The sequence below is a fragment of the Muntiacus reevesi genome, chromosome 17 (genome assembly GCF_963930625.1).
Source record: "Muntiacus reevesi chromosome 17, mMunRee1.1, whole genome shotgun sequence".
Lineage (NCBI taxonomy): Eukaryota > Metazoa > Chordata > Mammalia > Artiodactyla > Cervidae > Muntiacus > Muntiacus reevesi.
This window is the reverse complement of record NC_089265.1, coordinates 40,972,619-41,238,481: the sequence shown is the minus strand read 5'-3', so window position 1 is coordinate 41,238,481 and position 265,863 is coordinate 40,972,619. Positions and strand designations below refer to the sequence as shown.

Genomic DNA, 265,863 nt, shown 5'->3' with positions numbered 1-265,863 from the left:
CATGAAAACCTCTGGGCCTAGCGGGGCATGGCAGATAAGATCTACTTAGATCTCTCCCATCCTCAAATTGTAGCCCTCTGAGATGCTGTTGCATCCAAGACTCTCAATGCACCCACAGTCAGAGGAGCTAGACAGATACACAGTTATTTCAAGACGATGAAGAAAATTCGGTCTTAAGTAAAAAAAGCTGGATGGACACATACAGCCAGTATTCTGCAAGAGTGAAGAGGATTATTTGCCAAGGTCATTTTAAGATGACCAGGGTTGCAGAACAAAGTTAAATTAAGTTACCTGTCATCTTCCTGAAGAACAGGCTGGAAAATGTATCTAAAAGGCTATACCAGTCTAGAGATAAGAGTGCTTGGGAATGGGAAATGGCCTCAGTAGTTGACAGTTAGCTACCAAGAATTTAAAGTAGTTAATTTGTAGCAGGTTAATTTCAGCTGGCAACTCTAAGTCAAGACTTTTGCTCAGAAAGAATTCTGGAAGCATTCTTCCAGGAGAATAGGCAAGGAAAACCACATACTAGAGATGTCGTAGGGGGAAAAGATCCAAGAATTTGGAGATCTGGGCTCAGATTAAGGCTCATAGACTCAAATGTCTTTAGAGATCTGGCTGATAAATTGTGTGAAATTTTTTTTTTTTTTTTAATATTATTTTATTAGTTGGAGGCCAATCACTTTACAACATTTCAGTGGGTTTTGTCATACATTGACATGAATCAGCCATATAGTTACATGTATTCCCCATCCCGATCCCCCCTCCCACCTCCCTCCCCACCCGACTCCTCAGGGTCCTCCCAGTGCACCAGGCCCGAGCACCTGACTCATGTATCCCACCTGGGCTGGTGGTCCGTTTCACCATAGATAATATACATGCTGTTCTTTCAAAACATCTCACCCTCACGTTCTCCCCCAGAGAAAGCATTGGCCTGGGCAAATAACTCGTATCTACAGGATTTAGCCTGTGGGTCAAGAGGACAGGTTGCTACTCCTGGACTGAAAGATCTTTGAGCCTTCTTTGACTTCTGGGTTCTGTTGTATGTGGAAAGAATGCCCTTTTATCTAAGAGCCAAACACTTGTGTTAACATTTGTGGTAAGAGGAGGAGGGGTTGCTTAGTAGTGTAAAATATGGTCTCCAACCTCTAGAACTCAAAAATGCTTTTTAAACAACATATGCTCATACATATCCCCTGGTGGCTCAGACAGTAAAGAATCCGCCTGTGATGTGGGAGACGTGGGTTCAGTCCCTGGGTCAGGAAGATCCCCTGGAGTAGGGCATGGCAACCCACTCCAGTGTTCTTGCCTGGAGAATCCCCAAGGACAGAGGAGCCTGGAGAGCTACAGTACATGGGGTCGCAAAGAGTTGGACATGACTGAGCAACTAAGCACGCAGCACATGCTCGTGCAAAGTCAACTAACAGTTCCAGGCACAGCTACAAAGCCCTATACCCACTCAGAGGAAGTATTGCCAGATTGGTCATCTAGATTGGTCCTCAAAGAGGCACAGACTATCCAAGGCTTGATTTGAGCATAAAATGATAAACAACATTGAGATAAGTGGAGAGTAGAGAGTTGTTAGGTGGTGAGAACAACCCCTCCTCCTGCCCCCAAGACAAAGCCAAAAGGCAAGAGGTGGGCAGGGAGTGGGGGCAGTATAGAAGGGAGGTCCTTGGATCCTAGTATTCTCTTCTGAGGCTGGGTCCTGCTCCTCCCCAGCCTCCAACTTCTCCCTCACTAGGACCTGAAGGCTTTTCCTGGGGCCCCAGTTCCCTTAGCTGGGCCCCACTGCCTGCAGCTGGAGCCCTTAGAACTTTCCTTGTATTGCCTGTTGCACACCCCAGCTCCACTGCCTGCAGACTGTCAACAGGCTATCCACCCACGCAGTGTGCATTTACCCCTGATGCTAAGCCAAGGCAAGTGAGTTCAAGTGAAGAGGGTAAATCGAAAACCTTGCGGATCAAAAGTGAGGAGGCAGAAACCCTTTTAAGAATTTGAATTTGTCTTTGAAACGACTTAGTGTTTATAGCAGGCGCTTGGTGCCGTGTTCATCGCCAGCGGTAGCTAACAGTGACTAATTGCCCAGAAGGTGCCAAAACCTGTGCTGAGTTCAGTGTATGCACGCTGTCACTTGCTCCTCGCAACAACCTTTAAGGTGGAGTCCTTTATTATCCTGGCTTTAGTGATGAGTAAATTGAGCCTCAGGGGAGCAAAATAACTTGCCCCAAGTCATCCAATCAATGAGAAACACAGATTCCAACACAACACCTCTGTCTCCAGAAACTGACTTAACGGTTAATCATCACAAAGTACAACTTTCCTGTTCCTGTATCATTACTGTGGATGTGTAAACACGCACTCCACTTCCAGAGACATCTGCTGGCCTTCTATTAGATGGAAGCGTCCACCACCTCCCAAACAAGGCATCCACTTGATATGGAAATTTGTATCACCAGTTCTCCAAATCCTGCAGTCTTCTCACCACATTAGCATCATCTAGGTAGGTTAGGTTTAGTTGCTAAGATGTGTCCGACTCTAGCAACCCCATGGACTGTAACCTGCCAGGCTCCTCTGTCCATGGGATTCCCAGGCAAGAATATTGGAGTGGGTTGCCATTTCCTTCTCCAGAGGATCTTCCCTTCCCAGGGATCGAACCCAGGTCCCTTGCATTGCAGGCAGAATCTTTACAAACTAGCCTTCCCTGGTAGCTCAGATGGTAAAGACTCTGCCTGCAATGCAGGAGACCTGGGTTCAATCCCCAAGCCAGGGAGATCCCCTGCAGAAGGGAGTGGCAACTCACTCCAGAGTTCCTGCCTAGAGAATCCCATAGGCAAACCATGTGGTCTCAAAGAGTCAGACACAACTGAGTGACTAACATTTTCACTTTCTTTACAAGCTGAGCCACCAGGGAAGCCTAGCATCACCTGGGACACTTAAGGGAAAAAAAAACCAAACACCAGGGAGGCCTCAACCCCAGACCCTAGAGCATGGGTCACCACCTCCAGGATCCAATAGCTGATGATCTGAGGGGAGCTGACTCCTCAGTGGTAGTCAGTGGCTGAAGAGCAACATAACTGATGCAAGAATAGGATCTAGTGCCTGCACATAATTGTGGAGATGATTTTAATTGAATACTAGACCATAAATTAAATGTTAATGATTTCTAAATCAAATGTGGTTTAAAATTAATTAAATGCTTAGAGCAAGAAGCTTGTTAATTCATGAAAGTCAAGATCACACTTACTCAGATGATTCCAACCATCCAGAGGCTTCAACTGCTTTTTTATCTCCTTTAATTAATTTCTCTCAAGATACATATAAACACATAGCAAAACCATCATTTTCTCAGGTTATACTATTAGCTTTAAAATTTTATAAGCCAGCCTGGTGCTTATTTGTACAAATGCTGGAGTTCTGAGTTCTGATAATGGATGTCAACCATGTAAATTCACCACCTATGATTAAACAGTTGTTGTTATATTTAAAATCAAGCTAAGAAAAGAATATATATATATATATATAATTGAATCACTGTTGTATACCATATATGCACTATAGTATATGGCAAACTATAAGTGGTATGCAATGACGGTTAGGTCCCTAGTCCTACACCTAGAAGACTCATTGATCCAGAAGGAGGCTGAAGTTTATGGTTTCTTATGCAAACAGGAGAGATGTTCTTCCTGCTCCCCACGCAGACCTCCTGACAGCACAGGACAGAAGAGGGGCCTGGGCAGGCACTTCTGACAACTTGCTAGCGCTTTCCAAGGTTTAAAGGCAAATGCTGTCCAGAGCCAGACAACTAACCTGCAGGTGTGAAGTAACTGCTTTACCACTGTAAGGAGTGCTGAAATCCGGTGTGAATTTTACCTGCCCCATGGAGGTCATCCAATCCCTTAAAAATAACAGCACTGACAATGCGCTGCTGGCCAGACAGGCCCATCTGTGGACCTCTGCAGCTGGCGGGCTGTCAGCCTGCACCGCTGGGGCCCCTCTGCTTCTGCACAGGTGAGCTGCCAGCAGCCACTTCCCCTTCCAAGGGTTTCAAGGACACTGGCCATGACAGTGAAAGGGGCTGCAGGCCACAGCCAGACTGGTTAGAAGCAGATAGGCAGCTTCAAGTGGCTAAAGACGCCCACCCTACAGGCAGACAGCTCCCACTCTAAGCCCAGCACTCCTCCAGCTTCCTCCAAGGCCTCAATTCACTCCTCTGAGTCACTTTGCCCCCATCTATGTGGCTAAGATGATCTACGCTTTGAGGCGGTTATAAGAAATAAAAGCACAGTGGATGCAGGCCAGTCAGCTCAGTGCCTCCACCTGAGTAAGCGCTTCAGATGTGTTGACTTTTGTCTGATTTTTGCTGTTCTTCCGCAAAGAAGAGCCTCAAGCACTGTCTGCTCCTGTGCCCTGGAAGATCACTTATTCCAGAGCCATCCAGTTCATTCTAATCCATTACCTCATCCCTCCTTTGGACCCACAATCACAAGCATTGAGAATCAAGTCTGAAAGAGATAGTGAGAAGTGAGATAAAGGGTGTAAAATGACAAAAAAAAAAAAAGAGTGGCGGATTTGTTTCTGGTTGTTCCCAGGGAGCATGGGGCTGACGGCTTGCTGAGTGGGGCACAGAAGTGACAGGACTCCTCCCGTGTCGCCAGCTTGCAATGGCCTCAGTGAGCGCTGGGCAGCACCCACACTCGGTCCACACGGCAGGAAATGATGGGTGCTGAGCCCCGAGAGGAGGGCTTTCTGGGTTTAACTAGGGACATCTCTCATTTCCAAGAAAGAGAATCCAGCATGTGTGGTTTATCATCCCACCTTGGCACTTGTCATGGAAAAGTCAAGAACAAAAGTTAGGCTTCACAAGACAGGCATGTGTCTGTGGTTTGGCTCATGTCAGGCCCAAGTTTGAGTTCAGAGAGACCCTGAAAGCCTGGACTGGTCCTAGATTAACTTTGTTCCTTGGGCCTTAGGCAACAAAATCCACTAACCCAGTTTTCAACTGGGAAGCCACTCTCTCTGCACCCTCAGTCCCTTTGCTTTGGATGAAACTGACTTTAGCCCTATCTTCAGCCTATGGGTGTGGTACTCAGGCCAGACTACCCTGAGCATCACATTCCTCTGACCTGGTGGTAGATTCGGAAATGGGAGTGGGACACTATCAGAGCCAGAGAGATATAAGGGAAGTCTGTCTGTTCTATTGAAGTATAACTTACATACCATGAAATTCACCCTTTTGAAGTATATAATTCAATGATTTTTAGTAAATTTATAGAGTAAGCATCAGAACAGTCAAACGTTAGAGCTTTTCCATAATTCCCAAAGGATCTCACGCCCATTTGCAATCATAAGGAGATCTTAGCTGAGGAGTCTGTGGAACTTCCCACATTCCTTTGGACTGGGCCTGTTTGCAGTAATGATGACCAGAACCTGGAGCTGTAAGGTGCCATCACAAAGACCCTGAGAGTAAAGCAATAACTACGGAAGGGAGAACTAAGGCATGGGGAGAAACTGGGTCCTGAGGTCACTGGTTGAGACTGATCAAGGCCAGTCTGAAACCAGTCCTTCCCCTGGACTTTCAAGTCATATGAACCAACAAGTTCCCATTTGTCATAAGCCAATTTGCTTGGTAGTTTTCCATCTTTTGCAATGAGAAAAATCCTCAACTGACTCCAAAAACGATTGACCAGACTCTAGTGACTAAAGCTGAAACCTTTATTAAGTGGATATTCAGAAAGGAATACCCAACCTTCAGATCTGTTGTAATTCCAGAATTGTTTTACCTATGACTAAAGAGCCATTCTTCAAATGAGGATTCAGGCCTACAAAGGTAGATTTCTTAACTAGAATGCATAGCAGAACCTGAACAAGCCCTTGACTCAGAGTAGCCCTGAATTTGATTGTGTCTTTGCTCCTCAGATCATCACCATTGTCATCATCATCAACATTGCCATTACCTTTTATAAGGTGTTTAATATATATTCTAAGCATTGTGTAAATATTAAATCACTTCATCTTCACAAGCACTCTATGGGTAGTTACTATTATTATTCCCATTTTATAGAAGAGGAAATTGAGGTCTAAAGAGGTTAAGTAACTTGTTCAAGGTCATACAGCCTGTGAGTAAGTAGCAGAAGCAGGGTCTGAATGCAGCCATGCTGGCCACAGGAGCCATCCTCTTAATCAGTGCACTATGATGTCTCTTGTAAATTAAAATTAACCTAACATCAGCTTTTAGTCAGAGTTACATTGGTTTTTCATGCAGAGGCACTACCATTTTTTTCCCTGAACTTACATTTTGTCCATTATTAAAATAAAGCAAACAAAACCCCCACATTTTCCCATAGTTTATATGCTGTTCAGTTATGTAAAACAATTTTTATCCACCTGATTTCAAAGACACATAGACTTCTGTGCTTCTTATAATTTTGTTCTGTTCTTCTCAATACATATTGCAAATAAGGATTAATTGTGGCAAAAGTTTTATTTTAGGGACTTTTTATGATAAAAAACGTTGTGCTCTGTTTTATGAATTTCAATTGATAATGATACAGTAATTGATATTTAATATCAGAATTTAACATGAAATTTTACATTTCATATCAGTTGATTGGCAAAAAAGTGAAAGACTTGGAATTTAGCAGCCTTCTTCTAGAAACAAATATACATATGAAAAGTGACATAAATCTGTCTTCTCTGATTTTTTGAAACCACATGGTACATGTGAAGTACTTCAAAAGTCCTGAAATGCTATATAAATGTAACAACATACTATATTCTTTAATGTTTTCACACACATTGTCTCAGTTGATCCTTACTTGTCATGTGATTGGACAAGGATTATCTGGTGTATAAGCATTATTATTTGTAATGCAGTACCATGGAAAGCTTTCATCAGTCCATAGGAGAATGAATTTATTTTTATGTAGGAGAATGTCAGGATAAAGGTGATCTTTTAGAAAATTCAACAGGTGTGTGCATATAGGATGGTTGGTAGGATAGGTGGGGATTAAAGACAGAAAGAGTGGTTTAGGAGGCTGCTTTTGCAGAAACCTCAGATGCATTTGTGTTTAAATAAAGTCTATACCAGTACTTGGGCTTCCGGCTCACGGTAAAGAATCTGCCTGCAATGCAGGAGATGTGGGTTTGATCCCTGAGTCAGGAAGATCCCCTAGAGGAGGGCATGGCTACCCATTCCAGTATTCTCGCCTGGAGAATTCCATGGATACAGGAGCCTGGCAGGCTACGTACGGTCCGTGGGGTCGCAAAGAGTTGGACATGACTAAAGCAACTAAGCAAACACGCATTCCAGTACTTAAGACTGACTTGGATCTCAAGGGTAACAGAAGTTTCAAGTTTTAATGCCATTGTTAGAATCAGCGAGTCCTCAGTAGGGCACTGGAGAGCATAAAGGGAGTGGTAACTAATTGGAAAACAATGGTATGGGTTTGCTGGAGGGTGCCAGTGTGATTTGGAGGAACTGATGGCGGTGGAAGTTGGACGATTAACCTGGGCAAGTCTGAGCAGTTGTCAAATGATGGAGGTGGTTTAGAATTGGGTTCTAAATGCCCGGCTACTGATCCCTCACTGCAAGAGGCAGCTTGAACATAAGGCTTAGTGAGGCACAGATGTCAGTAACCTCGGCCAGTTTTAATTTTCTAATTCTTGTGGAATTTGCATTTCACTCCCTAAAAAAGGGTGTGCCTACTTTGGGGACTCATGCAAATTTGACAAGGAGTCAACATCTTCCCCATCAAACCTAGGCCCCACTTTCCCAAGCTCTCATCTCCATGTTTCTTCTTCTGTGGCCCAGCATGATTTCATAGTTATCTTATAAGGAAATGGTCCAGCAAGGCCACTAACTCCCTATGAACTCAGTACTAAACTAATCATTCTGCTCCATGAATTCCTACAAATCTGGGGATGCGCTGGCATGTGAATCTTGGTAACTTGTGTGCATTTCAGTTGAAGTTTTGCTTTTGTTTTTTGCCATCAGTGGTCTATGTTTGCACTGTCCTATGTGGTGGGGATGTGGAGCCTGAGATGAGAGGAGGGCAGTGCTCCTGGGGAGGAAGAGGCTTTGGAGAGGGCAGAGAGGTTAGAGCCTCACCAGCCACAGTAAATGTCTTCAGACTTTACTGCCTATTCATGCTGGAAGAAAAAAGAATGAAACACGCCCAAGTTCTCATTCACCTTCAGATTATTTTATTCCAACTTGGAGAAAGAAAAACCCAATTTTGAGCCCTGTTTTTGGCCATTTATGGGTTGTTTGAACTTGGATACATGAACAGTTACAGTGACATCTTTCCTATCTCATTTCCAGGGTTATTGGGAGGATGTATAAGTCAATGCCTATGAAAAGTGCTGCACACAGACAGTGAAGCATCTGTAAGGACACCACTTTCATTTGGGGTCATGGTTCTCTATTACTGATATCTGTTGATGCCTATCATCTTGGTGTTATGGTTTCAAGTGAGTCTCAAGCAGTATTAAGTATTTAGTATTTATTTATTATTAACTTTATTATTTATTATTAAGTTTATTTATTATAAAGTATTAAGTATTTAAAGATGATGTAGTTTCTGGGGCCATATCTTGCTTATCGATGATTGTAATTTTAGGGAAAACAGAATACTGAAAAGGGAGTATTGGAAAAATTGAGGACAGATAGTCAGCAGAGAGTTTTTAAAAGTCCTAGACTAGGAGTGAGGAGACTCGATCCCCAGCTCCTCCTCTGTCAGTGATCTTGAGCCATCGTGGCACTGTTCTGGGTCTCAAAAATGAAGCTGCTTGACCCATTGCTTCTTTTCTTTTTAAAAAATATTTATTTATTTTTGGCCGTGTCTTTCAGTATGTGGGATCTTTCATTGTGGTGCACAGGCTTCTCTCTAGTTCTGGTACGTGGGCTCCAGAGATGCCCCGGGGCATGTGGGAATCTTAGTTCCCTGACCAGGGATCAAACCTGCATCCCCTGCATTGGAAGGCAGATTCTTAAACACTGGACCACCAGGGAAATCCTGATCCATTGTTTCTTAACAGGGGTGAGCTATGGAGTCACCAGGGAAGATCCTCAAAGTTAGAGTTTTTGTTTTGTTTCTTTGCTGTGTTTCCAAAGTTTAGAGATGTGCCTGGCACAGGGTAGGAACTCAGTCAATACATGTTTTTAATAAACAAATAGGCCTGAGTTCACTCTAGAATCCTAGCAACATGGGGTAGAACCTGTGTAGATACATTGAAAAAGCCCTCCCAATCATTTTGTCACACACTCCTAAGAAGCACAAAACTTAATTCCTAAAGTTCTTTCCACATGTTGCCAGATTTAGCAAATAAAAAGTACACGACATCCAGAGGGGGGCCAGTGGTACAATAAAAAATGCATCTGACCATGGGTCAGAAAAATATAAGACATCCAGTTAAATTTGAATTTCAGACAAACAATTAAAAAAATTTAGTGTAAATATAATGCCCTGCAATATTTGGTTGTTACCTAGATAACTAGGTAAGTCTACTGTTTCAACTGATAGAGCCAGAGAGTAGTACCTTGAAACTGGCCCAGATTTGGGGATCAGACAGAAATCTTGGTTTGAGTTTCTGTCCTGATTGCATGATCTTGACAAATCGCTTAACTTTGCTGGGCATCGTAATTATAGTAACTTTCTTGTAGAGTTGCTGGAAGTGTTAGAGATCATATAGGCAGGATGGCTGGCACCTGGCGAGTGTCTAATAAAGGTTAGCTGTTAATACTATAGTTGGTATGTTTAGTTGGTTTGAAGAAACAAAACTCAGTATCAATGAGACTTTTATTGAATATGCTGGCAACTAGTAAGTTGGCATTCTGAAATGTCCAAGATTATAGTTAATAGTCCTATGTAGACCTGGGAAAAGTTAGAATGAATGCTGACCTTCTGTCAAACAATAGCTCTATGTCTGGGGGAACAAAACATGCTAAAAATTAATAGATTATCCAGAATAAATATAGGAAGGAAGTTCTTTCATTGCATTCATTATGAAATGTCATTTGCTTAACTGACTTTGTCTAGTGTGAAAGGTAAGGTAAATATTTGCCTGATCTCCAGGTTTTATAGGGTCACTAGACAGAGGGATATGTTATCACTTGGACAGTGGAAATACTTCAATCCTGACCTAGTTTATTTGTGTTCTATGTAAAAGTATCTTCTGTTTCTAGAACTTTTTTGTTTCTAGAGACTTCTAATACATCTGCTCAAGTTACAAAATAAACACACATGGTGATAAATGTAAAATGTCCATGAACAGAAAGCAGTTTTCTCTAGAACCATCTGGGCAAAATCTGTAGATAATTTCAAAATTAAATTTAAAGAGGTATGGCTGGAAAATAAATTGACCGTTACATTTTCAGCTGAGCTGCTCTGATATCAGCTTCATGTTTTGTGCCCCCTATTGCTATCTCTTCATTTATCTAACACACATTTATTATTGAACATATACTATGTACCAGACACTGTTGTGCTAGAGATCCTCATTGAACAATGTGGGAGTCAGTGAACAAAACACTCATCCTTGTCTTTGAGGAGCTTGTATTCTAGGATCAGGAGAGAAATATGAGCATACTGCACCAGTAAATTCTGTAGATTGCAGATGGCGATACATGTCATAGGAGAACAAGGGAAGGACGATGGGGCTAAGTGATGGGATGGAGTGGCCAATTTTAAATAGTGTGGCAACAGTGGGCCTCTCTGGAAAGGTGATATTTGAGAAAACAAGGTGATGGCAGGAGCCAGGCTGCTCTAGGGGAGTAGAAGAGGAACATCAAGCACAAAGGACCTGAAGGAGGAGCACGCCTGGAGTGCTCCAAGAACAAGGCCAGTTTGGCTGGAGTGGAGAGATGGAAAAGGGGAGGAGAGAGGACTAGGCAACTGTTACTGTCTTAATCATGATAAAGTTCCCCACGAACCCAACTTCCAATTTAGAGTCTTAGCTTATTTACTCTGACTGCAGGGAAATCCTCAGCTACTTACCTAGAATGGTGGTTCTTAATTTATAAAACATGAGTAGGTTAGGATTTCTTTCACAAAACTATGACTAGAGAAAATCAGTATAGCTTGGTGGTGATGTATATCCTTTAACTGATAGATCTGAGTTTACATTCTGGTTTCCATACTTGCTAGATGTGTCCCCTAGGGTAAGTTACTCAACCTCTCTGTGCCTCAAGTTCCATCTCTACGAAATGAGGCAACTAAAAGTGCTTCCTTTTAAATCCTCAGGGTTATAGGAGAAGGTCCACGTAAAATACTCAGCACAGTGGCTTAGCACATAAAATGTGCCAAATAAATATTGTTATTATTCCTTGAAAAGTATCGCTAGGAGGATTAGGTATTTCAAAATACCTATTTCAATGTATATTTGAAATGTATATTTAATAACCAAAACATGCTTTTGTACAAAAATCTTATTAATGTTTCTAATAGTTGTAACAGCCAGCCTCCAAGATGATCCCTAATGATTCCTGTCTCTGAGTACTCACACCCCGGTACAGTCCCTCTCACATTGCACCGGGGCTGGCCTATGGGACCAAAGAATATGAAAGAAGTGATGGCATGCCATTTTTGAGATCAGGTGATAAAAGTCATTGCAGTTGTGATATTGGTCATTCTCTCTCTCTCAGTCATCACTAGTTCTGAGGGAAATCAGCTGCCATGTCATGAGCAGCCCTTGGAGAGGCACCCCCCTATGACATCCACACAACAAGAAACTGAGGCCTTTTGCTGACAACCATATGAGTCAGAGCCTTCTTGGAAGTGGACCTGGCCAAGGGTTCAGATGACAGCAGTTCTCCCTGGCATTTTGTAACTTCACAAGAGACCCTGAGCCAGAACCATCCAGTTAAGCAAAACCTAAATTCTTCACCCTCAGAAGGTGTGTGAGTTGATAAACATTTGTTGTCCCAAGCTTCCAAGTTTTAGGGTAATTTGTTCATGCAGCAACAAACAACAAATACAATACTGTATGTCTGTGTATTCAAAAGTTAATTAAAATATATACATATATTTATATAAGTGAAAGTGTTAGTCGCTCAGTTGTGTCTGACTCTTTGCAACCCCATGAACTGTAGCCCACCAGGCTCCTCTGTCCATGGAATTCCCCAGGCAAGAATACTGGAGTGGGTTGCCATTTCCCTCTCCAGGGGATCTTCCTGACCCAGGGATCGAACCTGGGTCTCCTACATTGTAGGCAGACTCTTTACCACCTGAACCACCAGGGAAGTTCTTATATTTAAGGTTAATTGAAACATACACATATGCATATATGTATAGCAGTTTTGTTTTGCACATGTATACATATATACCTATACATATATGTTTTAATTAACTTTTGAAAATATAGAGTTTATTGGAACTAATCCAATTTTTGTCATTTTTCTATCAATTTTGATCTTTAGAGATTACCACTGATCCTTGATCGTTTACATGCATTTATTTTTTACATGTTATCAATAATACACTTCTCTCTATATTTGATTTTTCCCCTCAAAATCACTTCAGATATACCAATAGATTGCAACATTCTCAGCATTTTTACTGTCTATATAGCATTCCTCCCTGTGGCTATGTCACATCCTCTCAAATATCCCCTATTGCAGGACATTTGAGTTCATTTCAACTGTTAAAATAACATCTGGCACTATAAAAGTGGTGCCAGTTAGCTAAGCTATGACTGAGAGCTGAATGGGCTAAGTCCCTGCTCTTAGACACATAAAAGACAATACAGAGGGGGCAAGTCCTCCTAAGGTACGCGCACGACAGACAGATTTGAAGACAAGTGCTGTCTAAACAAGTGAGCTGCACTTTGTGCTGGCCTATGATGGTGAGCTGGAGAAGGCACTGGCACCCCACTCCAGCACTCTTGCCTGGAAAATCCCATGGACGGAGGGGCCTGGTCGGCTGCAGTCCATGGGGTCGCTGAGTCGGATAGGACTGAGTGACTTCACTTTCACTTTTCACTTTCATGCATTGGAGGAGGAAATGGCAGCCCACTCCAGTGTTCTTGCCTGGAGAATCCCAGGGACAGCGGAGCCTGGTGGGCTGCCGTCTATGGGGTCGCACAGAGTCGGACACGACTGAAGTGACTTAGCAGCAGCAGCAGCATGATGGTGAGTGCAAAGGAGCTAAGTGAACCTGTTTGTGAAGACAATAATAGTAGCTTTCTAGAACTAGATGTTTTTCCTACTGAAGTATAGGAATGACAGGAGACAATAAAACCTTCTCTCCATGTCTCAAAGCAGAATTTCAGAGAGGATCCTCCTGAACGAAAGCCATTGTCCCCAGACTCTGTGTCCGCCTCCTTCACTTTAACCATTCTCCTCCCCTTCTTTGGCTGTGCTTTGTCAGGCTCTACAACTGTGAAGTTGACTAAGCCCTTCTTTGTTGAAATCCAGCACGATGTTACACGTTCCAGGTCTCCTTTTGAATACACCATTCATTAAAAGGCTCTTACGTAACCAGATCCTGTAAGTGGGGAGTCATCATTTCTTCAACTTGGTTGCTTCTGGTCCTCAAGCTCTAACTTCACCCACATTCCTTACAGGGTTTTGAGGACCTCCAGGTAGGCAAGCCATCTTTAACATTTAAAAAATAATTTGTGATCGAAGGGAACCACACTTAATATATCGAGAAACGTTAAACCGGATTACTTTTAAAACCTCATCAGGCTCATGACCGTCAGTCTAGTTAATGTGCAGGAACCTGATGAGGCTTGAGATGCAGCCTTCCCAGTGGGAGGAGGGGGAAACTTAACACTTCTTTAAAGATGAGACTGAGGTTGTGTTGACATCAGCTCTCCTGATTAAGATTCAGCTGTGATTATCTTCAGTTGAATGTGGGGCAGCCTCCTCCCTTCTTTCCCCTCACCAATGCCCCTACCACTCATGCAAGTCTCCCCTCCCTGTCAGCTTCACTCACGGAAACTTCATTTTTATCTCCCATTAAAAGTCTGTCTGATGAGAAGTCTCCAAGGCTCAAAAGAGAGCTCAGTTGTCTGAAAACTCCAGGGTTAGAGAATGGTGCTGTGAGGTCAAGGTCAAAAGGTCACTGGGTCAGGGTTTCCTTGCCAAAGAAGAAAAGGCTTCAGTGACTCAACTCAAAGTTTATCGCTAACATGGTTGCAAAAGCAAAACAAAACAATGTAATGCACGTGCTGTCCTAGCTGGAATAATCACTGCTGAGACCTGGCTCTGCACTCCTGCAACCTGGGTTAGAGTCCTGCCTCTGTGGTGGTTTCCTGCAGATATCTGAACCTCTCTAAAGTTCCATCTTCATTTCTGTAAATTGTGAATAATAATCACGTCTATCTCACAGGAGAAACAAGTTCTTTTTTTTAATAACATAACCGCATCTTTGAAGAATGTATTCTAATATCAAATTGCAATGTTCAACAATGCAAAATCAAAATTACTTTTGCACTAACATAATAATTTTACACATGGTAATACGTATGTTTCAGTACTACTCTCTCAGTTCTTTCTCCCCACCTCCGTCCATAAATCCATTCCTTTATGTCTGCATCTCCACTGCTGCCTTGCAGATAGGTTCATCAGTACCATCTTTCTAGATTCCATTTCTATGCGTTATTATATGATTTGTCTTTCTCTTTCTGACTTACTTCACTCTGTATAATAGGCTCTAGTTTAATCCAGTTCATTAGTACTGACTCAAATGTGTTCCTTTTTATGACCGAGTAATAGTCTATTGTGTGTGTGTGTGTGTGTGTATATATATATATATATATATATATATATATGTATATATATATATATATATATATATAGCACAACTTCTTTATCCATTCACCTGTCAATGGGCATCTAGGTTGCTTCCATGTCCTAGTTATTGTAAATAGTGCTGCAGTGAACATTGGGGTACATGTCCCTTTTTTGATTATGGTTTCCTCAGGGTATATGCCCAGTAGTGGGATTGTTGGCTCATATGATAGTTTAATTCCTAGTTTTTTTTAAGGAATTTCCATACTGTTCTCCATGGTGGCTGTGTCAGTTTGCATTCTGACCAACAGTGCAAGAGGGTTCCCTTTTTTCCACACCCTATCCAGCATTTATTGTTTGTAGGTTTTTTGTTGATGGCCATTCTGACTGGTATGAGGTGATACTTCATTGTAGTTTTGAACTGCATTTCTCTAATAATGAGCAATGTTGAGCATCTTTTCTTGAGTTTATTAGCCATCTGTATGTTGACAAGCAAGTTCTTAATAAGTGCTATCAATTACTAAAATTTTTAAATATAATAATGCTATATTGCTATAAGTATTATATATTATAAATAAAGTATAAGTATTATAGTAGCTATAATACCTACATTATGAATACTTATATCTTTCAAGCCAAAGTCTATTATATTACAGTTAATGTGTTATAGTGTATGTGTTAACACCCCAAAATGTCAGGTAGTCTCTTGGGATTCTTCATCTTTGTGTCTTTTATAAAAATTAACACAATCCTTTGGGTACAGTAGGCCCTCAGTAAATATCTGTTAAATAAATAATTGTTCTAAATATAGTGGTTCTGTAGGGATAGGCTTGTACACATAATCCCTCCACTTAGCATCCTAGGAGAATATCATACACCTTTGAATGCTCTGTAAATATTTTATAATAGTAACAATGATATAATGATCATCATCATAAATACAGATTGCTGTTAGCTTAAATTTCCTGAACTAGGGTTAAGTCCTTCTGCAACATATAAAACATTCACAAAGGGCTTCAGCCTATTGCAAACTGAACCCTAACTTGCTTTGTAAAATAACGAAAGCAAGTGAGTTGATGATGAGTTCTTTACCTTTCAAGCAGTCATTTCCGGGAACCATTACAGCTTGAAATAAATGAGACCTTCTTTTCTTTCTAGATTTAGATAATCATTGCCTTATGTGTTTTCTGATGACAGTTGGCAATTAGATTATTTTACATTCATTTCATAAGCTTTGTAATGCTTCCAACTAAGCAACAAACCAACTAGTGAAATGTAAGTTATGAGCCTTGGGATATAGAAAGAAGCAGAAGCCAGCTGTATGGGCCATTCCCTTCTGCTTCTCTATTTTAGCTTTCTCCAGTCACAGAAGCTGAAGCTCTCTTTTGGAAGAGGAAACCACAGAGCCACTGGCAGAAGATAAGTCTTCCAGGTTGTGAGTCAGAGACTAGGGTTTTGTAATATTAATAAATGTTCCTTAAAAAGAAGATTCCTTAGCGGCAGTCAGACCTTGGGCAAGGGCGAGGGAACACACAGCTTCCCTTACGAAGCTTCCAAGATTGACACTGGCAAAGTATCTGCAGGTGGTGAATCCACTCTCTTAGTGGTACAGTCCCCTGCCCCACAGCTCACCTGCCCTTTGAGGGAGACTCACTTGTGCTCAGGTCTGTGCATGCATTCTCTCTCTTACACACACACACGCACACACATGCACACACAAACCTTCTTGCCACTTTGACTTTTAACACTCTGGCATGGACAGCAAAAAACCCTCCTTCACATCTCTGTAAAAGATTTGAGAATGACAAAAACTTAAAAAAAAATCTTAATGCTAACTATGGTATACACCCACTGTAAAAAAAATTGAAGTTGGGGGAGATGAAGGTGAATATTAAGAAATTACTTCCATAGGCAAAACACTCTCCAACATAAACCACAGCAGGATCCTCTATAACCCACCTCCCAGAATATTGGTAATAAAAGCAAAAATAAACAAATGGGACCTAATTAAAATTAAAAGCTTCTGCACAACAAAGAAAACTATAAGCAAGGTGAAAAGACAACCTTCAGAATGGGAGAAAATAATAGCAAACGAAGCGATGGACAAAGAATTAATCTCAAAAATATACAAGCAACTCCTGCAGCTCAATTCCAGAAAAATAAACAACCCAATCAAAAAGTGGTCCAAAGAACTAAACAAACATTTCTCCAAAGAAGACATACAGATGGCTAACAAACACATGAAAAGATGCTCAACATCACTCATTATCAGAGAAATGCAAATCAAAACCACAATGAGGTACCATTTCACGCCAGTCAGAATGGCTGCTATCCAAAAGTCTACAAGCAATAACTGCCGGAGAGGGTGTGGAGAAAAGGGAACCCTCTTACACTGTTGGTGGGAATGCAAACTAGTACAGCCACTATGGAGAACAGTGTGGAGATTCCTTAAAAAACTGGAAATAGAACTGCCATATGACCCAGCAATCCCATTGCTGGGCGTACACACCGAGGAAACCAAAATTGAAAGAGACACGTGTACCCCAATGTTCATCGCAGCACTGTTTATAATAGCCAGAACATGGAAGCATCCTAGATGTCCATCAGCAGATGAATGGATAAGAAAGCTGTGGTACATATACACAATGGAATATTAATCAGGCATTAGAAAGAATACATCTGAATCAGTTCTAATGAGGTAGATGAAACTGGAGCCTATTATACAGAGTGAAGTAAGCCAGAAAGAAAAACACCAATACAGTATACTAATGCATATATATGGAATTTAGAAAGATGGTAACGATAACCCTGTATGCGAGACAGCAAAAGAGACACAGATGTATTGAACAGTCTTTTGGACTCTGTGGGAGAGGGCAAGGGTGGGATGATATGGAAGAATGGCATTGAAACATGTAAATTATCATATGTGAAATGAATCGCCAGTCCAGGTTCGATGCATGAGAAAGGGTGCTCAGGACTGGTGCACTGGGATGACTCAGAGGGATGGGATGGGGAGGGAGGAGGGAGGGGGGTTCAGGATGGGGAACACATGTGCACCCATGGCGAATTCATGTCAATGTATGGCAAAACCGTTACATTATTGTAAAGTAAAAATAAATAAATAAATAAAACTGAAGGGGAAAAAAAAAGTTACTTTCGGAGCCTGTCCCAACTCTACCTGCCCCTAAGATTTGGTAAACTTTGGTGACCTTACCAAAGTCTTAACAAGCTCTGGTGACCTCCCATGTCTTCCTTATTCTCTCCTGATATCTCTCCTTGCTGTCGTGTACATTATTTGGGCCTGAGTGTATGGAACACTTAAGGTGCCAGATTCTTACCTGCAGCATATCCAGGGTTCATTCTGACCCAACTCATTCTGTGAGGTTTGATCCTCACTGTAGCTTGGTGAAGCAGGCACAGTAGGTATTCTCCCATTGTCTAGACAAGCAGCTTGAGGCTCAGGGAGGTTAGAGTTGGCTGCTGGTACTTGCACATAGTTCTTAGTATATGGCAGATGACCATTACATGAAAGGCCACAATGTAAGTGGCCTGATAGAATATATCTCAGAACTAGAGCAGATGTTCCTTAACTGCCAAGTGTGCATAATCGTCATGTTCATTATCAATACACTAGATTACCTTAACTGAATCCTGAGGGAATGGGCACAGGACAAATTGGTTTTGATGGAAAAGGAGGGAGAGAAGGTTCTGAACATGGAGATGCTGCCAGTAAGACAGTTAGTTCTCAATATGACCACAAGTATAGAGCGTGGGGCCACATGATGCTATTGAGGGTGATATCAAATAAATAAATAATGAGTGTTAGAAAGGCCCTGAAGGAAATTTGCTATGATCTTAACAGTGGCTATAGTTAGGATAGTTATTATTGTTTAGACACTAAGTTGTGTCCGACTCTTTTGCGACCCCATGGACTGTGGCCCACCAGGCTCCTCTGTTCACAGGATTTCCCAGGCAAGAATACTGGAGTGGGTTGCCATTTCCTTCTCCAGGGAATATTCCTGACCCTGGGATCAAACCCGTGTCTCTGACGTTTTCAGGCAGATTCTTTACTACTGAGCCACCACAGAAGGCCCAATCTAGGACACAGCCATAAGCAATTGTTATTTTTCTTTATTCTTTTTTATATTTTTCTAAGTTTTTCTTATAACGGGTATGAATCACTTTTTTAGTCTAGAAAACTCTTAAGTGTTATGTGTTAGTGTGTATTATTTTGTATTATAAAAATATGACTGTCAAAAACATATGTGCTTCAAGGGACACGATCAAGAAGGTGAAAAGACAAGCCACATAATAGGAGAAAATATTTACAAATATATATATCAGATAAAGGACTAGTGTTCCTTATCAAATATAAGACTTCTTATAAAGACCACCAGTAAAAAGACACATAACCCAATTTTATTTTTTTTTCCATTTTTTTTTTGTTAGTTGGAGGCTAATTACTTTACAATATTGTAGTGGTTTTTGCCATACATTGACATGAATCAGCCATGGATTTACATGTATTCCCCATCCCGATCCCCCCTCCCACCTCCTTCTCTACCCGATCCCTCTGGGTCTTCCCAGTGCACAAAAATATGAAACGCTTCACAAATTTGCGTGTCATCCTTGCGCAGGGGCCATGCTAATCTTCTCTGTATCGTTCCAATTTTAGTATATGTGCTGCCGAAGCGCGCACATAACCCAATTTTAAAATGAGCAAAGTATTTGAATAGATATTTCTCCAAAGAAGATATACAAATCGCCCCGATAAGGATATGAAGAGATGCTAAACATGACTAGTCATTAGGGAAATGCAAATTAAAATCTTGAACTACCACCTACCATACATATATAACAACAGTCAGTAAGGATTTGGAGAAATTAGAACCCTCATAATAGGAATGTAAAATAGTACAGCCACTTTGGAAAAGGGTATTAGTTCCTCAAAAAGTTTAGCCAAGAAATTCTACTCCTAGACATACACACAAGAGAAATGAACAGATGTGTTTACACAAAAAATTGTACACGAATGTCTCAGCAGCATTATTCTTAAGAGCCAAGAAGTGGAAACAATCCAAAATGCCCATCAATGTATGAATGGATAAGCATAATGTGGTCTTATCCATACAGTGGAAGATTATTCAACTATAAAAAGGAATGAAGTACTAATACATGTGGCAACTTGGTTGAACCCTACAAATGTTAAGTTTAAGAAGCCAAACCCAAAGGCTACATATTACATGCTTCTATTTATATGAAATGTCCAGAATAGGCAAATTCATAGAGACAGAAATTAGATTAGTGGTGGCTTGGGGCTAAGGGGGTGGGTGAGGAGTGACTGCTAATGATTATAGAGTTTGTTATTGAAAATGATGAAAATGTTCTGGAATCAGATAGTGATGATGGTCGCATAACTAAATATATTCAAAATCACGAAATTATACACTTTAAGAGCAAATTTTATGCTATGTGAATTGCATTTCAATAGAAAAATGACTAAAAATAAAGAAAACTTCAAATATAAGCCTGCTAAAAGTTCAGAATCTGCCATACTTTGGGGGACTTCCTAGGTGGTGCTAGTTGGTAAAGAACCCACCTGCCAGTGTGGCGACATAAGAGACGTGGGTTCAATCCCTGGGTAGGAAAAGCCCTTGAGAAGGAAATGGCAGCCCACTCCAGTATTCTTGCCTAGAGAATTCCATGGACAGGGGAGCCTGGCAGGCTACAGTCCATGGGGTCTCAAAGAGTCAAATACAACTAAAGCGACTTAGCGCACATGCCATAGTTTTGATTGATTAGATTTATCTTCATTTGTTGTTGTTTAGTCACTCAGTCTGTCTGACTCTTTGCGACCCCATGGATTGTAGCCCGCCACGCTCCTCTGTCCATGGGATTTCCCAGGCAAGAATACTGGAGTGGCTTGCCATTTCCTTCTCCCGGGGATCTTTCCCATCCAGGGATCAACCTGTGTCTCCTGCACTGGCAGGCAGATTCTTTACCACTGAGCCAATAGGACCTATGAAATAAATGTTTACTGAGTAAATGTAAGCAAGGAGAAAAAAAGGATGGATGGCATTCTTTGTGTATGCAGGACCCCCCTTGGGAATAAGTATTGTTTCAGTTCAGTTCAGTGGCTCAGTCGTGTCTGACTCTTTGTGACCCCATGGACTGCAGCACGCCAGGCTTCCCTGTCCATCACCAACTCTTGGAGCTTGCTCAAACTCATATCCATCCAGTTGGTGATGCCATCCAACCATCTCAATAAAACAATAAACAATAAAAGTATTGTTTACATAGAATCATAGACATTTGGGGCAGGGGGAATTTTAAAGAAGATCTATTGAATCCATATAGCCTATTCTACAAATAAAGAAACGGAGGTCAAGGAGAAGGAAAAGAGTTTGTTTACTGTCACCTGATGAGCTTGCAAAGGGTCTGAGCTTTTTAAGTGAGATTTCAGGCCGCCATGTATCTTTGAGCTGCCCTTCGCTTATCTTCACAGGCAGGGGCCATAGGTTTCAGGAATCTGCAGGTGTGCTTTGCTGTGAACATATAGGGATTTCACAACCTCTTCTCCCCAGAGGCTAGCATCTCGTAATGACTCTTCGCTTTAACCTACTTGCAAAAATATTGTGACTGCCTAAAGCCCCTCTGGGAGGTGTGCTGCGCTGGAGACCTTAGTGGGTGAACAGCCCCGCCCCGAGCTTAAGAAAAATCAGTGATTGGAGAGCTGGCATTAGTGTTTCTTGGTAATATTTGTCGGTCCTCCCGTCCTGTTTATTCAAACCATCTTCAGTTTGAAAGAAGATTCAAGTCGCAGCCTCCCTTGCACCCGCTTAGGTTGCTGCGGATTGAGAGTGTCTGACTTCCTAGTTCGCTTCTAAGCTGCCTAGCCAGGCACTGCGTCTTCTTTGAAGTCCCCACAACACCTACACCCTTCTGGACATGCATTCTCTCCTTTTCACAGAGGATCCGTCCTGCAGCCGAGCCGGCGCGAACGCACGGAGGACACGGCTCGTCCAGCTCAGGCACCTGCAGAAAACCAGATCCCTGCATGCTCCAGAGTCCCGCTCTCACCAGGGGCCAGGAAACAAGCCGACAGTCCCTGATCAATTTCTGTAGCTGGTGAGGAGGGAGGGCCCAGTAAAAGGCGCTAAGCTGTCGTGTTAGCAGTGCCAGCCTCCCGCCTCCAGGTACCCCTCCGGGTAAGATCTGATAGAATCGAACTGACGCACATCTCACTAGGGATGGATTTTTTTCCTCTCCCTCGGGGAAAGAAAGTAAACACACAGCTGCAGCAGGAGCGTGCCGGGGCGGAAGGAGCGGCTCTGCCTGCTGCTCGCGGTGCAGAAGCCAGCGGACCGGGGTGAGGCGGCGGAGGTGCGCAAAGGTGCCCCGTGGGCCTGGTAGAGTCCGATCGGCGCGCAGGCGCACTGGAGTCTGCCCGCCGGCCGGCTCGCGCGGGTACAAAGAGAGCGCCGCCGAAAGCCAGGGTCCCTTGAGGTCCCGGGAGCCGTCTGCGGTTTTGCAGGCCCGAGCTGTCCTTCCGTCCCGCTCCGGGACGCAGCCGCAGCCGCAGCCGTTTCCCGCCCGGAGTCGGAGGCTTGCGGGTCCCCCCCGACTTCCTTGCCTTTGCTGTAGCAGCGGGGCCCGGGTTGATCCGGTACGTTCGGGGTTTAATTCTGGCGCTCGCTAGCCCGGGGCCGGCTCCGCCCCCTGCGCCCCGCCCCCTTCTCCGAGGTCCCTGAGCTGCCGGCGAGGCAGCGAGCGGCCGGCGCGCGCCGCAGGTTGAGAGGAGCTGCTGGAGGTGAGTGGAGCTGAGGGCTGCGTTGCGCCACCTTCCCGGGCGGGTTGGCCGGGGGCGTGGGGCTCCGACCCTGCTCCGGGTTGGTCTCCACGCCCAGTCAAGCCAGCTTGGGGCGCGCCGGGGCGCACGGCGGCCGTGGCGGTGGCGGAGGGCAGCCCCTCGCAGGCTCTCTCTTGCCGGGTTACCCCGGCGGCCTCAGGACGGGCCTAGGGACGGGGTCTGAGAGGTTCCTGCGACCCCGCAACTTGCGGGGTTCGGCGCACTGGCGGAGGGGCTCGGGGGTTTTGGAAGGGGAGTGCGGCGCGCCCGGCTCGGGGTCAGCGGGAAAGTCCGAGCCGGGCCAGGAGGCGGGAGGGTGCGGACGCGTCCCGGGTCGGGACTCACGGCCCTGTGGCCCCGGGGCCCTTTCATTAGTCCAGGATCGAGTGAGAGAGCTCTCCGAGGCGTCTCCCCGAGAAGTTTTCGGCTCAGCTCCGCTGGAGGGAGTGGCAGTCGACCACTTTCTTCCTCAGCGGCGGAGTGGCAGGTGGCCTCGGTCGCCCTCAACCGACTCGGAGATGGCTCCGGCCGAGGTTGCCGGGGCCGGGAGGTGGGGGAGGGGTGTGGGCGCCCTGGGCCTGCCGCCAGTCGAACCCCGCCGGGACAGCGTGGGCTTCTGGAGTCTCCGGGGGCTTCTGGTGGCCGTCGAGGGAGGCTGCGAGCGCCCTTAAGCAGACTTGGACCCTCAACTCCCCCTCCTCCCACTTCCCACGGCCACAGCAGCGTCCTCCCCTTGCCCGTTCTTCACCCGGTCAGTGCGGAACTCTCAGAGGCGACTCTTCGCGGCAGGTCCTGCAAGTCAGCAAGAACTGTGCTGCACCGGGGTGGCTTGGAGAGGGCTTTGTCGAGTGAGCCTTAAAAACAATCTATGGCGTCCCCCAGCGCTCGCTGTCTGCACATGGTCTCAGCTGAGGTTCGTCTCTTCGAATTAATTGAAGTATTATATCAAGACAGGCGCTTGGAGACCAACAAGGAAAGTTAACTACCCAGTTCTGTAATTGTGCACTTTCTTGCCCCAGCTTCATCCCATCCATCTCTGAGCTGAATGGAAAGTCAGGGCCAGCTTCCTCGTTTTTAATTCCGTGAATTTATTCAGCTTCGTTTTTAGGTGGTACTTAGCTGTCCATCTGCTATTTGCTCGCTTCATCCAACTTTCTCTACAGAAAACTTAGGCTTTCCCACATTTTATTTATTTTAAAAGTTGACACATGACAAATGTGCCATAAATTTTATTCACAAAGTTGTGCAGGCATCCCTATTATCTAATTCCAGAACATTTTCATCACCGCCCAAGTAACGCCTTACCCATTAATCAGTTATTCCCCACTCCCTTCCCCCTGCCTCCCACTCCCTCATTCTAAGGTGAAGCTTTTTCAAGATGGAAATTGAATGAGAAAACTGACAGATTATTAACTTCAGTTCTTTTTCAGTTAGTAGATTTGGGAAGAGGTGTAGCTGCTGAAGCAGTGGATGAAAAATTAAGAATGGTTGTCCTCTGGACATTGTCCTCTGGAGATTACAGTATCTAAGGATGGAGGAGAGGCTTCCAGTAGAGGAATAATTGCCTCTTTTAAAAACACACAAATTAGGACTACATTTTATCCCTGTAGGAAGGGCACACTCATGCTTTGGGACACTTTTTGCACTTTAGATTTGCCAAGTCCACAAATCAGTCTAGTTGAGGTTCTACCTCAGCAAATGTAAGTTCTATTTTATGTATGTGTATGTTTGTTTTGGGAGGAGGTTTTAGAGGGAAAAAAAGGACTCTAGATTTTAAAGTATCCACTGTCCCCAAAGAAAGAAACCACAGGCAAATAGCCATTAGGATGGTTACATTCAGACTTGAATTGATATGGTGAGTAAGGTGCTTGCTTGCCGGAGTGCTGAGAATCTACATCTCCTGTCTCCTGCGTTGCAGGCAGATTCTTTACCTGCTGAACCATCAGGGAAGCCAGTGAGAGAGCATCTGCTCTCATATGGTCCCTGAGCTACTGTGCTCATGTATTTACCCCTGGTCTGAGGAAGAGGATGGGAACGGGTCTAGTTGGAGGTAATTCAAGAAACTGAGGAAAAGATTGGAGAAAGCCTGAGAGGGGAGTACTTGTGGGAGCTGAAGTGTGTTAAAATGGAGAAGAGTGAGCACATTCAGAAGCAGCAGAGGGAATCTCAGTGAGAAATTTCAAATGTTTCACTTAGGCATTTGTTGGACTATTTGTGCATGTTCTAAAAATCACATTTCAGTGAGCAGAGTTGAAGCTATGCAAATTATGCAACAACCACTACTCTTCTGCCCTCAAATCGAATGAAGCCAAGTTGGTTTCAAATGTTACAGAGTGTTTTATGCCTGCTACATGGTGGCTTGGCTTATGCATCTTGTAAAGTAATTCTTAAAGTTGAACTGTAAGACACATATACATCTTAGGTGTATAATTTGATGAATGTTCACAAAGTTAACATAAACTTATATCCAGCACTGAGATAAAGATACAGAGCAATGCCATGCCTTTTTTTCCCCAGTCATACTCTCTTCCCAGAGGTAACTACTGTCTCAACCATAGGTTAGTTTTGCCTGTCCTGGTGATCTATATACAAGGGATCATATAGTATATTTTTGTGGTTTTCCTGTTTGTTTTGTTTTTGGTGTCTGACTTCTTTCACTCAAAATTATGTTTGTGATACGTTGCCATGTTGTCACATGTGGCTGTAGTTCAGTCATTATCATTGCTCTCCAGTGTTTCATTGTGACTACGCCACAGTTTATCCATTCTAGAGTTGATGGGCATTTGAATAGTTTCCAAGTTTTGTCCATGGGGAATAGTGTGCTTGAACATTCTACTGTATGACTTGATATACATTACAAATTTGTGTTTAGGGTATATACTGAGGAGTAGTATATACTGATTAGAATTGTGCTTAACCCCTCTCTTCCCTCTTTGCTCTCAAATAAAATTCAGTGAAAATTTCTCTAAGGTGAAGGCTGCTCCACTAACTTTCATTTAGAATAAACAAATGTCAGTGAGCTTTAATAAGTGATAATTACATTTTTATTTTATGCAAGGCCCTGGTGGGAGAATTAAGAGTTGAAGACTCTCATTTGGTTCATAGCAGATGGGGAGTTGTAAAGATAGAAAATTGATGGAGGCCGAAGGATAGAAATATCTGATAAAATGGCTCACTGGAAAAGTAGGGGAAATTAACACTGAAGAGAGAGATTTGGGTGATGTTTAGGGAGATTGAACCTTGAAGAATGTGTACAGGTGGGGCCTAGAGTAAAAGGCATTTCAGTGTAGCTCATAGCCTTTGAAGAAGCAAGGAAGTCCAGCAGTGCTTGACACATGATAGCATTGTTAGTCACATGCTCGGAGACCCAGGTGAATGGCAATTTGAGATTGTGCGCTTCATCTAATGACTGTGTGACTGCTGAACCAGCTTAGTAATCTTTGAGGAAATGTTATAGCGCTCGATCCAGACTGGCTAGTTTGAATCTAGGTGCTGCTGCTTGCTGTGTGACCTTTCATACAGTTACTGAATCTCGCTGTGTCTCAATTTCCCATCTATTAAAAAGAGATAATAAAAGCACTCCCCTCATGGGTTATTTAGAGGATTAAATTAGTTAAAACAGCACAGAGAGCACGTTGAAATTTGGTACACAGTAAGTGCTGAACATGTTTGCCGCTGTTGTTTCTTTAATTTAAAATTTGTAAATTCCTATAGTAATATCTGTACATAGTAAGAATAATGCAGATAACAAAACAGTGTTTAAAGTGAAAACTTAAAACACTTTACTCCTTTCTGATCCCAGCTCAGCCACAGTCTCTTCTCCAGTGTGATAACTGTAAACTATTCCTGTTTTTAGTTCTTTTGGTGGTTATCATTGAACTTAAAATTTAGTGGCTTAGACAGTTGTTTCATGGTATTATGTGTTCCGTGGGTCAAGGATGCAGGTAGGGCCTGACTTCTCCTCCTCCTGAGGCATTGACTGAGGTCTCTCTGTAGCATGCAGCTGGTGAATTGGCTGGGCTGGATAGTCCAGGAAGGCTTTACTTCCATGCCATGTGCCTTGGGACGGGTGGCTGGAAGACTGGGTGCAGCACTGATTGTTGACTGGAATACCTACACGTGGCAACTTCAGCATGGTGGCCCCAGGGAGTCTCTCTACTTACATGGCCACCAGCTTTCCCCAGATATTAATCAGGGTCTGAAGAGAAACAAACCAATAGGATGTGCATGTATTTATAGAAAGATTTATTATAAGGAATTGGCTGAAGATTATGGAGGTTGGTGATTTCCAAAATCTGCGGTGTGAGGCAACAGCCTGGACATCCAGGATAGCTAATGTTGCAGATGAAGACTCAAGGCAGACTGCTGGAGAATTCCTGCTTGCTCAGGGAGGCCACTCTTTTTGGTCCTATTCAGGCCTTCAACTGATTGGGTGAGGCCCACTCATATTATGGAGAACAATCTGCTTTACCCAGAATTCACCAATTGAAATGTTAATCTCATTCCAAAACACCCTCCAAGTGGACACATACAGTTAACTTGAGCTATGAGTGCCTCAAGTGAACCAGTTGGAATCTTCTTGACCTTTTATGACCGAATCTCAGAAGTTACATAACTTCCTTTTCACCAAACTCTGCTGATTGAGTCAGTCACAAAGCTAGCTCAGACTGAAAAGGAGGGGATCTAGACCAGCCACTTGATGGGAAGAGTGTCAAAGAATGTGTAGCTTGCTTTTTAGGCTGCCACAGTCTACACTTGAGTTCACAAATTTAACTATAGCTATTAACTCCCTGCTAAGGAAGGAGTGGAATTTTTATTATCTCCCACCTCTCTTTTCTTCCTTCCCCCTTTGCTTCCCATTATTTATTAGGTACCCAATTATTTTTATCTTATTAATTTTAGTTCTCTTTCTTCAGTTATGTGTGTAATTTTAAATAAAGCGTTCCACACTTGGTAAGGCTGTGGAGAGGTGGCAAGCTCATGTTTGTTGGAGTGTGTGTGTGTGTGTGTGTGTGTGTGTATTGGAAAGGGCAGTGAAAGAGAACAACAGAACTGTTTGTTCTGTGTGGAGGATGCCTGACCGTGAGGATCTTATGAAAACACACCAGCTACTAGGTGTGTGAATTGCCTGTGAGCGTGTACTCTCCATAAGCAGAGCAGGTGATACCATACAGCAGTTTTAATTTTCTCTCTTTGACTTCTAAACTCAGGTACTCCTTTGCCTTTTCCTTCCTTCAGCTTTGCATTTAAAGTATGAATGCTGGAAGCAAATGATCCTCTCACTGATGAAGAATCTCGGAATAGATACACTGTTGAGTTAGCTATTAGTGTACAGGTATATACACCAGAAAAGCCTGTCAGAAATTAAGTATCCTCATGTTTCTTTTGTTACGGAAGCAATCAGTTAATTGGAAAGAGTTATATATATCAGACACTGTCAGGAACCCTGTAGTTCTGTTGTAGGGTGGTGTTTTTTTTTTTTTTTTCCTTTTTAAAAAATTTCATTTGGGGAACTCCCTGGTGGTCCAGTGGTTAGGACTCAGCACTTTCATTGCTGGGGCCTGGGTTCAATCCCTGATTGAACTAAGATCCTGCAAGCTTTGCAGCACAGCCAGAAAAAAAAAAACCAAAAAACACTTCAGTTAGTTAATGGAATTGAGCAGTGGGGCTTAAAGTCTCAGGAGACATACTAATGCATTTTTATAATTATCTAATCCCTTGAGGAGCATACAAGAGGAACTTCCATTCTTGTTGGTTTCCATTTATTGCATTGAAGTTAAGACTCCTTTTGATATTTTATATAAGTTTTGGCTTGATTAGAGGCAAAAACTTAAATTTGTTGATTGCATTGCATTTTTGGCTATGTTTGTTCAGATTTCTATTGGTAATTCTGACTTGTTTACCCTTTGATCTTAGGGAGAATATGAAAAAATAATTAGAGCATAGGTAGAAATCAAATTTATTCAGCCTGAATTTATTCATTCAGCCTGAATTTATTTATCTTTCCTCCTCTCCCTGTGCCTTTCCCTCTTTCTCTCCAATCCCTCTCTTTTTTTGTATTCCTCTTAATAGAATTGTTCTTTCCTATAAAAAATGCTGGTTTAAGAGCAGATTTTTTTAGGGGCTGTAGTTGTCCATATTATGTGATGTTTTGACTCACTTTTCTATCAGATACTCCCTTGCCTGCCTTCCCATAGAGCCACAGACCCAAGCTGATCATCTTTGTATTATACTCACTTCGATTCACTACTCTAGCCCAAAGGGTATCCTTCTAATATCATTGATTACTTTTGTCAGATTTTTTTTTTATACATATAGAGTCACAGAGCATGTACTTTATTGTGTCTGGCTTCTCTCCTTGTCATATTTGTAGGATTGATCCATGTTGTTTCATATGGCTATGGGTTATTTATTTTCGTTTTTTATTGTGTTCCATTGTGTGAATATACTACTGTTTATCCATCCTACTGGAGATATACATTGAGTTGTTTCTATTTTGGACCTATATGAACATTGTTATTATGAACAACTTTGTGCATGTTTTCTCATGAACATATGTATACATTTCTGATAGGATAAGTATCTAGGAGTGGAATTGCTGAGCCACTCAGTTTGGCTGTAGTAGATTCTGCCAGAGTGGTTTTATTATATTTCCAACAGTTTATGTGAGTCCTAGTTGCTCTGCATTCTTGCCAATGCTTCTTATTGTCTATTGTCCTCTTTTAGCTATTCAGGTAAGTGAGTGTTATTGAATTCCCCAGATGATTTATGAAGATGAGCACCTCAAAGATGGCTTGTTATTCTTTTTGTTTTACAGCATAGTGAGATATAAAAGTCAGGCCAGCTAAAGAATTAATTGAGACTTTGTATCAGTTTTTTAAACCAGTCTAGCTTTTCTGTTTCTTCTTGCTGTATAATTCATTTTTTGTGAGTTTTTTCTTTTAACTGGTGGGAGATACATCTCAAGAGATTTACTATAAAAAAAGTTTAAAAAATGAAAGTTTGTGAATAAACTCTACTGGTTCTGAGAATAAAAGTATTCAGTATATAGAAAGACTGCAATTTTGCTCATTTTGTCTTAATCTTTCAACTTTTCTAGTCTGCAAAATCAATCTATTGATTTTTGCCATTCACTGTGACATTTTAATAAGGGATTTGCCTGAGTCATGCTCTGTAGTTGGCCAGGAATTAGATTTCTACCTGAAAATATAAAAGAATATTTGAGTTCTTGGTGCATATTTTTTTTTTTAAAGGAAAAACAGCAGTTGTCAACACAAGGATAAATTGGATACTCTAAAGCCTCAGTGTTCATGCTGAAAGTTTTTGCCTTTTCTTTGAAAATGAAGTAAATAGTTTCAATGAAACTTAACATATGACTTGGTGTGCTTGAGTTTGTTTTGATTTATTTTCTGTTGGCCTTTTGAAATTTCATCCTTCTTCTCTTTAGGGCATCTATTTTATCTTCCCAGTTGTTTCTTTTTAAGGATTATATTCCTCTTTAAGAATGCAGCCTAGTTCTGAACTTATTCAATGTTCTGTCTTCCCTTAAATATTACTAGGGGTAATACTGACCAAGGGATAGACACTGTTGGTCTTAAATACTTTTAAGGTATTTGTGGGTACTGTTTGGTTTCTTTCTGGCAGGGTTGAATCTTGTGCGGCATAACCTGAAGGGTATTTGGAGAATGCTGGCTTCTGACCTTGAGGGCAGAATAAGATTTCTCTGCCTCCAGAAACATCACCCTTTGATCTCCTTTCTAAGTTATGATTCAGGAGTGGGAGGAGAGTTCGCGGAATCCCTATCAAGGAGAGGAGACTTGGAGAGAAAAGATTGGGGTTAACTTACTCGAAGTTTGTCAGCCTTGGCAAGGTTCCACTAACAATTGGGAGAAGCAACTCAAATAGTTCACTGCTTTGAAAGTTTGTGTATGTTGTTTGGTTTTTTTTTAATGTTGAGAGAATTCAAGGTTAGTCCTCGAATGAAGTTATGTGAACTTACTTGTGTTCTCTTATGTTTTTACTGGGGGGAGTGAAAAAGGGAGCGGTTGTGGCTCTAAACTGGGGTCTGAGAATTGTTCATCACATTGGGAATGACAACCATGTGCGTGGCAAACAGTATGGAGACACTGCCTTGAGGAACAAAAGGGGCTTTTTGTGGAATAGCCAAGTTATGCTTTGTAGGCATTCAAGAGTATATGTTGAATGAATGTGTATGCTTTCATCAGTGACATACTAGGGCTGCCAGATCTGCACAAGGGCACTAGTTCATTAGTTTTTATAGTGGTTTGAGGTGCCCCCTGAAGAGTAACCTATCCTGCAGATGATCAGGAATTTCATGCTTCCATCTGTTGAAATTTAAACAGTTTGGTTATAAAGAGATTTGCCCTAACAAGATTTGACCGCACCTGCCAGGTGTGTATGTGAGTCAGGTGTTGATTCTCCAGTGCCCCTCTTTCACATACACCTTTCATGTGTATGAACTTAGAGACATGAGGGTACTTACTATAAGTTATCTTCCCCACATTTCATGGACTTTTTTGGAGAGTTTTTATCTATTTTTAGGCTAATAGAGAAAGAGAACTGTTTCTTTTGTTTGTTTTTTAGGTTTCTTTTAGCCAACCTCAGGAAACAAAAGGCTACTGTTTGGAAACCAGGAAAAGCTAATTGGAAAGACTTTGTTTTCCTTTGGTGAAATCCCTTGTGCTCATACAGGGTTTTTGTTTTTTTTTTTTTCACACCTTCTAGAGAACCAAACTCTCTCTCACTGAGAAATAAAGAGCTACTGTGTCTGGGCTCAATTCTGCCTGTTTTTGGGCAGAGTCTTCCAAGGGTTCACCTTTTGAAGTCAAGAATGGGTAAGAAGACCTTGAGGACTCTTGGTGAGCCCAGAAAGATTCAATAAAATAGCTTTAGTAGAGGGAAAAAAAAATCTGTCACTTTCATGCCCTTTCACCTATGCTAGCAAAAAACGGAAATACTGCTTAAGGGCTTGAAGTTCATATAGTTTATGAATCCTTTTCCTGGGAACTTTCAAAGAAAAGGTGTGTTGTGAACCTGCCTCTGGCCTCTCATCCAAGTTAGCCAAATAACTGTGCTTGCCAGTTATTTGACCTGATTTGAGTCCTGACTTCAGGCTGTTCTTCACATGTCAATATCTGTATTTTAGCCTGGATCCCAGGCAGGATTGGAGGTACCAAATCCATAGAAACTGTCTCATTCTGAGCACCTCCTTTTTCCAACGTGACCCTCAGTGACCCAGAGCAGCCTTTCCTTTCCCCTCTCCTAACCTTTATTTCTGGATAGGTCACATTGATGGGACCTGATTCAATATAGGGCAGTGGTTAGGAGCTTGGACTCTAGAGCCTCAAGTCTGCTACTTCCTGCCAGGCACGTTTTTTTTTTTTTTTTTTTGCCTCTGTGTGTCTGAAAAGGAAGAGTAATATAATCATGCCTAGGTGTTTAAGTGTGTCTTGATTGGAGGAGGGAGAAGGAAGAGAGAGAAGAGAGGGAAGATAAAAGAAGGAACATTTAGGACATAGTATTTCCTGACTAAAAATCTCCCTGGGGCCAAAAAAAAAAAAAAAAAAAATCTCAAAAGAGCTATTTTGTTTGTTTATGACCAGAGAAACAGAGAATGGATTGTGATCCCAGCTGGCACACAGTAGATCAGAGAAGAACCTTGGGAGCTAGTAACAAGGCAGAGGAATGGACTTGCCTGGTGGTGCAGTGGATAAGAATCTCCCTGCCAATGCAGGGGACTCAGGTTTGACCTCTGGTCTGGGAAGAGGTCACACACTGTGGGGCAGCTAAGTGTGTGTGCCACGACTTCTGAGTGTGTGTGCTGCAACTACTGAAGCTCGTGCACCTGAGTCTCTGCTCCCCAACAAGAGAAGCCACCACAATGAGAAGCTGCATACCAGATCAACGAGTAGTCCCTCCCCACCCCCCTACCCCGATCCTTGCAGCAGTTAGAGAAAGTGTCAGTACCCAGTGACCAAAAAAAAAAAAAAAAAAAAGAGGAGGACTCAGGGCTCTGGGTCCAGTAGGAAACCCCAACGCCATTAAGTGCCACCACCCTTTTCCCTCCTCTGCAAATTCTTCCACAATTTTGGCTGAGCAAAATGATCTCTCTGCTTAGAACATGGAGATAATGAGAGGTCCTGCACAGAGGAGCTAAGAGGATCAATGAGGTAATAGATGTGTGAGCTCCACCTAGGCTCTCTTGAAATATGATCATTGGAGAAAACTGTTGCTCCATTTGCTGTCCCAGGTCAAGGAAGCTTTCACAGGCTGTTTAAGATAATAGAATTCTTGGTAATTGCTGGGAAATTGTTGAGGTTAGGATATTTTTCTCTAGGGGCACTGGGATGGGGAGAGACGCAATATGTTCTTAGTACCCTAAGTCTGTCCTCTGAACATCTCTTCTGGGAAGTAGTCTGGACCATTAATTATGCTGAGTGGTACTGGAAACATGCTGCTAGACTTTTAAGGGCTGGTGGTGAAAGCCATTCACCATTCATAAAAGTATTTCCAGTGTATGATGCATAAATATACTTAATAAGCTGTGGGCACACTAGGGCCTGTGCAAAGGCTGGATACCATGCCCACACCACCACCCCCACAGTTAACTGGTTAACTTTCCTTAAATCAGTGTCTTAATGGACCCAGAGGATTTGATCTATTTCTCACAGCAACATGTGCTGTTTTGTCTGTTCTCATGTTCATTACAATTAATAACTTTCATTCCACAGTACAAATTGAGAGTAAAAAGACAAGTCATAAAGTAGAAGATATTAGTCATAACATAGATCCAACAAGAAACTTGTCCAGAATATGTAAAGAACAGCTACACATTAATAAGAAAAACTGAAAATATAGTTTTAAAAATGAGCAGAACAGCATTTGGTATCATCAGTCATCAGGAAAATGCAAATTAAAACTTATAAAATACCAATACAAACCTACCCAAATGGCTTAAAAAAAAAAATCCTAACAACCAAATGAAGATATAGAAAAGCTCAAACTCTCATACACTGCTGATAGGTATGTAAATTGGTTTAACTATTTTGGGAAGCTGTTTGTACTTTATCTATAAAACTGAACAAACTTGTATCTTTTTACTCAGTAATTATACTCCCAGATATGTATACCTAACAGCAATGAGTGCTTATGTGCACCAGAAGGATTTACAAGAATGTTTATAGTGGAATGATAGAAACATAATAGAAGCAAGCCAGATATTGAATAAATATTTGTGGTATGATTATGCATTGAAATACTACACAGCAGTAAAAAACCAAATTACTGCTACACAAAACTTGATGAATCTCATAGATATTGAGTAAAGGAATTCAGAAATTAGTATACATATTGTATGATTTCATTTATATGAACATCAGAAGAAAGGCAAGAATACTCGATGGTGACAGAAGTCGGCACAAGGGTGTACTGGCTGGTAAGGAACCTAGGGGATGACGGTGATTTGGATATATTCGTTCATGAAAAAATTCATCATGATAAATATTTAAGATTTATATGCTTTGCTGTATGTGTTATTCTTTAATTTAAAAAGTTTATTAAGATCAAGCATCTGCAAATAAATCAAAAATTAAAACAAAGTGATAAGGCTTCATTTCAGTTCAGTCACTCAGTTGTGTCCGACTCTTTGCAAACCCATGAATCGCAGCAGGCCAGGCCTCCCTGTCCATCCCCAACTCCCAGAGTTTACCCAAACTCATGTCCATCGCGTTGGTGGTGCCATCCAGCCATCTCATCCTCTGTCGTCCCCTTCTCTTCCTGCCCCCAGTTCCTCCCAGCATCAGGGTCTTTTCCAGTGAGTCAACTCTTCACATGAGGTGACCAAAGTATTGGAGTTTCAGCTTCAGCATCAGTCCTTCCAATGAACACCCAGGACTGATCTCCTTTAAGATGGACTGGTTGGATCGCCTTGCAGTCCAAGGGACTCTCAAGAGTCTTCTCCAGCACCACAGTTCAAAAGCATCAATTCTTCGGCGCTCAGCTTTCTTCACAGTCCAACTCTCACATCCATACATGACCACTGGAAAAACCATAGCCTTGACTAGGCGGAACTTTGTTGGCAAAGTAATGTCTCTGCTTTTTAATATGCTACCTAGGTTGGTCATAACTTTCCTTCCAAGGAGTAAGCGTCTTTTAATTTCATGGCTGCAGTCACCATCTGCAGTGATTTTGGAGCCCAGAAAAATAAAGTGAGCCACTGTTTCCCCATCTATTTCCCATTGGCTGCATAAAAGAGAAACTCATTTAAACTGGCTTCAACAAACCAGCATCAGCAATAAGAAGTTTGACCAAAACAAACAAATAGCAACCAACCCAATAAGGAATTTGTTGGAAGGAATCCAGTGGAAATGCAAGTGTGTGATAGCCAGGTGATCTTCCTGGGAACTGGGAAGTTAGGGCTGGAAGTTACGATTTCTTTTAAACACTCATGATATCTTGTCTCTAGCATTTTTACCATTCTTTGGCTTTTCTCTGTAGATCATCTTTCTCTGCTTCAACTCACATTTGGGTAGAGAATGGCACTACAGTCCTTGCTTATCATGACATCCCATTTCAAGCCTAAGTTTTTGGACCATATGGGTCTCTCTTCTTAGCCCTCTCTCATTCCTGGTGGATCAGCTTTGCCTTTGCCTCTTTTTCCCTCTGAGAATGGGAACCATTGTGTGGTTCCATCGGCTGTGGTCAGAGAGTCTGGGATCACACAAAACACAGAGCAGCCGAGGCTGAGGCTGGGTGGATTTTTCAAAAAGGGGAAATGTATGTGGGAAGAAAATGGTTTGTTCCTGAATAGGGTTTTTTAGAATTACCCTTCACTTTTCACTAGGCACCTTCTTAGTGTGCCTTTCCCCCCCTCCCCCCCGACTTGTTTCCTCTCAGTTAAACAGACTCTTGCTATAACCTCTGAATATGACACCTTGTCAGCTTAGTCTTAGTATGTGTTCTGAGTTTCTCTGGACTTCTAGCTTGCCAGTACCTCACCACAAATTTGTAAGAGGTGGTGTTGAATATTTTTCCCTCAGAAATTAACTTTTTAGGTGAATTCATATATATTTTTATCAGACAACTATGAGAGGAGTATTAACTTTGGGCATTGTTTTTCTTTGGCTTTTAGAAAAAAAATTGAGACATTTAGTAATTTTCATTAAGTTCTATCCTAGTTGATCATTTGAAAAATTATTTACATCATCAAATCTTGTATCTGATGAGTTAAGATTTCCAGGTAGGGACTAATACTAAAAATTGAATGAACCTGACCTAGACTTTGAAAAGAATGCTTTCTACATACCATAAAATATTAGGCAGTTACATTTCCTTGTTTTGCAAGGAGACTGATATGCCAGTTAAGTTTATAACCTTGATTCTTGTTTTATCCCCACATCAGTTAGAGATTAATTACATACCTGTGGAAGGGTGAGCTGTTTGAACCTTATCTTCTTTGAACCTACTATTGTTTTCAACAAGATCTTCTAAAGGTCAGTCAAACAAGTAGCTTAAGTTTTCCCCTTCCCCCTAAAGCACATATTTATAAGGTAAAAACTTTAATTTAAAAAAGCCAGAAAGTTATTTTCAGTTTATTGTATTCTTATGCAGATGGTTAGCATGAAAATTCACTGGCAGTAAAACCTACTTGTTCATCCAACTTTATTAGGCTGCTCTGAGTATTAATTATTTCATTGAGCCTTAAAAGATTTTTTTAAAGGAAGCATTGGTTTCATGTCTAAGCTTAGACTAGATGATGCTTAATGGCTTAAAACAACATATTTTAATTTCTTGTTCACATTACATGACAGCTCTGGCTCTGCTCCCAGGGTGGTCTTTGCTCTAGATCCAGGCCTGTGGAGCTACCACACAGTCTGGGACATAGTCTCATGGGGGCAAGAAAGGAAGTGGCCAGTCCATTCATGACTGTTACTGCTTCTGCTTATATGCTGCTTCCCCTTACATCCAGTTTGTTGAAACAAGTCACATGGCTAAGCCTACTAACAATAGGGTAGGACGTGTAATTAATTCTTCCATCTGGAGCCTCTGTAAGTCACATGGCATGGGAGGTGTAATCCTCTTATGGGGAGGACAGCAAATAATTGAAACAACAACATAATCTACCATAGTGAAAAACTATGTTTAATTCAAAGAAGTTTAATGGCCAGCATGCTGATTTAGAAACAGCTTTGAGAATTGATTAAATCTGTATTTTTGAAAAGGTTATGCTTCAGAAATCTGCCTAGATATGGGAAACAGGTCTAGTTTTTGCTTGGAACTGATGAATCTTTTATGAACTGCAGAGCTGTACCCACAATTTGGTAACTTTCCACTCATGGTTTTTCAAGGGTCTCGATCTATATTTTAATCTAGAAGTGACTCTTTTACTCTCTGAACTTTTATTTCTTAATTTTCCATGTACTACTGCTGTCTTATTGGTCATTGTTTTTTGTTTATCTGTATTGATATGGTCTTGCTAGTCAATTAAAGGAAGATGGTTCTGTCAAAAGGAGAGTAGAGAAGGGGCCTTTTGGCAAAACTAAAATTTACTGGGGCTTCGTAAATATTCTCTCACAAGTGAAATTTCTGTCTTATTTAAAAAATACAAAATCAGAATCCTTTAAAGAAAGATGGCAAATTATAACCATACTTACTGCGAGATACAGAACTTCAGTGCCTTGGTTGTTTATTCACCATCTACATGGTGGAGAAATTCAGAACTCTTTCAGGGTTGGGGAAGCTTGGTCATTCCTACATGTTTACCCTCACAGCCTTTGCATGAAGTTGGGGGTAATCTGTTGAGCAAGAATCTTGGATAGTTTCTCTAATTTTTATGAGAATGCTGAGGTTTCTTCTCCTTGGCTGACTTTTATAGTAAGTGGACCCTCAATTGGTGAACATTGACTGTTGCACTCTGGGGTTCTTCCTAAGCATTTGCCTGCTCCAGCTGCTCATGAAAACAGAAAAATAGGGCTCATTGATGAAATTCTAAAGGATCTTACACACTAGTTCCATCAGAGCACTGGGTTCTTGGAATGCTGCACTTTCTTTAACTTCTAATGTCTTTTAATGAGTCATATATGTGATGTCCTTAGCTTGTATCGAGAGATAGTGAAGAGTTTAAGAAACCATACAGGAACCTGCCTCACACTGTGAGTTCTTTTGTGTCTCTCAGCAGCCTTTTGCTGAAGAACAATTGGAAAAGCTGTCCTAGGCCTCCCTGTTGGGCGGTGGTGGGACTTTTCTTGGAAGAATATTTGATTGACTGAACACTGTGACTCTTGTAAGAGATGCAGTTTCCTTATTGCTTTTGTCAAGTTTATATCGCACTGTTAATCTGCCATTTTTTTTCCTGTTTTTAAAATTAAGGTAAGTTAGTCTAGTTTTGGAGGTTGCCAGTTCTTCATAGCTATGATTTTGGAAAGGTGTGTGTGTGTGTGTGTGTGGGGGGGGGGGGTTGCACAGATGATTAGGGCTCAGCCCTTGATTCTTTTTCTAGACATCTGCTCCCTTGGTGATCTCATCCAGTCTCAAAGCTTTAGGTACCATCCATGTTCTGATTATTCTCACATTTGTTTCTCCAGCTGTGACTTCTTTTCCCAATATCACACTTATATGTCCAACTACCTCCTGGTGTTCCCACCTGGATGTCTGATAGCCACTTCAAGCTTGGCAGGGCTGAAATGGAGTTCCTGGTTTCCCCCCAAACTCATTGTTACCACAGTCTTCCTTGATAGCAACAGGTTTCATTGTAAAAACTTCTCTTATAGAAACAGGAAGCCAAGAAAGGGTTTGAGGAGAAAAGTGTCTCATCTGACCTCTGTTTTTAAAGGACCACTGTTGAGGATGGACTGTAAGGACAGAAGCAGGGAGACCAGTCATGAGGCTACTGCAGTAATCTAGGTAAGAGAGAATGATGGCAGTGGAAAAGGGGGAAGAGGTGACAGGTTCTGGATATATTTCTAAGGTAGAGTTAACAGGAATTGCTAATGGATTCAAGTTGGAGAGGAAAGAACAGAGAGCAAAGACAGCCACAGTTTGGGGGTATTTACCATCTATCAAGGAAGCCATACCCCTTGCACTGGAAGGCGAAGTCTTAACCAGAGAACCACCAAGGAAGTCTCTAAAACTTTTTATTTTGTGTTGGAGTATAGTGGATTAACAATGTTGCGATAGTTTCTTCTGCACAGCAGAGTGACTCAGTGGAATATATACATGTATCCATTCTCCCCCAAGCTCCCCTCCTGTCCAGCCTGCCACATAACCTTGAGCAGAATTCCCTGTTCTATCCAGTAGGACTTTGTTGGTTATCCATTTTAGATATAGCAGTGTGTACCTTTCATTCCCAAACTCTCTAACTATTCCCTCCCCTAGTCCTCTAAGTGCGTTCTCTAAATCTGTTTCTATTTTTTTTTGAAGTTCATTTGTATCATTTCTTCTTAGATTCTGAATATAATGGATATCATATGATATTTCTCTTTCTCTGACTTACTTCATACAGTATGCCCATCTCTAGGTCCATCCATGTTGCTGCAAATGGCATTATTTCTTTTTAATGACTGAGTAATATTTCATTGTATGTGTGTACCACATATTCTTTATCCATTCCTCTGTCGATGGACATTTAGGTTGCTTCCATGTGTTGGCTATTTTAAACAGTGCAGCAGTGAACATTGGGGTGCATGAATCCTTTCAGACCCTGTTTTTCTCCAGATAAGTGCCCAGGAGTAGGATTGCAGGGTCTTATGGTAGCTCTCTTTTTAGGAATTTTCAAGGAATCAAATTTTCAAATTTTTAAGGAATCTTCATACCATTCTCCGTAGTGGCTGTACCAATTTACATTCCCCAATACATCTTTATTGTTGAACAAACTACTGATGAGAATTTGCTGTGTCATTCAGAATCCCTCCGAGGAGGAAGTGTATGTTTAAGCTCACTGTTTGAAAAGCGTTTACAATTTTTCTCTGATGAACTGGGACATTTTTCTCCCAGTCATGAAAGTTGTGTACCTCATCCAATTTCCATTTATGCTTTGGCTACCAGGATGCCAGGAACTAAGTTTTACGCTCAACTTTGATAGTGATTCTGTGTTTCAATATGTAGGTAAAATAATACAATCATTCCCCTCCTTTTCTGTCTCCCCTCCCTGTAGCTCAGACAGTAAAGAATCTGCCTACAATACTGGAGACTCAGGTTGGCTCCCTGGGACAGGAAGATCCCCTGGAGTAGGAAATGGCTACCCATTCCAGTATTCTTGCCTGGAGAATCCCATGGACAGAGGAGCCTGGTGGGCCATGGTCCATGGGATCGCAAAGAGTCGGACGTGACTGAGCGGCTAACTCTACTACTGCTAGCTTTCATTTGCTGATAAGTTATTTTGTAGTTCTTTTTCTTTGTTTTTGGACAAGATCTATGCCTTTTATTGTTAGACCATTCAAGTAACCTTTAGAGTAATTGGTGTGTAAGAATTCTGTTCTGTTCTACAAAGAAGTCATAGTTTATCAGAGAGTTGTTTGTCTTAGCTTATAGCTGATTTTCTTTTGAGCTTTCATCCAGGTCGTCATGATTGTTTCAGGCATTGTGCTTACTGGTTTGATCGGTGTTCTGAAACAGCAATTTTGGATATGTTATCTCTTCATAGGCTTTTATTTGATTGAATTACACTTATACAGGTATTAATGTACTTGTAAACTGCCATTGTCTAATTCTTAGGCTAGTCAATCCCCAGTTCTTGCTTTTTAAACCCAAGGGCCTTTATTTCTGACAGAAAATTTGAGCAGTTTCTTGCCCCAGTTCAATAAAAGGAATTGTTGGCTAAAACCAGGAAGGATTAAATTAACAGAAGGCTGTTCAGTCTGGACACCTAACTGATGTCTTAGCACGTGCTTTTAAACTGAGAGTTGTTTTAGGGGTGTCCAAAGCCTAGAACTTCAGTTTTGCTTGAAATTTTTAGAGAAACCACTTTTCAATTTGGCCAAGTTCTGTCACAAAGATGCTTAAAAAATCTGCAAAACATCACATTCATGAGTTGGTCAAATCTGAGTTAATAATTCTAGTAAATGTTGTACTTTTATTTAAGCAGGCATGTGGTGATGTTAGCCCCATGATCTAAGAGTGTAAGCCTCAAGGCTTGTGCCAATTTCCCTGCTTCTGTGGCTGCTACTTAAGCATTAGGACTTAAAATGGGAATTTTGCAGTGACTCTTTTAGTAACCACACAGCGTTTTTTCATATATAACTTTTTTTTTTTTTTTTTTTTTTTAATATTATTTTATTAGTTGGAGGCCAATCACTTTACAACATTTCAGTGGGTTTTGTCATACATTGACATGAATCAGCCATATAGTTACATGTATTCCCCATCCCGATCCCCCCTCCCACCTCCCTCCCCACCCGACTCCTCAGGGTCCTCCCAGTGCACCAGGCCCGAGCACCTGACTCATGTATCCCACCTGGGCTGGTGGTCCGTTTCACCATAGATAATATACATGCTGTTCTTTCAAAACATCCCACCCTCACGTTCTCCCCCAGAGTTCAAAAGTCTGTTCTGTATTTCTGTGTCTCTTTTTCTGTTTTGCATATAGGGTTATCGCCACCATCTATCTAAATTCCGTATATATGTGTTAGTATATAACTTTTAAAATTCACCTATTTTCGGCTGTGTCAGGTCTTCGCTGCCGTGTGGGCTTTTCTCTGGCGGCACTGTCATTGCAGTGCGGGGGCTTCTCGTGGTGGTGGCTTCTCTTGCTGCAGAGCACGAGTTCTAGGGTACATAGGTGTCAGTAACTGAGGCACATGGGCTCGGTAGTTATGGTTCCCAGGCTCCAAAGCACAAGCTCAGTAGTTGAAGCGCATGGGCCTAGTTGCTTTGAGACATGTGGGTTCTTCCTGGGTCAGGGATCAAACCTGTGTCTCCTGCATTGGCAGGCAGATTCTTTATCACTGATCCACTGGGAAGGCCCACAACTAGTGTTTTTGTTTTTTTCAACAAATTGAGTTTGTCACTCAGAGGATCAGTAGTTTCCATTTATTTAAAAAGATCTGATTACCTAAAGCCATGGGTTCTTACAAATCAGTTCAGTTTCCTATTCAAGTTGCTTTTAATCAAGTCCTGCATTCAAACCCACACACATCCCTAACTTCACCTCTCATAAGAATGAAGTAATGGAAATCACAAGAGTACTGGGAACACACCTTCAAAGAGTGTATCCATCTGACATTGTGTCTGAGGCATTCTCCTAACGAATGGGTCAACCAGGGGATGCCCATGTCCCCAACCCTCAGGATGGAGTTGGTGGACAGTACCAGCACCAGTCACCTAAAAACCATAGGTTGTTCTTAGATGCTATTTGAAATATGGATTTTATTACATTGGTAATTCAGATTAGCCCACCATTGAGTCTCATGTGGTTAAAAAAAAAACATGAATATTGACTCTATGGAAAATGTCAACATTTTGTATGTTTGTGTGTATATACTTTAAAAAGTTAAATTACCCTGTAATGCCTGTAAATGAAAGTAGAAGCCCCTTTGCCCTACTTTTCTCCCCTGATTCCTTCTCCTTACAGAAAACTACTTAGAAATCTGTTTTTCTCCTAATGTTGTTGAAAATGGTGATACTTGTGACTGTGGAAATGGCAGTATTTTGAGAAAATATGCTTGTTCTGTCATTTCTTGATTTTTTAAAATCTGAATTAGGGTATTGTTTCCTGTCTTCACACTGTGGAAGATGAGACGGTAACTCGTAACATCTCCCATACAGTCTTTTCTAAAATCCTCCTAATGTAAACCTAGTTGCTTAATTTGATTGATATATAATATTTAGATTATAGTGACTATGAAAATTGTTCACAACTGAGATATGTCATTTAAATGACATTTCCTTCCTCACATACACCCTTTTTCTCACCCAGAGTTAAGAATTGTTAGATTTATGTGCCTCTCACTGATTCATACCCAGATTGAAGCCCAACCTTCTTCTTTATGTTTAAAGACCTCAGGATAGTTGTCTGTTTGATCCTTTCCTCCTGCAGGCATTCCTTATGAAGTGTGCCTGTCAGCCCAGAGATGCCCTTGTTTCTGTTTCCTAGATCCCATGATGTGTCCTTTCCCTGTGTTCTCTCTTGGTCTCTTTATCTTGGTGGAGGGCATTAGCCACAGCTTCTGAGAAAATTTACATGAGGGATACATTTTCATGAAATTTGGCATGTCTAAGTTATACCACCCAACTCCCACACTCTTGATAGTTTAGCTAAATGTACTTTTCTGGTTTGGAAATCTTTTTCCTTCATAACTGATAAGATTTCTTGCAAAAAATTCCAGCCTTTTATGAAAGCTGGAGCTTTTCCCTCTTCTCTTTGAAAGCTTTTAGTGTCTTTTATGGAATTCCCTTGTGGCTCAGCTGGTTGTCCCAGGTAGTTTCATTGATCTATTTTCATTAAATTTTCTGGACACAGAGTGGCCTTCCCAATCTAGAAACTTATGTTTTTCAGTAATTGGGAAATTTCTTGAATTATCTTTGATAACTTTTTCTCTTGATTGAATTTCTGTTTTCAAATATTGATCTTCTGGAGCAGTCCTCTAAATTTTCTTACCTTTTTCTCCTAGATCTTTGTCTATTTTTTTTCAATATTGGATTGAATTCTTCAGCTTTACTTACAACCATTGTATTGAATTAAAAAGTAATTTTCAAGTGGGTAATACATGACTCAAATATAAAGGATAGTGTGTGCTGTCGTTCAGTCGTATCTAACTCTTTGTGACTATAACCATGGACTATAGCCCACCAGGCTCCTCATAAAAGAGCAAAGTGAAAACCCTCCCAGTTCCTGCCCCTGGCCACCACATTCCCTCCTCAGAGATAGTCAGTGCCATTCATTTCAGAAATACTCTGTCTGTATGTAAAACTTGAATGTGGGTTTATTCTCATATTCTCTCCCCCTTTAAAGTCACAAATTATACCATACTTTACATTTTTTATGCACCTTCTTTTTTCTGTAATCATGCCTCGAGATTCTTTGGTGTAGGTACAATTTCTCCTATATTTTTATAGTTTTAAACACAACAGCGTAGTATTTCTTTTTACAGATACTCTGTGTTTTGTTGACTATTTCCTATTGATTTTGCTGTTTGTAACAATGGTGCAAGAGATAATTTTGCATAAACATTGTTTTGTTCGCATGTGACAAATTCTGAATATGGAATTATTGAAAGAATTTGTGGTGGCACAGTGATAAAGAGACACAGGAGTGCCAGAGACACAGGAGATGCAGGTTTGATCCCTAGGTTGGGAAGATCCCCTGGAGAAGGAAATGGCAACCCACTCCAGCATTCTTGCCTGGAAAATTCCATGAATAGAGGAGCCTAACTGACCACAGTCCTTGGGGTTGCAAAGCGTTGGACAACGACTGAGCATGCACACACATAAATTTAATAAATATTGCCCCAAATGTCTTCCATAAAAATTGTGCTACTATGTATAATTATCACCAGCAAGGTATGAAAGTACCTTTTTCTACATCTGTGCCAACATATTATGTTATGAAACTGCTTAATCTTTGGCAGTTTGATAAGTAGAAAATGGTATTTCATGTGGTTGTAATGTGCATTTAAGAGTTGTATATCTTTTTATGAGTCTATAAGAGCCATTTGTATTTACCTTTCTGTGAACTATTTTATCCTTTGCTATTGGACTGTTAGTTTTCAAGTTGTGACACTTTATTTATAAAGGAAATAGGACCTTTTTTGGTACTGAGAATTGGAGTTGTTCCCAGTTTATTATTCATTTTATGAACTTGGATTATGTTGCATTTCTTCAGATAGGTGAATTTACCAACTGCTTGTTTTAAAACCTTTGAATTGAATGCCATAAAGGGAAAAAAGTCTTCTCCAGTCTAAAATGTATATTTTTGTATATTTTATAAAATATATATTTTTATGTATTTTATAAAATAGGTATTTTTATATAGTCTACCTGGGTTTTTCCTGGTACTTCTGTGGTTTCCATTTTTATAATTAAATTATTAATCCATCTTAAGGAAGTAGGGATCTCAGTTTACCTTTTTCAGATGGCTGCTGGTTTTCCCAATATTTATTAATAATTCATTTTTCTTTCTGTTTTTTGATTGCAAATGCTACCTAACTTTACAATGTACAAAATCCCGTATGCTTTAGTGTCTGATTCTATTCTATTGCTCTGCTGAGCTATTCTTATTTTATTTGTAACATTATTCTAATTGTTAAAAGTTTTCCAACATATTTTTGTATTAGGAAAAATTAAGTTTTTATTTTTATTTTATTGTTGATGTTAATCATCATTTTGCACTAACACTTGAATTATGTAAATTTTAAAGGAAACCAATCAGAATTTTATATAGTGTAAAAAGAAGTACACCACCCTAGGTAAAGGTCATAGTTTTCTAACTCAAAACTTGCTTTCTTTTTTCCAATGAGGAGGAAGCAAGATGCCAAAACAAGGGTAAGAGGTTCTTGATTATTCATCTTTGGCATCAAAACTGGCTTACACATCAGAATATTTAGCCTTGAGGGAGAGAAAAGAAAATGATTACATAGGTCAGCAATTGCACAGCAAAACTCAGCTTTGAGAGTTGAAGAGACCTGATTGTGGGAACACTTAAGTCATTTGAGATGAACTTAGTTCATTCTCAGGTGATGAAAATACATGATCAGTAGTCAGCTGTAGTGCAAGTCACATTGGCGATTTTCCTTCAGTGAAAAGCCTTTATCCATCTGAGATGAGAACAGAGACTCAGTGAACCGGAGACTGTTTCATTCTGAACCATGACAGCCTTTTGGCCCCTCTCCTCAGTGTTGCTCCGAATAGACTGTAAAATGGAAAAAACAGCCGCCACTTGTGTGTGTGTGTGTGTGTGTGTGAGCCAGACTGTTGCCGTATTAATGTTGTGACAACAAGAAAGAAGAGGACTTGTTTAGGTGGCCACCTGAGCTGTAGTGCCCCAGAAGCATGCTCATGAGGGAAGCATTTCAGAAACTGTTTTAATGACTTTAAAACATTAATTGATTATGGGTGCAAGCACAGATATATTTGGAGTAGACTTGTCTTAGCTCAGACTGCTCTAACAAAATTCTGCAGACTGGGTTACTTAAGAGACATTTTCACAGTACTGAAAGGTGGGAGGTCCAACCAAGGTGCCTCGTGGTTGGGTTCTGGTGAGAGCCCACTTTCTGGCTTATGGAAGGCGGTGTTCTTGCAGTGTCCTCTTGTGTGGAAGGAGGAAGGGCTCTGGCCTCTTCCTCCTCTTGCAGGGACACTTATCCCATCATGGTGCTCCCCCTCAGGACTGCATCTAAACCTAATTACCTCTCAGAGGCCCCTCTTCCAGATACAATCACACTGGAGAGTAGGGCTTCAGTGTGTGAATCTGAAGGGTTCACAGATGTTTAGCCTATAACAGGACTGTAAAATAATGGGTGAGCTGTTCTGAGCCCCATGGTCAGTCTCTCTTCAGAGGACTCCCAGGAAACTTCATTTAGACATTACAGTGTATATAGATTGAACAGTAATTTGAGAGTGTTCATCTCCCTTTAGGAACTCTGAACCTAAAACTTGGGTTTAAAATCTTCCCTGTAATGCCTGGAGTGGGCCCAGGGTTTTTCAGAGGTTTGTTTTAAAAGGTGCTGCTGTGGCCTCATTTCCCTTTATAAGTGAGAAATTTCAAAACAGAAGCAGTCACTTGAATGCTAGCATACGTTTTCCTGTTTATGTTTTTTAATGTCATTTTTAAGTGTACAGTCCAGTGGTATTAAGTATATTCACATGGCTGTGCACCCATCACCAGCATCCATCTCCAGAGTATTTTCATCTTCCCAAACAGAAACTCTGTACCCACTAAATACCAACTCCTTAATTCCCCTCCCCTCCCCCTGACAACAACTGTGCTACTTTCCAGTTGCTTTATTTTATGTTTAGATGTATAGCTGATACTCAGAAGCTAAGCATTTCTTATTTGAAAGTCTTCACCAAGCTACTTGGCTTGAGCATACAATTTGCTGGTTAAGCCTGTGATTAAAATTCACTCTTAATCACTGGTTTTAAAACATCTTGGAAGTGGGTAAAACTGCTTGAGTTTATTATGAAGAAATGCACTTGCAGTTTTCTAGAGTAGATCAGAGATTTCTTTACCCATGGTAGCATCTCAGTCAACTGTGCATATCGTTTCTCTTGGCCAGAAAACAAAACTGGCCATTGTGGTTATGATAAAGCTTCTGTACACAGCCATAGGAGGGGGCAGGAAGGTAGCTGTGATCAGAGACCCTGGGTAACTTTCTGAAGTTGGTGGAGTGTCTGGCACTGTGTGGTTGCTGGTCAGAACGTTTTGGAATTGGATTTTGTGCTGTAGTGATGGTAACTCTTTGACAAGAAAGGCACTTGTGAATATTTGCATTGCTTTGAAGCCAGTGCCAAGAAGATACTGTGACTGATGGCCAGTCAGAAGCAAAGGTGGGTATGTGAGGTTTTCATAATGCAGGAACAAAAATTGTTGAAAACAGGAGACAATAATTAATATCATCAGTAAAATTCGTTGAACCTGCAGGGCAGTTTGGACAAATCATAACTGTTTTAAGAATTTGCTGCTCATAACGGTGTATCATAGCTGTTAATCCTGAGTTAAGAGCGTAAATTTGGGGTCAGAGTTTAGGTCTGCGGATTTGTGACTTGGGCGTGTTGTTTAACTTTTCTAAGTTTCCCCTTTCTCAGTTTGTTCATCTGAGAATGGACATGGAGACAGTTACTAGGATCTTTGTAAGGAACAGATGTGATAACGCATAGGCGTTTAAAGTGTTATATGAAACCTCTTATGCCCCTGAAAGAAACATTTAAAATGAAAAGTTTTATATACATATATATTTTTCTCCTCCAAAATACTTGATCTTCCAGTCTGAGTTATTTGACTTATTTGCATCCTAAATAGTTTTTCCTTGTTCACGTTTGGATGTCTGGACTATCTGATTGAAGGCACACACTGCCTAGTGAGAAGTCAGGGATAACAGAGGCTGGTTTTTGGCACAGTCAATCAAAACCAGGTTGTCATTACTAGTTCCTGATAGACGCAGTGAGGCAGATGCAAAGGTCATGTGAACTTGGAATGGTTCCTATCCTTTGTGTTGTTTTGTTCTTCAGAAAGTAGTCTGGAATTTGTTTTCAATAGCTAAGTTTGTTATCTAACTGTCTCCAAGCCATACCTCCTGTCTCCAGGCTTGTGAAAAGCAAAACAAAATCACTGTGCACTCACACCATCCTTGTAGGAGGATCTGGAGATTGGCTGACACTCCCAGAGTTGTTCACATAAGGAGAAGAATATGTCACTCAGTCCTTTTACCACTCTTCTTTTTTTACCCACAAGGGTTAGGAGAGATTTGCAGTATGGGGAGCAGAGAAAGGGGTGGGCATAAAAAAGATCCAGTTCTGTTGTCACATGCACCCAAATGATGCATCTGCCTTGATAACTGCCTGTTTGGGTTTACTGGGAAAGGACCTGAATAATCAGTGGGAGTATGAAGAATGAGCCTTCAGAGCTACCCAGCTTGTGGAAATTCAGAAAATGTAATGTAGAAATGTATGTTTCTCCAGCTTGTAAATCCCAAACAATGGGCTTGTTGGAAGAACTTTTGAAACTTGTTTGTTCTTTTTGAAAGCATTATTGTGTTCAGTGGGTACATGTGCTTTCGTCATAAAAATGTGTGCCTTAATTACTTTGCCAGGGCTGCTGTGAATTTTACTGCCAACAAAATAATGTAAGATGTGATGTCTTCTCAACAGGCACCAGGAGATTTTTTTTGAGAAGAAGAAAGGAGGAAAATGCCGCTCTTAGGCAGAAAATGCTGACTGTGTTGGCAGATGTATATATTCTATCTTATAAACATACTAGTGGAGAATGATTTAGTTCTTTGCCAGCTGGTTTTTTCATAATCATTCCTAAGGTGAATTTTCCCCCCTTCTTAGTTATGCAGTACCCTGCTGACTGACATTTAACTATTAACTGTTAATCTTGGGGAATGAACTGCTGTAATTTACCATCAAGAGTACAGAGACAGAAAGAGATATTCAAATGCTTTTAGGGCCTCTTTTCTTCCCAGTGATGTCTTGTCCCAGAAACTTTATGAAAGCTTCAAAACTAAAAAGCACAACAAACAAACAAAAGCTTACAATAGGAAAAAAAGCTTTCCTCAGTAGAAAATTCTGCGTTTCTATAAAATTTTGCCTTGTCTTACCCCTATATGAATAACTGTGGTCTTTTAATTTTTGTTGTGTTTTATAATTCCGTGGATGAAGCGGGGAGGCTGAGGTAGGAAGCCAGGCAGGAGAGTTAAAAATGATGCCTTTCTTTAAGGGTGCCTCTTTCACCCCCTCCTGCTCGCCTCTCGACCGTGGGACCCAGCAGCATCACTTCCTGTCCAAGTTGGCACTGGCGATGGCACAGTATCTCTGCCCAGTGTTCTCAGACTGCAGCTGGCAAGTTTCCAGTAATAGAGTCACCAGCAGGAACAACTCAACCTCCTTTCTGTCTTTCTCTGCTTCCTTGGGCAGCTTCCCCAGCCCTCCGTCCATCTGTCCCTTGCTTTTTGGAATAGCCCTATTGAGTCCTCAAACCTTGCCTTTGATTTGTAAGAGCACTGGCTTCCTGAGCATCGTGTTTGCCTCTGTTTTCTTCTTTCATGCTTAGGCCTTAAGTCTTCTCTAGGGAAGACTTCTGTGGGAGAAAGGAAGGCTATATTCCTGTCCAGTTGTTTTTCCCTCTAGACGGGGTCAGAAAAATAGCTCATACTTTGGAGCGCCAGCTCTGCACTCAGCACCACACCAAGGACTTGGTGTGCATGACCCTCACTTAATCCCCAGAACAGTCCTGTGAGACGGGTGCTAGCATTATCCCTGCATGCAGGACAGAGAGGCCGTTTGCCCCGGGTCACATGGCTGGGATGTAGCAGCGTTCCAAGGACAGTGGCCTTGCGCGTTGCAGAGTGAGACGGTCTGTCCAGTGAAGCTGCTGGGTGGCAGAGGTGTCCCCAGTTTGTCAGGGGCCTTACCCCATCTGGGGCTTCACTTTCTGAGAGCGCAGTAGGCAGTGTGGTATATGGTAGCATTTGTGATTTCCTCTGCTCTTAACCATTTAGGTATATCTCTCTAAGGTGATTTATGCTTTCTCTGCTACGGTCTTCACTTCCTTCTGAGTCCTCTTTGCAATCATTAACAAACATCTGTATGTCCACAAACAGGTCTTTCCAAGGCAATCTAGACGTTCTCTACCATCCCCTCCAGAAGCCTTCCAGGCTCCACTCACTGCTCAAATCTAAAGCCACTTCCACATTGCTAGATCTCTTCTAGCAGCACCCCACTTCCAGGTACCAGAATCTGTATTCATTTTTGTAACCTTGCTGTAACAAAATCCACGTTTAGTGTATAAGACAACACAAATGTATTATCTCACAGTTCTGTAGGTCACAAGGTCGACACAGGTCTCACTAAAATCAAATCAAGGGGTGGGCAGGGCTAGTTCTGGGAGAGAATCTGTTGTTTCCAGCTTCTTGAGGCCACCTGTGTTCTTTGACTCACGACCCCCTTCCTCCATCTTCAGAGCCACATCAGTGACTTGCATCCCTTTCGTGCTTTGAGTTTTTCCTGCTGCTACTTCTCTGTCTCTGACCACAGCCAGAAAAGGCTCTCTGCTTTCAGGGATTCATGGTACATTGGACCCATGTGGATAACCCAAGGACATCTCCTATCCTCAAAGGTCCTTAACTGTAATCACATCTTCAAAGTCCTTTTTTTACGATGTAATGTATCATAGATAGTCGTAGATCTGGGAATGAGGACTTGGACATCTTTGTATCTGGGGGTTGCATTATCTTGCTTACTATGAAAGGCACAGTATGAACAGATTACATAGTTAACTCTGGTCTTGGTTTGCAGCCAGCATTCCTATAGGTCAAGCATGTGGTTTTTAATACAAGAAATATTTTATTCAGGGCTCATGAGTTCCATCTGGCTGGCAGCATGCACCTTGCAGGACAAGGTTGAGATGAGCAAAAGCTGTTGGAAGACTGGAAGCTTCCCCCTTCCCTCTTTTAGTAAAAAGGAGGGATAGAAGCAGGGAGACCACTTGAGTTTTGACTGTCTTTCTTATTGTGAAGTTAAGAACTAAAACTATAACAAAAAAGGCTTTCCTAATGGAAATACTAGTGCTCATATATATAATAGACCCACGTCTTAATAAGCTCTTTCTTCTTTGAAGACAGAGCTCAGCTGCGTTGTGGTTTGAACCTCTAATCTTCCATGGGAAAGTTGGACCCCAGGAGGCACTTGGTGTGTTTCTGAGCAGGGTCTGCTTGGGTGGATGGGAAGCCCCCTCTCTGCTTGCCACCTGGAATTTGATGCCACTTCCCCTCTGACAGCTGCTTAGCCTCTAGGGCACTCACAAGTTAAATCTTGTCTCAGGAAATAATTTGCTTGAAGATCAAAGCATAGATAGGATAAATTAATTTTTCAACAAACCACAGGTCTGAGAGAATGTAAACATCGTCTCAAATGCTACTAGTGTCCTTTATGAAGGAGTAATTTCAGGGGGATTCCTTCTTTTTTTCTTTTCTTCTAAGATAGTTCTGCATTTGGTTGGTTTGTGTCTTACTATGTTAAAAAAGACTTGCATTTAATGCAAATAAGACCCTGAAGCTGCCAGTTATTTTTGTGGATTTCAACACCTATCTCACTTAGAGCAGTGGTTTTCAAGCAGTATGGGGAGGGGGGAAGTGAATTTGCACCATAGTGGGCATTTGGCAATATCTGGAGAAGTTTTTTATTCTAATGATTCAGGAGAATCAAATGAGTAGAGGCCAGGGATGCTGCTAAACACCCTACAATGTACAGGACAGCTCCCACTACAGACAGTCACTCAACCCACAATGTCAACAGTGCTGAGCCTTGAGAGACCGTAGAGGGATTGTTTTCTGTCTTTCACTGATTTGGCTGTGTCTTTAACACACAGACAATCTCTGTGAGGTTTTCAGTCCTTTTAGTTTCTCACTCAGCATAACACCTTGCCCTTAAGAGGCCCATCTATGGAGTGGATTTCTTCCTGCCACCCTTGTTAACGTATTCATCTTTTTTTGTCTCAGAGCAGAGCTCTTGAGAGCAGTGTTTGCCAGGTGGTGGTAAAGGCCACATGATGCAGAGAGTGGAAGGAACACAGGCTCTGGGCTTCTCAGCCTCTGCTTTCCCATCTGTAAAATGGAGGTAACAGTAGTACCCAATTTAGAGTTTCCGAGTTTAAGAAAGATGGTGTTGCGACATGTTTGGCATGTAATACCTGCTCGATAGATGTGTTCTTTTCCTAGGCAACTTAGCAGGAGGCCATGCTCAAAGTCCAAGGAGCCTAGGACCTCTCTCTCTTTTTCTAAGTTGCATATTTAAGAGTGACACAAATTCTTAAGTATTCTGGGTTGTTCTCAGCTCTCTGGGAAGGAGGAGAACTTAAAGCTTTTCAGTAAAGGTTACTCCATGATTAACAAAAGAGTCTGAAAAGTACCTAAGAGGCATGTTTTGCCTCAGACTAGAGCTATTTAAAAAACTAAACTGACAGAAACTAGTTTGAGTTGGAACATTGCTGACTTACTTATAGATACCTGTAAAGGTGCCTTTTCAAACAGGTGGATTTCTGCCATCAGTTGCTATTTGGCAAAAGCCACTTCTTGCTCAGTTACTTATTTTGAGAGTCAGCTTAGAACATAGGGTTTAGAGTCATATTTAAGAGAATTCTGTCTGTTCTGGTCACAGCCTCAGCTCTCCCATTTGTAAAGTTGGAATAATACTGCTTCTCTCAGAAGGTGGCCATAAGAATCATATGAAAGCATGTGTGTAAGACATCTAACTTTCTAAGTGGGGCTTCCCTACTGGCTCAGATGGTAAAGAAACTACCTGCAATGCCAGAGATGTAGGTTCAGTCCCTGGGTAGGGAAGATACCCAGGAGAAGGGAATGGCTACCCACTCCAGTATTCTTGCCTTGAACATTCCATGGATGGAGGATCTTGGCCGGCTACAATCCATGAGGGGTCATGAAAGATTTGGACGCGACTGAACAACTAACACTTTCACTTTGACTTCATATGATATGTAAAGGTTATTGGTTGACAATTTTTCTTTCTTTTTTTTTTTTTTATTTTTTCAGTGGGTTTTGTCATACATTGATATGAATCAGCCATAGAGTTACACGTATTCCCCATCCCGGTCCCCCATCCCACCTCCCTCTCCACCCGATTCCTCTGGGTCTTCCCAGCCCACCAGGCCCGAGCACTTGACTCATGCCTCCCCCCTGGGCTGGTGGTCTGTTTCACCACAGATAATATACATGCTGTTCTTTCAAAACATCCCACCCTCACCTTCTCCCACAGAGTTCAAAAGTCTGTTCTGTACTTCTGCGTCTCTTCTTCTGCCCTGCATATAGGGCCATCGTTACCATCTTTCTAAATTCCATATATATGCATTAGTATACTGTATTGGTGTTTTTCTTTCTGGCTTACTTTACTCTGTATAATAGGCTCCAGTTTCATCCATCTCATTATAACTGATTCAAATGAATTCTTTTTAACAGCTGAGTAATATTCCATGGTGTATATGTACCACAGCTTCCTTATCCATTCATCTGCTGATGGGCATCTAGGTTGCTTCCATGTCCTGGCTATTATAAACAGTGCTGCGATGAACATTGGGGTACACGTGTCTCTTTCAGATCTGGATTCCTCAGTGTGTATGCCCAGAAGTGGTATTGCTGGGTCATATGGTAGTTCTATTTCCAGTTTTTTAAGAAATCTCCACACTGTTCTCCATAGTGGCTGTACTAGTTTGCATTCCCACCAACAGTGTAAGAGGGTTCCCTTTTCTCCACACCCTCTCCAGCATTTATTGCTTGTAGACTTTTGGATAGCAGCCATCCTGACTGGCATGTAATGGTACCTCATTGTGGTTTTGATTTGCATTTCTCTGATAATGAGTGATGTTGAGCATCTTTTCATGTGTTCGTTAGCCATCTGTATGTCTTCTTTGGAGAAATGTCTGTTTAGTTCTTTGGCCCATTTTTTGATTGGGTCATTTATTTTTCTGGAATTGAGCTTCAGGAGTTGCTTGTATATTTTTGAGATTAATCCTTTGTCTGTTTCCTCATTTGCTATTATTTTCTCCCAATCTGAGGGCTGTCTTTTCACCTTACTTATAGTTTCCTTTGTTGTGCAAAAGCTTTTAATTTTCTGGTTGACAATTTTTCAATTTTAAAATGTCACGTATGTAAATGTTATGAGAGGTAACAAGAAGTAAATTTTTACCCAAACTATTTATTAGTATTTCTGTCCAATTGTGTATTTGAGACAGAGATGGCAATGGCAACCCACGCCAGTACTCTTGCCTGGAAAATCCCATGGACGGAGGAGCCTGGTAGGCTGCAGTCCATGGGGTCGCTAAGAGTCTGACATGACTTCACTTTCACTTTCACTTTTCACTTTAATGCATTGGAGAAGGAAATGGCAACCCACTCCAGTGTTCTTGCCTGGAGAATCCCAGGGACGGCGGAGCCTGGTGGGCTGCCATCTGTGGAGTCGCACAGAGTTGGACAGGACTGAAGCGACTTAGCAGCAGCAGCAACAGCAGTGTATTTGAGAAAGTTGAACTTGCTGCTGCTTTTATGGAGGGAGAATCAGCACAGATCTCTGTGCCTTACAGCTCTCTCGCCACCGAAGAGTGACTGTCCCATATCCCATGATATGGGACATATCATATATTCCATATAAACTATCATGAGGCAGTTTATAACATGATTTTACAGAGTTGGTGATGGTTGCAAAAGTTGACATTTCTTTAGTTAATATCTATGCCTGTCAGTTTGCCCCTCACCACCTTCAAAATCTAAGTCCAAATTCTTTTCTCTAGAAGGAGGCTACAGACTCTCTCTGCTTCATCCTGATAATTTCTCCATTTCAAGTCTCTTAATCACCCATTTTCTCAAGCTTTACTAACTTGCATTTGTAGATCTATTGCTTGGTAAACAGAACATTTCATATTACGCTGTTTGCCCACTTTGATTTTTTTTTTTCCCTTGAGGATTAGTTCCATTTCATATATGTGTGTTTATCACTATAGCTTCTGGTGCAGAGAGGGGCATTCTGTAGTTTTACTACTTATTACGTTAACTTTTGATATAACATAATATAACATAAATCAGTTTAAAACATAAACTTTTGATATAACATAAATCAGTCATAAGAGATTTGAGATTAGCAATTAACAGAGGGACCAGCCAACACTCTATGGGAGGAATAAGCGAGGTTGAAGCTGGTGAGTGGTGAAAAGAAGAGAAACCGCATGTTTAGTTGGGCAATCAGGCAAATAAGCAGAGTAAGTGCTCTGATGGGGGAAGTACAGGCTATTACAGGCACTTGAAACCAGAAACTTTAGTGGGGCGTGGGGGTCAGAGGAGTTTTAAGTGGAAACCTGTTGGGTAAGGTGGGGTTAGCCAGGTGAAGTGGTGGATTTTGGGCAAGAAGCTGTTCCAAATAGAGGGGGAGAACATCCTGTATTTCAGAAGCAAAGTGAGTTTAGTTTGTGATTTCAGATTGGAGGGTACAGTTGGGTATGGGAGGGTGTGGCATGGGGAGACAGATTGTAAAGGGCCTGGCAGACCATGTTAAGAAATTGAAATCTTTATCTCAAGAGTGGTAAGAAATTATTATAGAGTTTTAAGCTATTGACTGCTATAACTAGAAGGACAGGTTGGAAAATTCCCTCCGGCTTGGGGGTGTGAGGATGGCCAGAGAACTGAGTCACCTGTAGTGATACTCAGGTAGGAGAAGTCTTAGTCTGGGGCAGGGGCCAAGGGGCTGGAGCAGGATGGGCAGAGTGGAGGTTTCAGAGATGATTGGGGAGGAAGAGTGAAGTACAGTGCCCAGCCTTCTGAGAAAACCAGCTGCTACCAGGTGAGATGACTCCTAGGAGGTTTGTGGTGGAGGACAGTGAGTTTGGTTTGAGTTCTGGGGTCTACAGGACATCAAAAGGGAGATGTCAGCTTAAGTCTGAATTTAAAGTTGAGGAAAAAGAGGAAGAGCACAGTGAGTTGCATTCTGTGAATCTCCCCCATATGGATTGTCATTGCAGCTGCGAGGTAATAAGACCATCAGGGTAGGTGGTGGAGAGGGCTGAGGGCCAAACCATGAAGGGCAGCCTGCAAAGGAGACTTGGGAGGGATGGTCAGAAAGGTCAGAGGAAGCCCTCAAGAGTGCACGTCAAGGAAGAGATAGTTACTGGCGTCTGATCCTGTGGAGCCACGAGAAGCGGGTCGTATCTGGCGGTTTGGCAGCAGGAACAGTTTCAGAAGCTTGATGGCTGCTGGGCCCGGAGCAGAGAGGGTGCAGGAGTGGGTGGGAAGTGAGAAAGGAGAAACAGCATGTGTCCATGCAGTGCTTCTGCTGGTCTGGGTGGAGCCTTTGAGGCCGTTAGGAAAAACTGTGCCCCTGTGGGTGGAGGCAGTCCCGAGGGGGTGATGAGTGAGACTTCAGTTTCTATATACCGTCTTAGCTGGTGCCTGTGTTTAGTATGCAAACTGCGCCCCTTGTGCATGGGGCCCTTGAAGACGTTTTTGGTTGTTACAGTTGAACCTGGGGGGATGGGAGGGACTGTCACCCAGTAGGCAGAGGCCAGGGATGCTGCTGTGTAGCACATTGTAGCTTTTCACCTGTTTTTTGTTTTTTTTTCCTTTAGTCATTTTCACTACCCACCACCCACCCCCTAATAAATACTCTACTGCAAGGTAAGCTTGTGTCCTAAATTCTGTCTCTGGGCACATTGTAAAACGTCTGTATTTTAATACCATTGGTTAGGAAATTCCGTTTTGGCAACCCAGGGACGGATATTGCTTTAGCTAATCTAAAGTAGCCCATAATTCAGTGTCAGGTTGATAAGGCTTTAATGCACAGTCAGCCAGCCCATTGACTGTCAAGCTTGGAGAAAAGACAGGAAGTGTTTCTTGTCTTTAGAAGCAAGACTTGCTTCTGGCTTTGGGAAGAAAAGAGTACAAATGGTTCTCACCAGATAGGGTTGCAGCAGCTCTCCCAGCGTTTTGGGAACAAATCAAGTCATTATCTTGACGATGTCAAAACTGTGTTCCCAGACCAGTTGCTGTCTGAAACATTTGGGGCTGATGAGGAGAAGAATTAATTAGCAGCTCTGTCTCTCAGTGTCCTTTTTCAGCCTTCTCAGATTGCAGCCTGAGTCCCTCAGCCATGTAGGCTGCTCATTTGATAATCTGTGTTTTGCTCAGTACAGAAAGGTTGCTGGCTAAATGTTGGGAGCCCCTCTAACCTGAGGCTGCCAGTGTCCTGGGTCTAATGAACAAGAAAATCTACTGTAACGTGTTGTCAATGGGGAAGCATTTGAATTCACAGAACAGCTTTGGGGAATCCTGGGTAAGTTTGATGAACTAAATTACCTTTTCTGTTTTCAGAAATATTTTACCCTGCAACAGTGGGTGATTCTAAAGCCCTTGGAAGAATGAAAACAAACTTAATATTAAGTTTTGGCAAAGAGTGTGTAAGACAGAATATAAGGGTTAAGAATAGGAAACATCTTAATTTTAAAATAGTGGTAGCGGAGGTGAATTAAAATGAACTGCCGTGTTGAATGCAAGATATGTCTTGGTTGTGGACATGTTGCTTCTGAATTAATTATTATATGTAGAGACTTATTTTAGGCCCCTCCTTGTAAAATTGATTTTTCGTATAATTTAAAAAGATTAGGCTAATGATACAAATTCTCTTACTGCATGGTGGGTGCCATATACAAATGATAAACCATGGTTTTCTTATATCTGCATTTATAGCCTAAGTTTACAATATCACAAAATGGTAAAACACACTGCTTTTTAATTTCTTTAGTGGACCAGCCAATACTGTGAAAGGGCAAAGTGGTAGTGGGGAGAAAGTGGGAAGTTTTAGGCTAAAGAATATTGATGTAAATCTTATTTCCAATATGGCGAACTCTTTGATCATATAGTTAAGATTAACAGTTTGAGATCACTTCACATTTTTTAATTTTTTTCCCTAGTCAGAACTGTAGGAAATATTGATAAACATTTATCCTACTTTTAAAGTTCTCCATACTATGACTTAGCAGCAGCAGCATACTATGAAATTCATAGTCTGTCTTCATAACTTCACTAGCATAACTTCACTAACTATTTCTCATGTGTCTTTGATTTTGCCACATTCTTTTATTAAGGTACTAAAAATTTGTTATGGTAATTCCTTGAGAGAATTTTTTAAATACTTTCAGTTTTCTTGAGATGTAATTGACACACAGCATTTTATAAGTTTAAGATATATAACATAATAATTTGACTTATACATATCATAAAATGATTATCACAATAAGGTTAGTGAACATCTGTCATCTCACATAGATACATTAAATAAATAGGAAAAAATGTGTATTTCCTTGTGATGAGAACTCTTAGGATTTACTCTGTTAACAGCTTTCATATATAATGCACAGCAGAGTTAATTATATTTATCATGTTGTACATTACATCCCTCCTACTTGTTTATCTTATAACTGGAATTTCATAACTTTTGACTACCTTCATCCAACCTCCTCCCCATGCACCCCCCAGCCCCCGACCCTGGCTCTGGTAGTCACAAGCCTGATCTCTTTTGGTGAATTTGTTTGATGCTGAAGTATAATTCACATGCTAGTTCCTGGTGTACAACATAGTGACTTCACATTTCTTTACTTTTCAGAATGATCACCATATGTCTAATTATGTTACCATACAAAAATATTATGATAATATATGCTATATTCTCTACACTGTACATTTTATACCTGTGACTCATTTATTTTGTAACTGAAAGTATGTACCTCTTAATCTCTCTCTCCACTGCCTTCCTCTGGCAACCACATGTTTGTTCTCTGTATCTGTGACTCTTTTTGTTTAGTTAAGTTTGTTCATTTGTTTCATTTTTTAAATTCCACATATAAGTGAGATCATACAATTTTTGTCTTTCTCTGACTTATTGCATTTAGCATAATACTCTCTAGGTCCATCCATCTTGTGGCAAATGGCAGGATTTCATTCTTTTTTATGTATGAGCAATATTCCATTGTATATATACATTCCACATCCTTTTTATCCACTCATCTATTGATGGGCACTTAGGTTGCTTCCATATCTTGGCAATGGTGAAATAATGCTGTAGTGAGCATAGTGCTGTATACATCTTTTCTATAGTGTTCTTGTTTTCTTTGGATAAATATCCAAGAGTTGAATTGCTAGGTCATGTGGTATTTTTGTTTTTAAGGTTTTGAGGAATTAGTGTTTTCCATAGTGGTGGGGCTGCACCAATTTACATTTCCACTAGCAATTCACAAGGATTCTCTTTGATAATAGTCATTCTGGAAGGTGTGAGGTGATAGCTCATTGTAATTTTGATTTGCATTTCACTGATGATTAGTGTTGTTGAGTGTTCCACATGTCTATTGGGCAGTTTTCTTTTGAAAGAAAGGTCTGTCCAGAACTTCTGTCCAGTTTTCAGTTGGGTTCTTTTTTTTGTTGCCAAGTTTTTGTATATTTTGGACATTAATCCCTTGTCAGATTTATTCTTGACAAATATCTTTCTCTCATTCAAGTAGGCTTTTCATTTTATTGATACTTTCCTTTACTAAGCAAAAGCTTTTTAGTTTCATGTAGTCCCATTTATTTATTTTCTTTTTTACCCCCTTGCCTAAGGAAATGTATCCAAACAAATACTGCTAAAACTGTTGTCAGAGAGCAGATTGCCTATTTTTTCTTCTACAGATTTTGTGAGTTCAGATCTTACATGTAAGTCTTTAATCCATTTTGAGTTTATTTCTGTAGATGGTATGAGAAAGTAGTCCAGTTCGATTCCTTTGCAGCTAGCTGTCCAATTTTGCCAACACCATTTACTGAAGAGGCTGTCTTTTCCCCATTGTGTATTCCCGGCTCCTTTGTTGGAGATGAATTGCCCATATAAATGTGGGCTCATTTCTGGGCTCTCTCTTCTGTATCACTGATCTGTGTGTCTGTTTTTGTGTCAGGACCATATTGTTTTTGATGACTGTAGCCTTATAGTATATAGTTTTAAACCAGGGATTGTGATCTCTCCAGCTTTGTTCTTCTTAATATGGTTTTGGCTCTTTGGGGTCTTTTATATTTCCTTGTAAAATTTAGAATTACTTGTACTGTGAAAAATGCCATTGGTATTTTGATGGAGGAAAGAATAATTTTATGGATAAATAATTAAGGAAAATCAATTAAGATAATCCTTGTGTTAGGGTGTTAGTTGCTCAGTCATGACTCTTTGTGATGCCATGGACTGTAGCCCACCACGCTCCTCTGTCCCTGGAATTCTCCAGGCAAGAACACTAGAGTGGGTTGCCATTCCCTTCTCCAGGGATTAAGCCCAGGTCTCCTGCATTTCAGGTGGATTCTTAACCATCTGAGCCACCAAGGAAGCCTTATACCTTCATAATATCAGTAGTCTTTCTACCATATTGCAAGCCTCAGTGAAAATGATTATTGGGGAGGGTTTTTTCAATTCAGACAACCAGCAGAAGATTCTCTGGGAAAGAGTGCAGCTCCTTCTTTATGTTCAGTTCAGTCGCTCAGTTGTGTACGACTCTTCACAACCCCATGGACCACAGCATGCCAGGCCTCCCTGTCCATCACCAACTCCAAGAGTCTACTTAAACTCATCTCCATTGAGTCGGTGATGCCATCCAACCATCTCATCCTCTTGTCCCCTTCTCCTCCCGCCCTCAATCTTTCCCAGCATCAGGGTCTTTTCCAGTGAGTCAGCTCTTTGCATCAGGTGGCCAAAGTATTGGAGTTTCACCTTCAACATCAGTCCTTCCAGTGAACACTCAGGACTGATCTCCTCTAGGATAGACTGGTTGGATCTCCTTGCAGTCCAAAGGACTCTCAAGAGTCTTCTCCAACACCACAGTTCAAAAACATCAATTCTTCAGCACTCAGTCTTTAGAGTCCAACTCTCACATCCATACATGACCACTGGAAAAATCATAGTATTGACTAGACGGACCTTTGTTGACAGAGTAATGTCTCAGCTTTTTAATATGCTGTCTAGGTTGGTCATAACTTTCCTTCCAAGGAGTAAGCATCTTTTAATTTCATGGCTGCAGTCACCATCTACAGTGATTTTGGAGCCCCCAAAAATAAAGTCTGACACTGTTTTCACTGTTCCTCCATCTATTTGTTGTGAAGTGATGGGACTGGATGCCATGATCTTAGTTTTCTGAATGTTGAGCTTTAAGCCAACTTTTTCACTCTCCTCTTTCACTTTCATCAAGAGGCTCTTTAGGTCTTCACTTTCTGCCATAAGTATGGTGTCATCTGCATATCTGAGGTTATTGATATTTCTCCCTGCAATCTTGATTCCAGCTTGTGCTTCCTCCAGCTCCACGTTTCTCATGATGTACTCTGCATATACGTTAAATAAGCAGGGTGACAAATACAGCCTTGACGTACTCCTCTTCCTATTTGGAACCAGTCTGTTGTTCCATGTCCAGTTCTAACTGTTGCTTCCTAACCTGCATACAGGTTTCTCAAGAGGCAGGTCAGGTGGTCTGGTATTCCCATCTCTTTCAGAATTTTCCACAGGTTATTGTGATCCACACAATCAAAGGTTTTGGCATAGTCAATAAAGCAGAAATAGATGTTTTTCTAGAACTCTCTTGCTTTTTCATTGATCCAGGGGACTTTGGCAATTTGATCTCTGGTTCCGCTGCCTTTTCAAAATCAGCTTGAACACCTGGAAGTTCATGGTTCACGTATTGCTGAAGCCTGGCTTGGAGAATTTTGAGCATTACTTCTAGTGTGTGAGATGAGTACAATTGTCCAGTAGTTTTTAGCATTCTTTGGCATTGCCTTTCTTTGGGATTGGAATGAAAACTGACCTTTTCCAGTCCTGTGGCCACTACTGAGTTTTCCAAATTTGCTAGCATATCAAGTGCAGCACTTTCACAGCATCCTCTTTTAGGATTTGAAATAGCTCAACTGGAATTCCATCACCTCCCCTAGCTTTGATCATAGTGATGCTTCCTAAGGTCCACTTGACTTCGCATTCCAGGACATCTGGCTCTAGGTGAGTGATCACACCATTGTGATTATCTGGGTCATGAAGATCTTTTTTGTACAGTTCTTTGTATATTCTTGCCACCTCTTCTTAATATCTTCTGCTTCTGTTAGGTCCATACCACTTCTGTCCTTTATTGAGCCCATCATTGCATGAAATGTTCCCTTGGTATCTGTCATTTTCTTGAAGAAACCTCTAATCTTTCCCATTCTATTGTTTTCCTCTATTTCTTTGCGTTGATCACTGAGGAAGGCTTTCTTATATCTCCTGGCTAGTCTTTGGAACTCTACATTCAAATGGGAATATCTTTCCTTTTCTCCTTTGCTTTTTGCTTCTCTTCTTTTCACAGCTATTTGTAAGGCCTCCTCAGACAGCCGTTTTGCTTTTTTGCATTTCTTTTTCTTGAGGATGGTGTTGATCCCTGTCTCCTGTACAGTGTCACATACCTCACTCCATAGTTCATCAGGCACTCTGTCTATCAGATCTAGTCCCTTGAATCTATTTCTCTCTTCCACTGTATAATCGTAAGGGATTTGATTTAGGTCATACCTAAATGGTCTAGTGGTTTTCCCTACTTTCTTCAATTTAAGTCTGAATTTGGCAATAAGGAGTTCATGATCTTTATGTTATTTAGTTATTAACCCAGGAGGGCTTTCCAAAGCTTTGTCAATGATACATGGTGGATCCCTGACGTTGTGGTCATTGCAGGTGAACTTGGTACTTCCTTGGCTGTTAAACCCTCAGCAGCAGGTATAGATGCCTCTGTTTGCTTTCTGTGATAACTTTCATAATAAATAGCAAAGGTATTTGCTAAGAATGTTTGAAAAGAAAATGTGAACAAATCTACATTTAACTAAACAGACAGGTATTATGAGAAAAAAATCCAATAGATGTAGTATGAAGAAATTTTTATAAACAAATATCCCCCACCAATTAACTCACATGTTTTTATATATATATATATATATGCATAAAAATAAATATAATGGATATCCTAAAATATTAACAGTGGTAAAATTTCTTTTGGCATTATAATTTGAAATTTCTTTCTGTTTGGGATTTTTTAAAAGTTTCATGATGAACATTTTATATTTATACAATAAAAATAAGAGGGAAGTGAGTATAAATACATAAATGGCAGGGATTTCATAGTCTGGTTAAAAAATTGTACATTCCTATATGCAAAACAGAAAAAGAGACACAGATGTACAGAACAGAATTTTGGACTCTGTGGGAGAAGGCGAGGGTGGGATGTTTTGAGAGAATAGCATCGAAACATGTATATTATCTAGGGTGAAACAGATCACCAGCCCAGGCTGGATGCATGGGACAAGTGCTCGGGCCTGGTGCACTGGGAAGACCCAGAGGAATCGGGTGGAGAGGGAGGTGGGAGGGGGGATCGGGATGGGGAATACATGTAAATCCATGGCTAATTCATGTCAATGTATGACAAAACCCACTACAATATTGTAAAGTAATTAGCCTCCAACTAATAAAAATAAATGAAAAAAAATTGTACATTGCATGAAGTTATAGATAAGACTATATAAATTAATTGTGTACAATTAACTTTTTTCATTTTAATTCCAAAGAAGTTTTTTTTTTCATTTTTCTTTTTTTTTTAGATTTCTTCCATAGGACAGCAGAGGGGAGGGAGTCATATGTGAATTTTGGGTGTTTTATCTTTTCTTCTGATTTTATTTCTTCCCTATTACTTCGATAGTATGTCCAGGAGTGTTGTTCCAAAATCTTATAGAGGGAGTGGAGAATGCCCCATTAAAACTGTTCTGCAAGATCTTCCCCCAATTTCTTCCAGGTGTAACTACCGGCTCCTTGCCTTCTTAAAACCCCACTCAGTCCTGTGGGAAAAGAGTGCTTTACTGAGTACATAGTGATAACGCCTCATTCTGTGGCTGACTTAGTTCATTTAAAGTACTTCAGTTTATTAGTGAAGAAAACTGCCAAGAAGTTGTTTGTGGCAGAATTGAGCTAGATTGATAGAGGAAAGCCCCACAGTATTTCAAGGCAGGCTCTGTTTCATGTCTGTCTGTTTCTCATTCCTTTAGAATAAAAAAATGTTTTTCCTTCCTTTTCCTGTTACCACTCAAACATGTGTCTCAGCACACAGCTTGAGATGGGGAGCAACCTGGCTTTCACAAGCCCCAGGCCACCCTGTAGGGGTCTGACTTCTCCGTCTGCCCCCGCGACCTGGCTTGTTTGTTTCTTTCTTCTCCTGGTCCTCTGGGACCCAAGCTGTGGTGACTCTATGACATAGGAACTCGGAAGCTGGTGAATAAATCCCCGAGCAGGTGGCTGCCTATTGTCTGTCTAAAGGAAGTGAGCAGGGTTCTTCCTGGGGCTGCTTTCATCTTCTGATAGCTTCTAAAGGGCAGAACAATCCTTAACTGGAGTGGGGTGATTGTCTGCACAGAGTCCTGGGGTCAAGAGGCTCTCTAGGGAAAACCACCTTGGTGGGCTTTGGTCTTTTCCCTCCAGGATAACTGAGGCCTTTTGGAGCAAGGACTTGCTTTCTTTTTTTCTTTTTGGTGAATGACAGAAGTTTGTTTCACACAGTTCTAGAGGCCATAGGTACAAGATCATGGTAGCAGATGATGGCCTTTTTCTGAGTTGTAGAATTGTCTTGTTAGGACATCTCCTGCATATGAGTGAGTTTCCTTCTGAGAGTACACTTTTAAGTCCAATTTGTTCATAAGTCCAACAAAGTTAACCTTAGTACCCAACTAACACATTCGGCTATATACTGCTGGTTTTACATGTGTTTCCGGACATCCTGGGCTTGAAATAAAGGTACTGTACTAATGTAGTCTGTACAGTACTGTGCAGTTAAGTACACAAAAAAAGGACTTACTTTCTGATGTGGGCATGTCTGATATTTCACTGGTCTCAGTACCGCTGGATTAGATGCAGATACTCAGAATAACAATTTCCTATGGGGGGAAAAAACACAGTGCAGGTGGGATAAATAAGTCGACTTAATCCGTTGATTGGTTCATTCAGAGGTTTGTAATATGTAGTATCTTTTAGATATTGATAATTCTAAAGAGAAGCTCTGATCTTTAACTAGGTTTTATGGTAGCCATTAGGGTGTTTATTGCCAAAAACCACTCACCACTCATTATTTTAAAAAGATGGCACAAGCCACTCTTTCCTCCCCATATCTGTGCACAAGCCTGAATGCAGATCTTTAACAATATATATCTTCATGCTGAGCAGCAAGAACAGATAAGCATCTTCTCAAAAAACCCTGAATAGAAAATAAGCTGGACTCTTACAGAATTAAATTGTCTTAGGAGTGAGAGGCAATGGCTGGCAGCCTGAGAGGACATACAAGGTCTCAACTGTAGCTCTTGGGGTTATGGTAGGGAGAGGTTTAGTTATAAGAAAAAGGCCCTGTAGCCTTCTCTCCCATAACGCTTCCATTTTATCCACCTTCTTTTCCCATTCTTTCCCTGAATTGTCTTTTAACTTTCTTTAGCCCCTTTCCCCCTATTCCCACACTCCAAAATAATCTCCTGCCATATCTTTAGCAGTTTCTCCAAAGTAATGTAGCTCTGGAAGTCTTCACTTTAAACCCAGCCATCTTTCTGCCTGAGTGCTGTGTTTCACATCTTGAGAAAGTTGAGTGGGAGAGAGTAAAGGAAAGCTGGAAAGGGGATGAGAGGCTAGAGAGGAGAGCAGGGTAGAAAACTGAAGGAAGTAGATGAACCTGACATGAACAGGGTGCCCGGCAGTTCCTGGTTGATACCAGGAAGATAAAGACATCATCATTGCTTGTTAAATAATATTTGGTAATCAAGAATATATTTAAAAGATTCTTAGGTAACATTTCTTTTGGCAGAGAACTGTCTAAGAGAAAAGAAAGATAACTTGTAGGAATCTGTGTTCCAGCTGTGCATCAGTGTGGCATCAGCAAAGGTTAAGACTGCCTGAAAATAGGCCCAAATGGTCTGCAGGGCATTTCCATGAAACTATCAAGAAACTTAATTTCTGTGCTCTAAAAATGTTTTGGAATATGAGAAAAAAAAAGTTTCCCAGCTCATTCTATAAAGAGAGAATTATCCTTTTTATACAACTGAACAAGGAAAAGACACCAAAAAGCAAGGACAGACAGGAAGAAAACTATAGGTGAATTTTACTAATAGAGATAGAGGTCAAAATACTAAGTACTAAGTAAAATAAAATCTACTCAAGATTAGACATGCTTTTCCTTTGAAACTCTTGGCTTCTAAAGAACCCACCTGCCAATGTAGGAGACGCTATTGATCTCTGGGTCAGGAAGATCCCTGGAGCAGGAAATGGCAACCCGCTCCAGTATTCTTGCCTGGGAAATCCCATGGACAGAGGAGCTTGATGGGCTACAGTCCATGGGGTTGCAAAGAGTCGAATACGACTGAAGTAACTGAGCATGCATTGATTTTTTAATTACAGTACAAAATGTGTTTTAATATTAAGTTATCAGCTGCAAAAAGAAAGGGGGAGTACTCATTTGAATGAACCAGCAGAAACTTGGAATTTTGCCAGCCTTCTACTTCAGCCTTGCCAAAATGTAATTTCTTTATTCATCCAATCACATTCTTGACTAATCTGCCCACGTCTGTACTATGCCTTGGCTTTACCCCCTGTAACAGCTTAGAAATCTTTAAAGAAAATATTTTGAAATGTTTTCTCTTGATCAGGGTATTTGCGGTTAGATACTGCGTACACTCCTTTTATTACAGAATGAGCTATTTTTCTATCATGGGATCCTTTGCTGGGAATGAAATGCTATTGTAACTTTGTCATCGTTTTTTTTTAAGAATCACCTTTCAGATGCTTTCCTGTAGAAAGTGATTTAGATGTTTACATCCTCTACTTCTTAAAGAGTTAAGCATGTTCAGAAGTATTTAATATTGAATAGTTCTGTTAGCTGATAACGATAAAATTACTATTGTGTGTTGAGAGCTGCTTTGTGCCAGGCTATGTGTTTTAAATGTTTTTGATTCTGACTACTTCCCCATGATGAAGATTGTACCGTAATTTTCATTTTTTACATTTGGGAAAATTGAGGCTTAAAGTGACTGAGTTTTATGGGAGCACCCAGGTGGAAAGTGACATCTGAGAGGAACTCAGGCCCTTGCTCTGAAGCCCCATGCAATTCTGGTTTCAGGGTCAAGTTTGTTTTGGGCAGAGAGTCATGTACTGGGGAACCAGAGTAATATAGAGGATTCAGTAAATTTGAATAATGTAATGAAGTATTTTCTTAACTATAGTGAGGATTTTGTTCTAGAGACCACATAATAAAAAAGAATAGGAACTAATTGGTAAATTTGACATTTATTACTTTTACCCTGAATTTTTGGTAAATTCAAAGTTCCCTTTGAATTTATTTTATAGGAATTTGGGAAGATCAGCAAATTACTCTTGCTGGTTATATTGGAAATTAAACTGAAGTATAGCGATAATCTCAGTGAATGATCATTTAAAGCAACGGTTCTCAGACAGTAATGTTCATCTGATCCCCTCAGGGATCTAAAAACTCAGATTGCTACCAACAGTATAAGAGGGTTGCAGTCTGAGTTTTAATATATGGAGAATAGTATGGGGACTCCTTAAAAAGCTAAAAAAGAACTGCCATATGACCCAGCAATCCCACTTCAGGGCATATACCCAGAGAAAATCATAATTCCAGAAGATACATGGAGCCCACTGTTTATTGCAGCACTTTTTACAACAGCCAGGACTTAGAAACAACCTAAGTGTCCATCAACAGGAATGGATAAGGAAGATGTGGTTCACATATACAGTGGAATTTTGTTCAGCCCTAAAAAGGAAGGAAATTGTGCCATATGCAGAGACGTGGATGGACCTAGATGCTGTCATATAGAATGAAGGAAGTCAGAAAGAGAAAAACAAATATCGTATATTACCGTATATGTGTGGATTCTAGAAAAATGGTACAGATGAATCTATTTGCTAAGCAGAAACAGAGAACAAATGTATGAACACCAAGCGGGAGAAGGGGGTGAATGGGGAGATTGAGACCGGCATAGATACCCTATTGATGCTGTTTATGAAACATAATTAATGAGAACCTACCGTATAGCAGAAGGAACTCTACTCAGTGCTCTGGAGTGAACTAAATGGGAAGGAAATCCAAACAAGAAGGACTATGTGTATGTGTATATACATTCACTTTGCTATAGAGCAGAAAATAACACAACGTTGTAAAGCAACTGTACTTCAGTAAGTGTTTTTTTTAAATCTCAGATTGCTGGGCCCTATCCCCAGACTTGCTGACTCAGTAGGTCAGGGATTTGTCTGAGACAAGTTTCCAGGTGATGCTGCTACTGCTGCTGCTGCTGCTGCTGATCATGGGACCATCCTTCAAGAATGGTATAGAAAGAAAGCAGAAAGAAAGTGAAGGCGCTCAGTCATGTCCGACTCTTGCAACCCCATGGAGCCCACCAGGCTCCTCCGTCCATGGAATTTTCCAGGCGAGAGTACTGGAGTGGGTTGCCATTTCCTTCTCCAGGGGGTCTTCCCGACCCAGGGATCAAACCTGGATCTCCCACATTGTAGACAGATGCTTTACCATCTGAGCCACCAGGGAAGCTATGGATAGAACTGTAAACCAGTTGTCTTGTGTTTCCTGAGTTAGCTTACACAGGTGTCTTTTAATAATGTCATTAGCTTTTTTCTACCTATCCCAAAGATTGGGTTCTCCAGAACAGTGTAAGTGATACTCTATTCCTAGATCTATCAACACCCCTTGAGTTACAGCAGCTTTAAAGGTGGAGCATTGTTGCTCTGAACTTTAGATTTTAAGATCCCACTTATATCAAAGAAGTTAGTACAGTAAGATTTTGCCCATTCATTAACCTCCAGCTTTAGTGGATAATGCTTTTGATGTGAAAATAGATGACGGTCATTGAGCTTGATAAAGACAGGAACAGCATTTTGTGCTTGACCCGCAGTTTTTCTATCAGTCCACACTCTAGGATTTACAGTTTGTTCCATTAGAAAGAGCTGGTTCCATATTCATGAAAACAGAGGCCTGGAGAATGGTATGGGGACAGAAATGCTCATATAATTAGGTGGGTCAATAGCTTGCCCCTGAGAAGGCCATTTCCTAGTCTCAGACTGCACCCACAACCCAAAGCAGAATGTTATTCTGAGGTCCACCAGGGTTGTGGGTGGGACAGTGACTCCATGGAGTCATCCCCACTATTGGGAGAACAGTAGGTGATCTGCCTCTTCTTCCTGCAACACTTGTCTTGACAACATATAACTTAAACATGCCAGATGCATACTGTATCAATCTGGAACGATTGAACTCTTCCATTGTGCTAGATATGTGACATAATTGCCCGTACTGCTAAATTAAGTGAGTCAAATGAATAAACATATATCAGGATTCTGAATCCAATTAGGTAAAGTACTCTAATTTACATGTTATGGGAATTGTCCTTACTCTGGGATGTTTTGGTGCCAGAAGCTTTGCTGGATTTCTCTTTCTTTCCTTGCAGTGACTGAGAATTAGCTGCGTAACCCAAAAGTTTAAGATTCCTATTTGGCTGGATATTAAATCCCATAGGCTGGTTTGGAAAGCCTTCAGAAATTCTTTCAGATTTGATGAGTCCAGACTTGTACTGGAATATGAAATATTTGATTTAACAAGATCTGTGTGTTGCCAATGTGTGAATGTTTTTGAAAATGTGTTTCTCAAAATACAATTAGGAAAATATTCATTTGAAAAGTTAAAATTACCTTTTAGTGGTGATAAAGATGCTGACAAATCCTTCTAAAATAAAAACAAAAAAACTTTTAACTTCATGATGTTATAATAGCATCATTAAATTGTGTGTAGACAAACATATTTGGTCATATTTAAAGTAATCCTTAAACTTTACAGAGCTATACTTAAGAAAACTACTTTTTAATCTTTCTACTCTAATGAAAATATTACTTTAGAGTTGATGACAGGAAAGGGGTGGCTAGGTTGCAATTCTTATTTCTTCTTTCTCTGGAATCTGTTCTGTTTAGAAGAAGAAACCAAAAGTTGTAACTGAATAGAGACACATTTTTTAAAGTCTTATTTTGAGGAGGAAGGGAAATTTTGGAGCCACATCTGATAATGAACCTCAAAAAGATCTTGAAGCATATTAAAGTTTATTATTTAGCTTATCTTATTTAATTGCCTTATGTTTAAATTAAAGAATAGATATTGCCCATATAAAAATTCTTTTGTTTGTGCATATATGTGTGTGCTATAAAAAGAGAAGTTCAGTGTGCTTAGTAATTCCCAGTGAATCATTTGGGAACCTTAATCTCTCTTAATTGCGCTCTCCTCTGATTGAGTGTGGGTTGAGTTTTAGGCTGCAGGGTCAGCCATGCCAATTTTAGAGTCCCAGTGCTTCCAATTACTAGATGTGACTCTAATAATACAATATCATTTAATCATGAAGTCTGTTTCCACATTTATGAAGCAGGTATAATCATATTATAAACTTCATGTGGTTGTAGAGTGCTTAGTAAATAATCTGTGATATTAGCTATCATCCTGATAAATTGCACTACTACTTTCATTTTCTTTTTGCAAGAAAAATAAAGGATTCTGAGTATGTTGAGTGATCTGGATAAGAACACAAGAGGTAGAAATAGTTGCATCAGTGTTGTTTACTTTTCATGGTATTTTAGTCTTATTTCACTTTGGTACCTTTGATAAGATAAAATATAAATATACCCAAGATCACTTTAAAGTTATAGTATAATGATTAAGGTGCCATGGTATATAAAAAGATACCTAGAAAACTAAGGTTTATAAAATGAAATAAATTAGACACAGTGACTATATGGTTTTCCTTTTTAGTAGCTGTTTTTTCATTACTCCATTGATCCAAAGTGGGATTTTAAAATTTAATGTCCTTGTTCCATTAAGATAATTCAATCATTTATCCAATTACTTTACTTACTCAAATTAAGTTCCTAACCCATTTGGTGCTTTCTCTCTGGCTACTTCCCTGAGTCATGACTTTCCAGCAGCTTTAGTTTTACTTGTTTACTTTTCTACCTTTGTCGGCTAGGCTTCCAATTTAGTTCTTTACCTTGAGAGAGTTCCTTCTCTTTTGTTTCCTGTCTTTTCACAAAGATCAATCCACTCTGTATTTCACATTTTAACTTACCTATATTTGTTTTAACATAAAAATATTTTAAATTATTATAAATGTTTAAATAGCCCTTCCAAAATTACTTGGTATTGTGGTTTGAAAAAAGTGATCTTTGATAAAGAAAGGTGGGTCAAATCTATGTTCCAGAGTTGAGAGGGAAGTTGAGCAATGGATTGTCAGAAATTGGGATAGAAAAAGGTTCTCAAAAGCTAAAGACCATCAATATGAACAAATATACAATTAAGTTCTACTGAATGCAACTCCCTGATATCTGGATGGAGGGGGCAGGGGTGAGTTGTGTGCCTATGAATTGAAGAGACCTGGATCAATAGCAGCTCTCCTTAAAGAGATTTAGGTTTTAGCCAGCCGTTTGACATAGTTGGCCATCTCCAACAGATTTAGTGTCACAGCTCTCAGAACAAACAAGATAATCATCCCATTGTTTTCTGCCTTGGTCAGGATGCCTCTGAGAGCTTGTGTTCAGTTCTGAGCTCCATATTTTCAGAGGGCAAACCAGGGAGGTAAATGGACTAGAAACAGTGCCCTGCCAGGAGCATTTGAAAGGCTGTTGAGTGAAAAGGAGAGCAAAGTTAATTTTCAGCCTCAGGGGGCAGAGTTAGAACTTTTGAATAGGCACAGAAGATGATTCCTTTCTTTGTCAATTAATTCAAGATTTTTTTCTGTGTATACATAGATAAGATGGGGATTATACTATTTAGTAATTGCTTTTTCACTGGATATAGCCTGTATATCATTTCATGTTGTATATCTGTATTATATTTCTAATGGGAGCATAGCATTCCATTATGTGAGTGCACTCCTGTATTATTGATATCATCCCTTACTGATAGTCATTTTGATTCTTTCCAGTTTTTAAATATCATAAACAACAACACTACAATGAACATTTTTGAGATATTCTCATCACTCTGTGCTTGTCAGGTTAATTCCTTAGGACAGCTTCTTGGAAATGGAATAACTGGGTCTGAGTTAGTCATTTTATATTTTTAAGGCTTTGGATGCTTACTGCCAAATTGTCTTACCAGTAGAACTGGACATACTAAAGAATTTGGATTGCCCTCTTCCACCCCAAATCAGAGATGTTGTAGAAGGGATTTTGGCAGTGGGTTGTGTGTTGGACCATGATCTGCAACTCTTGAAAAACACCATGAAAGTTTTTACATAGGACCAGATGATTATTTTATCTAGAGATGTGATTTTTTAGTCTTAGCATGTCAGTTATACTGTTGTAGCAAACTTATTGTTAAGAATCTGTAAGGAAAACATTGTTGAAGATTTCTGCAATCAAATAGGATTGTAGAGAAAAAAAAAGTAAAGGTGATTCTTTGGGCAGAAGGAAAATGATCACAGATGGAAGCAGAAAGTTGCAGGAAAATAAATGGATAAAGTTTAAAAAAAGGTAAATATGTGGATAAAGTTAAAAGTAAATATGTGAATAAAGTTAAAAGAATACTGACTTGATAATTCAAAAGTAAAATTTAAAATATATTGTGGTAGGCTACAGTCCATGGAGTTGCAAAGAATCAGACACAGCTGAATTTCATCTTTTTAATGTTTGACTCATAATTGCAACTCACTAAGTAATTATTGAATGAATGAAAGACAATTGTTGTGGAATATAGGCTGAACTGGCATAAATAAACATTTTTTTTCCTTGAAAAGATGTACTTCTCATCTTTGTGGAAAAAATACTATTGTTCATATCTTGCAAATTGGGAAACAGATGCATTGATTCTCAAATCAATCTGACAGCCAGATACTATAATTTCAGATAATATCTAATCACATGTAGAAGGAATTGCAACAAGTACTTTTTGTGGTTGTTTAAGAGAAAAAGCAAAGCAAGTCTGAATAGCTTAGCTCTGTCATATAAAACTGTTCAAAGCAAACTGATGAAATATTTTGTCAGACTTTATTTTTATATACTGACCATTAATAGAAACTAATTTTGTTTATTTTATATAAAACCCTTACTAAAGTCTCTGTTGCTCAGAAACTAATTCTGTTATCCATGCCCCTAATATGGCAACTTTGTCTGTGTTTCTATTCTTTGTGCATTGTGTTCAGTCTCAAACTGTGAATATTCCATTAACCGAGAGCTCTGAATAGCTATTGTATAACTGGAGTGATATTCTGTCTGTGTTAGTTCCATGCATTGTGTTTGAGAATAAATGTGCTGTTTTATTTCTGATGGGACTTCTCTCATTGCCACTCATAATAAGGTATTGAAACATGTGAGTAAACCTCATAAGTACTTTGTGCATTGTTGAAACATATAATCTTTCATTTTAGAATTGCTTGAGTATACATATATTTCTGTATTTTCAAATAGGAAGTAGAATCACCACCAGTGTGTATTCTTTGGGCTTTAGGTGAAAAGTGTCAGTGAAATTGAATCCAGAATTATCTGTTTATGTATGCTTTGTTTGGCTGAGGTTCCCTCCACCCTCACTACATCTTTTCCTATCAGAATCTCAAATTAGTCTGTGGTTCAGAAATGTTGAGGGACTCTGACCCAACAAATTCAGTTCAATCCTGGTAGCTTGTTTGATCACTAGAAAGTGGTATAAACACCCGACTGGTATGGGGTCCTCATAGGTGCTGAGCAAGTGGGAGACAGAGTCACTTGGCACAAATGTGGTTGCTCAGGCAGCAAGGCATGTGCAGGGACAACTTCACTGAAAAATGGTGACTAGCCTCACCCTTACACAATTATGCCTGTGGGTCTAAAAGAGACAATAAAATCTGACATCCTCTGTTTTTCCTTTGCAAGTCCTCTCCTATATCCTTTTGAAGACCACTAGGCTTATTAGGCCAAACAGGAGATATCAAGAGTGAACATTGACATTTTAGGAATCAGTGAACTAAAATGGACCAGAAGGGGGAAATTTAATTCAGATGACCATTTTATCTATTACCGTGGGCAAGAATCCCTTAGAAGAAATAGAGTACCCCTCATAGTCATCAAGAGAGTCTGAATGCAATGCATTCAGATTGGGTGCAGTCTCAAAAATGACAGAATGATCTCAGTTCATTTCCCAGGCAAACAATTCAGTATCACAGTAATCCAAGTCTATGCCCCAACCACTAATACCAAAGAAGCTGAAGTTGAATGGTTCTATGAAGACCTACAAGGCCTTCTAGAATTAACACCAAGAAGAGATGTCCTTTTCATCATATGGGATTGGAATGCAAAAATAGGAAGTCAAGAGATACCTGGAATAACAGGCAAGTTTGGTCTTGGAGTACAAAATGAAGCAGGACAAAAGCTAAGAGTTTTGCCAATAGAACGCACTGGTCATAGTGCGTTCCAACAACACAAGAGATGACTCTACACATGGACATCACCAGATGGTCAATACCAAAATCAGATTGATTATATGCTTTGCAGCCAAAGATGGAGAAACTCTATGCAGTCAGCAAAAACAAGATTTGGGAGCTGACTGTGGCTCAGATCATGAACTCCATATTGCAAAATTCAGACTTAAATTGAAAAAAGTAGGGAAAACCACTAGACAATTCAAATATGACCTAAATCAAATCCCTTATGATTATACAGTGGAAGTGACAAATAGATTCAAGGGATTAGAACTGATAGAGTGCCTGAAGAACTGTGGACAGAGGTTCATAACATTGTACAGGAGGCAGTGATCAAAACCACCCCCAAGAAAAAGAAATGCCAAAAGGCAAAATGGTTGTCTGAGGAGGGCTTACAAATAGCTGAGAAAAGAAGAGAAACAAAAGGCAAAGGAGAAAATGAAAGATATACCCATCTGAATGCATAGTTCCAAAGAATAGCAAGGAGAGATAAGAAAGCCTTTCTAAGTGAACAATGGAAAAAAAAAAAATAGAGGAAAAACTATAGAATGGGAAAGAGTAGACATCTCTTAAAGAAAATTAGAGATACCAAGGGAACATTTCATGTAAAGATTGGCACATAAAGGACAGAAACGGTAAGGACCTAACAGAAGCAGAAGATATTAAGAAGAGGTGGCAAGAATACACAGAAGAACTAGGCAAAAAAAGATCTTAATGATCCAGATAACCACGATGGTGTGATCCCTCACCTAGAGCCAGACGTCCTAGAGTGCAAAGTCAAGTGGCCCTTAGGAAGTATCACTATGAACAAAGCTAGTAGAGGTGATGGAATTCCAGCTGAAGTATTTCAAGTTCTAAAAGATGATGCTGTGAGAGTGGTGCACTCAATATGCCAGCAAATTTGGAAAACTCAGCAGTGTCCACAGGGCTGGAAAAGGTCAGTTTTCATTCCAATCCCAAAGAAAGGCAACGCCAAAGAATGTTCAAACTACCACACAGTTGCACTCATCTCACACACTAGCAAAGTAACGCTCAAAATTCTCTAAGCCAGGCTTCAACAGTACGTGAATGAGAACTTCCAGATGTTCAAGCTGGTTTTAGAAAAGGCAGAGGAACCAAACATCAAGTTGCCAACATCCGTTGAATCATAAAAAAGCAAGAGAATTCCAGAAAAGCATCTGTTTCATTGACTATGCTAAAGCCTTTGACTGTGTGAATCACAACAAACTGTGGGAAATTCTTAAAGAGGTGGGAATACCAGACCACCTTACCTGCCTCCTGAGAAACCTGTATGCAGGTCAAGAAGCAACAGTTAGAACCAGATATGGAACAACAGATTGGTTCAAAATTGGGAAAGGAGTATGTCAAGGGTGTATATTGTCATGCTGCTTATTTAAGTTATATGCAGAGTACATCATGTGACATGCCAAGCTGGAGGAAGCACAAGCTGGAATCAAGATTGCTGGGAGAAATATCAATAACCTCAGATATACAGATGACACCACCCTTATGGCAGAAAGCGAAGAGGAACTAAAGAGCCTCTTGATGAGGTTGAAAGAGGAAAGTGAAAAAGCTGATTTAAAACTCAACATTCAAAAAATGAAGATCACGGCATCCGGTCCCATCGCTTCATGGCAAATAGATGAGGAAACAATGGAAACAGTGAGAGACTTTATTTTGGTGGGCTCCAAAATCACTGCAGCTATGAAGTTAAAAAGACACTTGCTCCTTGGAAGAAAATCTATGACAAACCTAGACAGCATGTTAAAAAGCAGAGACATTATTTTGCTGACAGAGGTCTGTCTCGTCAAAGCTGTGGTTTTTCCAGTAGTCAACGTATGGATGTGAGAGTTGGCCCATAAGGAAGGCTGACCGCCAAAGGATTGATGCTTTTGATCTGTGGTGTTAGGGAAGACTCTTGAGAGTCCCTTGGACTGCAAGGAAATCAAAGCAGTCGGTCCTAAAGAAAATCAATACTGAGTGTTCATTGGAAGGTCTGATGCTAAAGTTGAAGCTTTAACAATACTTTGGCCACCTGATACAAAGAGCCAATTCATTGGAAAAGTCTCTGATGCTGGGAAAGATCAAAGGCAGGAGTAGAAGAGGACAACAGAGGATGAGATGGTTGGATTGCATCACCAGTTCAATGGACATGAGTTTGAGCAAGCTCCAGTAGATGGTGAGGGACAGGGAAGCATGGAGTGCTGCAGTCCATGAGGTCACAAAGAGTTGGATACAATTGAATGACTGAACAAAGGCTTATTAGGCAAAGTTTTGTAACTTAAGTAAACCAAAGAACTGAAGACCATTTAGTCCTATAAAGTTCTTCCCCACCTATCCATCTAGTTTTCCTGTCTAGTTACTAGTGGGGAGAAAATGGTAGCAGCTCTATGTTTAAGAATTAACTTATTGTACTTATTGGATTGGGAACGAATGGTTTCATGATTGCTCCCATTCAGCCTCATGCAGAAAGATTTAGGTTAAAGGTTTCTTCTACAGAACACAACTCGTTTCTTCTAAGTCTCTTCTGAGTAGGTTGGAATCAACAGGGAAATCTCTTGCAGCATTTCCTAATTTGGAAGTACCATATAAATGAAGCCATGGTTGGGAATGTTAAACCTATTTATACATCCATGAGAATGTTTTCTTTTGAAAAGCGGCATTCTGGGTCCCTTCCTTGCAGAACTTTAGGTCAGTGTTGCTCCATTTTAAAATCTGTTTGCCACCTGGAGCAGTACATGAGCTTTTTGGAGTCAGACCTTATTTGAGTATGTTCCTGCAAATGTTTTTTAACTGATATTGACTTTAGAGTCAATTTTTAAACTCCCTCAGAACTGTCTAGTATAAACAAAATTTATAGTCTCCTAAAAAGAAAGAGAAGAGAAAATACTAACGTTTATTGAATACCTAAGTTCAGCAGTTTGCATTCTCTGTTTCATTTCATCTTCATCAGGTAACTATGATTGTTCACACTTTAAACAAAGGTCAGAAGTTAAACAAAGATCAGTTTTGACTAAAGGCACAAACTAGTCAGGTGAGAGGTAGAAGGTGACCCTACATGTGGATCGCTTAAGTTTCTCTTAAGGAACTCCACGCCCGGTTTGGTGATAAGCATTTTAACATGCATTATCTTATTCATTCTCACCACATTTAAGCATCAGAGGTTTAAAAAATCGATCTCTCAAGACTGTTTTTAGACCAAGGACAAATGCTATTAAAATATTGATATATTTTCCTTCCAGTCAGTCCTTCCTTTGTATATATTTTTGTATAATCTCTTCAACTTTATTCTCACTTTCATGTAGCTTTATAGATGAAGGATGTTCTCATTTTAATGTTTTCATGAATATGTTAAAGTCTGAATAATAATTTAAGTTTCTGATGCTTTTCTGTTAAAATAGTGGGGCATTGAATGTATTTGTGCCTACGTCTGTGGGTTATTTTATTTTTAAACATTTTCTTAGTGTGTATTATTAGAAGCAAAATTGCAGGGTCAGAAGTTAGAAATATTTATTTTTAAAGCTGTAACTGCTTGATACATTTTGCGCAACCAGTTTCTTTATAAAAGGGCACCGTTGTCCGCTGCCTGGCAGTTTGTGATTGCCTGTCTCCCTGTAGGCCTAGCCCCTGGAGTTGGGACAGATGGTTCCAGCACTTCTCTACCCAGCCTGGTGCTCCATCCTGGATCTACTCCGCTCTGGGGTGTTGGGGGGCTGGTCAGGAGAGATTTCTTCTCAGTCTGCATTCGCAACTATTTGCCCTCTCTGCCAGGCCCCCTACTGCCCCCCTGTTCTGTCAGCTGCACTTTGGAAAGCATGGCTGCATACTTCTGTATTGTTCATCGTTATCTCCCTTATGTCCCATCAGCGTGTCCTCGTACTTACCTTGACTCTGGTTGTACTCACTTCTCCGTAGACTTACAGGAGATTTACCTCTGGATTTACTATTTCTGTTCTTTTCTGTTTAATGCATTTGTTACTGAAGTATTTTGTTTTATAACTTTTAACAAATGAGTTGAGTGTTTTTCCTCATTTGGAGATGTAGTCCACTTCTTTTGATTACTTAAGGCTTGTATTTATCTCTCTGCTCACCTTGACCAGGTCTCTTAGGACTTAATCAGTAGACTTTCTGTTTTTATTTATTCTATGCCTTTCCCACCCTTAAGTCATTTTGTTATTTTCAAAACAGTCTCATATTAGGATTTATATTTGTTTGAAACAGTTACTTAGGAGAATAGTTTATTTTTCTTCATGTATTGAGTTTTTGTTTAAATGAGTATTTTTAATTTCTGTGGTAGTTTTGTTGTAATCTGCTTGGGGTATGGTCTGTCCTTGCTGCTTTGCAGAATGTGTTGAATTCTTCATATGTATATTTAAAGATCTATAAATATATGTGTGTATATACGGACATTTAGGAAAGCTCTATCTCTGTAGAGTTAGCTTAGACTTAATTTAAAAAATTTTTGCAGTATTTTCACCACCATGAAAATATGATGTCTTTAACATACCCTGAATTTGAAGCCTTGGCTTGTTTTCCTATTGTGGTTAACAGTTTGAGATAACTGAGTCTCCCTATTTGGCTGCACTGTTTCCCAGCGGGCCCAGCTGGGTGTACAGCCTGTGATATGGAAAGAAATCAAGACTCAGGTCCCTAGAAACCTAATCTGTGACCTTGACTTTGTCCCTGAGATACTCTGACTAGAAAGTTAAACTGGCTGTTAGAGAAACTCTCATCATCGTAAAAGGCAGGACTAATTTGATAAAATCTGAACACATCCTGCTTCACACTATTTATTTTGGAAACTGAGCATTGGAGACTGACTTTTCATTTTAAAACTATCTGCCTCCAATAACTTATACTAATTGTCATGTATACTAAATATTTCAACATTTGTTTTTTGAAAGTTTGAGGGATATATATGTGTGAATTTAATAGTTATTTAAGACTCCCTATATTAATCATGAGACTTCCTAAATATGTTTAATGTCTGCATAATAACTTAGCAATAATTAAAGTTTCTGACTTTTTGCTGTTACAGTAGGGGGGCAGCGAATCTGAGGAATTTTCTTGAACATTGTCCCCTTAGTGTATTAATATGTGCATATATATATATATATATATATATATATATATATATATATATATATATATATATATATATGTATAAATAAAATGACTGGAACCACTCTAAAGACCCTTGATGCATTTTGCCAAATTGATTTCTTTTCAAAATGGAAAAATTGACACTCCTGTGGTGGTGTGTGAGTGCCTGTCTCCGTGCAGACCTAACCCAGATGAATGGTTCTACATCCCTTCCACCCAGCTGTGGTGTTCCATCCTGCACCAACTCTGCTGTGGGTGTTTCGAGTAACAAGGAGGTGTCCTATGTCTTCTCCACAAGAAAAGGCATTGTTACCAAGGCAAACAGCGACACTTGATACAGCTGTGTATGTGCCAGAGCCAAAGAAAAGCTTCGCTGGAACTATTGTTGATCATTGCTAGAGGTTGTGGCAATGCAGAAGTTACATAGCTTTCCTTTGGCAACACGTGTTAATGGATTTGTTTTACATTGGAGCCCTCCTCAAATGAAAATTACAATGGGGAAATATAGTAATAAAATAAAAAGCCTTAGCCAGGAATGCATTGCTTAAGATTTAGCAAATAAGATCACAAGTTAAAGAAAAGTAGGTTGCTTAAAAAAATTAATAAGGAAATAGCTATGCTTTGCTTTTAAATTAAAAAAAATATTTAGAGGAACACATTTTTAGCAAGAAAGCAATGACCAGATTATGTGCTCTGATTTCCAGGCACTTATATCCTTTAAATTTACACTTAGAGACTTAACACAAATCTGTTTTTTTAATTAATTTATTTTAATTGGATGCTAATTACTTTAAAATATTGTGATGGTTTTTGCCATACATTGACATGAATTAGCTGCTCATACCTATGGATAGATCAACCGAACAGAAAATTAGCAAGGAAACACAACCTTTAAATGATACAATGGACCAGTTAGACCTAATTGATATCCATAAGGCATTTCATCCCAAAACAATGGGTTTCACCTTTTTCTCATGTGCACACAGAACGTTCTCTAGGATAGATCACATCCTGGGCAATAAATGTAGCCTTGGTAAATTTTTAAAAATTGAAATCATTTCAAGTATGTTTTCTGATCACAATGCGGTAAGATTAGATGTCAACTACAGGGAAAAAAAACTATTGAAAATACAAACGTATAGAGGTTAAACAACATGCTTCTGAATAATCAACAAATCATGGAAGAAATCAACAGGCAATAAAAATATGCATAGAAACAAATGAAAATGAAAACACAACAACCCAAAACCTGTGGGATTCAGTAAAAGTTGTGCTAAGAGGGAGGTTCATAGCAATACAAGCTTACCTCAGGAAGCAAGAAAAACATCAAATAAACAACCTAACTTTACACCTAAAGCAACTAGAAAAAGAAGAAAGAACCCCGAAATTAGAAGAAGGAAAGAAATCATAAAAATAAGAGCAGAAATAAATGAAAAAGAAAAAAGGAGATTATAGCAAAAATCAACAAGACTAAAAGCTGGTTCTTTGAGAAGATAAATAAAATAGACAAACCAGACTCATCAAGATAAAAAGGGAGAAGAATCAAATCAATAAAATTAGAAATGAAAATGGAGAAATCACAATTCTCTTTTTTAATGGATGCTGAAATGTTATTGAAGCAGAGTCTTAGCTGAGAAACTTAGACACATAGAGATTAATTAAGTACAACTAGTTTTATTTGAAAGTCAATGCAAAGAAATATGGAAAATTTCATAGAAAAATGCTTAATAAGTATTTGGTAAAGATTCAGATTTTGCTCGTCAGCTTCCTGTCTCATAAAATTAAGTCCTAAATTCACCAAGTGCTATTGCCCCCATCTTTTTGGTTCTGTGTGCAAAAGAATTTGGGGTCATTGTAGTTGGGTATATGTGTCTGCTATTCCACCCAGGAAATAGACATTTCCTTTATTCAGGTATTTCCATTTAAAACGGGTTGGAACTGAAAGTCAATGTTTTCCTTCTATTTTCCGATATATACCTTTAGCTTGTAATGATTAAAAAAACAGGAATTAAAAACATTTATGCTTTTAAAATTTTTATTGAAGTATAGCTGATTTACAATGTTTGTTGATTTTTGCTATACAGTAAAATGACTCTGTTATACATATACATTCTTTTCCATGATGGTTTATCACAAGATATTGAATATATTAATAGTACCATGTGCTGTACAGTAGGAGCTTGTTATTTATCCATATACTTTTTTAAAGAGCATATATGTCAAGCAGGAATTTTTTATATGCCAGTGCATTCTTTGCATCATTTTAACTGATCAGACAACAGTGGCTATTTGTGGCAGAATAATAAATCTTTCTGTCTTTAGAAAATTTCTGAAATATGATTTCCTTGGTCTAGAACAGGGGGATTTCTTGCTTAGCTAAAACAAGCCATATTACTTCCTGAATTACTTTTTCATACTTTGCAGTCTTATCAAACATTGCCATAATGTATGACCTAATACAGTAGAGATTAGGTTTAGCAGGAACCAATCTTTACTTTTCAGCATGTTTGCAGAAAAATATTTGAGCTAATTTTAATTACTGGCTGGGTTGAAGAGAGTCTGGCTTTCAGAATTCATGATGCTGATGTGCTGCTGCTGTAATTGGTCAGTCTCTAAATTTATCTAATAAATAGAAATTGGGACTTTTTTTTCTTTATGTCAGAAATAACAGAAGTCATTATCAGTGGGAAAAGAAAGGTAGTAAGGGTAGAAGGGATTACAGAAGTCAAAGGCATTGTTTTTTTAATTTTAATTTATTAATTTTGATTACACTGGGTCTTGGTAGCTGCACGCGGGTTTTCTCTAGTTGCCTCGAGTGGGGGCTACTCTCTAGTTGTGGTGTGCAGACTTCTCACTGTGACTTCTCTTGTTTGAGAGCACAGGCCTAGTAGTTGTGGTTCATAGGCTTAGTTGCCCCACAGCATGTGGGATCTTCCCAGACCAGGGGTTGAACCCGCTTCCCCTGCGTTGGCAGGCAGATTCTCAGCCACTGGACCACTGGGGAAGTCCAAAAGCATCATTTTGCTTTTATTTTTAAAGAAATTGTCCAAATAATTAACAGTGTTCTCTAACTCAGCCCTCACCCTCAAATTGATAGTCATTTACTTTTAAAAGTTCTGAATGAAAAGGTGAAGAACTACCTCCTTGTAATCAGTGTGATGGATGGGAGAAGGTCCATCTTGTTACATTACAAGGTAATGGCGGTATGTACATACTTAAACTATTAAACAGTCTAATATTAAAAAAATGTCAACTATTATGTTTATATTAGATTTTATCTGTTATATGTTTATAGGTTAATGTTGACTTTAGAGGAACAACACACTTCTTATTTTTATCATTTGAGTTAGCTATAATTAGAGGCTCAGAGTAGAAAGCTAGGAGTTACTTATAGCGGTCAGGCAGGGAGATTAATGGGGCTCTGCCCATCCACTTCTGCTCTGTGCTTCCAGGATGTTTGCCAAGGTAACCTAGGTCTGTCTTCATAGTGAAAGGAGTGTTCTTATCCTACAGAAGTAGGAATCACTGATGCATCACTAGCAGCATCTCGCCTTGGCCCTGTGACTGCAAATATTTGAAAGGCCCACCTCAGACCCACTCCTCTCTGGGGAAAGAAGACAGGAGTTCTGTGTCTGTAGCATTCCATAAAGGCTAAGGAGCATAAGGAGGGTGAGTGGGCAGGGCACCAGCTGTCTGTGCTGAAATACCAGAGCCAGGGCTCCAGTAATTAATGAAGTTTGAGAACATTTCCCTGGCATACTCTACTGCCTGACCCAGTTGACTGGGTCACTCTGGGGAAACGGGCCTTGATTCCTGCTTTTTCTTCCCAAGATTGACGTCTGGCACTTATATGTTTCAGTTTGAAACAGTGGACCACCACATTGACATGAACACCTGTACCATCCTGTTAACAATCGGAGGAAGCCTTTATATTTTTTAATTCTTTATTGAACATACTCTCTCTTTTTTAAGCGTATATATATTTAAAAAATTTGAACCCTGTGGAACCTGAGTTTTTTGTTTATTTTTTTCATGAGGAAGAATCAAAAGGATCTTCTCAGAGTATTCTAAAGTTTGAGAAAGGCTTACATTTGCTAGGCTTTATCTTTTTTCAAGGATAAAGAGTTCTCCCATCTTTTCTGGTGAATGAGAGGTATCAGATACTTGTCTTAAATGTTACAAATTATTTCAGTTAAAACTGTCAAAAGTATTATTTTAAAAAAACAGTGGATACTTGGTAACATCCTTAAAATTATTCAGTAAAAACTTGCCATCAGATTTGCAGTATTATCTCAATCTACATATGGAGAGTTAAATCACAAGGCAGTACAGTACTTGCCTGAGTTAAGTCACATGATGATGGCATCATCCATATTCTCAGTCATTTGTGTAAGAAAAGACTTCTGTTTTATGTAAGCAGACTAAGTTTAACAAATGATTCTCATACTGTGATCCTGAACCAGCATCGTTCACACCGTCTGAGAGCTTGTTTTAGGGTTCACCCCAGACCTGCTGAGTTAATCTCAAGAAGTGGGGCTCCTGCATTTTGTGTTTTTTAAAGGCCCTCCTCATACTTGTGATGTACTCTGAACTTTGAGAACCGCTGGCTTGATAGAGTTTTTCCATAATTGTTTATGTAGTTTAAACACTTGGGGTTGCTGAGATGATGCACCTCAGGTAGGAAGCAGTGGGGCAGCTTCCCCGGAGGCTCCAGAGTAGATGACCTTGGCAGTCTTTCAGAATCTGTCTTTACAAGATGCAGAGAGGGTAGTAAGGAGGTGGAAGAGGAACAGATACTTGGGTTGCCTCTGCCATGCCATGCACTAAAGGGGCTTTCCATGAGATCTCCTGCATTCCGTCCTTACCCCAGTCATGTTTGTGCCATTAGCATGTTCCTCCTACCTCACGGGGACTTATCTTTTAGTTGTAAGCTCAGTCTCAGCTATTTGCCTTGATCCTTTGATGATCGCTGAGAGTTGATAATCATTTGAGGAGCTGAGCATTGGCTCACAGGGCGTGCCATTTGTGTTCAAGAATTAGAAAGCGTCTTTCTGAACTAGATGCTTCTTCCTGGAACAGCAATTTTACTTCACGCTTGTTGGGAGGAGTAAAGGAAGGGCTTTGTTTTTCTTGTAAAGCCTTGTATTCCCTGTACAATTTGGTGAAGGTAGTTGTTCTCAAATTGTCACCCTTCCCCATCTCAGCAGCAGCAACCATCCTCCTCCCCTAGACCTACTGAATCAGAAACTCTGAAGGTGAGACTAGCAACCTGTACTTTAATAATCCCTCAAAGTGATTGCTATTTATGCTAACATTTGAGAACTGCTGGTTTGGGGCAAGAGGAGTAGGTGTTTGGTTGTTTAAAATGGTACCTTCTGTGACAGTTTTCTGGGGTAGTAAAGATGATTCACACTTGAACTTTGGGGCTGAGGACACACTGAAGGTAGCATGGCATCCTTCAGAGCATCTGAGAGCAGACGGCTGATGACTTCCTGCTCACACTCTTCCCTTGTGCACAGTCCAGCACGGGGGACTTCCTGCCACCACATCCCCAGGTCACCCTCGGATGTGTTCCCTTCCCTCACAGAAAACTGAAAGAAGAGAGAGAAATACTGAATGGTATAGAGCTTTCCATCCTGGGGCTTATGGTTTAAAGGGCAAAATTGAGCCAGGTGGTTATGCTATCAGAGAGGCGATCACTTTCAGATCTGATCATAAAAACCAGCAAACAACAGAAGACCATCACACTTTTGCTTTCTTTGCTTTAAGTGAAAATATTCTTCCTACTTCATAAATATAGATACCAAGTAAAGTAGTTGCTTTGGATGACTGAATGATCCTTATTCCCTATGCATATGGTTTTGTTTTTGTTTTTTTTTTTTTTGCTTTTTCCAAGCAATGGAGGGTAACAAAATCATGTATATTACCAATATAATTTACATGGATAGCAGTTAGATATTTCATTTCTGATTGATTAATCCTAAAAGAGAAAAACTTTTTTCTTAAGCCCTCTATATACAGTATTTTTAAAACTTAATATATTCATATATTTCATTTTTCCCCTAGATTGTATCACAGTTTGAGTCATTGTTGATTTTAAAATACATGCATAAGCAGCTAGATTTATACATTGTCACAGCATCGATGCAAGTCCTTAAGGAGAAATCAAGGATGACAATTGAAAATAAAATGCTCATTGCCAAATAGAACTATTCTTTACCATTTCAGGAAGCTTACTTAGATGTTTATGGGAGAAATTATTCCAGACCCTACCAGTTCTCTGTCAGAAAACATGATATTCTGACAACCGTTTTCTCTCACCTATGTATATAATATTTAGCTTTTATTTGAAATGTTGACCCAAGCTATGCTAAAAATGTCATCTTTAAGATATCAAGCCTATGCAAAGGGTGGACCCTGAGAAGCGGAGCACACTCATAACTCTCAGAGTTTTACTGTTACATCTTGATTTAATAAAATGTCTGCAGCTGAAAATAGGAAAAATTGATCAAATATAGGTTTGACTATATATTTTTTTAATGTATTCAAGTATTCAGCCTGCAAGCTTGGAAAAATGAGTTTCAGTGAGGCACACTGTGGCAGAGGAGAAACACTGAAATGGAGGGATGAGAGATCTAGTCAGTGGGGAGGTGTTTCTAGTTGAGGGCCTGGACTGGACTGTGCCGCCTTCCCCCTCCACACCCCACCCCACCCTGGGTCTGCTTCCCTCTGGTCTGATTCGGTGCTCACCCAGCGCACCCCGTTGTTAGCTTGATAACACGGTAACAGGGAAAGAATGGTATTCAGTTGGGAATCTTCCACTACAAGGAGTAAAACTGATTTAGGGAGCATTTTATCAAGATACAAAGAATCCAGGTACTCCAAAGAATCCAGGACCCTCAGAGACAAGCTGGAATCAAAAACAGGAAAGCAGAAGGAATTTGAAAGACTGTGTTGGCTCTATTGCCCTCAGCTTTATCTTCACCTTTCTGCTACAGACCGGCTCTGTCTGTGGTGCTGTTCCCAGATGCCCCGGCCTCCCGAGCCTGGCCGGCAGCTCCTCAGCCCCCATTTCCAAGCCCCAGAGGAGAACAGTTTTGTCCAGCCTGGGTCTGATGTCTTTAAGTGGTCCGGTGATCCGGTGGGAGTGGGCCAGTCCAGTGGGCTGGTGATGTGTGTGTGCACTGGGAGACAACATGGGAGGCCCACCTCTGACCCTGTGGCTGCCTCAGAACATTCCAAAGAAGGGAGTAGTTTGCATAGAGGGGACAAAAGCATTCCCCCCCACACATACCATTAACATATTGCTGTGGGTTTATTCATTAACCCCATCTAGGGGAGTAATCATCTTTGGCTCCAAGAAAATCTGGACATTGGACCTAAAAAACCTTGGGCCAGACTCTGAATCAGGATCATGAATTGCAGTGAATTTTCCAAAGTGACTACACTCCACGAGGCCTCACAGCCATCAGCAGCAGATGCCTCTGGAGGCCCCTGTCTCTGTTAGTGCAGACCCTTTAAGCAGCAGGGCTGGTGAGCGAGGCTGGATGTTCTTAGTGAAATGCCTGCATAACGCAAAAGCCTCGTGAACCTCTAAAAGCGTTCTTTATTCTGAATAACATTTTGATCCACTGGTGGAAGCCAATGGAGTTAAACTAACATTATCAGAAAAATATGTAGGTTACTAGATCTTAACCCTTCTTCCTTCATTTCCTCACTCAGTTGTTAATTTGAATTGGAAATCACTCTTGGTCCACATACTTAACAGTGCAAGAAATAGTGCATTTTCCTGAATCAAGTTAGTTTTGACTGTAAGCTTCTGCTCCCTAAGGTAGCAGGAAAGTAACCTTGGTTAGACTTTGATCTCTTTCCTACACCACTCTCCCAGGGTTGTGCCAAGGTTCCAGGTACTATCATTCATGAGGTCAGGAAAGCACCCTGGGTCATCTGTTGATACTGGTCCCCGCTGCTTCTGGGCCATGTTTGAGGCTGGGCAGAATGCTTTGTCACAGCTGGGAGGCTAAGCTCAGCATCTGGTCAGACTTTGGGGGCTCTGGCACATGTGAGGATGCTGCCAGGGAATAGGTATGATCCTCTGCTGATCTGAGTCCCATAGTCATTCTCCTCCAAGAATCTCCTCTTAATATGAAGGAAGGTGGTAGTGGTGGTGGTGCTTCTCTCTTCTCAAACCCTTTTCTCCTTAAGGAAGCCCAACCACAGTCTCCCTGAAGCAGGGAAGCCAGAGCGCCGCCCTCCCCCCCGCCGTGTGAATGAGGAGAATTCGGAGAGAAAAACGTTGAGGAAGCCTCATGCCCTAGAGTCAATGACTGTCCAAGTGCTGTCTGCGGAAGACTGTGGTGGCTCTGCCTCCTCTGCAGTCGCTCACCTGTGGGTACAGCCCCACTTCGAGGCATCACCTGCTCTTTCTCATGGCCACTAATTTATGGGTACTGTACCTGCCCCTAAATGGCAGGAGTTTTAGGCATTTATTGTTGCTTGAATGTTTCCAAAACCGCATTTTGTAAACCTCTGTTTACTCTAGTGGTGTGCGCGTGTGTGTGATCAGTTGCATCCAACTCTTTGCGACCCCATGGGCTGTAGCCTGCCAGGCTCCTTTGTCCATGAAATTTTCCAGGCAAGAATACTGGAGTGGGTTGCCATTTCCTTCTCCAGGGGAGCATTCTGACCCAGGGATTGAACCCATGTCTCTTGTGTCTTCTGCATTGGCAGGCAGATTCTTTACCACTGCGCCACCTGGGAAGCCCAGTGACAAGTCGCTTTAGGCCTGTCCAACTCTTTGTGACCCTGTGGATTGTAGCCTGCCAGGCTTCCCTGTCCATGGGATCCTCCAGGCAAGAGCACTGGAGTAGGTTGCCATGCCCTCCTCCAGGGCATCTTCCCAACCCAGGGGTTGAAACTGTCTCTTACGTCTCCTGCATTGGCAGGCAGGTTCTCTACCGCTAGTGCCACCTGGGAAGGCCAGAATAGCATTCAAATTAGTGAGCATTTCTCTAAATCTTTAGTGAATTTATAAAAGGGTGGGGGAAAGATTCCCTTTTCTGGCAGTGGATAATTTAGTTCTGTTAATATTCCTGCAGAGAAACTTGTCTCCCTGGCTCACATATATGCACTTTTGCCCTCAGAGTTCTCAGTGACTAGACTAATTGTGAGTGCATCCAATTTCAGTGATCATCTACCTTCCTTTTGCCATTACTTTAGACCCTGCTTTGGCCACAGCACAACTAATGCATTAAAAAATAAAAATATTTTGGAAGGATATACTTAAGATTAAATCAAGGGGAATGCCATAGAAAATGGCAAAGCTTGCACAAAGCATTAATAAAAAAATATGAGGTCTTGAGCAATCAGTATATTACATAGAATCTGTGAATGCCTCCTCATCTAGAATTTCAGTTCAAGCTGTCTATAAAATATTTATACAGCACAGTGCTGCTTCAACCCTGACAAAAGCATAGGTTCAGGTGTATGCGGTTACTACAGACATCACTAACGTATAAGCAACTGAAGCACCTTTAAGAGTGTTTGGAATGTTAGAAAGTAAACTGTCTGTCACGGGGTTCAGTTAGTAGTAACTGAAGAAGTGGCCTTGGTTCCTAAATAGAATTGTTTATTTTGTTGCCAGAATGGCACTTATTGGTAAAGACACATCATAGAGGAAGATTAGAGAAGAGAGGTTACTAATGTGAAATTTAAAAGAATAGATGGTGCAGAAGCTAGTAACCTGGTTTACTGTTGGTACAGGGGCCGGAGTAGTGCCTGAGATGACTTTTAAGAAATGTTATTAAAAATACAGCTGAGAATAATTCTGTTATCAACTCTCTCTTTTTTTTTAGCATCAGTGCAAAGCTCATTTGGTAAATAAATATCTGATTATAACTTTACTAACTATACGTGCTTAATTCATCTCATCTGTAAAGAGGAATGATAATACTTGCCTAATGGGCTCATTGTAAGAATCAAAAGAATAAAGCACCTTAGTAAGGGTTTGGTAAGAAATAGTGTCTTTTTGTTTTTTGAGTTTACGTTTGTTTTAACAATAGTTACTTCCATTCATGACTTTACCTGAATTTTCTTTAATTCTTGAAGTAGACCAGTGAACTGTGGACCATTTTAGAGTAAAGTTAAAAACCGAAACTATTTGCAGCACTTAGGTCAAAGTTCATACATAGCATCCTCATAGAAGGATGCCTCTGTATCCTGTGATAGAGATCCTTTCTGGCTCAAAGAGGCTAGAATTGGTTTTGTTCCTGATACCCAAAGGTTCCCAATTAGTATACCATCTTCTCTGCATTATTAACTTACCAAGCTAATAATATCCTTCATAGATGAAGAGATGCTACAAGTCAATAAGGTGGATACTGTAGCAGAAAAACAAAGGACATATACAAGAAGTGCAAAAAAGTAAAAAATGTTCAACCTCAGAGATATGTTAATAACAGGGAACTTATGGAATCTATAAGATAGGATAATTTAAAAATTAATACTGCCCATGTTTAGAGGGAGTGTAGAGAAGTATACCACTTATATGCTGCTCATATACCACTCACACAGACATCGAGTGAAACATTCTGTAGGACAAGCTATCAGTAATATCAAATGCATATTTTTTCATATGTTTGACCCATGACTTTCTCCCTAGCAAGTACTTACTGGTGTGTTTGAGGATATCCGTCTTAGCATTATCTACATATTAAAAAATTGAAAGTGACTTAAATGCTTCAGGGAGGTTTATTAAAATTGATGATTGTACGTTCATTAAAACTGAAGGCATAAGAAGTTAATAAGTGATGCAACACTTCCATCAATATAAAAATAAATAGGAATAGCAGGTTACAATATAATGCCTAGAATTCACTTTTAATAAAAATTTCATATGCTTACTCATCTGTTTATTATGTTTATGAATGTGATGTCATCATATCAAAATAGAAGGAGAGTAAAACATGCTAATGGTGCTTAAATTTTCTTTGTTATTCATATTTGATTTTTATAAACTTTTGGTAAAGACCCTTAAAGAAAGAAGAAACATTTAAAGTTATCTTTTTGACAAATCAGCATATATTATGTAAGTTACCCAAAGGTAGTCATATGATATCTGACCTGAATCTGGACTTTTGCTGTGTTGATCTGATACATTTCAGTGTATATGATACATTTCCTTTTCTTTGTTAGATGAATAACTATCATTTATCTCGAGCAGGAAAATATAATTTAGATGTTCAGACTTGATAGCATATAGCTGTTGAATGGTTCTGTAAGGTTTCTTAGAGAACCAAAACCAGGCACACAAGAGTGGTGTCAGGAGAGAGAGGCTGGAAGGATTTGCATTAAATTATTTTCAGTAGCCAAGCTCTGTGTATATGGAAAGGCATAGAGCAAGGAAATAAGAATGAGAGTTTTTATCAGACTGTTAAGTAAACTTCAGGGTAGAAAATAACCAGCATAACCCTTTTGGCTTGATAACCACTATTCTTAACACAATTCTCTCCTTGTCTCCATTTGCTCGCCCAGCTTCTTCTCAATCCTTTTCAGTCTGCATCCTGGACCAGCCCTATTGAAAACTGTCCTCAGGGGTCCCCAGTGACCTCCCTAGTAATTGTTACATCCAGGGGCATCTTGTTCTCCGTACACAGCATTTGAGGTCACGTGTCTTTCTTTGGGTTGATGTGCCTCTCTACCCTCACAGTTATTCTCCTGCCTCTGTAACCACTCTCTGTCTTTTTCGTTGGCTCATCTTCCTCCATCTCCCTTGAACCTTCACTGTGTCCTCTAATTCCCCTTACAACCTTCATTTTCCTAGTGCTTCATCTTATTTGAGGTAAAAGGTTAGCAGCTAGTCTTTCCTTACTGTGAGTCATTCCTGCTGCTGCTGGGAGTTTGGGTCATAAAATGGTTTTTGGAATTAGAATATGTTTGCTTGGACTCAAAATCTACAAACATTGGAGACACTTAGAGGTCATCTCTGGCTCTATGAAAAGACAGTGGGTTGCCTATGAATGGTCTACTTACTGATGATGTTGTAAGCTTCTTGTGTGAGCCTTTCTCCATACAACAAAAATGGTGGAATTAATAAAAGAATCTTATGTCAAGGCACAAAGGCTTATAAATTTCAGTGAGCATTTGTAGAGATGATGCAAAAAAAAAAAAAAAAAATACCAGATTTGTAAAAGTTTTGATGTAGTCCTTGCCAAAATGAAAAAAAAAGTTTAAAAAATCAAAATAGTCACTTTCCAGTTGCAGAGCTAAGCTCAATAAACTCAAAACAAGGGTCAGTACCACTGAGAGAAACTGTGTGAGGGTTAAATTATCTGGGAGGTGGGATCTCTGAGTCTGTGAACCTGAGACGGGCTTCACAGAGGGAATAAGAAAAGCTGTGTCTTGTGTGGGGAATGATAGTTGCGAAAGCAGGGCAGAGGAGTATGTGTTCTTTGAAATGTAACAAGACTTACCTGCCTAGGACAGAAGGTGTTTGTTGAAGGCTGGAGGAAGATAAGATAAAGTAGAGCCAGATTATGAAGGAACCTGAAAGCCAGCAGAGGAGTTTACATTTAATGGAAGAGAAATGTATTATGACTGTGGATATAAGAGATGTGGATGTAATAGAATGCTAGATTTGGAGATGAGAAGAACAAAGGACTTCAGAGTTGGAGTATCCTGTAAGGTGAGGTGGGGGTGACTAATATTTGCTGTACATGCTGTATGTCAGGTGCAAGACCACATAGTTCTTATTCTTACAGCAACCTTAGAGGTAGATGATATCATCCCCATTTTATGTATAATAAATGAGCTCTGAGGAAATATAATGTGTCTGAGTTTTTAGAGTACTTAGGCCAGAATTGAACACGTCTGACTTCAAAGCACAATGAGGATGAAGAATGTTGAAATCAGTTCCTGAGACCTAGAAGATGAGGGACTATCCAAGGTTACCCAAGTAATGGAATGAAAGCAGTTGGATAGGTAGTGATCTGCAGAGAGAGGCCAGGTTAGAGGCTGCTGTTGTAAACAGGTGGGGGTGCCAAAGAATTTGGTACTAGTGGAGGCATGTTTTATTGTTGTTTAGTTACTCAGTCGTATCCAACTCTTTTGTGATACCATGGACTGCAGCCCGCCAGGGTCCTCTGTCCTTGGGATTTCCCAGGCAAGAATACTGTAGTGGGTTGCCATTTCCTTCTTCAGGGGATCATCCCGACTCAGGGATCAAACCCACATCTCCCGCCTTGTCAGGCAGATTCTTTCCCATTGAGGTACCAGGCATAGGAGTAAAAAAGAGAAGCAGAGAGCAGTGGGACATTCAAGGGAAAGTGGTGGTGGACTGATACTGTCATGGGCAATGATGGAGGGGGATGACATGAAAACAATCCCAGAGTTTTAACCCAGGAGAACTGCAGTTCACAGTGAAAATCCTCAGTGGAGCTAATTTTCAGAGAAAGGCCATGTATTTCTTATGGGCTAGTCTGATTCTGAAATGACGAAGATACCAAATATGAAAAGTGATGGTGTTTGTGAGCTGATTTATATACAAATTGATGGATATATGAAGAGAAGTACATGAAGTAGAAGTGAACTGATGGTGAGACACCCCCAAGAGCTAGTGACTAGCTTTTACCTAAAGGAAAGGAGGTATGATGATATCCAAGGTTTTTTAAATTCTGGTCTGCCACTTCCACCTGCAACCAGAAAATGCCTTAACAATAATAAACCACATAGCTGTCTTTAGTAATTGATTCCCCTCTCCTGTTAGAAAGGAGTATTGCCCCATCACATTTCCCACAATGAGACTCTTTTTTTCCTTTCAGAATGATTGTCACTGTACTGGATGGACTGCTGAACTGTTGAATTACTTCCATCTTTTGACCACACTAAGAAATTGTCCATGGAGCTGAGATATTTATTGCAGTAGTTTCTGGCCTTACATACTTAAGGTAAGGTATACTTTTTTCCCATATAACTATCATGAAGTTGTCATGTTTTTCTTCTTTAACTTTGCTTTTTAAGAGACATTAATCTATTCTTTTCTTCTAGCTTTTATGCTCTAATAATCCCTTCAGAGTGCTCTTAATCTGAAAATATGAGTGCAGAAAAGACTTTTATATAATGAAATATGAGCAAGCTGTTTGAAAAATAAAGGGGGAGATGTATTACTCTTCAGATTAAATCAATAAAAGTACCCCATTTCCTTAAACACAATATGCATAGACTGGGTTATACTAGAGAAACTTAATAGATTGAAAGGAATATTTATTGTTAAGGCTACTTAAAAGAAAATGAAGATACTTAAGTGTTAATATATTGCTGGCTTTATTCAAATAAAGAAAATTTAGAAAATACAGAGAACTTAAAAGAAAAAAATCTGTTATTTCACTTCCAGAGATAACCAGTGTTAAAAGTTTGCTACATTATTTATGATTCTTGTTTTTACAAATATTTGTAATGGGGTGTGTGTGTGTCATATGTGTTAACTTGTTATATTTTTGCAAATGAGAAACATTTATCACAGGCTCATTCCATGCCAGGCTCTGTAGCAACCACTTTACATACATTACTTTATTGATTCTCACAACCCTATGAGGTTGGTGCTTTTTTATCCCCATCTGTACACGAGAAAGTTGAAGCTCAGAAAAATTAAATGATTTGCCGTGTTCAGAAAACTGGTGAACCTCCTCAGAGCCTGAACCAGTCAGATGCCAAAGTCCATACCAGCAGGCTTTTTTACTTGACAATGTGCTTTGCCTTCTCTTCTACAGCAGCATTTCACATTATATGGTGTTCATTTATTTTGGCATGCAGTGGTTTCTCTACCCACCTCCTTTTGTTGGAAATTTACTTGTTTTTCCTTATTTAGTTTCAGAAACAACATTGTAATAACATCTTTTGTGCACATCCATGATTGTCTAGGGCGGATTGCTGCAGGTGGCGCTGCTGAATCAGCCCACGGTGTGGGAATGAATCCCTCAGGTGTTTGATGCATTCTGCTAGTTGCCTTCTCAAAAGGCTGTGGGAGTTCATATTCCCACCAGCAGAATATGGAAGTACCTGATGACCCTAAGTCCTCAGCAGCATAGGTAGTTGGCAAATGAATACTTTTTTAAAAGAGTCCAGGTCAGGTCCATCTTCTTATCTCTAATCCTTTAGAGCCTTAGCCTCCTGACTGGTTTCTCTCCCTCCACTGTAGACCTCAGTTAGTCATTAAAGGCATTGCGGGACAATGGGTAAAAACGTGGACACTAGAGCTAGATGCCTGGATTCAAATCATGGCAGTATTGCTCTGCCTCAGTTTCCCCACCAAAAAGTGGAAGTAATAATAAAGCCTTCTCCTGGGGTGGTGCTTAGGGTTACAGAGAGGCAGACACAGCTGAGCGATTGATCAGCAATTTTAGAGCAAGTGCATGACTCCTGGTATGAGCTCAGTAATTGTTGGCTACTGCTGTTGTCTTCCAAAAGTCCATGCTCATGTAACTAAAAAACCGTAGGTTATATACAGTTGACCCTTGAACCACATGGGTTTGAACTGCATGGGTGCACAGATTTTTTTCAGTAGTAAATGCTATAGTACTGTATGATCTGTGGCTAGTTGAACCTGCAGATGTGAAACTCTGGATTCTGAGGAAGGCATGGATGGAAGGCTGACCATAGGTTTTTGATTGTGTGGAGGGTTGGCACCCCTAACTCCCATGTTGTTCAAGGATCAATTGTACTTGTTTTAAATTAAATGTGATCATTATCAAAGTAGTAATTCACAGCAAAAACTACAGATGCTGACATTGTTATTACATGTTAACACCATGAGCAGCCTGAAGGTCAGGCTCCCTTGATGATGCAGGGTCAGGATATTGAGGGAAGAGAAGTAACAGGAATAACTAGAATGTTAAACTGCTATATAAGCTAACAGAGCACTTTTACATGCATTATCTTGCTTGATCCTCAAACATAACTGAGAGAGGTGGAGCAGGTATCATTAACCTTGTTTTACAGAGGAACTGTGAAAAATTCTGAAAGAGATGGGAATACCAGACCACCTGACCTGCCTCTTGAGAAACCTGTATGCAGGTCAGGAAGCAACAGTTAGAACTGGACATGGAACAACAGACTGGTTCCAAATAGGAGAAGGAATATGTCAAGGCTCTATATTGTCACCCTGCTTATTTAAAGGATATGCAGAGTACATCCTGAGAAACGCTGGGCTGGAGGAAGCACAAGCTGGAATCAAGATTGCCGGGAGAAATATCAATAACCTCAGATGTGCCGATGACATCACCCTTATGGCAGAAAGTGAAGAAGAACTTGATGAAAGTGAAAGAGGAGAGTGAAAAAGTTGGCTTAGAGCTCAACATTCAGAAAACTAAGATCATGGCATCTGGTCCCATCATTTCATGGGAAATAGATGGGAAAACAGTGGAAACAGTGGCTGACTTTATTTTTCTGAGTTCCAAAATAACTGCAGATGGTGATTGCAGCCATGAAATTAAAAGACACTCCTTAGAAGGAAAGTTTTGACCAACCTAGATAGCATATTAAAAAGCAGAGACATTACTTTGCCAACAAAGGTCCGTCAAGTCAAGGCTATGGTTTTTCCAGTGGTCGTGTATGGATGTGAGAGTTGAACTATAAAGAAAGCTGAGTGCCGAAAAATTGATGCTTTTGAACTGTGGTGTTGGAGAAGACTCTTGAGAGTCCCTTGGACTGCAAGGAGATCCAACCAGTCCATCCTAAAGGGGATCAGTTCTGGGTGTTCATTGGAAGGGCTGATGTTGAAGCTGAAACTCCAGTACTTTGGCCACCTGATGCGAAGAGCTGACTCATTTGAAAAGACCCTGATGCTGGGAAAAATTGAAGGCAGGAGGAGAAGGGGACGACCGAAGATGAGATGGTTGAATGGCATCACAGACTCAATGGACATGGGTTTGGGAGGACTCCGGGAGTTGGTGATGGACAGGGAGGCCTGGCGTGCTGCGGTTCATAGGGTTGCAAAGAGTCGGACATGACTGAATGACTGAATTGAACTGAACAGAGGAAGAAATTGACTTGGAGGAATTAAGAGACTTGTTCACTTGAAGTCATGGAAGCAGTCTCTGGCAGGGCTGAGTGTGTCTTCCAGGCCTCTGACTGTAAATCCGTACTCTTGATGCTACAGGGCACAGTGATAAGCCAAAGAGGTACAGATGTACACCTGCCCAGGTGTGGAAACATACTAGGAAGGGAAGGAGCAAAGAGGGATGCCGTGGGAGGAGGCAGCAGAGTGGGGTAAGGACATACTGAAAGGAAGGCAGGGACCCAGGGAGGAGGGAGGAGGGAAGGGAAGAGAGATGGGTAGTGAGATCAAGAAGAGAGCAGGAAGTTGAAGGGGCCAGGACTGCAGGACCATGGACTGGCTGAGCACCTGGAAGGAGGAGGCTCCTTCTTTTCAGCAAGCAGGGAGGAGAGAAGGAAGAGACAGAGGACAGATACCTCTGTCTTCTAAGGCAAAGGAAATAAGAGCAAAAGTAAACAAATGGGATTTACAAAAGTAAACAAATTTACTACCTTTGCACAGCAAAGGTAACCATTGACAAAAGGAAAAGACAACCTACTGAAGGGGAGAAAATTTTTGCAAATGATATGACCAATTAGGGATTAATACCCAACATACATAAACAGTTCATACAACTCAACATCAATTAAACATCATGATTAAAAAATAGGCAGAGGACTGAAAAGACATTTTTCCAAAGAGGAACACTACTGGCCATCAGGCACATGAAAAGATGACCTAACATCACTAATCATCAGGGAAATGCAAATCAAAACCGCAGTGAGCTGTCACCTCACACTTGTCAGAATGACTGTCATCAAAAAGAACACAAATCACACATGTTGGTGAGGGTGTGGAGAAAAGGGAACCGTCTTAAACTGTTGATGTAAATTGATGCAGTCGCTGTGAAAAACAATACGGAAGTTTCTCAAAATAGAACTACCATATGACCCAGCAATTCCACTCATGGGTATATAAAAAAATACAAACACCAACGAAAAACACAAATTCAAAAAGATACTTGTACCCCAGTGTTCACAGCAGAGCATTATTTACACTTGCCAAGATATGGAAGGAACCTAAATATACATCAACAAATGAATGGATAAAGGTGTTGTATGTGTATATATATATATATATACACACACACACACAATGGAATACTACTCAGTAAGAAAAGAATGACATTTTGCCATTTCCAGCAACATTGATGAATTTGAGGGCATTTTGCTAAGAGAAATAAGTGAGACAGAGAAAGATAAATAATTGCATCAGTTGTGTAAGTAAGTAAATGCATGTGTGCTCAGTCATGTCTGATTCTGCGACCCTATGGACTATAGCAACCAGGCTTCTCTGTCCATGGGATTCTCCAGGTAGCAATACTTGAGTGGGTTGCTTTTTCCTCCTCCAGGGGATCTTCCCCACCCAGGGATTGAACCCATGTCTCCTGTGTCTCCTACAAGGGCTTCCCTGGAGGCTCAGCAGTAAGGAACCTGCCTGCCAGTGCAGGAGATATAGGTTCAATCCCTGGGTCAAGAAGATCCCCTGGAGGAGGAACTGGTAACCCACTCCAGTATTCTTGCCTAGTGTAGCAAAGAGTCAGACATGACTGAGCGACTGAGCACTCATAGGTGTTAAAAGCCATTATCACTTATGTCACTAAAAAAATACAGCAAACTAGTGAATATAGCAAAAAAAAAAAAAAAAAAGCAGACTCACAGATATAGAGAACAAATTAGTGGTTACTCCAGCAGGGAGGAAGGGTAATATAGAGGTGAAGGAGTGGGAGGTACAAACAAAGATACACTTTGTATGTATTCACACAAAGCCTTGTGTGTAATATAGGCTACAAGAATGTATTGTACAACATGGGGGATAGAACCAATATTTGTAATAACTAAATTAGAGTGTAACCTTTAAAACTTGTATGAAAATTAGAAAATAAAAAAAGCAAATGCACAGTCCTAGCATCATTAAATCCCTACTGTTAATATTCTTCCAGAGGTTTTTCCATGTGTATATGCTTATATAAAAATATTAAATACAAATATGCAACCTTGGAAACTTCTCTCCATATCAGCATCATTGCTGCATAATTATTAAAGGTAGATAAAGAGTCTGGTTTAGGAATGTATGTACTTAAAATATCTCCCTCTAGACACATGTCAATGCATATCCTCCTAACTATAATTTGAGGCTACTCTTAATTATTCTTAATATAAAGTCAAGAAAGAGGTTTTTGTTCTATACTATCTGAAAAACAACCAGTTTACAATCCACTGACAGTATATAAGTATTTTCTTTTCCTAGATTCTTCTTAACATTAGATCATAGAATTAAAAATTCTTTTCCAGTTGTATGCACAAGTGAACATTTATCATATGTTTATAAGCCATTTGTATTTCTTCTTTTGTGAATATTCTGTTCATGTTCCTTGCCCATTTCTCCAAAGGGATTTTTTTCTTCTTGTGTTACTAATTTGCATATCTTTTTATTGTAAACTATCTTTAATTGTAAAAAATATTATAGATCTCTGTGTCCTTTGCTTTTGAATTTTGTACAGTTTTTTTAAAAACAAGTAAGTATTTAATGTGGTTTGAATTTTTTTACTATGGTTCCACATAGGCTAATTATGAAGCAAGAAGGCCTTGATATTGTTCCCTGAAAGTCTGTTCTTCACATAGCAGAGTGATCTCTTTTAAGTGTAATCACATCTTGACACACCCCCACCTATGCCAGTTGTGGCATTCTCCTAACCATGGCCTGCAAGACCTGGCATGATCCAACTTCGCCTGCTCTCTGACCTCACCTCTGTCACTCATACTTGAACACCATGTTCCCACCACATTGGCTTTCTTTCAATTCGTGGAACACGTCAACCTCTTTTCTGCTCCCAGGATTCCTTTGCTTGGGACATGTGCTTGTACACACACATGTACTCATGCACCTTCCTTATGGCTGACTCTTCCTCTAGAGAGCCAGTTTCAAGAAGAGCTCCAGAGCATGCTGCTTGGGTTCACTAGCCTTCTCTGTTCACTAGCTCTGCATCCTTGGGCAAGCTGCTTCTCCTTGTCCTCACCTGTAACATGGGAGTCATCATTGTAACAGTACCTAATTCGCCTTGTTGAAGAGGATTAAGTGGGTTAATTCATTCACAGCTCTTAGAAAACTACCTTGTTCATAGAGTGAACATGAGTGGCTTATTGTTAGTCACTAAGTCATGCCTGACTCTTTGCAACCCCATGGGGCTGTAACCCACCAGGCTTCTCTGTCCATGGGATTTTCTAGGCAAAAATACTGGAGTGGGTTGCCATTTCTTTCTCGAGGGGATCTTCCCAACCCAAGAATTGAACCTGTGTCTCTTGCATTGGCAGGAGGATTCTTTACCACTGAACCACCCGGGAAGTCCAAAGTTGAACCTTGCCTGAACAAGAATATGAGTTAGCTGTTGTCATAGGCCTCTTTCTTCAGGTTTCACCTTAAATTTCACCTGAGACAGAAGGCTTTCCTATTCAGTGCTGGTCCTTCCCTCTAGTATTCTCAATGTCATAATTCTGCAGGATTTTCCCCTTTGATCATGCATCAATATGCAATTATTTTTCATTTATTTTCTTTTTCCTATTTCCCCCTCTAGCCTGTGACTCCCGTCAGGACAGGAGTTGTGTCTGTGTGATCTACTGGGTTTCTAATGCTTATTAGCACATAGTGTTTGTAGAATGACTGAATGAATAGCAACATCTCTAACTACAAGATTGCATAGAAATCTACCTGTATTTTCTTATTGTAGTTTTTATGGCTCTGTTTCACAGTTTAAAATATTTCATCTATATGAAACTATTTGAAGTATAACTTGAGATATGAATGAAAATTAATTTTTTCCCTAAACAGTAGCCAATTGCATTTTTTGTAATTCTTTTAAAGAGAGGTCCAACCCAAACTACAGCCCTTAGGGACTCTGATGTTGTTTTTTGTTTCTTTCCTTTGTTTTTTTTCTCCTGGGGTAGTCCTTTTGCACAAAGTAAATACAGAAACTATTCATTGGCTTAAGCAGAATTCCTCCTGAGTATGCTGGCCCACCATCAGGAGGGATGTTCTAGGGTCACCTACCATGGCCTAGTTTCCAAGAGGAAGGAAGACATAATGCTGCCAATTTAGGGACTTGTTCTATTTGCTCAATATCGAACGTTATGAATGTGGTTATCTGAGGAGGCTTTACGAATAGCATAAGAATGAAGAGAAGTGAAAAGCAAGGGAGAGAATGAAAGGTATATCCAATTAAATGCAGAGTTTCAAAGAATAGCTGGAAGAGACAAGAATGCCTTCTTAAATGAACCGTGTTTGATAATAGAAGAAAACAACAAAAGGGGAAAGACTTGAGTTCTCTTCAGGAATATTGGAAACATCAAGGGAGCATTCCTCCCAAAGATGGACACAATAAAGGATAAAAATGGTAGAGACCTAGTAGATGCTGGGGAGATCAAGAAGAGATGGAAAGAATACATGGAAGAACTGTATAAAAAAGATCTTAATGAACCAGATTACTGTGATGGTGTGGTTAGTCATCCAGAACCAGACATTCTGGAGTGGGAAGTCAAGAGAACCTTAAGAAGCACTGCTGTTAATAAAGCTAGTGGATGCAATGAAATTCCAACAGAACTATTCAGATTCCTAAAGGAGGATGCCATCAAGGTTTTGCATTCATTATGTCAGCAAATCTGGAAGACCCAGCGGTGGTCACAGGACTGGAAAAGGTCAATCCTCATCCCAGTCCCCAAGAAGGGTAGTACCAAAGAATGTGCTAACCATCGGACAATTGCACTCATCTCCCATGCAAGTAAGGTCATGCTTAAAATCTTTCATGCTAGGCTTCAGTATTATGAGAACCAGGAACTTCCAGATGTCCAAGCTGGGTTTAGAAAAGGAAGAGGAACTAGAGATCAAACTGTCAGCATTCACTGGATTATAGAAGCAGCAAGGGAATTTCAGAAAAACATCTGTCTTTGTTTCATTGACTGTGCTAAAGCCTTTGTCTGTGTAGATCATGACAAACAATAGAAAGCTCTTAGAGAGATGGGAATACCAGACCATCTTATCTGTCTCCTGAGAAACCTGTATGCAGGTCAAGAAGCAACAGTTAGAACCCTATATAGAACAACTGACTGGTTCAAGATCGAGAAAGGAGTACAACAGGGCTGTCTGTTGTCACCCTGTTTGTTTGACCTGTATGCTGAGCACATCATGAGAAATGCCAAGCTGGATGAGTTGTAAGCTGGAATTAAGATAGGTGGGAGAACCATCAACAGCCTCAGATGTGTACTTGATACCACTTTAATGGTAGAAAGTGAAGAGGAACTAAAGAGCCTGTTGATGAGGGTGAAGGAGGAGAGTGAAAGAGCTGACATAAGACTAAATATTAAAAAAAACTAAGATCATGGCATCCGGCCCCATTACTGCATGGCAAATAGAAGGGGAAAAGGTGAAAGTAGTAACAGATTTCCTCTTCTTGGGCTCCAAAATCACTGTGGATGTAGACTAGCCATGAAATCATAAAATGATTTCTTCTTGGCAATAAAGCGATGACAAACCTAGACAGTGTGTTGAAAAGCAGAGACATTACTCTGCTGACAAAGGTTGGTATAGTCAAGGCTATGGTCTTTCCAGTGGTCAAGTGCAGTTGTGAGAGCTGGACCATAAAGAAGACAGAATGCCAAATAATTGATGCCTTCAAGTTGTGGTGCTGGAGAAAACTCCTAAAAGTCCCTTGGAGAGCAAGAAGATTAAACTAGTGAATCTTAAAGAAAATCAATCCTGGATACTTGTTGGAAGGACTGATGCTGAAGCTGAAACTCCAGTATTTTGTTCATCTGATGTGAACAGGCGACTCATTGGAAAAGTCCCTGATGCTGGGAAAGATTGAGGGCAGAAGGAGAAGAGGGCATCAGAGGATAAGGTGGCTGGGTGTCATCACCAATGCAATGAACATGAACTTGGGCAAACTGTGGGAGATGGTGAGAGACAGGGAGGCCTGGCGTGCTGCAGTCCTTGTGGTAGCAAAGAGTCAGACACAACTGGGCGATTGAACAACAGCAACCTTATGAAACCTGGATTTTGTTTTACAGTTTTGACAATCTTGAAATTTTGACAGTCATATTTTGGATACTATGTCTACCTTAAAAAAAAAAAAACCCAACTATTGAAACCTGGAAACTTCAGTTTTCCAATGACTAAATTACTTTTAGTTAACTGCCTCTTGCACTTAAATGAGGGACAAAAATGCTTTGGTAGAACATGTATTTTGATTTTTTAGTTTCAAAAGATTAGTCACCATTCTTTTTCTTTTTTTAGTTACCATTCTTTTCCATATTTTAGCCTTTAAAATCAATTATAGAAATAATACGTATCCATTGCCATATATTCAAGCCATAAAGCATTTATACAGAAAGAAAAATGACTCTTGCATCCCAGCTTCTGATCCCACACCTTAATATAACCACTGCTGAGTTTATTGTATACATTTTATGACTTTTTTATGCTTACTAAATATATTAGATATTTATACACACACACACATACACCACTCATATACTTGCATGCTTTTTCTGAAAAATGTCTTAAGCGCACTCTCTTCTACACATCAGTGGGTTTTAGAAACACTTGAACCCTTTGTGTCCTGGCTGGCAGCATCCTAGAGAAGTTACTAGTTGATATTTTCTCAGGGCTTTAAACACTAAGGTTTACTTAGTTTGTGGGAGTCACTGGATATAATCTTCCAGAGGGTAGGGACTAGGGCACATTCAGGAATGTGGTGTGGTCTGATAATGATACCCATCTCACTGCAGAGGAAGGAGTGGAGACTTACAGGGAAGCCAGTAGAGTAGGCAAGGAAAAAATTCTTCCGAGTTCACAAGGGTGAACATTTAACTGTTGCACTGGGTTACATAGCAAGTAGTTTGATTCCAGGGAAACAGGATGGCAGATGGCATGCTCTCAGGTTGCAGTTTTTCACAACTTTGTCTCTCTTCATTCTTTTCTGCTCCCCCCCCCCCCACTTTTTTTGGTCCATGAGAATAGAAAATAAATTTGAGGTGGAGTAGAGTGGAGAGCAAATTGACTCACTGGGCTATGCCCTTCACACTGTCATTCGAAAGCATGCAAGTTGGCTGCCCCAGGTTCTGATCTATGGCACTGCAGTCCAGAGAACTATAAGGGCTTCTGTAAGTGATGGGGGCTCTGGACTTATGCAGAATTGCACTTGTCGGGGTTTTTCCACCGTGCCCACCTTATTACACTAGAGAGGCAAGTTTCATTGCTTAAGGGGACAATTTACGGCAATGGGTTTATCTCCTTGTTTTAGCTCTTTATGTTTTTCTGCCTCTTAATAAAATGTGAAGTCACAAAGCAATTAAATAGTGGTGTAGTTTTCTGGCAGGAGGTGGAGAATGGCTAACCAGGGGAAAAGGCTAACATGATTGACAGAGGCTGACTCTAAGATTTACATTGAGAATAACTCGTTCTTCAAAACTTTCTTCATTTTCTTGTGGGAATTATGGGGTAAATCATACACCAGGAGGATGGATGATTAAAAATGTAGGAGTTATGATTTCTTTTTGACTTTGTAAGTCTCTAAATCCTCCACCTTAACACAGAGTTCTCATTTCAGGAACTCTTGATTAAATGATGGGAACCAGTCCTGCCAAGGATTGAAGAGAAGCAGAAACACTTTAAAATCTTAAATTGTTAATAAGCTTGAGATTGTTTATATTTTGTAGACTATCTTGAGGTTCAGTGAGCTGAAGTAGAGAAATAACTCAAATCTACAAGTGTAGATGTTTTTGAATATTCAAATATATTGAATAGGGTAATAACTGTTAGTTTCCACAATTTTAGAAATTTGTTGTTGTTTAATCGCTTAGTCATGTTTGACCCTTTGTGACTCCATGGACTGCAGCACACCAGGCTTCCCTGTCCTTCACCATCTCCCAGAGTTTGCTCAAACTCATGTCCATTGAGTCAGATATGCCAACCATCTTATCCCCTGTTGTCCCCTTCTCCTGCCCTCACTCTTTCTAAGCATCAGGGTCTTTTCCAGTGAATCTTCTCCTTGTATCAGGTGGCCAAAGTACTGGAGCTTCAGCTTCAGCATCAGTCCTTCCAATGAATATTCAGGACTGATTTCCTTTAGGATTGACTGGTTTGGTCTCCTTGCAGTCCAAGGGACTCTGAAGAGTCTTCTCCAGCACCACAGCTCAAAAGCATCAGTTCTTTGGCACTCAGCCTTCTTTATGGTCCAACTCTTACATCCGTGCTTGACTACTAGAAAAACCACAGTTTTGACTATATAGACCTGCAAGGAGATCAAACCAGTCAATCCTAACGGAAATCTTTTATAAAGATAAAAAGTTCTTATTACAGAAACAGTTTGATTTTAAGAAGTTATGAGAAGCTGCCTTCTTATGTGCTAATGACCACATTAAATGGCCAAAACAAATAGCTTAAAGTAAAATGCAGTTGTTGATACCTGTTGAGAAGGATTAACTAAGAGTTAATTAATGTGACCCAGAAAACAAGTAGCTAAAAGGACATTAGTTTTTCTGGTGTGACTGCACTCTGAAGGAGATTTCTCACCACAAAAAGGAGAACCAGAGAATCAACTGCAAACCGATTCTACTGCTGTTAGGGTGTTTTCCCAACTAGATTACTAGTGAGAACATTTGTACTGAAAGAATAGGAGAAATGCTGATTTCTAGAACTTGGTAAAATGATAACAAGAAGCTTTTATACCAAATCAGTTACATCTTTTCCAGGTTCATCTGCAGTGTCCTGTGTCTGAGCTGTGGTTCAGTTTCCTCACCTGTAAAGGAGGGTGGTACTTCCTTAGAAGTTCAATGTTGTAGATTGTTTGGAGAGAAGAGAGACTGAAGGCATCCAGGGCCGTCTGTCCTCTCAGCCCTTATCCTAACTTGAACTAGGCTGTGTCTCAGGCAAGAGATCATTTTGCTGCCCCGGGGACAGTGCTTACTCACAGTCCCTGGTTTTCAGTGCGTTTTCTTCTCCCCTGGTGACAGTCCTTTATCTAGAGCGTTCCACAGAGAGGCATCTGCGTGCCGCAAATGCCCATCCATGCTGGTATCAGTCTTACTATTCCAGAGTAAAGTAACTCAGTGGCAATTGGTGTTTTGACCTTACCTGTACATTATTTCTAAAGTTGTATTTATTGTTAATGAGATGAAACTCACATAACACATACAACAAAAAGGAACCATTAAAAAATGAACAATTCAGTGGCATTTATCACATTCAGAGTGTTATGCAGCAGCCATCTCTCTCTAGTTCCAAAGCATTCTATTACCTCAAAAGAAAACCCTAGATGTATTAAGCAGTAACCCCCTGTTCCCTCCTGCCGCTGCTCCTGGCAGCCCCTTCTGTGCTGTCTCTATCACGTCATGATTCTGGATGTATCATGTAGATGTTGTACATTATGTGACCTTATGTGTCTGGCTTTTTCACTTAGTGTGTTTTTGAGGTTCATCCAGGTTGTAGCGTGTATCAGCCATTTTATGACTGAATAATATATTCTACTGTATGGATATGCCACGATTTGTTTATCCATTCACCTTCGATGGACATTTGAGTTTTTCTGCCTTTTCATTGTTGTGAGTAACACTGCTGTGAACATGGATGCATAAGTGTTTGAGTCCCTGTTTTCTGGGGGTATATACCTAGAGGTAGAATTGCTTGGTTGTATGGTAATTCTGTGTAACATCTTTGAAAAAGTGCCCAACTGTTTTCTGTAACAGATGAACCATTTATATTCCCACCAGTAATGCTTAAAGTTCCTATTTCTCTCCATCCTTGCCAACACTTATTTTTCCTTTATTAAAAAAAATTATAGTCATTTTTAAGACAAAGTGCTATTTCATTATGGTTTTGATTTATATTTCCCTAATAACCAATGATGTTGATCATCTTTTCATGTGCTTATTGGCTATTTGCATATCTTCTTTGGAGGAGTGTTTATTCAAGTCCTTTGCCCATTTAAAACTGCGTTGTTTTTATTGTTGAGTCATAAGAGTTCTTTTATTTCTGGGTGTTAGACCCTTTCCGGATATATAGTTTGCAAATATTTTCTCCCATTCTTTAGGTTGTCTTTTCACTTTTAAAAAAAAATTTTATTTTGTATTGGGGTATAACCTGTTAACAGACAATGTTGTGATAGTTTCAGGTGAACAATGAAAGGACTCAGCCATACATATACACATATCTATTCTCCCCCAAACTCTCTTTGCATCCAGGCTGCCACATAAAATTAAACAGAGTTCCATGTGCTGTACAATTGGTTCTTATTGACTATCCATTTAAATATAGCGGTGTTTATCTATCCATCCCAAACTCCCTAACTGTCCCTTCCCATGAGTCTCTTTCTGTTTTGTGAGTTCATTTATATCATTTCTTTTTAAATTCCACGTATAAGGAGCATCATATAGTTTTTATCCTCGCTCTCACTTACTTCACTCAGTGTGGCAATCTCTAGGTCCATCCGTGTTGCTGCAAATGGCATTATAACATTCTTTTTAATGGCCGAGTAATATTCCATTGTGCATATGTACCACGTCTTCTTTATCTTTTCATCTGTCGATGGACATTTAGGTTGCTTCCATGTCTTGGCTATTGTAAACAGTCCTGCAGTGAACATTGGGGTGCATGTATCCTTTTGGATCATGTTTTTCTCCAGATGTATGCCAAGGAGTGTCCTTTGCACAAAAGTGGTTTTTTTTTTTTGAAGGAGTTCAGAGATCTTTATTTTTCCTTTGTTGGACAAGCTTTTGGGGTCACATCTAAGAATCCATTGCTTCCTAGTCCGAAGTCAGAAAGATTCACCTTTTTATTTTCTTCTAAGGATTTTATGCTTTTATCTGTTGTATTTAGTACATTAATCCATTTTGAGTTAATTTTTCATACTGTGTGTGGTAGAGGATCCAACTGGATTCTTTTGTATGTGGATATCTGATTGTCTCAGCATATTTATTGAAGAGTTTTTCTTTCTACATTGAAGAATCTTCGCACCCTCTTGAAAAACCACTTTGCCATGTGTGTAAGAGTTTGTTTCTGCACTCTTAGTTCTGCTCCATTGATTTATATTCCTAATCTTATGCCAGTACTACACTGTTTTGATTACTGTAGCTTTGTAGTAAGTTGAAATTGGGAAATGTGAGTCTTCCAACTTTGTGTTTCTTCTTCGGTACCATTTTAGCTATTCAGAACCCCCTTGTATTTCCATATGAATTTAAGAATCAGCTTTACCATTTCTGTAGAAAAGGCTGTTGGAATTTTGATAGGAATTGTGTTGAATCTGTAGATGATATGGGGTAGAGTGGTCTTCTTAGCAGTGTTAAGTCTTCTAATTCATGAACATAGGATGTCTTTCTGTTTATCTGGGTCTTCCTTATTTTCTTTCAGTGTTTTGTAGTTTTCAGTGTGTAAGTCTCCATTAAATTTATTCTTAAGTATTTTATTCTTTGGATACAATCATAAATCGTTTTCTTGTTTTTTCTATTAGATTGTTTGTTCTCGATGTATTGTACTGCTTATACATTATTTTTACTTTTTTAAAATTTAAAGTTAAAAGAATGATCTCCACTGGTTATTTTAAAAATTAGTTAAGAACCCCACTGTCTCTACAGATATTTTCCTAGAGTGACTCTTCTTAAGTTTGGTATACATCCTTTCATATATTATATATATAATATATGTATATTATATATATATGCATATACACCTTTTTGTAGACTCATTTTGTCTACATTTTAACTTATGTTTTACTTAATTATAGATTATGAATACATTCTTTGCCAGTACATCTAGATGGAACTTACTCTTAAATGCTGCAGAGTACCTTTTTGTACTGTTCTGTTTAAAAGTTATATTTTAATGAGCATTTAGTGTGTTTTCAGTTTTTTCTGTTTTAAACATTGCAAAAATTAACAATCTTTACCTTCATCAGTGTATACTTGTATGAGTATATCTTTAAGGTAAATTCCTGTAAATAAAATTACTTAGGTAAAAAAAAAAGTGCATATATCTTTTGATAGGCAGTAAGTGATCTTGTTTTTGTTTTTAAGTGCCTATCTACTGTGGGCATAGATGCTGTTTAGTGTTATCTAAGAGCATCACAATGAGTAATTAAATGTTTGAGGGAAAGAGGAGGAAAGAGTGTGATTAACCCATATAATATACTAATAAATGTAGTAATCTAAATAGAATGTAATTAATAAAATCCTTTTCAGTATGTTTGTGAGATTTGTGAACAGGGTGTTTTAAAATTCACTGTCGGTCCAGTTTACTATTGTCAGGTTAAGGAAGCAGCTAGTAACACATAGACACCTTTTTTCTCTCTCTTGCCTTTTGTATACCCCACCTGACTCCTAGCATATCTTTCTTTAACCACCCCTCACCCACCACCCATTGCTTGCAGTCACTCTTAAATATCTTTGAATTTTATGCCAAAAGATCTTTTGCCTGGTTGACAGATTCTTTGAACACCTAGTATTTTCTTGTTTGGCCATCCAAGAAGGACCACTTTGGGAACTTGCTACCATGTTCTAAAGTTAGACTTTGTTTTGTTCTGGACTAACTGAAAAACTTAGCTAAACTCCAGAAAGTAGACCATATTCATTTTGGGGGAAGGTCACTGTGATATTCTTTCACACTGAATCTTATCTCACACCTTTCTATACTTGTCTATGGTTAACTAGGAAAAGCAGAAGAATATACTTTATTTTTTTTAAAAGAATATGCTTTCATAAAAAAATATGCTCAAAGTAAACCAAATGGAAGTGAGAAGTAAGGATACAACAGTTGCTTGCCTCATCCATATGTTTTTTTTTTTAACTTTTTTATTTTGAAATAATAAAAAATATTTTATTCTCCAATTTTAGACTTGAAGAAAAGTTGAAAAAGATAATACAGAGTTCATATATACCCTTCAGCCAGATTCCCCTAATGTTAACATCTTACATAACCATAGTGTTCTTATCAGTTATCAGGAAATTTTAAGTTGATAAAAATGCTTTTAGCTCAACTACAGACCTTATTAGCATTACATACAGTTTTCTATTAATGTCCTTTTTCTGTTCCAGGATCCAAACTGCATTTAGTTTTTCTGTCTCTTTAGATTTCTATACTTTGCGACAGTTCCTCAGCCTTTTCTTGTCTTTCATGATCTTGCTACTAATATTTTTGAGTAGTACCGGTCAGTTATTTTGTTTAGTGACTCTGAATTTGAGCTTTTCTGATGTTTACTCTGAGGTTATATATGCTTTTGAGGGAAGAATACAGCAAAAGTGATGTTGTGATTTTTAGTGAGTGGTTACATAGTGTCAGTTTCTCTGTGGATTTTTGACTCTCCATTTTCAGTCCATTCTGTATTTTAAAGTAATCAAAATAATTTTTAGTCCTCTGTATTTCTGTTCTTATATCCAAACTCTTTTGGCTAGCAGTTTCTGTGAAAACAAAGCATAATTCAAGGCATATTTTATGTGTGATGATTGAGGTGATAATAGTTGCAAATCAATTTGTCTACAGTGATAATGATCTTCCTAAGCATTTTGCTCTATTTCAAAATTCATTCTTGGGTTTTACCACTGTTTCTTATGTAGAGGGAAAGTGTCTCTTATTCCTTTTTCAACAAGAATCAGGTTTATATCAGAATTTTAAAAGATGAATATTTCAGGTACATTTTCCTCTTGGCTTTGGCATTTTGTAAGAAATGTTCATATCGTTCCCACTTCTGGTACACTTTAATTTGGGAGTAGGATTAGGTATAATATGGTGTTATGGATAATATAATAATCCTTAGCTGGTAAATAAAGCCTGGTGTTATAATGTTTTGAAAATATACCTGGCTATCTCTTGACATTTAAATGTATAAATTATCTTTGCAGCCCTAAGTGAGCTTGAAGTAGCTTTGATAACTAATCACTGTATGGTCAGTCAGCCAAAAGAATTTACAGAGAATAGCTTGGGTGTCTTGCGTCCAGTTTAATGGTTAGTAGTTTGAGACTTGTTCCTAGTGCCTGTAATTAGTTATGTGGAGAGACACCACATTAACATTTAGTAGTTGCTTATTCTTAATAGTTCCTGCATCAATCATCATTATCTTTTCCTTTCCCTCATCTAGAACAGAAAAATATTTTACTTATTGTATTAGTATTAATGTGTTCTATTTTAATCAAAAAGAGCAAATGCACTTGTTTAAATTTTTCTCTTTTAGAATTTCCAAAATTGTTTTAAACTTACCATACTTGCTTTTGTTTTACATTAAGTCATGGTTGAGGAAGCTGGTGAAGTGTCATTGGCCCTATATTTCAGCAAAAAAACCTTCTTATCCTATAGAATCTTAACTTTGGGGTACAGTTGATAGATATGTTTAAGGTTAAAGTTAGAGGTAATATTCAAAGTACCAAACAAGTATTGTTCTGATTATTTGGGTTCTTTATTCCACTTCTTTTCTGGAGACATGATAAATAATGATGATGAAGCTAATAATAATCATTTATTAAGTAGGCACCATATACCTAACATTGTGTTGGGGAGTTTGCAAATATCATCTCATTTTATCCTAATAGAAACCTCCTAATTTTTTTGAAATGGAACTCAGTGCTTGGCAGGTTAAATGACTTATCCAGGATTGCACAGTTAGCCAGAGAACAGTCTGCATTTTGTCTGAGTTCACTGATCATTCCACATAGTATATACTATGGCTATCTTCATGTCAATAAAGATGAGAATGCCGCTATGATTGCCTTTTCTTCAAAGGATTTTTATATTCTAAAATACTTCAAAGGATTTTTATATTCTAAAATACTTCAAAGGATTTTTAAAATGATTTTTTAATATCAGAAGTTTTTTCCTTTGGGCTTAGCTATTGTCAGGCCTTTGGTTTCTAGATATAAAATACTAGATATGAGGAAAGTTATATTGCTCCCAGATAATACAATCATACTTTTCTTGAACCTTAACATAACTTTTCTCTTAGACTTACTTTCTTTCCTGTGAGTAGACTCCTGCTTCAAGCTGGAAGAGTATTGTATTTAATGGCAGAGAAAATGAAGCACTAAACATGGCAGTGTGTAGACTATAAATATGAGTCAGTTGTGACTGCCTTGACCTTTGGTGTGAATGCCTGTGGCTTCACCCCACACTCGTTAATGTTGTACAGTTTGTATTCAGGAAGCCTGGCAGAATGATGCAACTGGGAACATACCTTGGATAAGTAAAAGGCCCTAACTTCAGCCCCATGTACAGTTACCCTTCCTAAATTGCTAAGGTGTGAGCATCTAATGACGCTGAGCTTGTGATGAGATATTCTTTTGGAAGAAGGTGGTCTTGAGAAAAGGAGGAGGATGGATTTTCATCTGGCATATCATTAAAAACCTGCCTTACAGATTCTGGACAAGTAGGCCTGTAGATGTTGGGCTTAAGATATTAAAGGGTTTTGCTGTGATGGATAGATTGGGATGTGAAGGAGCTATCCATCTTATATAGTCTGAAATTTTCCTTCTTAGGCTAAAAAGAGAAGTGAAGGATAGCATAAACACAGCAATCACAAGGAAACACTAAAAGATTCTGTTTGACTATTGGATTTGTATATAAAACAGTCATGTGACTTTCATGTGAGTGACACTTCCACTAGGAAATGGAAATTGTCAGAGCATTTCGTGTTTACTATATGTGCATCTGAGGCATACAGTAGAACCACCACCTACTCACAACCTATCTTTCAGAGAAAGTTCTTGTCATTGCACTAACAAACTATTGAAGACATTACCATGTTGGGAAGAAGAAATTAGTCCAGGTCCGTTTTTCATCAGAGATGGGAAGTTATTACTGCCTTGTATTTTAAGTGACACCTAAGGAAGTGACTTAGAAAATGAGATGCAGGGAAAAGATTGTTAAAATCAAATATGTGCCATTTGCAGACTCTTAAAACTTGGGAAGAATTGACGTAAGTAGAACACACTGAGGTCTGACTCCCTAAAGTCAAATGCTTGACATGAAATGTCTTTTTGTCATTAGAATTTTTTCCTTGTTTTAGACTATTTGGACTCATGACCCAATGCAGTGAGAAGTTCAGGTGTGCATGGAAAGAGAGTGAGCCCTGTCGTCCATGCTGCATGCAGTCCCTGGGAGGGGAAGGCCCAGATCACGGGCAGTGATAGAATGACCGAAACCCTCCCCCACCCTCTTTTGGTTCTCATCCTTTTTTCTTTGGTTTTTTTGGTCTCCATGGCTTGCCCTAACACTCATACTGACTGAATCCCTTGCTCTTAACATGGCCAAGGGTACAGAGGTCAGCTTTGAGTTAGCTTTTTGTATGACTTGGTTTGATGGTTTCAGATAGGGTGTGTTTCAAACCAGCTATTGAATAGCAAGTAAAGCTTCTCTAAGTCTGTTGAGAATTTGGACTTGAAGCAGTGTTAAAGCACTTAAGAGGATTCTTAGGCATTGGTTACTGGGGATTGATAATTTCTAAGGTAGTGAGACCACCCTGGCTACATATTAAATGCAGAAGAATTTAAGATGAGTGTCATGTGATATATTATGAATGTAAATAAAAAATAAAATGAATTAATGTCAAGTTTATTTAACTTAGAATTGCCTGGTAAATTTGCACCCAGAAATTTAAAAAACTGGACCATCATTCATATTCTGTTTGTGTGTTTTTTCTACACAGCATTATTTTATGTACATGTTTTTGTAAATGGACAGAAGTCATATTTTAGGAACATAATATGCTGTTGTGTTATGTGCCATGGTTCTTGCTAAGCTGTCCCCCTGATGTTGAATATTTAGTCTGTTTCTCGTTTTTCTCTATTATACATACAAAGAACTGTAAAGGGCCATTGTTGCTGTGGTAGTTGTTGAGCATCTGTTGGATATGCTCATGTGGCATCATGCTGTGGGGATGATACAAAGACAAATAAGGCAAAGAACACTGTAGGAGACTAGGGGATGCTTTGAAGGATGCTCTCTGTCTAGTTTGATTGAGGAAGCCTCCATGAAAGAGTGGCGTTTGCTTTGGGGTCTTGAAGAATGAGTGGGAAATGGCAACCCACTCCAGTATGCTTGCCTGCAAAATCCCAAGGACGGGGAACCTAGCCAAAAGTCAGACCCGACTTAGCAGCTAAACAGCAACAACCTGAAGGATGAGTAGCAGTGAGAATGGCAAACATGGGAAAACTGAACTCTATGCAGTGAAGTAAGCAATTTCACAGTATTGTGGTTGGAGCACACCAGGTCCATCTGCTGAAGAGTCTAAAATACATCTCACTACAAAATGTCTTCCTATAAGGATGTGTTTTAAATATATTTTGTAAAGTGTATGTACTATAAGTTTATGGTTAAAATGTTTTCAAAGAGATGCTGCATATAGAAAGTATGAAACTAGAACTTGAACTCCTCCTATTTGTTAATCACTTTTTAATATCAATGATTCTATAGGGCAATCTTATGAGGGAAATAATATCTGATTTCCAAGTGATGAAAGGGAGACATTTAAGTATGCCATTTTGCATAAAATATAGGAGGTTACCAACAACATGTGTGTGAGCAAAGTCGAACTCATTCAAGCATGGAGCAATGATTTTTAGGCAGTTATTATTTGCTATATGGGTCAGTGCTGGAGTAAAGAAATAGAAGACTCCATCCCCCAAAGAAACTAATGGATTGATTGAAGAAAGAACCAAAAAAAAAAAAAAAGCAGTGAAAACAGAATCTTAACAATATGTTAAGCCCTTTGAAGTTATGCATAGAGCACTGTGAAGGCACTGAAAAGGGGCATTTATCGTGGGGTGAGGTGAGGAAATCAGGAACGGCTTCCTGGAGGAGGAAACATCTACACTGGGCTTTAAGGAGTGAGAGGAAGACAAAGACGCCTTCCCATGGTAGGCAAGGTGATCAGCCTGGACAAAGGGATAAAGAAGTGAAGGAACATAAACACTAAGAAATATATACGTATTTGTATTTATGTAAATATACGCACGTGCACACACACATCCCTTCTCCACGGCTGGAGAGGTGAGGAGATTAAAAGAAATGAATAGCTGTGGATGACATGCTATGAGAATATTCTAAGTTAAAAAAAAAAAGCAGGATTATCTTTACCCAGGAAGTGAATGGGCTGGTCCAGGCTCACAGTGGTTGAGCAAAGCTGTAGGGCAAAGAAGGAGCTAGGGAAGGAGGTCTCCCTGGGCCCCCCACCTCCCTGAAGAAACTGGTAAAGCATAATCATCCATTCAGATTTTTATTTTTATTTTTTTCCCTTAGTTAGTAGCTTAAAAAAAAATTACTGGAGGTATAGTTGATTTACAACGCTGTGTTTCAGTTGTATAGCAAAGTGACTCAGTTACACACGTACATACATCCACTCTTTTCTAGATTCTTTTCCCATCTAGGCCGTTGCAGAATATTGAGTAGAGTTCCCTGCGCTATACAGTAGGTCCTTATTAGTTAGTTGTTTTATATATCGTAGTGTATGTGTGTGTCAATCCCAGTATCACAATTTATCTGTCTTCCCCATTATCACCTGGTAACCATAAGTTTGTTTTCTGGAATCGAAAAAGAAGGGAGTACAGATGAACGTGTTTACACAACAGAAGTAGAATCACAGATGTAGAAAACAAACACAGATTTTTAAGTGTTTTATCCTTAGGAAAAACTTTGGGTGTGGGAGTTAAATTCCATTTTATGAATTTTTCATGGATCATTCTTTAAAACTGACTCTTAGACTGGTCATCAGTAAATGATACCCTCTTTCACCTTCCTTAATCCCTTTGCGTGCTGTTGGGTCATTCAGGATGGCACTAAGGTTAAATTTGGCAAATCTTAATCCACTTGAAAACAGATGGTTAAGACTGCTAAACACACGTTCAGTCGCTGCCTCTCCTGCGAACTTGTTGGTTCTTGTGCAGATTCCTGCTTCCGCCCAGTTCCAGGATCAGCTGCACATACCTGCCTCACCCCAATCCAGAAGGGCCGGCCTTACTTTCTTCACCCAACCCAGAAGTAGAGTTCTGGAAATGTTTGCTTCCAGGGCTATAAGGATGTCTGTAACTTCTCCCTTTCCTTGTTCTCTTAACTTCCTGTGCTTGGAGGGAAGCACTTGGTAAGGTGGCAAGGACTTTTAGGCAAAGAAAAAAGCACTGGAATAGATGTGGTATGGAAATTAGGCTGATTGCTGGGAAGCCCCATAGCAACCCTCTTTCATGTTTCTGCTATCCTTACTTAGTTGTGCATAGTATACATCATTTGTTTTCCCTTTGAAAATTTCCATGTGTATGTGTGTATCTGTGTGATGTATCTAGTACCATGGAATATTTGAAGTAAAGCATATAAAACTTTCAGAGTTACAACATAAATGACCCATTTGATGTGTTTCACATTCTATGTCAATAAATAGGTCAACTATCCTTTATTAGTATTTGTGTATTCTCTTAAAGACCTAAAAGAAATATTTTGCTTTTAAAAAATTCTCTATTGAACAATGCTATATTAGCAATGTTATATTAGAAAAAGGTGATTGTCTTAGACCATCTGAGATGACAATAGTTAACCTTGGGGTATTTGCTTGTGCAAACTGTAAGTGAGTTGAGGATCACAACAGTGGGCTGTATCTGCAATCTCTACCTCAGGGTAGTGCAGTCATTACCCAGGTTGGGCTGATTTGGTCAGTCTGTCCTTCAAACCAAGGGGATAAACAGACTTGACACATTGTTCACAAAATGTCAGTTTTTAGGGTGTGACCGTTTGAAACACACCTGAGAAGCTACCTAGATGAAGCCAACTCATAAAGTTACTTAAGAGCCTCCACCCCAGTTGATGGTCCAGATTGTCTGCAAGGGAGGTGAGCTGAGCCAGTGTTAAGTCTGTGAGTGGGATAAGGCAGTGGTGATAAGGCATAATGGATGCATTCATACCCATCGTTTCGATACAGCATTTTCTTGGATGGAAGCATGGGAAGCAACACATGAGCATGTACTCACACTTCTTGGTAGCTTTCTGGGTCACCTCTGGTCTCCTGCTGTTCCTTCTTGTCCATCCACCCACTGGGACTTGAGCTTCTGAAAGATCACTGAAAATCCTTATGTTCTGAGAATATGAAGGGGAGAAAACTTGACCCCTAAGGCTTTGGAAAGTCAGTTGAAACAATAAAAATGTTTTTAAAAGACTGTCCACACCTAATAGTTGGCTTTGACTAGAAAAAATTTACATGTTATTAAACTGATTATTATGATGTTTTTGTGATGGCCATTGAAGTATTTTAATTTAGAAAGAACTTTGGTAGGTTTATGACTTATATTTTAAATGGATTTGTTTGTAAATTCTAAGAATTCCTTAAGCTTCTGATTGCTACCTCAAATCCATTTTAAATAGACCCTGTAGACCTTGATCCTGCTACTATGTTTTATCTTTTACGTCACTGGGACTTCTTCAGTGAACTTCAGCAAAATCTAGGAATGCTTGTAAATTCCAGTGAAGTTAACTCTAAGTAAAGGAGAGGTAGGTCAGTCAGTATCTTAGTCTGGAACTATGGTAAAATTAGTTTTCCTCAAACCACTGTGTAGCAGGCATTTTATATTTATTTGTTAAAGAAAATCAGTGAAATATTTTAAATTATATATAAATTCTACTACTCTAATATAACAGATTTCATCTTTCTTACATACATTTAGTTTACATTTTAGTTATGTGGTATATTTGGAATACTACTTTTACCTAAGATGGTACAGATTTCCATTTATTTACAAAGCCTTTACAATTATAATGATAAATAGTATTTAATCATATTAAAGTACCATAATCTATAAACCACTTTCCTAAAGTTAAAAATGTGGATTGTGTGTAATTCTTTGGTACTTCTTCAGGCCATTATAAATTATTTCTTTGTGGTAAATTCACAAAAATAACAAGGCTAAAGGTTTGATTTGGCTAGAGTTTCTGTTTATCAAAGACTCTTTTTTGATTATAAATGCATGATCATCCTAATAAATGAGTATGGTGTAGAAGTATATAAAATACAAATTCTCTGTGGGACCTCAGTCCCGTTCCAAGTGAGCCCTTAAGCAAAGGTCGTATTGAATGAGAAAAGATAGTAGTGATGCATGGAATGATATGGAAGTAGTGATGGTATACTATGTAGTTTAAAAATAAAGTACTAGTTTTTTTGTATGATTTGAAAAATGGAATCCAAGCAGTTCCTTCTTTGGACAAGACACAGCAGTATGAAGTGTTGGTTTACTATAGTAGCTGGTTGACAAAGTGCAATCTCCTGTATCAGGTAATGCTAAGTGATTTCCAAGCCCCCTTGACTCTAACAAGAGGTAGCTGGAACCAGCAGGCCTGAGCTTTCCTGGGTTTAAAGGTCATTGAAGAATCCTTCTAGATAAAAGAGGAATTGTATACTCCAGGCCCTGGAGTGATGACTAGGCTTGAAAAGCCCGGAGGGCCAGTGGAGACAGTTCTGGTATGCTAAAGGAAGAACATGCTTTCGGCTGCATGTCTGTGACCTGAGTGTCTGATTTCATCTTCTAGACCTACCAGCAGAAATCAGATGTGTAGTCTTTCCTACTTTTCTGGGAATTGTGGCTGAGCAAAGAGAAAGAAGCCCATAGCTAAGATCATTCTTCATGGAAGTGTTTAATTTATTCCATGAGTCCATAGAAGAATAATGCAATTTGGTTGTTTCTTTGAATTATTCACAATTATTTTTCTCTAAAATATGCCCTCTCTGTCCTGTATGGGCTCATTTTGCTACTCCAGGCTGAGTGTAATTAGGTTGCCTTATTACTCTGACTGTCAACCTTTCATACGGAAGGTTGACCTAAGATGCATGGTGGTTTTTGGCCTTTGGGGTTGTTAACTATCAGTCCCCAGCATTCCATTTGCTAGTATTGTGCCTGGTCCAAGCTTTTTACCTGTAAAAACAATAGGCAAACTAAGGAATCTTTTAGTAAGTCTCAGATAATTGTCACTGAGCGAAGAGTCCTGCTAACCTGGCCAAGTTCCTCACTGACTCGGTACTTTAGCTTCCAGTATGTTAAACTGGGTTTCTAGACGTATCTCCAACTGGGTTACCATTTCCTTCTCCAGAGGTATTTAGAAATAGGACAAGGTATAAAAGCAGTGAGAGTCACTGAATTTGTCAGATGGAAAATGAAAAAGCAGTCCTCTTAAGGTGAAGAAGCTATAGGAATTTAACATGAAATCCTAAGGATGAATTTAACCTTCACCCTAAGATGATGATGTCGTCTGAGGCCATACTGGAATATGTAGAAGACAGTGATTGTAAGTGAGAAATAACTCTGAATCCTGGTTTTGACCGTCCGCTGTTCTTCTAATGAGGAGTTAACAAGTGGAAAGGGGACCCACGCAAGGCAGGAATCACCATGACCTGTGACACTTGTCTTCCATATATTTATTTCAGGGTTCCCACAGTGGCGTCATACACACAACAAATGACAAGAATGGATTTCGTTTGTATGTACTCAATTTTTCAGAAAAAAATTTATGGTGACTTAAGGATATACAGAATGAAATTAATCATACACACAACAAATGACAAGAATGGATTTCGTTTGTATGTACTCAATTTTTCAGAAAAAAATTTATGGTGACTTAAGGATATACAGAATGAAATTAATGATCAGTGGGTGAGGCTACTCGGACAGAGGGAAATGGCCAGAAGAGGAAGTGAGGGATGAAGATAGAACATGTATTGTGTAAGGGCTTGTAAATACACTAGACATAGGCTGATTAACTCTGTGCTGTCCAGCAGCCAAGGCAAGGAAAGAACTGTGACCGGATCCATGGCTCACGGGGTCTTTAGGTTTCAATAAGCTAGTTCCTCAAAAAAAGCACAGGTACTCACCACTCATGGATTAGTGGGCTACGCCGCCAACAAAAGTGCTGATCCTAAGCGCAGCCATAGCCCTCACTGCTGGAGGAAGCGCGGGGCTTCTGTGCTTTACAGGAAAGTAGGTTTGCTTCTATGCCCCTATTGTGCTGATAATACAAAGAATAATACAGACTGCAAGCTTTCCTTTAGTACCTTTTCCGGTCTTTTAAAATGTTATAATAAGTGATAGTTATGAGATTAAAATAGGTCACTTATTATACTTACTGAACTCTACTTTAGAAATAATGGGCCCATGAGCACTTACATTTTTGTCTTTCTGGTATAATGACTGAGTTCACTAGATGGCAGTATCATCAGCCTTTTGGAAAGTTAAATGTGATCTCACATCTCTTTAAATACTGAAGACGCAGAAAAGGAGGAAAATCTTTTAACTGAACATGCAGGATCTCATTTCTACACCTCACAGGAAAGGGAGTTTTTCTGTTTCCTCTTTCCTTTTTCTTCCGGGCCATGGAGAAGGTGCTCTCCATAGTAACTGCAGGCATATGGGTGGCACTGAGTGCGCTTTTTCACAAAAAGCAAGCAGGAGTGGCTGACAGTGATTCTGGACCAGCTGTGGGATAGCAATGAATGATAGGGTGAAAAATGTGTTTAGTAAGTGGGGATAACTTTTAGGCCCTCTGTATTTGTTCAGATATCATTTCTAGCATCAAAGCAATATTAACCTGTCTCAGGAAATGAGATGATTTGATGTTTTTCTACTTATGTAAAAATCCTTTGTCCATTTCCATCTTTGAGGAGAGACTGCATTTTGAGAGCTTTTTTTAGTGAAAAAGTTGGACTTTTTAAAAAATTATAGTGTTATAAAGGTAGAAGTATTTGGTTGGATTTTAGGGTTTTTACAGTGTATCTTAGGGCTTCCCAGGTGGCGCTAATGTAGAGAACCCACCTGCTAGAGCAGGAGATGTAAGAGATAGAGGTTCATTTTCTGAGTCAGGAAGATGTAAGAGATAGAGGTTCATTTTCTGAGTCAGGAAGATCCCCTGGTGAAGGGCATGGCAACCCACTCCAGTATTCTTGCCTGCAGAATCCCAAGGACAAAGGAGCCTGGTGGACTACAGTCCATGGGGTCGCAAAGAGTCAAACACAACTGAGCGACTTAGCACACACGCAGCACGTGCAGTGTATCTTGGGTAGCACGTGGCAGCCTTAGAAGAGTTGGTCTTTGTCCTCTTGGCGTTTTGTTAATAGCAATGCTGCTGGTGTCTTGAGCAGGACAGCTCTTCATTGTGTACTACTGTCCCGTGTGCCGCAGGGCGTTCTGTATCCCTGGCCCTTATCACTACGTACCAGTCATGCCTCTGAGTCGTTATGATGACCCCATGGCACACATTCCCTTGAGCCTCCTTAAGGGGCAAAGGAAGGGAAAGGGTGTTGCCCAGGGTTGAGAACCTCTGGATTAGAGGTTTTGATTTAAGTAAAGGAATTTGTGGAATGTAGTAGACGTGATCTCATAAATTGCTCATTAATAATTTTCTACTCTAAAAATCTTAAATTTTTACTCATTTGCATTTATTAATGGTTGTGATTTCAATTAATTCTACATAAGCACAGTTTTATGTAATTAAAACCTGTAAATGTATCATTTCTGTATACACTCATCGTGTACTTTTTCTTCTCCTCTTTACTGTCTTTCTATTTAACCTACACATCATGCAGATAGTTCATTCTCCTCCACCCTGCTTCCTCCTCCTATTTTTAAAGTTAGCCATTTTTTTTTCACAAGTCAGCTTTAGTATCATTTTCTTGAGAATTATGAAGTATCTTTTTTGTTTGTATTTTGATTGAAACTGTTAGTATACAAATAACTTAAGGATGAATTGTATTCTTTTCTCTTCTAGTCTTTCTAGCATCATACATTCTTCTTTTTGCTAGGCTTCCCTTTTTCCTCCCTTAAAAGTTTCTCTGGATGGGAGAAAGTCTTGCCTGCATTCTCCAACCCTTACTGATCTCATGTGTCTCTGAGTTATGATTTGTGTACACACATACTATTCATTTCTAGGTTGTGCCAGTTGAGAAGAGAGTAATCTTGTTTTCTTTCTCTTTTTCTTTGTTCATCAGCTAACTAAAAAATCCACTTGACTTTAAGGCGTGGACCCTAGGACTCCAGTTTGTTCTCAAGGTACCCAGCTCAGGGCTAGTCCATAGTACATTCTCTTGGTAAAGATTAGATAGTTGGTGTGTCCCAAATTACCTTCCCTGGTTCGTCTTTGCATTTGTGCAGTTAATACCAGCTTCTGGATATAGATTGGGTCACTATAAAGTATGCCAAAGACATTAGGAGTAAATTTTATACCTTCCCTTTGATGTCTAAAGACAGAAGATAGTGGTAGAGGGGATGCTGAGTGGCACCTGATCTAACAAAAGATTCGTGTGTAATGAAAGAAGAGGGACAACAACTGCTGAATCCACCTGGGAAAATGCTGACCTACTCCGGGTCCTTGGAATACCAAGGTCCAGGGGTGATGCCAGCTGATAACATATGCCATGCACCAGAGTTGATGCCATTTGCCCTCCCAGACAAACCTCTGAAGGCACACAAGCAGAAGGGAATTCTCCTATTAAGAAGCAGCAGTGACTCTTCTGTAATCATCATACCAGCCTTAATTCTCCACCCAGCATCAGCCTAGAACCACACCCCTGACTGCAGCTCAATAAAGAAATGCTGTTTAATGGTAAAACATGTCAATCAACAAGATGGACTTTCAAGGTTTAGGTAATCTTCGGCACTTGTTTGCGTTACTAGGCCCTTAACTTTCATCCCATTCCTATTTCATCCCATTTCATCCCATACCTTATTACAAGATGTATCCATGGGAACTAAAGAGACACTGTTTTGGCAGTTACTTCAAGGACTCCTCAGGGGCTAGTTGATATTCTTTCTACTCACATCTGAAGCGAGTGGATTAAAGACAGCAGGTCTTATGCTGATTGAGAGAGGAAATACTTTGGATGCTGGTTAGTGAAGTGAAGTTGCTCAGTTGTGTCCGACTCTTTGCGACCCCATGGACTGTAGCCTACCAGGTTCCTCCATCCATGGGATTTTCCAGGCAAGAATACTGGAGTGGGTGGCCATTTCCTTCTCCAGGAGATCTTCCCGACCCAGGGATTGAACCCCGGTCTCCCGCGATATAGGCAGACGCTTTACCGTCTGAGCTACCAGGGAAGCTGGATGCTGGTTAAGTTGCTGTCAAACTGCATAACCTGGATCTCTAATGTACAAAGCCCTTATTTTGCTTACCACTTCTCTAAACTGTCATTTAACCTAAAAACTGCATGTTTTCACACCCCCCCCAAAGAAATATTTGATTTATATTCAATTGGTACCTACCAGGTTTCACCAGTGAACTTCCTATTATCCATCCATCTACCCATCCATCCATCCAAGCTTTTAAGTGCCCTAGGTTAGATACATAACAACAGTCAAGATAGTAATCATCCTACACGACCCCGTGTCTCACTGGCTTTCTCTCAGTTGTCCTGTATGTCGCTTGTGGGTCAGCTGCAGCTCTGCTCTGTGTTGACCTTTTGTCTGTTGATGGAGCAGCCCCAGTCTGCATCACTGCTGCTCTTCAGAGCCAAGGAGGATAAAAGAGCAAGGTAAAGTTCCATGCTAGCTCTTCAAGCTTCCTCTGGAAGTGATATGTGGTCATTGCCCAAAGCCAGCCACATGGCTACACTTGAGTGCAACATGGGAGGTGCTATATAATTTCCCTTTGGGAAAGGGCAGAAAATTTTGGTAAACAGTAATATTATCTGACATGTGTCTGAAAATACTGTTCCTACCCTAGATCTTAATAGTCTGAAAGAGAGTAGTTTCTTGCTTGACTTTTCAAAACATAGTACTATAAATGAAGGGTGGGTCAGCCAGATTGATTTTTTTTTATTCTTGCAAGGAATCTATTATGATCAATAAAGTATAATAAAGGTTTATATTTTTCAGTTATCAGTGGCTTAGTTGAACAATTTGTATCCAACAGCTGTCACCTATCAACTTTGCTGTTAGATATTTATATTTCAAAGCCAGATGTATCCTTTGTCTTCAAAAAGAAAATGGAATCATTTGGAGGGAAGGAAAAAGGAGTGAGGAATGGCAAATGTCTAATATGCTGGTTTTTACTTTCTTATTAATTTTTTAAAAAACATCAGCCCTTGCTCACCTGGGTATCTGTTTAGTCTGAGAAGATACTTTTCCTCTTGGCCAGGAGCCTGCCTGGAAGGAAGAGCCCAGTGTCACCTTTTCAGCTGCTCCACGGTGGTAGGGAGCCAGCTGCTATTCTTTCATTTGGCTGTGGGAGGAGGCACTCGAAAAATGGGCTGGTAGGAAAAATTGCTTCTCAGACTGAATCTTTCCCACTGTCAGTTTAGGCAGATAGGGTGCTGCTCCGCACCTGTCTTCTTTGGCATAAGCTCAGATCAGCAGGCCAGTTCCTGACACACACCTATACACACTTTGCACTACTTGTTCTGTTTTCCTCTTTCTTGCTTAAGTTTCTCTCAGAAATAAGCTCCACTTAAGGCTTATCACTTTTGTTGTCAAAAAGAAAACATATTTATAGAATGGAATATCTCATGGAAAGAAGGTGTGGGCAGAGTGGAGGAAGGAATGAATCCTGGATGTTGTCAGTCAACAGTATTTATGGAACCACCCTCTGGACACCACACGTATGGTGGGCAGTTACCAAAGATTACATATGGCCCACCTGCCCCCTGTTATCTACCCTGCCCACTAGACTTCCTCCTGAAGATTATTTCTGCTAATACTACTGTGGTTAGCTTACTTTGGATAAAGAACAGTATTTCCAAAAATACATTAGACAGTTCTAGATCTAGATCCCATGCGGTGTAGAACTGAGGCATTCACTGAGAAAAGGTTTATTATTCTCACTTCCAGATCACTTTTTTTCTTTTTGGCCATGCCACACAGCTTGCAGCTGTGTTCTCCCAACCAGGGTTCTAACCCTGGCCAAAGGCAGTGAAAGCACCAAGTCCTAACCAGTGGATTGCCAGGGAATTCCAACAGGTCTACATTTTTAATGCAGGAAAATAGTATTGTCTCTTTGTCAAAATATTTATCAGGACATAATTGCTTTATAAGCAAAGACTTCAGTTTTAAAGAAAACGTGTTCACTTTTAGATACCTAATTCACTTCTTCATGTCCATGAAATAATTTTTTGAATGATTATGAATAAGGAAGCTTGATCAATGGGAAAAATAAAAAAGTCTTCAACCACAGGACTCAAATTGTCATCTGGGAAGAGATACTTTGATTCAGTAGGAAGCCTTGTACACACTGGGTGGGGAGACTGCCTTTTCTCTTCTGGCTCCTACCATCTCCTGTCTGTCCTGAGGCAGAACTGGGTCCACCCTATTATTCCAAGTACAATCTCCTCCTAGTAGTTTGAACAAACTTACCTGCAGCCTTAAAATAGAGAATAAAGCTGTTGGAGGAAAGAAGTAGGGAATTAATATTGTTTATTTGGGTAACTTGTAAATTAAGAAAATGTTTTTAAATGTGGACTTAACGTTTTCTGAACTTACATTTACTATCTATTGGTGACAGTTCATAGCACCCTTAGGAGAAAAAACTATAAGCCATAACTAAGTGCAAGTCACTCTTTTTAAAGAAGCACATGCTCAGGTCATTTAAATGTCCCCTGTAGGGCCAAATCTTCAGTTCTTTCTTCATAGCCCATACTTGTCTTAAAGGAGTAGGGGAGGTTGAGAGGCTCGGGATAGGTATCATATCATGCCTCAAAAATTGTTTTTATAAGTGTAATTTTTCAAGCCATACAGTACTTAGAGGTATCTCAATGCTTGGTCTTTTTTATCTAGTTGAGTGGAAGATAGGGCAGGAGAAAACAGGTAGAATGAAACTAAATCAGCAGTGAGCTGGTATCCTAACAACTTATACCTCAGGACAGATGCTAAGCATAATTTACCCTTTGCATAGCATCAGATTTGGTTGGGCCTGGTTAGGGCTTCCCTGGTGGCTCAGACAATAAAGAATCTGCCTGCAAGGCTGGAGACCCAGGTTCAATCCCTGGGTCAGGAAGATCTGCCACTCCAGTGTTCTTGCCTGGAGAATTCCATGGGCAGAGGAACCTGATGGGCTACAGTCCATGGGGTCACAGAGTTGGACACAACCAAGCAATCAAACATACCAGTTGCCTTAAACCTTGAAAATGTGTATTTACAAAAAGAAGAGCTGGCATTAAGTCAGAATAGCTAAATATGCCATTCTTTTATAATCAGATGAACTGCTATGGAATCATAATAGCCTTCCAGTATTCAGCTAGGGACAGAATGGATAAAGATGTTTCATAATCCACAAGAAATCTTGCCTTCAAATTGTTAGATACATACAGTTTACAGAACACAGATTTTCTCAAATTAGCATTACTGTAGTTTTCAGAGGGTTTATATATAATATATTCCCACATGAAAAGTTTTTAATTAAAATTTTAGTTCTTTGCTATAATTTAAAAATACTTTAAAATCTATAGATTTTCCTCAGGTGGGAGTGTTTCTCCAGGTATATTTAGCTGGTTTAAATTCTTCTGTCTGGGCAAGCCACAAGACTGTTCAGCCACTGGTATCTTCTGAAAAGCTCTTACTCTGTGTTACTCAGTGTCATTAACCTCATCGCATTCTTTTCCCACGCTTTCTTGGAATAGGACACTAACTCTTTAACAATCCATCATCTAAAGCCAGATTTTGCGGGTCAAATTAAGCCACAGGTAGTAATGTGCAAGAAAAAGAAAAGTTGGGATAGAGTAGAATTAGCAATAAAAAGTAGCATTTCTTTTTTTCAGTGACTACAGTCCTGTTGACAGTTTTTCTCTTGACCTAAATATAAGGCACCAGTTTGCTAACTGAATTGATCATATTCTAGATTGAAAAGTAGTAATCATTTGATTTATGAGCTGATTCTTGGGTCAAATTCTCTAATTTGCCTTTCTCCCATCTGACTTATCTAAACTTTTATTAAGGGTTAAACTGCCGAAATAATTTCAGAATGCTCAATACCAGAAATCTAAGATGTTTAATTGTCTCTGGTTTTCAAGCTCCTTCGTTGAAGTCCATTTTCACCCTTTGAGGAAAGTGATGTATTATAGCTAAGAATTGTACTTTTGGATTTCATCTGATAAAAATAATAACCGAACTGTTGATGGATATCAGATAAAGTTAGCAGGGTAAATGGTTAATAAGTGCTATCAAGGATAAATTAATTTTGAACTCTTTGTATTAGCTCTGCCGGAATTAGATCATTATACGTGAGCTTTATGAAGCATTACTGACCGTTTTGAACATGTGTATGGAAAGCCCCCACATGCACTCAAGTCAGATTTGAGTTTCATACTGACTTAGCAGTATGGAGATTCTCAAGGCATCATGTCAAAAAAGGAATCTGAATCCACAACAGGGTTTTCTAACATCCCCATGGCCCATTACTGGAGGGAAAAGAAGTAGACTTAAAGGCCTTAGACATCAATCATCTAGTACTGGTGAATCTACTCTGTTTCTAAATCTTCAAGGAGCACAGATTCTGGGCAATTAGAGATGAAGAGTCTGAAACTTCATGATCATCCACTTCCTCCTTTCCCGTGACTAATAGACATTCATTCCTCCATCCAGTGTTGACATTTTCTTTCTGTTTCTCTCATCAAGATCATGAGTTGCCCTCTCCTCTAAGCAGAGCAAGCACAGCTCAGAACCCACTTGCCAGCCCTGCCTGCTCTCTCACTTGCTCAGCATGCACATAACACATATGGCATCTTACATTGACTCTCATGTTTGGACTGTGCTCTTTCCAGTAAAGGGGATACAGTTTGGACGCTCTGCAGAAGGCTTTGGCTTGTCTTGAGGACCTCTGGTGTTGCTTAAGCCTGTTGATATTGAGATATTGAGAGAGAGAACAAACAAATCCCCAAAATTGCCTTAGGAAGCCCATGACAAGAATAAATGAAAGGCTGTCTTGGATGAAACAGGCAGATTACAGCTATAAACTTACTTGTTGGATTCATTGACTTTTTGATCATTCCAAAGCTCCTGAAGCTAATATTGGAGCTCCTTAACTGTTTGAAGAGAAAGCCTACGAGAGAAGTTCAGAAAAATTTTTGGAAGAGGTTTTCTAGGTGTACTTGTCTTTTGTCAGTCATGAATAGGTTTCTTGAATCCTCTCAGCATGCAACAGGGATTTGCACAATTCTGTACCCAGTAAAAATTAGTCTTATTATTGATTGTTCCCTCTCACCAGAATGGACAGATAATTTGTCAATATCTAACCTCTTTAGTTCTGAGGAAGACAGAGATTACCGTATTGGATTAGGTTAGTGGGTCTAAACCATGACTATACACCATCAAAATCCTCAGTGAGTTGGATTTCTTAAATACACTTGCCCAGGCCTCACCCCCAACCCATGGAATCACCTGTGCAATCTAGAAGCTCACACACATCCTGGTGGAAGATGCACGAGGGTGGACATCCAGTTACCACATGGTGTTGTAAATGCTCTAGGAGGCCCAGGCTTCTGCTTCTGTGCAAGCCACTTTCATTTGCTGAACATCCCCTAGGTACTTGGCGCTGTATATATGATGTCACATTTTAACATCATTGTGCACAATGTGTTTTTTTTTTAATTGATCCTATTCCAGATTGAAAAGTAGTAGCCATTTGATTCATCAGAGTTGATTCTTAGGTCAAATTCTTTCATTTATTTTCTCCCATCTGGCTTATCTAAACTTTAAGGGCTAAAGTGCTGAAATAATTTCAGAATACTTCTAAATTTGTTTTTGTTTTTGCTTTCAAGTTGCTTTTGTGTTTATCTTATTTAATTTTCAAAATAATTCCAGGAAGTAGAAAGACAACCACATTGCCACCAACACCTAAGGACAGCGATGTAGAGGCAAGGTGACTTGTCCCAGCAACGTGGAGCCAGATCAGATACTCTGACCAGGCTTCCCGGCGCCTGGACTGATGGGTGCTGCTGTCACCACCAGGCAGCTTTGCATCTTTCTGGCACATTCACTTCCCTGCCTGCCACCCTGGAGACACTGACTGAAACCCAGACCTTAACTGCCCAGATTAAACTGCTTGGCTGTGTTATTGTCACTCCTGTGTGTATGGTGTATGGTGTGTGTGTGTATGTGAGTCCCTCTTGCAGATAAGGAAACCACAGTGAGGTTAAACTATCTGGCAAGAGTCCCACGCCAACTAGTGGCAGAGTTGACACTTAAAACTCAGGACTCCCAGCCTCAAAGCTTGTATCCATTTGACGGTTTACCAGTCCCCCAAGAGTTCTGCATGATTACTGAGGCTCTGTCTCACACATTTGAGCAAACCTAGCATGAATCCATGTGCTCATGAATCCTGTCAGCACTTTTTTTTTTTTACTGTCATGAAATTCTTAATTTGTCTAAAACCCATTTCCTCCATTTTTACTACCCAAAATTTTTTATTTAAAAAAATTTAAAAAAATAAAACTATTGGCTTGGTAAGAAAAACAATACATGTTCATTTCTAACAAATGTCGTCAATGTAGAAAAATAGAGGAAGATAAAAATAATTCTAGAATTCCACTGAATTGTTGAATAGTTATTTTTGGACAACAACAGCAGTAAAAACCTCTTCTACCACTCATTCTCATTGTACAAATACACAAAGCTGTATAAAAGTTCACACTTCGAAGTATTGTGTAGATTGAAGTACTGATTTTCTCAATAGTCCCTCAAGGTTTAAAAGAAAAAGAGTGTATCTTTACAAGAGGTAAGCGGTTTGCCCCAGTGCAGAGGTTTAGTTATTCATAGATTGTTACTGACAGAGCTCAGACTATGTAATGGGGCTTGGACTTAATTATGCCTTGCTCTGTATCCTTGGTGGCCTGTACATAAGCTGCTTATTAACAAAGGGAGAGCGAATGCAAACTCTGCATGATATTCAGAAAAATACTGAATCAGGAATTTCAAAAGTGAAATTTAGTCAGCTTTTTCCTTCTAATATGAAGTATATTTTTCACTGAATTGTTTTCAACCCTTCCTTAAGCTTGTACCACACAGTTTGCTGTGACCACTTCTGTTGCTGTGCTGTGTCTTGGCACTTTACAAGGGAGGAAAAGAAGGGGATAAAGGAGTAGTGTGACTTGAACCAGTAGAGCAGTTCCTGGAACCTGATAAAATTTATTTGGAATTGATGGACTTGTGTTTTCAACCTCTGTAAAAGACTTCCCTTGGAGCAAAAAGAAGACAGTCATCTTTGAACCTCCTCAGTCATGGCCCATAAGGCTGTGTGATGGGGCACTGCCTTAGGCGTGGTGAAAGATGGCTGAGGGTGAATAAGGCATGGATCTTGTCCTGGAAGAAGCTTAAAATCCAATGGGAGCAAGTGATAAATGCATAAATGATTACTTAAATTTCAAGTGAATCTAGTATGTACCTGGAGAGCTGCAGAGAAGCATCCTAAAAGTTGCACTAAACAAAAGCATTTTTATCTCCTTTAAAAATGCAACTTAAAACTTCCTAAATAAACCACCAAAGAGACACTGCCTCTAAGTACAAGAGGCATACACCCAGTCTTTAGTTTAAAATTGAAATCTTGACAAGGACTTGCTTAAACCCTTGAGCAAACTATTTAACTTTTTTATTCCTTGATTTCTAAATTTATTTCTAAATAAAATGGCAGTGCAACCTAATGTAAATGTCAGAGAAATCCTTATTTACAAGGAGTCTGGGGTCTGAAAGTGCTGCCAAGGTTATACAGCAGTTAAGATTGTTAATGTCCAGAGCAGACCCCACAAGCCCGCAGGGCCCTTCTTCAGTAGCAGATTTCTACAGATTAGCAATAAGAGCCAGATTTCCTCCAAGAGGAAAAAGACTGCTCCTATCGTGAGAAAGATTTGTTAGGACATATTTTTAGTACATTTTCCCAAGTTCTTATCAAGTGGGGCCCCCAGATAAGAACTGTTAAGTATTTAGCTGTAAGCCAAAGGTTGAGAATAGGAAACATTTAAATCTTTAAGAACTCGGGTCCAACAAAAATGCTGGCTAGCAGTCTGACCTAGGTAAAATAAACCTTATATCCAGGTTTCCCAGAAAAATGGTTTATTTCTGGGAAAGTTCCAGGTCTCCATGTTTCTGTCTTTTCTCTTTTTATCCACAGGAAAGGTGTGCTGAATCTTCTGATAATTATCCATTGTCAAAAGTTCTATATTTCTATATCCCTGCTTCTGTACAGAATGTCTAGAAAAGACCAGAACTCAAAATTGTTTAATCCCTTTTTAAAATTTTGACTAGGTCTCTGCCTTCCCCCAATTTGTTAACTAAATAACCCCCAAAGAAATATCCTGAGAGATACTCAAACAACTGTTCAGAATAAAATCAGTGAAAAGAAGTTTCAAGCCATTTTTGCCAAACATGGACTCATACTTTAAAACGATCAATCTCCTGAGTGGGTTGGCCTGGGGAACGTACTGTATACTTGAAGACTTTGAGAACTTGGCCCTCTTTCTAGACTGCTCATCTCTCTGATCACTCAGGTCATTTCCCAATTTCAGCCACTCTCCATTGTTCCAAATTATAATTTTCATCCTGAACCCACCCTTAAATTACTTCAAAAACTTCCCTACCTTCTATTCAACTTTTTGAACCTTCCCTTTAACTTCTTGTATTTTCTGTGTGAACACCAGTATTTCCCAGTATCTTTTCTTTCCAGCTTACCCCTTCTACCGTTCTCTGTCAGTCAGTCAGTCAGTTCAGTCGTGCCTGACTCTTTGTGACCCCATGAATCGCAGCACACCAGGCCTCCCTGTCCATCACCAACTCCCGGAGTTTACTCAAACTCATGCCCATTGAGTCAGTGATGCCATCCAGCCATCTCATCCTCTGTTGTCCCCTTCTCCTCCTGCCTTCAATCTTTCCCAGCATCAGGGTCTTTTCAAATCAGTCAGCTCTTCGCATCAGGTGGCCAAAGTACTGGAGTTTCAGCTTCAGCATCAGTCCTTCCAATGAACACCCAGGACTGATCTCCTTTAGGATGGACTGGTTGGATCTCCTTGCAGTCCAAGGGACTGTCAAGAGTCTTCTCCAACACCACAGGTCAAAAGCATCAATTTTTTGGCACTCAGCTTTCTTCACAGTCCAACTCTCACATCCATACATGACTACTGGAAAAACCATAGCCTTGGTGAGATGGACCTTTGCTGGCAAAGTAATGTCTCTGCTTTTTATTTATTTATTTATTTATTTTTAATTTTATTTTATTAGTCGGAGGCCGATTACTTCACAACATTTCAGTGGGTTTTGTCATACATTGACACGAATCAGCCATAGAGTTACACGTATTCCCCATCCCGATCCCCCCTCCCACCTCCCTCTCCACCCGACTCCTTTGGGTCCTCCCAGTGCACCAGGCCTGAGCACTCATCTCATGCATCTCACCTGGGCTAGTGATCTGTTTCACCATAGGTAATATACATGCTGTTCTTTTGAAACATCCCATCCTCACCTTTTCCCACAGAGTTCAAAAGTCTGTTCTGTACTTCTGTGTCTCTTTTTGTTTTGCATATAGGGTTATCATTACCATCTTTCTAAATTCCATATATATGTGTTAGTATGCTCTAATGTTCTTTATCTTTCTGGCTTACTTCACTCTGTATAATGGGCTCCAGTTTCGTCCATCTCATTAGAACCGATTCAACTGCATTCTTTTTAACGGCTGAGTAATATTCCATGGTGTATATGTACCACAGCTTCCTTATCCATTCATCTGCTGATGGGCATCTAGGCTGCTTCCATGTCTCTGCTTTTTAATATGCTCTCTAGGTTGGTCATAACTTTCCTTCCAAGGAGTAAGCGTCTTTTAATTTCATGGCTCTGTAGCCACCGATTTTGTCTTTGTTCTTTCCTATTGATTTGTTCTCTCCTTAGCACTCTTCCTTTACTCCTGGCCCAAGAGTGGAGTGAGCAAGAGATTTCTTAATTAACAACATCTGAAATCACAAAGTGTGAGAGACAGATTGTGCCATAGAACATCCTGTCTTGCTCCTCATTTGATGGCCAAGTTCAGAGACATGTGATAGATGAGGACAGAGCCTGGATAAACCCAAGTCTCCCTTCCCTCCTGTTCTCCCTCATCCACAGCATCTCCTTAGAATACCCAGGTCCACTCAGGTTGGAAATGGAGGCCCTCATCTTTCACCTCAAGTTTCTTATCCAGCCTAAGACTTTCTTTCCCCTCCCATTTCAAGCATGTGCCTTGGCAAGGACCTCCTTTCCCTGTTGATCTCTGTTAAGAAGCTTGACTAACAAATGCCACAGGACACTGGTCTCTTCTGTTAAAGATACTCTTTGGTGATGCTGAGGGTCTTTTGGCCAGTAATGAGCAACCCTCCCATACTGAAGCTGCCTATCTTCTATCCATCTGAGTCCATTATAATGTTGCCTCCTGGAATCTGCCTTCAATCTGTTGGTCTTATCCCTGTACTTCATCCCTGCTAATATTTTGATTTTGTTGTGATGTGAGTTTCAGGGAGACCAAGGGTGGATGTGTAGGATCTGTGTATTTATTTAAGCGTAAATACATCATGTTCTAGACTGAGGCGGGAGTCAGATGTTTTGTCTTTTCTCCCCTTTTTGTTTTCAGCAGTGGTGGTACCCAGCCCTCAGAAATTTAGGGCGGGGTAAGGTTTGGGCCAAAAGTAGTAGTGTTTATTTGTTTAGTTCATAAGGATTTATTAAGTGCCTGACCTATACATAGCTGTCTGCTAAGTGAGAATTATATTAATAAAGTAGAAATCACAAAGTCTGACTAAAAGAGCATTCAAAATATTTATATCAAGAATAATAAGCATAATTTTTATTGTCACAGTGTTTTTTAATAGTATATGAGATACTTATAAAACGCAGTTGTTTGTTCTATTTCCTCAGTAATCCTATAGAAAGCATTTTCTGCATTTTATTGATAAGGACATAAAGCTGGGAGAGATTCTGTCCCCACTCTGAAAGCCAGAGAAACAAGTGGATAGAGGCTTAGCCCCATGCCCAGCCCACTTGTCCAGACCTGTTTCTGGCTCCCTACCTGCCTCCTGTGTGCTTTCATCCCCTGCATTAGGCTACCTATTGGATAACTGGCTTTTTGAACTTTGGTTTCTGTCTTGCCCTTCACTCCAGACTCCAAATAATACCTGGGATGGGCCTCACAATAGGTGAGCACTTCTGTATTTCTGTTCCCCAGTGTACCTAGTTTTATGCATTAATATATCTGAGATTGGGATGCATCTTATAATTGCCAATGAGGTTCTTGTCTTTCTGAGAGTTTGCCTCTGCCAGTCACTGGGCATTGCCAAACTGAGACCAGGCATGAGAGTCTCTGCCTGAGGGTGTTTAGACCAAACTGGCAGTGGGAATTCAGGATGTAAGCCTGCCCACGTATAGGCTTGTGGTTCAAGTCCTTGGGAAGGTCCCCTTCCTCCACGCAGTTCCGGGTTCTCATCGCCATCTTTCTGTGTGGCAGGCTTACTTCTCTGTGGCTTTTTGGTGCCTCAGCTTCATGTAGGACTCCTCTGTCTGTTCAGTTCCCCACATAAGTGCTTTTGATTTCTCAGTGGTACATAAAATACTGTCCATTTTGTGATGGTGACCTCTCAGATTTAATGAAATGTAGCCTTATGCGGCGAGAGCAACTCTGGGTGACTGTTGGTGTTGCCTTGCTTAACATCTTTTTTACTTCAGAGGAATTAGTGGGTGTTCCTTGCTTTCCATCCCCAAGGTGAGGCTTGCTCACCTGCTCAGACAAAATCCTGAATGGATGACCATTCACTCTCCCTTCCCCCAGCCTTCCTGGCAGCTGCCTAACTTGGTTGCACACATGCAACAGAAATACAATATTAATAAATATTTCTACATGTAATAGAGAAACAAGCAGTAAAAATAGTCATTTGCCATCTGCTCAGATGAGTTGCTAGGAAAAGCAATGACATTTTATGATTCAGTAACTTAACTATCCTTGTGGCTCCTGTAAGGCACATCATAGACAAACAGATTATAAATATCCAGACACATGTCTTGAGAGAAAATGCATTGGTCTCTGAAGCAAATATAAATAACAAATACTGAATCTTCTTTCTGCTAGTGAAGGTCCAGAGCAACACTACTGAATTCTCACTAGAGAAACGGTGTTTTAGAGTTGCAGTTTACAGTCCAAATGTGAGAGAACTGGGCTCAGGACCTCCTAAGGCTTATACTGGGGGAGAGAAAAGTGCCGTAAACAGCAGAAAATAATAATAGTTTATTTACTTCATACCCTTTATATGTCAGGCCCTGTTCTAGGCACTTTCATATATTAACTCATCTCTTAGTGGAACATGAGTGCTCATTTTAAGAAGAAAGGGGATAATGCTAGGAATAAAGGTAATTAATTGAAAGCAAAGATGAGTTTTCCATGGAACATAAACAAAGGGAAACGAGAGAGGCTACAGAAAACTTAGTCAAGACCTGATTGTTGTCTTAACAAAAAGCAGGGTCACACCCCCAGAGCAATAATAAACAAACGGGACCTAACTAAACTCAAAAGCTTTTGTACAAGAAGGAAGCTATAAGCAAGGTGAAAAGACAGCCTTCAGAATGAGAGAAAATAATAGCAAATGAAGCAATTGACAAAGAATTAATCTCAAAAACATACAAGCAGCTCATGCAGCTCAATACCAGAAAAATAAACGACCCAATCAAAAAATGGGCCAAAGAACTAAACAGACATTTCTCCAAAGATGATATACAGATGGCTAACAAACACATGAAAAGATGCTCAACATCACTCATTATAAGAGAAATGCAAATCAAAACCACCGTGAGGTACCATCTCATACCAGTCAGAATGGCTGCTATCGAAAACTCTACAAACAAATGCTGGAGAGGGTGCAGAGAAAAGGGAACCCTCTTACACTGTTGGTGGGAATGCAGACTAGTACAGCCACTATGAAGAACAGTGTGAAGATTCCTTAAAAAACTGGAAATGGAACTGCCATACGACCTTGCAATCCCACTGCTGGGCATACACACCGAGGAAACCAGAATTGAAAGAGACACATGTACCCCAGTGTTCACCGCAGCACTCTTTGCAATAGCTAGGACATGGAAGCAACCTAGATGTCCATCGGCAGACGAATGGAGAAGAAAGCTGTGGTACACATATACACAATGGAATACGACTCAGCTATTAAAAAGAACATATTTGAATCAGTTCTAATGAGGTGGATGAAACTGGAGCCTATTATACAGAGCAAAGTAAGTCAGAAAGAAAAGCACCAATACAGTATATTAATGCATATATATGGAATTTAGAAAGATGGTAACAATGACCCTATATGCAAGACAGCAAAAGAGACACAAATACAAAGAACAAACTTTTGGACTCAGTGGGAGAAGGTGAGGGTGGGATGATTTGAGAGAATAACATTAAAACGTGTATATTACCATATGTGAAATAGATTACCCATCCAGGTTTGATGCATGAGACAGGACGCTCAGGGCCAGTGCACTGGGATGACGCTAAGGGATGGGATGGGGAAGGAGGTGGGAGGGGGGTTCAGGATGGGGAACACATGTACACCTGTGGCTGATTCATGTCAATGTATCAGTGGCAAAATTGCAGTGACAATTGCAGTGGCAAAAACCACTACAATATTGTAAAGAAATTAGCCTCCAATTAAAATAAATAAATAAATTTTGGGGGAAAAAAAGGCAGGGTCAGCATGTGACTGGTTGATGGGAACAGCTACCTTGGTACAAGCAGTTCTAGGAGGATATGTATCTGCTGTTGCTGTTTCTGTTCAGTGTTAGCATGTTTGCATCCCACCCATCCACAGATATTTTCTTATTCCTTTGCTTTTGAGACAGAAGACTTGAATTCACAACTTGAGTTAAAAACTGGTTAAATATACAGGGCAATTTATGCCCAGCAAACAGAATTATCTATGAAAGTTATGCTGCTCACACTTCAGGATGGAACAACTACTAAGACTCTGTCTCCTTGCTCTCACATTCCTCTTCTACTCACCAAGTCATTTTCCTCATGTCAGCCAGATTAGCAGTTCCTGAAACCAACCCAAACCTGTGGCTTTGGAGCTCAGATGACTTTCAGTGACTCCCACTGCTTTCAAAATAAAATCCAAACTCCTTAGCTTGACATCAGTTCAGTTCAGTTCAGTTCAGTTGCTCAGTCTTGTCCGACTCTTTGCGACCCCATGGACTGCAGCACGCCAGACCTCCCTGTCCATTGCCAACTCCTGGAGTTTACCCAAACTCATGTCCATTGAGTTGGTGATACCATCCAACGATCTCATCCTCTGTCATCCCCTTCTCCTCCTGCCCCCAGTCCCTCCCAGCATCAGGGTCTTTTCAAATGACTCAACTCTTTGCATCAGGTGGCCAAAGTATTGGAGGTTCTGCTACAACATCAGTCCTTCCAATGAACACCCAGGACTAATCTCCTTTAGGATTGATTGGTTGGATCTCCTTGCAGTCCAAGGGACTCTCAAGAGTCTTCTCCAACACCACAGGTCAAAAGCATCATTTCTTCGATGTTCAGCTTTCTTTATAGTCTAACTCTCACATCCATACATGACTACTGGAAAAGCCATAGCCTTGATGAGATGGACCTTTGTTGGCAAAGTAATGTCTCTGCTTTTAATATGCTATCTAGGTTGGTCATAACTTTCCTTCCAAGGAGTAAGTGTCTTTTAATTTCATGGCTGCAGTCACCATCTGCAGTGATTTTGGAGCCCCCCAAAATAAAGCCAGCCACTGTTTCTACTGTTTCTCCATCTATTTGCCACAAAGTGATGGGACTGGATGCCACGATCTTAGTTTTCTGAATGTTGAACTTTAAGCCAGCTTTTTCACTCTCCTCTTTCACTTTCATCATGAGGCCCTTTAGTTTTTCTTCACTTTCTGCCATAAGGGTGGTGTCACCTGCATATCTGAGGTTATTGATATTTCTCCCGGCAATCTTGATTCCAGCATGTGCTTCCTCCAGTCCCACATTTCTCATGATGTACTCTGCATATAAGTTAAATAAGCAGGGTGACAATATAGAGCCTTGATGTACTCCTTTTCCTATTTGGAACCAGTCTGTTGTTTCATGTCCAGTTCTATTTGTTGCTTCCTGAATACAGATTTCTCAGTAGGCAGGTCAGGTGGTCTGGTATTCCCATCTCTTTCAGAATTTTCCACAGTTTATTGTGATCCTCACAGCTGAGCATACAAAGCCCTTAGTCATCTCCAGCCCTTGCATATTTCTTTGTGACCCCTTGTACTATACAGTCCATAGAATTCCCCAGTCAAGAATACTGAAGTGGGTAGCCTTTCCCTTCTCCAGGGGATCTTCCCAACCCAGGGATCAAGCCCAGATCTCCCGCATTACAGGCCGATTCCTAACCAGCTGAGCCAGATTGGAAGCCCTGCATATTTACTTTCCCACAACTCCCTCATACCTACCCCTTTGGAATCTTCCTGCCTTTGCATCTGCTATATGTCTTCTTTGAAGACTACACATCCTCTCCTTCAGGGCCAACAACTTACTCATCTTTAAAATTCCTTTCGAGAGTAATGTCCTCTGATAACCCTTCCCCACATCCCAGTTTGGGTAATCTGCCATTCCTTTATGTTTCTGTACATCTCAACTCATGTTAATAGGATCAGTATTTAACATACAGTTAAGTTACAGTATGTTGTAATAACTTCCTTCCATTACTCTGTGTTCTGTGAGTTCAAGGGCAATATCATTGATCCCTGCCTCCCTAGGACCAGCACCTTAGTAGTCACCTAATAAAAATTTGATTGAAAAGGAGGGGCACGTGACCCTCAGTTTAGGATGACTGGTCAGTCATTGATCAGGACTTACAAAATGGCATCAAACTTCTATTGAAGTCAGATTTCATGTTTTCCTTTACTATCAGATATCAGCAGCCAGATTTTCTTGGCCAGAAATGTTGCTGAAATTCCATACTGCAGCACTTTGATCTCTGGGGTGATGTATCCACAGCATGTGATTATTTGTCTAGATAATTGTGCTTTCCCTTGAGGTTCTAAGAGAAGTTAAAAGAATCAATGGCTTGGTAATTGTACTGTTAATCTTAAAACGAAAATTGAATGGAAAATATTTTAAAACTGGCTAGAGAAGATAATTACTAGGAGAAGATAATTACTTATTATATATACTGTAACTGGTGCAGATGGAGGTTTCATGCAAAATAAAGCAGTTTATCATTTTTGTCTTTTTAATAACTTCTACTTTCAGATGCAAGTGTAGCAACCTTCAGGGCATAGAGCACAGCCTTCCTTTCAAATGGGACTTTTCATAATTCTGTATCTACACATTGTCTGTGTGTGAAGAGACTGGGGGACATTTCCTTTCTTATAAGCTGCATTGAGGGTTTAACTTAGAATTGATTACCACAGGGAAGTTGTCTCGGCATCTCATTAAAGAATATAATGAAAAGGAAGTATTTTAGCAAAGCAATTAGGACAAGAGAAAACAGATTTTTCTCTCCACATTTTATGAGTTTCTGTACCATTTTCTAACCAATCTTTACTTTACTCACTTGCTTTTTCTGTCCCATAAGGAAATAAAGAATGAAAGATTTATGGGTATTAATAAAATAATAATACTTGTTTTACTTTTTCCTGCCATTCAGGTTAGTACCAGCAGTGCCACTCCTAATTAATAAATTCTCTTTGCCCATCTTGCAAATTGCTGAACCTGGTCTGGGGACCCCCAAAAGTTCATTCCAGCTCATTTTTCTAGTACTCATGTTGGAATATGTTTTAAGTGTGAGTAACAACCCAAGAAAACCCCAAATCAAATTGCCTTATACAATAAGAAAATTTTATCTTTTTCGTAACTTAAGTCTAGAGAGCAGCTTTTGAGGTTGATTCAGTAGCCCAATGATATCAGAAGCCCAGGCTGTTAATGTCATTTCACTCTGTTATTCACCGTCTGCTGGTTCATCCTCCGCTTGGTGGCAGAATGGCTGCAGAAGTGCTGAGCACCACATCCAGGCCAGCATTGTGTATTTCCTTTAGGATTGAGGAAACTTTTCTCAGAAGTTTCCTAGAGACTGTCTCCTTAAAGCCCTGTGACCAGAATTGAGTCACGTGTCCTTTCCCAAACCAGTCATTGCCAAGGGGAATGATGCTTCTACGGTAACCAACCTAGGTAGAACAGATGGGAAGAGTCAGTCATCAGGACTACAGGCCTTCCGTATTTCTCACTACATAGCCCCCTCCCCAACCCACCCCTAGATATCTGGGCCTCCCATGGTGACCGTTACAAAGCCTGTGCCTGACTGTCAGTAAACCTGCTCTCTTTCTCCCCATACCCTAGGTATCCCCTTCTCCCAGGTCCTCTGCTCCATAGAACTTTCCTTGCCCACTGTCTGTTCTGATCATTTGGCACCTTTGTGAAGGTCACATCTCTCTGACGAGATTCTGAGGTCCTTGGGCATGTCTGCTCTTCTCTTTGTTCCTAGTGTACTTTTCAGAGAACCAGAGATCCTGAATTTATTTGTGCCTACCCTTTCCCCAAAATATTAAGACCAGTATAACCCATAGAAGGAAATGTTGTTACATCTTATTGATAAGAAGCCCCTTTGAGACCCGTGTTAGTTCATTCAATCGTGCCCAACTCTTTGCGACCACTTGAACTGCAGCCCACCAGGCTCCTCTGTCCATGGGATTTTCCAGGCAAGGATACTGGAGTGGTTTGCCATTTCCTTCTCCAGGGGATCTTCCCCACCCAGGGATCGAACCTGGGTTTCCTGCACTCCAGGCTGGTTCTTAACCAACTGAGCTACTAGGGAAGCCCTGGTCCTTAAAATAGAATTATTCATCTGTTCTATTATTAGAAAGTAAGAACAATAAAAAGTAAAAATAGCATTCACAATTTATTAATATTCTCTCTTCATCCATTCACTCATGTTCCTTTTTAGCCCTTTTATAAGGGATCATAAACTCAGTTTCTGCATGGTGTGTGCTCAGTCAGTCGTCTTTGACTCTGTGACCCCATGAACTATAGCCTGCTAGGCTCCTCTGTCCATGGGATTTCCCAGGCAGGAATACTTAAGTAGGTTGCCATTTCCTTCTCCAGGAGATCTTCCTGACCCAGGAATCACACTCATGCCTTCTCTGTCTCCTGCATTGGCAGCCAGATTCTTTACCACTGAACCACCTATGCGTGGTACATAGAGGCTTTAGATGTTCTTAGTTTGACCATTCTTCTAATCCTCTCAGACAGTGATTCTTTCTTCATTGTCTTGGGTTGGCCAAAAAAGTTAATTCTGGTTCTCCATACCATCTTATGGAAAAACCCAAATGAACATTTTGGCCAACCCAATACATCAGAATTATTGGAGGAGCTTTTTTACAATGTGCACGTTCAAGTGTCATATTTAAGTGTCAGTTGGTCTGGAATAGAGCCCAGTCTGTTTTCATAAAATGAGATTTAGGAGTTTCCCAGGAGACAGTGAGGAATTGCTCTTAGATATCCATACACCAAATCCTTGATGATTATTATCACAATAATTTCAGACTTCTCAGTGTTCTTGTACCAGATAGTTGGCATGTCTTCTTGTTTCTCATTATTTGCTCATCTAACCATGCAAGCTAGGTGCTTGTTTCTGTTTGTTTAGTATCCACCTTCCCTCTTCCCTTTCCTCACCGGGGTCATAAGCATCTCATTTCCCTTCTTTTCCATGTCATTCTGGGCAGTAATGAAGACTGGAACTCAGTCATTTTCTATCAAGAGAGTATAGTTTTTCCCAGATCCTGAGCATTGCTTGTCAGCTTCATATTCTGTAAGCCCTTTTGGAATGTCCACTGTTTTATATCCTAGCTTATATAGCAGCAGTCACTGTTGGGAAAACTGAAATTGAAGATCCAGGGGTTCTTATCAAAAATAGTGTTTAAGGTATGAGTAGAGAAGTCATTGAGGGGCAAACTAATTTAGCTACATGTTCTCCATCATTAGTGGTAGACTAAGACATTGCTCATCCAAGAAGTGTACTGTTGTGGTGCTTTTTCACTGACACTGTAATTATTTGAGGCTTTTCATCAACTTCTAAAACATCTGAATACTTTCATGACATTATCATAGACTCTTGCGGTTCCAGGGATTTTTTGGCAGACCAGTACCATGAAGAAAGAAAGGTCTCATCTCACTGCCTGGAACCCTGACCTGTCCAACATGACATGAAATGTAGACAACACCTTCTCTGTCAGAGGCTGATCATGAACAGGATTTGACTGAATGAATGGGAAAAGAGGCGCAGTGAGTTCACTCACATAGGCTCCCTGCTCCTGCTATTTTTCTTACTTGTGGAGTTATAAAGCTTCCTTGGCTGAAGTCACCTGTTCCAGATTAACCAGCTCTGTTCTATATTTGACTTCCCTGGTGGCTCAGTCGGTAAAGTGTCTGCCTACAATGTGGAAGACCTGGGTTTGATCCCTGGGTCGGGAAGATCCTCTGGAGAAGGAAATGGCAACCCACTCCAGTACTCTTGCCTGGAAAATCCCATAGACAGAGGAACTCTCTTCTCCTATACCTTCCTGAGGTTTTGCCTTCTGGGCCACCATCTTGCATTTCCAGGAGGTAGCTATAGCTTGTCATGGATGTAACTATAGGTACTGTCTCAGGGATGCTCTGATTTTGCTCAGGATAAGCATAGTGATAGAATCTCAGATAAATGGTTCCTCACCATTGGTGCTTAAATTATCTTGTTGGCATCAGCTCTGTGAAGTGTCCCAATGTATATTGTTAACTTGAGGTAGAATATTTGGCAAAGAATGTTTTGGTTCTCTGCTCCCAAGTTCTGGGCAAACAAAAGTTGTCCATCCTTTCAGGAGAGCCTAGCTTTGTTGTCTTAAACTTGGTGAGTTTGATTTCTGCCATTGAAGCACTTGGTTCCCCACAGTTCTTTTCCATAGATTCCTTTGATCCTCGAATTATTTGAGTGTTGAAGTTCCCTTCTGACTCCTCCACAGGATGGTTCTTGCTGCCAGTCAATTTGACTGTGCCAGTGCTGGGGCCTGAGAGCAAAGGGTCCTAACAAGGTCGACAATTTAGGACCTGTTTACTCTGTAACCTGCGGCAGTACAGATGGGTTTAGCTACATTTATTTTTGTGTATTTTAATACATTCACCTAAACAAGGTTGATGACTTAAAAGCGTCATAAAATGCATAGTACATAAAAAACCATATCTCCCTGTAAGTCCTGCATTCCTAAAGGATCCCCATGTGTGGGCTCAGTTGCTAAGTCGTGTCCTACTATTTGTGACCCCATGGACTGTAGCCCACCAGGCTCAGCCATAAAAACACTCTAAAAGATGTACTTTTCCCGCAGAGATCTGATGCTAAACAGGTGGTTTCACCAGGCTTCATCAGGTGTTTCCAAGCTGTCCTTCTACTTTGTCTAGGATTATATTCCACTATAGTTTACTTGAATATGTGTCTCCATTTTAATTTTCTCTCATTCTTATCATTTGCAGTAAGTTTCTCAAGAGCTCATCTTCTTTCCATCTGCTGATCTTGGATGATTTTACCAAGCAATGCCATTCCCTTCTGCCTTCCTGTGTGTGTGTGTATGCGCACACACATGCCTGCCTGCCTGTCTCAGGCTCTAGGTAAAGTCTTCATTGTACATAGCTTTATTTTAGAATAATTCCACACCTGAGTTAGGGAACCCCAAATCTCTCATCCCAAATCCTATGCTTTGTAAAGTATTAGACTCTTGACTATTCAACTTTGTCCTAACTGCTCAGGCAGATGAAGTCTGTTTGAATGGAAAACCTTTTTGGAACACACATCAACATTTTTAAATGTCTGCCTAGGTTGCAGTGAAATTTTGAAAGAGCATGCTCCATTTTATTTTCAGTTTTTAAATAGATGTAGGCAAGAGCTGTCTTGTTAGCCCAAATCAAATTTTCATTTACCATCAATGATAGTCCAAACCTGAAAAACATAGTCCTGTGTGGGGGAAAGATCTGCAATGGTGAGAAATTCATCTGTAAGAAATGTGATTCCCCATGAAAGTGATAATTAATGCAGTTAGGTGTGTGCAGTATGGTTAGAGGTAGTCTGAGCTTGTGTATATTTACTCTGTCTTTAGCAGATAAACAAGTGAAAGTCCTTTACCTAACTGTTGTTTCCTGCACTAAACTCTATCTTATCACACGTACTTTGGTTATTGGATGTAAAGAAGAACATCCATCTTGATAATCCTATTTTTGTTAGTATTCTTTCTGTCTTTTCCAAACAGGGATTGTTCTGTGAAACAGCTAATAAGATCATCACCACCACTCTCATTAACACATAAACAAAGCAATGTACAGGGTGTTCTGAGCATTGGAATTCCAAATAATTTTTTAAAGCAAATGGCTTTGCACCTAAGGAACTTGGAAGGAGACATCCTCATGCCACTCTATGCTTTCCAAAAGTAGTGGGAGAGAACAACCTACTCTGAGGGTAACATGCAAAGACTCATTTCCTTATCCTCTCAAACCTTAAAAAACAAGCATTACTTTCACAGTAACACTTCTAAATTGACTTAGATCTCAGCAAACTGAAAATTGGAGAGTGGAATTTAGTGGCAGGTCTGGTTTTGAACAGGGGTTTGATTTTGCTAATCTCAGCAGTGCTTTTGTAAATTTCCTACCCCAAATTCCTGTCTCATGGGCACACTCAGCCAGGAGAACTGAGGGATGGTTTGTGGCTTTGTGAGTGATCAGCTGATAGAATTTGCCATCTTTGAGAGGGAGAAAAATTCAAGCTAGACAAGAATTTATGTGGCAGGTAATTCTCATTTGAAATGTAATTGAATTTCTAACAGCAAATTAATTTCTCTCTGTATCATTCACAGTAAATAGGTACTTGTCACCTTTTTTTTTCCTCTTCTATCTGTTTAGCTTCTATTATTGATTGAAGAAAGTTAGTACTTCCTTTTAGTATTTTGAGTTTTATTTCTGTCCCTTTCCTTGGAGCCTTTGCCTCTCCTAAGCCAGTGTTAGAGTGATGATGAGGGTAAGTATCCCTAGTGTTGTAGAACATTTTTTAATGCGGGTTTGTGTGTGCTGTGCTCAGTAGCTGACTCGTGTCCAACTCTTTGCAACCCCATGGACCAAAACCCACCAGGCTCCTCTGTCCGTGGGATTTCCCAGGCAAGAATACTGGAGTGGGTTTCCATTTCATCCTCCAGGGAATCTTTCAAACCCAGGGATCGAACCCATGTGTCCTGCATCTCCTGCATTGGCAGGCAGGTTCTTTACTTATTACTGAGCCACCTGGGAAAACCTAATGTATGTTTCCAACTGAGTAAATTTATTATTTTTTTCTTCTACTTTATAGCTCCATGTTTAATATGTTATGAACCTTTTTATAAACAAAATGAAAAAAAGAGGAAAACCTATTTGGAAACATTGAAAAAGAGCAAAGTAACGGTCATTTTAAAGTGTCTGGTTAGATCACAATTTGGAAAGATCTGATATTTTAAAGGGCTTCCCTTATGGCTCAGCTGGTAAAGAATCTGCCTGCAATGCAGGAGACCTGGGTTCGATCCCTGGGTTGGGAAGATCCCCTGGAGAAGGGAAAGGCTACCCACTTCAGTATTCTGGCCTGGAGAATTCCATGGACTGTATAGTCCATGGGGTTGCAAAGAGGTTGGACACAACTGAACGACTTCCACTTTCACTATACTTTAAAACAAAAGTTTTAAACTTTGGATCTGTTGAGGGTAGGGAGACAGCCCTCCATCTCCTTTTGAAATCTCATTTAGATGTGTGTGTCTCTGTGTGTATGTATGTGCATCTTCTGGTGAAAAGGTTCATAACTTTCACAGGCTTTTTCAAATCTACTACCTTAAAATAGCTATTTGATAACTATAACTTTTATTCTCCTTATTTTAAGATCTGCTCTTTGTCATTTTAAAAACAACTCTCAACATTAGTTAACTCTTTAAATGCTTCTTTTACAGCATATGATCCTTTCTGCAATACATTTTTTTGCTTATTGGCCATGCAAAATTCTGTTTCAGATTCTAGGAGGTTTCTCCCATAAGAATCTGGTTTAAAAGCAAAGGATTTTTAACATAAATGAACTAGGTTTAGCTTTGATTTGTTTTGTATGTGGGAAAATGTATATTTTAGTGCAGTCGTTGATGTGTCGTTACATAAAAAATGCATCATTCTTTGCCAGGATTGGTTCTTCTCCATTCAATGATTGGTTCTTCTCCATTCAATGTTTGTGGTAAGGCTGATCTTTTTAATCTCTGTAACAGAAATGGAGTGAATCCTGACCTAACAGACTGAGTTATGTATAGTCTTCTGGGAAAGCAGTTAAGCAAAGTACAGATTTTTAAGTTGATGTGTACTCACTGTGCTTTCAAGTTAAGATGGTAAATACCCATGCTTTTTATGTATGTAACTGCTGTTTTCAGAAAAGTATTACCATTGAACTGGGTAAAAAAGGACTGCTCTGAAATTTTTAGGAGTTTAAGAATTAGGCCTAAAGTTAATAATCAGTGAAATAAGAGACGTCATATTTTTAAGAAATGAAATCTCTAGTGTTTAAAAACTAATAATATACACATTGGTTTATGCAACTGAAACAGTGGCAAGCATTATTTTGTGATTTGATCACAAATTAATTTTTGGCCTTAATGATCTGGCTTGGCCACAAAATTAAATGTTTTTTTCCAACAAGCGTTTGTTAAGTGTTTACTGTGTGCTTAGTAGTAGTCTAGACTACATGCAGGAATAACAAGAGGACCAAAAGCATGATGGTAGACTCCTGGAACTAACTGTTAAGAGCAGAACAGCATCTAATACTGTCATTGCTTTACCCTTTGTTTTACTTTTATGTCTTTCTACGTTTGTTTAGGGTCCCTAACTAGACAGTTATATACACCTTTGGAAAGTATAAGTATCCCCAGGCATTATTTTTAAAATATTTCAGTAAAAATATAGGTTGTGCTTCTTCACCAGAGAATATTCTGTTCTGGAGAGCTGAGCATTCTCAGTGGCTCAGAATTTGTCCCTCAAATTATATCTTCTCTGTCCCTCTCTCACTTGAACCATTTTGGTTTGAAAATTTTCTGAAATTGATTATATCCTTACAGACATTTTTTAAAATAACGCACAATTCTGTTTATATGACGTTCTGGAAAAGCCAAAACTATAGGAACTGGAAAGCCAGATCAGTTGTTGCCAGAGGACAGGGGTGAGGAGGGATTAACTACAGAGGGGCATAGAGGAATTTGTCCGGGTCACAGAACTAACCTGTATCTCAATTGCAGTGGGGATGAAGCGACCACATGTTTGTCCAAACTTGCAAAACTGTATACTAAAACTTTAGAGTGAATTCTACTGCATGTGAATTATACCTTTAATTTTTTTAAAGAGAAAAGCATAGCCAAAGAACTTAGAGCATTTCTTACAGACTTTCTTAAACAATATATTGAACAAAATTTAAGGTTCTTACAGAAAGTTAGGTCTGTGCTTATAATAAGATTATTGTCCCCAGGAAACATAGAGCTATAGGGATATTTGCGCCAACATTTCAGCTTTTTAAACATTATTTTAAAATCTCTTTTCTTGCTGTAGGAATTTACCTTTGAGTTACTATGACTTTCTCAAGCAATCCCCATAACTTTATAATCTGACCAGGGCTACTAGGGAGTTGTTCAGTTGCTAAGTCGTATCTGACTCTTTGCTATGCCATAGACTGCAGCATGCCAGGCTCCTCCATCCTCCACTATTTTCCAGAGTTTGCTCAAATTCATGTCCGTTGAGTCGGTGATGCTATCTGCGCATCTCATCCTCTGCTGCCCCCTTCTCCTTTTGCCTTCCATCTTTCCTAGCATCAGGGTCTTTTCCAGTGAGTTGGCGCTTCACATCAGGTAGTCAAAATATTGGAGCTTCAGCTTCAGTGACAGTTCTTCTATGAATATTCATGGTTGATTTCCTATAGGATTGACTGGTTTGATCTCCTTGCAGTCCAAGAGACTCTCAAGAGTCTTCAGCACCACAATTCGAGAGCATCAGTTCTTCGGCACTCTACCTTCATTGTTCAACTCTCACATCCATACATGACTACTGGAAAAACCATAGCTTTGACTGTACAAACCTTCTACTGGGGATATGGTACCCAAACAACCAAATTTAATATTTAGAACATGTGAAAGAAGAGTAAATTGGCCATGGGTTTGAGATTTCTGTATAAGCTAAGTTCATAAATATTATTTTACTTATAGTTTATTTATTTGATTATTTTCTGTTCTCATTAGTTTTCCAGAAACTGTTCTCATTAGTTTTCCAGTTTTCCAGAGTGGGTATACAAGTAAGTTCTGGGTAGATATCTCATTACCTACTAATATTTTATGATATTTCTTGGTATTATAAGTATGCTATATTGTACCTTTATTATATTGTTGAAATATGATAAATAAACAGTTACAGAAGTTGAAATTTAAGAAGAACTATCACTTCATACCTGTTTGGTTTTTTTCTCTGCCTTTCCATTAAACTTCATTACTCTATTATAATTATCTACCTTTAGCACTGAGCAGATCTCAAACTAATGAAAGTTACAGAAAAAAAGTGTAGTGTTTTTAGTTTCTATAATCTTTCTCCATTAAATGTGTATTTAATCCTCACTCTTTTTTTTAAGGTTTCCCAAGTGGCTCAGGTGCTTCCCTGGTAGGTCAGATGGTAAAGAATCTCCCTGCCACTGCTGGAGACCCAGGTTCAATCCCTGGGTGGGGAAGGCCTGCTGGAGTAGGGAATGGCAACCCACTCCAGTATTCTTGCCTGAAGAATTCCATGGACAGAGAAACCTGGAAGGCCAGAGTCCCTGGGGTCACAAAAAGTCAGACACGACTGAGCAACTAACACTTTCACTTTCAGGTGGCTCAGTGGTAATGAACCCCCCTGCCGATGTGGGAGATGTGAGTTTGTTCCCTGGGTCAGGAAGATTCCCTGGAGAAGGAAATGGTAACCCACTCCAGTAGTCTTGCCTGGAAAATCAGAGGAACCTGGAGATCTTACAGTCCATGGAGTAGCAAAGAGTTGGACATGACTGAGTATACACACATACATGCACTTTAAAAAAAATCATTCCAATTTGCTTTAAGGGAGTGGTTTTGAGGAGAAAACTCAATATAGTTGTGTGCACCCATGGTATCAAGTGAGGAAAAACACTGAAAGGAAAGTGTTGGAAGCAAAAGTTCTTGCTAGGGTCTCATGAAGTATTCCAAGCTACTTTTTCCTTGTTGACTCAAAAGAACAAATAGTAAAGGCGCTGAAGGACCTCACTTCTTTTGGTCTATACTTATATATAGCAGAGACATGAAACACCAGCTCCAATCCAAGACCTTCAGTGGGTAGTTTGGGGAAAGTGTTATCCATAGCGCTGATATTGAAGTCCAAGGAAATCAGGTGGAAAACTAAAGGATCTAGTTGCTCCAGTACATTTCAGCCTTCTGAATTTAAAGAATCCTCCTGCAATGCAGGGGACCCCAGTTCAATTCCTGAGTTGGGAAGATCCACTAGAGAAGGGATAGGTTACCCACTCCAGTATTCTTGGGCTTCCCTGGTGGCTCAGCTGGTAAAGAGTCCGCCTGCAATGTGGGAGACCTGGGTTCGATCCCTGAGTTGGGAAGATCCCCTGGAGAAGGGAAAGGCTACCCACTCCAGTATTCTGGCCTGGAGAATTCCATGGACTGTATAGTCCGTGGGGTCACAAAGAGCTGGACACAACTGAGCAACTTTCACTTTCATCCAGCCCATCTACTACCTATTAGAGATCACCATTTCCTTCTCCTTTAAGGTGTACTAGCTACTTAATAGTAAATTCTTTGTTCCTTTCATCTTTATTTACTAGGATCATCCCCATATTCTTTAAAAAATTCTATATATGCACTAGATTTGCCTTCTCTGGGTCATAAAGTGAGATCGTAGATGCAGGAATAAATATGGACCAATTCCTTTTCTTATGGAATTTATTCATTCACTCAAAAAAGAAGTTTTAATTAATTAAAAATAGTTTTGAATACCAGGTATCCTAGGCTTTGAGTGTCAGATACTCAGAAAACGAGGGTGACATAATCATTGCACTTGCACAGTAAGTCATGCATGCAGCTCACTTCTCTGAGCTTTAGTTTTCTTATCTGTTTCAGGAGAAGGTATCTCACAAAGCTATTGGAAAGCTTAGCTAAGATAATGCATGTGAAAGCATTGTAAAATTATGAAGTGTGGACGTGTTTGTTGTCATGTTTGGTTTAAAAATAGAAGCTGGGAGAATTTTAATCCTGAAACCATTTAGATAACCCAGTTATGAGACTCTGGGTAAAGTGAGAAAAACAGTGCATGTCAAATGTGATTCATTCCCAGGAGAGTGTTTTGAGATTGTACTGTTAGGAGCCTTGCATCCTAGAAATTATTTCATTGGCATTTATGTGAAGTGTTATTGGAAATAACATAGCTTCTTTTGACATAACACATTACTATCAGCCTTTGTTAGCACTCATAGTGCATTTTTACTATATCTTATTAATAAGAGTGTATTGAATGAACCCCATGGCAGTGAGAAATATATAAGATGCCATTTTGTAGTTGGTTTCTAGAGTGTCTTTATAGCAGTCTACCAGTGTTTCTATTTATTGTTTTTCCCTTCCCTCCCCATTTTTGTTTCTGTTAGTTCTTTACAGGTAGGAATATTATATGTTCCAGTTTTCCTGAGACAGTCTTAGGTTATGCCTGTTGTCCTAGCATCCCATCTCTTTATCATTTTAGCATACTTAAAAATGTTCCAATCTGGACCATGTGTTATATGGCCACCTTGGCTCAAGGCATAAGAGAAAATGAGGAAGGAACCAGAAAATTAGTGGAACTGTAAAGATCTGTGGGAACTGATCTCAGAGTGTGGACTTGGTCCAGTAATATCGTGAAATGCAACTTAGAGATTTAAGTCACTGTGTTGTATCTGATTATCAGTTCATATCACAGCAGGGTTCTAGTCAGCTGTTACGACTAGAGCATGTGTTTGTTCACCCAGACTCAGAACAGCAGCTTTCGCACTTGAAAGGTTCTCACTCGGGTATGGCTTGTTGGAGCTTGAAGGCTGACATTCCTTCTAAGGGCCCCTCAAGGTTTTCCTTCAGTGTGAACATATGCATTAAGATGGTATTGATCCAGTTTTTGACCATTATTCACCCACAGCAGTGAACCAGTGGGGTTGTAAAACATGTCTATCGCCCCTTCCCCACCTGTATGGCTCTTGTGTTGTGATTAAAGATTCAGCTTAGAGGGACGGGCCCATGTTGCAGCCTCTCTGCCAAAGCCTCCTCCCCTTTCAGAGTGAGAAAGTTGGAGCGAAAGGTCCAAAATATAGAATTCTACAAAGAGAAAGTTGCCATTTTGTGTGTCTACTTGCAATCCCTGTTATAATGGAATGATACTCCTTGTCTCTTCCCGCCAACATTAATATGAATTTTTACATAAAGGTCAAGGGAAGGGCTTCCTTGGTAGTGGTAAAGAATCCACCTGCCGATGTAGGAGACACAGGTTCAACCCCTGATCTGGGAGGAACCCATATGCCACAGAGCAACTAAACGCATGTGCCACAACCGCTGAGCCTGTGCTCTAGAGTCTGGGAGCCACAACTGCTGAAGCCCACGCACCCTGGAGCCCGTGCTCCGCCGCAAGAGAAACCACCACGAGAAGCCCGCACACCACAACTAGAGAGTAGCCCCTGCTTGCTGTAACTAGAAAAAAAGCCTGTGCTGCAACAGAGATCCAGCACAGCCAAAAATAAAGAAATAAATAATTTTTTTTAAGTCAAGGAGAGATAGGCAGCAGGGACCTACATATATATATATAGCACAGGGAACTATATTCAATATCTTGTGATAACTTGTAATGGAAAAGAATCTGAAAAAGTACACCTGAAGCTAACACAACCTTGTAAATCAGCTATACTTCAATTTTTTAAAAACAGATCAAGAAGATACTTTACTGTTTTAGTGTATGCAGTCCCTGGGGCGTCAAAGCATGGCAGTTTGATCAAGTTCACTGCAAATTTGCTAGTTTAAAAGCAAATGCAAAACAAATAAAAAATACAAATAGTAAACACCTTTGAAACCTTAAAAGAAAAAAAAGCAAATGCATAACTCTGCCATTCTCTGTTGACAGCAGTATTGGACTTTGGGGTTGGGCTCTGTGTTCATGAGGACTGAAGAAATGTGTATGATTTAAGACTTTTAAAGTGAAGGTGGAAATTCAAAAAATAAAGAAGAATCAGTGGAATGGATCCTTTTATCACTACCCCGTTTCCCTTTGTCGAGGGGCAAAAGTGGTACAAAGATCTCCCTTGAAACAGTGCTTCTCGCTTTAATGTGGGACTGTTGTTGAAATGCAGATTCTGGGCAGTAGGTCTGGGCTGAGGGCCTGAGATTCTGCATTTGTGGTGCTGGTGCTGTTGGGACCCCGGGCCACTGCTTGTCTAGTGAATTGTTGGGAAATGAGTGCTGAGATGGGTTCTGACTCTGGAGGTCACTCTTGCACCACAGTGACTCAGACAGGAGAGCCCCTCCTCTGTCAGGAGGTGGTGTTTTAGTGGGAGGTTAGAGCAAGAGGAGCTGTCTGGACACTTAGGGCTTAAATACTGTTCCCTGTCTCCTTAAAAAGAAACCTTAAGGTATCCCCTACAGCGGCCCAATGTTCCTAATGAGAAAAATAAAGAAATACACATTCCATGGGCTTGGAATGCCAGGAACTGGCTCCTTTTACATCTATTAAGGGTTATGAGGAAAGGAGTAGGGAGCAAAAGATTAGGAAAATAAATAGAAAACTAGAGGGAATTCAGAAAAGGAAACTTCCATCCCCTCCTGCCTCTTTCATAGGTAAAAGTTGTGATGTGCCTTCCTCTCCTAACTTCTCTAAATAAAGACACTAGACAGTGACTGGTTTGTTTTACTATATTCTGGCTATTTAACTTCTGTTATTTTACAAAATGTCCTTCATCTACAAAAGAAGGATTTAGATGGTTTTATCAGAGCCCTTTCTATTGTAAAGCATAGCAACTAAGAGTTTTATGATCATACAATACTATATATAAAATATACATGTGTCTTTAACACTATAGTTTTATTTCTGCAAGTGCACCTCCAAAATAAATGTTGTTAGTACATATAAAATTTGTATTTCCCCCACATATTCCTGTTTCTCTTTCTTTTAAAAAGTCTACTTTTGTTTCATAACTTCAAAAGTTTTTTTATGTTAACCTGTAATTGGCTGTATAAATTTCTGCTCCATAATGGTAATTTAAGGAATCTGGTCTCATTTCACTGTTTCAGCAATAGCTAGAACTTTCTTCTCTGCTTTACCAGCATTCTCTCTTAAGCATCTACTTGTTTTGGGGATGTGTGTGCATTAGATACCTCTTCTGAGAGGGTGAAGGAGTATTTGTTCCAGAAGGTAATTTGGGTCCAGCCGTAACTGTGTTCCTTCAACATCATGACCCCTTCAGTCTTAGGACAGAAGTCTGGAATTTATTCTCATCTCTGTTCTGACTAATTGGTTACATACCAAGACCCATATCATGTGATAGTCAGGCATTTCTCATCCTCAGACTTCTGGATGAAAGAATTCATTTTTTCTATAAATTTACCCTCAGAGACAGTGCTGAGTTTTGTAAAAGATAAATCACTGTGAGCCAAGGATGAAGAATGAACGTAGAATTCCATATTGAGCAACTAAAATTGCTGTATTAAATACAAACAGTGAAAACATATTACTTGTGTACAGAGAGATTTTAAATACATTGAGTTCAGGGTGTGTTTCTGTACTGAAAACAAGAAACTTAGGTCAGCATGGAGTCCAATTTCATTGACCGTCCCACAAAGCTTTGGTGAGAGTTTTAATTGGCACCTTTCTGCAGGGCAGCTTGACATTATCCATCAGAATGTGCAGGCTCATTCTTTTCTTCTCACAAGTCCACTTCTTGGAATTGATTCCCAGCAAATTATTGAATAAGTACACAAAGCTGTATGTAAAAATATGTTCCTCAAAGAGTTTGTAATAGGAAAAAATTAGAATCTGAATACTCAAAAATAAAGGTCAAATATAGCATAAATATGAAAGAGGATGCTATGCAGGTATCAAAAGAAGAGATATATTAATAGGTGTGTGTGTATGTGTGTGTGTAAGTTACTCAGTCGTATTTGACTCAGTCCATGGAATTCTCTGGGCTAGAATACTGGAGTGGGTAGCTGTTCCCTTCTCCAGGATATGAATCCTGGAGCCAGACATCCTGGAATGCGAAGTCAAGTGGGCCTTAGGAAGCATCACTACAAACAAAACTAGTGGAGGTAATGGAATTCCAGTTGAGCCATTTCAAATCCTAAAAGAGGATGCTGTGAAAGTGCTGCACTGTATATGCCAGCAAATTTTTGAAAACTCAGCAGAGGCCACAGGACTGGAAAAGGTCAGTTTTCATTCCAATCCCTAAGAAAGGCAATGCCAAAGAATGTTCAAACTACCACACTTTTGCACTCATCTCACATACTAGTAAATTAATGCTCAAAATTCTCCAAGCCAGGCTTCAGCAATACATGAACTTCCAGATGTTCAAGCTGGATTTCAAAAAGGCAGAGGAGCCAGAGATCAAATTGCCAACATCCGCTGCATCATTGAAAAAGCAAGAGAGTTCCAGAAAAGCATCTATTTCTGCTTTATTGACTATGCCAAAGCCTTTGACTGTATGGATCACAAGAAACTGGAAAATTCAAGAGTTGGGAATACCAGACCACCTGACCTGCCTACTGAGAAATCTGTATGCAGGTCAGGAATCAACAGTTAGAACTGGACATGGAACAACAGACTGGTTCCAAATAGGAAAAGGAATCTATCCAGGCTGTATATTGTCACCCGGCTTACTTTACTTATATGCAGAGTACATCATGAGAAACGCTGGGCTGGAAGAAGCACAAGCTGGAATCAAGATTGCTGGGAGAAATATCAATAACCTCAGATATACAGATGACACCACCCTTATGGCAGAAAGTGAAGAACTACTAAAGAGCCTCTTGATGAAAGTGAAAAAGAGAGTGAAAAAGTTGGCTTAAAGCTCAAAATTCAGAAAACTAAGATCTTGCCATCTGGTCCCGTCACTTCATGGCAAATAGATGGAGAAACAGTGGAAACAGTGGCAGACTTTATTTTTGGGGGCTCCAGAATCACTGCAGATGGTGACTGCAGCCATGAAATTAAAAGACCCTTACTCTTTGGGAGAAAAGTTATGAGCAACCTAGCTCACATGTTAAAAAGCAGAGACATTACTTTGCAAACAAAGGTCCGTGTAGTCAAGGCTATGGTTTTTCCAGTATTCATGTATGGTTGTGAGAGTTGGACTATAAAGAAAGTTGAGCACCGAAAAATTGATGTTTTTGAACTGTGGTGTTGGAGAAGACCCTTGAGAGTCCCTTGGACTGCCAGGAGATCCAACCAGTCAATCCTTAAGGAAATGAGTGTTGAATATTGATTGAAAGGACTGATGTTGAAGCTGAAACTCTAATACTTTGGCCACCTGATGCAAAGAGCTGACTCATTTGAAAAGACCCTGATGCTGGGAAAGATTGAAGGCAGGAGGAGAAGGGGATGACAGAGGATGAGATGGTTGGATGGCATCACTGACTCAATGGACATAAGTTTGAGTAAACCCCAGGAGTTGGTGATAGACAGGGAGGCCTGGTGTGCTGTAGTCCATGAGGTCACAGAGAGTTGGACACAACTGAGTGACTGAACTGAACCTGTAAAAGATGGCAATAATGTTAAAATTTAAAAAATAACATATTTGGAGAAAAATATAAAAGTACACCCATGTGTATGTGAGCACAGAGAAGAATTGGGAAGCTATATAGCAAAATGTTGATAGTAGTGAAATTACAGCTGATTTTCCTCTTTCTCAAACTTTTATTGTTGGAAATTTAGTACTATTACATTGAGGAGGGTAAAGATAACTTAATTTGAAAGTTGCAGAAAAAAGCAGCCATTCTGGGACTGAATTGGAGGAGAAATGAGAGCCCTGCTGTTGCAGCAACCCTTTGATGTTGTTTGGCAGGAGTTCTTTGAGTGACCATTGCTGTGCCAGGAAGAATTGGGAGGCCGTGGGGGCCTGTGAGACGAGATCCCTGTCCTGCTGACCTATGCACAAGGTCCCCTACAGCCTTACCCTGTCTGGCAATATCAGCCCTGGGGAGCCTCACGTGCCCCTTTGGGTCCAGGATTTAGAAGAACAGAATTACTGAATGTCTGTCAGGTCTGGAAGTGTCTGTAGGACTGTCCAAGTCCAGCTATGAAGAACTGGAGGTCTAGAGTGTATAAGTAACTTTCTCATAGCCCTGGAGGTATTTCGAGGCCAAGTCGAGGTGAAGACACAGTTCCCAGGCTCCTTGTCTTGGACTGCTATATTGCTTATGCCCGAATTCTGCTGCTGTGGATGAGTCACCAGTTCTCACAAGCAGCTTTAAAGGCCAGAGGAAAAGAGGTTTCCAGGTAAGGGGATCAGTTTTCTCTTGTAACTTAGGACATTAACTTGTTAGACCTTTTGTCCAGATCTGTGTCCTGTGAAATATATGAAAATTCAGGGCTTCTTGACTTTCCTTGGGTCCCGGCCTCTTTGGGATGCCTCATAAAGCCTCAGAACCTCTCTCTTGAACAATGTAGGTTTGCTGGAAACCACAAAACTTTGCATTTTGCTTAGGGGTTTCAAAGGCCCTCTGAGACTTGTTGCTTTATTGTCAATGTTATCTTGTGTTCCCTATGTTTTCAAGTAAGTTCTCTTGCTTTTGAACACAGTGAGACTATGAACTGGTTTTCATACCTTTGCGTTAAACTTGTTTCTTTTTTAAAATTTTATTTATTTATTTTAATTGGAGACTAATTACTTTACAATATTGTGGTGGTTTTTACCATACATTGACATGAATCAGCCATGGATGTACATCCCGAACCCCCCTCCCAGCTCCCTCCCCATCCCATCCCTCTGGGTTGTCCCAGTATACTGACTTTGAGTACCCTGTTTCACTTGGACTGGTGATCTATTTCACATATGGCAATAACATGTTTCAGTGCTATTCTCTCAAATCATCCCACCCTCGCCTTCTCCCACAGCGTCCAGAAGTCTGTTCTTTAGCTCTTTTGCTATCTTGCATATAGGGTCATCATTACGATCTTTCTAAATTCCATATATATGCACTAAACATGTTTCTTGAGAGAACAACAGTCTGGAAAGAGAGAAAGAAAGGACAGGAACTAGGAAGATCCTGCCATCTCACCTCATTAGCCACTTGTTTTGTTTCCTGTTACTGCTGGATTTGTCTTTCCAATAAAAGTGAAATTTTATGATATTTTAAAAATCTCCTACCATACTAGCGTAACTGCTTTCATTCTAGCAGTGCACTCTGCTCTGTTCCTGTCCAGGTGAATAATTTATGATGACAACCAAAGACTGTCTTCAGTGTGTTCTTTCATGCTGTTCTTTGGAAGAGGACAGTCCCTTCCATGAGAAAGACACAGACAGGGCCCCAGATGAGGCTAGAACTTCTCACCAAAACCTACGTGTCTGAAAAAGAGCAGGCAGTTTCCACTTATAATACTTTAGAGTTTTGAAAATAGCCTGGTGCCATGATTTTCACATTAGCTGGAGGAGTTGTGAACATGCTGACCACTGGACCCACCTGAAGACTTTCTGATTTGGTGGGGCCCAAGGATATGCATTTCTTGTTCCCAGGTGATGCTGGCATGGGTGGTCCAGGGCCACACTTTGACGAACAGTGACCTAGGGAGTAGGAGTCTATAAGGCAGTGTGTTTTCCAACCTTTTCTGATAACAAGAGTCACTTGGATGTGTGTGAAGGATATACATTTCAACTCCATTCCAGACTCACTGAAGCAGAATCTCTGGGGAGTATTGGGATGCTGCATTTTCAGACTTGCTATCAGGTAAACACCCTGCAGATCACCAGGGGACAGTAGAATTTACCTACCATTCAGCCACAGTTCCCCCATCCATTGCATGTTTGACCCTATGATGCCCTCAGCCCCTAGACATGTATCTATGTGTCTTCATTCTCATTTTAAAGTGATTTTTATGCCATCTTTATAAAACATATTTTTATTTCAGGTGTTCAATAAATTGTGTAAAAGAGACACTAGGACACCTGCCTTCTGAGAAGTCTGAGGTTTTATTGAGTTCTCTTTCTGTAAAGACAGTTACAGTCTTAGTGCATGCGTGCGTGTGTGTGACTGTGAGTAAAGCAGGGGGCTGGAAGGAGGGTAGGAAGAAAGAAATGTGCATTTCTGTGAAGTTCCCTGGTAATTTAGCTGGTCTGGGGTCACACTTTGAGAACCACTTAAATAGACCAGTGACTCAAACATAGCACATTGGCATCGCCTAGTGACAGTGAAGTTGCTCAGTCGTGTTTGACTCTTTACGACCCCATGGACTATAGCCCGCCAGGCTCCTCTGTCCATAGGATTCTCCAGGCAAGAATACTGGAGTGGGTTGCCATTTCCTTCTCCAGGGGATCTTCCCAACCCAGGGATCGAACCTGGGTCTCCTGCATCACAGGCAGACACTTTATCCTCTGAGCCACGAGGGAAGGTCTCCTTAAAAAATACTTCTGTCTGGGCCCCAACCCCACAGAGTACTTCATGGATAATTATTACCACAGTTAACACCATATCACCATATAATTACCGGTCATGTACTTGGACCTGTATAGTAACTCCAGTGACCAGCCAAGAGTGTGAACCACTGCTGTGGGTCCCTTGGGATACAAGGTAACCTATTCAGAAGCATAAGGCCTTGATGGGTAAAATAGGGCTAAGCCAGTGCCTCTCCCACATCAGTGTATGTGCAAATCACCTGGGTTGCTTCTTAGGATGCAGATTCTGATTCAGTATGTCTTCAGTGGGGTCCAAGATTCTACTTTTTTTAAGAAGTCACACAGATGCTGCTGCTCTTGACCTGGGTACCACACTTTGAGTAGCAAGGGGCTTAGAAAATATTGACCAACACATGTAAATGTCCATCAACACAAGCGTTATTTTTTTTTAAATAGTGTAGAACAAATAGAAACACAGTTGCCAGACATTTTAAGTTAAAAATAAAGCTATTGTGCCATTAATGAACTTTTCTTTTCCCTTGATGGCTAGAAATTTTTGTTTTTGTTTCTCTCTAATACTATCTGTAGTTTCAAATGTTTGTGAATTAACTTTGCTTTAGTATGATAGACATATACTATCAGGTTTTTTATCCCCCCAAGTCTGGATCTCATTGTTCCTTGTCTTTCTGAATTTGGGATCTCGCTCTCTACCTCATTGTCTCAGACTCTGCCCAATTGGTATTATCACCCAGAAACCTAACTGTTCATTAATGCCCCAAGGCCCTCATTTCAGAAGCTGATGGTATTTGGCTGCAAAGTGCTGCTAGATTGCACACTTCATGAGCCAGACTTCTTGGTACATGGCTTCAGTTTGGTTTTGGCCTGAGCCCAACCTTTCTGCCCTGGGTGAGGGGTGAAGCCTTTTCTCTGGCAGGTTCCATGCTCTGTTACTTTTCCTAGCGTGATGGAGTTGAGACATTTCTGTCAGAGTTTTTTAGAAGGGGGAATGGAGATGCTCAAGAAGGAAGAGGCAGGACCTTAAATGAGAAAGGGTTTTAAGTCTTTGTCGTGGAGTCGGCTTCCCTTGGCCTGTTGCATTTCCCAGCTGAATGTGGCAGAAGTGTTAGGTGATTGATGGCTTCTGAATTGGCACTGAAAGGAGCATCTCTGACTTCTCCCCATTTGAAATTGGTGGGAATAACCCCAGGAGTCCACAGTTCCCATGCTGACAAGAGGACAAAGATCTTCCTCCTGGGTGTGACCTGAGACCGGTCAGGCTGTCACCACACTGCTGTTACCCGGAGCATCCCTCAGTAGAACGGAACACCAGCAGGAACCAGGGATTCTCAGCCATTTCCCAGTTTTAAATGAAATCTCCACGGTGATGCCAACGCCCCCACCATGCGTAAACTAGAATTTGCCCTCAAGCATGGGTAGATGAACATCAGCTAGATTTTTGCAGACTGACTGCTTATCCCAGCTGGAACGCCTGAAACAATAAAATAGCAGAGAATGTTCTGGGTCTATATTAAAAATATAAAAGCATAAATGAGATTTATTTCAGCTGAAGGAAAGCAATATTCCAGCCTTACTGGAATAGCTTGAATGGCCTGTTTAGAGCAACTTGAACTTGACTGTGAATGAGGTACAGTAGATGCTAGTACTGTCTTTTTACATCTCTGGATTCGGTTTCTGGTTCCAGCTTTTCCCATAACCGTTTTCAGTTGAAGTGCATATGCACAGTTTAACTTTTGAGGAACATTTGTCAGGCAGCAAATTATAAAGTACCTTCTGATCTAGGCACTTGACCTCTTTTAAGTTTCCCTTAAATAAACTTGTTTCTTCTGGCAAAAATACAAGAATATCTGAGAAGTTTCTGTGTAGCATGGCTGAACCTTTCTGCTCTAAAGATTAGAAAATAAAAATTTTTTTGAAAATTAAAGAACTGGTCTGAATAAACCATTCCTGGAAGGTCCAGATCCAGTGTCCTTTCCCCGTGATATTATAACTGAAGAAGCCCTGACCTACCTCTCATTAAATATAGTAAAATGCCTAAACAAACTACTTAAAAATAAGATCATTTATATAATGTTACTAATTGACTTTAAAGTCCTCCTTGACTTAAGGTCCACCCTGGAGCTGATGATTCAGGAGGTCTGGAGTGGCCTGAGACTTTGCATTTCTAAGTAGGTCCCAGAAGGTCATGCTTTGCTGCTGGTCTGGGAACCACACTTGGAAACCTACTCTTTGGAAGATAAGAATCTAAGAATGTGTTGTGATCCCCTTTTATTTAGTCCAGGTACCCTTGAGCTTGTTATTAACACTATTGATCAATTTAAAGGTAACTACAGAGACTATCACATAAGAATCCAGAAGGAAGTAAAGGGAAAATGTCTGCTACAGCAGTAAATAAAGAACTGCACATTTTAAATAATTTAAATAGGAAATGAAGGAAAAGGCTTTCAAACTGTTTCAAACTAATTCTATCAGTAACTGGTTTGATTTTTTAATATTTGACTAAGCAAAAGCACTGATACTTTAACTCATAATCTACCACCAGGAGAGATGCTTGCTAAGTAAGAGCAAGACTTCACTAACATAGACTATTTATAACATCAAGGTTTAGGATTCTGCTATGGTCTGTTTTCCCTAAACCCATTAGAGGTGAACCAGTGCAGTCAATAAATACCATTTCACATGCCTGTCCTGAGTCATAACATTACTTCCCTCTAAAGTAAAAAATGTGAAGGTGATAAACTTTTAAAAAACTTTAATAATTCTAATTTTCATTTGTCTCCTCTTCTCCAGACTGTCTTTTACTCCTTTTTTTTACAGAGAAGTACCTGGTTTCAGCCTAGATTATGAGCTGATAAACGTCCATCACAGAAAATTTCCTGGAAAGAAAATTTGCCACCATTACTTCTAAGTGTTGGGGAAGCTGTGTGGTTCCCAGCAACCCAGCCGGAGCAGAGCCATGCAGGGCTGTGAGGCATCTGCAGGCTCCAAGTTGGCTTTAACCTCTTCGTTGGTGGCGTTTCCTTATGCCTACTCTTGGAAAGATGCTGATGTACTTCCATGATGTAGAGTGGATGTGGATGGGAGAGAGTCTGTGAGAGAGCTGGATGCATCCATGCCCACTTTTGTACCTAAAGAGGCAAATCTTAGCGTGTTCAGTTCAGTTCAGTTGCTCAGTCGTGTCCGAACTTTGCAACCCTATGGACTGCAGCATGCCAGGCCTCCCTGTCCATCACCAGCTTCTGGAGTCCACCCAAACCCTTGTCCATCGAGTTGATGATGCCATTCAACCATCTTATCCTCTGTCATCCTCTTCTCCTCCTGCCCTCAATCTTTCCCAGCATCAGGGTCTTTTTAAATGAGTCAGCTCTTCGCATCAGGTGGCCAAAGTATTGGAGTTTCAGCTTCAACGTCAGTCCTTCCAGTGAACACCCAGGACTCATCTCCTGTAGGATACACTGGTTGGATCTCCTTGCAGTCCAAGACTCTCAAGAGTCATCTCCAACACCACAGTTCAAAAGCATCAATTCTTCTGCACTCAGCCCTCTTTATAGTTCAACTCTCACATCCATACATGACTACTGGAAAAACCATAGCCTTGACTAGATGGACCTTTGTTGACAAAGTAATGTCTCTGCTTTTTAATATGCTATCTAGGTTGGTCATAACTTTCCTTCTAAGGAGTAAGCGTCTTTTAATTTCATGGTTACAATCACCACCTGCAGTGATTTTGGAGCCCCCAAAAATAAACTCAGCCACTGTTTCCACTGTTCCTCCATCTATTTGCCATGAAATGATGGGACCAGATGCTATGACCTTAGTTTTCTGAACGTTAAGCCAACTTTTTCACTCTCCTCTTTCACTTTCATCAAGAGGCTCTTTAGTAATTCTTCACTTTCTGCCATAAGGGTGGTGTCATCTGCATATCTGAGGTTATTGATATTTCTCCCAGCAATCTTGATTCCAGCTTATGCTTCTTCCAGTCCAGCATTTCTCATGATGAACTCTGCATATAAGTAAAGTAAGCAGGGTGACAATATACATCCTTGACATATTCCTTTTCCTATTTGTAACCAGTCTGTTGTTCCATGTCCAGTTCTAACTGTTGCTTGCTGACCTGCATACAGGTTTCTCAAGAGGTAGGTCAGGTGGTCTGGTATTCCCATCTCTTTCAGAATTTTCCAGTTTCTTGTGATCCACACAGTCAAAGGCTTTGGCATAGTCAATAAAGCAGAAATAGATGTTTTTCTGAACTCTCTTGCTTTTTTGATGATCCAGCAGATGTTGGCTATTTGATCTCTGGTTCCTTTGCCTTTTCTAAAACCAGCTTGAACATCTGGAAGTTCATGGTTCACATATTGCTGAAGCCTTCCTTGAAGAATTTTGAGCATTACTTTACTAGTATGTGAGATGAGTGCAATTGTGTAGCAGTTTGAGCATTCTTTGGCATTGCCTTTCTTTGGGATTAGAATGAAAACTGACCTTTTCCAGATCCTGTGGCCACTGCTGAGTTTTCCAAATTTGCTGACATATTGAGTGCAGCACTTTCACAGCATCATCTTTCAGGATTTGAAATAGCTCAACTGGGATTCCATCACCTCCACTAGCTTTGTTTGTAGTGTTGCTCCATAAGGCCCACTTGACTTCACATTCCAGGATGTCTGGCACTAGGTGAGTGATCAAACCATCGGGATTATCTGGGTCGTGAATATCTTTTTTATACAGTTCTTCTGTGTATTCTTGCCACCTCTTCTTAATATCTTCTGCTTCTGTTAGGTCCATACCATTTCTGTCCTTTATTGAGCCCATTTTTGCATGAAATAGTCCTTTGATATCTCTCATTTTCTTGAAGATATCTCTAGTCTTTCCCCTTCTATTGTTTTCCTCTATTTCTTTGCATTGATCGCTGAGGAAGGCTTTCTTATCTCTCCTGGCTATTCTTTGGAAGTCTGCATTCAAATGGGTGTATCTTTCTTTTTCTCCTTTGCTTTTCACTTCTCTTCTTTTCACAGCTATTTGTAAGGCCTCCTCAAACAGCCATTTTGCTTTTTTGCATTCCTTTTTCTTGGGGATGGTCTTGATCTCTGCCTTCTGTAGAATGTCACGAATCTCCATCCGTAGCTCATCAGGTACTCTATCAGATTTAGTCCCTTAAATCTATTTCTCACTTCTACTGTATAATCAGAAGGGATTTGATTTAGGTCATACCTGAATGGTCTATTGGTTTTCCCTACTTTCTTCAATTTAAGTCTGAATTTGGCAATAAGGAGTTCATGATCTGAGCTACAGTGAGCTCCTGGTCTTGTTTTTACTGACTGTATAGAACTTCTCCATCTTTGGCTACAAAAAATATAATCAATCTGATTTCGCTGTGGACCATCTGGTGATGTCCATGTGTAGAGTCTTCTCTTGTGTTGTTTGAAGAGGGTGTTTGCTATGACCAGTGTGTTCTCTTGGCAAAAGTCTACTAGTCTTTGCCCTGCTTCATTTTGTACCCCAAGGCCAAATTTGCCTGTTACTCCAGGTATTTCTTGACTTCCTACTTTTGCATTCCAGTCCCCTATAATGAAAAGGACATTTTTGGGGGGTGTCAGTTCTAAAAGGTCTTGTAGGTCTTCATAGAATCATTCAACTTCAGCTTCTTCAGTGTTACTGGTCGGGGCATAGACTTGGATTACCGTGATACTGAATGGTTTGCCTTGGAAACAAACAGAGATCATTCTGTCGTTTTTGAGATTGTAGCCAAGTACTGCATTTCAGACTCTTTTGTTGACTGTGATGGCTACTCCATTTCTTCTAAGGGATTTCTGCCCACAGTAATAGATATAATGGTCATCTGAGTTAAGTTCCCCCATTCCAGTCCATCTGAGTTCGCTGATTCCTAGAATGTCGACGTTAACTCTTGCCATCCCCTGTTTGACCACTTTCAATTTGCCTTGATTCATGGACCTAACATTCCAGGTTCCTGTGCAATATTGCTCTTTATGGCATCAAACCCTGCTTCTATCACCAGTTACATCCACAACTGGGTGTTGTTTTTGCTTTGGCTCCATCTCTTCATTCTTTTTTTTTTTTTCTTCATTCTTTATGAAGTTATTTCTCCACTGGTCATCAGTAGCATATTGGGCACTGACTAGGGGAGTTCATCTTTCAGTGTACTGTCTTTTTGCCTTTTCATACTGTTCATGGGGTTCTCAAGGCAAGAATACTGAAGTGGTTTGCCATTCCCTTTTCCAGTGGATCACATTCTATCAGACCTTTCCACCATGACCCGTCTGTCTTGGGTGGCCCCACAGGGCATGGCTTAGTTTCATTGAGTTAGACAAGTCTGTGGTCCATGTGATCAGATTGGCTAGTTGTCTGTGATTGTGGTTTCAGTCTGTCTGCCCTCTGATGCCCTCTCTCAGCGCCTACCGTCTTACTTGGGTTTCTCTTACCTTGGACGTGGGGCATCTCTTCACGGCTGCTCCAGCAAAGCGCAGCCGCTGCTCCTTACCTTGGACGTGTGGTATCTCCTCATGACCACCACCCCTGACCTTGGACGTGGGATGTGGGGTAGCTCCTCTCGACCGCTGCTGCTGACCTTGGACATGGGGTAGCTCCTGCGCCTCGCAGCCGCCGACATAATGTCTCTGAAATGAAAACAAAATAGTGACTGGTTCAGATTCTAGGATGGTATAGGTCTTTAAAAACACATTGAGGTAATTAAAATATGCATATAGTCAATATATTGAAAAGAGTCTCAGGTGGTAACAGTGACAACATTAGGATTGTCAGTAAATTGTCATTTTTTGGCATGTTTTGTCTTTTCCAGATTTTAAGTCAAATTCTTTACATTGCTTCTGTAACTTTATAAATTATATAAAAAAAAATATGTTATAAAAGACATTCTAGAACTTGCACATCAAAATGGTTGTTTCCCCTTTCATCATTGTCATTCTGAGCAGCAAGTTTCTTATTCCAGTTATGCTACTCTTATCCTGTCCATTTTTTAAACTCCTACAGTTCCATTGACAATCTCCCACACATTCTCAGTGGTGGAAAATTTCTTAAGCACTGAATTTTTTGAAAGAGTCAAATGGCATTCATGGCAAAGTCTAATGAATCAAGATTAATAATCAAGATTGATACCTTGTAGAGTCTGGAAGAGACTATGACCATTAAGTGCTAAAATATACCCTCTGTGTCATGGTATATTGAGTATACCATGGTATATTGAGGAGGTACCTCCTCAAACTCTTAAACATTTAATCTGAAAGAATGAAGTTTGAAATGTAATTGCCTTAAAACCAATATTACATAAAATTCTGAAACATAACTTTCTACCTAAAAGGAATTAAAACAAAGCATCCTTGCAGTAAGCATATACATCCCTTAGGTAACTCCTTGAAAGGGACTTCACTCTATGCATATTAGTTCTTACTTCTTACGGCAGTCATGCTATCAGTCTTAAGTCACTAATCACAAAACATGGCATATGAGCTGTAGGTGGATTGCTTAGCTCTAAAACGTAGCTCTTTCATTTACCAGCTATGTGACCTCAGCAAATTCTAGACCTCAGATTCCTATCTGTAAAATGTAGAGAGAGGATATTGGTACTTCATAGGATTGTTGTAAGGTTTAATTAATGTAATAACTGTTAAGTTCTTTTAAAGTGCCTTAAAGATAACATTATTTCACCAATTTCAAGATGCACATTTTAACACTTCTTAAATGAGGATATATCTTACAATTAGTGTAATTTTTAGGAGCATTTTATTAGCATTTAATTAGCAACATCTTTTTTTAACCAGTGGCACTTAACGGTACACTTTAGAGTAGATAACGTTTTAGATTTCAGTAACTAATGTAAGCTCTTGATCAGCACTAGTGGTCATCAACATTGTCATGAGTGTTGTCACCATCACCATCATAATCTTGGTTGTAACCAGCGCATTGGTATTTGACTGGTTGGCAATACTGGCTCAGAGTGCACATCAAATTTCAATTTTGCTTGTTTGTTTTCATTGATGTTCTTATGAAACATCAAGTGAGCTCTTTTTCATATCTGTTTCATTTTAAACTAATGTATCTACAAGGTTAATTCATGCATCTACATTGTTTTCAGCACCATACTTGGGGAGCTGTTCTTCAACACAAATCAGTCTCTATAAATAAACAGGCAAGAAGGCAAATTATTTTCTCTGTGGATGTCTTTTTCTAAATCCCTTCAAAGAAGTGCTTTTTCTTAGCCAGCAAAACCAAGCCACTGTTGTACTGTTAAGATTTACTGGTTTGCAGTCTTCTCTGAGAGAGAAAAGCAGCAGTTTATTGATCTGTAACAGAGAGTGGATCACGGCCAAACCTTTCATGGTTTATACAATGCACTGACATAAGAATCTGCATATCATTAAGAAGACCAAGTCCTCACAATTTGAAGCCACTTGTCAGACATGAACAATAACTGGGAAAGATCGATAACACAATATAAAACTTGTTTCTGCACAGAGACTGCCAGGATCCACACCCAGTGACAGGCATGTCTTGTTATTTTACCAGTGATACGCGTGTGGTTCCTAATTTGAGGTTTCCTCCTCATTTTGATTTTATTGTTCAGTTTGGGGGAGGGTGGGAGAGACCAATTTGGATCTGAGACAAAGATCTTCTGCCAGGTGAAAGATGTTCAAGAACAGGAGAGGACCTTGGACCAAAGTTTATGAAGTTTGACTCGGAAGATTCTGGGCACATATCCATCCAAATACCTTGACACATACTTCATTCACCCATAACACAAGCAGCATGTTTCTTCTTGCCTTCAGTTTTCCCTCAAGAGTTTAAGTGATGGTATTTACAAGCCATTATGAAGGAAGAATACACACACACATGGGGCTTGACTGAGACCAGTAAACAGTTTTTGCTGTTGTTGGCTTTTAAAAATATAATTGCTTGAATAATTCCAGAAGCTGGGCTTCTTCCTTTTGCCCCCTTGTCACCCCACTCCTCCTTCAGTTCTCCCAGTCCCCACCTTATTTTATTAACAAAGCTACATTTGTCAGACAATGCTCACTCTTATCCCTGCCTTTTGATTTGCCTACTCTCCCAAGTTCAGTGCCATGGACCTGAACCAGGGCCTATTTCCAACAGAATGTCAGGTGATGACCACATAGAGAAATTAGAGCTGTCCTGTCCTCTTGGTGAGCTGCCAGATAGAAACTGGGGACCAGCAGGGAGCCGGGAGGCCTGCCAGTGGAAGAGTGAGAATTGAGTCTCTGCAGGCAAGCTGAGCAGTACTCAACCGTAGCTGGAAAAGCCACACCAGGGAGCACGCCTGTCAGAAGCAGCCTGGAGAAGGTCCCTCAGAGTGCACTGAGCTGCTTTCACAGTAGTCAGCTTTGACCACAGTGCAGACCCATTCAGACAGTGAGGAAAAGATTCCCAGCTAAGCAGTAAGGAATTCTCACCCCGTGTGATCAAAGGGGTTCGCCGACTCCCCTTTCCTTCCTTTTTGTTTGCTTACATTTCTGACCTCTTACCATCTCCATGACCGTGGCTTGATAGTTTCCTTTTGCATAGCATTTTAAAATGCTTTTTTCTTTCTCCAGTTGATTTTAAAGCAAACAAAACCAAGTTGACAGGAAGTATCTAATGTCTCTTTTATAAATAATTACTATTACAAAAGTAATGAAGGAGCTAAAATCATGGATAATTGCATCACTGAAGGGCAACCACAATGAATGTTTTGGTGTATTCATTTCTAATTGTTTTAAATAGATGTATAAATATGTATTTTTAACAAAATGGGTTATGACAGAATAGTTTTTTTAATCAACATACTTTGAGTATTTTACTGTATTATTAAAAGCTCTTAAATGACATCAATAGCTGCATTAGGATACAGGATACATGGATATGTTATTATTTTAGAATTTTCCTGTTTGGGAGAGCTTATATAGGTTTTTCAATTTTCACTTTATCTCTCAGCTTGGAATTTGTTAAGCTCAATTTCTTCAGATTTTGTTGGTCTAGAGTGAGAATTTGGGCACAATGGAAGAAATGGAATATTCCTGTCTGTACCTTCGTTGCTTTCCTTGTCAATATTTTTCAAAAGGCATTTTGCGGAAGCAAAGGTTGAAACAGTGGGCTTTTTTTCTTTTTGTTTTAAATTTTGTGATTGTAATGTAGTAATCTCAGTTAACTTTAAAGTAGAAAATCAATATAAAATAAGAAATATGTTGCCTAACATAAACCCTGATGTTTCAAAACTGCATGTCATGCTAAGTCATTTGAAGTTTATCCAACAGAACAGAGCAGATTTTTTTTTTTTTTAAGATGAGGACTTCCTGGATGAGATTTATGTTTTAAAAGACTGGATCAGTAAAAAACTTGAGAATTCACATGAAATTAATCTTTTTTAAAAAATGTGAACATTTGGTGCAACAACTGCTTTGAAATTGCAATTGAGAAAATGAAGCTGTTGAATCAAAGTTTGGAAAGGAAGATAAGTTTAAAAACCAGAAATAGTTTGTGAAATGATACATATTTATATTTGAAGGACACCTTCCTCAAAAAGTCACATTTCTGGAGAACCTATTTTATCTCCCATAGACGTATTGTGTTTAGAGACCTGCTTGCAGCCCCTGCTCACGGGAGCATCTGTAAGTGCATCACTCTAAACATCCAGTGGCCAGATACAGGGCAGTCACCACCTTGCTCCACAGGTGTCTCTCCCCACTTTTCTGATTTACTCTGTCCATTAGCAGTCATCTTTGTAAACAGAAGGCTAAGATTTGGTGTTATACATATTTTTAAATGACCCATTTTGATGGGGCTCTCTTTATTGTTTCAGGTTGAATGCATTTGGGAACTTAATGCATAAAATTTGCATGACTCCTCACTCCTTTCTGGATCTGTCATTGGATTCAAGCCAGCATGGCTCACACCACAAAGGTTAATGGCTGTGCCTCAGGTAACTCCATGTTCTGGAGAGTGTGTGTGTGTGTGTGTGTGTGTGTGCGCGCGCGCGCGCATGAGTGTGTGTCTTTGCTCAGACTAATATTGCTTCTTTTTAAACAATGGATAAATAATAAGCTGCCTAGATAACTAGAATTTCAAAGCAGTTTCTGTCCATTAAAGTTTTTGTTGTTGTTTAATCTCTTGCAGAATCTGCTTTTATCTTGAGAGTTTTTATGTACAAAAATCAGTTAGGTAAATTATTATCTAAGGCAACTCTATTGGAGTGTTGAAAGATAAATGTAAAATCCTGAATGCTAATGCAACAATAATGTATACTTCTCTTGCAGTTCTTTATGAGGGATCAAACAATGAGAGAGGAGATGAGTCTGAATGCTTAAAACCAACCCTTAGTATCCATTCCCAAGCAGCTTTTGTTTGATTTTGCCCAACCGTGGGGGAGTGGGATAAGAGAAGGGTATATTCATTCTTTAACTTATCCAAAAAGAAATATACAGTAAGCTATAGATATTATGAATCATAAAGATTTGTATTCTGATTCTTACTTGATTACATTAGAAGCGTATATATTTTGCATATCTATGATTTGTATTGTTTATGTAAGATTTTGGAGACATTTGTAGGACAAACACTGAGAAAAGTATATGAGACTATATATATGGCAGGAGATGACAACCTCTCCAAAGTGGTACTCCAAGTGTTCATTCTTCTTTTAAGTTGTCTGCCAGATAGCAGGACGTGTGAGAGCAGTAATTGTATATATGGGAATTCTTGTGGAGCACTTGAGTCCAAGGTCCTCGCACTGCTGTCTCTGTGCACTGGTAATGGAGAGAATGTAGGGTTGGAGTCAGGAGACCCGTCTCCTACATTAACCATGAATTATGGGGCAGGACTCCTACTCCATGTGTAAAACATCAGTAAGTATGTGCAGGGCTAGAACCAACGAGAGCATCAGAAACATGCCTACATGTGTTGTGTGAGCTGTAAGACGTCAGGAGGAAAAGGAGGAGACCTCTGAAATGGGCCCACTCACCCCCTGTGAGACTTTGTGTAAGCAGTCCCAGCTGCAAGCATCCCCTCTAACAGGATACTACAGCTTGCCCCAGATCAAACCCAAATAAACTCAGTTGTTAATTATGGAACAGCTGATCTTAATCCATTCATTCTTCTTCCTGTCCTTTCTGCTTCTCGACTTCTCAGGACTTTTAGAGATTCTGCTCAGGATTGCTGTCAATCCCTAACATTTAATGAACTCTTAGTATTACTATGGTACCCAAGATGCCTTGCCTGCATTATTATACTTAATTATCACTGTAATCCTATGAAAGTGTGTGTTATCATCACTGCCACCACCACCACTGTTGCCCCTATATCATGGCACAGAGAAGCTCAGTAACTTACCTAAGTGAAGAAAGAAAAGTCAGGATTATTACTTGTTTCTCTAGTCAAATATTTGATAAGGGCAGAAATCGAAACACTGTGAAGTTTCTTGAGAGTTTTGAGTGGGTTTCAATCCCCCCATGATGTTATCATCTCCTTTCCCTCTCCTGCCCCTAATTCTTTTCACACACTCAGGGGAAGGGGGCTTGAAGTTGTTCTCCAAAACCCTCTGGTATCTCTGGCAAAATTCTATATTCAGGGGTTTAGATACTTATCCCCAAATGACCCTAATGCCTTTCCAACTTGATTTGTCCTGGAGTATCACTTTTCCTTTGTTCCTAAAGTCTGATGATACAGTTATAACCTTCCTTCTGCACTTGGTAGCCTGCCTAACAGGTCTAAGGACTGAGTCTGAAAGCAAAGAAAAACTCTGATTTGTGACTTCTGGGGTGTCAGGGTATGACTTGTTATTGCAGACAGGTGTCTGGACCAGGCAACAGAAGGTCTTTGTATATTCTAGTCATCATGGCCTCTGTAAGCAAATCTGATTAGAGACTTAAGTCACATATACCTTTATTTTATATATGCATACACAGATACATGTGCATGAATAAACTGTATATACATACATGCATGTATATGTGCGTGTATATATATACACACACACACACATACATATACGTGTGTGTATGTGTGTGTATATATATATACACACACACATATATATGAAACTCATTAGGGAAAATTTTATAATATAGAAGCTTAGTATTTTCCAAAAAATAAAGCAAGGATTACTGGTAATACCACCACTCCAAAATAAATGTTTTGCTTGTTTTGCATATAGCCTTTATTTTTTTCTCTTTTCTAAAATTTTATTTTACTTTTTAAAAACAGTTTGTAGTTATAAAAACAGTTTATAGTTAATTTACAATGTTATGTTTAATTTCAGGTACATAGTAAAGTGATTTAGTTATTTGCTGTTTAGTCACTAATATATCGATTCTTTTTTAGATTCTTTTCCCATATAGGCCATTACAGATTATGGAGTAGAGTTCCCTGTGCTATACAGTAGGTCCTTACTAGTTATCTGTTTTATTTATAGTAATGTGTATATGTCAATCCCGGTCTCCCAATTTATCCCCTCTCACCCCTGACCCCCATAACCATAAGTTTGTTTTTTATATCTGTGACTCTTTCTGTTTCATAAATATGTTCATATGTACCATTTTTTAGGATTCCACTTAAAAGTGATATCATATGATATTTGTCTGTCTCTCTCTGACTGACTTCACTCAGTATGACAATCTCTTGGTCCATTCATTTTGCTGCAAATGGCATTATTTCATTTTATAAATTTTATATATTTCATAGTTGAAATTATACTTATAAGAATCTGTACATTTCTTTTCTCACTTTGTATTACAGAAGAAATACCTAGCCATTGTAAAAAAAAAACAAAAAAAGCCAAACTCAATACAAAAACGTATGTGAGTTATAAATACACTTTTTGAAATGTAGTTAACGTAAGAACATTTACAGATTCAGATTTAAGATGTGATAAAGAGAGCTTTATGGAAGCTAATAAAGGCTGGTGACTGATCTTTCCCATGAGAAAAAAACTACATTATTTGGATAGTTTAGTAGAGTGTTAAGTGTGAAGTAAATACATGTTTTATTCATTTTCAAAAATAAAGTATAATATTAAATATGCTTTCTTAAACTATACTTCCCCTAGATGTGTTATGCCCCAAAGAGGTCTTCCTTCCTACCCCCTCCCCCTGAAAAATCACTGCTTTGGGCCCCTCAGAACATGAACAGAAATCCCATGTGACGATGGAGTCAGAACACTGGCGAAAGAAACACTTTTCATGGTCTGAGGAATATAGCAGATGGAAAAGAAGACAACTGAGAAAAGCACAACCTCGTTACACGGTGCCCTTGCTGCAAGACACACCTGAAGACTGATCATCCCATGTTCACATCCCTGTCTAGAGTTTAAATTGGATAAGGGACCATTCACAAGTCATTTTACACTCTCATTCCCCACTGAGTCCTTCAGTTAGATTGGGTAAAAAGTATTGATCTTTTAAAAATTGAAGTAGGCTTCCCTAGTGACTCAGATGGCAGAGAATCTGCCTGCAATGCAGGAGACCCAGGTTTGATTCCTGGGTTGAGAAGATCCCCTGGAGAAGGGCATGGCAACCCGCTCCAGTATTCTTGCCTGGGAAATCCTATGGACAGAGGAGCCTGGTGGGCTTAGGTCAATGGGGTTGCACAGAGTCAGACATGACCAAGCAACTAACACATAGCTTATCTACAATGTTAATTTCTGGTACAGCAAAGTGATTCAGTTATACCTATACGTACATTCTTTTTTTATATTCTTTTCCATTATGATTTATCATAGGATATTAACTATAATTCCCTCCCTGTCCATCACAAACTCCCGGAGTTTACTCAAGCTCATGCTCATCAAGTCGGTGATGCCATCCAGCCATCTCATCCTCTGTCGTCCCCTTCTCCTCCTGCCCCCAATCCCTCCCAGCATCAGGGTCTTTTCCAATGAGTCAGCTCTTCGCATGAGGTAGCCAAAGTACTGGAGTTTCAACTTCAGCATCAGTCCTTCCAATGAACACCCAGGACTGATCTCCTTTAGGATGGACTGGTTGGATCTCCTTGCAGTCCAAGGGATTCTCAAGAGTCTTCTCCAACACCACAGTTCAAAAGCATCAATTTTTCGGCGCTCAACTTTCTTCACAGTCCAACTCTCACATCCATACATGACCACTGAAAAAACCATAGCCTTGACCAGATGGACCTTTGTTGACAAAGTAATGTCTCTGCTTTTTAATATGCTACCTAGGTTGGTCATAACTTTCCTTCCAAGGAGTAAGCGTCTTTTAATTTCAGGGCTGCAGTCACCATCTGCAGTGATTTTGAGCACTTATAATGTGCCAAACATTGTTCTGGGCCCTGGGGATAGAGTAGGGAACAAAATATGCAGAAACATCTGCCTTTAGGAATCTTACATTTTAGTAGAAGTTGAAGTCTCCATATGAACAGAGTATCCAGATAAAAGAGAGTCATTCTTACACTATTAAAGAACTTTGTTTATCTGAAATTCAAATTTAACTGGGTGACCTCTTATTTGCTAAACTTGGCAGACTTACTTGTAAAGACCTTCCAGATTCATCTTCCTTCTTACTGCCCACCCCCTCATTATCAATTGTTTGTCATGATTTTATGTCTTTTTCACCAGATCCTTTATCCTACTTCTGTTGATTGGTTCAGTTTTGTTTTCATTAATTTAAAGCATTTTATTATGGTATTACTGCTACTGCTAAGTCACTTCAGTTGTGTCCGACTCTGTGCGACCCCATCCCTGGGATTCTCCAGGCAAGAACACTGGAGTGGGTTGCCATTTCCTTCTCCAATGCATAAAAGTGAAAAGTGAAAGTGAAATTGCTCAGTCATGTCTGATTCTTAGCGACCCCATGGACTGCAGCCTACCAGGCTCCTCCGTCCATGGGATTTTCCAGGCAAGAGTACTGGAGTGGGGGTGCCATAATGTCATTTGTTAATGTAATGAGGTATGAACATCATAAATTGCTCATGACTAACTGTTCTCTTTCTTTATAGCCAAATAGGAAGTAAATGGGAGTCATTGGTTAGAAAAATTGGTGTATTTCTGCAGAATCTAGGGATAGGGACAGTCTGCTTTTTCCTGTTTTCCCATCGTATTGTAAACAGTGTACTGATTGATGCCTTTCTAAACACTAATTAATGTTGTGAAACTTTAATTAGAGTTTAGAGTCTCTTTAGAAGTCAAATAACAAGTGACTTATTTGTCAGATAAAGATAATAATACTTGTCCTACCTTCTTTACGGGATTGTTATGAAGAAAAAAATAAAACAATAACCATCAAAACACTTTTTAAGATGTAAAGTGCTGGTCAGAAGTCAGGAGAAATCACCATCCTCCTTGTCCTGCTATCTCTGTCATGATCTAATAAACACCTGCTCAGGTGCCGTGTGCCAGGCTCTGTCAGATGCTGGAATGTTTGGGAAAGAACTGAAGTATTGTCTTGTATCTGACAGTTAAATGAAATAGGTATATGAGCCTTAGTGAATGACTTTTTATGCTTGCCATCACCATTTGTATTTTTTTCCTAATACTTACCTTTGCTAGTCTATTACATTTTCTCCCCTCTTGCTATTCTCTTTCACACCCTAAACATATGTATATTTTCCCAGACAGATACATATTTATTCATTCAATATACTTATTGAACTGCATTAACCATTTGGTTCTCATTTTAAATTAAATAACTTGCGTAAAAATATTTAATTTAAAATGTTTAAATAACTTTCATAAAATCTTGTTACCTCGTCAGTTATTTGGCTCCATGTTTTGTCTCCATGCTGATATTAAATGAGGTACAAAGGCCACAGATAAGACCTGGTCAATCAGAGAGAGTCAAAGTCTCGTGGCAGAGAAGGTAGACGGCTGTGGTGCAGTGCAGCCTACTTTCCGTTGTGTAAATATTTTTTCTGGGCAGGAGCATTTCTCAAACAGAACTCTGAGCGCACTGCGGTGAACCTGACAGCAGGGATATGAATGCTGTTTGTCAAGAACAAGACCAATTTGCACTGACTGGTCTGGCTGGAGGGGCCCTGGTGTTTTCCAAGACTATCTGTAAAGAATGTCAGAGAGCATGGCAGAGGTGGTGTGTTTGTGGTGGTGAGTCAGACCTGACCTCTGTGTTTGTATTACACCAAAGACAGAGGGTGAGCTGAAGAGAAACTGGGGCTGTTTTAATTTGTGGGCACCCTTCTTGACTTTCCAGGGTCTCCTGGTGCAATCTGCAAGAGGATTAAATGCATTTTCCCTTAAATGGTATGTTCAGTGGTTATCAGGAGAGCTGAGAGGGTAACAGAATTGCCCAACATAAAAACATATGTAAGAGCTAGCCAGGATTTTGATCTCTTCTGTTCGATCTCCCTTTTATGTTCAGATGACAAAACATGACTTGCCCCCATGGCTAACCCAGAAATTGAAAGTAGAGAGTCATTTTTCTTTGTTTGAGGCATTCTGTTGACATTAAAAATCAAAAGTGTAGTATCTATGAAGATATAATTGAACAGATCAATGGCAAAGTATATATTTCAGAAAACTACATAAAACCCAAAAGTAGAATGATTATAAATTACATGTCTCTCCTGACAGGGATTATTTTTTTCCTTAGTGTGAATTGTTCTATAGACCCAAATGACCAAGTGTATTCTAATACCATATACATATATATATATATATACATAAATTATATTTGTATATTTAGTACCTCATGCAGTTTCACCCTTTATTTGATGTGTTTAATAACTGGATTTAATTAGATTGTCAATTCAACTTCAGATGAAACTGTTAGTTAACTGAAGGCTAATTCCACACTGAATTTCTAAGTGAAATAATTTATTTTCTTATAGTGATGGCATTTGGGAAGATAGCTATTTTTTTAAGTAAGAAGTATTTACATTTGAATTTCCTAAGTGTTAAAATGCCAAGACCACCTACAAACAGGGACCCTGGGTTTTAGAGTCTTGCTTGTCTGGTTAATCAGAACCCCAGAATTCATCCAGCCCCAAAGAGGCTCTGAAGAGTCTCTCCCTTGTCAGGGCTTGCCTGTTTTATAAACTTTCAAGGCTTTGGTCTTAAGCTGTAGCCAGCTTTACCTTATAATATTTTTGCTTCAAACCGTGAGCGAGTCATAATGGGTTAAGCATCAGATTTCAGACTGGCGATTAGCTCTCCAGCTAAGCCGAGGAAGGATGACTTATCTCCCAGCCTACTTGGGTGTAGGAAGAATAGAATTCGGGCTCCTGCTAGTCCTAGGTCTTGAGCAAAGGTACCCTTCTGTTGTCGATTTCTGCCTAGGTGCTCCGTGGGTGCCAGCAAAAAAGAAAAAAGCACAAAATCCCAACAGGGAGTTTTCGCTATGTTAAGAACTTGAGCTCTTGCTATCTTTTGGAGATTGCATAGGGAGGCACAGGATTACAGCAACAGCCCTTCCACGGGGATTTGAATATTCTGTGCCCTGCTCATCCGCCAGCTTCCCATCGTGAGTATTGGCATTTGTTTCTGATTATACACTTCCCCTCTTTCTGGAAGAACTTTGGGTAGGCTAGTTGAGCCCATCAGCTTCCTTCTTCCTCTGTACGGGATAATTCTTGTTCATCTCCTTTGTGTAATTTCTAAGAAAGGTTTGAATGTGCTTGGAGGAGAATGAGTGACTAAAGCTCACTTTCTGCTTTGGGGACCTTTTCTATAAAAGGCTGTTTAATTTTATCTGGCATGAAAAATAATTAGTGGTGTTCTCACATTCACGGAAATAATGCATTCTTGCTCTTTTCTGGCAGTGTGTTTTAAAATGGCATTGAGTGAACTTCCTCTAATGAAAACCTCAAAGAAGAACCAACCGGGAAATGAGCCTTGATAAGATTCATTCAAACAGTTGTAGAAGTTCTAAGTCCAAAAAAAAGTGATGATTCTGTTTTTCCTCTCTTGGCTGCCCTGTTAGATATTTTTGGAGTGTGCTATAACTGATTTACTCATTTCCATATGCTTTAGGGAAAGTGTGTTCATGTTTTAGACAATAAGCCTGGTTCTGTTTTTGGGTTGCAGTTCTTTATTAAGGCTGAAAACAAGAAAAGTGTTTGAAATATGCAGCCCACTTGTATATATAGCATCAGTGATCTCATCTGGCCATTCTATATGGACAAGTGATCTTACAGCTTAAAAATAAGTATGTAGCTGTTTTGAGGATCTTTTAAAATAGAGACCAGATTTCTAATCCGAGTAGTTCTTGGAGCAAGCCATGGCTGAAAATGAAGATAAAATAATATTATATAATATTAGAAGACTTTTCTAACCAACAGAATGAAAAGCAGAACTATAGACATGAGGGAGAACTGGGCCAAGAAACAAATTGTTGGATTCATGGGATTTGTTCTTATCCTGAAAGTTAAATCTTTGTACTCTTATACTGTCTTGTTTGTGACAAGCCAGATTTGAGTAGTTCATGTTTCTATCAGCTAAATAAGAGGTTGTGGACATGACTACATTTCATCATATAAACCTTTATTTAGAGGAGCTGATGCTAGAGTAATGGTTTATGAAAGCAGTTTTATTATTTATAGCTCTTTTTATTAATCACAAGTCCTAAATTTATTTTAGTTCCTTTTTTGTGATTTTGTTTGGTTGGAACAGTTCTCTCTCCAAGGGATCTTATGCATTTTGGACATGGTCTCTGTTAGATAGAATCAAGTGCTAGTCATGGGATTTTTCTGAATTTAGTCTCACAATGTTTGGTTTAGTTGATAAGTTCCATCAACTTCGCAAATAACTTTGTGAAAACATTGATTCAGCTTGTACTGCCAAAATTTCCCTGTCCACTTTCTGAGTCCCCTTTTTCTTGCATCGATATGTTAGCTGAAGGCATTTCAAGTGTTCTATACAGCAGGCACATTTAAGAATCTCTTGAAAGAAAAGGGGAGAATATTCCTAGATTAGAAATATAAGTGAGTGACAGAGGGGATATTTCTAATAATTCGTAAGCCCGGCTGCTTAATATCTTTAAAGCCTTAGTCACTCACATCAGTTCTTATATTCTTCTAACTAAAACATAAAAAAGTTCACTCTCCCTCTGCTCTCAGTGTCCTCCTTATCTTGGTGGATACTCAGAGAGGGTATCCACCAAGAAACTTTCCTTTTCCCTAGTATTTCAGACTGATTGACCAGGATGCTTCATTCAAATCAGGACCACCCCCTGGAAATGTTTTTTGAGGCAGCCCATTTGGCATGTTCCCTCCAACTGTGAGACAAAGACTGATTTGTCTTCCCATGACCTGGAGGAGCAGGTTGAAGTACCTAATGGCTTCATGCAGCATGTCCCCTAGCCAGTACTCCGCCTCTTCAGGTGGTGAGTCAGCCCGATGATGCACGATTTTTATAGCATGGCAGGGTGGAGACCTGGAAGTCCATAGGCCATTCAGGGAGGAGGGAATGGTTCGCATGTCAAACCATTCCAACAATGCAGCTTACAGGAAAAGATTGCAAAATTCCAAAGCCCTGTGCCACCAGATTTTTCCATTAGCACCACACTTTACGCAGCTTTTAGCTCTGCCACAGAGACAGCTGTTTGGCAGTGTGAGGGGAAACAGTCATATCCCATCATAGCTCTGTGGTCGGTTACCTGTCACCCTGTCCTGTAAGGAATCCCAGCAGTTGTGAGTATTGCCTTCTACGTGCTCATATAACGAGCTGCAGATTCTCTGAAGGTGGTGCTTGGACATTATTTGGGCACTAGAAAACAGCCTCTGGAACTTACACCACCCCAGGATACTGATTTTAAATGAAGAAATCCAAGACAGAAAAGCTTCCAGAAAGGTAAAGGGGGCTTAGATCTGGGGGCTTTTCCTCTAGGGTATTATCCTTTGGTTTTCTGTCCTCTATACACTTTGATGATGAAAAGGTAGGCTTTCCAAATCGTGGTCAATTGAGATGAGCATGGTATGGTTTGTGAATTACCAGAAAGAATGATGCAAAGCTCAGTAGAAATAATTCAGTTCAGTTAGTTCATTCATTCAGTAGCTCACTTTTATATGACTATACAGAAATATACTTGGCAGAGGGCACCTGTTTCCCTTTGTGTAAAGACCAACACTGAGGTTCTGTGAAAGTTGGTCTGTCTTTTGCCTTATTCTCACTACTTAGTGATTTTGTTTTATTAAGGATAGCTGGCAAGATTAAGGATCTTTGAGCTTTCTAATACTTTTGTTATTTTTTCTGTCTCTCCAAACATTTTAGCTTTCAGTAACTTTAATCTCTGTTTTCTGCTCTGCACTCAGAGCCTTTGTGTTTGGCCTTATTTTGAAAAATCATAGTCTATTTCTGTTTCTTCAGTCATGGTGCCTGCAGAAATCATGGTTGGCCTTCCCAGGCCTCCCTGACTCCAGGTAGTAAGAGAATAGCTCCGTCCAAAGTCATGTGAAAGAAGCAGAGGGTTGTCCACCATCCCAGCCGCTACCTACCCTGTTCCCCTCTTAGTGGTGTTGCCCAAAGCACTGTTCTCTTGACCTGGCTGTCTTTCTCATAATTGTTCATATGAACCCTTCTTATGCTTCAAGTCCTGCTTTCTGTCTCACCTCTTCCAACAAGTGTCCTCCGATACTCCCAGTGTGAATTCACCCCTTCCTCTTCTTTATACCTGGAGAGCTTTGTATCCTGTTCAATAGTCACCATCACTCTCTTTTATGTAAGAGTTGTGGTTGTGTCTCACTAATCTGTACCTTTGAGGTATTAAGAGGAGGATTCATATCATCTTCATCCTGGTATGATGGTATGCCCATCGTGGCTTGCAATATACCCAAAATAGCCCAATGTTCAACCAACAGAGGTTTACAGCCCACCTCCTTGGTGCTGCCTTAACACTGGGCAGCTAATAGAGTAAGATAACAGGCATAGTGCCTACTTAGGAATCTGTGAGGTGAAGTTGAGCCCTGCCAGTTGCCATTCTTAAATTGTCATATGCTGGGCAATCTTCTCCCAGCCTGTTCACCTGGGTAGTTCCCTGTCATGAACAGGTGGCTTCCACTCTGTCACACATACTCACTTGCATTCTTCCTCTCCATACCTCACATCTAAGTGGAAGTTAATAGCATCTTCATTTTCTCCATCATGTCCCCTAAGGTAGGCTTAAAATGGTATTGTCTGTTAAATGCCTTGGGTTCAGGTACGCCGTGGTCATCCAGAGAGGAATATTGTCAGAGGCTGTTTGGGAAGCTCTTTCTAGCTCCCTTGACCTCTCTGTTTCTTTCTCTGTTAACAATCCAACCAGAGTGAGGAGGGCTTCCAATCAATTCCTTTTGCTTATTAGCTACTCTGGTTTGGTGCATTGGTTGAAATTGGATGAGAACCTGAGCTAGTAACCTCTAAGGTGGGAGTGTGGCCACTGATCTACCTTCTTTCTCACCCACAGTTTTTTTTGGAAAGGTCTCTACAGATCTATCACCTCTTTTAGATGGAAGGACATAAACTGTCCTTGCTGATTCATCATTTTACAGCCTTTATAGTCTCTGTGGTAATTTCATTTAAAGTTTTAAATCTTTTAGTTTCAAGCCCCAGTTCATTTTGTCATTTGGCTTTTTAAAATGTTGATTTCAAACCTTGGAGGAAAATATATTGTGAGAAAGTCTCTAGTTTAAATTTGATGAAATTAATAATCATGAGGCAACCCAGACCATAAAGAAAGCCTAATGTGTAGATCAGTCCTGGGTGTTCATTGGAAGGACTGATGCTGAAGCTGAAACTCCAATACTTTGGCCACCTCATGTGAAGAGTTGACTCATTGGAAAAGACCCTGATGCTGGGAGGGATTGGGGGCAGGAGGAGAAGGGGATGACAGAGGATGAGATGGCTGGATGGCATCACCGACTCGATGGGCATGAGTTTGAGTAAACTCCGGGAGTTTGTGATGGACAGGGAGGCCTGGCATGCTGCGATTCATGGGGTCGCAAAGAGTCGGACATGACTGAACGACTGAACTGAACTGAATGTGTAGAAATTCAGTGTGACTCCAGATTTAAGCCTTAAATGTGTTTGGGGAAATGCACTTTGTTAGGTCAAGTTTGACAAAGACAAGATCCTTTTTTGGTCTTTTAGATTAGGCCCATCATACATGGCGTCCTCTTCCTAATTTCACTTTCCCAGCTGGAATCACACACCTCCGCTAGGGCACACCCTTTTCATGTTGATTGTGGCCTCTCCTTGGAAAATCTCCCTGATAATAAGTTTTAGGTGCAGATCCTTCTAATCCAGGAAGCTAAAGGAGGAGTCCTCTTCCAACACCCAATGCTGTCCACACCTATGATGAGAAAGAGCTGTAAGTCCTTGCTAGACCTGTCCTAACCTTGTAATCCCCTTCAGGTCCTGTCAGCCCCCTCAGGCTAAGATGGAGATGGGTGGAGACGGAGCCCTGGTGATGAGGAAAGGAACTGCATACACTTTCTCAGTCATTGCAGTTCTCTTAGACACCCAGGTTTTAGTGTCACATCCCTTCACCAGTCTGGCAGGAAAGGATGATTAACACAGCATAATAAGGTATTTGAATTCTTTAGGGGTTGAGGGGAAGTCTCAAATATAGCAGAAATAATGCAGGCCCTCCATGAGCATGATAGCAGAGCACCTTGCTATCAACCTGTCTCTTTTTAGGATAAAGACTTATGGGTCTTTTCGCACATTAAGCATTTTTGCACATGAAGATTACCTGTGAGAGAAATGGCAGTAGGGAATCCTAGACTCTTGTTTTGGTTGTTGTCTTTGTATTCGTTTCAGTGAGGACTCTAGCTATTTTAAATGAGAGGGAGAAAGCAACTGGCCATCTGGGAAATGGGAAAAGGAAAGGGACAGAAACAGGATGAGATTGGATCCCAAATGGATATGGTGAAGTCCTTGCTTGGTATTAAACTGAGGCTTGGGAGTGCATTCTATTTTACCAACCCAAGGTCTTGTTTTAATTTTAATTAATGACCAAGATTTTTCCATTAAATAATTTCATGTAAAAATACCAGTTTCTTCAACTCTTGAAACGTCTTTCTGGATCACTAAGTGTATACTTCCACAGGGCCATAGTCACCCGGAGAGGACGTGTGCCTTCTAGTCTCTCCCAAACCCCTCCAAACGCCTTTCTTTGCATTGTTAACCTGACCGCTGAAGGTATTTGAACTTGTGATCTGACCCCTGAGGCTACTTGAATTCCTTAAGGGGCTGCCCCCATTTTGACTGTCAGCTTCCTTTAAGCCAAGATGAAGAACACACTTAAGAACTTCAGAGTTCACAGCTGAGGTTCTCTTCCCTGGCCGTGGCATAGACTCCTCTGTGAAGCTTCTCAACTGCTGATGCCCCTGGCCCCACCCTGGGAGATTCTGATTCATCCGGGTGGAGATGGGGGGACAACTCAGCATTTTTGGAAACAGCCCCAGGTACTTTGACTGTGGAGCAGGGTAGGGAACTTGAGGCATGGGGGTGTCCGCTCTGACAGCTTCCAGCCTTGGCACCTTCCCCTTGATTGGCAGAGCCGATGTTAGCATTGCCACCACCCTGGCCCAGAGTCCTGCCTCAGCTGTGAAATGAGGGCATGGGCTCAGAGTCCTTGACATTATCATACAGTTCTTTAAAAGGAAACAATCACTTCAAGTGTGGCTCCTCTGGAAGGAATCACATTGATCGAATGGGCCCTGGGCATCTGCAGTGCCGGGGGCACAACCTTGGTTGAATGAAGGAGACAGGGGCTCCCATAAGTTTGTAGGGATGTCAGATGTGTGCACGAATCATATAGAGGAGAAAGCACGCTTCACTGAAAGCCTGGATGGAAGAGGTGACCCCACATTAAGATAAGGGACAACTTCCAACAGAACTGATACTTTATCTAGCTGGTCTTTGCAAACTGGGAAAATTTTTGTCTGCAAAGATTGAGAAGGGGGTGGTGACACACCAGAAGAGGAAGGAACAAGCAGAAGTGGAGAAGTAGCATGTTCTTTCTCCTCCCCACCCTTCGGAAATGCCTGCTCCCTCCCCCTCACACTATTCTGTGTCCTCTCAGGGCTACAGGGAAGAGTGCTCACTGTCCAGTGCTGTGGCATATTAACATGTCAGTGGAGCAGCAGCATGGATGACATAAGCTTCATCATAGGGTTGTCTTGAAGATGAGATGAGTTCATACATGTACCAAGCCCTTGGACCAGTGCTGTCCAAAATAATTGTGCACAGTGGACAGTGAGGAAGGATGGGTATAAAGAGGGCTTTATGAAACTGATGATTCATGGGCATTCGTCCTTTGTCTTTGGGACTGGAAAGGTGTTAAGAAGTTGGTAACAAGGATAAAAGGAACACATTAGGGGAGGAAGGTGAATTCAGGCTGTGTCAGGAAATACGCACCTTAAGTTGTCCAAAATGTAATCCACTGTTACTACTCAGTCGTTCATTTAGCTTTGGTTTTATCTCTAGACTAGGGGTCAGGTGCTCTGGGGAGAAGAGTCTTGATGCAGTTAACCTGCTACATAAGCATCAGAAGTACTGTGGGTAAGACATGCTTGGCCGCCGTCCTGCACCACCATCCAGGGGAGAAGGACCGTTGGGACGCTGCCCGCCAGCATGGTGTCACAGAAGCCTTTGTCTGCAGCCCCTTTCCCTTCTCACAGGGAGTCACTTTTGCTGGCTACTGCCCACCTTACAGAGGAAGAGCCTTGAGTGCATCTTCATCCTCCCAGATCACATTCAGTGGCTTCTTTTGTATATAAATTAAGGGAGAGTAGAGACAGGCAGGTGTGTCTTTCTCCCGACAGCGGGAACCTTTGCGACTGACACTTTTCAGGCAGAAGGAACTCCTATTTTTAATTTTTCTCCCATCCCAACCTGTGTCATCCTTGATAAAGTGAAAGTGAAGTCACTCAGTTGTATCCGACTCTTTGCAACTCCATGGACTATAGCCCACCAGGCTCCTCCATCCATGGAATTTTCTAGGCAAGAGTACTGGAGTAAGATCTTCCCGACCCAGGGACTGAACCCCGGTCTCCCGCGTTGTGGGCAGACACTTTACCGTCTGAGCCACACCCAAATTGTCCTTGAATAAGGACTAGACATTTATTTGCATACAGTGACTTTTTCTGTTAGACCTCGGCTTCATAGAAGCACACAGACAAAATAATTATATTCAACTGCTTTCTGGAATAAGCTCTATTCTTACCAGAACACAATATTTATAAAATAAAAATTTAGTCGAATTTTTTTTCCTTCCAGAAAAGGAATACCGCATGATGCTTTTGTCTTCCTCAGTTTAATTCTTAAGAACAAGTCTTTTGATATTAATACTTAGTTGGAATATAATAATGTAACTAAATAATAACAAAATTTTCTCAGAAGCACAGAGGAGAAAATTTCTCTTCTAAATGATAAAACAAGCCTAAGGAAATTTTAGGATGATGAATGTTTTCTAAAACTGAATTGTGAGGATGGGTAAATAGCTGTATACATTAACTAAAACTCATCCAAAACTATACACTTAAAATGGGTGAATTTTATGGTATGTAAATACCTCAATAAATTATAAAGTCCAGAAACAAGGGGGAAATTAGTCTAACTAAATGTAGGTGTTGTTGGGTAAAATAATTTGGAATTTTTTTGATCCTATATTTCAAAGTATCTGGCACTTGAAACTTCTTTATTAGTTTGTTATTTCTCTTTGAATCAGTTTATTTGGTGTAAAACAAGCCCAGATGAGTCCCACATCATCTTAAAAAGTTTGATCTTTGTAGCTTCGCACAGGAAAATGTCTGTTTCAAAAACTGTCACTTTTAAAGCATTTAGTACCAGGTGGAGCAGAGGGTGAAGTATGGAGTTAAGTGGAGTGAGGTATGCCAGCACTAAGGTGAACCAGGTAGACACTGTAAATCCAGGGGATTCTTGTAAAACTTTGCCTCTCTCCTCATAGCTGTCCTCTTAAAACGGGCCCTTTAGAGTCATCCTTAATCTTTGTTAATCTCCATTTTACTGTTTAGAACTGGCTTTCCTTGTTTGCCCTATAGATAGAGTTCAGTCAATCTTATTCCACTAGAATCAGTCACATTTACCCAGTGTACTTAGGCACACAGGTGAAGAACAGATTTAAAAGGACTTTTTCTCCCTCTTTTTTTAGGTGATGAATTTAAACTATTAGAGGGACAGATGATTCTTACTAGATTTTTAAAACAGAAACAAAACATCACTTAAAGACATTATCCCCCTAAAACAGAATGCACTTGTTTGGGAACTAATTCTGTGTCTTTGAAAGTCATGTGATCCAGTTGGGATAAAATGTTTAAGGAACTATGAAGAAAAAAAAAAAAAGGTTTGGGTCTGTGGTTTACAAATGGGAGTGTTTTTAGCCTTCAAATTGCATGTTGCATTAAAGAAGAATGAACCAAGAAAAGGAATCACTCGCCTCCAGCTGATCCTGCGTTCAGCATAGCACTGAATCATTTCCTTCATAGACCAGCCCTGCGTCCTGGCTGAGATCGTGACTAGGAGCTTTTCTCAGCCCTGGATGGTTTAGAGGAGGAGGGACCAAGTCAGCAGGAAGAGTGAGGAAGCATTTGCTGCCTTTCTCTCTGTGTTCGTCCAAGAGTTAGCAGGTTTACAACTCCATTTCTAGGTCAGCATTTCATGTGTCTGAGGAACGTGAGCATAGTTTGTCTGAAAAACCGGAAGGGGCCTCAGAGAGACCTGTCTTCACCTCTGTGTTGCTGAGATCCTCGTAGCGGTTCTGTTTGTCGGTAGTTTTTGCTGTCTCACTGAAGCCGAGAGTCCTGGAATTACACCCCGTGGCCAGCAGGCTGTTAGTTGGTCAGGAAATTCCAAATGGGTATAAATAAATGCTCTGCAGCAGCTCCTGGGCTCTTTGCCTGCTAACGTGTGCAGGCCCTATAACGCTGAGGGAAGTGGGCCTGAGACTTGGCTTCCTGCTGGCTGAAAATCACAGTTATTTTGTTTCTGGGTGGGTAAGTAAGAAAGCCCCAAAAAAAGAAAAACAGGGGAGAGTGTGACGTGTGTGTGGGGGTTGGTGAAATATAAACTCAAGCTCTGTATGTTATGAAAAATATTTGCTTTTCTTACAGACTGGAAAGAATAACTCAGTCCTGGATTTTTGGTTCAGTGACAGTTTCAGCTTTAGCCATGGCTCTAACATAAAGATGTCATTGTCATGGGAATGAGAGGTTGCATGTATATATATGCTAAGGTTTGAGTTCTTGGCTTGCTTAACTCCCAGAGTTTCCTTTCTTGTTGGTAACTCCATTTTTGGTCATTTGTTTTCAGCTGTTTTTCTAATGAGCTGTTCAGTGTGCCTTGAAGTTGGTTTCTTTTTCCTATGTAAACATGGTAAAACAAAATAAGGGCTGGGATTCATACAGTTACTTTAGCCTCTCCCACCCCGCCAAAAGGCATAATGTTTTGTTAGAAAAGCCTTTCTGTCCCAAAGTCCTAGCTTATGCTGGTTCTCTGCTTTTCACAGAATTACCCTCTGAATTGGCACATTTCCTGTGTACACTTAGAGCAGTGTGTTATTTTTCAAAAAAGTTTGGAAAACAGCATTTAGTCCTCAAGCTAGTTCCCTTCTGTGCATGCATAAATTTAGGCTCCAGTTCAGCAGTTAAGTCTTTAAATCAGACGGTGGACATTAGAAGACAGCACTGCTGAGGCTGGTGAGAGCCCAGGCATCTCAACTATTAGGAGACAGATTTTAGGTAGAGTGGCTGCATCTTTCAGTTGGCACAGAGCCCTGGAGAAGAGGGCCGTTGTGTGACCCTCACGGCCTCTGTAATGTCGCATGCCTCCTTGTTATAATGTGTCCTTTATTAACACATTGCCTGTTCCATTCGCAGGAACTGGAACCCTTTCCATTTTCTTTCCTCTCACTGCTCATCTGCAGCCTGGCTTCGAGACCCCTAAGACCTACCCAGGGTGGGATGATGATACAGCAAAAGGAAGCTGCCTTTGGGGATTGTTAGGTTGTGTTAGCTGTTACCATGCAGCTGGAAAGTGCTGCAAATGGAGGGCGCAGAGAGCCAGGCCCCTGGCTCCATCTGCCTGAGTTCATCTGGCCTGACAGCTGCTTCAATTAATTATTCCTTTCTTCACTTGATCACTTAACAGGTGATGTTATGGAACTTTGTGTGAAGTATAGTGAGAGAGTCGTGGTCTGGAAGCAACCTTTGGAAATCATTGAGTTCCACCAACATCCTCATTTTATACATGCAGACCTTGTTGCTGTGTGTGTGATTCCAGACCCTTGCTGCCCATTGCTGGTCTGTGAACTCAGAAGTATTTATAGCTCCTGTACTTGTTTTGTGAAAAAACTATCCCATCCCCCCAGTCTGGACAACTGCATGGAAGTGCATTCAGTGAGTCTACAGCACACACCTGTGCATAGTGTGTTAAAAAATATTCTGCTCTCACGACGTAATTAGAGGTAGAAAAGGATAGTTCATAAAAATCAGTGCTTACCTTTGTCCTTTTATTGTGTTACTGTTGTTGTTCAGTTGCGTCCAACTCTTTGCCACCCCATGGACTGCAGCATGCCAGGCTTCCCTGTCCTTCACCATCTCCCTGAATTAGCTCCATCTCATGTCCATTGAGTCAGTGATGCCATTCAACCATCTTGTCCTCTGCTGTCCCCTTCTCCTGCTTTCATTCTTTCCCAGCATCAGGGTCTTTTTCAGTGAGTCGGCTCTTCTCATCAGGTGGCCAAAGTATTGGAGCTTCATCTTCAGCATCAGTCCTTCCAATGAATATTCAGGATTGATTTTCCTTAGGGTTAACTGTTTGATATTGTAAGAAGAAAATATTTCCTCTTGGTTATAATATATCTTTAAAGGTTGGAGAAGTCTGTCTGCTTTTGCTTCTATTTTATATTACCTCCTCCCTATGTATAATTGACACTGGAGTAGGGCTCTCTCTATACCTAACCAGCATCCACACTCCACTTACTCTGAGCCCTAGTATGCACACACAGACACATGCACCTCCACTGCAGGGCCCAGCCAGCAGGAACCAGGTAGACCTCAGGATTTTAGCAGACTCATTTATTTGACTTTGAAAAATATCACAGACATCTCAAACCCTAGCTCCATGGGCAGGGAGAAAAAAGCAGGGTGGAAGAGAGGAGTTCTGGACTAGTGTGCAAGGAGTGTGTGCTTCAGCAAACAATGAGGGTGATCCAATAATAGTAAATAATAATAGCAGACCACAGACCTAGCTCTGAGTGCTCCGCAATAACACTGTGAAACAGGTCTATTACTTTCCCAGTTATACAGTTGGAGTAGAATCTAACTTGCCAACAGAAAGTGGCAGTGCCAGGATTCAAACCCAGGCACTCTGGTCCCAGAGTATCTGATTTTAATCACTACAGCTCTTCCTCCCAGACTTATCTAAATGGTACATGCCTAGACATGAAGCTTTTCATTTCAACAAATACTGAGCATGCTATGTGCCAAGCACTGTGCTAGGCATTGAGGGATAGAAAAATAAGTATTAATTGGTTTCTGTCCCCCAGCACACCTGCAGTCTGGTGGGGGAAGACAGGCATGCACCTGGTACTCATAGCACAGGTCAGTGTGTTTACAAAGTGTTCCAGGAGGATGGAGGGGAGAAGGTGACCATTTCTTCCCAGGACAGAGCAATTTTAGGAATAAGAGAAGACTCTACAAATGATGGGAAATTTGGGGTTGGGCCCCAGCTGTGATCAGTGGAAGAGGCTGGGGAAGGGCATGCTCGGAAGAAGGAACAGAGTAAACGAGGGCAGAGAGGCTTGAATGTGCCTTGGTATGTTGGGGTTCTAGGAGGAAGAAGGGTTGGGGACTGGGAAGTGCTGGATTGAGCCAAATTGTTGAAGACTTTTAATGCGACAGAAATGAACTTCAGAACTGTATTTTCTGTAATGGGGCTCCTGGCAACCAATCTGCAAGATTAATATTTGAGAAGGCTCTGCAAGTTTCCAGGGATACCTCAAACAAATGTAAAATTCCTCAAAGAATATGTAATATGGGAGCGCGGAGACATTAGTCTTGATAAAAAACAGACTGCTCTATTTGCATATGAGCAGCAACAGAGTGTTGGCTGTGCTCCCCAGTGACTGGCTGACTGCTCTCACGTACCCCAGAGACACTGGAGGCACAAGTAGAGGAAGGTTATCATCATCTACATTTATGTAATTTATTTTGAAATAATTTCAACTTATAGAAAATTTATAAAAGAACTCTCTTGCCTCCTTCACCTACATTCAGATTCCCAAGTGGTTAATATTTTGCCACGTTTGCTTCGTCTCTTTCTGTATGTATACATGTACTTGTATGTGTGGGTGTATATATAAAGACATGCTTTTGTCATATCTCTTTAATCTCGTTCACTCTGAAATAGCTCTTAGCCTTTCCTTTCTTTGATGACCTTGACAGTTTTAAAAGGAGAGACCTGGGAATTCCCTGGCAGTTTAGTGGTTAGGACTCCACGCTTCCACTACCAGAGTCCTGATTTCAATCCCCAGTTGGGGAACTAAGATCCTGCAAGCTGTGTGGCATGGCCTAAAGAAAGATAGAAAGAGACCTGTCCTTTTATGGGGTGTCTTTCAAGTAAATCTGTTGACATGTCCAGATTTAGGCCATACCTTCCAAGCAGAAACCCAGGAGGACTGATACTGTGCTTTCTCAGAGCAGGGCCTCAGGGACATGTGATTGTAGTCTTTATCACCTGGTCCACGTGATTCTTGATCAGCTTTCTGCTCCGTAGAATCACCATTTTCTCCTTAGTGATTGAAAGCTGTTTTGTGCAAGGCATCCTGAGGCCAAAATTCCTGTTCTTCAGTAGGACGTCTCTGCACACTAGATCCAGCATCTGTTGATGATTCCTGCTTGAGTCACCAACTGTTACAATGGTTGTTAAATGGTGATTTACTGTTTTCTTAACTCTTTATTTATTGAAACATAAGTTGGAACTCTGTTATATATTTCTTATAGCATTATAGACTCATAGATACCTGATTTATTCGGTGGACTGTCATCTGCTGCTATCATTAATCCTATTATTTTGATGCCCAAATTATCCCAGGTTTGGACAGTGGAACCCAAAAGTGAGTTTGGGAGCTAACTAGACTCCTGACACTCTTTTTAAATAGCTAATCTGATGTGTGCTGACAACTGAGATAAATAAGGACTAGGTAGAATCTGCTGTCTGAGTTCAAACAATAGGGGTCCCCTGCAGCAGGATCCTTGTCAGGCAGGCAGAGAGCACTGAGGTGGTTAGGGGCCAGCTGATCTGAAATTAATTCAGCTTGTCAGAGACCTTGTGGTGGGTACAAGTCTTGAATTTTCAGGATGTATTGCTTACGTTCTCCCAGACCGTATTCTCTGTTTTAAGCCTTCCCCTGGGTAGCTCAGCCCCTGATCAGCGTGGGCAGAGAATCAGGGGCTGAAGCTGGGAGCACTGCAGGTTGGCACTAGTATGCTGCCCATCTGTCCCTCTCTCCTCCGCCAGGACACTTGCTGGCTGCCACGGTCAGCCAGCTTTGCTTCACAGAGATCTTTGACCCCTGCTGTGCCCATTCTAGTTTCAAATATGGAGCAAGTTTGTGCTCTGCATCTCAACAAGCTCAATCAGGGCCTGTATTCCCTAAAATGTCCTCTCTTTTTTCTTCCTGCCCTCACTCATGCCACCCTTGTCCCTCCCAGATTAGATTTATTGTACTTAAATCACCTTCTGAAAAGGAAATCCCATCATTTTTCTCTACAGTGAGTCATCCATTGGTTTAAAGAAAATATTTTCTTTCTTATTAGCAGAATGAGGTCAAGGATAGAGCCCCAGAGGATGAATCCAAAGACCTTATCCCTGTCTGCAGCTCTGCCCAGAGGAGTTGAGATATGTCAGGCCTTCTCAGTTTCCTCTTGAATACCTTAGGGGGACGATGTGGATGTGGGCCACAGACTGCCCCCAAATGCAGGCAAGCTCTTAAGTTCTCATTGTTTTAACACTAAGGCTAGCACTTATTACCTAGTTCAGTAACTAAACTGTGTGGTGTCACACAGTGTGATACCACAAGAAAAATTCATAGGGACTTGAACAGTCTGTGGAAACTTAATGAAGGTTGCTGAAGAGAATTTTAATACATGCTCCGGCATCTAGCCAGAGCAGTCTTGCTAAGATACAAATCTCATCTTTTCACTCCTGTGTTCAGTAGCTCCCTGATACACTTGAGAACTACAAACCTGACTCACAGGGACCTGTGTGACTGGGGCTTGGTCCTCTCTGCCTCAGTTTGTGTTTTCCTTATCATGCAAAGCTCTTCTCAGTTCCTAAAAGTTGCAGGTTTCACATACGCTGTTTTCTCTGCCTAGAATTTCTCCCATCTTGGTCTCCCTGCCAAATATCCCCCAACCCCCACAAACACACACACACTTAGCCCTGTGGACCCCTCAAATACAGCACCCTGGCAGAATACTCTCTATGCCCAGCCCGGTAGAGGTTCCTGCCCTGTCCTCACATACCTCCTGGATTTTAGTCTCACAGCACTTATCTTAGTTGTTAGTTTTTTATGCATCCTTTGTTTCCTAGAGTTCACAAGTTCTATCCAGGTAGGCTGTCTTTTGATTTATTCCTTTTGATTTACTCCTAGCAGTGTTTGCTGCATGGTAGGTTCTTAATAAATACTTAATAAATACTTACTGAATGAAAGAATAAATCCATCTTTCAGCCTGACAATTGCAGCTTCCCTAGGTCAACATTCCATCTCTGGGGTGTGGGGACAGGTAGACCTGGAATGTGGGACCAGGATGAAAAGAAGCAGTGATGGAAGACAGTGGAATGTGTGTGGGGACAGGTTACAAATGCAGAGATAAGAACAGCTATGAGAGATCTGAAGATTGAGGGGAAGAAGCCAGAAGCAGTAATGAAGAGTTCCAGATATAAGAAACAACAGCACATTATAACTTGGTCGTATAAACAAACCAAGCCTGTAAAACTGAGTTGTGTTGAGCTGGTATTTCCCATGAACTTCTGGCAGCCGCTTTTGCTTTCCTTCATGTTGTCATTTTATTTGAACAAAGCATATTTGGGTAGCCGTTTAAAACAGCTACAACCCGAAAAGAAGTCTAGGTGAAATCAAGTAGGTAATATAAACTTCACAGAACAGGGATTATAGAACCAGCCCTGACTTCTAATAGGTGCTTATCATTTGAATGAATGATTGGATGGATAAGGGAAAAGAGCAGATAGAAAAACAATTCTTTGGTAATTGGAAGAGCAAGAGAAAAATCTCATTTGCCATACATTCTTGGAAAAAACAGGAGGAACACTTATATTGTCACATTGTGTATTCTCTAAAAAATAAGGTTTCCTGTAGATTTTGGTGTGAGAAGCTCCTTGGGTCTCAGTCTTAATTCGAACAAGTGTCATCAGAAGTTTCCTGTTAAACCTGTCTAGAAGGACCTGTTCCACATCATTGTCTTCTTCATCCCTGCTCTATGCCGGGGAGAGTTGATTTGCTAACTCAATTACTTTCATACTCTGAGTAATTAACTCCATGAGAACTTCTCTCTCATCAAGTTCATCTCAGAGTTGATCCTGCTGCTTTTCTTTCCTGCCTCTCAGCCTCAGCTGATGCTGAATCTTTTTGACTGCTTTAAACAGCAGGATGCTTGCACTCTGCTGCTTTTAAGTATGGGAATCTGTGTTTAATTATGTGCTTCTTGGGGACTGACTCAGCTCTTTAGGCAAAAATCTTCATGCTTCATGAGAGGGGACAATACAGTAATAGGAATTAGCAGAGTTCTTCAGTTTCAATAGTCAGGTAGAATATCTGCTGAAGAAAAACACATAAAAGAGTGTTGGCACATGGGTGCAATTATTTTTCATGGCACCACTAGTCAGTAATTGGGCCTAGAGTATGCAGTGGTGAAACCAGGACAAAGAAGTCTTTGTATCCTAATTAATAGATAGAGTAATAATATCAAAGTTTTGCCCATTTAAAAGTCCACCAGGACATATTATTTCATAAACCTCCAGTGCTTTTTACTCAGAGTAAAGAATGGCTCACTGTGGTAGGGTATATAGAAAAGTATTAAAAAAATTAAATAAAAAAAAGAAAAGTATTTACTGGTTTCTGGCTCAAAATTGGCATTTTTATTACCCTGTCACTTAAGCATGATGCTGTGGTCCTGCTGAAAAATGGAAGGCTTGAAGAACACAGCTTACATGGCCAAATGTTCAGTTGCTATATGTGAATTTTTTTACTCTTGCTCACTGTCTTTAGTACAGGCACTCTCAGCCTCAACACCACAGTCTGCCCTCAGTATTCTCAGGGGATTGATTCCAGGACCCTCAGGGACAGCAAAACCACTGGTGCTCCAGTCTCTTATATAAAATGACATAGCACAGTTGACAGTCTCTATCTATAGGTTTCGCATCCACAAATTCAGAGGGCTGACTGTACTGACATTTTAGACCGGGTAATTCTTTGTAGAGAAGGTAGGACTGTCCTGAGCATTGTAGGACGTTAGCAGCATCCTGGCCTCTACCTCCTAGATGCCAAAAGCACCCCTTCTCCTAGTTGTGACAAGCAAAATTGTCTCTAGAGTTTGCCAAATATCTCCCGGGGGGCAAAATCACCCCCGTTTAAGAAACACCACTAGCAGGTTAGTACTCCCAGGCTAGTTTCTTACCTTCTAGTCTTCTACCTCCTGGCCACTACATTACTTTTTATGTCTTCCCAAACCAAATATTATTTGGACATTAAGTTTAGCTTCTTTGAAAAGTTAAAACCATATAATATTTTATGAATCTAAACGAAATGACTTTTGAAATAGCCATAACTCCATTTCACTTTGTTAATGCAGAAAAATTGCAAGGAACATTTCAAATTGTTCTTGAGTCTGTGCACTAGCTCTGTCACAGAGCACTAGTTTTACAGCTGGTGAATATATAAATAAAGAGTAGAATTACCATCAGTTTGTTGTTTTCAGCTTTTCTCTGAATACCTGGGGATCTGGTCTGGACTTAAGAAGCTGTCTGCAGTTGGTGCTGTCACATTTGGTGCTTCGTTTCCCCAGTTTGCAAACTGTGCAAACTGGGTTAGGGGATAGAAGATGATAGAGGGACTCTGACCTTGGGTGTCTGGGAAGTAGGTCAACCCTGAAAAGCGACATAGAGCACTATTATAAGCCCATCCACTTAGGCTGACACACAAATGTAAATTTTGGTGGTTCTGCCTCTTCACTTTGCTTCTGCCTTGCCTTTTATTTCTTTTCCATGCACTCCCCTGCGCCCCGCACTGGACTGTGAGCATTGTTAGAACGGGGGCCTTGTCTCCTTAGTTCACTGTGTCCCGCAGCTCCTACAACAGTACTTGGAAAATAGTAATAAGAGGAAAGGGAAGGAAAGGGGGAGGGAGAGAGAAAGGTGTTACTAAAATTGTCTTTTGAGAATCAGTATTAACTATACATATAGGGTAAATATATGAGTCATTTTTTTTATTTGGTCCTCACATCACATTTGGGTACTGTGTAACATTTTAACTGGTCCCCTGGAATGTAATCTCTTTCCCTACCTGGGTCTAATCCACACACAGCTGTGAAGACACTCCTTGTTGATCGTTTCAGTCCCTAGCACATGGCCTAGTGTGCGGTCTCTCAGTGATGAGATTCCCCTGCTCCAGGACCCAGTGCAGTATCCCCTTCTGTACTAGGTCACCCCCTCTCTTCTAGCCTCCTCTTCTAGCCTCCTCTTTCCTTGCACTACTAGGCTCTTACCTGGCTCATCAACCCCTCTTTCCACTTTATTCTGTCATCACTTACCTTGTCTTCAGAACTCATCTCCTGGTTAACTCCAGTATTGATCATTTTTTCATATATCATCAGATTGTTCTTGTTGATAATATACTTTTGTAATTGACCTGACTTAGTGTTATGTTTCAGATGTTTGGCATTTATCTCACATCTAGACTGTACCTCCTTTTATTTCTTGTAAATCCTTCCTCCTACTCTTTCCACTGAATAGGACCATTTTCTGCACCCATTTGAGCTTTCAATAAATGCTATATAATGAAGGTAGAGGTGGTACCAGGAGCAGTCTCTACCTCTGGATTTCCAGACATTCAGAAAATTCTTGTAAACACCAGGGACACCCCTCTGATTCCAGACTGTTTAACTGGAAGCTGTTACTTTCCGGATTCCAGTTGCAGATAACAGCCAGTGGTTTCTGGCTTCATATAAGCTCTGTTAGTCTAAAAGGGCTTTTTAGGCAGTTAACAAATCTCCTTAATAACCCATTTAGAGACTTTTTTTCACTGTTGTTTTTACACTTCCTTAATTATTCTTGAATTTATCAATTTCTTTGTGATGAAAATGTTTTAATGTAATATCGCCCCAGTTTATTATTAAACATTTTTCATTATCTGGTCCTAATTTTCTTTTTTCTGTGAGGGGGAGAAGATAACACTGGGTAAAGAGTACTGTTTCCATTAGAGTTCAGTTTAGCTCTCAGTAACAGGAACTCCAAGCAAACAATAGCTAAACAAAATTAAATATAAATTCACATAAATGCGTAGAAAGTGGTAAGTTTTCCAGGAGTAGTATAGTGCTTTGATCCACAAAGCCCTTATAGACCCAAGTTCCTTCAAGCACCTTGTTCCTCCATCCCTTAGTGTGATCTCAAGTCCAGAATAGCAGCTACTGTTCCAGTCATTACATCTGCATTCCAGACAGCAGGACAGAAGAAGAAACAAAGAGAAAGGATGTCAAAGAACTAGTCCTGTGTCTTGTAAGGGAGGCTTCTGGGGATTGTTGCATGACATATCTGCTTATGGACATACTAACAGTGAAAGAAGCTGGGGAAATACTGTGTTTATATTTGCCCAATTAAACAAAGGGAGTCCAATTCATGTGGAAGGGTGAGGTAGCACGTACTGAGGAACATCTAGTTATCTTTGCTATGACTGCCCCATACATTCCTCTGTCATATGAGGTATCTTGGAGTTTATTTCAGTACATTCCAATACATTTCAATGTATTATTTCAATATTCAAAATAGTGACTTGTAATCATATTTTTAAAAGATGAATACCTATATGCTGTACAAATTTTTTAAACTATTAAAAAAACATTAAAATCACCCATGATTCCAGAACCTAAAGATAAATACTGAAACAGCATCATATAAGAAATGTCCTTAACAGTAATATAGAACAAGCAACTTCAGACTACAGAGTATTTACATGTTTTTCAGAGATCTCGGTTATACTATATATTCAGTTATTACTTCAGTAAACATTATAAAACATCTTTATTCATAGCATCTTGTTAATTCATGTGTATGGTTGGAAGGCAGAGCAAGGGAGGAGCTTTTAAAAGTTAAATTTGTTGCTCTCTAGTACAGAGAGAAAAGACAAACACAAAAAAATTCGGGAGGTCAGGGCACTGTAAATGCTCTGTTTGTGTTCATGTATGTAAAGGCACATTAGAAAGCAGGAAATAAGATAATCATCACACCAGGTATCTTTACTTAACAGTAGAATAATCTGTACTATGAAAAATTATTTGGAAAAATGACACCTTGAGAAATACACGTTCCTTTTTAGTTGTTAGAGAATGAAACTTGGATTACAAGTCCTCGGGAGAATCTGAATCGAATACTATTAGGAAATAATCAAGCTCAACACGGTTAAATTCTAACCTCCCTTGGTTCCCAGATTTAGAAGTCCAAAGTTCATCTGGGGATAATTCAGCCTGACCTGTACCTTTCCTGAACTTCAGAAATAACTAAAGATAAGTCGGTTGAATTTCTCTGGAAAGTGTGACATGCTTTGTTTTCTCAACCTTGACGTTAATGCATTTTAAAAGTTTTGAAGAGTAATAAAAAAAAATTAACCTTTCTAAGGAAAACGCTTAAGTTGGAAAATTAGCTATGTTAAGACATACACAGAAAAATAAGAGGTATACCAAAATACTAACAATTGCCACTAGGTGGTGAGATATGAGTGACTTTTTCTTTAAATGGTTTGTGCATAAGATTTTTAAACATTCCTTTTCGTGTTCTTATTAAAATTGAAGTATAGTTGCTTTACAATATCATACTAGTGTACTGTATTTATATATGTGTGTACAGCATAGGTGGTTTTTTTTTTTTTTAAGCAAGGTGGTTTTTAAAAAGTGTTTTTTGAGAAACGTTCAGTCGTGGCAAAGGCCCAGCGGAGATCACTGTTGAGGGTTAACGCTGGCGTGCGGAGCCGGGCGCTGGGGACCCTGCGCGCGGGGGGCGGCGCTGAGACCCCGCCGTGAACAGTGGGGCCCTTTGTGCCCCGACTTGCTCAGGTGGCCCGGAGCCGAGGCCGCTAGTTGCCACAGCAGAACACACACTCTTTCACGAGGAAGGGACCGGTGCGACAGAGACAGAGTCTCTCTGTGGAGACGTTTAAACTGCCGGCTTTATTTTGACTCTTGGCAGAACTGGCAAGAACAACACACGTTCTAGAAAGCTCCGGGCTTCCTGCTTGCAGTGCGAACGCGGGACGGAGCGGCTCAGTGTGCGGGGGTGGGGTCGCCGGGCCGCTGAGAGCTCATTGGTGCGGCCCGGGCCTATGGCGTGTGCGCCCGGCCCGCTGCCCAGTCTCCCGGGGTCCACCCTCCTTCCCTGAAGGGTGGAGAGCCTGGGCCCGCGAGCTGGAGAGCGGCAGGCCAGCCGGCGAGAGCGCAGCGGGCGCCCGGTAGGTGTGCGGCCGGCAGGCGGGAGGGCGGCAGGGGCTCCCCCCGGGGCTCAGTCCCCCGGGGCTCAGTCCCCCGGCCGCGGCCGGGGCGGGCGGCAGGGGGGAGCGCTGGCCTCAAAGGTCTGGGCCAGCCCAGTTTAGAATCTACCTGTCCCAAGCCTGCAGTTTTTCTTTCCTTATGGAGTTTCAGACAGCACTGGAAACAGGTCTGGCTGCATACTTTGAGTGAGCATGTTGTCCTTGTGGAGTTAAAAAGGAAAGAAAGAAGACACATTCTCTTAGCTGGAGCACAGGTTTTCCGGCGCCTCGCTCCTCGACAATGTGCCCTTCCTTAGATCAGAAAATGTTTGCTGCTGAGCACCTCTTTCCAATAGAATTCTTTATCCATGTGCCTTAGAATTGAAGTCTTATTCACAAATTTTAACAGCTAAAACAACTTAATGGCTTTTTAATTGACGATACGAAGGGTAGTTTTTATTCCTCTCTCTGGCAGTTTTCTTTTTTGTACTTTTCTTTCCAACATTTTAGAGAGAAGCAGGCAGATGGAGGCAAAAGGTTTGTTCAGAGCATTCACACTGTGGGGTGTCACATGTGGCACTGTTGAGTGTGGGAAGCACAGACCAGCAATCCAGTTTGCTGCAAGTACCTGGGCCTTGACGCAGTCAGGTGGGCTTTTATGCCCAGGATAGGAGTAACCATAGGGCTTCCCTTCTGGCTCAGAAGGTAAAGAATCTGCAGGTGATGCAGGAGATCAGGCTTGGATCAGGAAGATCCCCTGGAGAAGGGGATGGTTTCCCACTCCAGTATTCTTGCCTGGAGAATCCCATGTACAAAGGAGCTTGGTGGGCTACAGTCCATGGGGTCACAAACAGTCGGACAGCACTGAGCAACTAACACTAGAGGTAGGGGTACTGATGGCTCTTCAGTCAGTACTTCGGGATCCTTCCCATAACACTCAGATGCAGATCTTGTTATCATGACTCTAGGAAAACATTGCTTAAGCCTACAATGTAAACAAAAACAACCTTGGTTTTCAGTTTGAAATGCATAGCTCAGGTCAGCAGCAAGATTTGTGCCTTGAAAGTTTCATATTTCCTTTTCTGAACATTTGGTTCAGCCATAAGTAGCATTTATCGAATGCCGTATGGTCCAGTGTTTGGAGTATGTTTGCCCTTATTCTCATTCTCTCTTTGCGTCTGTTGGGAGCCATCACAAATACAAAACAAGGTATTCTTGAAATAGTGGATGTTTTGTCCAGAAGAAGTCAAAGGGGGGGAAAAAACAAAAACAACTTCTCCTCCTCTGTTGGGATAGAATTTGTTTTGTTTTTAAATAGGAAGCCACAAAATATAGTTGTAGTCTATCCACAAACTGTCCTTGTCCCCTTGCTGCTAAAGTTAGTCACTCAATGTCCCGTGTGCCCCAGCGTTCTCTGCAAGGAAGGTGTCTAGGCAAATTGGGATCTTGTAGGGGTGGTCAGGCGCTGGGGTACCTCAGCCACTGTTTATATATTCCAAAAGAGCAGTAGGTGGGCGAACTCATGTCCAGGCTTCCTGGCTGTCCACCGACTTGGTCCGTTATTTTAAGACTTCTCACTTTTTCTGCCTCAGAGTACACTTTATACAATAGCAGTCTTAGTGACTGCTATACTTCAAGGGATTGTAGACAGAAAATGAAATTATCTACTTGAAAATGCTTTCAAGTCTTCAATGATTCTTTAAAAAACTCAAGTACTTGGTAAGGACTTACTATGTGCCTGGCTCTTAAAAATCATTTTCTCATTACATTCTTTTAACAGCCTTATGACTTAAATACTTGTATTTCCATTTGTACTCAGAGGTGAACTGAAGTTCTGAGAGGTTTGTTAACACCCATTTGTTAAGTTGTAGATTCAGGATTAGAACATAGATTTGTCAGCTCTTAAATCATATTTGCTTACCGTGCTACAACATACACAAATACTAGTTTTTTTCATTGTGTGTGTTAATGGCATTATTATAATCTCTCTCTCTCTCTTTCAGGAAAAGCAGATGATATTCTGAATGGAGAACAAGACAGGGAACAAAAAGATCCTTATTTTGTGGAGACCCCCTATGGTTACCAACTAGACTTAGATTTCCTCAAATACGTGGATGACATACAGAAAGGAAACACCATCAAGAAAGTGAACATCCAGAAGAGGCGGAAGCCATCTGGGCCATGCCCAGACTCCAGGGCTGCACCTGGCCAGCACGGCGTGTGGACTTCTACTGAATCCCTCTCATCCTCCAACAGTGATGACAACAGGCAGTGCCCCAGATTCCTCCTAGCCCGAAGCCAAGTTACATCAACCCCAATCCCAAAGCCACCCGCCCCTCTGGAGACCTCTCCCACTTTTCTTACCATCCCCGAAAGTCGACAGCTGCCACCACCATCACCACAACTCCCAAAGCACAACCTTCATGTCACCAAGACACTGATGGAGACCCGGAGAAGACTCGAGCAGGAGAGAGTCACCATGCAGATGGCACCTGGTGAGTTCCGAAGGCCCAGGCTGGCCAGTTTTGGAGGCATGGGCTCCACCAGCTCCCTTTCCTCCTTTCTGGGTTCTGGAAACCACAATGCCACCATGCCCCAGCTTCAGAATGGCTACCAAGGCAATGGGGACTATGGTGGCTGTGCCCCGGCTGCTGCTACCACTTCCTCCATGGGCAGCTCCATCCGTCACAGCCCCCTGAGCTCAGGGCTCTCCACCCCCGTGACCAACGTGAGCCCCGTGCACCTGCAGCACATCCGGGAGCAGATGGCCATCGCCCTGAAGCGCCTGAAGGAGCTGGAAGAGCAGGTGCGGACCATCCCTGTGCTGCAGGTGAAGATCTCTGTCCTGCAAGAGGAGAAAAGACAGTTGGCCTCACAGCTGAAAAACCAAAGAGCGGCATCCCAGAACGATGTTTGTGGTGTGAGAAAGCGGTCCTACAGTGCTGGGAATGCATCCCAGCTGGAACAGCTGTCCAGGACCCGGAGGAGTGGTGGGGAATTATACATTGACTATGAGGAGGAAGAAATGGAGAGCGTGGAGCAGAGCACCCAGAGGATAAAAGAATTCCGGCAGCTCACAGCAGACATGCAGGCCCTGGAGCAGAAGATCCAGGACAGCAGCTACGAGGCCTCCTCAGAGCTCAGGGAGAACGGGGATTCTCGGCCTCGAGAGTTCCGGTCTGTGGCTGTGGGCGCCGATGAGGACATGAACAACATTGTTGTGTACCGCAGGGGTGCCAGGTCCTGTAAGGATGCCGCCGTAGGCATAGTCACTGAGACGAGGAATTCTGGGGTCAGTGTGACAGAAGCCATGCTTGGAGTGACTACTGAAGCTGACAAAGAAATTGAGCTGCAACAACAGACTATAGAAGCCTTAAAAGATAAGATCTATCGCCTGGAAGTACAACTTAAAGAAACCACCCATGACCAGGAGATGACTAAACTCAAGCAAGAGCTGCAAGCTGCTGGCTCAAGGAAAAAAGTTGATAAAGCCGTGATGGCCCAGCCGCTTGTTTTCAGCAAGATGGTGGAGGCAGTGGTACCCACCAGAGACCAAATGGCTGGCAGTCACGTGGATGTGGTTGACACATGTGTGGGAACTTGTGTGCAGACAAGTAATGTAGGCATCTCCTGCCAGCCCTATCATGAGAATAAAGAGGTGGGGCCTGAGCTGCCCATGAATTGGTGGATTGTTAAGGAAAGGGTGGAAATGCATGACAGATGTATTGGGCGGTCGGTGGAAACGTGTGACAAGAGCGTAGGTATGGACATCAGTGTCTGTGAAACGGGCAGCAACACGGAGGAGTCCGTGAATGACCTAGCACTCCTCAGGACCAACCTGAATCTCAAAGAAGTGCGCTCCATTGGCTGCGGAGATTGTTCTGTTGATGTGACCGTCTGCTCTCCAAAGGAGTGCACCTCCCGAAGCGTGAACACAGAGGCTGTCAGCCAGGTGGAAGCTGCTGTCATGGCAGTGCCTCGAACTGTGAGCCAGCACACCAGCACGGTTCTAGAACAGGTGAGCCAGTTCACCAACACTGAGATGGCCACGCTCACAGAATCCTGTACCAACACTTCCCTGAGCACCGTGGACAAGCAGACCAGCACCCGCACTGTGGAGATGCGGACGGTAGCCGTGGGCGAAGGCCGGGTCAAGGACGTCAGCTCCACCAAGATGCGGTCCATCGGAGTGGGGACGGTGCTCTCTGGCAACGCTGGGTTTGACAGGCCATCAGCTGTGAAGACCAAAGAGTCAGGCGTGGGGCAGATCAGTATTAACGACAACTATCTGGTTGGCCTCAAAATGAGGACCATAGCATGTGGTCCTCCCCAGTTGACGGTGGGGCCGACAGGCAGCCGGAGGAGTGTAGGTGTTGGGGACGAGCCTGTAGGAGAGTTCGTGGAGAGCCCCCAGCCCCAGGCACCGTCTGGAATGGAGACAGGCTTGGATCACTACATCGAGCGTGTCCAGAAGTTGCTTGCGGAACAGCAGGCGCTGCTGGCTGAGAACTACAGTGAACTGGCAGAAGCTTTTGGGGAACCTCACTCACAGATTGGCTCCCTCAACTCCCAGCTCATCAGCACTTTATCATCAATCAACTCTGTCATGAAGTCTGCAAGCCTTGAAGAGCTCAGGCACCCTGACTTCCTGAAAACCAGCTTGGGTAAGGTCACAGGTAGGTGGCACTTCTGAGGGACCTAGGAGTCAGGGAGGGCGGGGACAGTGGAAATCCAGGAGGGATTTTTTTTTTTTTTTTAACTGCTAGAGCCAATTTTTGGAACCATGGAGAAAACTTTAGAATGGTAATAGATAGAACGAAAACCAAGAATCTAAACTCTGGTGATTCTCATTATCTGATAGTTTCGTTCCCCTGGCTGAGGACTAAGACTAGAAGAAGAAAAGCAAACTAGTGTTGGCTGGTTTAGGGGCTGTCTTCTGAGGCTACTAGTTTGATAGATGTCTTTTAGTTATTACTTGCTGGTTTTACACAGGGCAGCCTGAAAAAAAAAAAGTCTTGAACTGTTTTCAACCAAAATTACCTGTATACGATCAATAAAAAAATTACCAGTATGAAGTGTTTTTAACTAAAACTTTTAGGGGAGAGAGACTCTGTCAATTCATGCAAATTCATTAATTCAGCAAATAATGATTAAATTCCTGCTCTTTAATAGATATGGGGTCCTGTTCTCATAGTGCTTACATTATTCCAGTTGGGGCACAGGCAATAAAAATATACTTAAATATGTCGGGAAGTGATACATGTTATGAAGAAAAGAACTCCATTTAGAGAAACAGTGAGTGATGGTGGAGAGGTGGGGACTGCTGGAGATAGAATGGTCCAGGAAGGCCTCTCTGACAGGGAGCCAGAACTCTGAGAGAAGGGAGGCTTTTCCAACACTGCTTCTTTTGTTAGAGGCTTAGATTTTTTGTCTTTTTCTTATTTTCCCTTGTTCATTGGGATTCCTGTTCACTGTTGCTTTTCTTTAAATTGAAGTCTACAATGAAGAAATCACCCTGGAAGATTTGGTGACACAGGCTGTGAGCCACACTAAAATGAGCTCTCTTGTCAGTTGTATGTGGTTCTCATTGCGCATATTATCATCCTACCACTGAGTTCCATTCCTGGCTCTTCACCTCTCATGAACCGATGTGACTTAGGGAAGGAAAGTCATCCTTCTTTATACTTCATTGTGAAATGGCCGTTTGAAGGGCATCCATCCCATAAGATTTTCGGTGTTCATCACTGGCTTACAGTGAGCGCAGGGACCTCTGTTGTCCTTGGGGTAGTGCTGCTGCATGCCAGTCTGGTTTCTTTTGTTGACATGCTAAACAGTAGTGTGAGGTTTGCAGAGTTACTAAAAGCACACTCTCTGCTCTAGCCAAGTGCTACACATAAAATGAATTAAAATGCTTCAAATGATTGGTTTGGTGTGCATTAAATTTAATTTTATGTGAAAACATGCAGCAGAGACTTAAATATAAGTTAACAAAAATTTCAAATTCTTTGTTTCCCTCTATAGCCAAAAAGGCAATGGTTAACATAGACTAAAATAGATTATTTTTTTCACAGTTTTTTCAAAATAGAGTATTTTTATATCTTCCAAGGTTTCACCTGCAAACCTGAATTACTGTTAGTTTTTAGTAACTGTGCTGTGAAACAGATAGCCTACTGTGGAAGAAAAAATGAACATGACAGTGACAGCTGATACATAACAGATTTTGCCTTTTGGAATCAAGAGTCTAATGAATATACGGGGAGTCATTTTAGTTAGAGCAAAAGGATTAAAATGATGTGTGAACTAAAACAAGGTCTTAAGTAACTAATAATATGTCTGTTTCCACTACTTTTTAAAAATCATGATGTCAGATGTTGAAGTCAAAATGAGACTCTTAGATACCTCCAGACACAGATGGTACAGCACATCATCCATTGTAAGAGCGTTTTCCTGCCAGCCTCCCTCCCTCCTCCCCAAACCAGGGTTTCTATTTCACATTCTCGCCAGAAATATTCAGCTGTATCATTGGTGTAATCTGCCTGATACCCGGAGCATCAAGACTCGCTGGGTGGAGGTTTTGTCTGGCTGTGTTGCAGTGTTTTTTGGTCTATTTCCAGTCACAGTGACATTCCAGACATCACTGTTTAGATCTGACCCTGCACATGAACACCTAATTAATCAGCTAAAATGCAGGAAACCTACAACATTCATGAACAAAACATAGATATTTTTTATAGCACTTATTTGATCATAGTGGCAGCTCCCTCTTGAAACATGCAAGAACAACTTTAAAATATCTCTATAATTCCCATCACATTTGTATTTTGCTTTAAAGTGCTAATGAAGGATCATGACAGTGACATCTGATGTACAAATATACTGCAGCTTATTGTGCACCCTGAACACTACAGAATATTGCTCATGTACAATCTAGAATACATTTCGATATATAAATGATCACTTATGTGAACCTAGTATTTGAGTTTAAAGAATTTATATTTGGGCTCCAAAGCCAGGTGTTCTGGGTTCGAATTCCTTCTCATCACTAGGACAGGTTGTCTTTGTTCCCTCACAGGGTTGAAATGAATCTTTAGTGAATCAGTATGAATGAAGCGTTTGGAATAGTCTGCAGCACAAAGTATAAATGCTGGCTGTCCTTGCTGTTAACTGTTTTCCATACTTACAAAAATGGAAAGGTAGGTCTAGAACAAACTGCCAAACAAACATGCTATGAATAGTCTTTTGTGTTTAATGCAGATTTTTGTCTTTATCATTCTGCCTAGCCATCGCCTTCCCCTGCCCCCCATTATTATACCTCTCCAGGTAACACTTTTATCAAGATAAAGAACTACAACAATGAGAAAACACTAAAAGAGAAGAATAGATTTTCAATTCAGATTCTTCCATAATCTGTGTCAAAGTTCAAAATGAAGCCCCAAGTCAAGCTAGGTGTATATTAGTACCAAGCCCAGAGAATACTCTTCAGTTTTCCAAGGGTTGAAGATTGGAAGGTACAACTTTTTAATATGCAAAATAGCATTATTTAACAGCATGATAATAATGCTTAGCACTCCTGTTCAGTTTCTTGAAGTTATAACTGGAGTATGTGCTTATGACAAGTTAACAGTTCAGAAGAACACAAAATACTGAGAGCCTCCCTTGTGCTGTCACGGGAGTAACCCCTTGTGTTTGGCATGTTCAGGGATGCAATTCTGTATTTCAGAGAAATCATTTTTTGGTATTTGAATTATATATATTGGCCTATATATTTCTCACATGAAACATCACAGACATTTTTTTCAGAATTTGAGAGATAACGTCACAGTTTTGATGCATCTGAATTTGATCATAATCAAAGATGATCTGTAAAGTGCTTTTAATGTATTTAATACTTTCTTTCATGAAATAAAAGGTTAAGAGGAAATAAGTTTCTCAGAAACCTCAGGAAAAACATGTTTATTCTTTCTGTGAATCAGCTGGATTGTTTTGGTTTGAGGAATGGGTTACTTTTTCTTTCTTTGTTTTTTACCTCTGGCAAGAGGAGAAGGAGAGAGAATATTCTAGACAAATGACTTGCAGTTACAAACACTCTAAAAATATGTGACTGTCTCTGAGCAAATAACAAACAGAACTATCTTTAACTGTGGAACTTAACTGCCTGCCACATGATTTATAGAAAATTCATCTCTCATACTCAAATAAAAGAACTGCTTTTTAAATCAGCTTCCATATTTGCACTCTTAGTTATCTTGGGTTTGCTAAAGAAAAAAATTTATGAACTTGAAGTCATTCCCGTAACTGTGAAAGCAATTCTGTAGACAGAGATCCGAGCCAAGGCAAAAACAGGGAAAATAAGGTCATTACAAAATGTCATTTCTAGTTAGTTTTCTTAGTTCAAATCATATACCATTTACTGGTCCCAGTACCTCTCTTTAAAATTGCAATTTTCTTTTAGTATTGCTATAAGAGAATTGAATAATCCAAACCAAATGTTTCTGGAACATTGTGAGTGAGAGCATGATGTGAAAGTCTTCTGACCCAGAGGTCAGAGAGCTGATGTGTGGTACTAGTTGCCCAAAAATTTGCAGTCACACCTGGGGTGAGCGGTGTTGGGCTGCCGTGTCCTCCTGTGTCATGAGAGGGTAGGTTTAGATTTTTCTTGCATGGGTCCCTTTCAGCAGAATTACTCTATAAAATTAGCTCTTCACCAGGCTGCCCATCAGATTCATCTGAGGAAAAAATTAGGGTTAAGGTTTTGGATTTTCCCCCCAAATTTGTGATTTTCTGCTGCCACCCACTGCTACCACTCAATAAGGCACAATAAGGTCCTATTTCCAGGAAATATTGTGGAATAAACAGCCTTAAAGTGAGTGTTATTAATCTGGGCTCCATAGCTTCATAAAATAGTTTTGTGTTTGGAATTTTTGTAAAGAAAGTGTATAATTTTTATCAGACTCTGAAAAGGGATAGCTGACCACCCCAACCCGCCCCTCCGATGCCCAGATTGAAATTACAGAGCTAGGACATCTGTTACTGACCTTAGGAAAAACACTTCAGCCCTGAGAAAATTCTTTTATAAAGATGTAAAATCGGTCCACCCCACTTGTGAGCCCTTCAGTTGACTCTTGTTTGAAAATAATTTCTTAAAAGAGAAACTGATGCTTTATCATTTTAGATGAGTATTAGTGAAATAAGTATATGCACTCTGGGAAAAGATGCAAGTTTACTTTGACACTTCTACTCTGAATGAATCTGTGAAGTATGCAGTTCATTTCTGGCTAAGCATAGAGATAGGTGGTTTTTAAGAACAGAAGTGGCATTAAGTTCCTGGATGTCCATTCATAAATGCTGAAGGGAATTGTTGGTAATGGTTGATGGTTACAATCATTGGTTCTTCCTTCAATCAGCAAGTCATTTGTATCTCAGTAAACATATTTAAAGTTTGTTCTGTCCCCATCTCTATTCAGATCAGTTAATAGCTATGAATTCGTTGTCACTCGTATGCAAAGTGTGGTACTAAAACAGAGAGAGAGGGTGGTGTAAGCCTTGAACTTGCAATCCAGTTGGGAAGCAAAAAACACATATACCAGAAATATGAATGATAACCTATGGAGGTTATGTTATATGTTATATGTTAGCCACCAAATAATGTGAAAATAAAAGTGCTTGAAGAATTCATCTGCAGTTAAGTTCCCTGAGGTTTAGGGAGAAGATGAGCTTAGCATAGAGAGGACAGCATTAGCTGTATGTGGAAGAACACAAGAGCACATCGGCTTAACCCAATTTTTAGTTAATGCAGCCTGTCAGTGTGGGTTTTCTGGGTCAAGTCTTGAATTGGTGTGTAATTAAATGTGGGTGGGGTTGTGGTGAGGGAGAATCTGATTCTTGATACACTCTAGCATTTTCATTTCCAAATATCCACTTTTAGATCCATTCATGACAGCTGTCTGGTAGGTCTCAGGAAAATACTAAAATGGCCCTAGAAATTATTACGCTGCAGTTCTCACCATTTAGTGACTTTATGTTGGTGGCCTCAAGCATTGGTATTCAAGGAGAGCTTTGAGAGATGAGCCTACAGACAGAAAGGGATTGTCCTGTCTCCTCCATCAAAGCTACATACTTTCCACTCAAAAGTAATGTGTACCAATGAAGGTGATCATTCATGAATAATCTCTACTGTCTGTTCCCCAAACCAACATGTAGACTGAAAAGGGAACATTTGTGCTCAAGACCTTTTCCTTATGGAAAAAATAGAAGTGTTATTTTAGACCCATTTGAATTCTTAGTTACACTTTGAGAAAATGCCTAAATGAATGGCCTCCATTATGACTCAGAAATTTCAGTCCTACTTCTTTTTGACAAGTAAGCTAGATGTTCTTTAAAAATCAAATCAAATGTTTACCTGAAAATCTGGCACAATAACATAATTAAATAGTTGGCCACACTGTTCATAGGTGTGTTTTCAGAAAGCACTTGGCATTATAAATAAAAATATGAGTTAGCATGCCAGAAGAGCTACAGTATGTGAACAAAGCAACTTTTAAAATCCATTTTATTTATAAAAGCCAATTTTCTAACAAATTTAGAAACATATTTGTTATGTGCCAGCAACTAATACCCATTCTAGACAAATAAATATCACAGAGGAGACTGTAGAAGGTGATTTCTTTAAAAGCTTCTCTATCTCTGTTTTTCGTTGGTTTTTTTAAATATATAAAAGTGGCTCTAGTGATAAAGAACCTGCCTGCCAAAGCAGGAGACAAGAGACTTGGGTTCAGTCCCTGGGTTGGGAAGATCCCCTGGAGGAGGACATGGCAGTCCCACTCCAGTATTCTTGCCTGCAGAATCCCATGGACAGAGGAGCCTGGGCGGGCCCCAGTCCATGGGGTCATGGAGAGTTGGACACGACTGAAGTGACTTAGCGTGCACATAGCTTTAACATTTCTAAAGTCAAAAACATAAGAAAAGAGTTTTTATTTTTCATTACTGTTTGCCTTAGCTTGTAGTAAAATTATCCATATATTAAATGCTAAGTGTACTTTATAATTAGATGAATGCTTCGAGGATGCTCTTATTTTCTGGAACACAGATTTCTGTCACTTGCCGTGTCTTAGTTATCACTAATCTGGTCAAGTTATAAAACGGAGCTCATGCTTTACTGGCATTTTTGGCCTTTATAAGTTTGAGTTAATGACCAAAGATTGCAGTTGTCCCCTTCCCTGTTCATTCCCCAGTGGTACCTGCACAACTATTGCCCACTGTGGGAATTTTGAGCAGCTTGGGCAGTGTACCAGAATTCTGAAGGTGTTTGGTGATTATTCCTGTTGTTTTACCCTTACTGTCTGCATGGCATTTTCTGTTAGTCATGGATTTCTACCATTAGTGGTCCAGGACTGCTAACTAAAGCACCAATAATTCCTGATAATTTACATGGTCCAAATTGATAGAGTGAAATCAGTTTTTGTTGTTCAGTTGCTAAGTTGTATCTGACTCTTTGTGACCCTGTAGACTGCAGCACGCCAGACTTCCCTGTCCTTCACTATCTCCCAGAGTTTGCTTAAAATCATGTCCATTGAGTTGGTGATGCTATCTAATCATCTCATCCTCTGCCACCCCCTTCTCCTTTTGCCTTCAGTCTTTCCTAAGATCAGAGTCTTTTCCAATGAGTTGGCTCTTCTTAAAAGAAAATCTAAACTCTTGTTTACTGCAGTCAAGTTTTACATTGTTTTCAGCAGATTTTTTATTGGTTAATTTAATTCACTGCTTCTTAATCCTGGCTGCACATTAGAATCACTCGCAGAATTAAAAAAAAATTTTTTTTTTTATTCATTTATTTTTGGCTGTGCTGGGTCTTTGTTGCTGACTGGGCCTTTCTCTAGTTGTGGCAAGTAAGGGCCACTCCCCAGCTACAGCACACAGACTTCAGGTTGTGGTAGCCTTTCTCGCTGTGGAGCATGGACTCTAGGGCTCAGGGGCTTCAGTAGTTACGGACCACCCCCTACCCCCCACCCCACCCCACCCCCCGCCCTGGAGCACAGTCTTGATGGTTGTGGCACACGGACTTCAGTGCTCCAAGACATACAAGATTCCCCCAGACCAGGGACCAAACCTGTGTCTACTGCATTGGCAGGCGATTCCTCACCACTGAGGGAAGTCTCACTTGTAGAGCTTTAAAAATCACAAATACTGGATCCATCTGCAGATAGTTCATTGTATCTTACGCTCAACTCAAGCATTCTAAGTGCAACCAGCTTGAGACCAGTGAATTTTGTTGGCCACTTTAGTTTTGACTTTATTGGCTGCACTTTTCATGTGTTTTACTTGAACACAGCAGTCATTTGTCAGTCTTAATGCTGGTGCGTGTGTCATCTTATCTATGCCCACTAAACACAATGGGTCTTTATCAAGGTCAGGCAATTGTTTCTGGGTCACTCAAGAGCAGCCAGAGTTTCAACACAATCTGAAAAATATTTTCTGACAATAAAGGTGACAAATTTCCTCTGATCCAGCTAATGAGAACTAGTTTAACATTTATCGTTGTTCTTTGCCTTGCTCGTTAGACTTAGCAGAATCCCTGTTACTTTCTGTTGAATTACACAGACACTTAGTGAAATCTTTCAGTTGTCCAGCACTGTTCAGAGCACTGCAGAGGACACAGATAATGTAGCATGGAGGGACTTCAAGGAGCTTACATTCTCACATAAGGGATGTGTAAGACCAAGGAAACAGAGGGCAGGATGTATTTTGGTCTGGACAGTAAGCACTGCAGAACAGTGAGGGGTAAAGATCTTTGTGTAATGGTAAAGGCTAGAGGAAATAGAGATGACGCCAACCCTTGAAAAGAATGAGTGGAATTCTGCTGGTAAAGGAAGCTGAAATTCCAGGCCTGTTAAGACAGCCTCGTAAGGAAGGGCAGAGAGGTGAGAGTTACTAAGTCACCAGACCACTCTGAGTGAGTAGAGGGTAGGAGTTGTTGAGCAGTTTAACTACCCCACGCAAGAAGAAGCTGTCCATGTTCACCATGAAGGATCCTCAGGCACCTTGAGGGCTGCTTGAGAAGGTGGACCTTGACTGGAGGAACTTTTAAAAGCCCTAGTTTACAAAACTAAGTTCTGGAGAAGAGAAGTGGTTGCCTCCAGTGAGAAGATTATCTAGAAAAGGACAGCAGGTGGGAAGTGTGCATTTACTGGGTTGTCAGAAATGTTCTGTGGTTAAATTAGGGAGGTGCTCACACATGCATTATATTTACCAAAATTCATCAAACTCTACACTGAAATTCTATTCATTTTATTTTATATAAATTATATGTCAATTTAAAAAATATTTTTAAAGCTGTGTTTAAAAGGAAATAGAACTATGGATTAAAAGGCTTAAGAACCATATTAACCAATGGAAACATAGGACAGAGGTTCTGATTCAAACACTATTAAAAAACATTAAGAGATCACTGCAGAAATTTGAATACTGACTAGATATATAATAATTTCAAATTATTATTTTTTTTTAGATTTGATGGTTTTAGCTTTATGCTTATTTTTTAAGAATGTTTTAGGAATATATACTGAAATATTTATGAATGAAAGTGATAGGATCTTCACCTTTTGCTCCAGAAGAATCTTTGGGAATGGCTGGAGGCAGTATAGATGAAGTCAGATAGCTGATCATTATTGAAGCTAGTGATGGAAACAGAGAGATTTATTATACCGTTCTCTACTTTTGTGACTGTTTGTTGCATAACAATAAAACTATTAATGTATTTGCATTTTAAGAATCATTTTTGGTTCTTGAATGCAGAAGTGCCTAGTGAAAGTGTTTCTCTAGGAAGTGTTTTGACACTTGAGGATTAACTGTTGAGACTCTTTGGAGGTTACTGTAGTAATTTTGAAGTAATGATGAATAAAGTTAGAAAAGGAGGAATGAAGAGAAATGCCCTGCTTTGTTTACTTAAAGTAAAGCACAGACACTGGTTGTTGCTGTTGTTTGCTCGACAAGTCATGTCTGACTCTTGGTGATCACATGGACTGCAGCACACCAGGCTTCCCTGTCCTTCACTGTCTCCCCGAGCTTGCTCAAACTCATGTCCATTGAGTCGGTGATGTTATCTCACCATCTCATCCTCTGTCACCCTCTTCTCCTTTTGCCTTCAATCTTTCCCAGCATCGGGGTCTTTTCCAATGAGTCAGCTCTTTGCTTTGGCTAGCCAAAGTATTGAAGCTTTAGCTTCAGCATCAGTTTTTCCAATGAGTATTCAGGGTTGATTTCCTTTAAGATTGATTAGTTTGATCTCCTTGCTGTCCAAGAGACTCTCAAGAGTCTTCTCCAGCACCACAGTTCGGAAGCATCAGTTCTTCAGCCCTCAGCCCTCTTTATAGCCCTACTCTTACAACCATACGTGACTACTGGAAAAATCATAGCTTTGACTGGACGGACCTTTGTCAGTGACGTGATGTCTCTGCTTTTTAATATGCTATCTAGGTTTGTCATAGCATTCTTTCCAAGGAGCAAGCCTCTTTTAATTTCATGGCTGCAGTCACCATCCACAGTGATTTTGGAGCCTGAAAAGGCACTGGAGACATTTTTTATTTGCTGTCAGGGGTCACATCAGATCGTGGGGCAGTTGAACTTTATTTGAAGGGCTGCATTCAGTACTGTCTGTCCATGCTGAGTTGGGAGGTGGATTTGTGAAGAAAGCACCAGAGAGGTCCCAGTGCCTACAGAACTAAAGGAGGAAGCATTGTGCTGTTGATGAACAGGATTAGGAAATGTCAGCCACGCTGAAAATTCTATGTGTGTGTGTGCTTAGTCACTTCAGTCATGTCCGACTCTTTGCGACCCTATGGACCGTAGCCCACGAGGCTGTTCTGTCCATGGGATTCTTTAGGCAAGAATACTGGAGTGGAGTGCCATTTCCTCCACCAGGGGATCTTCCCAACCCAGGGATTGAACCTGTGTTTATGTCTCCTACATTGGCAGGCGGATTCTTTAACACTAGAGCCACTTGGGAAGCCCACAAATTCTGTGCTGTACCTCTCTCTCTCTCTCTCTCTCTCTCTCTCTCTCTCTCTCTCTCTCTCTCTCTCTCTATATATATATATATATATATATATATATATATATATATATATGTTAATTACATAATAATCCAATTTTTCTGCTTCATCAGTGAACAAATATTAAGTACCTAACATAAGCAAAAGCAATCTAGAAGATGCAGTGAGAGAAATAAAGTTGATTATATTAGTTATGTAGGCCCTTAAAATATTTACAGACAAGAAGGGAGTCTAAGATTGTCACAGGAATCAGGTAGTACCTTGTATTATAGATCTTGTAGGAGAGTCTCAAAGACGAGCCTTGAGAGTTCAGAGAAAGGAGAGTTAATTTCCAGTGGGGAGATGAGGGAAGGTTTGAAGAGGAAGTCATGGGAGGGTTGGCCACGTGAGGGAGAATAGGGAAGGAGCAGCACCAGGTAGAAGAGAGGAAACTAAGGCAGGTGTGCTTGTAAGAAAACAGGAGATCCCACTTTCTACACTGGGAGGAGTTCCACCTACTGGGATGCACCCCAAGAAGACCACAGGTATAGCAGGAAATAAACTTGGAGAGGTAAGCTAGTGCCAAATGGCAGATGTTAAATTATCTGGCTAAGTATTGATAGTATGAACTATGTTTTCTGAGTGGTAGAGAGATTTTGAGGTTTTTCAAGTTGCGTTTGAGCTGGAATAAGGATGGGATTTGAGCTGAGTGGCAGTTCTCCTCTGTAGCAGTATGGGAGAGGGGTAAATGTGAAGGAAGAGGGACAGTCAGGATGCTGCACTGGTGGCCCAGTGTAAGGTAAGGTGGTAGTGCCAGGACAGACAGAAGAGAGGCACTGCGGAGTTAGAGGGACCGATCCGGATGTGGTCAAAGGGAAGAGATCAGAGTCAAGAAGGCCTTGGGGGTTTGATTTTTAGATGGCTTGGATAGTAGTGCTAATTATGCAGAAAGAAGACACCAGAAAAGTGCTTGAGAAAATGATGAACTGCAAGAATTTTTTTTAAAACCATTTAGCCCATTTTATTTGGTCCTAGCATCACACATTTGTACATCCTTCTCCTTCCTCACAGGCAGTAATTTGGAATACACCTGTAAGTGTGGAGGCCTTCAGTCAGGAGGGCCATTAAACTCACAGACATCCCTTCAGGAGGTGGGGACCATGGAAGGGAAGCCCATCGGCAGCCAGGATACCTTCCCCACTCAGGAAAGCACGCTGTCTCCAGTGAACCTGACAGACGACCAGATAGCCGCTGGCCTCTATGGTAACTTTCCTCACTCACAACCCTTCTCAGCATCAGGATTCTAGGACCAGAGTTGTCAGCATCCCCAGTCTAATGCCCGTGTTCCTTATAAATTGACCTGGAAGAATGATTACACAGTTGTTAGGAAGTAGGCCTAGAATCTCTCTTAAGATTATCAAAGAAAGCCATGAGGTCCCCTTAAGAAAACTCATCTGATGTTGCAAATTACAAAATATTTTAAACAGCATTTCACTGTTTCACAGTCTGGCAGGTATAAATTTTTCTAGGTTTATCTCAACTTAAAAAAAAAGATTAATAATAATCCCTGCCTTAGTGCTAGATGGTTTTTGAGGATCAAGTAAGATATGACATCACTTTATAAACAGTAAAGCCTGATATAGATGCTAGTTGTCACTGCTTTTGCTATGTCTGGAAGGACTAATGGATTTTTTTTTCCATTTAAAGAATGTTATTAATGGAACTTTGAATTATTTTCTTTGCATGCACACAATTTTCCAATGGATTTTGGACAAGTTTCTCATATATACATGCCAAGCTCTCTAGTTACATAAATAAAAAATGAATGTACATAAAGAATACCTATTCACTTATTTATATGGGTATGAATTATATTAATTTTGATCACCATGATTCACTTCTCCACAGTATGTACAAATAATGAAAGTACGCTGAAGTCCATCATGAAGAAGAAAGATGCCAACAAAGATTCAAATGGAGCAAAAAAGAATCTTCAGTTTGTTGGCATTAATGGAGGGTAAGGAAAGATGGAGGTGCTAGTGTTGATATGTGGTCTGTTTCCTTTGCCTCCTGTCTACCCAAGTCCTATTTAAAGGTGCTAGCCTAGGATGCTGCTGCATAGGGTGACAGAAGATTCCCTCCTCATAAAGGTGCATTTGGGCCTCTCTTCTCTCTTCTTGCTCTCTGTAAGGATATTTCGCTCTTGAAAGGATACCTGATGAAGCTGAGTCCTTTACATCCTCTCACCTTTGATGTGAAACAAATGGTCTTCAAGGAAAGCAGCAGGCAGCAGGTTGCCTGCATTGTTGGACAGCTTGTAACTTGCCTGTGGCAGGACTGAGCAACAAAGACTGAGAGCATTGCTCCATGAGCCAGGCACAGTCATCCACTCCTTCAGTTCGGGTTGTTGTGCTTGGCTCTCCAGACTTACAGACAAAATAGTGGGGCCTCTCGCCCGAAGAGTAACCTCACCTTGCCGTCAGTTCTTCATTTTATAAATGGAATGTGTCTTAGTTGTTTTATTCCTTCTCTTGTAATTGGCCAAGGTAAATAAATAGTCGAGCCTGTTTGTCCTCCTACAGTTGAATCAAAGCAGTTAATCCTATTAATCCATACGTGGGCTTAACAAGAAACAATAGTGCAGAGTTAGCTGAGATAATATTTATTGTAAAGTGTGCCATAAAGGTTTAACTTAGTGGTGTCTGCTTTCCAAGTCATTAACGTTTTATTGGGTAATGTGTCCCACAGTTTGGAGAGTGTGCACCAGAGGAACTGTTGGTCACTTACATAATCTGTACACCTTGGACAATGGGAGAATTAAAGGTACAAAATAGGAAGAATGAAAAGGGGAAAGAAAAGGAACAGGAAAGATGAACAACCGCAGAATTGGTTTCCATAAAAGAAGTTTCCTTTGATTAACATTAAGCCAGAGGTGCTATATATATACATATTATTTTCTACAAGTGGTTATCTGATACTGCTCAGCAACCTTGGTTATCCCTTTTAAGTGAGAACCCATTCAGAACCACCAGATTTCTAAGTAGACCTTACTCCAAACTTCTAAGTGCAGGCTCTGAAAACCACTGGTGAAATTTCTGGAGTCATTTAGCACCTTTCCCTTCATAAACATTTCTGTCACTGGGTCTTCATGGGTGTACCTCGCATCTCCTGAACTCCCAATTGCCACCTAGGTATGAAACCACTTCCAGTGATGATTCCAGCTCAGATGAAAGCTCTTCTTCCGAGTCAGATGACGAGTGTGATGTCCCTGAGTATCCTCCCGAGGAAGAGGAGGAGGAAGAGGAGGATGAAGACACTCGGGGAATGGCGGAAGGCCACCACGCAGTTAATGTGGAAGGTTTCACGTCCACCAGGGTGGAAGATGAAATGCAGGTTCCAGAATGTGAACCTGAGAAGGTGGAAATCAGAGAGAGGTGTGGTACATCCTCCCCCGCCCCTCCCCCTTCCCACGTTTGGTGTACTTTAGCAGTAGAATTGGCTGGTTGTGCAGATTGTGCAATTGAATCTTAATAGATCAATCTTTCCAGTCTCCAACAAAGGGCTAACCTTTACCCATTCCTTAGAGGTGTGTCCTTCTTGTCCTGATGCTAGTAGATACAAGTGCAGAAGTAATAATCTGCTAGATCTCTTATGGTAGCAAAGAGAAGGGCTTGGTATCTGTTCACCTTTGTTTCTTTAACTGTTTAACATAACTTTGTATGTGGAGGCACCATCCAGTAACTCTTAAGCACCACTAAAGCTTCCATTGTTTTAACAACCCCATTTGTAGTTAAAGGCATATTAGAATTTTTTGTAACCAACATGTTTCACATTTTAAAGTTTCAGATTTTACCATTACCCATTTATCCTTATACAGGTGTCCTTACTGATATTATGGGTCCATACTGATACTATATGACAGGAACAGTTTTTGGTCTCTACCAAAGGTTACATTTACTGTAGAGATGATGTGATCAGTCACATGCCCATAGTTTGTTGCTCATTGAGGGATTGGGATCACCACAAGAATGGCTTTGGGACTGTCATAAACAGCAGCTGAAATATCAAATACTCTGGTTGGCTAAAACATGTACTAAAAGTATAGCCAATTTTAAAGACTTAGCAAACATGGAATCGATGCTTATAGAACAGGAGAGAGCAGAACAGATGGAAATTTCAGTATGTTTTTTCACCATGTGAAGTATAACTAGAACATTTCAAAAAACTATTTAATTTGGTAAATGAGTATTTAACTGCATTAACACAAGGTAAGTGTTTTTATACTTCAAGTATTTTCAAATGGCTCAATATTTTGATATCTGGTTTTTTTTTAACTTTATTGAGGTGTATTTTATATACCATATGTCATCTGACTTTTTAAGTTTCTGTTTTCATGTGGGTTAAACAAACCCTTCCTGAGTCACCAAATGTGATTTCAGATGTGTGGTTTACTGGTCAGCATAATGGGTGTGTGGTAATTCAGACCTCTTCAACCCCTCAAGAGTAAAAATACGTTTAAGAACTTAGAACCGAAGAAGTGGAAAATCTCCATAATGCCACACAAGCCAAAGTGGTGAAACTGAAAGCTACCCTCATGAATTAAGGCCAGAGCTCTGGCTGGAGGCCTTGGCTCTGTGTGCAGCATCCGACCTCGGGTGTCTGGACTCTCCCAAGCAGGCACCTAGCACCACCACAACCTGCTGAGGTTGACTTGGGGCTCCTGGTCTTGTAAAGGGTTATAGAGTTTGAGGTAAAAATGCCTTTCCTTCTGTAGTCAGTCTTGAGCGCTCTTTCTTCTGTTTTCCCCTCTTTCTAGATATGAATTAAGTGAAAAGATGTTGTCTGCATGCAACTTACTGAAAAATAATATAAATGACCCCAAAGCTTTGACCAGCAAGGATATGGTGAGTCTGACCTACAGACCCTGTCTCTAGGCTGCCCCTGGGCTGTTGTTGCCTGCACTCTTTCCCCCCAGACTGTTCCTAGTGTGTGTAGGCAGAGTGACCATCCTGCTGCCCTGCGCTCCGGACCACTCTGTGAATGTCTCCCTCAGGCTTGACTTCAGATCTCCTTTCTCCAGCCTGTACTTTTCTTGGGGGCTGAGCATCTGCGAGGCAAATACTTGCATATGGAAAGGAGGGCTAATTGCAGCCATTCTTCATCTTTCTGCATGTTCGGGTGCTTACAGAACCTTGTGATCCTGGAAGCAGAATCCTGGAATTTTTTAAGTTAGCCTGTGTTTTTAAGAGAAACCTATCTGAGCCGAGGTCAGCATTCCTTTCAATTATGAAACTGCGTATTATGCTCTGATGTGGAATGCAGGCAGTCACTATTTTTAAACCTAGAAATAACTGCACTTGTTGGCCTCTCACAGCTTGAGAGATTTAGAAGCATGCAGCAAAGAGGTAGACAGTTGCCTTAAAGAGCATGAGTAGCATAACATAGGACAGATAAATATTTCCATGGCCACGGTGAATCACATGTTCTTGCCAAGTATGTTGCTCTAGGGATGTTTAGATTTGCAGCTTCTTTCATAGGTTAGACCAACCTTCTGGTAGACACTTGAATTCAGTGCATTGAGAAGATATAGCATTTCATGTTATTCTAGATAGTAATGTTCATTTGAATCTTTGCATATTAGTGGAAGATTTAATGTGAAGTTTTATGTTAAATAATTAAAGTCTGCTGATGAGAAAGTTGATTCATAGGTCTCACAAAATTGTAGAGTTATAAAACCAAAATGTTAAGACTGGAAGAGACTTAGGGAATTACCTAATGCTAGAAAGGCAAATAGTTTTCCTCATATAACAAACACAATCTGAAGAAAAATTGGTGATGGCTAGCACAGGAGAAGGACGTATGTGTGCCCAGCAGGACACTATCCTGGTCTGTCCTGCTTTAACCGAAGCCCTAAAGATTATAAGCAGCTGCTAGTTAGTGCTCAGAATGGATGATATCTGTCTTCAGTTCTCATCCCATGGTTTTTTTAATCCCAACTAAATCATATTACCTTGTTATATGGCGTCTTTTTTTTTTTTTTAATTATGCTGTCTTTTCACATCTATTTATATTGCTTTAGAAACTTAAATTTATCAGAGCCAGCTGAATCTTAACCCTCAGATATTGTACTGGAAAAGGAGCATGGCAGTGATGTTTACAGAAGGAAATACTAAATGAAGTCCCTGGGCTAGGGGGGCATTTATGTACATGTTGAACTCTTATCAGTATAGACTAAGTACCTGTCTGTACCTTGGTCACAAATAATAAAACCAGGAAAGGTCACTGCAGTGTTACTATTTCCCACTAGGTTTAACCTGAACTTAAAACTGATGCTTTCAGACACCAGATTTTATAGCTGTTATATACTTTTACTTTTACCTTCCTCAGTGTTATTGCTGTTTAGTCACTAAGTCTTGTCGGACTCTTGTGACCCCATGGACTATAGCCCTCCAGGCTCCTCTGTTCATGGGATTTCCCTGGAGTGGGTTGCCATTCCCTTCTCCAGGGTATCTTCCCGACCCAGGGATCGAAACTGTGTCTCCTGCATTGGCAGGTGGATTCTTTACCACTGAGCCACCAGGGACTCTACCCATAATACTAGGTTATGTGATCCTCAGGGAGGACTTAACATTTCTGGGGCCCCAATTGTCAAGCATGTTCTTAGCACACACTCTAGGATTGGTCCGGTTTTTGTTAATTGAATATTCATTCAGTAAAGACAAGTTTAAAGTACTATGCTATGAAAAGTCCCAAATGTGAATGATCGCAATGCCAGGGCCATGTAACCATATCAGGACACTGAATATGTAGCTATAACAGAGTTTGACACCCAAATGACATAACTGCCCTTCCTTCTGTGTGAGGTATCCAGAGGAATTGAAATCTGAATATGTGAGTGAGCAGAAGAAAAGAAAAATTAGATGAATTCTTTCCTGGTCAGGACCCTTTTCATTCAAGTGACCCAAACTATGAAATGCCAATTTCATGTGTCCACAGCCTAAGGGAAGGCAAGTGGGGCTGATGACCAGATGCAGATGATTCTGATGGGGAAAAGTAATTTGTTTCAGCAAAAAGTAATTTGCTTTTTATTCTCTTTCTGTGGTTGAACATTTTTATTTGGGATGTAGTAGGAATCAGGTGCCTGCATGGTTATGGTCTCCAGCCTAGTGCTGTGGAGATGGATATTGAAGGAGTTGAAGTTGGACTGGACAGGAAAAGGCAACCTAATTGTGTCAAATGATTTCTCCTGTCCTGATTACTATGAAAATCATTTTCAAGGCCAACCTCCCTACATAATATTAATAGTTCAATAATAAATGGACCCTGGCCTAAGTGACTTAACATGTATTACTTCATTTGTCATCGCAAACATGGTGAAGGAAAGGTATTTTTATTACCCCCATTTTGCAGATGAGGAAACCGAGGCACAGAGTAAGTATCTTCCCTAGCTTTGAACAGCTCGTCGATAGCAGAGTCAGAATTTGAGCATCGTGGTGTAATTCTTGCATGATGGTATAGAAGTTAGAACATGTGCATGTGTGCAAATCAGAAGATAAACCAGTCAGGAATTTGAGGCTTCTCTGAGGACTCTGGGTTTTATTAGTTGTTCTTTTAGATCGGATTCTATCTGCATGTACTTTTACTATAAAAGGCCTGATTTCTTGGGCATTCAGCTAGGTCTCAGAAAGGTCTATAAATAGAACTACTAATGGCCAACCGCTTCGTGTCTTGGCAGCGGTTCTGTCTGAACACCCTCCAGCACGAGTGGTTCCGCGTGTCCAGCCAGAAGTCGGCCATCCCGGCCATGGTGGGGGACTACATAGCCGCCTTTGAGGCCATCTCCCCGGAAGTCCTGCGTCACGTCATCAACATGGCGGACGGCAACGGCAATACCGCCCTGCATTACAGCGTGTCCCACTCCAACTTCGAGATCGTGAAGATGCTCTTGGACGCGGGTACGCTGGCAGCCCCTTTCTCTCCTCCAGCAGGCTCAGGTTGTGACTCATCTCGAAGGAGCTAGCCGACCCACTCCTCAGTTCTGTGACCCTTCTAAAAACCTTTCCATTGCCTTTTCCCATGAGACAGTACGAATCTCATTCTTGAGTCATTCGTGGGAGGCTTGAAGCAGATTCCAGATCTGTTTTGGAAGGTGCCATTGAGGATATTCGTGCTGCAGTTCAGCAAGATGTATCCTTGGTAACACACATGACTCACATTCCTGCCTGCGCTGACTCAGGTAGGCTTGCCGGGTTCATTCTCAAGAGGCAGAATGCTCCTCCTGGGGCCAGAGCCACAGCTTTCATGTCTGTGGGCTGCTCTCTCTGCTTGGGCCATGACCCCTCTCCAGCCACTTTGCCAAGCTGTGCAGTTAGTCACAGTGGGGATTGGGCAAAGCTGCTGCAACTGATTGTGGTAGAAACATCACTGTTCCCGCCAAAATGCACCCTATTCCTGGGGAATCAGCTTTGAGAAAAGAAAGTGTTATTCTTGAATCTGAATCATAGTAATAAGAACAGTGAAAATGTTTGTTAGTAATTAGAACTCAACAATTTGAGAATATAGCCAATGGATGTATTAAACATGGAGTGAGAGGGTGTTAGAAGGGTCGCCTTGAGTAGTAGGGAGCTTTCAACTTTTTGTTCAAATTATTATCAATACCTCGAGTCTGTAAGTCACTTTATTTCTTTTTGACATACGTATTTTTACTTCTAATTTGATGGATACAGAATCCACAATACCTCAGTCTGATGAATGAGAATGCAGTGTGAACATCTGATTTAGAATATGTAGTGCAATTGTCCAGTTTTCCCATTCTACTTCTTGACCCAGCTGTCCCAATTTTTTTCTGCTTTGTTTTGGGAACATTGGATTAATGCAGAGACCAAACAAATCTATCTTTTTTTCTAAGTTTGATTGTTCTCAGTTTAGGAGCCATGTTAGGATAAAACTGTTTCCAGTTTAAAGGAGGGAATTCCAAGCCTCCTTCCCTTCAGACTTTCCAGACTATAAACAGAGTTGGTGATACTCTCAGCACAAGTTACTGTTTTAACAGAGACATGGATAATATCCGGGAAAGCTAAGAACAGGATTTCAGGATTGGTTCTGAAAGTAACAGCTTAATCTGCCCTTGGAAATTTTGTATAGGCAGAATATTTTGGTAAACTAAATTATTTTAGTTCCATTGTTGGATGGCTTTGGTTAATCACTTTTCTGGATTTACTTCACTTTTTATAATGCTCACCTTTATAGACTGAGATTGTGGCTCCATAAAGAGTGTTTGTGAATCTAGGATACCAGTAACATCAGCAAAGAGCCAAATGCCAGAGATAGTAAGGAGCCTTGAAGAGCATGTCTGTTCACCTGCTTCTCCACCAGACAGATTTTTTCTTTTCTTTCTCCTTTTCTATGTTAAAAAATACGCACTATTGTAAATACCATTATGTCCCCAGTATGCAGTTGTTTAGAACTTAAGAACGTTTTCACCATACCGTCTCTTCTCAATCTCAATGACAGAAACACCCTAAGCACTTTAATTGTATCTAGTGTCACATAAAAAGTTTCTTGCCTGCACTGTCCATTCCTTTCATTTTATTAGAAAGTGCTGAAGGAACTTAAGGATGCCTGCAGGATAATTTAGGCCCTGTGTGTATGTATGTTTAGTCAAGACTGAGTCTTTACAACACTGTGAACTGTAGCCTGCCAGGCTTCTCTGTCCATGGACTTTTCCAGGCAAGAATACTGGAGTGGGTTGTCATTTCTTCCTCCAGGGGATCTTCCTGACCCAGGGATCAAACTCTGTCTCCTGCGTCTCCTGCTTTGAAAGATGGATTCTTTACCACTTAGCCACCTGGGAAGCCTAATTTAGGCCGTGAAGACTCCTTAAGAATTACAGGACTAGAAGAGCTCTGGTTTATTGAGGCTAGGAGTCCCTGACAGTTTGTAGGGGATTTAACTGAAGTTGCTGTCAGACCACAGCTCATAGAGCTGGGTGTCATGTGATTGGATTCTGATTCGAAGGGTCCCAAGTGAGTCGGAGCATCAAGCTGAGGGTCTCAGAGTGAGCCATGGTTAGAGTGGGGAGCACCATGTTCAGTGTTCCTGCATAAGCCTCTACAAATCTTTCTTTCTCTTGTAGCTCTGATCACCTTCTTCACTCCCAAACGGTGATGTTCTAGACAGAGATTAGTGTCTAGATCCCACATTATGTTGTATTCTTCAAAACAACCATTACTTGGAACAGCCTCCCAGACTTCCAGGCTGTTTTAGTTCAACCACTATTTGCAAACAAGAGGGGCTGTGAAAGCTTGCTGTCATTTCTCACGAGCTAGAAAAAAACTTTTTCTTTGGTTTGGTATGAAAATATCTCTCACATTTCCTTCTGACTCACTCTGGGACTTTGACTGCTGGAGGCCATTTCGCTGGGCTCTCCCATACTCCATACCTTCAGTTTAGGAGGACAACTGATGCTGTTAGAAGACTGGCTCTTGCCTCAAGAGACTCATGTTTTTGCAGACGTGTGTAACGTGGATCACCAGAATAAGGCAGGGTACACCCCCATCATGCTGGCAGCCCTCGCTGCCGTGGAAGCAGAGAAAGACATGCAAGTTGTGGAAGAGCTCTTCGCCTGTGGGGATGTGAACGCCAAAGCCAGCCAGGTGAGTACACTTATTTGCAGATTCTGTGCTAGCTGGCATAGCTGTGACCTGCACAAGTGCCCTTGCCACGCTCCTAACCACTGAGCACAGTCTGTATGGCTGCCCAGTGGTCCTTGATGACTAAACACACCCATGAAATGCTGGCTTAGCCACACAGTGGAAACTTCTCCCTTCTCTGCCTTGCATTGTGTCTGTTTGAAGCCATGTGCACGTGAATCGTGGGTCAGCCTGCCTGTGGGTGACTGGGAGTCCCCAGCACCTACCCAGTGGCTGCTGCTCCCTGACTGTCTCCAGATCACAGTGTCTTCCTGCCTGCACAGGGCCCCTCACCCAGATGTGATCACAGTTGACTTGTGACCATCTTCTGAACTTTGTAGCTCCTTGCTATCATGAGACGGATCCTCGAAGCCAAAGGGAAAACTGACTCATGACTTTAGGGTCTTACTTAATGATTTCATAGCTCAGGAGAAGTGAGTTTCTCCCTGCTTGCCGCCACCCAGCCCCAAGTTCCCTGTCGATGCTTTCCCATCATCATTCTCCCTGCTTCCCTTCCCCCAGCACAGCCCCACTGTGGGTCGCACCCTGCCAACCCACCATGTGCTTCTCAAGTCCGCTGTTGTTTCTCCTCACAGGCAGGACAGACAGCCCTCATGCTGGCGGTCAGTCATGGGCGGATCGACATGGTGAAGGGCCTGCTGGCCTGCGGGGCTGATGTCAACATTCAGGACGATGAGGGCTCCACCGCCCTGATGTGCGCCAGTGAGCATGGGCATGTAGAGATTGTCAAGCTGCTGCTGGCCCAGCCAGGCTGCAACGGCCACCTGGAGGACAATGTAAGCTGTCTCCACGGGTGGGGCCTCCAGGCCAGTGACATGCAGGGACCTGGGGGAGAGGCGGTGCTGCTTGTCCAGGGGAGAGAGCAAATCCTCCTTTATCCTCCTCAGGGATTTGTGTTGTCATCCAGGCCACTTCCCTTCACAGCCCAGCTTGGCAGCATCTTCTGTGTACAGACTAATATTCCCATTAACTGAAGCCAAGGGCAGAAAGAGAAATAGGCCTCACTCCAAAATTTATAAAAGGAAGAAGGTGATGGGCACGTACGAGAACCAGTGTACTAAAGGGAGGTAAACAGAGCCGCAGTGCAGAAACGAATTCGGTGTAGGTCACTGCCAGGTGCACGGAGTGAAGAGGACCAGCCCTGCCCCCGCACCCCTGGCCCACTTGGAAACCCTTCAGTGGGGCCCATCCGAGTGAATAATTTGTGCCCTTTCATCAGCTAGGGGATCCGGACTATCTTGGCTTGCTTTCAACACATTTTCCCACTCCTTCTCGGGCTGTTCCCATCATTGTCGCTTTCATCTCCTTCCTCTCCCAGTTCCCAAACTTTCCCATTCCCAGATAACCCCTTGACTGGAAAACTGGAAAAAATTCTGAGGAAAGCTGCTGATCTGGGTGTCTCCAGACCAAAGAGGAGGAGAACCAATAGGTCATGGCACAGGAACTAACATTTGGGTGGTGACAAGATTCAGAGGTCCAAAGGTCCCAGAGGACTGGCTGGGTTGGTTCTGTTTTTGAAAGTTTATCTCTCTGGAGCACAGGTTGAAACCGGGGCTTCCATTGGCCCCAAGCACTAAAAGATTAGAGGGAAAACATTCTCCTTTGCGCTACACTTGAGATCCTGGTAGGCCCGCACCAGCAGGAAGAGCCAGTCAGTGCAGGCATTCACTGGCAGGAAGGACTGACTGGCGTCCCCAGTTGCAGTGACCTCCCCAGGGGCACATGAGCTGCAGTTGCTCCAGATTCCTTTCACATCCGCTGGGAGGGAGGGCCAGCTTCCCGCTCTTTCCTTAAAAGCAGTCTGTGTCTCATGTGCCTTGATTCTGTTTGCTCTTCTACTCTCAGCAAAGAACAGCTTGTAGATCTCGTAATAAGAGGCCATCGAGCCGCAATGACTTCCAGAAATCCTGGTCCCCTGTTTGCTTCCTTATCCTTCAAGGAACAGGAGGCTAGCCAGCTGGCCTCTGGAAGGATAGTAACTCCCAGAATTCAGAGTGGCAGGGAGTACCCTAAGGTTCAAACCACACACAGATTGTTCCCTGCCGCTGGTGACCAGAAGGGAATCCTTATCCCAGGACTAGAAAGAAAATAAGTTGTGCCATATTTTTGTCTTTTTATTATTGTTAATTACTTCTGGTTAAAGTATAGTTGATGTCCAGTATGCTGTTTTGTCTTGATACAGCTTTCAGTTCAGTTCAGTTCAGTTGCTCAGTCAATCGCAGCACTCCAGGCCTCCCTGTCCATCACCAACTCCCGGGGTTTACTCAAACTCATGTCCATTGAGTCAGTGATGCCATCCAACCATCTCATCCTCTGCTGTCCCCTTCTCCTCCTGCCCCCAATCCCTCCCAGCATCAGGGTTTTTTCCAATGAGTCAACTCTTCGCATCAGGTGGCCAAAGTATTGGGAGTTTCAGCTTCAGCATCAGTCCTTCCAGTGAACACCCAGGACTGATCTCCTTTAGGATGGACTGGTTGGATCTCCTTGCAGTCTAAGGAACTCTCAAGAGTCTTCTCCAACACCATAGTTCAAAAGCATCAATTTTTCGGCACTCAGCTTTCTTCACAGTCCAACTGTCACATCCATACGTGACCACTGGAAAAACCATAGCCTTGACTAGACAGACCTTTGTTGGCAAAGTAATGTCTCTGCTTTTTAATATGCTATCTAGGTTGTTCATAACTTTACTTTTATATCCATCTAAATTCCTGCATTTTAATGGAATCCTAACTGAAAATTTTCTTTCCCATATTTAGTGTTTCCCCTCGTATATCCATAAGATATATTCCTGCGAAGCAGGAGGATTCAGTGCTTAAATGTAGGTGTGACTTGGAGTGTTCTACAAGGGTGGTTAGAGCTGTAGGACCCACTCCCTCCCCAAGAGGAAAGTTAAGAGATTCTTGGCAAATTGCGGGGCATCAGAATAGACACCACACTGCTTGATGGCTCATTTGTAATTATAAGAAGAAAAAAAGAGTTACGTTTCTATCCCTGCCTTTGCCTACTGCCCCCTGCCCGTGGGCTGGCTGAGTGAATTAGAGCCCTTCCTGGGCAGCCTGTTTTTGTTGAGACTTCCCTGTGTGCAGACATACACACTGACCACCGTGAGGCGATGACACTGGCAACGGGCTGGTCCTTGTCTGAGGGGCTGTGCCTCTATCATCCTGACATCGTTCAGGCTTGGCGCCTAAGAGGTCCAGAGAGTTTCCTAAAGAACTGAACAAACAGCTAGACTGGGGAGCCTTACCCAATCGAGAGGGACCGGTGCTGTTAGCTCTTGGCTACTGGGAGGTTTGAGAAACCCAACCTTCTTTGCTTCCGTCTCGTCTCCAGGATGGCAGCACCGCGCTCTCGATAGCCCTGGAAGCCGGACACAAGGACATTGCTGTCCTGCTGTATGCCCACGTCAACTTCGCCAAAGCCCAGTCTCCGGTCAGTGTTGTCCACCTGGCGTTCGTACACAGGCTGACAGCCACCAGACTAGTTGGCCCCCTTCCTCAGGGAACTGCCAGGACACGCAGGTTTCATGAGGATTCTGAAAATCGAAGTTTGAGTCTAGAGTGTAAGAGTTCATCATTTTTGCCCCACCCAGAGGGCCAGGAGTGCTAACGGTTAGCACGGCAGAGGCTGGATGCCTGCTTGTCCTCACACCCTCACGAGAAGGGTTTGTTCTGGACAGAGTTATCCAAATGGCACATTTTGAGCCCATAAATGCACATTGCCTTCCTGGCATCTTTCTTAAAGCGGACAGTGAGCAGCAGCCCGTGGTCCCAGCGTTTCCTCTCAGCAGGAAGTTGACTTCCCAGGACAGCTGGAGGTGGCTCTGCCAAGCCCGCTGGCCTGAGAGCAGCTCCCGCTGGAGGACCGTGTATGGGGTTCCAGCCCTCCTGGCTCTGGCTCATGCGTGGTACTCACAGAGTTCCTGTGTCACAGAGGACGCTTCTACCTGAGGTCACTGATTAACCCCCAGTTTGTTTGTTTTTTTCCTTTCCTTTCCTGGTCTCTAGGGCACCCCTAGACTTGGAAGGAAGACATCTCCTGGTCCCACCCACCGAGGGTCATTTGACTGATTGTGTGCAAATAGCCGTCCATTTACATGCCACCACTAAGCTGCTAATTGTTCCTGTTGGGCTGACAGATACTGAATGTACGTTGTGCCTGAGCTCACCAGCAAACAGAACACAGAAAGCCGGGGGCTGAAGGCTGGAGCTGCCAGTGGAAGCTGAGCCAGCAAGAGATTTCTGGCTGGGCACACACCTCCCTTCTGGCCATCTTCCCTCTGTGTAGGGCACACTTGCTGTTGAGTCTCTGCTCCGTTATGTACAGTTGTAGGAAATTGTAACCTGACCTGAGTGGGCAACTTCTGTTACTTCTGTTCCTGCTCTCCACACCCCCACCACTGCTGAAAAGTATCAAGTTCTCACTGGCATGGTGTTTTTAAAACTTTTCCACAAGTATTTATATTTACTAAGTGTGGACCCATTAGTATATTTACTAAATGTGGACCCATTGGAAAGTTCTTTGAAAGCTCCATTCTAGGATGGTTTTGTTGATTTTCCTTTTGTCTTTATTATTTTAAAATAAGGAAGTTGAGATGACTTTGATCATGAATGAATCAGGCCTGGGCTGGTAGGTTTCTGGTTTTAAAAATAAAAGGTGGGATGTCTCAATAAGTATAAAACTTAACAAAAGGAAGTCTGTTCAGTTGGTTTTATCTAGGTGGCTGTATTATATGACATTTTATACAAAGGGTATCTATATAAAATTGACACAGTATTTTGAACTTTTATATTCCATAGTAACTGAAGACATGAAGAACGACATGTAATGTTGCCGTATTTTTATTAATAATTGCACAATTCTGTGTCTAATGATGAAAGTTGAATTGTGTTAGAGAAATTGGCTATCCATTGGCCTCTAGAGAAACATAGTGTAGTTCTCCATGTATTTATGGATTCCTTTATCCCATGTCACATTTACTTTGGTCTTATATGTATTTAAATGTTTGAAGTGCCTTAGACTCTTGCCATATTTTCAAAATAAAATTTCATTAAGCTCTTTTACTTGTCCCTGCTTCATTTCTGACAGCTGTCTGCCCTGATCCTTTTGACTTACAGCAGTGGCAGCGAAAGCCGATGGGCGGAGGGCGAGTGCCCTGTCCACTCGTCTTAGGCTCCAGCAAAAGGAGACGCCTCCAAGCGCATGACTCCATCTCCAGCTCTGCTCATTACTCAGGTTGCGCAGCAGGAGTCTCAGACTTAAGACCTAATTAGGCAGACAATTCATCAGACAGGTAACCTCACAGTTAACTCCTAAGCTAACTCTTCTCTGGTGCAGAAGCGCTGGTCCTTGACTCTAGTTTGGGGGGCAGCTGCTGGGTGACTGGTTGAAACCTGCAGGGATAAGAAGGGAAAGATGAAACTATACACACATTATTCCAGCCTGCTGTTGGCTCAGCAGCACCTGTTTTCAGATACTTTGTAAAAAGTGAAGGGAATGATTCTCATATGAAATGAAGAAGCATGCCAGCCAAAATGCAACTGTGTGTTGGCATAATTTCTGGTGGTGAACTTTAACCGGTGCCATTTGTGAGAGCCCAGGTGTATTGGAGACGCATCACTGAACCAGGAAAGTGAGGGCTCAGGTACTTGGAGTCGTGAGCACCCCTTTCCCTCCCATGATGGATCTGCTTGCTCTGGGATCTGTGCTAAATTTCATTTCAGATAGTTATTCAAACCCAAGTTCCTTCAGACCTGAAATAGGACAATAAATTAAAGTGGAAGAGTTTGTGTTTGAGGAGAAGTGGGACTGTGAGTTTTCTGCCACTTAACAGCATGACACGCCTTTTGAGCAAGGAAGTATCTCAGGTGGTTTGCAGTCCTCAGAATTTTCTTTGTTTCTTTTGAGAATGGAAGGCACTCATACCTTCCATGCGTAAGAAAATGAATTCCTACATCTGCATGCTGCATTTCAGGTTTCTTATGCTGAGTTTTGCAGAAGCAAATGAGTGCTTGTTGTATCTGGAAGGAGGTATTTATGGAGCTAACTTCTGGGTAACATATGCTGGCTTGTGCCTTGTTTGCCCTGCTAGCTCTGGGCACTTAGAATGCTTTTTATCTTGGGATCTTGGCACACTATAAAACCAGCCTGACTTCCCCCATTGGGACAGCTGCGATTTATGGAGGCACCATTCCATAAAGGGATTTGTGGCAGGAAACTTGGGCACAGTCCCCAAGTGAGGGCAACAGAGGGCTGGAGACTCCTCAGTGTATTGTCCAGCTTTAGTGAAGAGAAGGCTTAACCTTTAAGTGACAGAGAGCCAATTTCCCGGACATCCTTGTCCTAGAAATGTGGAGGCTAACCTGGAATCCTCCCCAAGACAAAAGGTATAAAGCAGCAGGAAACTTGAGACTGTAGTGTTGGGGGAAAAAAAAACAAAACTGACCCCTTGTCCTCCACCATCATGATTAAATGGACTAAATCCTGTGCTTACTATGGGGGAGGAGGCCTTGCTCTTGGCAGTAGTCCCCACTGGACCCTTCTCCTAAGTTACCAGTACACTAATAAGAAGAATTTTATCCTAGACTTTTGTATTAATAATAATGAAATACTGCAGATACATAAAAGCTCTTGCAGATAGAATCAGGTAAGAAAACTGCTATTTTTTCCCCCTCAAATGCAATAACATTTCTTTAAATCCTAATGATTTAAAACCTTTTGGGGTCCAGGGAGCCTGCTGCAAGTAGAGACAGTTTTATTTTTGTTGAGGCTTTTGTGTAATCGGTTCACAGCATGCATAAGAATTTCCTGAAGGAGCTGATGAAAATGCAAATTCTGGGTCCTGCCCTGAGGATTCCAATTTTTAAGGTCTGAGAATCTGCTCTGTTATCAAAGCATCCCAGGTGTTTCCCAGTGTGGCCATTGGTCCACACCAGGAATGTTATCATTCCTGAATTATGAGATGCTATTCATATGTTCTTTTCCAAACAAGTTAGGTGGGGTGGGGAGAGCTATAGCCAAACAAGAAACCTGACATTGAATCATTTATCTTTGGTGAGTAGTCTTCGTGTGGCATTTTTCCACGTTCAGTGACGTTTCTGCATCTCCTGGTATAGTCATTACCAGACGGCCAGGGATCAGGACTGCCCAGGATCTGTTTTCTGTGTTTATGGTGTAGGAGGAGGAGGTGGCTCTGTACGTGAATGAGTGATGGAAGTTAAACAGGCAGACAGTTCTTGGAGCATTTTCCTAAGTTCATCTTTTCTTTCCTTCCCCACTTCTTCATGAAGCAAGACTTATTACTGTACAGGAAAGAGAAGGTCATGGCCTGTGGCTTTGACTTTGGAATAAAGGCCATTTTCTGTATTCTTTTTTACTGAAAGAACAGTTCTTGTTGAGCCCTGGACCTTAGCCAGAGACTGGTGCTTTCTGCCATACGGAAATTACTAATCATACGTTTACTCTCTTCTTATTCAGCATGGCTGTAATTTAGAACCCAGCTGATCATAAAAATATATTTAAATATATTTTTTTGAAGGGATGTGGCTGAACCGCTGGTCGCAGTGTTCCAGAGCTGCCCAGGCTTGCCCTCCCTCCCCACCAAAGGCCTGGCTACTTCCTATGGGGAGGAGTTGGGAAGTCACATCAGCTCTTTAAGGGTGAAAGATGGAGGAACTCAGCACTCGTCATGGTGTCCCTGAGATACCTGGCCTGAATTCTGGCAAGGATTTTGTAGAGAAGCTGGAAGGCAAAGTACCGGTGTAGCCTGATTTTGAGGACATTTGGTGAAGGGCTAGCATTTTAGGAAACCAGCTGCCTTCTGACTCTCCATTAAGACTACTGATTTCATAGGCAAGGGAATGGGCACCATATCCCTAACTTTCAGATAATAGAAGCTGCATAAAAAATATTCCTAAGACCAAATGGCATTCTTATATCTGGGGAAAACATATGTCTTACATTTGTTCCCCATTCCCCAACTCAGAAAGATCCAGTTAACGCAGCCCTTGAACCACTATGAAGGGGAGGAAGAGAAAACCCCTGAGCTGCAGGTAGGCAGGAGCTGCTTTGCGCAGGGGTGTCAGGGGCAGCTCAATGCTGGAGAGGCTGGCTGTCGGGGACCTCGTGCCAGCAGGGCGGGCCTCTTACTTCTCATGTGTCAGGCAGCAAAGAGATTCTGGCTGTGACTCCATCTGCTGTTATGAAATGCTGAATGTGCTTAAACAAACAGGTAATAAAGGCAACACTCATCAGTAAGGGTCTCAGAAAGTTCAGAGAGTTCTCCCTGCAGTACACGCCCCCAAACCCTGTCTGAAATATGTCCCTCCCCAGAAAAGCCAGCCCTCTGACAGGAAGCTTCATAAGATCAGCCTTCCTGCTTGGGTTTGTAACACCTGCCAGGACTGAAGAGTTCCGGTCCCTGGTTGATAAATCCGAGTTGAATGAATGAGTGTTGGAAGTCTGGAGGGTGTTCTCATTAGGAAGGGGAAGGAGAAGCCTGAGAGGGTCTGGGCACCCCCGACTGCAATCTTGCCCCTAGCCTTATGTAGCTGACCTGTTAGGTTTACTTTGTGATCATTCGTCAGGCTGGATACTCATGATTTATGTACTTTCCTGTGGGTGTATTAACTTTAATATTTTTTATTAAAAAATAAAAACATTTTATGAATTAAGATATTCTTGGGGAAAAAAAGATATTGATTTTGTTTGAAGGTTAGTAGGAACAAAGAGATAGTGAATGTAAGACTAAGAACTCTATGCCCTGCCAGTTCCTGCCAGGTTTTTTTTTTTTTTTTTTTGTAAACAAGTTTATTTAAACAACAAGATGCTTGACTTGAAGGGAAAACTGTCTAGGATTCATTTCTTTTAGAGTACTTTATCCCTGCTTAAAGACAGATTGCCCTACATGTAACAACTACGTACTAAAAAGTTATAAAATTGTTCTTGGTTTTGCAGTGATAAATGAAAAACATTAAAATTCTCCAATTGAACAAGGTATGCAAGAATTTTTATGTTGTTCTTTTTTTTGTTAAACAGTGAGAGCAAAATAACTTACTGGAATATAAAGATAAGAGCTGATGAGCATGCCACTAATGGAGAAAAGGGGGTATTTTCATGGAATCAATGTTTTTCCCTATCCCATCTCCATTTTATGTTGATCAAAACATACCATTGGCCATTTAATTTTTTAAAAAATGCAATATGCTTGTATACATACACCAGTTACTTTATGTACAATAAAGGAATGAGGAAGGGGAAATGAAAGAGTGGAGAAACTATTACTGTAGTAGTCAGAATGTGGTGGAACCAAATTGCAGTTTTCTAGTTGAGAATGTCTTCTTGGTCTGGAAGAACAGAATTCTGGAGTAAAGTAGCAGGTTCCCTTTTTAGTAGACACCTCCTATCTGCTACTGGAATACAACTGTATCTTCATCTTCCATCTCCAGCTGTGCAGTTGTGTCTATTTCATTGATTGACTGCCTGTCAAATTGGAATCTGATCTGCCTCATTGACAAGCCCTGTCGTTCACAATAGGCTTTCATTAGTTTACTAAGAGGCCTCTTAATTTTTTTTTTTTCAACAAGACAGTTCTTTATTGCTATAAAACTACTGTACACCCAACCCATCTTAGAGATCATTGCAATAGACAACTATGGCATTTATAAAAAGCTAAAAGTACTTACATTGAATTATATAATAGCAGACCCTGAAATTAACAATGCTGAGATAGGCTATAAGATTTCCTAGGTCTAGTCAAATTCTCTAGTGAAGATTCTTTCCTTGTTTAGGTTTGCATGTGTTTGGTCCCTGAAAGTTAAATATCATCTGTTGATTTTGATTGCTGGTTTTTGTTTCATTCATTCACAGGGCACATATTCAAGTTTTTTTAAAGGCATATCTTTCCACATCTCTAAGTGTGACAAGAGTTTCTAACCTGGGATAAAGTGTAAACTCTTTTAAGATATTACTATATGCATTTTGTATATTGTTTTGTTTTTTTCTTTTTTTTCCATTTATTTTTATTAGTTGGAGGCTAATTACTTTACAATATTGTAGTGGTTTTTGTCATACATTGACATGAATCAGTCATGGATTTACACGTATTCCCCATCCCGATCCCCCCTCCACCCGATTCCCCTGGGTCTTCCCAGTGCACCAAGGCCTCTTAATCTTAAACTGCACCACAGAACCATCCTGCCCCACCACCTTGAAATTAATATGATCATTGTTCTCAGTCTTGACTTCTTCCTTGGGCTTTTTATCTGCCATGGTGAGTGCTGGAGTCTCCTAGCTGCCACTTCACAAAAGAGGTACCAGGTCTGCACAGAAAGAACACGTAAGCAGTACCAGGAGTGGCGGAAGAAGGAGGCTCCTGCCAGTTCTTTCATGTCGGTGTGCAGCTTTGCACAAGTGACTTTGTGACCCAAGCATATCACCTGCAACAGGAGTCATTCCGATTGTTCTCAGCTCCTCCAGTTGTTTTTCTGGGCACTGCCCTCCCACTTTGGACAGTAGGCGTGACCGTGTGACCTGCCTTGCCCATGAAACCTCAGAGGAAATGACATGACATGTTCATTCCAGATGGGAGCTTTCAAAGCCAGTGTGCAGCTCCTCGGGTTCTTTTTCCCCATCATGGTGGTCATGGGAGCAAGTGTGCAGATGGAAATCAGCCTGGCTGCCCCAGGGACTGCAGGGAGTAGCGGTCCAGTGCTGACCTGTGTTACAGGTGTATTATGGACAGTACAATAAATCTTGATGACATTAAGTTAGGGATGTTAGGCTGCAATTTGTTACCACAGCATAACTTAGGTTTTCTTTATTGATATAGAAATTGGTGCCAGGATGTGGGTGCTGCTGTCACCAAAGGGCTTAGCAGCTGATGTGTAGACAACAGGGGCTGAATCACAGAATACAGAAGACTATTTGAATGACTCTTTCTTAGTTTTCCAAGGATGCTGTCAGTTCAGGACCATCCTTGATGCACAGGAGAGAAGGTAACCCAGTACTGAGATGTCTTTGTGTACTAAGGAATCAATCTCTTTGGGAAGGAAAACCCTTTCCTAACTATCTTGTGAGACTGATTGTGTCTTACCAACTTACATTTCTCAAACTTGATCATGCATCAGAACCCCCAGGAGGGATCGTAACAACACAGACTGTTGGGCCCCACCCAGAGTTTCTGATTCAGTAGGTCTTGGAAGAGGCCCAAGAACTGGCATTTCCAAGAAGTTCCCAGGTGATACTGATGCTGCTGGTCTGGAGACCACACTTTTGAGAACCACAGCTCAAGGGAAGGAGTGTTATAAGTGGACTTCCCCTTGTCTCAGCCACAGGTGCCTGCTGGATGGGACACCTAAGTGTCTGCACTCTCTAATCTTTGTGGGATTTCCTTTGTTTGATTGCATTTTCCTGTGACTTAAGTCTTATAGTTAGCCTGTTCCATGTGTGGAACTTTTGCTCCCCAATTTAAAAATGGAATTTTGCAAAGCTATGATTGTCTGGTGGCAACTCTTTCTTTCTACAGCTTGTATAATAATATTGAGTGTTTATAAAGCCTGTGTTCATCCAGAATTGGGTTTTAAAATTTGGTCAGAAGACTTTACTTGAATCACAGCAGTCTTGTAAGAAAAAAATGACCCACACATAACACTTAGAAAGAAATCTTTATTTATGCTAATCCCACTGAGTGTCTCTTTGTGTTGGCTTGTTCCCTCATGAATGCTCATTGAGAGAAGTCACGGCCTCCTCCCGAAACCCCAGTGAGGCAGGGGGGAGTGGAGTGAGGCAGGGAGGAGCGGGTGTGTGACGTTGCCGTCTCTCAGCTGCCACCTCTGAATTCCATCTCTGTGTTCCAACTCTACCATCAGGCAGAGGCGTACAATGGTCTCCCTTTACAGAGCCAGGACAGTGGTCATCTAGACACCCATGCCAAGGTTGGAGAAACAGAGGCATCTGTGAGTGACGGCCTCTGGGGCCCTTGGGACCGAGAACCAACTTGAGGGATTTCCCTGTCTAAAGGCATGACGTGCGTGTCCATAGTCCCAGGGTCAGAGACTGAATAGAGATGAGTAAGAGGGAGGAAAAGTCAGTGTTTCATTGGGAAAGGGGGAAACTTGTTGATATGCTCCCCCACCTATAAATTAATCTCTCAGAGACAAGACTCACTTTCAGAAAGAACACTTGCTGACATTGATTGATGACAGGCCTTGAATGACCAAAGAATATTAATGACATTCCTCTATATGCCTCACTCAGTCATTGTCTGAATATATGACTGTATGTATAACCAAATAGCCAGAAGCTTGGTGTCTATCTTAAAAACCCTGCTCTGTGTTCTAGTCTATGTAATATTTTTAAAGGTAGGAGAGAGTACTTCTATTTATCTTCATGTGTCAAGAGTTTGGGACCCCAGCTCAGGAGGCCAGTAATCCTACAATCGCTCGAGCATAGTGAACTTGGGACTATGAATTTGCTTTGCTAGGTTTGTTTCTGTGCTTTTGATCTACACTGAGATTACAGAAGCCAAGCACTGCCACTACCCACCAGCAAGTCTTGCAAAGACTACTTTCCCACGATCTATATGTGTACTGACCTCTACATGTAGATGCCAACATGGGAAATACTAACTGCTACAGACATCCCACCACATCTGGGTAGGGAAGTCACATATTATCCGAAGTCTACGAAAATATAGATAGGTGTCACTTTTCTTGTCTTTGCTTCTCCACCTCTGTTCGTGTGATGCCTAATAATGAAGGATGACTTTTCACTTGTGCCCATTTGCTGGCTTCTACCCAGATGCTAAATCCGTCTAGAATCGAAGACCAGAGAAAGATATTCACTTTGGGGTAATCAATGCAAGTGAAGAAACAACCTACAGGCACCCATTTTATTTGAAGGTGAAAGTTGCTTCTAATAATTCTTCCAGGGGTGCACCCCACTCTTGATTCTAAGCAGGTGTGTCAGTTACCTGTGGCCACGATAATGCCGTGTAACACACAGCTCTCAGAGCCTCAGTGATATACAATAAGCAGGTGCTGCTCACATGTCCAGGTGGTCACTGGGTGGTTCTGCCAGTCATGGCCAATCTCACTCACTCCTGTCAGCTGATTGAGGCCGGCTTTGGCCAGGCAGCTGAGGCCATTCAGGCCTGTTCCACATGCCTCCTGCCACATGGATGGCCCAAACGTGTTCTCATGGCTGCAACAAAAACACAAGAAGGACAAGTTGACAAGGCTCCTCGAGGCTTAGGCTCATGTCATCATTTCTGTGGCATTCTTTCAGCCTCAGAAAGTCACAAGACCAGTTCACATTCAAGGAGATGAGGAAGCAAGTTCTGCCTCTTGTGAGAAGAACTGAAAAGCCACGTCAGAGTGTTTGGCTGTAGACAAAAAAGTAAAGGATTCAGAACCATAAAATGCAGTAAATCTTTCACAGTGAAATCCTCCCCCAATGATAGTTCTGGCCAGGATTTGGTGGTTGCTTAAGAGATACATTTTCATTACCCTTCTTAAATATCTGCGGTAAAGTATGGAGGTACTCAATCACATCTTCTCTTGAGGCTGATGTTTCAGAACGTTTTTACAGGGGAGGCCTTATGTAAGTCCTCAGCATACCTTTATAACTATCATGATTGTCGCCACAGGGGAGCTCCTAACTAGAGTTATCTGCCACAGAGCATCCAGTGACTGTGAACCTCAGCAGTGGACGGAAAATGGTAGCTTATTGAAAATCCTGGTGAGGTGCGAAAAGGGCCCAAAATCAGCTGGAAGAGAAGAATGTTGTCATAGAAGAGTTTTGGGAGCTTGTGTAAAGTGTGAAAGTGTTAGTTGCTCCACCATATCCGACTCTTTGCGACCTCATGGACCATAGCCCACCAGGTTCCCCTGTCCATGCAATTCTCCAGGCAAGAATACTGGAGTGGGTTGCTATTTCCTTCTCCTGCGGATCTTCCTGACCCAGGGATCGAACCCAGGTCTCCTGCATTGCAGGCAGATTCTTTACTGTCTGAGCCACCAGGGAGCTTGTAGTAAACGTTTTTCTTAATATTTATTTATTTGGCTACACAGAGTCTTAGTTGTGGCACACAAGATCTTCATTGCATCATGCAGGCTCTTTCTTCCTGGCACGCAGACTCTAGTTGTATCTCTCGAGCTTCAGAGCACATGGGCTCAGTATTTGTGGCTATGAGCTCAACTGCTTCATGTCAGGCGGGATCCCAGTTCCCCAACCAGGGGCTGAACCCGTGTCCCCCACACTGCACGGCAGACTCCCAACCGCTGGACCCTGGGAAGTCCCCATAGTAAATAATGTTTGAGAAGGATCAGGGTGAGGTACAATTGAGGGAGCAGCTAGATGGCTCCACTCTGTTCTTTCCGGGGAGCCTCCACCAGAAAGCAGGAGGGGAATTTGATCTGCACAGCCTCTGGCTTCCTCCTGGCAGAATCAGAGATGACTGGCATGAGTCGTGTTGGAGTCCTCTTAAGCACTTAGCTGGCAAGCTTGATTTTCACCCCAGGCTGTGGCTACTTCCTGTGGCCAACAGAGAAAAGCCCCATAATCATTTCTGAATTCTTGTCCATGGAGTTGCTCTGAGTCAGTCTTACCACATAAGTCCAGGGCAGTCTCTGGGCACTCGCTAAAAGGTATCACCCATACCCTTTGATTGGGCTTCCCTGATAGCTCAGCTGTAAAGAGTCCACCTGCAATGCAGGAGACCCCAGTTCGATTCCTAGGTCAGGAAGATCCACTGGAGAAGGGATAGACTACCCACTCCAGTATAGGGCCTGGGGAATTCCATGGACTGTATAGACCATGGGGTCGCAAAGAGTCGGACACAACTGAGCGACTTTAAAAAAAAAAAAAAAAATACCCTTAGACAGCTGGCCCTAGCCTAACATGTAACAGAGTGTGGACATTGGTAATACCATGCTGGGGGTGTGAACGTCGAGATTGGGGATGGGGCAGTTGGCAGAGAGGAGAGCTCTACTGCTTGCTAATGAGGTGAACGGAACCCCTTAATGGTATTGTAATCCTTCTGGCTTACTCTGGATATAAGCTGTCTACTCACTACTGAATCTACTCAAATACTGAAGCATGCATTCCTGGTCCCACTGGAGCACACGCAGTCATCACCTTAGCACTGCTTCTCACACCTGATGGTAGAAGAACAAGGTAGGAACTGTGTTAACTATCGAACACGGTGAGAGCCACTGAAGATGATGTGGTTGACCAGCTGAGGCTTGATGCTCCTGGTGCTCCTGGAGGAAGTCTGAAATGCCTGTTAGCCCATGGCTTCAGGCGGACTTGGAAGCTGTGCATGAGCTGAGATGGATGTCTGCTTGCATCTGTGTCAGGGAGGGAGGGAGCCCAGGCCAGGCCAGGCGTCCTCACCACAGCTGACGTGCTTGGAGATTGTTTTCTGTGCATGGGCTCCAGGATCACCAGGGCCAGGCTCTGCTACATCTGCAATTCCTTTCTAGAGGCCTCACTTTCCCCACAATCAAAATGGCATGCACAGCCAGCCTCATGTGCTGAGGCTGAGGAGGGTGCCTGGCACGGAGTACAGCAGTACAGCTTAGAACCTGCTCAGTGGGACAGATTCTGCACGGCGTTCATGCAAGGCATTCAGAGATACATCTGAAGAGCAGTTGTGCAAAAATGGAAGAGGGGGCTTTCCTAATGGCTCAATGGTAAAGAATCTACCTGTCAATGCAGGAGATATGGGTTCGATCCTTGATCCGGGGAGATCCCACATACTGTGGAGTAACTTAGCCCCTCTGACACAACTATTTGAGCCTGCGCTCTAGAAACCAAGACCTGCAACTCCTGAAGGCCACATGCCCTGGTGCCCATGCTCCGCAAGAAAAGCCACTGCAATGAGAAGCCTGCACACAGCAACTAGAGAGTAGCTCCCATTCCCTACAAGTAGAGAAAAGCCCGTACAGCAACAAAGACCTGGCACAGCCAAAAATAAGACTATTTTTTAAAAAAAATAGGGAAGAGAGAAGCTCTGTGTTGCCCCAGGAGGAAGGGGGTCTGCGTCCTAAGCCAAAAATCCAACAACCAGCACACAACACATGCTTTTTTAAAGATATTTTGGTGTGGACCATTTTTAAAGTCTTTATTGAATTTGTTACAACACAGCTTGTTTTATGTTTTGGTTTTTTAGCAATGAGGCATGTGGGATCTTAGCTCCCCACCCAGGGATCAAACCCACACCCCCTGCATTGGAAGGCGCAGTCTTAACCACTGGGCCACCAGGGATGTTCTCCCACACTCAACACATTTAAATGGCACCCCACATGAGACAGGGACCAGGAACTAAGTTCATTCAGCTAAGTCAACAAAACAGATGTTTGTTCAACTAAATAAAGCCTGAATGAGCACTACTGGTCCCTCTGTGAGGGTGCTTGTTAAGGGATGTGTAGGCATGCTGAGGTCCCCGCCAAGGCTGAGACAGTTGTCTGTCCACTTCCTCTGAGCCCTCCAGCTCACTTCATTCATCTGTGCAACCTGGCGTGTCAGCTCCCCCTAGTGGCCAGTGGTGAACACACCCACGCATGAGCCAGTCAGGAGTTACGAAATCAGTGTATCTATAAGCACTTTCCTGAGAAGGCAACGGCACCCCACTCCAGTACTCTTGCCTGGAAAATCCCATGGACGGAGGAGCCTGGTAAGCTGCAGTCCATGGGGTCGCTAAGAGTCGGACACGACTGAGCGACTTGACTTTCACGTTTCACTGTCATGCATAGGAGAAGGAAATGGCAACCCACTCCAGTGTTCTTGCCTGGAGAATTCCAGGGACAGGGGAGCCTGGTGGGCTGCCGTCTGTGGGGTCGCATAGAGTCGGACATGAATGAAGTGACTTAGCAGTAGCAGCAGCATAAACACTTTCACAAATCAAATAAATCAGAAATCTCAAGGTTGAACCATGCATAATAAATGGTAAAGTTCACAAACTTTACATATATATTTGTGTGTGTGTGTGCACATGCATGCACTCCAGGTCACAAAGTAAGGTGTATTTGTTACAGGTTAAAGTAGAAGTTTAAAAAGTTTGTAAAACCTAGATCGAACATGATGGAACCAGGTCCTCCATAGTTGTGATTCCTCATGGCAAGGAAGAACCATCCCCAGGCACTCCTTTTGTTGACTCATTCTGAGCCAGGGATTTGGGGGTAGGGAGAGGGTGCAATCCTTCCTCATTGAGGAGAGAACAACATAGGTGATAGACAGCCACAAACACGTGAAAGAAATAAAAGCAGGTTACAGTGCAGCCCCTGAGAAAGGATGCAGCAGGTAGAGCCAAGAGGAGATGGGAGGCCTGCGGAGACTGGTCCAGAGTTATATCCTGAAGGAAACCAAGGGCATGAAAGTGCGAGAAGAAAAGGGATTTTCCCTCACGGCAGGCTGTAGCTGGAAAGGACTTGGGGGATGACGCCATCAGCACCTCATCTTTTTCCTGGTAACACATATTTATATCCTCATTGACTATTAAAACAGTTTCAAAGTTTATATAGCACATGTCTGTCTCCTTCCAAGCCAGCTTGTTTCTCCCTCTCTCTGTTTGACTTCTCATTATGCTAGATTTTTTTTTATTATGGTAAAAAATGTATATAACATGAAGGTTGTTGTTGTAATTGTTTTTAAGTGTACGATTCAGTGGCATTGAGTACATTCACAACGTTGAATCATCAATCCCATCATCCATTTCTGAAACATTTTCATCACCCAAAACTGTAACCATTGAGCAATAACTACTCATTTCCTATTCAACTTTGCCCCTGGTCATGTTAGTTCTACTTTCTATCTATGTATTTGCCTTTCTAGATATTTAGTGAAATCATATAATTCTTGTCTTTTTGTGTCTGGTGCATTTCACTTAATGTCTTCAAAAAAAAAAACATAATGTCTTCAAGTTTCATCCATGTTTTAGCCTGTGTCAGAACTTCATTGCTGTTCCTGGCTGAATAGCAGTCCATTGTATATGTATGTGACATTCTATTTGTCCATCTATGGATGGAGACTTGGGTTATCTCACCTTATTTTCAGTGAAGGGACTGAAATTCTGAGTCGTTCAGGGTCACCCCATTACTTACTGGGAAGCCGGATCAGAGAGACTCCCGCCTCCTAGGACCAACACACTGCTCCAGGCTACTGAGCATGACATCCTTTTACTTCAGGTTCTCCTCTGGTTTCAAATAGTGAAAATAACAACAACGAAATCTCATATAGCACTTAACTACATCCCAGGCACTGTTCTGAGTGCCTCATGCACGTTAACTCATTTCCTCGTTCCCACAAGACCTGTGAGGTGGTTGTAGAGCATTACTTTCCCCCCTTAACAAAGGAGAAAATAAGGACAGAGAGGTTCAGGAACTTGCCCACTGCCACACAGCAATTAAGGGAGAAAGCCAGGCCAGGAACCCAGCTCCAGAGTCCCTACACTCAATGACTCTACCACACTGCCCCCAGCCTTACAGAGAGAAAAGCTTTCTTCACCAAAGCGACACATCCCAGTTTCTAGTGTTAGAGACTCAATTCCAAGTGCCCTTTCTCTGAGATTAACTCAGGAAGAAAGTTTATCCCAGAAAAAAGACTGCAAGTTGAATCTCACCTGCCTTTTACACAAATGCCCATGACTCTAAAGTCTGCATGGGGTCTCAAGGACAGAGGCTTCTCCTCTGACCTGGATTATCTGGAAACTTCAGGGCAAAGGAACATCCTTCAGACCTGGAACTGGTTCCTTGAAACATTCTAGATTCTGCTCAGTTAAAGGCACAGGATGAGTCTGACCCTGGGGGTGCCCTGACTGTGAGAGTGCAGTTGGTTTTCCACGTGTCTCTGAGTGTCACTCTCCAGACTACCACAGCCACTGGAGTTAGGGTGAAGCCAGCTACCTGAAGAACCCAGAAGAGTCACACAAGTTCCCGACAGCCCTGCCCCAGGTATATTTACATCATGTGACTTGTTGACTAGGACGATGGAAGCTTCTAGAAAGAAAACCAAAGAGAATCCATAGCTGCTTTCTCCAAGCTTCTTATACTCAGAAAAGCAAGTGCTGAAGAAATCACTCCCATCCTAAGGAGGAGGAAAAGTGGAGGGAGTCCCGCTGTCTCCAGTAAAACAAACAAGGACGCTTAATTTCCAGGCACTGCCGAGAAGATGTATTATTAGAAAGTCTGAGTCCCAAGAGGCTCTGTGTCCTTGCGGTGTGGCTGTCTGAGTTCTTTAGGTTGTGGTTTCAGCCAGGAAGTCGAAGAACTTCAGCTGATGGGTCAACAAGAACAGAACTTAACCTACCACAGCACATGGGGCTGTAGTTTTGGTAAGACTGTTAAAGTGTCCTCCCGAAGCAACTAGTTGCTGGCTTCTGACATCTCCTTTGGGGAAGCTACAAATTGCTAAGTCTTCCCAGGTGGCGCTAGTGGTAAAAAAAAAAAAAAAAAAAAAAGCCTCCTGCAATGCAGAAGACACAAGGAACATCCGTTTGATTCCCAGATCGGGAAGATCCCTTGGAGAAGAAAATGGCAACCCACTCCAGTGTTCTTGCCTGGAGAATCCCATGGACAGAGGACCCTGGTGGGCTGCGGTCCCTAGGGTTGGAAAGAGTTGGACACAACTGAGGATGCACAAATTGCTAAACAGCAAGAAAGGGCACAAATGCACTGAGATTCTATGTGTCTGGCCATTTTGAAAATTTCCTCTTCAGTCTTACCCACCCACCCACCTGTATTAACTCAAGCTCTCCTGTATCAAAATTCAAATAATACAGAAATCAGGTGATGCAGTCAAGGACGGGGGAACAGTTTTTCCTGCCTCAGATTAGAGACTGCAGCTCCAGAACTGTTCTCTGAAACTCAACATAACACCTCCCAGCCCTGGCTCTGCATATATGGTCCATGATCCCCCTCTTGCCCAGCAGTCTTCACAGATGGGCACCCTTGAGTTCTAAGGAAGCCAAAGACCCTGTCCAGAGGTGAGGCAAAAAGGAATCCATGGCAGTAGGAAACCAGCAAAACCTGTAGGCTCAGCCGCCCGCCAGAAATGTGCAGGCCCCAGAAGGGTCACACAAGCACCCACCTCTCCTGCCCTAGCTACAGCCAGGACCCATTGACCAGGAAGAGAGAAAGTTTAAAAACAAAAACCTAAGACAGCAGATTCCCTGGTGGCTCAGTAGTAAAGAATCCACCTGCCAATGCAGAAGACAGGGTTCAATCCCTGATCCAGGACGATCCCACATGCTGTGGAGCAACTAAGCCCATGCGCCACAAGTACTGAGCCTGTCTGGTAGAGCCCAGGATCCTCGACTACTGAGCCCTTGTGCCCTAGAGACCATGCTCCCCAACAAGAGAAGCCACCGCAATGAGAAGCCCTCACACTGCAACAAACTTGCCACAGCTAGAGAAAAGCTGTGCAGCAATGAAGACCCAGCACAGCCAAAAATAAATGAATAAAATTATTTTTTAAGAAAACCAAAGAGACTCCACAGCTGCCTTGTCCAAGCCTCTTCTGCTTGGAGCACCAAGTGATTAGGAAATCACATGAGATCACACTTGTGAAAGCATTTTGCAAACTTGCACAGGTGTTCTAGATGTGTTAGCTATTTTGCTAAGCATAAGGGAATTTTTTTCTTTGAGGCAAGATGGTCTTTCATCATCCTAAGTTTTGCTCCCAGAGCAGACAGGTGCTCACACAGAAATAGTACCTTCCGAGTTGCCCCAGGAGCATGAACAGCACGGGTTGGTGGGAATGGACCAAGTTGTGGACGTCCTTGTTCAGATTGGATTGTCCACTGCAGCACCGAACCTAGGCACACTGCTCTGATGGGGAAGAGCAAGGTTTTCTGAGAAATCTGCTGCCTGTCTTTGTTGGGTGTGAGGATGAAGGAATTAGGATCTGCTATGAGGCAGTGCCGGGGCTCCATTCACTCTGGTGTTTCTCTCAGTGTTGGGCTGACTCCATCACTCCCCCCGGCTGCCCTGTAGAATGTTCAGGGCTCACTCCCATGTTTTTCACAATCCCCTCCTGTGTTTCAGCTCCCTCAGCTGTGCTCCCATGCAGTAGCAGCTGACATCTATCCATTCCTGCCTGTTCTCCTGATTCTATGCTAAGCCCTTCACATGCATCACCTCATCCAATCCCACTAGCTGGGTGATCACCAAGCCCACCCGCCCCAGCTCCCTTGCAGCTCCGTGTCCCTTCCCTTTCCTCCCTGCCTGTTCCTTAGTTCGGGACACCCCCACTCCTGGTTTGGCAGGAGGGTGTCAGGATTGGTCTCCCTACCACAAGGCTTGTCCCTATTCAGCGCAGATGTGTTATTCCCTGTTTAAAGTCACCAGATGCCTCCCTCACTTTCCTGCTCAGTCTGGCTTCATGAAATAATCACATCATAATTTGAGTTCAGCCTTATCACTTTTCCCCTCACTTTCCAACTGAGCCAAACCAAACTGCCGCGGGGGTTCCTAAGCTTCAGCCCTCGCGCCATCCACTTTGTTACTCAGAGCTTCCCCCCAGGCTGTTCATAAGAGAGCTCAGGCTCCGTGAGTCCTCTCCACTTCTGAACATCAAACACTGGGTTCTTTGCCAAGGAAATGTGTCTGCATGATCCAGAGAAGCATGGCCCCAACAAGGGTTATAATGTGTGTGTGGTTTTGTCCACATGAGTACGACACACTCCTAACACATCCTTCCATCTGGTGGGAAGGAAGGTGGTCAGTGTGGACGCTGGAGCCAGCTTGGTCAGGGGTTCAGACGGGCCAATACCAGCCTCCTGTACTGGTTCTGAGTTTCGGGGCAGGGCGGTGATGCACCATCCCAGCCCCTCTTCTCTCCACTCTCGGCCTGACAGCATCAGTGCCGCCATCCTCACTAGACCGGAAGCTTGCCTCGGGCTCTGCGGAGTGTTTCTTTTCACTCGTGAAACTTAAATGGCCAGGAATGTTGGAATATAAAGTAGAGTGCTTCAGACTTCATGGTGGTTCTAGTAGGAGATTCTTCATCTTAGAAAGCATGATAAAGGCAGAATTGCATTGCCCTGCAGGTTATTGGACGTACCATACTTCATACCAAGTAAGATGAGGGCCTGAGGAGGGCTCCCTGGACCAGCTCAACTAGATCTGGCTCTTACCCTAACTTCATTTGCTCTCAGGGAAATCTCAAGAGATGAGCCTTTTTTGGCCTGTGTTAGAAACACAAGATTTTGTCTTTGTACTAAGATTCTAAAATATTATGAGATTAGAGTAAAACATCATTAAAGTAAACTTCTTTCCTATAAAATGAGATTATATACTCTTCCTGTTCTACAATTAGATTTTTTTCAGGCTTCCCTGGTGGTTCAGTAAGAGTCCACTTGCCAATGCAGGAGACCCTAGAGCCGGTGCTGCACAACAAGAGAAGCCGCTGCAAGAGAAGCCCACGCACCGCAACTAGAGAGCAGGCCCCGCTCTCCACAGCTAGAGAAAAGCCCAGGCAAGAAAACCTTGCAAAAATTAAGAATCTCCCGCTTGAGCCACCCTGAAGTCTGAAAACCCTGCACAACCAAAAATAAATAAAATTATTAAAAACGAAAGATATTTTTCACTCCAGTAAAGATAAGAAAAGAGAATTTAAAGAGATCTACTTTCTTTCAAAAATTGAGAATTAAAATACTGTTTAATGATAAACTCTTGCAATGTTTCATCTCAATGACAATGCTTTCTTTAAAAAAAAAAAAAGCAAATTTAATAGAATCTTGGTCTCCTACAATGTTGACACTTGTCGCTACTCTGATTTCATTTTTTTTTTACTCTGATTTTTTTATCTCCACATTCATTTTTTATTCTTCAGTCCTCCCTGTTTCCTGTAATGAATTATGAAATATTTTACAGTTTGTGTATATATTTAACAGTTGTACATATTCTTTTCCTAATGTAAAAGAATGCAGAGTTTATGGCTGTACATATCTTAAGAGTATGCAGGAAGCAAGAAGCAAGACCCATACTCTGCCCAGGCCAGGGGAGCTGTGTGTCCTGTAGCTCTCTGCCCCCTTGTGTCCGCATTGGGGTACTGCATGGTCCTCAGAACTGCATCATCTGAGATGGATCAAGTCCTCCCTCCCGTCACACATCTGTTCCCCAGGCCACCCCCAATTCTGTGAGATGGGAGAACAAGTGCTCCCAAGCTCCAGGAGTAAAATGAAGGAATTCTGCAATCAGACCTCTTTTTGACTCGTGCTTTCCCCCTTCACAGCTGAGACCGTGGGCAGCTTTTTAAGCATTCGTTTACCTTTTTAAGCATCCTTTACCTTTTCAAGCATTCGTTTCTACATCTATAGAATGTAGGTGATAATAAACACCTGCCTCCTGGCTTGTGGCTACGGAACTTCTAGCAAGCCAAATGGATGTAATGTTGTTGTCAAGATTAAATGAAAAGTCACTGTTGTTGTTGTTCAGTCACTAAGTTGTGGTCAACTCTTTGCGGCGCCATGGACGGCAGCACAACAAGCCCCTGTCCCTCACTATCTCCTGGAGTTTGCCCAAGTTCATGTCCATTGAATTGGTCTTGCCATTCAACCATCTCATCCTCTGCTGCCTTCTTGTCCTTCTGCCTTCAGGGTCTTTTCCAATGAGTCGGCTCTTAGTATTAGGTGGCCAAAGTATTGGAACTTCAGCTTCAGCACCAGTACTTTCAGTGAGTATTCAGGGTTGATTTCTTTTAGGATTCAGTGGTTTGATCTCCTTGCTCTCGAAGGGACTCTCAAGTCTTCTCTAGCACCACAGTTCAAAAGCATCAATTCTTTGATTCTCTGCCTTCTTTTTGATCCAACTCTCACATCCATATATGACTATTGGAAAGACTGTAGCTTTGACTACACAGACCTTTTTTGGCAAACTAATGTCTCTGCTTTTAATACACTGTCTAGGTTTGTCATAGCTTTCCTTCTGAAAAGTCGTCAAGTGCCAACAAGTCATAGACCAATGAATACTTCCAGAACAAATAAAAGAATGAGTTAGTAGCTGGGAGGAAGCTTGAGACCATCGGTCCAGCTTCCTTCCCAATGCTCCTCTCTTCTGAGGACCCCAGTGAGATGGGGAATAAGAGTGACAGTTGCTAAGGGTAAGGATGTCTTTCTGACAGCAGCTCTTGCAGCCAATTCCAGATTCCTAAAGAAGAGATCATCGAAAAAGCAAGATAGTTCCAGAAAAACATCTATTTCTGCTTTATTGACTATGCCAAAGCCTTTGACTGTGTGGATCACAAGAAACTGTGAAAAATTCTTAAAGAGATGGGAATACCAGGCCACCAGACCTGCCTCCTGAGAAATCTGTATGCAGGTCAGGAAGCAACAGTTAGAACTGGACATGGAACAACAGACTGGTTCCAAATAGGAAAAGGAGTACGTCAAGGCTGTATACTGTCACCCTGCTTATTTAACTTATATGCAGAGTACATCATGAGAAATGCTGGACTGGAGGAAGCACAAGCTGGAGTCAAGATTGCCGGGAGAAATATCAATAACCTCAGATATGCAGAAGACACCACCCTTATGGCAGAAAGTGAAGAGGAACTAAAGAGCCTCTTAATGAAAGTGAAAGAGGAGAGTGAAAAAATTGGCTTAAAGCTCAACATTCAGAAAACTAAGATCATGGCATCTAGTCCCATCACTTCATGGAAAATAGATGGGGAAACAGTGGTTGACTTTATTTTTGGGGGCTCCAAAATCACTGCAGATGGTGACTGCAGCCATGAAATTAAAAGATGCTTACTCCTTGGAAGGAAAGTTATGACCAACCTAGACAGCATATTAAAAAGCAGAGACATTACTTTGCCAACAAAGGTCCGTCTAGTCAAGGCTATGGTTTTTCCAGTTGTCATGTATGGATGTGAGAGTTGGACTATAAAAAAAACTGAGCATAGAAGAATTGATGCCTTTGAACTCCGGTGTTGGAGAAGACTCATGAGAGTCCCTTGGACTGCAAGGAGATCCAACCAGTCCATCTTAAAGGAGATCAGTCCTGAGTGTTCATTGGAAGGACTGATACTGAAGCTGAAACTCCAATACTTTGGCCACCTCATGCGAAGAGCTGACTCATTGGAAAAGACCCTGATGCTGGGAAAGACTGAGGGCAGGAGGAGAAGGGGATGACAGAGGATGAGATGGTTGAATGGCATCACGGACTCGATGGACATAGGTTTGGGTGGACTCCAGAAGTTGGTGATGGACAGGGAGGCCTGGCGTGCTGCGGTCCGTGGGGTCGCAAAGAGTCGGATATGACTGAGCAACTGAACTGAACTGAACTGAAAGATGCGAAACTGACTGGCCTAGCTGGGTTGGGGGCCTGCTGCTGGACCAGGCCAGGGGTGTGCTAGGTTAATTAAGAGAGACAAAGAAGGTGTGGGTCATTGTGAGCTGGACTGGCATTCTGGGGGGTATTTACTAAACCATGTGAGAGCCTGAATCAAATAGCAGAGGCAGCTGGACATCTGCGGGGAAAAACCCTCCTCAGATGCAGAGTTAGGTCACAGCGGATCAGTGTGAGTTAGGTCTTGGTAAGGGCATCATGAAGGTTGAGAAAACACATATGGCTAGACTCTAAACAGTGAGCTTCTATAAAGCCAGGTTGTTGTAGATTGATTCATCTCGTCCATCTGCTTCTAAAGAATCAACAGATGCAACTATCATTTTTACACCTGCTTCAAATATACAAAAACCAAAGACCCAGAAAGGTTAGATCTCTTGCTTGATGTCACAGAAATAGTTTGTTCGAAGCTAGAATCCAAGTTCTCCACATCCTGGCTGAGGTTTCCTTCTACTGCAGCATAACAGTCCCGAGGCAAGGGACAGGCCCCAGAGGAAACTGTTGGTTTTTCTGAGAAGGGCAACTTCCAGGAGGACTTGACAAGCTGGACAGGAGGCATCACCTTCTAGACATGGCCCTCAGAGACAATGAGTGTGTATTTCTATGCACTTTAATCCTTGATGACCCCTCGCCTATTTGAGGTAAAGGGTCTTTTGAAGGAAAAAGTTATCTTTCCTATTAGCTGTATTGAACATACTTCAACATTAGAAAACAATCAGAAACTAACTTAAGAAATGCTTTTCACAAAGAAATGAATGCCTTTTAGTCTTTATAAATAATCTGTTTCTCGGTTGTTTCTCAAAGTTTCAAAAATCAATACAATATTTTTAGGTAGTACATTTTACAGGGGTTCCCTGGTGGCTCAGAGGGTAAAGAATCCGCCTGCAATGCAGGAGACTGGAGTTCAATCCCTGGGTCGGCAAGATTCCCCTGGCGAAGGGAATGGCAACCCACTCCAGTATTCTGGCCTGGAGAATTCCATGGACAGAGGAGGCTGGCGAGCTACAGTCCATGGGGTCACAAAATGCTGGACATGTCTGAGTGACTGACACTTTTGTAAAAGAAGCTCTGTATGCACTGTGAATTATTACCACAAGGTTAGTGAGGCTGCCCCCATCATCTTGGCCTCCTGATGTCCGTGCCTTCTGTTCCAAGTGGGTGGCACCTGTGACTTGCTTCCACCCATACTGTTGGGCAAAGGCGATAGGATGTCACCTCTGTGATGATGTTACATAAGATTATAATGTCTGTCTTACAAAGAGACTCACTTCATTATAGGCTTTGAGGAAGCAAGTGATCGTGTTGGGAAGACCCATGGGGCGAGGAGCTGAGGGTGGTCTCTGGTTGACAGCCCCTAAGAAAGTGAGGCCTTCAGAATGAAACCTACCAGAAACTGAATATGCCCAACAACCATGTGAGTAAGGAGGTGGTTCCTTCACCACTCATACCCCAGATGATACCACAGCCTCAGTTGTCATTTTGACGGTAACCTTGCAACAGACATAGCCAAGCTGTGCCTGGACCCCTGGCCTATAGAAACTGTGAGATAATGGATGTGTATTATTTTAAGTCACTGGGTTTATAGTGATATCGTTAGATAGCAACTGATAACTAACACAACCTGCTAACACAAATATGAAACAATCACATTCTTATTATCCAGAAATTACAGTTGTATTAACAGCTATGTTATATCCTTCTGGGTAAAATTCATACATCTTTATTGAAAATTACAGTGAAGCAGAAGCAAATACATTAAAAAAGGAAAATCCCTCCTCTCCTTCTTTACCTTATTCCCCTTCCCAACTTCTGTAGGAAAACCAGAGTTTAAAATTTTGTGTCTTTTTCTCTTTCTCTCCCTCCATCCTTCAACCCATAGATTTATGTATTATATAATATGTAATAAAACTGCACATATGTAGCACACATGTAAATAAGGCATCTTGCAGAAGTATATCTTACATATTTTAAAATAGAAATGCACAACTAAACAAAAACACTGGGATTATTTTATGTTATTCTGTACCAGTTGCTCAAGTCAAAAAACTAGGACTCACCTTTGTTTTTCTTTTCCCCTTACTCCCCACATCCAAGTCACCACTAAATTCCATTGTTTCCATCTCTGAATATAACCCGTCTACCCAATTACTTGTCACTATCACCACTATTCTTGTAGGCCAAGCTATCATCTCCTCTGGCCCTTTTCCTATCCTAAGTGACCCCTGCTACAGTCTTGCCCTTGAACCTCCTCTTCACACCATGGCCAGAGTGGCTGCTAAAACCGAGTCAGGTCATGTCACCTGTCTGCTTAGAGCCCACCGGAAGAACCAAAGTTCAGAATGAATGGGGAGATTGGAGGATGTGCGTGCATATGTGCTAAGTCTCTTCAGTCATGTCTGACTCTTTGCAACCCCATGGACTGTAGCCTGCCAGGTTCCTCTGTCTATGGATTCTCCAGGCCAGAATACTGGAGTGGGTTGCCATTTCCTTCTCCAGGGGATCTTCCCAACCCAGGGATCGAATCTGGGTGTCCTGCATTACAGGCAGTTTCTTTACCATCTGAGTTACCTGGGAAACCCCAGGAGGATATAAAGGAGGAAAAAAATGTGAAACCTTTATTTTAAAACAGTTTCAAACATGTCAAGCCTACTCTTTCTCTTTCAGTTTCTTGTACCCCAAGCAAATATCAGTATTGTATTATAGTTGGACCTGGACATATATGCTCTTTATTAATATTTGAGATTCTGACTACAGCTGCATACAAAGGGGCAAATTGCTGAAAGATCCATCTTCCACTAGAATATCTGACCACTCTTGCCTCATCTACACTAGCCTTGATGTGTCATTACCATCCATAAGGATTTTTTTGAATCCCTTAAGAACAGTTCATTCAAACCCACAAAGAATTTCTTTATCGAGAGGGTTATGCCTACAGTGAGGACACTCCCTCTGTCTGAGGGCGGAATGTCCTTGGTAAGACTACAGTCGGGGTTGCCTGGATTAGAACCCTCCCCTTCTCCTGTATCCACAGCCTGGAAAATGAAGTCCAGTCTCCTGATCTTGCACACATGACCCTCCCTCTTCTGACCTCACCCACCTCTCCAGCACACTCTCCTTCCTGCACACTCGCCACTTCCCTACCCCAATTTCCCCCTCAGAGGCTTTGCATGTGTGGCCATTTTCTCTCATTTTTGCATGTCTAAATCCTACTTATCCCCCTACCCCCCCGCAAACCATTCACATCTTAAGCAAAATATTCATTAATCTATCAACATCCAATGATGAGCTCCAATAATAACGTAACCGTGTGTCCCAGAGCACTTTCTCTTCCATCTATGATCACTTTGAGTTATTCCTGCAACACACCTATCCCCTTTTGCTATTAGACACAATGCTGTGTGGACTGAATATGCACTCTGAAATATTTTCCTTAACTAGATCCTTATTATAGAAAATAAACAATGCATCCCAGTACCTTCCTCCATATTGCATGGGCCACAGACTCGCCTCTGCCAGTGAGTAACTGTAAATGCACTCAGCTAAGCTGACTCACACGGCATGGTGAGATGAAAGCGCTTTGCAGTGTTTGTAACTCTGCTGAAGCCTCTCTTTCTGCCAGTTACTTTCAGTTTGCACCTATCATGGCTGAGAAACTGTTCATAAGTATAGCACTAGACCTACCACAAAGAAGCAAAAAGACAAGCAGAAGAAGATGTTAAAGTGTAAATCTGACAGTAGCTCTAGGTAACTATGGGAATGGTTGAGAGAGTAAAGGAAAAAGATCAACAGGAAATTACAGATTAGCAGAATGACTGACATTTTTAAGAACATTAATAAAGCTTGCTGCAGCCCAGGAACACTAACAAAGAACTAGAGGGATGGCAGATGACAGCAGTCATAACCAGGAGCATATCAATTGTTCATGGACAAAGCCCCACCATATGTGCACAGCTGACTTTGCATCTCCTTAGGGATGAGGCCATGTGAACCACTTAGAGGCTGATTTAAGTAGCACTTCTTTATCCAGGAATGCATCCTTCACGCAAAACAGCAGTGCACATACAATACTTTCATTTCTATTTATTTTGCTTTATTTTCCTTTATCAAATTGTGCCTTAAAATCTAAATGTATTCTAGATTGAATACTGCTTTGAACGTGGTAGTCACTGAGAAAGAGTCCTTTCAACAACTGAATGTGAAAATACCTAGGCAGGGCACCTTGCTCTGGATACAGAAAGTGTGAAAGTAAAAGCATTAGTCACTTAGTCATGTCCAACACTTTGTGATTCCAAGGACTGTAACCCACCAGGTTACAGCCACCAGGCTCCCCTGTCCAAGGAATTCTCCAGGGAAGAATACTAGAGTGGGTTGCCAGTTCCTTCTCCAGGGGATCTTCCCGACCCAGGGATCGAACCCAGGTCTCCTGCACTGCAGGTGGATTCTTTACCTTTTGAGCCCCCCAGGGAAGCCCAATCTGGATACAGAAGGTGCTTAGCAAAACAGTTTTCTTTAAAAGTTTTCTCTTACTCACCCAGGTTAGCTCCCACAGCCTCTTGTGTTGTCATTCTTGTCACAAAATAGTGTAGATATTGTCTATCTTTTCCACGGGCCTGATAAGGCAAAGTTGTGGACCAGTCTCAATAGGAAACATGCCACATCCAAACTGGGAAACTCAGAAAGAGGGACAATTTACCGAACTACCTTCCCTGGTAGCTCAGATGGTAAAGCATCTGCTGGCAATGCGGGAGACCTGGGTTCGATCCCTGAGTCAGGAAGATCCCCTGGAGAAGGAAATGGCAACCCATTCCAGTACTCTTGCCTGCAAGATTTCATGGATGGAGGAGCCTGGTAGGCTATAGTCCACGGGGTCAGCAAAGAGTCGGACACGACTGAGTGACTTCACTTTCCTTTCCTTTCCTTTCCTTTTACCAAGCTAAAGTCTGGGTACTGGGAAGCCACAGAGAATGCTGGAGCACCTAGAGCTGGTAAGGCCAGGAGGAGTCATGTGCCAGGGCCTCCTTCATTTGAGGGACGTGGACAGGATGACACAACGTGCAAGGACAGAGCAGGGGAATCAACACCCCTATCTCAGTCCATCCCCACTATCCAGTCTCTGCCAGGACTCCCTTTTGGCTGAGGGTCAACGCCAGAGGGCAGGGAGCCCAGGAATGCCGTCCACAGAACTGCCCTTCTGTGCGGAGGTCAGGGTGAAGAGGGTGAGGAGTGGGTCTGGCTGGGCAAATGCGAGGTATCAAGACAGTGTGCGTCCCATATAATATTTATGTCCTTCAGGCCCAGAACAACCCTCATTTAAGATTTACATCTCTAGTGCCCAGGAAAATCCTTGATACTAAGGGGGAAATTATAGTTATATTTCAACCATATTGTCAGGCACTGGAGATATAAACATAAATGTTAATAACTATTTGGCTGGAAGGAGAGCACAAAGGATAAATTAGAAATGAAGGAAGAAAACTTTTCTGAGACAGGTATGTGTGATGAATGGAAGGGTACATGTTTGCAGGGCTTTAAACCTCCTCTCTGGGGACTGAGTCAGGTGCCCCAAAGGTGAGGGTTAGTTCAGGTAATTTGAAAAAAAAAAAAAAACTAAGCGTATAAGCGCAGTCCATCTTCAACTATCCACGGGTGTCAGAGTAAAATGAGTTTTCCCAGATCCTGCACACTTAACTAGTTAATAGCAGTACCTGTCAGGATGGAATCAGTTATGCTATACAAACAAACAACATAAAAATTTCAGAGGCTTTATCTTGGTATATACTCAAAGGAATCGAAAGCAGAATCTCACAGAGATATGGGTATATTGAAGTTCATAGCAGCTACAACTGCCAAAAATAAGAAGCAACCCAAGTGTCCATCCACAGATGGACAAATGGATAAACAAAATGTGACATATTATTCAGTTTTAAAAAGGAAGAAAATCCTATCACGTGCTACAACATGAATGAAACTGGAGGATATTATACTAAGTCAAATAAACCATTTACAAAATGACAAATTTTGTGTGACTCCACTTTTATGAGGTACCTAGTGTAGTCAAATGTATAGATGCGTAAAGTTAAATGGTGGTTGTTAGGGGCAGCGGGGAGGGGAGGTCAACATGTTGCTGTTTCATGAGAATGAGTTTCCGTTTTATAGGATGAAGAGAATCCTGGAGATTGTTTGCACAACAATGTAAATAAACTTAAGACCACTGAACAGTACTTAAAAATGGTTAAGATGGTAAATGTTATGTTAAATATATTTTAACAAAGTTTTAAAATGTTTTTAATTTAAAAAGTTAAGTGGCTTAAACCACAACAATTTATTTCTCACATCACTACATTTTCATCAAGGGTGAGCTAAGGGCTCCACTCCATGTTCATATTGTTCTCCCTCTGGACCAGCTAAATGGAGCAGCTACCTTCTGGAACACTGCTGGTTTCCATGGCTATGGGAAGAGACACCAAGGGTGAGTCTTCCCCATCCAAATCTAGTGAACTCGAGGTATCCACAGATGCATGAGGTCAGAGACATGGGGGCCACAAAGCCAAGAACTAATGCAAATCAAGAAGTATATGTAGATAAAGACATGTACATGTACATGGCTCCTGGCATAAGAATCTGAGTAGATGCAGACTCAGATAAGAAGTCAACCATGTTTTTTTTTTAGTTAATCAATTTATTATTTATATGACTGCATCGGGTCTTAGTTGCAGCAGGTGGGATCTTTGTTGGGTCATGTGAGGTCTTTCTTCGTGGCACCGACTCTCTAGTTGTGGCACATGAGATGAGTTGCTCTGCGTCATGTGGGATCTTAGTTCCACGACCAGGGTTCAAACTCACATCCCCTACGCTGCAAGGCAGATTCTTAACCACTGGACCACCAGGGAAGTCCCTGACCGTGTTTCTAAAAGAATCACTAGTCTGACCTAAAAATACCTGTGACTTCCTGCAGTTATAAATGATCCTTGGTTTCCTCAGCCACATTTGGGGCAGCAAACAGACTGAGAAAGCCTTTCATCCCAAGGAGGTCATTGACTAATGTCCTATTCAGATAATATTTACCAAGGAAAGTGATGAAAAAGCAAAGTATGGCCAACCGCCATGGAAAACACAGGCCAGGGCCAAGCCCTCCCTGCAGGGGTGGAGGGGTGGGGGCCTCCCAGAGTGTCTGCCCACCTTCAGTCTGTTTCTGAATCACCGTGGACCCGTGACCACTGCATATCTTCTCTTTCTCTCTTCCCCAGCTGGAGTGCTTAGCCACCGCATATCGGGGCAGGGGAAGGGGACATAAATAGCTCACTTGCTGGCTCATGGTTTCCAGATCACGAGCAGCCATACTCCAGGTGGATGAAACTGCACTCACTCATTAAAGTAGGAACAGTCCTGACAGCCTGAACTTGGAACTCAATCCTGAAGCTGGATGGGACTTCGGGGCACCAAGGGGACTTGAGAGACGCATGAACACGCTGTATGTGAAGGAGGGTGAACTGAATAGGGGGTTACCACATGGGTGGATTATAGTCTTTAGTGATGTTCCTCAAGTTTTCTGGTTCTCTCCTGCTCTGGGCACATAGTAAGGTGGCACTTCCTGCCCACCTTTAGTTAGAAAAGACTGAGGGAGACAATTTCAGTTCTTTGCCTTTTGCTTTCTTTTTTTTTTCAGCTCAGTTCAGCTCAGTCGCTCAGTCGTGTCTGACTCTTTGCAACCCCATGGACTGCAGCACACCAGGCCTCCCTGTCCATCACCAACTCCCAGAGTTTACCCAAACTCATGTCCATTGAGTCGGTGATGCCATCCAACCATCTCATCCTCTGTCGACCCCTTCTCCTCCCGCCCTCAATCTTTCCCAGCATCAGGGTCTTTTCCAATGAATCAGTTCTTCGCATCAGGTGGCCAAAGTATTAGAGTTTCAGCTTCAGCATCAGTCCTTCCAATGAACACCCAGGACTGATTTCCTTTAGGATGGACTGGTTGGATCTCCCTGCAGTCCAAGGGACTCTCAAGAGTCTTCTCTAATGCTGGAATTCAAAAGCATCAATTCTTCGGCGCTCAGTTTTCTTTATAGTCCAACTCTTACATCCATACATGACAACTGGAAAAACCATAGCTTTGTCTAGACAGACCTTTGTTGGTAAAGTAATGTCTCTGCTTTTTAATATGCTGTCTAGGTTGGTCATAACTTTTCTTCCAAGGAGCAACCATCTTTTCGTTTCATGGCTGCAGTCACCATCTGCAGTGATTTTGGAGCCCAGAAAAATAAAGTCAGCCACTGTTTCCACTATTTCCCCACCTATTTTCCATGAAGTGATGAGACCAGATGCCATGATTTTAGTTTTCTGAATGTTGAGTTTCAAGCCAGCTTTTTCACTCTCCTCTTTCACTTTCATCAAGAGGCTCTTTAGTTTTTCTTCGCTTTCTGCCATAAGGGTGGTGTCTTCTGCATTTCTGAGGTTATTAATATTTCTCCCAGAAATCTTGATTCCAGCTTGTGCTTCATCCAGTCCAGCATTTTTCATGACGTACTTTGCATATAAGTTAAATAAGCAGGGTGACAACATACAGCCTTGACGTACTCCTTTTCCTATTTGGAACCAGTCTGTTGTTCCATGTCCAGTTCTAACTGTTGCTTCTTGACCTGCATACATATTTCTCAGGAGGCAGGTCAGGTGGTCTGATATTCCCATCTCTTTAAGAATTTCCCACAGTTTCTTGTGATCCACACAGTCAAAGGCTTTGGCATAGTCAATAAAGCAGAAGTAGATGTTTTTCTTTTTTAATATTTATCTATCTATCTGGCTGCACTGGGTCCTAGTTGCAGCATGAGGGATCTTCAATTTTCATTGCGGCACATTGGATCTTTAGTGGGATCCAATGGGAGCCAGTTCCCCGACCAGGGATCAAACCCTGGCCCCTTGCTTCGGGAGCGTGGAGTCTCAGCCACTGGACCACCAGGGAAGTCCCTGCCTTTTGTTTTCATTGGCACACACATACACCAAGAAAGTTGTCTGTGGATCAGCATTTTAGAAACTACAGTTAAATGTTCAAATAAAAAGGAAGAGGCAAACAGAAAGCAGTTTTAATAAAGGCTTGTAATAGACAAAAGAAGATATTACGAGAACAGGGACTAGAATTGGCATCAAATAAGAGCAGGGCCGCTTTGGCCCCCATGGTTGGTGACAGGCTGAAGGCTGGTGGCCTGAGATTCTTTGGTCAATTTGTCTGCTCAGTAGTGCTGACTCCAGCCCATCACTGACTCTCCTGCAACTGGAATGCAAATTATAGAGCAATCATTGCAACAGCTAAGTGTGTTCCTGGGCATGACATTAAGGCTAAGACTTTGGGTTTTCCATAACACATGTCTGAGGCCATTGATTTGCTCACTCCCACCTAGCAAGAAATCCCACACCTGGTAGCCTTTCCCAGAGGAAAAGTTCCATTAGAAAAGTCCATTGGCCGGCACTCAGATTTCATAGATTATTTCAATCCAAACCTGTGACAAAAACCTTCTATAGGACTTTGTAGGAAATCATTTTAAAGTCGTTCTTGTGGGATGGGGAAGGAGGAAGAGGGAATTATGATAACTTAAGGCAGAGGTGGTAGCTCCACAGTCACCAGAGCCCCCAAGGGAATTAGGCGAGGTAGATGAATCAGTCAAGCCACCACTTTGACCTAGAAAGATGACAACACTCTCTTCAAGGCCACCCTGCCTTCCTCCCTTGGGCAGGCGCCCTGGTTTCTGCCATGGAATTCGGAGAGAAAAGGTCTTTGTAATCAGAGGCAAAGACCTTAGCAGAGCCCAGAACGAGGCAGCTGACCTCCTGGATAGACCCACTTCTTCCTTTCCAGTTAAATGCTTCAGCTCAGACGGTAAGCCTGACATGATTCTTGAGAAACAAGAAGTGCCTGGCTTTTCAGTTTCTCCAGTCGTACTCTAATGAGTCTGTCTCCTCTTCACCTCTGAATCTTTCTGTCCCCACGACACCTGCCTCTCAGTCAGCCACCCCTGTGTACTTTCAGAAGCCGATCCCATTAGGGCATCGTCGCCCCTGAGCAGTACTCAGTAGCTGTGTGGCAGCAAATAAATGAATGCAAGACACCTCAAGGTGCTGGGGACCAGGCTGCCATAGCAGCGCTGACTCGGGGACCATCCATATACCCTGCCGGCTAGGGTTCAGGGCCTAACGCGGGGCAGCCGGTGTGGCTGGCCCCTCGGTGCCACACTGGGGGTGCTGGCTTTTCATGGAGCTTCTGTTGATGAGCATTTTGTGCAGTATAAAGCTTCATGCCGCAGCACTACTCTGACGCCTGCAAGTCACGGGAAAAGCAGCTGCTGAGATTTCTGAGTCCAATAAAGATTGATGCGTTTTCTATTGTCCTTCATCTGCTCTCATGCCTAGTAACCTGATAAGGTATCACCTACAGACAGTTTCTCAAAACTGAAGCCTTCCTCTGCTAATCTCACTTATGCTGGAATGTCCAAGGAAGCAGGAGGATTTCGCTGAAGGTGGGGAATAAGCTTTGCCCACTACAGTGTGATCGCTGCAAAGTGACTTTATTAGTGTGCTAGGGCTGCCTTGACAAATGACCGCTAACTGGATGGCTGAAAACAAAAGAAATTTATCCTCTCACTGCTCAGGAGGCTGCAAGTCCCAAATCAAGGTGCTGGTGAGGTCATATTCTGTCTCAGAAGTCTCTGGGGAAGCATCCTTCTGCCGTCTCTTCTAGCTTCTTTTGGTTGTCAGCAACCTCTGGATTTCCTTGGCTTGCGGACATGACAGTCTCTGCCTCTGTCTCCACGTGGACATCGTCCCTCTGCATCCATGTCATCACAAAGTATTCTCCCTGTGTGTCTGTGTCCACACTTCCCTCTTCTTATAAGGACACCAGTTATTGAATTAGGGCCCATCCTAATCCACTATGATCTTACTATAGCTTAATTGATTATATCCACGAAGAGCCTATTTCCAAATAAGGTCACATTCCGAGGTTCTGGGTGAATATGAGTTTGGGGGTGCTACTTAGCCAACCCAGGACATCGACTTAACAGAAGAATGGAAATCTTTCTGTCTGGGAGTTAGGGGTAATGTCCCAGGGTGGCTGGTTAGTCCCCTCTCTCAAGCATACTTTTACCTTAGCTTCTGGTCTGCAACTAAGTAGTCTTAATAGTTGAGCACCTACTCTGGGCCAGGCCTTAGATACTTTCATATGCTGCTTACATGGCTGCAAAACTCCCAAGAGCTCACATTCTCATCTTCTTCATTTGACTGAGAAGGATGCTAAAGGCACTGAGAAGTTACATGGATTGCAGGTGGACCCTCACGTTCCCCTGCACCGGACCATCTCTGCCAGTATCTGTAATTGGGACACTCTAGGCTCCCAGGGCTAGAACAGATTAGTCAGAACATTTAGGTCTGGACAGGGTTTGCTCTTATCTGTTTATTATGCTTTTTGTAGTTCTAGGAAATATACAACTATTATGCTACTGTATCTACACTGTATCAGCATCCAAGAAGCATCTTGGTTAATTCACTTTTCAAGTATTTTTTTAAATAAAATATTTTTATTTTATTTATAGAAAAATAAATAATTTATTTAAATAAAAAATAATAAAATATTTGAAAAGTGAATTAACCAAGATGATTCAAACAACCATCTAGCGATGAGAAAACAAAAATTAGTTATGAAAAATAGCACAAATCTCTTTAAATTGGTCACAGCTAATTTAAACCAAGTCCCGGGATAGATACCTTAGGGCTATCTAAGCCCTAAGGGAATTGGATTTTCCCCACTAGTGATGGGCATCATGTCAAGACAGCAATAGATAGCCTTTCTCCTTGATTTTGAGCCCAGCCCATCTCCACTTTCAGGAACAGCCCCTAGGGCCCAGCTTCTTAACTGAGCATTTGAGATGCCTCTCCCATGGGCTGCCTCCCTCCCACCTGAACCTGGAGAGGCTAACCTAGAGGACACTAGGTTAGCCTAGACACCATAGAGGAACTGCATTCCCCACCATCTCTTCTCTCACTACCAGGTAAGCTATAGCTTCCACCATACCCTAATGTCTGCTCTCAGCACGGTGGCCCTGGGGCTGCCCAAACCACTTAGTCATTTGTTCCACAATATTTAGTGAGGGCCTGCTGAGTAGGGGAGGCATGCAGATGCCGTGGAGACAAGATGGACAAGTTACTCTCTTCCTGCAGCTTATGTTTCAGCAGAGAGATGGACATTATGCAAACCAATGAGCTCATTTCAGAGAGTGAGGAGGACTGAGAAGATAATGAGGCAGGGTGATGTGATGGGCAGTGGCTTCTGGGTGAGCTTCAGGAGTTTGGGGGAACTCAAGGGAAGCCTCTTTAAGGAGATGGTGTTTGAACTGAGAGCAATCAGGAAAAGGTAAGCTTTGTCAGGCTGGGGCAGGCTGAAGAAACAGGAGACCAAGTCCACCCATCTCCCAGCCAAATTAGACCCTGGGGTTTGACAGATCCCACTGAGAAAGTAAACTTCTGCTGCTGGCATTCAGTATCCCGATATATTTTTCAGTCAGTGTTGTTGTAGCAGTATTGTTTAATAGGACTAATGTAAATTCAATACAACAATTTATTTACAAGTATCTTGCTTTGCTTGTAAACAGATTTGTGCAAATAGGTGGATGTAATTTTATTAACTATTTAGTGTCGGGAGGCAATGCATTCCATAAAGGCAGTGGAGTTGTTCCCCTGAGGAAAACCTACTTCAATTAAGTAATGGGAAATAGGAAGGAAATTATTTTCTTTAAATCGAAGACCAATTTTGTCACTGTTACAGTGAACCCAGATTATACCCGAATTAAGGCTCCCTGAACCCAGGAAAAGTCTGGATTCCAGGCAGTGACTGGGGTAGAGTTCCCAGAGCTGGGGTTCCTGGGGGGTGTTGTTTATCCCATATCAGGGTAAGGTGATGAGCCGCAACAGCTCTCCTTTTCTGCCCCCTCTGCTATAAAAGGCTGGCTAATATGTAGAGTCATTGAGCATCCATATGGGGACATCAGGTTGGTGGCAGAAAGAAAGATTGGCTCTCCCAACATCCATGTCAATCACTTCTAGCTTACTCCTGCGCTCTACAGAGTCTAGAAAGCTAATTACATTTCTTGGTGTCCTTTGCAGCTAGGGTGGTTCTGGTTCTATCTAGAGGATCACTTACAGGAGTCCCTGAGCTGGAAGTAAGCTACGTGAGGCAGCAGCAAGGGGATGCGATTTGGCAAGCACACTGGCAGATGAACCTGGTTCTTCTGGGGCCGCTCTTGCAGTTTCAGGCATCCAGTTCCCAATTTCACCAGTGCCAAAGAATGGGATGTAGCGACCATGGTGCCTTTTTAAGAACCATACTAAGACAGTGGTTTTCAAACTTCACTGTACATCAGAACCATCTAGAAAACTTGTTAGAATATTGATTGTTGGCCCTCATTCCCAGAGTTTCTTCAGTGGGTCTTGGAGGAGGTCTGAGAATTTTCATTTCTACCAAATGTCCAGGTGATGTTGATGTCACTGGTCTGGGAGCACACTTTGAGAAGCACTCTTTTAAGAGCTGACTTCTCATTTCTCCTGGATACATTGGGCCTGTGTACAATTTCCAGGCCTGTGTGGCCTTCCAGGAGATTCGGTGAATCATTAACACCCCTTGGTAAACCCCTTTCTGCATAATCCAGCTTGAGTAGACTCTGTTGCCTGCAACTAAGAACCTGGATCCATATAGGGTCCCTGTGCTCTAAACGTGCTTATCATTTTCTGCAGATCTTTCCCTCTCCTCAGTTGAGATCGCGGGTCAATTCTCTATCCCTGGCTCTATTTCTTACAGAAGTCACATGACTCATGCTGACACAAACCCAGTCCTACCAGATGTCCTGCTGTTTCACAATCATATCTAAATAACTCCCCCTTGTTCTACAGTGTCCCCCATCTTCCACCGTCTCCAAAACTAATCAAACCAAGAAAGTTCAATGAAGAACAGGGTTAGGGTCTATTGCCTAAAGGCAAAAATGTCTTGAATTTAGCATTGAAGTAGCCCCAGAGAAGAAAAGTAGTATTATAAGGAAGTCTTTTTACGTGCCAGAGGAAAAAAAAGCCAGATGTCAGCTCTCTACCTTATACTATTTTTTTTTTTAATATTTGATCTTCTTTTTTTCATAAAGCATCTTAATGTGAAATTTAAAATAAAAAACAAGCTAAAAGAGCCCACTCTGAAGAGTATAAGAGTGGAATGATTGATAAAATGGCATCTTGCTAGACACATCTATTTAAAAATTGGTTAAAAGATATTATTTACCCAATGAACCATAAGGGCTCAGGGGGAAAAAAAATCCAAACACAGTAATAGTCCCTCAGGTAAATGCCCCTTCAGACAGTTTTTAAAATGTGTATCATTTATTTGATAAAGCATAGCAGCCTATCCAGAGAGGAGTTATGGTCTGCTGCATAAATAGGCGTTTGGACAGCTTTAAAAATGCATACTCTTTACACCCAAATGCCGAGCAAAAATCCCAAAGGAAAGTGGTTATTATGAGCAAAGAGCAACCACTTTTCAAAACCAAGAGGTGATCCAGCCAAATGGTATATTTTACACATTTCTTCTCTAAGAGCTACATAAACATCTACTTGTTTACTTACTTAAATGACCACTAGTCACTTCTGAGCCTGGATGGAGATACTTCCCAGTAGGAGTGAACGGACCCTCCCAGCGCTTAAACTGGCTCAGTGTGATTACATTGTGTGCTCACCAGAATCACCCGGGAGCCTGTCCAGGCTCCATCCTAGAGAGGGTGATTCTAAACACTCCCCAGGTGAAGGGCTAGAGGGAGAGATAACTAGGGAGTTGTGGGATGGACATGTACACGCTGCTATATCTAAAATGAACCAACAAAAACCTACTGTATAGCACAGGGAACTCTGCTCAATGTTATGTAACAACCTAAATGGGAAAAAAGTTTTAAAAAGAATAAAAATATATGTATAAATGAATTTTCCAATGACAAGAAGAAGTAAACACTCCCCAGGTGATCCTGATATGCATGAGGGTTGAGAACCTCTGGGCTGGATAACAAATCTAAAGCCCAGAGAGGCCAAGTGACTTGCCCAAGATCACACAGTAAGCCTAGGGGAGAACCCAGGCAGCTGGGTCCTAGGTTTCATTCTTATCACTACTCGACATTTTCTCTTTTCCTTTCAGAGTTGCCTTTTTGGTTTACTTCTAATATGATTTCATGCTTTATTCCATTATATCTACTTGTAAAGTACATAAATAGTATGAAGTGGTCATACAATTATGTTAGTAAACATTTGGAAAACAGTAGGGAAAAATATGTTTCCATTCCCCAAATATCAGTTCAATTAGTACTTGTTTACTATTTTTACTAGATTCCCTTAGATCCTGTTTTTTTCTCTCTATATTTTTCCTATTTATAAATATGAGTTTATATATTTAAAAATTTTGTACTCTAAATAGTCTACTATAAAGTCTCTGTTGGTTTTATATTAATTTTAAAAATAATAGATGCTCAGAGTAGCCCGACTGTGCTTCAGTCCATGGGGTTGCAAAGAGTCCGAGGTGACTTAGTGACTCAACAACAACAAGATGCAGACTGAAAATTTCAAAGAATATAAATGTGCAGAGGATAGAAAATGGAAGGCCCTGCACCCTCCCCATCTCCACTTCTAAAGGAAATCTTTTTTTCTTTCTATGCATATTCTGAAATGGAATTGTATGATGGGTGCAGTTCTGTAATTTGTTCTCTTTTTTTTCTCTTTCTCCTTAGAAGAATGCTTTGGGCATCTTTCCATGTTAGGACATGGAAAGTACAGTTAGTATCTGGTTCATACAACTCTGCTGAATAGACATTCCATAACTCAGCTAACCAATTTTATGGAACGTTTAAAAGCCTATTATATATGTATATAAAAAAAACCAAAACTAAGCAAATGAATGTCTGGCTTCCTTGCCCAGGCTGCCCCTCCAGGGGCACCTCCCGATGCCAGCTTCCCAGTACACACACTGTTCTCAGGAGATACAGGGCTGGGGAGGCATCCTGTCACTGACTCCCAACCCTTGGTAAAAACAGCAACCCACAGGAGTGATACTGATAATCCGCCTCATATCCAAGGCAACTCTGGGAACGGGAGGCCAGGCCCAGGATGCGCCTGATCTAAATGTGCTTTCACGAATCTCAGAGGTGCTGTTATTCAAGGACTTTAGGGGGCCTGCGCAGACTAACCTTTCTTTCTGTGGTCCCTTCGCTTGCTGGCAGTTTGGCCGCAGAAGGCAGAATTTATTTATTTATTTTTTTTTAAATTTTATTTATTTATTTATTTTCGGGATAGGGAACACATGTAAATCCATGGCTGAAAAGAAAAAAAGAAAAAAGAAAAAAATAAAAGAAAAAAAAGAAGGCAAAATTTAAATAGAACCATTCAGCTACAGTCACACAGGTGTTTGGGGTTTTGTTTTTAAACATCAAGGAAGGAAAGAAAATAAAAATTCGTTGCCAAATGAGTCATTTTTACAGAAAGCAATACTCCTAGGCAACCTATCCTAATATTAATAAAATGATCAGATTTGTTGTTGGTTAGCCCTTAAGTTGTTTCTGACTCTTTTGCGACTCCGCAGATCAGATTTCTACAGAAATACTGACAGTCCAGAGCCTGGAGGCAAAACACTGGGGTTTGAATCCTGGATCTACTCTTAGTACCCCTCAGTGGCTGCTCTGTCATCTTTCACACTCAAGTAAAGCCTGTACCTCCTTAGTGGGCTCTTGTGAAGAGGAAGTGAATTAACCAACACAAGTTGGTTTAATTTAGAAAAGGACCTAGAACATTTTATAAATGTTGGCTATTATCCTTTCTAATAGCAAAGATTGATGGGAAACTGGTTAAATAAATGGAATACTATGTAGCCATGAAAAATCCACCAGGAGAAAATGTACACAACATAATGTTAATTGAAAAAGACAGAATAAAGAAC

At 41.2% G+C, this 265,863-nt stretch overlaps 2 protein-coding genes and 1 non-coding gene across 6 annotated transcripts; 1 reads left to right on the top strand and 2 right to left on the bottom strand.

The window, feature by feature from the left end:
* Nucleotides 1-19,323: 19,323 nt before the first annotated feature.
* On the bottom strand, nucleotides 19,324-19,430 carry LOC136148826 (U6 spliceosomal RNA). The gene has a single exon (XR_010659590.1). It is a non-coding gene; the product is annotated as a U6 spliceosomal RNA (small nuclear RNA).
* A 3,017-nt stretch (nucleotides 19,431-22,447) lies between these two features.
* On the top strand, nucleotides 22,448-228,587 carry KANK1 (KN motif and ankyrin repeat domains 1). 4 transcript variants are annotated; one of them, XM_065908382.1, is made up of 13 exons: nucleotides 22,449-22,541; nucleotides 93,208-93,333; nucleotides 168,938-169,057; nucleotides 199,793-202,453; nucleotides 213,887-214,078; nucleotides 214,724-214,832; nucleotides 216,007-216,249; nucleotides 217,632-217,719; nucleotides 220,551-220,770; nucleotides 223,328-223,470; nucleotides 224,103-224,303; nucleotides 226,861-226,959; nucleotides 227,535-228,587. In XM_065908382.1, exons 3-13 carry the CDS (start codon nucleotides 169,021-169,023, stop codon nucleotides 227,595-227,597), a joined length of 4,056 nt encoding a protein of 1,351 aa, XP_065764454.1. In that variant the 5' UTR covers nucleotides 22,449-22,541; nucleotides 93,208-93,333; nucleotides 168,938-169,020; the 3' UTR covers nucleotides 227,598-228,587. The 4 variants fall into 4 exon arrangements, with proteins under 4 accessions (XP_065764455.1, XP_065764454.1, XP_065764453.1 ...); XM_065908381.1 differs by having other exon boundaries at nucleotides 199,793-202,465; XM_065908383.1 differs by lacking the exon at nucleotides 216,007-216,249 and having other exon boundaries at nucleotides 22,448-22,541; nucleotides 199,793-202,465.
* Nucleotides 228,588-232,830: 4,243 nt separating this feature from the next.
* On the bottom strand, nucleotides 232,831-233,796 carry LOC136148585 (small ubiquitin-related modifier 2-like). The gene is made up of 2 exons (XM_065908210.1): nucleotides 233,684-233,796; nucleotides 232,831-233,085 (listed from the first exon to the last, which is right to left on the bottom strand). The coding sequence occupies exons 1-2, from the start codon at nucleotides 233,794-233,796 to the stop codon at nucleotides 232,935-232,937; spliced, it is 264 nt and encodes an 87-aa protein (XP_065764282.1). The 3' UTR covers nucleotides 232,831-232,934.
* Nucleotides 233,797-265,863: the final 32,067 nt, after the last annotated feature.

Coding starts and splice junctions, on each gene's coding strand:
- LOC136148585 (XM_065908210.1), bottom strand. CDS start 233,796: ATGGCAGATAAAAAGCCCAAGGAAGAAGTCAAGACTGAGAACAATGAT. Junction 233,086..233,683: donor TTTAAGATTAAGAGGCCTTG/GTGCACTGGGAA, acceptor AAAAATTAAGAG/GCCTCTTAGTAAACTAATGA.
- KANK1 (XM_065908381.1), top strand. CDS start 169,021: ATGGCTCACACCACAAAGGTTAATGGCTGTGCCTCAG. Junction 214,833..216,006: donor TTTGTTGGCATTAATGGAGG/GTAAGGAAAGAT, acceptor ATTGCCACCTAG/GTATGAAACCACTTCCAGTG. Junction 217,720..220,550: donor CTTTGACCAGCAAGGATATG/GTGAGTCTGACC, acceptor GTGTCTTGGCAG/CGGTTCTGTCTGAACACCCT.